The sequence below is a fragment of the Microcebus murinus genome, chromosome 16 (assembly GCF_040939455.1).
Source record: "Microcebus murinus isolate Inina chromosome 16, M.murinus_Inina_mat1.0, whole genome shotgun sequence".
Lineage (NCBI taxonomy): Eukaryota > Metazoa > Chordata > Mammalia > Primates > Cheirogaleidae > Microcebus > Microcebus murinus.
In genome coordinates, this window is record NC_134119.1 from 51,755,845 (window position 1) to 52,042,879 (window position 287,035).

The 287,035-nt window shown below is 47.6% G+C and overlaps 2 protein-coding genes, 1 long non-coding RNA gene and 1 pseudogene across 8 annotated transcripts in view; 1 reads left to right on the forward strand and 3 right to left on the reverse strand.

Moving 5' to 3' along the window:
* Positions 1-13,308: 13,308 nt before the first annotated feature.
* LOC105881676 (uncharacterized) lies at positions 13,309-18,507 on the reverse strand. Its single transcript, XR_001158860.2, has 2 exons — positions 18,349-18,507; positions 13,309-13,589 (listed from the first exon to the last, which is right to left on the reverse strand). It is a non-coding gene; the product is annotated as an uncharacterized LOC105881676 (long non-coding RNA).
* A 74-nt stretch (positions 18,508-18,581) lies between these two features.
* On the forward strand, positions 18,582-208,607 carry AFAP1 (actin filament associated protein 1). 5 transcript variants are annotated; one of them, XM_075992936.1, is made up of 19 exons: positions 18,582-18,823; positions 83,448-83,621; positions 103,848-103,976; positions 107,114-107,211; positions 120,801-120,909; positions 132,355-132,566; positions 136,466-136,645; positions 146,494-146,589; positions 149,739-149,820; positions 163,574-163,723; positions 175,759-175,970; positions 181,692-181,837; positions 187,561-187,678; positions 191,672-191,923; positions 194,719-194,833; positions 198,533-198,697; positions 200,452-200,642; positions 204,120-204,284; positions 208,344-208,607. In XM_075992936.1, exons 3-19 carry the CDS (start codon positions 103,850-103,852, stop codon positions 208,368-208,370), a joined length of 2,445 nt encoding a protein of 814 aa, XP_075849051.1. In that variant the 5' UTR covers positions 18,582-18,823; positions 83,448-83,621; positions 103,848-103,849; the 3' UTR covers positions 208,371-208,607. The 5 variants fall into 5 exon arrangements, with proteins under 5 accessions (XP_075849051.1, XP_075849050.1, XP_075849052.1 ...); XM_075992935.1 differs by lacking the exon at positions 83,448-83,621; XM_012783478.3 differs by lacking the exons at positions 18,582-18,823; positions 83,448-83,621 and adding an exon at positions 52,260-53,724.
* LOC105881679 (ceramide synthase 5 pseudogene) lies at positions 39,605-40,773 on the reverse strand (annotated as a pseudogene).
* Positions 208,608-224,869: 16,262 nt separating the features above from the next.
* The window catches only part of SORCS2 (sortilin related VPS10 domain containing receptor 2), a 516,842-nt gene continuing 454,676 nt past the window's right edge, over positions 224,870-287,035 (reverse strand). Inside the window, exons 9-27 of one of the 2 annotated variants that reach the window (XM_075992934.1) lie at positions 279,320-279,499; positions 275,319-275,465; positions 269,567-269,669; positions 262,874-262,950; positions 259,500-259,591; positions 258,623-258,730; positions 254,072-254,192; positions 252,957-253,090; positions 252,055-252,183; positions 248,600-248,771; positions 241,792-241,978; positions 239,941-240,074; positions 238,584-238,707; positions 237,247-237,359; positions 236,065-236,190; positions 233,067-233,166; positions 232,464-232,568; positions 230,686-230,793; positions 224,870-228,088 (exon numbers count right to left, since the gene is read on the reverse strand). In XM_075992934.1, coding sequence (XP_075849049.1) covers positions 228,024-228,088; positions 230,686-230,793; positions 232,464-232,568; positions 233,067-233,166; positions 236,065-236,190; positions 237,247-237,359; positions 238,584-238,707; positions 239,941-240,074; positions 241,792-241,978; positions 248,600-248,771; positions 252,055-252,183; positions 252,957-253,090; positions 254,072-254,192; positions 258,623-258,730; positions 259,500-259,591; positions 262,874-262,950; positions 269,567-269,669; positions 275,319-275,465; positions 279,320-279,499 — 2,325 coding nt within the window. In that variant the 3' untranslated portion in view covers positions 224,870-228,023. Of the gene's footprint in view, positions 228,089-230,685; positions 230,794-232,258; positions 232,569-233,066; positions 233,167-236,064; positions 236,191-237,246; positions 237,360-238,583; positions 238,708-239,940; positions 240,075-241,791; positions 241,979-248,599; positions 248,772-252,054; positions 252,184-252,956; positions 253,091-254,071; positions 254,193-258,622; positions 258,731-259,499; positions 259,592-262,873; positions 262,951-269,566; positions 269,670-275,318; positions 275,466-279,319; positions 279,500-287,035 lie in introns of those variants that run through there. The other variant, XM_020282017.2, reaches the window with a different exon arrangement.

Sequence of the window (287,035 nt, forward strand, 5' to 3'; positions counted from 1 at the left end):
GGAGACACGGATCAGACTGATGGCCACTCTGTGGGGCAGGCCCCAGGGGCCCCCAGTGCACCCCCAGGTCAGAACAGGCTTTCTAGAGACAGCGCTGCCCAAACTGAGCCTTAGCAAATGGCAGGTATTCTGCGAAGACGATAAGGGACAGGCATTCCGGGCACATGGAACAGCAAGAGCGAGGCACTGAGGCTGGAACCAGCCTCGCAGGTTCTTTGGTCGTTGGTTACATCTGAGCACAGGGCTGAGGGAAGGACCAGAAGGAAAGAGAATCTGGGCAGGGCTCCCATAGGAGTGAGAGGGAGCTGGTCCCATCCTGGGATTAAATGTTTCATTATGTCTAATCTTATTCCAATGACATTAATGATTCTTATGAACTTTGGGTTTCCCCCCCAAAACACTCGTCCACACACACGCAACCTGCCACCGCCATCTGTGCAGCTATGAGCCAGAGATCGGCATTCTCCGAGTGCCCCCAGCCCCACGGACGACCATCAGCGATTCCTAGCAGCTCTTAAGCATCAGCCTGCGTCTCTGCAGCCGCACAGGTGCCGGCATGCGGTTGTGTGGGCTGGGACATTCTGAGAGCAGAAGGTGGCACGTGACCAGTGACCCTGGGGCACAGGTATGAGTCTGGCCACCACCCTCCAGGCCCCTGCTCTCTCACGGCACAGGCCTCCCCTCAGCCCCGCCACTGTCTCCGGTGGGCAAGTCGTGTCTACCCAACAGCCAGGGGCCAGAGTGATGCCGTGAGAACATCGCCTGGAGCCCACCGCGCTCCCAGCGGCCTCCTTCCGTGGCCTTGGAGCCAGGCCTTACGCAGCCCCCGTCCCCTCGGCCATAGCCACTGAGGGCGAGGCGACTTCCTCTGGGAGCCTGAGGCAGCAAGCCTTCCAGCTTGCACACGGGGCCTGCCCCCCCAGGGGCTCCCCCTCGGACAGGCTCCTCTGTGACACAAACCCCCACCCCTGGCCTGCCAGCGTGTCAGCACATTCCTTCTTCCGTGGTTTGTTGACGGCTCCCTCCATCAAGGCTTAGCCCCGAGGGCCGACAATTCCATGGCAGTGCCGGCGGGCAGGGAGCGGCCCGGCAGTGCTCTGCAAGGAGACTGGAGCCCACCTGGACTCCACGCTCGGCCAGGGGCTCTCGGGCATTAGCACACTTCTAGGACAGTGCTGTGCAGTCACACGTCTGTGATGACGGCGTTCTCCATCCACGACACCCGGCGTGGCAGCCACTCGCGCTTGCAGTGCGGCTGTGTGAGTGGGGAACTGAGTTTTAGATTTAAATCATTTAAAGTTAAATAGTCACATGTGACTAGTGGCTGCATGTTAGTGCAGGGCTGGAGGATTAGAGACGTCTACTGCCCTAACCTGGGACAGGGACTTCCACAGGAGAAATTGTCACTCCTGGCTAGCAATGTTCATCGGTACCCAGACTGTAGGATGTAGAGCCCACGTGCTGCTGTCCATTGGTGCCTGGCACTGCCCCAGGCGTGGGGTTTCAAGCACAGCCCCTCCCTCCAAGCTTCGGCTCCAAGGACCTGCGAGTTTGGCTCCATTTCCTCCAGTCTTAGTCTCTTGCCAAAGGCACCAGTTTTCCCAAATCAGCACCAGCCTGGACCTGTGTCAGGAACCCCCGGGGCGGTGGGGGAGGGAGACATCAGGGCTGCAGGGCCCTTCTTCCCAGGCAGCTGCCTGTTGCGTGCTACTCACCCAGCGTAAAGCTCCAAACCCACTGCAGCCGGGCAAGGGCAGGGAAAATCCCACACCAGGTCTCAGTGTCTGGCTCAGAAGTGACACATGTCACCCCTAGTCATGGCCCATTGTCCAGAGCTAGTCACATGATTCCACTCACGTGCAAAAGTGTCTGAGAAAGGAGAGGGCCAGAGCTGGGTGAGCATCACTAATTCTACAGCTGAGGCCACGCACACACATGTCTCTTCTGCCCCAGCCCCAGCCCGTACTTCCTGTGGCTCTCCGTGTGACTCCGTGTGGAGTCCTCAGCTGCCACTGTGCTCTGCAGGTGAGCCCCCCACTCATTCACCCGTGTAGGTGGCCCCTGAGCCATCTGCACAGTGGATCCTGGTGGCCCAGAGTCGTGGCTCAGCCCCACAGAGAGACTTTGCTCTGCTGAGGGAGCCGGCCAGTGCGGAGCTCTCTCAGGGAGGTCCATGGTGAGACACCCAGGAGCTGGGGGAGGCGGGCAGGGTGGGGGCGTGGCCGAGAGAAGGGGCAGCGAGAGAAGCTGGTCAGGAGAGGAGGAGGAAGGGGCAGTGGGGAGGTAGATGGATCTTGTGGAGCAGAGTCACAGCAAGGTAGCCGTCCAGGGGGGATGGGCCCTGCTGACCGCTCGGGCTGTACTTAAGCCCACCCCTCCTGCCCTCTGGACTCTGAGCCAGTTGAGAACAGACATGAAGAGAAGGATGATGACCTGGGCACAGGAGTCGTTGCCCTGACGCACCAGTCCCCAAACCCCTAAATGCAGAATTTCTGGAATAACTGAGTTGGAAGATCAAAAAAATCTTCAAGGGTGGTCTACCCCTATCCTCACCCCAGAGCGGGCCCAGGTCCCTCCAGGGCCAAGCTGGTGGTGCGGGTGAGGCAGAAGCACTGCCACCCAGCCAGCTGCAATGGGTGAAGCCTGCCTGCGAGCCCGCCCTGGGGACGGCCTCCAGAACCGCAGAGCCCAGCCCACCCGGGGCCTGCCCAAGCTCGGCCACCGTGGGAGGCAGAGAAGAGAATTGTCACAGCAGTCATTTGTCATCTCTTCCTCTCCAGCACTTGGGTCCTCAGATGATCAGGAGGCAGATCCTTCCTGAATCCCCACTTTACAGATGAGGAAACTAAGGCACAGACAGAGGCGATGTAACATGCGTGAATGGGCAGAAGATCCATTTATCCTGATCCACACCCACCCTCTGGACTGTGATAAGATGTGCGTCATCTTGCCTGGTGTTTGTCTGCCCAAGGCCCGGAGCAGACCTTGACAAGCAGGTCACCCTTAGAACAGGACAGTGGTGGCTTGGCCTCCCTGTCCCACAGATCAGAGGAGCCCCTTGTGTGCCCAAGGAGGAGCAGGTGGAAGTGGTCCTGCAAGGCTGCCTCCTCCCAGACACACGATGAGGGCCCCCCCACCAGTAGGTCACCAGGGCTGAGGCTGGACTCCTGGGCTCCAGCTGTGTCGACAGGGGACACTCACCACTGTGCCCGTGAGGCTGGAAGGTGGAGAACTGTGTTCTGTATCTGGGGCACTGCTTCCTGGCACCCTGCATAGTGTTCCGGGATTCTGTAGTCTCTGTGCCCTGCCTGGGAGGAGGGGCATGTCCCCTCACATAGAAGCACTTCTGAGAAACTAAACGGGAAAGGAGCTTGATGCTTCCCAAGGGACCAGCAGAGGCTGCCCGGCCTATGACTGCACTAGGTTTCATGAAGAATAACAGAGGCTTCCTCTTCTCATGTCTGAGTTGTGAGGCCCCGTGAACATGCCCCCATCGGCTGCACATAGTATCTGACAGCCCGTTCGCCAGCCTGCTCTCAGCTCTCCCTGGATGTGTCTCTAGTATAACATTCACACCCTGTGCCCTTCCCTTGTTGGGGCCAAGGGCAACTTCCCCTTCGCCCTCTGAAGGTTTGCAGAAATAACTGACAAAAGGCAGATCAGTAGGAAAAACTGCATACGAATGTGTTAACACGCAGGGGAGAAGCAGAGTGATTACCCCCTTCCCCACGGGGAGGTGAAAGAGGAGAATGTGGAGGATGCTTTCAAGGGGCAGTGAGCGATCATGAGGGAGAATGAGTGGATGGGGACACAGAAACATTTGATTCTCTTTGGTATTTGAATGAGCCCGAGAGGCAGGCATTATCTTGCAGAACAAAATACGATATCTCAAAGAAAGGGAAGGTGCTTGCTGCTTTCATACCACCTTGAGGGTGCAGAAGCACTGGGGCCTGGATCCTGGCAGAACAGGTTATGGGGGAGACGGAAGAGAGGCCTGGCTGGCAAAGGTGGGTTCGCTGTGCAGCGAGACCTCACACAGAGCAGCCCCGCAGATAGCAGATGGGGAACGTTTCTTTCAAGCCTTCAAAGGCATCAGACTCCCAGCTGATCTTCCTAGGCCCGGGCATGGCGGCCTTGGAGAAAGCAGAGCTGCACCAGTGTCGATTCTCTCTGCCGCTGCAGACCTGCCTACGGAAGATGTTTCTCAGCTAGTCTTGCATTTGCACAGCCGTCTTGACACATGTCAAACTTTATCTGGTGTGAGACTGGTTCCTTCACTGCCAGCTCATCCTCCGCCCAGAAGCCCGGGGCAATCTGTAGCACAGACTTGACCAGGCCATTGTGGGACCTCCATGGACCTCCATTATTTTCCCTGATGAAAAATAATATTTTAGGCCACCCAACCAACTGAACGGACCCCCTCTTGGCCAAATTTTTAAGAAACCTTAAAAACTGAGTTCTTGCCATGATGGAATGCGAGGCCAGGCACACCTTGCTACGCACCCCCTCCGTCACTGGCTGCCGTGAGGCTTTCTTCCTGGAGGCCGGAACGGAACCATCCTTTGGGAAGACGTGGGCCACTGCTGACTGCAACCAAGCTCACCGCCGCCCCTTCCCTGTCATGGTCTCTGCACAGCTGACCAGCGTTCCTTCGATGGGAGGCCGCCGGCCATGGAGGGTCCTGGCCAGTCTGCACCAGATGCACAGTGAGGGTTTCATGTCCTCTGCCTTGCCTTTTGATGCCCCCAGACCTTGCTAATGGTGTATTTTTTGAATATGGGTTCCATGAAGGGGCATGAAGCTCAACTGCACATGTGCATGTTTCTCCTCTCATAAATATTCATGACTCCTCCTATAGCTTCTCTGATATATTTACTTGGTCACCCCACTCAGCATAAATTCCTGTTCCCTTTACCATTGCCTGGAAGTGCCTGTTTCTGGCTTCTGGCAGGAGGCTGTTTCCAGCCCGTCTGCATGGCCACCTGCAGGCCGCAACCCTTTATGAGAAATGAAGTTCTCTTTCCAGATGTGTGAACCTCATCATTGTCCAGCCGACACTGCTAAAGTCCAGGCTCCTTCATAGACCATCATCTGGCCACTATTCCTCCATCCTCGTTTTACCCATTCCCTCTCACACTCTTTCTTCTTGAGCAGCACCTTCTCACCTCCCTCCCCAACACTGTGTCCTTTGCAAAGGCTCTTCTCTCTGCCTGGAATGCCCCACCTGGCCAACTCCTATTCATCCCTCAATGCCCAGCTGAGATTCCCATGATACAATGCCCCTTCCCCCAACTGCTATGCCAAAATAACTTCATTGGGAAATTAAATAATTTGAAATTACAATAGTTCAAATAAAGCTGTTAGAGAAATAAAGCTGTTAGAGAAATAACGCTGTTAAATTATCCCGGGCCTTGACAAAACGTGGCTATACAACTTGAGTCACATGCATGCAGCTGTAACTTCTGCCATTTCTTCTATAAATAATCAAGACCAAAGAGCACCAGAGATAAGAATCCCGTCGGATCACTACCCCACCTCATCTTCCTTGAAATGCAGCAATTTGTAACCAACCAAATAGCTGTGGCATATGCACGAAGTCTCTGGAAAATGAAACCCTGCTGGAACTTTCCGTCTCTGCCTATGTCCTCGCTTACGAAACACAGACCCCATTCTTTTGGAGTTGCTGCTTTCCTGGGTGGCTATCCTCAAGCTTTGCGCTCACATTAACTCTCTATTTCATCATATTTTCTAAATCTCATTACTTAAGGTTGACACGTTTCTTCAACAAAAATCTGCTGAGCTGGGTGCTGACAAAACAGAGATGAATAAGACGCTATCTCTGACCTCTCGAACCGGTCCCAAGCCAGTGGCTGAGCTGTCAAATGGACAGGCGATGGCAACGCGGGGGGGGGGGGGGCAGCGCGGGAGCGAGTGTGGAAAGGCCCAGGCAGGGGGGGGCAGGGGGGGAGGCCTCCCGCACCACGCTCCACTGGAGCTGCGTCCAAAGGGGTGAGCAGGGTCGCCAGCAATGGCCGGGCGAGGAAGGGGCGGAAAGGCAGAGGAAACTGCACAGGCAAGGGCCTGAGGACCGGAAGCTTCAGGGCACATGGAGGAGTGTGGCCAGAGGATGAGTCAGTCCTCCCCTGTGCTCCACAACGGGCCGACTATGTCCCGCCAGGGAGACGCTGCCAAGCTGCCTGTGGTCCTTGGTACTCGCTGTCTGTGTGACCTGCAGGCTTCTCATGCACGCACTGCTTCTCTGGCCCTGGGGCCTCTCTTGGCCTGTGGGGGGTGGGCAGGCCTGGAGTGCCAGTGGGAAGCACCTTGCAGTAGCCCTCAGCCAATGCGGTCCTCACCCATCGGGCAACTTCAAGGTTGTTCTCACAGTGGCCACCCCTCTCTTGGTTTCTTCCTTCCCTGGTCACACCCCTGCTCCTCACTGGTACTTTCTGGGGTCACCTCCCACTGAAGCCACTTGTACTCAGTTGTGGTGTCAGAGTTTGCTTATGGGAGAACCCAGCTTCAGACACCCACATTTCCACCAGCCTCCCCTGCCAGGAGCACAAAGGCCCCTGTGCTCTGCCTTCCCAGGTGCGAACAGCTAGCAGAGTGCCGTCTGGTGGTGGCATAAACCCTAGGGCTGCGCAGGACAGCATGGGCCATTGTCACTCTGCTGCTGTGATAGGACAGGCCCCCAGCGCCACTGCTGATCCCCGAAATGTGAGCACCCAGAGCTCTTTTCTCTCTCCAGCCTACAGAAAACGCTCCCTACCTCTCACAGCCGGGGCTCGCGGGGTGCTCGCAGGGGTGCTCGCAGGGGGTGCTCGCAGGGGGTGCTCGCAGGGGGTGCTCCCAGGGGGTGCTCGCTGCTCGCAGGGGTGCTCGCAGGGGGTGCTCGCAGGGGTGCTCGCAGGGGGTGCTCGCAGGGGGTGCTCGCAGGGGTGCTCGCAGGGGGTGCTCGCAGGGGTGCTCGCAGGGGGTGCTCGCAGGGGTGCTCGCAGGGGGTGCTCGCAGGGGGTGCTCGCAGGGGTGCTCGCAGGGGTGCTCGCAGGGGGTGCTCGCAGGGGGTGCTCGCAGGGGTGCTCGCAGGGGGTGCTCCCAGGGGGTGCTCGCAGGGGTGCTCGCAGGGGGTGCTCGCAGGGGGTGCTCGCAGGGGTGCTCGCAGGGGGTGCTCGCAGGGGGTGCTCGCAGGGGTGCTCGCAGGGGGTGCTCGCAGGGGGTGCTCGCAGGGGCTGCTGGGCTGCAGAGACACACAGCCCTCTCCTTCCCCAACACTCTGCAGGGCAGGCGCAGCCTCCGCCCTGCCTGGGACCCTGCTCTGCTGACCTCTAGGCCCTGCGTTCCATCAGCCCCTTCCTCTCGAACAGCTGGCCCGCGTTGCCAGCTCTGGGCCGGCTTCAGAAAGGACCCCTGCTCCAGCACGCCTGAGCGAGGGGCAGCTCAGCTGTCAGCCAGCCTCCGGCCCTTGCCCTCGGCACTCGCAGGCCCCACAACGCAAGGCCTGCTGGGGCCTGAGCTACCGACCACCTCTGGCCAGCTGAGATGCTCCTGGCCATGCTGGGACACTTCGGAGAGCAGGCTGACCAACTCATCACCCGCCGGGCAGAGCCTCGGTGCTCACCAACCAAAGTATTTTCTTACCCTTTCTCTACACGAAAATCTTTGTGGTCCCTTAAATGTTCCCAAGATTTTTTTTTAACAGGAAAGTAGGTAAAAGGACAGCCATGGTTTCAGGTCATTCTCTGGACTTGGTTCCTAGGGATGTTTTCTCCCACAGGCCAAAGACAGTCCACTTACCAGCGCTGGGAGGACTCTCCAGCCACTTCTAGGGGTGTGGCTGGGGCAAGGTCATTACCCAGCATGCTCCTCTGTTTCAATACTGGCCAGCCCCTGGTCAGTGCCTGCTGCCAGGCACCCAGCTCGGCTGAGGGCAGCCCTAAATCGATGATTGAGAGGCACCTGAGTCTGGATGCATTGGCCCTGCCCTCCTGGGCACAAGGATTGGACTAGAAATGGCACAAGCCCCAAAGGCAGCAGGTCTGGAGGCTGGCCAGCACCACAAGGTGGTCTGACGCAGAATTTCTGCCCTACAGGAGGAATGGTGATTCACTGGGCCGCCCAGAGCCTCTCGCCCTCTGAAAGCTGAGATGGGTAGAGAGGGAGGGAGTGGACACAGAGCAGAACAGACCATGGCGGGCCTTAGGTTACAGACGCACAAAGGAACAGCCCCAGTGTCTTAGTGACTCCACGTCCACAGCACCTTGCCCAGTACCTCACATGGATAAGGTGCCTAGAAAGATTGCAGAAGTTATATGATTTTAGAATGTGGGGGTGGAGGAGGGGCTTCCTCTCCTGCCATGGAACGGTCCAGATTGAGCAGTTCAATGTCAAGTGTCCAGACCAAGAGTCTGGAGATCTGGCTCTGATGCTAAATGTGCTCTTAGTAAGTCTTCATCACAAACCTCAGATTCTGCACCTGCAAGGAGGGTGCAGTGCTGGGTGGTCCCTACTGGTCCAGGCAGAGTTGTCCATATATGACCAAAACAATGAGACTCCTCCACCTTGGGATGAGATCATAAATGTTATTTTCCCAGCCCTCAAAATGAAATGCTCCTTCAAATGGCTTACACATGTATTTAAATAATTTTTGATATGCAATAGGTTCTCATAGCTCACAGTGTAAATTTTTTTTAATACAAAAAGACATGCAGTGAAAGGTCTTCTTCAAATCCCTATCAACAACCCACCTTGGTCTACTCACCTCCAGCTGAACAGCCCACCTACAATTTTAAACAGAAGCGATGATGATGGAGCCTTCTTTCTGGCTTTAGTAGGAATAGAACTTCTTCTTTTTCTTTTCTTTTTTAACTGTCAATCTCACTTGTGTGTGAGGAATAGGACTTCTTAAGTCCCTGCCCAAAACCTAATGCTGGCTTTTGAGTGGAATATTGTATCATGCCAAGGAAACATTCATATTAATATAGTTCTATTTTATTGAATTTTTTAAAAATCAAGAATGGATGTTGAATTTTTGGATATGATTGTGTGTTTCCTTAGAAGACCTATTACTATGATGTAACATATTAATAGATTTTCTAATATTGAACTATCTTTGCATTCCTAGTATAAAGTCTGCTTGGTCAGGCCTTAATGTTCTTTTTAATTATTATAATGGAATATTATAATAGATATAAAATATAATAGATATAATAATATAATAACATAATTATTATTCTAATTTTTGATGTTATGTTGAATTCTCTTTGCTGATGTTTTAAGAGTTTTACTCTAACATCCATCAGTGAGATTGGTCTATGGTAAAATGTTTCTAACAGAGGTCTCTAGAGGAAGTGCTTGTATTATCCACACACTTTTGGGAAATCATTAAATTCTGAAAAAAAATTGGGAAGTAGAATTGCATAAATAAACTCACCATACACATATTGCTTGAATTGGAAAAACTGGCCATTTTCTTCCATTGTTTTGGACAGCATTTAAGCATGATATCATATTTTTTGCCAGTACTTACAGGAGTCCCATTGGAATCAGTGGGAATTTCATATAAAATGTAATTGGAGAAAAACAATTTGTGCATAGAATTGGAATCTGAAAAGAACCAGAAGTGGAAATATGTCTCACAGAAATTATTTTGTTGGCAGGAGGCAAAAAAAAAAAAAAGAATCATTCCAATGAGATGAGGCATCTAAGAGCTAGTTAAGCCCCACCATTCTCAGTCAAGGCCTACCATGTTTTATTTCTCAGAAAACTTTGTCTTCATCATCATCATCAACATCATCTTCACGTATTAGCAACTACCATTAATTCAGCGCTTGCTCTGTGCCAGAAACCAGGGTGGGCATTTTATAGACATTGCATGATTTAATTCTCAGAACCACTTTGTAAGGAGATGTCACTATCTCCATTTTACAGATGAGCAGACTGAGGCTAAAAGAAACTAAATAGATGTCCTGAGATCATACAGCCAGTAAGTGGCGGAGCTGGGATTCAAATCAAGGGGTCTTTGAGGCCAAAGCCCATGTCTTTAACTTCTCGAGCCACCAGTTTTGGGAATGGGCAGCAAGGCAGGCCCAGTGCTGAGAGATTTCATGCCTCATTGTCTAACCGAACTGGCACAGCCACTCCATTTTATAGATGAGCAAACTGGGGCTTAGAGACAGGAGATAACTTATCTGTAGTTGTGCAGCTGGTGCATGAAGGTGTGGAATTTGAGCCCAAGACCACTGAGCTCCACACATTCTCCATTACCTGGGGCCCTCCTCTTCTCATCTTTCACACACAAGGGTCAAACTCAACAACACTGGATGTGACCATTGTATCAAAGAGGTATAATAATAGAATATCTTATATAATCCATTTTGTGGCCATTTTTTCCAGTGAAGAGCCCAAAGGGAAACTGTTAATACTTTTCGGCACAGGCATTTGTATAAATTGGTGTTTTGTGTGTCAATATGCACAGCTTACCTACTGCTGCCAAAAGATAAACATTGAATGAATGAATGAATGAATGAAGAGTTTAATTTAAATAATCATATTCATCATAGACAAGAATGGGAGTAATGCCCATGGTGTAGGGTCTTAATGATCATGTCCAGATCCTGCAGGAGGGAACCCTAGGGCCAAAGGGAGCAGAGAGACCCAGGACAGCCCCAAAGCCAGGGCAGAGAACTAATGCCCCTCCCAGAGCTGATTCAGACAGCGTGTGAGAACACAGATGCATGAGTCCTTGTGCAGAGGACTCAAAAAAAGAAAAAAAGATATTTGGTGTGAGCTGTGAGCTGTTCTAGGAGGAAATATCTTTGGGGTTTGGGGGGCAGGGGCACCCACACCTACATTTTGTCACTGGCTAGTCAGAAATCCATGTAGGTACTAATCCTGTCATTTTGGAACAATTCAGTAGTGGGGAAGAGACAGCAGCAGAGAAAGAAGAAGAAGGGGCTCTTTGGGGGAAGTCCACTGGTGGGAACTGCCGGGTGGTGACCGTGGCCTGGACACCTTGAGAACAAGGCTGTCTAAAGGCCAGTCTTGCATTGTCCCAGCGGAGCGACCTCCTTCTCTAGCCATCACCCCAGTCCTTTAGGTCTGCTCCTTGGGCTGCCTGTGTGAGCCGTGGTTAGGGGGATTTCTGGTTCATAAGAGGGGGGTCCTGGCTCATGTCTGTGTCCGCTTAAGAGAAGGGGTGGCTGCAGAAGTGAGACACCGAACCATCCTCACTGAACACGTTACAACTTCACACACTTTTGCCCAATAAGTAGATTAAACCCAAAGCCATCAAGCCATATTTTACTTTTGAATTGTTCCAAAATGACAGGGTTGGCACCTACACAGATGGGATGCTGGTTAGTTTGTGGCATAAATATGCGCAGCATGAGATCATTTTAATCCTGACTACTTCCACTAGAATTGCAAATACTCACAGAGTATGTATGACGGAACCAGGCATCTCGTGGGTGTCAAGGAAATAAAGATGAACCCCTGCCCTGGACATGCTCACTGTTGTGTGGAGAGACAGATCTGGAAACAGACCATGATGGTGTGGTGTGTTAAGTACAATAATATAGGGTAGGTTGTTCAAGAAGCTGTGAGACTGTGCAGGACACAGGGATACCCTCCTGGGGAGCTGAGACAGCCTCAGAGAGCAGATGATATTTGAGCTGAGTCTTGAAGAATAGGTAGGAGTTTGCTGGCAACAAAGGAACTTACATCTATCAGGCAATTTCCATATGCAATCTTATTTAATTCTCAGGAAAATCCAGCATGGTTATTTTGCACATTTTACTATTACAGTTACTAAGGTTCAGAAAAGCTAAGAGACTTACCCAAGGTCATACAGATGTTAGGGCTGGGTTTCAACACATGATCACTTTTACTCTCTACTTTCTGCAAGACACCACACCACCATAAGAACCTGATAGGCCAGTGTTTGCAAAGACAGCAAGCAGTGTAAGATCATGCCATGCTTGGGGCCAGCTGGGAAATGGTTCTTTTCATATTATGTCATGTGTATAAAGGGACTGAAGACAGTGCATGTAAGTGGTGGCAATGATTGTAGGCTTTGCAGGAGATAAATTGACAGCATTTTTTCCTTTCTTTTTCAACATTACAAGACTGTTACTCCATTGTCCCCCTGGCTGCCACTGTTTCTGACAAAAAGTCACCTGTAATTCTTATTTATTATTGCCCAGAATATGGTTTGTTTTCTATGGCTGCTTTCAAGACCTTTTTATAATCTTTGGTATTCAGCAGGTGTGGTAGGTAGCCTCTGAGATGCCCCCATTCTTGGGATTCTATCTCTCCCTGAGTGTGGGCTGGACATACAGACAACAGAAGACAAAATGTCACTCTGGCATTGAGTTACAAAAAGACTGTGGCTTTCATCTCAGGTGGTTTCTCTTGCTCTCCCACTCACCTGCTCTGAGGGAGGTCAGCTGCTGTGCAAGTTATCCTGAGTAGGGCTCATGCAGTGAGCAACTCAGGGAGGCCAACAACTGGTAAGGAAATATGGTCTGTGAACAGCTATATGAGTGAGCCTGGACATAGACTCTCTGCCCCTATCAAGCCTTCAAATGAGACCATAGCCACAGCCCCACAGATTGCCTGCAGCCTTGGGAAAGGCCTTGAGCCACAAGCACCCAGTTAAGCTGAGCTAGATTCCTGCCCCACAGAAACTATGACATAATAAATGTTAGTTGCCATAAGCCTCTAGGTATCCAGGGGGTGTTAGTTTGTTAAGCAGCAGTAGACAACGAATGCAGCAGCCTTGTGAGCTTTTGTTGCAGTGGTGAACTGACATCACATCCTACACTGGGCCCAGAATCTCCCATGGGTGCCCAGTTGCCATAGATGAATCTTTGCTCCCTTTAGGCCCCACAGACTGCATCAAAGGTGTCATGGAAATGAACCTTACTTTGGCATATAAATAGCTCATGATTATGTTTTTCCGATAAGAGATACGTTACTGGAAGAGTCTGTTAGTCTCCATCAACTACTCCTTCACAGTATCCAACTAGGTCAGGAGTTTCCACAAAGAGGGTTGGTTCAACTCTTGGATCAATAAATTCTAATTTGTTTTTCCATAGGATGAAAACTCTCTTTACATCCAAAGGGCTGTGATGGTAAAGAGGGATTTGAATTATTTTCTGAGGTCCCAAGAGATCAGAAAATTTCAGTTTCATAAAGGGAAAAACATTCTGCTGATCAGAGCTGTCCTACTATGCCTGGACTCATTTACTGGGTAGTGAGCACCTTGCCTGGATCAGGAATGTTGATTGAGAAGTTTCCAAGTACACATTTATGAACCAGACTGTTTATTAATTTAACAAATATTAATTCTACATGCTTCAGTTAAGAATCCTGTAAGTAAGTGTAGATTTGACTAACAGTGGTTTAAACAAAAGAGGATTTGCTTTTCCTGCCTAATAGAGAATTTGAGGTTGGTGATTGCTGGTCTTGTTTCAGTGGCTCAGTTGTGCAAGTTTTAGAATCTCTGATTCTCTTGTCCTTTCCTTATGGTTGCAAGATGGTCACTATGGCTCCAGACATCACGTGCCAGTTAAGGGTAATAATCCCTGCTGCTGAGAAAAAGACAGTATCAGATGTGCCTATTCCTTTTCTTTTTTTTTTCCTTTTATTTTATCATATTCTGAGGGTATAAATATTGTTAGGGTTACATATATTGCCCCTGCCATTCCTCCCCCCGCCCCCTGCCTTGCCAAAACATCAAGCGTGTCCAACCCCTAGGTGGTGCATCGCACCTATTTTGTAAGTATATATCCTTCCCCTCCTCCCCCCTCCCATCTGCCCAGCATCCGATAAAAGTTTTTTTTTTCCCTTTTTTGACCTTTTGGTTGCATTGTATGTCTTTGCCTTTCCCTAGGGGAGGTTAGAGGTATTCCCTTCCCCCCACCCCCCACAATGCTCGCCACAACCCTAAGATGTGTATCTCCCCCTCCCCCAAACCCTGGTGAGCACCACCACCATTTGAGCACCATAGTTTTAATCAGTCAGTACCAATCTGATGGCGAGTAGATGTGGAGCCCATTATCTTGATCTTGTGTCGCCTCACTTTGGATAACGGGCTTTTCCAAGAAACCAAAAACTTCCCTAGAAATCAGTGGTGTGCTGGTAAATCTTCAATTATTGACATTTTGGGGGAGAAGAAGAAGGAAGAAAATCCTGATTTTTAGCAGTTGCCAATTTCTGTATAAATTCTCCTGCCATGTCTGGTTCCAACCTGCCAGCATGGCACTGCTGGCTGCGGAGCTGCAAGTCAACAGCACGCCGTTACTTAGGGCTTCTGCCAGACTGGCGCTGTAGATGTAAGTTCTCAAGAACACAGAGAATAGTAAACTCTTGTAAAATATTAGGAAATAATGAATTTTGCCTATTTATTGCCTTTTAAAATATATTTCTTAAAATTACATGTTTATATAATTTTATATTTTTAAGTAATGAAAGTGTTTAACAACCAATGTGCAGAACTCCTGAACAATGGGCAGTCAGCTCTCATGGTCTGGTCTGAACTGGCCCCAGCACACCACTGCTAGAAACGCGTCAGCCAACTTCCACTTATGTCTCTTCAGCCAGGACAAAGTCGCATGGCCACCCCTGGCTAAAAGGGAGTCTGGGAAGGCGAGGAACTATTCTGGTCTCTATAATGGAATATGGCCAGGGAGACAAGGGGGCTGGGAGGGACAGCTGGGCCAGCCAACCTGCAGAGCCTACCATCAGCCCTACGCAAAGCCGTGCTGGACACTTGGAGCACAGCTCTGAGCTGGGTAGTTCCTGTGTCTGTTCTCACAGGGCTTTTATGCTAGTGGCAAGAGAGAGCTTTTAAAGAAAGAAGTATAACTGAGATGAAAGCAGAAAGGAGAAGTGCAGGATGCTGTGGCCATGTGTAATAGGAAGAGGACCTGGGCTAATATATCTATTTTTATTGTTAAGTAGCAAACAACTACAAACTTAGAAGCGTAAAACCACACACACATTTCTTAACACGGTTTCCGTGAGCAGGAGGTTGAGCACATTTTAGCTGAGTCCTCTGCTGGGGTATCCTCTGCTTCACTCGACATGTCAGCTGAGTCCTCCTCTGAGGCTCAACTAGATTAGGATCCTTTTCTAAGTCCACCCAGGTTGTTGGCAGAATTCGTTTCTTTGGGGCTGCATGCCTGAGGGCCCAGCTGTTTGCTCGCTGCTACCTTCTACAGTTCCTTGCTAGCGCGGCCCCTCCAAAGGCCCTCTGTCGGCCTGGCAGCTCTCTTCTACAGAGCCTGCAAGAGGAGCCACTCCAGTCTGCTGCAGTAGAGAGACCACGCTAAGACATGCTGTGTAAGTGATATTCCGTCCCCTTTGCCACATTGATTAGAGGGGAGTTGGTAGGTCCAGCCTGCACTCAAGATCAGGGCACTCATATAAGGCATGGGCCATGGGGAGTCACTTTAGGGCATGGTTGCCACCGTTGTACTTGGTGAGTCTTGAAGGGTTAGTTGGAGCTGGCCAGGTACAGGGATGAGAGCATGTCAGCAGACTGGGGCACTGGGGGTGGTTGTTGTGCAGAGGCCTGAAGCTTGGAAACCTCTCACTCACTGAGGTTTTCTTTTCTCACTCCCTGAGTACATCCCCAGACCACGGTGGGGCCCCGGCTGGGGAGGGGTAGGGAAGCTTCTCACATCCATGGAGGAACTTATGTCCCCATTGGGCAAATCAGATTAGGGGCTAGGCTTTTTTCAGTGGGGTGTGTGTGAGAGTGCAGGTGTGAAAGTGTAGGTGTGAGAGTGCGGGTGTGAGAGTGCAGGTGTGAGAGTATAGGTATGAGAATGCATGTGCAAGACTGCAGGTGTGTGTGTGAGAGTGCAGGTGTGAGAGTGCGGGTGTGAGAGTGCTGGTGTGAGAGTATAGGTATGAGAATGCATGTGCAAGACTGCAGGTGTGTGTGTGAGAGTGCAGGTGTGAGGTACAGGTGTGTGTGTGAGAGTGCAGGTGTGTGTGTGAGAGTGCAGGTGTGTGTGTGAGAGTGTAGGTGTGAGAGTGCAGGTGTGAGAGTGCAGGTGAGAGAGTGCAGGTGAGAGAGTGCATGTGGGAGAGTGCAGGTGTGTGTGAGAGTGCAGGTGTGAGAGTGCAGGTGTGAGAGTACAGGTGTGTGTGTGAGAGTGCAGGTGTGAGAGTGTAGGTGTGTGTGAGTGCAGGTGAGAGAGTGCAGGTGTGAGAGTGTAGGTGTGTGTGTGAGAGTGCAGGTGAGAGAGTGCAGGTGTGAGAGTACAGGTGTGTGTGTGAGAGTGCAGGTGAGAGAGTGCAGGGGTGTGTGTGAGAGTGCAGGTGTGTGTGAGAATGCTGGTGTGAGTGCAGGTGTGAGAGTGCAGGTGTGTGTGTGAGAGTGTAGGTGTGTGTGAGTGCAGGTGAGAGAGTACAGATGTGTGTGTGAGAGTGCAGGTGTGTGTGTGTGAGAGTGCAGGTGTGTGTGTGAGAGTGCAGGTGTGAGAGTGCAGGTGTGAGAGTGCAGGTGAGAGAGTGCAGGGGTGTGTATGAGAGTGCAGGTGTATGTGTGAGAATGCTGGTGTGAGAGTGCAGATGTGAGAGTGTAGGTGTGTGTGTGTGAGAGTGCGGGTGTGAGAGTGCAGGTGTGAGAGTGCGGGTGTGAGAGTGCTGGTGTGAGAGTATAGGTATGAGAATGCATGTGCAAGACTGCAGGTGTGTGTGTGAGAGTGCAGGTGTGAGGTACAGGTGTGTGTGTGAGAGTGCAGGTGTATGTGTGAGAGTGCAGGTGTGAGAGTGCAGGTGTGTGTGTGAGAGTGCAGGTGAGAGAGTGTAGGGGTGTGTGTGAGAGTGCAGGTGTGTGTGTGAGAGTGCAGGTGTGTGTGACAGTGCTGGTGTGAGACTGCAGGTGTGTGTGTGAGAGTGCAGGTGTGAGAGTGCATGTGCAAGAGTGCAGGTGTGTGTGTGAGAGTGCAGGTGTGAGAGTGCATGTGCAAGAGTGCAGGTGTGTGTGTGAGAGTGCAGGTGTGAGAGTGCATGTGCAAGAGTGCAGGTGTGTGTGTGAGAGTGCAGGTGTGTGTATGAGAGTGTAGGTGTGAGAGTGCAGGTGTGAGAGTACAGGTGTGTGTGTGACAGTGCTGGTGTGAGAGTGCAGGTGTGAGAGTACAGGTGTGTGTGTGACAGTGCTGGTGTGAGAGTGCAGGTGTGTGTGTGAGAGTGCAGGTGTGAGAGTGCATGTGCAAGAGTGCAGGTGTGTGTGTGAGAGTGCAGGTGTGTGTGTGAGAGTGCAGGTGTGAGAGTGCATGTGTGTGTGTGAGAGTGCATGTGTGTGTGTGAGAGTACAGGTGTGTGTGTGAGAGTGTAGGTGTGAGAGTGCAGGGGTGTGTGTGTTTGTGTATCTGAGAGAGAGAGAGAGAGGAGATGGGGTTGGGGTCTGCCCCAGCCACCGTGAAGACCTTACCTTACCTGTTTACCCATCCACTCCACTACACGCCCGTGTGACTCTGGGGTGTCAGGTCTTGTTCTGGGGCACGGAAGTGAACCAGAGGGGACCCTGCCTTGTCCCCGAGAGGCCACACTTCGCCAGGGAGAGAGCCACTCAGAACACTCCAGCTGCAGCTGCAACCCGGGTGGCTCTGAGAGCCCTGGGAGGGCAGAGGGTAGTGTCAGAGGGCGGGAAGGACTGGGTGATCCGATATTCTCACCTGAGCAGCTGTGGGGCCGGGGACTGTGCACTGAGAGGGCGGAGCACGTGGGTGGGCAGGTTGGGGCCCTGGTAAAGCACTGCGTTTGGAGGCGAGAAGTCTGGCCTGGCCCTGGCCCTCCGGGACCTGGCAGGCACAGAGGGGAGGCTTCCAGCCTGGCAGAGCCCGGATTCCCGGGAGCGGATAGAAGGGCTCGCCGGGCAGAGAGGCGGGCGGCGCAGCTAGTGAAGCAGACAGACGCCCAGAGCGCGGGGCACAGGGTGCAAGAAGCTTGAGTAAGATGAAGACAGGTTTTACAGAAGACTGGTACCAATCTCCGATACGTCGGGGTGACAGGAGGGGAGAGGAGGGCATTTCAGGTGGGGAACAGCAAAAACACAGACGCTCTGGGGCAAGAAAGGGAACCGGTCCGCACTCGCTCCTGGCTCCTTGATCGTGCACTGAAGCGAGCACAGAAGCCCTGGCCCCGCGTGACCAAGTGTGCTGCCTCCCCGCCCTAAGGCGCCGCGCCTGGGTGCCGCAGAAAGTCCGCCAGCGACAGACAGGAGCCGGCGAATGGCGAATGGGACTTCCCTGGCTTCGGGCGGCAGGTGAGCTCGCTCCTGGGGCCTCAGTTTCCCTTTGCCTCTCGCTCCGCGCCCTGACAGAGACAAACCTGAGTTCTGGCTTTGGGACGAGCACGGCCTGCCGAACGACTCGCAAGCGACGTCAGGCGGGCCTCCCCGGAGGCGACAGTGGAGCGGGCCCTGGGCCCGGCCTCGCGGCGCGACCCCGGCAGGCCCAGCCCCCACGCGGCCCCGCCCAGCCTCCCTTTGTTCCCCAGGCCCCGCCCCCTCCGCGCGGCGCCCTTCCCATTGGCCGGGGGGCGGGCCCTGGCCGCCTGGCCGCGCCAGGGGCGGAGCGGCGGGCTGCGGGCGGGGCTGAGTGCGCCTGCGCAGTGCGCGCCCGCCTGCCGCAGCCCCGCCGGCTGCTGCCCCGCGCTGGGAGCCCGAGCCCGAGCGCCCGACCGGCTGAGGCGGCGGTGGCGGCTACCCCGCCCCAGAGCTCCATTGTTGAGGCGGCCGCGACCCTGCCGGCTGCTCGGCTGCGCTCCAGTCAGCGGGAGCGGGGCGGCGACGCGGCGGCCTGAGGTGAGCGGCGGGCGGCGGGCGGCGGGCGGCGGGGCTCGGGCCGGGCGCGGTCCAGTGGCCGGCGAGGCGGGTCGGAGCGGGGTCGCCGCCCGGCGGACGCCGGCCGCGCATTGTCTCCGTCCCGGGTGGCAGCGGGGGCTCCGCGCTGCTGCGGCCCTGCGTGGGGCGCGTGGGCTGTCTCGGCGTGCCCCCCGCGCGCGGCTGGTTCAGCCTGTCATTGAAGGCGACCGCGTGGCCCTGCGGGGGTCGCCCCGTACCCCCGCGGTGTGGCCGGCTCCGGTGTGTCACCGAAGGGCAGTGGACCTTCGCGCGTGGGGGTCCCGGGCACCGTGCGATGGGAGGCTCTGTCCCCGTCGCTCCCCCCCGTGTGACTGGCTCCGCGAGTGTCGCTGAGGGCGACTGCGTAGACCCGCGCCCGTGGGGTCCCATCCACCTGCCCCCTTGGTTTACTGAGCGTGACCCCCATTTGGGCGCGGCCCGCCCCCGTGCGCGCGCGCGCGCGTTTTCGGGGTCCTGTGCGTGTGCTCGGAGGCCGGTGGTGCCTGTGCGTGTTGCGGGGGGCCCGTGTGTGTGAATGTTGGGGGGCCCGTGTGTGTGAATGTTGGGGGGCCCGTGTGTATGCGTGTGTTGAAGGGCCCGTGTGTGTATTGGGCAGTCTGTGTGTGTCCGTGTGTGCGTGTGAATGTTAGGGGGCCCGTGTGTGCGTGTGTATATTTTGGGGGTCCATGTGTGTGCGTGTGTGAGTGTTGGGGGCCCGTGTGTGCGTGTGTATATTTTGGGGGTCCATGTGTGTGCGTGTGTGAGTGTTGGGGGCCCGTGTGTGCGTGTGTATTGGGCAGTCTGTGTGTGTCCGTGTGTGCATGTGTGTTGGAGGACTCGTGTGTGCATGTGTATATTTTGGGGGTCCATGTGTGTGCGTGTGTGAGTGTTGGGGGCCCGTGTGTGCGTGTGTATGTTTTGGGGGGTCCGTGTGTGTGCGAGTGTGTTGGAGGCCCGTGTGTGTCCGTGTGTGCACCCGCGTGTGTTGGGGGCTCCGTGCACTGGCCGAAGTGCCCCTGGGTGCGCCCTCTGTGCGCGGGGAGCCAGCTGGCCCGCGTGGGGCGTAGACCGCGCCGTGGCTTGCTGCCGGCTGTGCCGAGCGCGCAGGGCCAGCGGCGGCGTCCCGGCTGCGCGGCTGTCACCGCGCCCCTTCCTGCTCCGCCGCTGGGCCCGGCCACCGGGAGCCGGCTCTGATTGGACGGAGCAGAGCCCCTCTGCCCGGCGCTTCTTGATTTCTTCCGTCGGGATTGGGAGGAAAAAACATCTGGAAAGCCGGATTTTGTAGCTCTCAGTGCCTGGACAGCGGAGAAACTCTCTCAAGTATTTGGCGGGCTGGAAAATGTTTTTGAAGCAGGAGAATCTACCCACGGAATGAGGCCAGGCAGTTACAGTTAGAGGTCAGATTTATAAGGGGAGAGCCAGGGTAGGGCCCGTGGGTGGGGAAACTGGATCTCAGCTTGATGGGAAGACCTGATGCTGCCCTCAGACTCTGTATTTGCAGGCACTAAATCAAGTGGAATCATTCATTAATTTACTCCTTCATCCAACTTTTGAAAAACACCTATTGTATTCCCAGATGATAGTCCTGTCTGGGGAATGCAAAGTCCAACTGGACAGCTTTGTGTTAAACAGCAGTAGGCATGAGGAGCCCTAATGTTCAACCTGAACTTCTTTCTGGACAGGAGATGAAGTATAAATAGCAGGGGTACAAGATGAAATTGTTAATAACCACAGCTGTCCCTACTGCAACTCCAAACTTGTCATACAAACCACCACTCTACCCTAACCCCCCTCCAGCCACTCAGCTCCTGCTGATCCATTTTTGTGGTCTCCATTTAAGTGGCACCTTGTCTCCGAATCCTTCCCTGGTCTCTTTAAGTCCTGTCTTTTAGGAGTTTGTGATCTTTAAGGACAGAGTGCTTTTGGAAAATAAGTGGTTAACCATAGCACAGCTTGAAAAATGTTCTGATAGATTTAGGCACAGTTTGTATATGAGGCTAAATGAGAGGTCCTTTGTCTATACCATGAATTCATGTTATTTTAAATCTGTAATTCTTTGACTCTCTAAAGGGTTTTTAGATTAATTTTTTGCTATTATTTACTAGTGTTGGTTGCCTAGTGCAGAGTACTTAATAAGAATTTACTGGGTCTACTTCTGGTGCTGGAATTAATTTACTGTTTGTTCCTGCAAGGCCATCTCTTCTGGGCTTCAGTTTTGTCACCTTCAAGGGTCTTAAACTAGATAATTTTTAAGAATCTTCTCAGCGTCCAACCTTTAATTCTTTAAACCAAATATAACAGAGAAAATTTCTGCTAGTGGCAATGGTATAAATAATGGGGATCTCTAAAAATGTGGATTCTAAAGTGGAAGTTCTTTTTCTTCCCCGTTTTTTTGCTTTTAAAAAAGTTTAGTGGCTTGGCTGTGTACTTTGTCTCAGAGTTAAGGACAAGTAGCTATGATAGAACCTTAATAAACTTTTTGGTAATATCTTGTATTTATATTCTTTATTATTATGTTTTATTGGCAACATTGTAATTGTATCAAATTGGTTTTGCTTTTTCATTGATGAAGTTGTCGAGTACAGATCTTTTTTCAGGAACATTTTGTGAATCTTTTAAGTGTCATATAAAGTCTATCAACTGTAGGCTTCTCTATGTCCCAGTCTCTAACAGAGATTTTATTTTGGAGAATCTGAAATAAATTGAATTTTGGGAGTACCTTGAGTAGATGTACTTGGCTTTGTGTAACGGTTTGAAGCATAGTTTAAAATTACCACTTGCAAAACTGCATCATATATTAAGTAAGCTATAAGAGAGCTCCAATTTTAAGAAATATAGTAATTAATCCTTTAAAATATATTAAGTCCCTTTCCAATTTATCTATTTGGGAAGGTGGGAATTTGATGTGCTTGAGTTTCTTAAACTCTCTGTAGAAAGGATACACAATCTTCTCTGCTATTCTTAGTTATTTGGATGATTACAGGAATTAAAAATAGCTATTTGGGCCAGGCGCGGTGGCTCACGCCTGTAATCCTAGCTCTCTGGGAGGCCTAGGTGGGAGGATTGCTCAAGGTCAGGAGTTCAAAACCAGCCTAAGCAAGAGTAAGACCCTGTCTCTACTAAAAATAGAAAGAAATGAATTGGCCAACTAAAAATATATAGAAAAAATTAGCCGGGCATGGTGGCATATGCCTGTAGTCCCAGCTACTCGGGAGGCTGAGGCAGGAGGATGGCTTGAGCCCAGGAGTTTGAGGTTGCTGTGAGCTAGGCTGATGCCATGGCACTATAGCCTGGGCAAGAGAGTGAGACTCTGTCTCAAAAACAAAAAAATCCGAATAGTTATTTGGTTGAGAAATGCTGCTCAATTATAATTTTTGCTTAACTCAGTAGGATTAGGATTTTTGTCTTTATTTTGATTTGCATTCTTATCTTAATTTTTAAAAAGTTTTATTATATGCTCCATGTGGTTTGTTTGTTAGGGAATCTCATTTTAGGAGGGTCTTTAAAAATTGATCAGATTTTCTTTATGGTTTTCTTAGATTTTATTAATGTTTTAAATGAAACTTAACTAGTTAATGCTTGTTCTGCGTTGAGAGTATTTTCCATTTATAGCATGCTTGATTTTTATATGAATTAAATGAAAAGGGTCTCAGGGAAGGGGATGGAGAAGATAGATTTTGAACAGCACTTTGCAGAGTTGTCCTTCCCTGCTTTTGCTTCAGGGCCCAGAGATCTTGACCCATCCCAGCACAGAAGTCCTCCCTGGCTTGCTGCCAGTGGTGTGGTGTCTTAGAGATTTGCTGTGGCTGCTAGGAGTGTTTTAAAGGACGGATAGTACTTCTCTTTTTTCACATTATGATGATCCTATAAATGTGTCTTTTGTCTTCTTGTTTCCTGTGAGTGTTATTTGCCTGGAACAGAAGCTGAGAGATAAATTTTCCTGTACTATAAGTAATCCTCTTTACTCCCTGCCACCCCTGTATCTCCTACAAGATATTTTTTGCTTCTTTGTTTTCCATTTTAAAGTTCTTATTGTATGGGTATCTGTTATTGCAGGCTACCTCAGACTCTTTTTGGATGTTGACAGGATGTAAATAAATGATATATCAAAGATAATTTACTCTAGTTCTTTTGGGGAGGGGACTTTAATTAGAAACTTGGCCCCATTAAGGCTTTTGTGAAGTCCAAGTAACTTCTCTGAACTTCAGTTCACTCTTCTATAAAATGGAATTAGTTGTTATTAATACCTGTTCTACCTAGCTCAAGAGATTGTATTGCGGATCAAATGAAATCATTAATGTAATGGAATATTGTAAAATATTGTGTTGCCAAAGATTTTTTAAAAAAATGCTTCATTAAGAATTTAATGGCTGGGCGCGGTGGCTCACGCCTGTAATCCTAGCTCTCTGGGAGGCCTAGGTGGGAGGATTGCTCGAGGTCAGGAGTTCGAAACCAGCCTGAGCAAGAGCAAGACCCCATCTCTACTATAAATAGAAATAAATGAATTGGCCAACTAATATATATAGAAAAAATTACCCAGGCATGGTGGCACGTGCCTGTAGTCCCAGCTACTTGGGAGGCTGAGGCAGTAGGATTGCTTCAGCCCAGGAGTTTGAGGTTGCTGTGAGCTAGGCAGTCTAGCCTGGGCAACAAAGTGAGACTCTGTCTCAAAAAAAAAAAAAAAAAAAAAGAGAGAGAATTTCATGAGTCTGGGTTTTTCCTTTAAACTCCAAATGTTTAAATATACAGAGAATATTTGATATGTGTGTTAGGCAACTTTGCTTTTTAGGATTGCTTTCTATCTTTGGCCAATACTTTAGCATTTTGGTATAACATCAAATTTGTGTTCCAGTTACCATTAATCTTTTGTAAGCAAAATTATTGAATGTGCATGAGTTAGCCTTTATCAATTTTTTCAATTATTAACATTCCCAAGAACCTTCTTTTAGTGAAACAATTAATTGACATTTTACTTCCTAAGTGATCTGTCTTGAGGTTGGGAAAGGCAAAGGGCAGTCCGAGGTCAAGGTTGACAAAGCATGTTACCTGTTGGCATTTGAAATATCCATATTAAGTTATAGTGTCATATATATTAATAGTATTAACAAACATTATAGAGATTTCCTATGATGTGCTGGTGCACCACATTAGCTGCAGATACAGATGAGAACTCGGTAACTCACACATGAAGGACTGGGGCTCACGGTCTAGTGGGAGAAGCAGACCTGGACATAATTTCTGTGCAGCAGAATAAGCTCAGGGTCCTGCAGGGTGTTTGGTGGGGCAATATTAGTGCTCACAGTCTGGCCTTTAGTCTCCTGTTTACTTACTTACTTAAGAGTTTATCAGGAAGATAGGTATTAGTGGGTTTATAAGTTAGAGCAAAGGTAGTAAATTATCCATAACTTAAAATTTGTAGGTGTTCTGGGTAGTTCATAATTCCCCAAATCTGCATTTGTCAGAACAAGTCTACAGTCTGTTGTTTTGGATGAAATCTGACCAACCCTGCCCTTTGTCAGATGTCGACAATGTGCCAAACACTTTGTTAGGTATTTTCACATAAATCACTGTATTAGTTTCTACTGCTGCTCTAACAAATTATCACAAATGTAGCAGCTTAAAACAATATAAATTTATCATCTCACAGTTCTGTAGGTTAGAAGTCTGACACAGGTCTCAGTGGGCAGACATGAAGGTGTGGGCTGGGCTGTGTTCCTTACTGGGGCCTCTTGGGAAGAATTGCTTCCAAGCTCCTTCAGGTTGTTGGCCAAATGTATGTAGTTCCTTGCACTTGTGGGAATGAGGTCCCTGTCCCTTGCTGGCCATCAGTTGGAGTCTGCCCTGGGGTACTAGGGGCCTCTTTCTGTTCTTTGCCTGTGGTCCCCTTAGCTCAGAACCAGCAAAGGGAGGACCTGCTCAAGCTCTCTAATTTCACTTTGTCTGTATTTCTCTTCTACCACTCAGAGAAAGTGCTCTGCTTTTAAAGGATCATGTGATCAGATTGGGCCTACCCAGATAACCCAGGATAGTCTCTCTATCTAAGATCTATAGCAAAGTCCCTTTTGCCAAGTGATGTGGTAGTGACAGGTTTCAGGGATTGGGGAATGGTCGTTTTGGGGGGTCATTCTGCCCACCTCAATTGCTAATCCACTTATTACAGCAACCTGTGAGGTGGTTATTGTTACCAGATACATTGTTAACAGATACATAAACTAAGGCACCACAATTTTTAGCAAATTGACAGGAACATTAAGATCCCTCTTAAATGACAAGACTGTTCTTTGACTCCCATGTTGAGCCATTGATAAGGATGACAGCAGCAGGGATTAGGGCTGAATTTTGTGTTTTGGAGTATTTAAGTGGCTTGCCCTGATTACATAAGTTCTACTAAGGAGTCATTAGAGTGATTTCTGTACTAGAAGAAACACCCACGAGGGGAATTTGGGACCTTGCCTTTTCAAATTTTATATGAACCACTTTTCATGGGGTAAAAAGTGCATGATTCCATGTTCTTTTCTAGAATGGAAACAGCTGAGTCAACCGAACAGCCATTCACATTCCTGAGTTTGAGAGAATCTGATGGTTTCAAGGCTGAAGCTAAGCCCAATAAACAAAGTATATCTTCACTGATAGGAATTAGATGCATCTTGTGGTCAAGGAAATAACTGATATTTAACCAAATATTTTAAGACTAAGCAAGACCACGTAGATGTTTTTGATAGTTTTTCATTAAGACTTTTTTTCCTGTGCAATAAGTGACAGGCTATGATTTGAAATAAATTTCCTCTCAGTAACCAGAATCTTTAATCCTAATATTTTAACCTGGCTTTCAGCAACTTATGAAGTCCCTGAAATTGAGTGCAAAAATTGTGTGTGTGCGCTATATGTATGTGTATGGGGAGAGGATTCATAGCAGCTTTCCATATGTTTTCAAAGTGGTTGGATTCTACAAAGTTAAAGAACATACCACTTAATATGATATTCTTGTTGGTCAAGTATCAGATTTTGTTTAAAAATTAAATACCCATTTTTAGCAAAGTAATACAGGCACATTGTTTTAAGAGTTAGAAATTTCTCAAGGCTTAGAACAAAAAAATAGCAATCGCCTACCCTACCCTTCTCCACCCAGATTCCTGCTCCCCAGAGGTTACCACTTTTAATGTTTTAGCTCTCTCCTAGTGTGTGTGTGTGTGTGTGTGTGTGTGTGTGTGTGTGTGTGTGAGAGAGAGAGAGAGAGAGAGAGAGAGAGAGAGAGACAGACATCAATCCTACTGTGGAAGAAAAGGATTCAGGTCACCTTACCCCTCCTCCTCTTTCCCTCTTTATCCCCCATCATCCTGGTGTAATGATCATGATGTTGTGATATATAGTACAATACTGTATTTAGTATTCGTCCTAGTTCTGGCCCAGAGCTCCTAAAACCCTTGTAATTCCTGTGTGATAGGGGTGATAGGAATATCTTTTGTTGTAATATTTGACCGTAGGCTCCAATTCCTGACACAAGAGCTTCTAAGACTCTTGGAATTCTCAGAGGGATAAGAGTGATTTTGTATGATAATGAATGATGGCTGGGGGCCGCTAGAGAGCTTTAGGACAGGGGCTGGTCCCTATAAAGACCAAGGCAGGGTTGGAAATTTCAGTCCCACTGCCTGACTTCCTCCAGAGGGGCTGGAGATGGAGTTAGTCACCAGTGGCCAGTGATTTAATCATGCTTATGTAATGAAAACTCCATAAAAACCCCTAAACAACGGGTTTGGAGAGCGTCTGGGTTTGTGAACACGGAAGTGCTGGGAGGGTGGCGCACCCAGAGAGGGCAGGGCACACACCCTCTCCCATACCTTGCCCTATGTGGCTCTTCCATTTGGCTGTTCTCGAGGTTCATCCTTTATAATGAACCAGTAATCATGAGTAAAGTGTTTCCTGGAGTTTTGTGAACTGTTTTAGCAAATTATCAAACCTAAGGGAATGCGTTGTTAAGTGAAGACTGAACTCTGATCTTTTCTTTTGTCCCCAAATTACTTTCTAAGTCATGCCTACAAATGATAAAATCTCACTAAGCAGGTTTTGTTAACCCAATGTAGTGTGGTTTACTTCCCAACCTGATTCCATATAGCATCACCTGAAAGACAGAAGACTCCCCTTATCTTAACTCAGTTGTCCAGCAAATCCTTACCTTAACCCAAGAAATCCTCATATCTGGACCTCCTAGAGTGCTCAGACCCTTATCTTAACTTAAGCATTTCCTTTCTGGTCTTTTAGATGAAGCTTAACTCTTTCAGCCAATTGTCAGCTAAAGAATCCCTAAACCTACCTATGACCTGTAAGCTCCCCCACTTTGAGATGTCCTACCTTTTTGGGCCAAACAGATTCCATGTTATTGATTTATGAGTTTACCTATAATTCCTGTCTTCCTGAAATGTATAAAAACCAAACTGTAACCTAACCACAGCTAGTCCACTTGCTCAAGGATTCTTGGGCATGGCTCTGGGCTGTGGTCCTCAAATTTGGCTCAGAATAAACCTCTTTTAATTATTTCAGAGTTTGGATTTTTTCCATCCACATTAGGACCCCCGGTTGATAGCTGGTCGGTCAGAAGTATGAGAGGCTGAGACTTGCTACTGGCATCTGAACTGAATTGATTTGTAGGACATCGAGTTGGTGTCAGGGAATGGGGTGTTGGGGGGAAAAAGCCCACACATTTGGGGTCAGATGTGTTCTGTGGATTGAAACAGATCATAGTAATTATTTTTAAAGTTTTGGTCAAATAAATATTCAGCAGCACTTATTGTGATGATGTAAATGTTATTTACAGCTGAGATATTTAGTCTATTTGGATTATATTTTCTTTCTTTTGTATTGCCATTTTTTCCTTTTCCCTAGAGTAAATAATTGCTTTGTTTTGATTGGTGTCCTTTGTATCTGTCATTTGTTCACCCCCTACATGCCCAGAAGTGTAACTCTGCTGTCAGTACATCCTACACATCAGGTGGTCTACCCATTTCACCCTTTTCTAGGGTAATTCTTCCTGGATCTCTCGTTCTTCCTTCTCTGCCCTACACTGGTTGCTTTCTAGGCTGACTGCTCCTTTGTTATGTTTTTAAGATTGTCCCTGTCACCCTGAGGATTTCTTTTTACTTCTTTCTTGGGTTAGATTCCTCCTTTTTAATGTTTTCTCTCTTATTTTGGTTGAGCATATTCATCAATAGATTTCTAAAATATAATTTTTTTTGAGATCTTATATAACATCTGAATATTTTACTTTTACGTTTAGTTGATGGTTTCGTCATGAATTTGAATTCTGGGTTAGAAATAATTTTCCTGTGGAAGTTAGAGGACACCACTCAGTTGACGTCCAACTTGCAACGTGACTGTGGATGTGTACAAAGCCATTCCTTTGCAGGCGACTGTGTTTTGCTCTGTGTAATCTTTGAGTCTCTTGTTATTCCTGGTGTTTGGAGGCTTCCTGATGGCACTGCCCTGGTGTGAGTCTTGTTTTTATTCATTGTGTTAAAAACGTGGAGGACCTGCTTCATCTGTGCACTCCTGTCTTCTATTCTGAACATGAGTTTCCCTAAATATCTTCAGTTTTCTTATGTTTTTTTCAACTCTTTGTCTTTTGTTTTCCTTTTTGGGAAATTTCTCTAACTTTCTCTCTAGACACTTCCATGAATTTTTTATTGCTATATTATTTTTAGTTTTAAGAACTTTTTCATAATTTCTGAAAATATTTAAAAGAAATACCATCCTTTGTTGTTTTGAGAATGTAATGAGTTTTTTTAGCTATTTTATTTAATTTATTTTTAAATTGACAAAAATTATGTATTTGTGACATACAACATGGTGTTTTAAAGTATGTATGTACATTGTGCAATGGTTGAAATCAAGCTAATTAACATATGCATTACCTCACATACTTATGCATTTGTGGTGACAACATTTAAAGTCTACTGTCTTAGCAATGTTCAAGTGTACATGGATTGCTATTAACTATAGTCACTATGCTGTGGATAGATCTCCAGATTTGGTTTTACTGTGTTATATATCCTGGAGGAAAGGTTTAATTTCTAATATCTTTTCAGCTTGACTGTTTAATGAAACCTAAAGCATTTGAAAATAGTTTCATGATACTACTATAGTTTGAAAGAAAAGTTATCTTTCAATCCATTATCTATTCTGTAATATGGAAAAAATGACTTAACTTTCAGTCCTTGGCGGTATTAGAACATAGCCTTTATGTGTCTGTCCTCAAACACCTCAGTTTAAACATTTCTTTTCCATCATGGCCATGTCGTAGCTGATTTTTGTCCCCGACTTTGTGTATTTAAGATTGTCTAGCTGCCCGGTGGGCATTCTGGGTGGTACCACTGTCATTAAGTTCAGTGTTGCAAGGTTCATTTCCTTTCTCTGGGCCTAGTACCCTCCTCGTTGATTGTGGAGTATAGTGTTGCTGGGGACAGTCCTTGTTGAAGGTAGACAAGTGGTGTTGTGAATCTTTCCTCCTTTTAGGATCATTTTCTATCATAAAAAATATTAAGGAAAGGAATAAGAAGTAGTAATGATGATTTTTTGTTCCAATCATTAAATCATAGTGTGACAAACTAGAGTAGGCACAGATGTGTTTGGGGGACTGTCGCCTAGTGTGAACTTCTGTTGGAGTAGTTTAGGGCTTCTTGGGAATAGGTCACGATGCCTCCTAGGGGTTGTTTGATAGACAGAGATTTGTGACAGATGTCCAAAAGAGGAAAGAAGAATGTGATGAAAATTGTTCTGGAGCCATAAATTTGGAATGGCATTTGAGCCCTATAAAGAGTTTTCCTACATATCCATGGCATACTGATTCTCAATGACTAGCTCTCAGACAGGGGGACACAAGTGGCGGTGCCACTCAGGATATCTTGAGGATGTGTGGAATGGTGTTTTCTTCTAAAATCTCTCTTCCCAGTTAATTCAGATTTGTGTATTGGGAGGTCATGTGTTACTTGAAATTTTTCTGCAGATGGGTTTTTTGAATTTTCCTGTTCTTGAAGAGCAACCCTCTAAGAAGCTCAGATGTGTTATGTCTTTATGATGAGGGACTAAATGGTTCAAAAAGATGTTTCAAAAAGAAGATTGTAATATCAATGTTAAGACTGAAGTCTTTTCAAGTTCTGTATCATTCTTACCATTGCTACCATCTCTATTTGTGGAGACTTGTCTGTGTCTCAGGCTGTACAGCTGTTATCTGTTTTAATCTTTTCAGCAACATTATGGGGTAGATAATGTCCTCATTTTGCAGGTGACAGTAGGAGATCGACTCACTAAGTAACTTACTCAAAGTTACATAATAAATGGAATTCAAATTCTAGCTTCAAAACCTGTGCTTTTAACCAGCACGTCGTCTACGTGGCCTCTATTTGTTGTGACGTTTTGGTGTCTGGAGGTCCTGACACTAAGGTGACTATTGTGGCAAAGAACTGTTACAACGGGGCTTTTCTCAGCCAGTCCTGAAAGGCAGACCGGTCGCTGCTCTGCTGTCGCGCTGCAGGCTGCTCCTTGAGGTACTGGCTTGGCTGATGGTAAGTGTTTGTGCTCTGCCCATTCCCACGCTCGTCCATTCAGTAGTTACTGAGTGCCGCCTCTGTGTGGAGGAGAATGAGTCGGACTTCCAGCCACGTGGCTACAGGTCTGCGCAGTGAGAGCCAGGTGTGCAGGGATTGACAGCTGCGACCCTGTGGCCGCGATGGTCCGAAAGGGAGGAGGCGCCTCTGAGTTGGGCTGTGAGGGCGCAGTTGGATTTCCACCCTGGGGCTGAGCAGCCAGGCTTTCTCAGCTCTTGGCAGATGCCAGCTAGCCAGCCCACTTGGATGGTTTTTCCCAAATTCTTTGTTTTTCAGTGCAGTACAACAAGTTGTCAACACAGAAAAAGCAATCACTTCTGTGTCATTGATATTCTAGAAATCTTGTGTGTAGTTTTTGATGCTTAGCAGATTGGGGCAGCCTGGGCAGTAAGAGAAGTGTCTCTGTGTCCACCTGGTTAGGCAGCAGTCAGGCACGGCACAGGGGAACTGCCTGTTCCCCAGAGACACCAATGCACTTTTAGGTGGGAAAGACAAAGCTGCTGTGCAGGGTGCAGGTGACATTTCACCTGCAATGGCAAGGCTCAAAATGCTTTAGTTTGTGCCCTGAATGAGATGCCTTAACAGAACAAAAGGCCTGTGTGAGTTCCCTCCCCCGCCTCCTCCTGAGAGTGAACCATCCTTTGTGCCATGGTAGAAGGCATTTCCGAAGTCTCTGCATTTGTGGTGATCCATCAGTTGTCTACAGGTTTTGACCAGACTTGGCTGGGCATGCTGGCTCTGCCACCAATTGTTAACAGTGCAGAATCTTGGTCAAGTCGTTTGACCTGCTCTAAGCCTGTCACGTAAGACAGGAAACACTGTGCCCATTGCGGAAGGGTAGACAGGTGGAACTAGACAGTGAATATGATGTGCTTTGTGTGGGGTCAGGCACACTGTGAGCACGGAATGAGACAATACTGATTAGCATTATTGGTAGTAACAGTGGGTTTAACTCAGGAAGAAAACTGGTACGTGTGGTAGAATTGAATGAGAGAGCTTAGGAAAGGATGATGTGCGAAATAGCTCAGCACAGGAATGAAGCGGGTTTGTTATCAAGTAAGTGGAATTTGGACTGCTTATGTACAACCAGAGACTGCTTTGTCCCAGAACTCTTTGAGTTGATGAAACAGAGAGCTCAGGTGACTGGGTTGAAGTGGTATTAGTAGCAGTTTGAATTTAGCTAAAGGTACCAGTTGAGAAATGCAGTGCAGTAGCATTGCATTTCCTGGCGTGAGGAACGTTGGGCTAGGAATTAGAACTGGATCCCAGTTCTAGCTTTGTCACTCTCTGGTATAGTTGGTAAAGGAAAGTACAGTTAACTGGAAAATGTTTATCATGGCAGTAAGGAAAGAGTTGGATTATCTATATTGGTTGTGTAATATGGGTCATTTAAATAAACAGAGAATTTATTTATTTAACAAAGCTTAGGAATTTTTATACCATGCAAATGTTAAAAGAATATTGGTGTAATTTTCCTAATATCTCCTAATGAAGACTTTGGGACATGAAGCATTACTAGAAATAAAGAGAACTATTTTGTGATGCTAAAAGTCCAGTCGCCCGTCCAGTCACATACACAGCATCTGCTGAAGGCAGGACAATCCTAAACGTGTGTGTGTCCCCTAACACAGCTTCACATATAGGGAAAGTCATTGAAATAGACACATCCACAGCCACCCAGGGAGAGACTTTCAACCCCGTTCTCTCAATACCGATAGGACAGATAGACAATAAACCCCGCAGGACAAGAAGCTCTTCAGGAGATCTTGATTTAATAGATACATAGAGTAGCATACACGAAATGGGCAAATTCACTTTGGTTCTTCTGAATATGAACTGTTTACCTAAGTCAACCATATGGTGGGCCATATGAAAGCCTTAAAAAAGTCATGTTTTTTTTTATTTTATTTTTTATTTCGGCATATTATGGGGGTACAGATTTTAAGCTTTCAATAAATGCCCATTCCCCCCTCCCCCCACAAGTCTGAGTTTCCAGCATGACCGTCCCCCAGATGGTGCACATCTCACTCATTATGTATGTATATACCCACCGCCCTCCCCCCTCCCACCTGCCCAATAGCCAATTACTGTAGTACCTATGTGTCCACTTAGGTGCTGCTCAGTTAATACCAGTTTGCCAGTGAGTATATGTGGTGCTTGTTTTTCCATTCTTCAGATACTTCACTTAGTAGTATGGGTTCTAGCTCTAACCAAGAAAATATAAGATGTGTTATATCACTGTTGTTTCTTAGAGCTGAATAGTATTCCATGGTATACATATACCACATTTTATTAATCCATTCTTGGATTGATGGGCACTTGGGCTGTTTCCACAGCCTTGCGATTATGAATTGTGCTGCTGTAAACATTCGGGTATAGGTGTCTTTTTTGTAGAGTGTCATTGGATCTTTTGGGTAGATGCCCAGTAAAGGGATTGCTGGATCAAATGGCAGATTCACTTGTATCGCTTTAAGGTATCTCCATATTGCTTTCCACAGAGGTTGAACTAGTTTGCAGTCCTACCAGCAGTGTAGGAGTGTTCCTCTCTCTCCGCATCCACGCCAGCATCTATTGTTTGGAGACTTTTTGATAAAGGCCATTCTCACTGGAGTTAAGTGATATCTCATTGTGGTTTTGATTTGCATTTCCCTGATGATTAGAGATGTTGAGCATTTTTTCATATGTTTGTTGGCCATTCTTCTGTCTTCTTTAGAAAAGTTTCTGTTCAAGTCCTTTGCCCACTTTTTAATAGGGTTATTTGATTTTTTCTTGCTGATTTTTGTGAGTTCTAAGTATATTCTAGTTATCAGCCCCTTATCGGATGCATAGGATGCAAAAATTTTCTCCCATTCTGTAGGTTGTCTGTTTACTTTCATGACTGTTTCTTTGGCTGTGCAGAAGCTTTTTAGTTTGATCATGTCCCATTTATTTATTTTGTTGCTGCTGTGATTGCCTTTGGGGACTTCTTCATAAACTCTTTGCCTAGGCCAATGTCTAGGAGAGTGTTTCCAACGTTTTCCTCTAGAATTCTAATAGTTTCATACCTTAGGTTTAAGTCTGTTATCCAGTGTGAGTTGATTTTTGTGAGAGGTGAAAGGTGTGGGTCCTGCTTTAGCCTTCTACAGGTGGCTATCCAGTTTTCCCAGCACCATTTATTGAAAAGGGATTCTTTTCCCCAGCGTATGTTTTTGTCTGCTTTGTCAAAGATTAGATGGCTATATGAGGATGGTTTTATATCAGGATTCTCAGATCTGTTCCACTGGTCAATATTCCTATTTTTGTGTCAATACCAGATTGATTTAATTATGAGAGCTTTGTAGTATAGTTTGATATCTGGCATATTAATACCTCCTATTTTGTTTTTGTTGCCTAGAATTGCTTTTGATATTCGTGATCTTCTTTGGTTCCATACAAAGCATAAAATTATTTTTTCTATATCTGTGAAGAATGCTGATGGGATTTTAATAGGTATTGCATTGAATCTGTAGATCAGTTTGAGTAGTATAGACATTTTAATGATGTTGAGTCTGCTGGTATGGATTTCCATCTGTTTACATCCTCTGCTATCTCCTTCCTCAGTGTTTCCTAGTTCTCCCTGTAGAGGTCTTTTACCTCCTTGGTTAAGTATATTCCTAGGTACTTTAATTTCTTTGTTGCTATGGTGAAGGGAATTGAGTCTTTGATTTGGTTCTCAATTTGATTGTTGTTGGCGTATATGAATGCCTCTGATTTCTGTGCATTGATTTTATATCCTGAGACTTTACTAAGTTTATTTATCAGTTCCAGGAGTTTCTTGGTTGAATCTTTGGGGTTTTCTAAATATAATATCATATCATCAGCAAACAGTGAAAGTTTGATCTCTTCTGCCCCTATTTGGATACTTTTAATTCCATTTTCCTGTCTGACTGCTGTAGCCAGGACTTCCAGCACTATGTTGAATAGAAGTGGAGATAGTGGGCAGCCTTGTCTGGTTCCAGTTTTAAGTGGGAATGCTTTCAGTTTTTCCCCATTCAGTATGATGTTGGCTATGGGTCTGTCATATATGGCTTGTATCATTTTTAGGTATGTTCCTTCTATGCCTATTTTATTAAGTGTTCGTATCATAAAGCGTGTTGAATTTTGTCAAAAGCTTTCTCTGCATCTATTGAAAGAATCATGTGGTCTTTGTTTTTGCTTCTGTTTATGTGGTGAATTGCATTTGTAGATTTGCGTATGTTGAACCATCCCTGCATCCCTGGGATGAAGCCCACTTGGTCGTGATGGATTATTTTTTTGATAAGTGTCTGGATTCGGTTAACTAGGATTTTGTTGAGAATTTTTGCATCTATATTCATTAGGGATAGTGGTCTGTAGTTTTCTTTTTTTGTGGCATCCTTTCCTGGTTTTGGTATCAGAGTAATATTTGCTTCATAAAAGGTGTCAGGGAGGTTTCCGTTCTTCTTGATGTTGTGGAATAATTTCTGCAAGATAGGTACTAGTTCTTTGTAAGTGTGATAAAATTCGCCTGTGAAACCATCTGGACTGGGACTTTTCTTTTTGGGGAGATTTTTAATTGCAGTTTCTATTTCAGCTGTTGAGATTGGTCTGTTCAGGAAATCTATTTCTTCCTGGTTGAGCCTAGGAAGGCTGTCTGTTTCTAGAAATTTGTCCATTTCCTCCACATTTTCCAGTTTGTGTGCATAAAGATTTTTGTAGTATTCATAAATTATATGTTGTATCTCTTTGGGATCAGTTGTGATATCTCAAAAGTCATGTGTTTAATCAGAAAAAATATTTAACTTCTGTGGAGTTAAGGTAGAAATCAATAGCATTAAAGATAACTAGAAAAACTCCAATTACTTGTAAATAAAATAATATATTCATAATTAATATATGCTGACAGAGCATTTAGACTGGAAGAAGACTTTTAATTTTTATAACTTTACCTTCTCAGAACAATTCCATCATGATCTGAAGATTTTTGAGTAAAAATCACATTGTCCACATACCTGTTTTGGGGCAAATTTATGTATACGTGTTGGTTTAAATATTAAAGCTGATGCAGTGTAAAAAGCTGAAATTTGCATGCCGCCTTCTCTAGAGGTAACCAGTGTTAATAGTTAAGTATTCCAAATGTTTTTGTGTATTATAAATACAATGTGAATATATGAATATATTTAATAATCACAATTATTCATTTATTCAATACATATTTATTGATCTCCTCTATGTGCCAGGCACTGTTCTAAGTGCTTTCTGTGTGATAACTCATTTCATTTTTAAAGCAACCCTATGATTTTGACTGTTTTACAGTGAGGAAACTGAGACACAGAGAGTCTGGAGACCTTGTCCAACATCACACAGCAGTAAGTGTTGGAGTTGGGATATGAATCCAGGCCGTCTGGCTTCAGCGCTCTTAATGATTATTCTAGATTACATGTCAAAACCTTTTGACTGCCTCCCAAACCTTGCTTCCAGCAGGAGTTCACTTGAGCTTTGCCAAAACAGTATGCAGTGAAGTTTCTTTACCCCTTTAAGGCTAAACCTAAATCTTGGAATTGTTCCAGACCCTGGCTAGGACCTTTGAGGGCTGAACAGAGGGACTTTTCAAGCTTGCCCCAAGTCCCCAGTTTCTGATTTAGCTATTTGGAAGGTAGATGTGAAAGAAATTTTGCCAGAAAAAAGGTGAAGTTAGCTAGGCTGAGTCCTCCAAGGGAAGAGGCCCTGCAGCAGCTTGTGACCTTGGCCACTTGGGCAGAGAAGGAACAAGGAGGAGCTTTACCCTTGATAGGTGACCTGGACTGCAGAAAGGAAACACCGAATGATCAGTGTCCTGAAAGCTGGCTACCCCATTAATTTCTCTTCTCCTGGGCAAATGGGGTGGGGTACTTACTCCCCTGGAGGCCAATAAATGCAGATTCTAACCTAACCAGGGCAGGTGTTTGTCCATCCCTGTCTGAATACAAATAACATTCTCATAACCAGCCCAAATATTCTAGAACAGCTTTTTGTGGAGTAGGTTAGGGTGGGCAGGGCAAGAGTCCATTTTGACTCATAGGTACCTTTTCTGTTTTACTGCTGGTAATAGTGTTACAGATTAAAGTTTTATTTTTGATTCCGAAGAGGATTTAGAGAGTAAGATGATATAGCACATCTAAGTCTGCTAAAAACAGAAGTGTGGGTAGTGTGGAAAAATCACTTCTTGAACTCCTGGCCTCAAGCAGTCTTCCTGCCTGGCCTCCCAGAGTGCCAGGATTGTAGCCATGCCTGGCCCAAAAACCACTTCTTCCTATGGATCATGTAATGTTAGTGTTAGAAGCCACGTGTACCTAAGTTGACAAATGGAAACACACCCTGTGTTTGGATAACCACTCCTCGGTCTGGATACCACTTTGTTGTGTCCAGTACAAAACACCGAGGTGTAGGATCATCAGCCTTTGTCTGAGACATCTTGCATCTTTCAGGGGTGAAGTGGGCAGAAGGAACTTCTAGCTCCTGGCATCCGTCTGCCAACTGTTGGACATGTGGCATTCCATTCAATGCAACCTGGCAGGTGACTATTATTTTTCTTAAAGACGAAGATAGAGGCTTAGAGAAGTGAAGAGAGTGGTTCAGAGTCATATAATTGTAAATGAAAAAATGAAATAGCTGGTGAACTCAGGGATTTGACTTCAAAGCCCTTGATCTTCCATAACACACAGTTGCATCCCTGGTTGGTGGGAGTGAGGAGGAGCTCAGGTACGCATGTTTTGTGGAAAGAGGGCCTGAAGGGTGTGATGATCTCTTCAGACTTGGATCTGCCATGTTGATATTCCAAATTATATAGATTGCCCATATGGAAAGAAGCCCCTTATTTAAGATTTATTCTTTATTGAAAGTAAGGAAGACCACCCACCAGAGAAAGGCAAAGGCGGCTTCCTCGGAGCTGCTGTGGCCAAGGTCGGCCAGGGTCGGCCAGGGCATGAGCTTCTGGCAGAGTCAGGAAAGTGGGGCAGAGGAAGGCTCACGTGAGCCCTGATGGGGGATGCTGGCCTGGGGGCGCTGGAAGGGGCTCACCAGAAGTGGCATCTCTTGTGTGATTGATGGGGGCACAGGAATTAGGGCAGCTGTGAGTTATTAATCAAGTCCTGGCATTTGGGGCCAATTGTTACAGAGCTGTCCTTTAGCTCCCTGGATTGTCCAGACACAGCAGCCTGCCTTCCTGCAAGTCTGAGGTACAGCAGGCCGGCTTCCTGGCTAGTTACCATCCACAGGGGGTTGGTTTCCTAGGCAGGAAACCAACCAAGCTGCAGGTTGTGGTCTGAGTTCCATCTTTATACATGGCTGGGTCATTGTCCATTCGAATATGTTTAATCTCTCATCTTTTTCTTATTAGTAAAAATATTAAGTGACAAATTGGATATGTTGGGCATTTTTTAGATGTCTGTGTCCCCTGGAATAAGTTTTTCACATTGAAATTTAATCAGAATGAATATAAACCATTGGGCCATTGGCCTTGAAGATTTCAAATAGAAAGGCTTCAACAGTATTGCCTAGGCATCATTACATCTCTGCCCATTGTTAGAGAATCTGTTTCTTATCCACAGCCGGCTCTTTCTCATTCAGTTTGTGGTTGGTGCAAATCCTTATACAGCTCATCTTTTTGCACATTTCATTGTTTGTTAGTGTTAGCTTTTCTGCCTAGTCAGTGTAGTTTATTTTTGTAACCTTGTTGGTATGAAATTATTTGTGGAATTTATTAATCAGAAGTAATCTTAGAGATCTACTAGCTCAGCCTGCTGACTTTATAGTTAAACTAGGATACAGAGAAATGTCCCAGCTTTTTTGTGGCAAAGCTAGGAGTATAAAGCAGTAGTCTTTCTGCCACAATATGATAGAAGGAAAGCTCAATGTGGGGCCTAGAATATAGTATTTTTATGACTTTCATTTATCCCTGCTTCTGACTCTTGTTATCACAGAAATTTTTAATTGGCCTTTATGTGTTATCAGAAATGTAAAAGGTGTGGATTTGTTTACATATAGGCTACTTTTTTTCCTGCTCATTTATTGCTGTTTTCAACATGATTGAAAGGACATTGTTATGGACTGAATGTTTGTGGGTCCCTCGCCCCAAATCCACTTGCTGAAGCCCCAATCCCCAGTGTGTTGATACTAGGGGCCTTTGGGAGGAGAGTAGGGTTAGGTGAGGTCATAAGGGTGGGGCCCTGGACTGATGAGATTAGTGTCCTTATAAGAAGAGACACCAGAGAGACTCCCAACCCCATGGGAGAAAACATCAGGAAAAGTGGTTGTCTACAAGCCAGGAAAAGAGAGCCCCGACCAGGAACCAAATTGGCTGACACCTTGATCTTGGTCTTCCAGCCTCCAGAACTCTGAGAAACAAACTTTTGTTGTTTTAACCACCCAGTGTGTGGTATTTTTTTTTTTTTTTTTTTTTTTTTGAGGAGGGCTGAAGCACTTTTATTCATGGAAAAGTAAACAATATATAAAACCATTAACAGCTCACCCAGTGGCTCTTGTCCTCCTCCAGCCCTTGGCTCACCCTCTCCCACACCCCCCTCCCTGCATACCATTGAGTAAAGAGCAGGGTATCAGCAGCTGTTCCTGTCACTATCAGATGATAGGAAGAGGATCTAGCGAGGGGTCACAGCAATCCTGGCCATCCATCATGGTTCTGTTTCTTTACAACTTCAGTTTGTGAAATATTCCAGCTCCAAAAGAAGAACAGTGCAGAAACCAGGAGCTGAACTTAGCAGCTCCTTTCAGACAGTCCAGGAGTTAGAGCCTCAAGAGCCATGGACAAAAAGGAAGGGGATAGTCTGGAGCCAGCATAATTCAAGATGCAGCCAAATCTGGGCTTGAAGTGGGTTCAAAGGCAAGAACCCAGGCAATGAAACCCAGGCAATGAAACTCATGCATATGCACAAATGCACATGCATAAGCACACAAACAGACACACAGCAAATAATGGTACTGATAGGACCCGGAGGCTATTAAATACAAAATGGCAGAGTTTTTTAAAAAAGTGAAAACATTTGCTTCTTTGAGTGTCCTCAGTGCCTGCAGTCCCACAGTCACAGGAGAGTAGATGTTGGGAGACCCAAGTGGAGTATGTTGCCAATGGCCCTATATGTCCATGTATACTTAAGTCCCCATACCAACCACCTTACTCTTCAGCCCAGTAGCTGCCTCCCATGTGACCATTTATCCGATTGGCACCATTGCTGGAGCTACTGTCACAGGGGCTTTTTGTGCAGGTGGTCCCATCTTCTTCTTCTGAGCTGCTTTCCACATCACTGACATCATCCTTAGATACCTTTCCCCACATCAAGGCTTTGAAAGCAATTCGTACAATTAGATAGGACCAGATGGCATGCAGAACCTGTAGGGTCAGCAGAAGGCCATTGAAGAGTCACCAGGAAGCATAGGGCACGATCATCTCCTAACTCTCAAAGAAGGTCATGTTCAGAATCCAGAATGGATAGATTCCTAGACGAGTGACCATAAAAACAGCACTGAAAATCACAAAAAGGGTGTCACAGAGCCGCTGATACTTGGCATAATTGGCCAGCTTGGCTGCCTCCAGCAAGAAGTCTGAGGTGTCATGTAGACACATGATCAGAGTTCCCACCCGAGCCATGTTGTTGATGTAGGAGAAGGTGATAAGCCCAGTGGTGACCAAGTGATGCATAAACATGATCAGAAAGTCCTTTCTTTTAATGTCTCTAAACTGAGAAAACATAAGAGACCAATAGAAGGCCAATTCCATGATAGAACAGTAATAAAGCCCACGTGAAAGAGGCTGAAATGGATAGCCATGCCAGCATTGTCAGATGTCCCAGAACCAAGGTGACAACCAGAGAAATCTAATTCTGTAGCAGAACATACATAAATAAAATGTGAAACTCCACATGCTTTCACAGAATTCAGTGAGCGTTGGGGGCTTGTCCTGATTCCTCTGATGGCGAAACCAGCATTGGATTTTTCGGACATTCCAGTCCAGTTGCTTTGATAGACCCTCCAGCCTTTTCTTGTCAGGATACTTGGTAATAGATATGAACACCTTTTCGAGGATGGCATTGGGTTGGGCCTGATAAGGACCACTGTCCTCGATGCCAACATGGAGTGCACAGGGTTTGGCAATAAACCGCTCAAAGAGCAGTGTCACGGAGAAGGTGCCCGCCACTGGGAACGCCGAGAAGATGCGTTGGGCGCGGTAGCCGTAGCCATCGCCCGGCCCTCCAGGTCAGCCCGGCTCACGATCTGGGGCAGCCAGAAGCGCTCGCTCCACAGCCAGCCCACAGCAGGCCGGGGTCGCGCCGCCGCTGTCGCCATCTTGCGCGCGCCCGGCCGCCTCAGCAGCACCGCCGCTGTCGCCATCTTACGCGCCCGGCCGCCTCAGCAGCGGCCACAGCCGCGGACCCCACCGCGAGGAAGCCCCGCCGGCCGGGCCCTGTGGTGTTTTCTTATGGCAGCCAGAGCTGACTGATACAGTCATTGTTCTAGAATACTGTAGCCTGTACCTAAGTTGGCAGTGCCATATCAATAAATATGTTAGTGTTATGGGCCTATGAGTGGAGGTTTTTCCAAGTTCTTGGTATTTGTTGAGAAAAGAATTTCAGGATGCACCATGTAAGCCAAGCACATGACAGCTTTTTATTGGAAGCGAAAGTAACTTAGGAAAGAGAGCAGCTGTACTGGTAGGATGTAGTTTTAGATCTTTTGTAGTCTTACTAATTGAGGGGAGGAATATTCAAGGCCAAGGGGTTGGCTGTCACTAAGAATTTGGGTAGTAATTCCTAGAATTGGGTTCCCTCCCATTTTCACACTTCATGTGGTGTTTCAGAACCAATGTAGTGATTTCAAGGGCAGAGAAATTTTAAAACCACAATATAAATGATGTTATAATTAGCTAGAGTTCTTGTAGGGTGGCAGAGAGAGCTGACCATCTGGTCAAAGGGATTTTTGTCTGTGGTTATCAGCCCCTTTTGTTTAAGGTTGTTTAACACCTGTACCGGATCTTTTTTTTTTTTTTTCATTTCATTATTTATTTAGATGTTTAAGCTCTCGCACTAAGTTTTTACAAGCTGGTGAACACTGACAAATTATTTCTCCCACAGAACTATAACCACACATTCCCAGACAATATAAATATATGGTTGAACTAACATTAATACACATCACCATTTTATCAATTACATAATAAAACAAATTATCAAGTATCCAAATGTTAAGTTACATAGCTCAAAAGGCATATAAAATATTAGATGTCTGCTCAATTCATTAGCAGAAACCCACTTCTTTTTTTTGCAAGAGAGGTTGGGAACAGAAAAAAAAATCACACTTAAAACAAAAATAAGTTGATAAACAACTTCTGATAAGTATGGAAAAAAATTACAAGAATTTCAGAAATTTTATGATTAAGAATTGTTTAGCTACAATTAACAAAGCATCTCTACCTTTTAAAAAATATTTACTAAATTAAAGAGCATATTTCTACATGTTCTGCACAAGACAAAGGCAACATTTTGCTAAAAATATTTAATAGGTCCCTCCCATTCTTTTATCAGGCCCTCCCTGTTAAGTTGACCTCAGAGTGCAAACATTAAATTAACTGTAAGGCGTTTTCGTCTGAAGACATTAAAGACCTGTGCTTCTGTACAATGTTGATTTTTAAAATGGAGGTTTTTCATAACAGCACAAAATGAGATTTACAGAAAGACATTAAATAATCACTGTAAGACTTGGTAAAAATAATAAAAAAAAATATCAATGGTTAAGGAAACCTGATGTATACTGGTATAAATGTGGGAGATGTAAACAAAGTGAGCAGGCAAATAACCATGTAGGCCCTACTTTCAATGTCTGAAATGGATAAACCATATAAGACCTAGAGTGTTCATAGTTCCTGGGATTTTAGTTCTGTATGATACTAAAAATATAGAAGTATTGTGCTGGGTATTTTGGCACCTAATCTTTCTAAATTTCTTATATATTGATAAGATTCTGGCATGGGAATAGATTTAAACAAGACATAACTCAATACCGCATGATTTCAGGAAAGGTCAATTGGTACAAATGATAAGCACATTTTAAATGCTGAACAGCAAGAATCTTTTGCTAAGTGTCCAAAAAAGCTAACCGTAACCCAGACACATAAGTTGCAATTCTGTTAAACTTGTGGCCTGGTAAAACCGCTTTACAATACTCTTATGGAAGCTTCATTAGACTTATTCACCAAGCCGACATGTTGGCTAATATATATGACATATTAGGTCCTGTGTCAAATTTTCCTTCCAGGGCAGTAACATCAGGCACCCCAGTTTTATTGAATTCAACAGTTGTTTCTATGACCATTGGAGTCTTTGAAGCGCAGCCGCATCTTAGGACGATACTTCTCCAAATACGAAAGTTGCTTGCTGTTAAAAGCTCCACGCCGCTTTTGTCTTATGAATTGTACTGCATCTTCATGTTTCATTCCACCTTCGATTAATGCGAGAGCAACAAGCACTGGAGCTCTCCCAAGGCCTGCAACACAATGAACAGCAGTACAACAACCAGGTTCTTCACGAAACTTGATTTTTACAAGACTTAACCAGTCATCAACAATCTGGTTAGACGGTGGTGCACCATCATCAAAAGGCCAGTCAAGAACATGGATGCCTTCTTTCTCCACAAGAGCAGTGTCATAAGTTGCTTCACATACTCTTACTATTGTGGTAACTCCATATTTCTTAAGTTCCTCCTAACAAGAAGCAGCAATTCTTCAATCCAGTAATACTGAGGCAACAGAAAAGTGCACTGAGGTTTACCACATCCAGGTCAGAACTCTTGTAAAAATGCTCTGCGGATTTCAATTCAACACTTCTGTGTCCAGGTTAACCACTCTTATGGGGGCTTCTTGGTGGAGTAGTAATGAATTTCTACAGTTCACTTGTCTGCATAGAGGTCGTGCTATGCCTGGCAGTAATCTCCACTGCCCTTCAGAAACTCCATAAATGTGTGACCAAGAACACCACAGAACTGAGGAATATGTTTACTCATTGAAGATTGTGGCCTAATCATACAGCTGGTTCCGAGGCAGCGGCGACACAGGCGGCGGCTGCAGGGCAGGGGGCGGCGGTGGTCGGTGGTCGTCGCCCGGTGTCGGCGGTGGGGGCACTAGTCTCTACCATGCAGTGAGCGGCTCGGAGCAGAGCGCCCCTGTACCGGATCTTAAAGCCCCTGCATGGTCTCATTCCTGGCTCCTAACTTCCTATGTTCCTTTATATAAAGATAGCACTGGGAACCCAGGGCCAATACCTTTGTGTTCATGTCCTTAAATTGCATCTCATCTATATAATAGCTTCCTAATTTCTCTTTTCCCTCTTCAATTTACCTTATGTTAATATATGTAGATTAAATCATATATGATGTGATTTTATACTTTTAGCATTTCATGTCTATACAAACTCTTCTAGTGATTTTCCTTTGTTAAGATGAAGGACAGATTCCTTGGCTTGATGTTCCAGGCTCATGATCTGGGTGCAATCTGCAAGTTTAGGTTTCATTTTTTCTTTCACTGTCATTAATGTTGTATTCTAGCCAGTTATGTAGCCCTTTTCTGACCTAGTCTGAGAGCTGCACTTACCGAGTATGTTTTCCTATCTCTTCATCTTCCCATGTGTTCGTCTCTCCAGCTGGGACACCATCACCACACTTCTGCCTCTATAAATCTTCTCCCTCCTTCAAGAGGTAAAACACTTATTTCCTTTTCATGACCTCTTCTTGGACATCCAAACTAGAATTAATCTTTCTCTCTTAAAACTCTGATAGTACATACATTTTTTTCCTTCCTTTAATTACCACAACAGTGTAGTGTGTTAGGTATTATTAGTTCTTCCATTTTTTTAATAGTCATGTTAAAAATATTGACTTTAGTCTTACATTTTGAATATGTAATATAAACAGTGGAACAACATTCAAAAGGCCCTTGAGAGTGAAAAGGAAGCCCCACTCCCATCACTACCCTGTAATCTGTTACCATTTTTTAAAAATCCTTCCAGGAATATTCTATGCATATTCAAGCATTTATGGATAATTGTGTCTTCTTTTTAGAAACATAGATACTGGCATAAGACAAACACTGCTCTCTATCAATTCCCTATTAATAAGAATTTATATTGTTTCCAGTCTTTTGGAATAATCAATGCTGTGTTGTACATAATTCTTGCATTCTTGCATGAATATGTTCATAGGATGAATTCCTAGAAATGGAATTGTTGGATCTAGGATTATGTACATTTTAAATTTTGATTGATATTGCTGGATTCCCTTCCATTAAGGTCAGTCCATTTTACTCTCTCACTATCAATTTTGTAAGAGTGCCTGTTTTCTACACCCTTGCCACCACAGTTTGTTCTCAAATATTTTTTGTTTGCCAGTCTTACAGATAGGTAAGAAAAATTTTTGCTCTCATTTCATGGAGTAGGAACTGAAGCTGAGAGAGAGTAGATAGATTAGATTAGATTGCCTGGTCTTATAGTGTGTGGTTCAGCTAGGACCTGTATATCGTCTTCTAATTTCAAAATTTGTTTTCTTTGGAGGAAAGGTGGTAGGAAGTATGTATATATTGCTTTTGACAAGTTAATACTATAATTATTTACCATTTACTCTCTCTCCTGGACTATAAACATTTTATGTAGAAGATAATTTTCAGATTTAAAGAATTTTTTTTTAAATTGGGATCTAGGACAGACCTGAAAATAGAGTGCAGATAATAAAATAATGTAGATTATTCGTTTTTTCAATCTCAAATATAAATTGTCTTTTGACTTTCAAACCTTTTGAAATAGACATTTATTCTCATGGGGATGTCTAGGCTACTTGTCTTTTAGGGACTGCATTTTTCAAAGAGAAAGGTAGGTACCTTTGTTAATAACCCATTTACCTTGTGATAGTCTTCTGTGTTAATTATATTTTCCATATGATTTTGAAGAATCATTGGGAATTACTGGTTTTCTAGCGATATGAGCTCAGGACTCCCAGCTGAGAGGTTCCATGAGAAATTGTACTCATCTTCTGTAGTAGTGTGTATTTTCTCAGCAAGCAAAACATATTAACAAAGGTTTTATAGGCTGTTTACCAGCACTTCTCTGGGAATTGTCTTTGCCCTGGCTCAAGCAATAGCTGATGAGTTATCACAAACAAGTGCCATCAGTCCCCTGGTCCTTCTCTTCATAAGTAGAATGGTGGACAGTGTGTTTCATTAGGTGCCATCCAGGGTGGGCATCACCAGCCTAGTCTCTACACTGTGCTGAGTGCTGTGGAGATGACAGGCAAGTGTCAGGCTGCATTTATAACCACTAGGGCCTTACAGTCCAATCAAAGACACAGGAGGAAAGCTAACAGCACTGGGCAGGTGTATAGAACCAGAGGAGTTTGGAAGGTGTTTCCAAACTCCTCATTGTGGTTGATGTGGTCATGGTCTGCCAGCTGGTATGAGGAAGACATGGGCAAAAAAGGGCATTTGATTGCTTAGAAAAATTTCCATTTCTAAGTCTTGGATCATTAGAACAAGAGAATGGATAGAGGGCTGGTGCTCTGGGTTTGCAGAGAGATGTACCACATGTGGTTCAGTGTGCATGCCAAACCTGGGCTTGACACTGAGGTTCATTCCATTTTATCTTCTGTTTCTACTTTCTGGATGCACCTGCTTGTTTTTCCAGAAAAATCGCAATAAATATTTTTTTGAAAAACTTTACAGAAAGGATACATGCTCATTGAAAATAGCTCAAATTAGTATCAAAGACAAAAAGCAAAAGTGAATGTTTTTTCTCTCTGTCTTTGGAATAACCATTATTCACACTGGGTGTATTTTTGTCCATATCTTTTCTAGTACACATACAAATATATATGTACATTTATGGTTTTTATAAACAAAATACCTGACGCACAGTATTCTGCAAATTCCAGCCCCCACCACCCAGCAGTATTCATGCACATCCTTTCATGACGATACACTTAGATCTCGCAGACTCCTTTTGGCCACTGGTGTGCTAGGATGTGATAGCTAATGGTAACTCACCTTCCCTGGGTGGGAAGCGGGTTACATGAATTGAGTCTTAAGATTTTTCACAACCCCATAGGTGAACACTGTTACTGTTACTAGAGCAGGGGTCCTCAAACTTTTTAAACAGAGATCCAGTTCACTGTCCCTGAGACCGTTGGAGGGCCAGACTATAGGTAAAAAAAAAACTATGAACAAATTCCTATGCACACTGCACATATCTTATTTTGAAGTAAAAACAAACGGGCAAAAACACCCGCATGTGGCCCGTGGGCTGTAGTTTGAGGACGCCAGGTTTAGAGAGAAGCTAAGCTACTTGCTCTTGGCACTCTTCCTGAGAGAGATAACACATTTAAAATCATTCTTGTTAAATTCAAGCAATTTACAGTTTCCTGAAATACTCAGTGAGTGCATTCAGTGCGTCAGAGTGGTCTGCAGAGCCGTCCCTGAAAGCGTTTGGGATCGAGGTCCAGGGGAGGCACTCCAAAGGCTCTGGGCTCCTGGTTGTACAAGCAGTGGGGGCCTGGGGCAGCAGTGTGCATAGAGAGGAGGTCTTTGGACAACCTTGCGACATCCATTTCCACTGGGGTCTGGTGCTGTGTCTAGTTCTAGTTCTTGTATTAATATGTATGCTTTTCAGAGATATTTGGTTTTGATTTTTATTATGGCTCACAATTACTGCCTGGAGTTGTGGCCTGGAAAGTGAGTGCTTATGTTCCTCTGTCTGTATGCTGTTCCCCCAACTCCTGGTGTGGGGGGAGTCCCCTGGGACTAGAGTGATTTCCCTTTAAACAGCAGATTGACTATCTCATAGCAACTCAGTTTGATGCTGGTTAGGATGGATCAAGCTGCTTTCTATTTGGAATAAAATTTTTACTTGTTTTTGGGTTTTGCTGCAGGGCCATAGGGGTTAGTGCAGGGGCTAGAAGTTTGCTGGTTGAGACACATGTCAGTGCAATTGCAAAGCTTTTATGAAATATGGAAATAAATAATGATCAGGTTCCAGAGGTTCTCCATCACTTGGTTGTAAATATTTCTGTAACCGAATAGCATTGGACTTGCACGCATGGCATTTGGCATGAGATCTTGGCTATTTTGACAAGTTTTATTTGGGTATGTGTCTCCTGGACAGAAAGCATGACATCAGTTTTTGCCACCAAGTATTTATAGGCATTGGTACCTCCTATGTGGGTCACTTTTGTGCTGTGGTTTCTTTGCGGAAGTTTTCTGTAGCTCTCCTATCCAGATCACACTGCCCATTTCAAAATGTTTCTGATTTCTGAATACCTTCAGAGATGCCTTCCAAGTAGAAGCAGGCTGCAAGGAGTTGGTCCATCTCCCCATTTGGTAGGGACAGATGACTGCCCAGAGAGCAGGACCGTGATGAGTCCTGGCCTGGGGTTTGTGACTTTTTCTCCCTCTTGTTTCCCTCCTCCTGTTTCTCCTCTCACCCCCTTCCTTTTAAAAACATTTTTTATTAAAAATTAAATAATTACTTTGGTTTCCTTTATTTGCTATACTTTACTAATTGTATGTCAAGTGGGCCTGGAAAAGGGAAAAAGAAAGTTTTTACTTAGCTTCAATTATAACACTAGCTAGTCTTGATTGTGTCAGGCATTGTGAAGTGGCTTTGCTTATGTTCTCTCTTTCAATCCTCAGTGTTAACCAGCTGAAGAAGGTGGTATTTATCCCTAGTAAATGATGAGGAAGTTTAGCTCAAAGTGGTTAAGGGAACTTCCCAGAGTTACACAGTTAGGAAGTAATAGAGTAGAACCAAACTCAGATTGTCTCTGAATCATACAGGTTATCTGATTCCAAAATGAGCTCTTCACTTTTGGAGGTCAGAAGGCTGAACAGACATTTCCTAAAAGAAGACATATATATGGCCAACAAATGTATGAAAAATTAGTGATGTTCAACATGGCTAATCATCAAGGAATGCAAATCAAAACCACACTGAGTATCATCTCACCTATTTAGGATGGCTGTTATCAAAAAGACAAAACATAACAACTGCTGGTGAGGATGCAGAGAAAATGGAATTCTTATACATTGGTGGTGGGGATGTGGACGAGGACAGCAACTATGGAGAACAGAGTGGAGGTTCATCAGAAAACTACAAATAGAACTATCATATGATCCAACAATACCATTACTGGGTATATACCAAAAGGAAAGGAAACCAGTATATTGAAAAGATATTTGCACCCCCATGTTTCATGCAGCAGTGTTCACCATAGCCAAGGTATGGAATCAACCTAGGTGTCCAATAACAGATGAATGGATAAAGAAAATGTGATACACACACATACACACACACAGTGGAATACTATTCAGCCATAAAAAGAATGACATTCTGTCATTCTCAGCAACATGGATGGAACTGGAGGATATTATGTTAAGTTAAATAAGCCAGGAACAGAAAGTTAAACATTGCATGTTCTCACTCATATGCAGAAGCTAAAAGAAGTTGATATTATCGAAGTTAAAAGTAGAACAGAGGACACTAGCGACTGGGAATAGTAGGTAGAAGAGGAGGTTGGGAGAGATTTGCTAAAGGATACAAAATTATAGTTAGATGGGAATAAGTTCTAGTTGCGTGTAGGATAATTGTAGTTAGAAATCATATATAGTTCCAAATAACTAGAAGGAAGATATTGAATATTTCCAGTATAAAGAAATGATAAATGTTTGAGATGATAGATATGCTAATTACTCTGATCTGATTGCTATACAGTATCTGTATTGGAACATCACTGTGCATCCCATAAATATATAGACTTATTATGTCAATTCAAAAAAAAAAAAAAGCTGCACTTAGGTTGGAATGCTATGAAGTAGCTAGCTTTGTCATAGCTTTGATATTGACCCTAAACATTTATTTGAACTAAACTACCCTGCCTTCAGGAAATGTGAAGTATTTGAATGTTTAAATTTCAGCCTTGCATTTTATAATATAGAGGAGTAAGACGTTAGGCTTGCTTTAGATATAGCCATTCATTATCCATTATCCAGTCACAGGGGTTTACAATGACGTCTTCTTTTTATGTAAAAAGTGGGAAATAAACCCTAATCAATAGGCATACATGGTAATTGTTTTTCTTATTATACATTTTCAGTTGTTTTCCTGACTGTATTTGTGATGCCCATGTAAACAGTGTGTGATATCTTAGGTGGGAGTCAGAATTTTAAGGGTAAGACTACTTAGAGCCGTATGTTATTTCAACTTTCAAACTGAATATTTTACATTGTCTTGTATATAATTGGGATTAAAATTTCAAAAAAAATATAACTGCCTTTAATATGAAGGAGACTCTAGTATATTTTTTTGTTCCATTAAAAAATGCTGGTTGCCTGGACATCTGTAGACAAAAAAACTGAACTTGGACTTCATCAAAATTAAACACTTTGCTCTGCTAAAGACGCTGTTAAGATGATGAAAGAGAAGCTACAGAGTGGTAGAAAATGCTTGCAAATTACATATCTGATGAAGGACTAGTATTTATAATATATAAAGAACTATCAAAATTCAACAGTAGAACCAAACCATCTATTTAGAAAATGGACAAAAGACATGAAGAGACATTTCAGAGAACAAAATAAGCCATGAAAAGATAGATACTCAACATGATTAGCCACCAGGGAAATGCAAATTAAAAGTGATGCGGAAAATGTCAGGCGGTGGGACGTGGCTTGTCCCCTCCCAGTCGCTCTGCATCCCCACGGCTGGGGCTGGCGCTGTGCGGGCAGGATGGAGGGCACGCTGCTGGGGCCGCAGGGGGTGGGGTGTGTGTGGGGGGGTGGGGGGGCAGTAGTGCAGCCTGGGCTCGTGTGCTGGACTGCTGCCAGGCCCCCGCCTGCCACCGCCTGCTTCCAGCTGTTGCTTCTGTGATCCTGATTGGGTAATTTTTGAATTCCACTCTTGCTGATTGGATGTTAAAGCTTGTAGTTGATTGGACACTTTTCCAGCCCTACCAAGGGTATAAAAGCAAGAGGAGAACAAGGAAGGGGGGGGGGTTCAGAAGACCAGAAGACGGGAAGAGAGCTGTAATGCTAGCTGTGCTGAGCCTGCTGTGGAGGAATAAAGGCGGTCCTCCAACTCTTCATGCCCTGGTTGGTTCTTTCCCCAGTCAAGAGGTGTAACACTAGCTGAACACACTGCTGCAACAAAAGCACAAATAAAACATCACTATATATGTATCAGAATGGCTAAGATTAAAACTAGTGACAACACTAAATGCTGGTGAGGATGCACCAGCACCCTTACACATTGCTGGTGGGAGTGGAAAATGGTACAGCTATTCTGGAAAATAAGTTGGCAGTTTTTAAAAACCTAAACATACAATAAAAATGTTTCTTATAAAATAAAAAAAATCAAACTCTACCTGAAAAAAAAAAATACCAAACCCTAAATATGCAACTACTGCGTGACTTAGCAGTTGCACTTGTGGGCATTTATACCAGAAAAATGAAGATCGATGTTCACATAAAAACCTGTATGTGTGGCTGGGCGTGGTGGCTCATGCCTGTAATCCTAGCACTCTGGGAGGCTGAGGTGGGCAGATCGTTTGAGCTGAGGAGTTTGAGACCAGCCTGAGCAAGAGTGAGACCCCGTCTCTACTAAAAAAAAAAAAAAAAATAGAAATTATCTGGACAACTAAAAATATATATATATAAAAAAATAGCCAGGCACTGTGGCACATGCCTGTAGTCCCAGCTATTTGGGAGGCTGAGGCAGGAGGATTGCTTGAACCCAGGAGTTTGAGGTTGCTGTGAGCTAGGCTGACACCACGGCACTCTAGCCCTGGTAACAGAGTGAGACTTTGTCTCAAAAAAAACCCACAAAAAACAAACAAAAATGAAAAAACTTGTGTGTGTGTGTGTTCATAGCAACTTCATTCACAAAGGTCAGAAACTGGAAATGACCAAGGTGTACTTTAGCGGGTGAATGGCTAAAGGAACCAAGCTGTACTCACACTGTGGACACTGCTCAGTACCAGAGAATGACATGCTTGTTCAGTCTTTCAAACTAGAAACTGCCATCATTCTTTATACCCCCTTAATCCTGGCTCTCATTGGACTTCATTTTACAGTTCTTTCACATGCATTTTTTTCTCTGTCCTTACTGGACAGCTATGGTTAACACCTCATCACACTGCATTTGAACTGCCCTAATAGCCACTTAATTGTTTCTCTGCCTCATCTAGAATATGTTCTGCACTTCATTCTCCACATTGTCACTGAAATGATCTTTCCAAAACATAAACAAACTACCTTTTAAAAAATATCCTATGTAACCTACCAAATAGGCATATGCTTTCTGTTAGAAATTTTATTACTTATCTTTAGGGAACCCGAGGACTCTAGAGAGATAAACCGTCTACATTTAAGATCAGGTGCTGGGCGTGGTGGCTCACGCCTGTAATCCTAGTACTTGGGGAGGCTGAGGCGGGCAGATTGCTTGAGGTCAGGAGTTTGAAACCAGCCTGAGCAAGAGGGAGACCACATCTCTACTATAAATAGAAAGATATTAATTGGCCAACTAATATATATATAGAAAAAATTAGCCAGGCATGGTGGCACATGCCTGTAGTCCCAGCTACTCGGGAGACTGAGGCAGAAAGATTGCTTGAGCCCAGGAGTTTGAGGTTGCTGTGAGCGAGGCTGATGTCACGGCACTCTAGCCTGGGCAACAAAGTGAGACTCTGTCTCAAAAAAAAAAAAAAAAAAAAAAAGATCAGGTAAGAACCCCTGGGGAGGACCATGTGGAATACTGGCAGAAGTGTTGGTTCTAGAATCAAGGGCCTTGTGTTCTGGTTCTAATACTAGCTCAGTGTCCTTGGAAAAGTTTTGGTTTTATGTTCTTAAAAAATGGAGATAATGAAACATACTTAACATCACACAAGGCTGCTGGGAGGAGCAAGTGAGATGTATGGTGAAAATGCTTTGCAATCTGTAAAGTATTACACATGCATGAGAAATGAAGCTGTGTAAGTAGCATTTCTGGAATAATTGTATGAAAACTTAAAAAAGGACATTTATAGTTCTGCCTAATGGCACCGATGGTTGCCTGTGTTGTACATGCCTACGAGTGAGGCCCAGGTTGCTGCAGCTCACGGTTTTGTTTTAATGCCACTGGAAATGCTGGAGAGGCCTCCTCCCCCGCCCTCTGCCTTGGACAGGAGGAAGCTCTCTCCTGCCTATATTTGGTGGGGTTATCTCCCAGTGTGGTAGGGACAGGAACGCAGGGAGTTGTGGGGAAGAAAGATGTCCTCACTGCCTGCTAGTCAATCTGCACTCCGGCGGGGTTGTGAGGGGAGTCATTCATGGTAACTTGCCAAAGTCTTTCTTAACCCATCTGCTCGCAGAAGTGACCAGCATGACAAGTAAAAGATCTGTTAGAGACAGATGGACTGTGTTAGTCTAGTACATTTATGGCTTTTGTGGCCTCAGAACAGCCAGTGACAGAGCTGCCAGGACTCAATAGCTTTCTGGGGAATGCTGGGTCAGCCAAGAGGCTGAAAAAACCGAGAGGAAGAAAATCCACCCTTCAGCGCTCTGGTGTGGGAGTGATTTCTGAAAAGGGAGGCATGGAGGGCGTGGGGGGGTCCCTCCAAAGCACAGCCTTGCCATGTTTAAGTAACTGTCTTAACCTCCCTAAGCCTCAGTTGTTTTCATCCATAGCATAATTGTTGCCTATAGCACAGGTTTCTATGGTGATTAGATAAGATATAATAGAACAACACATGGCAGCTTAATAGGCTTGCAGTAAGTGAAAGCTGGAGTTAGTTAGGTGGACCACATAGCCTTTGGCACGTAGTATGTGTCCAGTCCAGCTGTCTGTGGGGTGGATGAACAAAGGTGTGAAAAAAGGATAGCAGGATGAGTTGTCTTAGTCCAGTGGATGTGCTGTTTGCTGAATTTTCTGCTTTCACTTTTGGTTTCTGAAGAATGGGAAAGGGGTACTTCAGTTCCTTTTCTGGTTGATGGCAGAAAATTCTTTTTATCACTTTTTTAAAAAAATTCCTTTATGTGTTAGATTCTGGAGCTTGGAGTGAGATCTGTGTTTTCCCACCATACCCCTCATTGAGCTGTTTCGTACACTCAGACCAGAGAGGAGAGCTGTGACGGCCGGTGGTGGCAGAGCCAGGACCAGCATCCCGGAACCTCTTGACTCCCCACGGAGCGCCCTGTCCTGTATTGTGCCGCTTTCCCCTATTTACGTCCTCCTTAAAACAGTAAGTCTAAAAAGGAGCTGTGCGCTTTTCAGGGAAGTACTTTAATATGGCACATGGCTCAGACTTGACTTTTTCTCTCATTCTGAATTCTCATGGCTCAGAGTTAGTCAGTCCCCAGGCTACTGACAGGGAAGGTACAGGAAGTTGTTTTATATGGAAACCTATACCAGAGTATTATTTTTTTACCTGGGGGTTTATTTGGTTTGGACTGAAATAAATCTCTGATATTGGTTTCTTTATCCTGAAAGCAGAGAGAACTCTAAACTCTTTTTAGGGGGTAGAGGCTGACTTCTTGTCTTACTCAACCCGGATTCATAGTGCTTAGAATCTCAATGAGTGTTTGTTGAATTGAGCTGAAGTGTAAGAGTGTCTGGGACGATGGTTTGCAGCCCTAGCTGCATCTGCGTGGCTTTGAAAAAAACAAGCATGCTCACTCCAGACCTGTTGAAACAGAATCTGCAGGAATGGAGCCTAGGCAGCTAGTTTAAAAAAAAATCCCCAGATGGTTTTGATATACCATGAAGGTTGAGAACCACTGGTCCAAGGTGTGTTGGAGTTTCAGGTAATAGAAGTGCCTTATGCTTTCATTAGCTTAGAATGCCTTTGGGTGCTTTGGGGTGATTAAAAGAATGTTATACAAACAAGTGTGAAAATTACATAAATGCCACATCCTGCTAGTAATCTACTGTGAGGTGTATTTACCAGTGATTCACTTTATTCTGATCTCAATTGATTCAACTTTTTCTTCATGGAACAATAACTTGACAGTTAATTATGCAGAACCACAGTAAGTCAAGTTTGATTGGCAGAAAATGATCTTGGGTATGAACTGCTCTTGAGGCATTTATTGAACTCTTGTTTGTGCCAGCACTGTGCTGGACAGTTTATAAACATTACTTTAGTTAGGCTGCCTGGGTTTTGCTAATTAGCTGTGTCATTTTGGGCAAGTGGTTAAGCTTGTATAAACCTGACTTTTATCTATGAAATGGGGTGATGGGGGCATTACTATCTCACAGAACTGTTCTGAGGTTTGAATGCAGATGTGTGTGTAAAGTGCTCAGTTTGGTGCCTAGCACATAGTGAGTGCTCAGCAAAGTCGCCATCATTACATTGTCATCATCATAGTTTGTTAATGTGAATATTAAGTGCTAATAATTTGTTAAAGGTGATATCTCCTTAGCCCTTGAACCACAGATCACTTTAGTTTTAACTGGTAGGGTTAATTTACCACTTAAATATTGGCCTCTTACATACCTTGAATTTCAGTTGAATGTAGCCAAGGGATTTCATAATTGGACCATTGCCCCTAAAAGCTGATTTTCATCTCTGTGAGTGAACACTCCTGGGGCTTTATTTGTTTCTTTGGTTTCATTTCCTGCACTAAGCATGTGGCTATGCATTCTTTTACAGTGACTTTGGGTACTGGGGAATCATTTTATTGCAGTTTCATTAGCTGTTTTAGGGGATGTGATTTTATGCTGCAGGAAGCTTTCAGATTGTGTTACTTACGTACTATCCAGACAAGGCTAGGAGCTTCCATGGCAACCTGTGCTTTCTTAGCTTTCTCTCATCAATCTGCTAATATTTTTTCTCCTATTCCTCTTTATAACTTCCTTTTGAACAAGGAATGTTTTTCTTGTCACTGTGTGGTCCCCAGCAATTAGCAGTGTCTAACACATATTAGGTGCTTGATAAATATTTAATGAATGACGATCTAGCAGAACACTGGATAAATCCACAAGTTGAGATTTAAGCTGTGTGGTATGAAATCTGCATTGGCAAAACTTGCCAATTTTGTTAATGTAAATTTAAAATGTTTTAGTATCTTATTTCAATAATCATTTATTAAGTGTCCTATAGGCTAGGGGCATTAGGCATAGAAGGATAATAATATATAATCCTTGCCTTCGTGAGCATGTAGTCTAGTATGGTAGACAGACATGGACAAATGGCTGTAAGAGAGTATGGTAAGTTTTAAGAGAAAGGGGACCCCTTGTGCACTTGGAGCATAGAGCAGGCCTTGTGCTTAATGAACATGGGTCACACATCAAAATACAGCTTAGGTTACTCTTATATATTTGTGCTTTTATATTTTTGTGGGCAGCACTTACCTTTAAATAGGTGCTAAGTAAACTCTTAAATGGCTTTAGTATGGACTGAGTAGCTTTTGCTTAGGCCTCACTTTTTTTCTTTCCTTTATTAGAAAAAGAAAATACAGGTTGAGTATCCCTCATCCAAGATGCTTGGGGCCAGAAGTGGATTTTAGATCTTTTTTTTTTTTTTTTTTTTGATTTTGGAATAAAAAAAAATTTGCATCATACTTACCAGTTGAACATCTCTAATCTGAAAATTGGAAATATGAAATGCTCCAATGAGCATTTCCTTTGAGCACCATGTTGGTACTCAAAACATTTTGGATTTTGGATTTTCAGATTAGGAAGACTCAACTGGTACATTGTTGCAGGAGTTTAGGGCCAGGGGTTAGATGACTAGGTCACTAAACCAGGCTATATTTCCTCTTATTATCTAGGCTTTAGATCTCTCCATTGTAAAGGGAGGGGTTGGTGTTAAGGCCTCTTTTAGTTCTGACTTTGAGACTCATTGTAATCCATCTTCCTAAGGAGTGGACAAAGAACATGGTAATTTGGGAATAATATATCTACATTTACAGGGACTTTGCAGTCTAATTTTGGGTAAAGGACATGTTTAGTGAGCCCAGGGAAAATTATTGGTGGTCTCTGTGTAGCTCTCAGCTGGGAGGGGTATAAGGTGCTATTAATTTTCCTCAGTATTGGTAAAAGCATTATTAAGGTCACAGCATTCGTGGAGTTGGCTGGAAAGTGGGGAATTATTATAGGTTATATTGAAGGCCTTGAAGCAGAAGTCACTAAATGTTTTTTATGAATACATTTTTGGGGATTTCAGCTTTGTGCGATTTCTCTGGGTTAAGCACAGGACATTTAATTTCATCACATGACAATTGCATGCTCTTTGACCTGTGCTGTGAGAATGTACCAAAGCCAACTCCTAGTCTGATCCTGAGCTGTGCTGTAAGCTGGGATGCCTTCAAGCCCATCTGAAGAGGCTGTGGTATTTTATGTTGGCTGGCACTCTCTTGGGGAACTCAGTGACCAATGCAGGGAAGTCATAGTGGAAGTTTGCGTTGCGGCCCTCTAGCATAGAGGCTCCAGATGCTGGAGCTGCTTAATGCGTTGACTGCATCTCCACTTCTCTTTGTTGGGAGTAGGGAGAGGAAAATGTTCTGCTCTTAACGCTGGTCTTAACCCTTTGCTTGGTTTTTTCTCAATTCCTTTATTCTACTCGGGATTTAATTTTTTAAATACCCCAGATTTTACAAAGCGTGGCAGTAGAATAAAAAACTTGAGTTTCTTTTCATACAAATTTATTTATTGGGATTTTTTTATATTTCAAATTATTGATACATTCAGAGAGTAATTTTAATCTCTATAATTTTTAATCGTGTTGAGTCACATTCAACCTCCGAGTGCAAAGGGTTAATTTTACAAAGTTAGTAATATTAAGAATGATTCATTACCCTTGCTTCCTAGTTCACCAAGAATTTAAAGATCCATTATCTTAACTTTATTTGCTCAGCAGTTCTGTGAAAAAGGGCAGTTTTCCTAACTTCTCTTTTTTAGATGATTTTCCCATGGCTCACTGTAGCCAGGAGCCATAACCAAGGTCATGGAGTAAATTAGCCACAGAGCTGGGAATAGCCTCTCAGGTTTCTGGTGACCCTATTTCTTCCTTGATACCTTGCTGTTGTGGCTCTGTGCCTGGTAACTACACATGTTAGCCTGAGTCCTCTGTAAATCCCTTCCTTGTTTGGGGAGGAGTTCTTGGGAGGTTTCTGTTCATTTGGGAGCCTTCCCATATCCTATGCTAGTCGCCTTCCTCCTGATGCATGGGTATTCCTGCAGGCCCCAGGCTGACCTTCGTGCGTGGGACCTCCCTGCCTTGCCGCTGCATGTGTGTGTCAGCCCCTCTGAAGGTGTGTGCCACCTGTGTGGAGGCCCTGGTGCCTGTGTCCACAGCAGGACATCTAGTTAGTGTTGCTGACTGCACATCAGTCTCATGCTAGAAACGGGACGTGCTCCATGTTGACAGGTTCTTTGCTGTGTGAAGATTGTGATTGTATCATCTTCCCCTACCCAGTGTGAGCCCCTGGAGGAGGGTGTAGCCGTGTTCACCATGGTGCCTAGCTTGAAGTCCAGGCCACAGTAGACATGTAATCCATGCTTGTGGCCTTAGTGAAAGGAAGGCCAGCAGAGGCATTAAATCTGGAAAATGACAAGTGAGTGAAAGGAATTTTTATTTAAGACATTTGCAAAAGAAATCTTTTTAGAAAAGTGGACCTGTTTCTCAATTGGAGTTAAATTTCAGCTCAGAAAAGCAGCCGTGTGCCCAGAGGGCTTTGGAATTTCAGTTTGTGACAGATGAATTTAATTTATTGTTGTATGAATGTATTATCCTTTTGTGGTTTTATTAGACCTTTCTCCCAAGTGGAATAGATTTTTCTATAAAAGTCACACTTCCTTTTTGAGAAGTCTAACACTAATTTTATGGAATGGTCTACCAAAAGATTACCTGACAGGAACCAAGCACCCTGTTTTAGGCTCATGGCCCCTGGTTTCTTTCTTTCTTTTCTTTTTTTTTTTTTTTAACCTTACAAGGGTTTTTATTAAGACCCAGTAGTCATGCATACTAAAATTATGTATTTTCACCACTTTGACTTAGAAAATGCACTAGAAAAATAAACTTTTGGTCAAAACGAACACTGAAGTACATGAATCCACCACCATGTGTCCCTACACTTAAAGCCAAACTGAATTTCAGTTTGAAGCAAGAAATATGACCAGTGGCTGAAATGGTGCCCCAAACTGGTCAGAAAATTAGCCTACCTTTCACACCATCAGAGAGTAGTGTCAGAGGCTGATGGTCCCAGGGAGGTTTCAAGTATTGCACTTTTAACAAGTTCCTACCTGATGTGCCAAGACGCCGAGGGGCATGTTCACAAGACTCCATAACAGTGCTGACGTGCTGCCTGACTAAATATGCTGCCCAGGGAGATTAAAAGAAAACTAGCTAAGTGAAAAATAGTAAATTCATCACTATCATCTCCATCTACAAATCACATTGGACCTTTCCATAAAGCAAGCTCCTGTTGACTCTGATGGTATTTGTTACTTGCATTTTAAGCAAACTATTTCTCCATGTCAGAGGAGCAGAATTAGATTTACAAAATTAGCAGATCCCAATACTGAGAGGTGTTATCAGAACTGACATCTTTCCTGAACAGTAGACACGTTTGGCATTTCCACATATCTTAGGACCACAGGACAGCTACACTTATTAGTTTAGCTAACATTTTACTCCCTAAATGAAAGGTGGTTTCAAAGCAAAACCTTAAAAGCTGAAAACTTTAAAATGAGGTATCATAATAACATGGCCCCTGGTTTCTGCCTGTGCAGCTGTGGGGGAAAGAGGCACTCTCAGAGCTGAGAACAAGACAGATTTCTGCATCTTGGCCATTCTCATTTGCTGTTTCAAGTCTCTAAGGTGGCATTTCTTTCGACTTTCAGGAGATAGGTGGTCATATGCACATTATAGTATGGGGAAGAGTGTGGTGTTACCAGCCAGGAGACTCAGCTTTTGTCTCTGTGCTCTCTTTACTGGCTCTCTGGCTTTGGGTAAGTCACATGGGGTCACTGAGTGTCCTTCCTTTCCTATGCTGCTTTCCTGGAAGAATTTATGTGAGGGTCAATAAGATAATACATGTAAGAGTGCTTTGCACTTTTAAATTTTGGAAAATTCCAAATCTATTTAAACATTTTAAATTATTTTTGAAATAGATTTGGCATAGGCACTTATTGGACATTTGGCACAATTTTAATACTGCCAGGATGTAGGATTTAAAGCTTAATTCTTTGTGATTACCACTGAAACAAAACTTATTACATTTGCTGTGGAAGAGAGAGGAATTTTTAGTTCAGGGAGAATTTTGCTGACCTTGCCACATGTCAGTTAGGTTCTCATTTACATGTTCCCATGGCTCTTTATAGTCATAGACTTTATTTATTTTATAAAAATTATCTCTGCAGGCTTTGCATGGTGGTGCCTATAGTCCTAGCTACTTGGGAGACTGAAGTGGGGAGATCGCTTGAGCCTAGGATTTGAGCTAGCCTAGGCAACCTAGTGAAACCTTATCTCTAAAGATTAAAAAAAATTTATCTTTACATTTAATGTGCTTTCTGTGGCCAGAAATGGTTCTGAAAACATTATAGATATCAACTCATTTAATTCTCATTACATCCCATGAGGATCATAATCCTACTATTATCTTCATTTTACAGATAAGGAAACTGAGGCACAGAGAAGTCACACAGCCTACCGCGAAGGTCACAGAACTCTTAAGTGGTAGTTCTGGAATTCAAATCCAAGCATCTGGCCCAGAGATATTCTCTTAGCTATTGCTGAAATGCTTCCTCCTTATCACTCACCACACCTTATTTAAGTTTTTATTCTTCTAATAAGCAGTAAGCCCTTGGGAGCACTAGAAGACATATCTGTCTTGTTCATCACAGTATCTGCAGTGGCTGACATCATACCTAGCACGTAGTAGGCATGGCTGAATGAGTATATATTTTCTAATATTAACTATCATCATCATTATTAAGCAAACTTCTTGCATATCCTTGTTTTTCATTTGACCCCTGCAACTGTGAGGTAGGTCGTATTTTCTCCCCATTTCATAGCTGAAGAAATTTACCCATACCAATAATATGGGGTAGAGTCATGGATTGAACTCTGGTCGTCCATATTCCAAGTCCATACATCTTTTGTCTTTTTTCTTTTTAACTTTCAGATTCATATAAAATTCTGTTCTTTGGTGTGGGTCATCAGAAGGGAGTACGAGTAAGAAGGTTTTAATGGTCTTCAAATTCAGGGTTATAGAAAAGGATTTAGGTGGTATCGACAGCTGGAACTGTAGAGCTCTCTGCTGGGGTCCTTAGACTAGAAGTCTTCATGCTGATGAAAGTTCCTGCTCACAACCCTATCGGGCATAAAGTCTGTCCATTCTGTGATTCTGTAAGGCTTATTTTACATTTTACTGGGGTATAGAACTGGAAATCTTAGTGATACAGATCAAGTTTTCATCTGTGTTCTTTCACCTTTCACCTTTCATTTACTTATGGCTCTTTTCCATTTCTTCACCAACTTTCTTACTCTTTCTTCTTGCTTCAGCGGTTCTCTGGTGTCTGTCTTCTTATGTTATTTCTGAATATCAAAGATGTTTATATTTTCCTTATGTAAAATATGAAAAGTGATATCATGTAGACCAGTGGTCCCCAACTTTCTGGCACCAGGGACTGGTTTCATGGAAGGCAATTTTTGCATGGACTGAGAGGTGGGAGGGGGGGCTAGTTTCGGGATGATTCAAGCACATTTATTGTGTACTTTTATTTCTATTATTAATACATTATAATATATAATGAAATAATTATACAACTCACCATAATGCAGAATCAATGGGAGCCCTGAACTTGTTTTTCTGCAATTAGATGGTCCCATCTGGGGATGATGGGAGACAGTGACACCCGAAGTGTGCAGGTTATGTCCCGTCTACTCCGTAATCTTGTTTTGGTTGCTGTCACTGTAGAAAACCCTGCATCACAAAGATAGGATGTTGGAAATGGAAGCAGGCTTTTCAGTGCTTTTGTGGCAATCTCAGGATATTTCGGCTGGACTTCAATCCAGAATGTATGGAGATGTCAAGTTGTCTTAAAGATACTTTTAAGGCCATAGCCATTTACGATCTCAAGCAGTTGCTCCTTTTCCTGCATGAACAAAGTCGATTCATCTGGCTTATTCACAAATGGATTGCGGATCCATTCCTTCCCATTTCGGGGGTCTTTTGTGGTTGGGAAGTAATGCTCAAACTCTCGAAAGTTGAGATAGGTGATCATGCACCAGCTGGGAGAAAGAAGGTCCTGGCTCAGTCTCTTTCAAAACCTCTCTTAGTGTTTGAAACATGTCAAAAATCCCAATGTTCACTCATCGCCCCCATAATTCAAGTTTGGCTTTTAATGTAGCCACTTTATCTGCCGATTTGAACACAGTTGTCATTCTCCTCCAAAGTGACAGATTGAGTTTGTTGAGCAGGTTGAATATGTCACACAAGGAAGCAAGTTTTGCTATCCATTCTGTGTCACTGAAATGTGATGCCAGTAGTGTTTTTTTTAAGAGAAATCTCTAGAGTGGCTCTCACAACTCAAAAACTCTGGCTAGTGATCTACCTTTAGAAAGACATGTCATTTCTGGGTATGTATGCTCTGTGTCCATCTCCTCACAGGCCTTTGTAAACAGACATGAGTTAAGGGCATGTACTTTAATGTGGTTGATAATTTTAATCATATCCTACAAAATGTTGTTTAGTTCAGGTGACATTTTTCTGTTGGCCAGCATTTCTCTATGGATGACACAGTATATAAACTCACATTCAGAAGCGACCTTCTTGACCTGAGTAGTGACATGAGAGTAGTGAAACCAGAAAGCATCCAGTCATGGCAGCCTCTCTGTCCGTGCATATACTGACACAAAATGAACAATTCAGTTTTCCTGATATGTAATCATTCAGAGACTTGAGTAGCCCTGCAGCTGTGGTGTTGGTTGGCAACAACAGTGCACTTAACATATCCTGATGTACATCCTCCTGAAAATATATTGTACATAAACAAGCATTGTCGCCTTATTGGCAGCATCAGTAGACTCAGCCTGGATTGCACATCACAGTGTGCAGTGACTCATTAATCCTCTCTAAGAATTGCACCTCAGTATCCTCTGTTGTTTTATCAATTCATCTAGCTGAAAGAGGAACCTTATGGTGCTAGCTGAAAGAGGAACGCGTGCCACCTTTTGAACTGCAGCCTCTCCTAAAACTTCATGGCAAATGTCCTTAGCAGCAGATCAAGTCTTCACCAATAGTAAAGGGCTTCTTAGCTTTAGCAATGTGGTTAGCCACTAAGAATGATGCTGTCTCTCTCTGCATCCACATAAGCATATATTGTTTTGGTACTTTTTAATAAAAGACACTCTCACTGGGGTTTTATACACTGTCGGTGGGACTGCAAACTAGTGCATCCTTTGTGGAAAATAGTATGGAGATTCCTCAAAAAACTAAAAGTGGACCTACCATTTGATCCAGTCATCCCACCACTGGGTATTTACCCAAAGGAAAAGAAGTCATTTTATCAAAAAGATACTCGCACTGGAATGTTTATTACAGCACAATTCACAATTGCAACAATGTGGACTCAACCCAAGTGCCCATCAATTCGTGAGTGGATTAATAAAATGTGGTATATGTATACCATGGACTACTACTCAGCCAAAAAAAGTGAATTAATTCCTTTAGCAACAATCTGGACAGAGTTAGAGACCATCCTTCTAAGTGAAGTATGGCAAGAATGGAAAAACAAACACTACATGTACTCACTATTAAATTGGAATTAACTGATCAGCACTCATGTGCATAGATGGAAGTAAAACTCAGTGGAAATCCAGCAGGTGGGAGAGGAGGGGATGGGTGAAATCATACCTAACAGGTACAGTGTACAGTGTCTGGGTGATAGGGTTATAACTTTGAAGCAGTACAAAAGCAATCCATGTAACCAAAACATTTGTACCACGTAATATTCTGAAATAGTAATAATAAAAAAGAATGATGCTCTTAATGCAGACACATTTGATGAAGTGGTGGCCTTCAATAATTGCTTCTGTTCTTTGTGTTCACGTTTTTTTCTTCTGAAAAACTCCAAAGGCTTGTCTTTTAATGCAGGGTGCTTGATCTCCATGTGGCAAAGCAGTTCTGAAGGTTTCATGGCTTCACTGGGTAGCCAGTCACCACATATTACACAAAGCAGGCTTGGAGAATGTGACTCACCTGTTGCAGTGAACTCATGATTTAGTAGGATTTTTGGTATTTTCTTTTAAATGCAGCCTTCATTTTGTTGGCAGTCTTGGGGTCTTCTGCTGTCTCATCATTGGATCTTTCCCCCTTTTCAAAGAAGCTCTCCAGCAACATTTGTTTTCTACTCATTTTTGCTAGGGTTAGCTTATGGGCTTACCAAAACTGTGACTGAGACAAGTGTGCAGTGTGGGAAAGAGGGGCAAATGGAAGTGGTAAATAAAAGAATGGATGGGCCAACCATGAACTAAAGTGTTGTATTTTGACTTAAATTCTGCCACCAGATGCAGCTGTATAATTGAAGTACAGCAACTCCCAGGCCACTATAAAGCCTGCCACCAGATGCATCTTAATTGTCACTTGCCACTCTCTGATAGGGTTTCTATATGAGTCTGCAAGCAACTGATTGATTATGATCTCTGTGCAGTCAAACCTCTCTGTTAATGATAATCTGTATTTGCAGCTGCTCCCCAGTGCTCACTCATCGTTTCCTCTGCTCCCCCTCAGATCATCACCCATTAGATTCTCATAAGGAGTGCACAGCCTAGATCCCTGGCATGCGCAGTTTACAGCAGGATTCTCGCTTCTATGAGAATCTAGTGCCACTGCTGATCTGACAGGAGGTGGAGCTCAGGCGGTGATACAAGCATTGGGCAGCGGCTGTAATTACAGATGAAGCTTTGCTCACTCGCCTGCCACTCACCTGCTGTTCACTTCCTGCTGTGTCGCCTGGTTCCCAACAGGCTACAAACCTGTCCTGGTCTGTGGCCTGGGGGTTGGGGATTGCAGATATAGACAAAACAAGTGAAACAGAACTTTTAAAAGAGCATAACATTTCTCTGTTGATTCTAGAGGAAATACACGTTCATTATAGAAAACTTGGAAATACTAGTACCTATCTTGCAGAAACTATTCCACAACATCGAGAAGAACGGAAACCTCCTCAACACCTTTTATGAAGCGAATATTACTGTGATACCAAAACCAGGAAAGGATGCCACAAAAAAAGAAAACTACAGACCAATATCCCTAATGAATATAGATGCAAAAATTTTCAACAAAATCCTAGCTAACCGAATCCAGACACTTATCAAAAAAAAAATCCATCATGACCAAGTGGGCTTCATCCCAGGAATGCAGGGATGGTTCAACATACGTAAATCTATAAATACAATTCACCACATAAACAGAAGCAAAAACAAAGATCACATGATTCTTTCAATAGATGCAGAAAAAGCTTTTGACAAAATTCAACACGCTTCATGATACGAACACTTAATAAAATAGGCATAGAAGGAACATACCTAAAAATGATACAAGCCATATATGACAGACCCATAGCCAAGATCATACTGAATGGGGAAAAATTGAAAGCATTCCCACTTAGAAGTGGAACCAGACAAGACTGCCCACTATCTCCACTTCTGTTCAACATAGTGCTGGAAGTCCTGGCTACAGCAATCAGACACAAAAATGGAATTAAAGGTATCCAAATAGGGGCAGAAGAGATCAAACTTTCACTGTTTGCTGATGATATGATATTATATTTAGAAAACCCCAAAGATTCAACCAAGAAACTCCTGGAACTGATAAATAAACTTAGTAAAGTCTCAGGATATAAAATCAATGCACAGAAATCAGAGGCATTCATATACGCCAACAACAATCAAATTGAGAACCAAATCAAAGACTCAATTCCCCTCACAATAGCAACAAAGAAATTAAAGTACCTAGGAATATACTTAACCAAGGAGGTAAAAGACCTCTACAGGGAGAACTAGGAAACACTGAGGAAGGAAATAGCAGAGGATGTAAACAGATGGAAATCCATACCATGCTCGTGGATCGGCAGACTCAATATCATCAAAATGTCTATACTACCCAAACTGATCTACAGATTCAATGCAATACCTATTAAAATCCCATCAGCATTCTTCACAGATATAGAAAAAATAATTTTACGCTTTGTATGGAACCAAAGAAGACCCCGAATATCAAAAGCAATTCTAGGCAACAAAAACAAAATGAGAGGTATTAATATGCCAGATATCAAACTATACTACAAAACTGTCGTAATTAAATCAATCTGGTATTGGCACAAAAATAGGAATATTGACCAGTGGAACAGATCTGAGAATCCTGATATAAAACCATCCTCATATAGCCATCTAATCTTTGACAAAGCAGACAAAAACATACGCTGGGGAAAAGAATCCCTTTTCAATAAATGGTGCTGGGAAAACTGGATAGCCACCTGTAGAAGGCTAAAGCAGGACCCACACCTTTCACCTCTCACAAAAATCAACTCACGCTAGATAACAGACTTAAACCTAAAGTATGAAACTATTAGAATTCTAGAGGAAAATGTTGGAAACACTCTTCTAGACATCGGCCTAGGCAAAGAGTTTATGAAGAAGTCCCCAAAGGTAATCACAGCAGCAACAAAATAAATAAATGGGACATGATCAAACTAAAAAGCTTCTGCACAGCCAAAGAAACAGTCATGAAAGTAAACAGACAACCTACAGAATGGGAGAAAATTTTTGCATCCTATGCATCCGATAAGGGGCTGATAACTAGAATATACTTAGAACTCACAAAAATCAGCAAGAAAAAATCAAATAACCCTATTAAAAAGTGGGCAAAGGACTTGAACAGAAACTTTCCTAAAGAAGACAGAAGAATGGCCAACAAACATATGAAAAAATGCTCAACATCTCTAATCATCAGGGAAATGCAAATCAAAACCACAATGAGATATCACTTAACTCCAGTGAGAATGGCCTTTATCAAAAAGTCTCCAAACAATAGATGCTGGCGTGGATGCGGAGAGAGAGGAACACTCCTACACTGCTGGTGGGACTGCAAACTAGTTCAACCTCTGTGGAAAGCAATATGGAGATACCTTAAAGCGATACAAGTGAATCTGCCATTTGATCCAGCAATCCCTTTACTGGGCATCTACCCAAAAGACCCAATGACACTCTACAAAAAAGACACTTGCACCCAAATGTTTATAGCAGCACAATTCATAATCGCAAGGCTGTGGAAACAGCCCAAGTGCCCATCAATCCAAGAGTGGATTAATAAAATGTGGTATATGTATACCATGGAGTACTATTCAGCTCTAAGAAACAACAGTGATATAGCACATCTTATATTTTCCTGGTTAGAGCTGGAACCCATACTACTAAGTGAAGTATCTGAAGAATGGAAAAACAAGCACCACATATACTCACTGGCAAACTGGTATTAACTGAGCAGCACCTAAGTGGACACATAGGTACTACAATAATTGGCTATTGGGCAGGTGGGAGGGGGGAGGGTAGTGGGTATATACATACATAATGAGTGAGATGTGCACCATCTGGGGGATGGTCATGCTGGAAACTCAGACTTGTGGGGGGAGGGGAGAAAGGGCATTTATTGAAAGCCCCCATAATATGCCAAAATAAAAAAAAAAAAGAAAACTTGGAAATAGATGCGGATGAAGAATAAAATAAGTCCCAGAGGCAAATATAGCCACTATTAACATTTTGGTTCATACAGCAGGCCCAACACTGTGTCTTGAGAGAGGGTGCGTGCCAGGCTAGCCCGGCTGTCGTCTGGGAACTTGACGAGAGCCTCCCCGTGCCTCAGCTGTGCACAGTAGGGTTATGCTGAACCCCTGTTGCCTTCTGAGGGTCTGGAGTTTCAACATGGGCCAGGCAGAGGGTGCCCCTGTGACCCGCCCCCAGTAAAAACCCTGGTGCTGAGTCTCTAACTGGCTTCCTTGGTGGCAGCACTTCACACCTACCTGCTGCTGGGGGAGTGAAGAGCATTGTGTGCATCTCCCTTGGTTGGGGATTCTGGAAGCTCGAGCCTGGTTTCTTCCAGACTTTGCCCCTTTGCTGATTGTGCTGTGTGCACTTTCACTGTGATAAATACTCGCCCTGCGTGTGTGTCTCTGTGCTCAGTCTGTGACTCCTCCCAGCCATCGCTGAACCTGGCAGTGATGAAGGCCTATTCTTTTTCTAAGTGTAAATATGTATATTTTAAAATAAAATGGTTATTATCTTTTTGAGATCTTTTATTTAACAAATGTCAATGAGCATTTTGACATGTCGTGAAGTATTCTTCTAAAACGTGATTTATAGTTATTTTAATCATATCTTAAATGTTTGTGTAGTGTTGGATGTTTGAGTTTTACAATTTATATCGTTATGATAGGTAATGAAAATCCTTATTTGTAGAACTTAGTGTGCATCTCTGATTATTTTCTTAGGATACATTTTCCTTGGAATGAGATGATGAAAGAGTACGATCCTGTGTATGATTTTGATAGATACGTTAAAATTGTTCCTTGGAAAGGTGGTTTCCATTCATTCTCTCATCAGGAGTGTGTGAAAGTAGTCATTTTACTGAATCCTCACCAATATTAAGTTTTATCATTTAAAAAATTGTCAGTTTGATAAATAATAGATTGTATCTCTTTTAATTTGCATTTTTGATATCAGTCATGTTGGACAATTTGCCCTGTGTTTGTTGACTTTTTTCTTTCGTGACTTTTCTGTTCATGTCTTTGAGATTGAGAATGATAGGAGTTTTTCACTTTTTGCCCAGATATTTTGTGATTATTATGGGCTGGGATTGTGATCTCAGAGGATAAAGGCTCGGTATTGCTCATTTCACTGTGTCTACCAGAGATCTTATGCAGCCCTTATGTATGTGGTAGGTGCTTAAGAAGCAGGGTGTGGTTTTGGTGAAAAGTGTAACATCTTTGGCCCATAGGTAAGGTGCATTCTTAAAGAAAGGGCACTGATTTGTGCACTGGAATTCGCATTTGCCATGGGAAAATCCTATGTCACCCCATGGAAGATAGTGGTAGTAGTGGTTGCCTCTGTGGAGGAGAGTGGAAGTGAGAAAGAGGCCTCTGCACATTTACTGCTTGCTGTGATAGTGTACACATCTCCATCAGGGTGTGTTCACACGTTTCTGATGAAATGTGAAAAGGCTCATTATGCGAAAGCCTATGTGAGCTAATCTCACATAATTGTAAAAGTAACTTGGGAGATGGCAGTGGGGAGACCAGAGGGAAGAAAGAAGAGTGTGCTGCGGGTGTCTTTTGGGGAGACCAGAGGGAAGAAAGAAAAGTGTGCTGCGGGTGTCTTTTGGGGAGACCAGAGGGAAGAAAGAAAAGTGTGCTGCGGGTGTCTTTTGGGGGAGCATAGCTGCTGCCGCAGTGGGGTCTGTGGAGGCAGAGGTTGAGGGGAGATGTAGGATCGCCATCACTCAGTGAAGGCACACTGGGTGGGGAAGTGGGGAGCCTCAGCCACAGCCACGCCAGTGTGGTGCCCTTTTAGGCTAACGTGGCCAGGCCGTTAGCCCCGCCTCACTCAGTTTCAGGGAGACTGCACATGCCCCCTCTATGGCTGACCCCTGTGGGAGCAGACGGCTGGCAGCAAGGCTTTCCTGGTGGAAGAACCCGGAGGCCCGCATGTGTCTATCACAGAGACAAATTATTTCTGATCGCTCGTAGGAAAATGTGTCGAAACCTGGAGCCATCATGAGGAGGCATGGGGAGAGGGGGACTGGTGGCTGGGAGCAGCACCTCAATACTATGTTTGTATAACAAGTCAAGTCTTGACTGTGTGTTTATTGGAGGGAATATGTGATGGATTCCGGGGTGTGGAGTAGCTCAAGCTCCCCAAGTCCCTCGGGTGATACAACTTTCCGTAATAATATTCAATAAAAACAGCCAATTCTAGAACAATAATATATTATCTCCCACTCATTTGTGTATGTGTGTAGTTATTTCTAAAAGCATAGAAAAAGCTCTGGCAGAATGTATAGCATACTATTACCACTGGCTCCCTCAGAGGAAGGCAGTGGAGTTAGAGATGATAGTGAAGGGAAAATTTCACTGTTTTGTGTGATTTTGAATTTTTATTATTTATTTAGTGAGTCTTAATTACTTTTAAGTTTGAATAACATTTGTAATTAAAGCAATATTTACTTTTGAAAATTTGAAAAAAACCTAAATAACTTGTGACCATGGACAACTTATAACCTTTCCATGCCTTAGTTTCCTCATCTGTGAAATGGGGTAATATGGTACTGATCTTATAGGGTTATGATGAGAATGAAGTGAGATAAAACTCAGAGCCTGGCACCTCATAAGTGCATAGTAAATGTTATTGTTTCACCATTTTATAGGAAAAAGAATGCCAATGGATCATATGGCTTAATGTAGTTTACATATCTGGGCTTGCTCATGGTAGTGGAAGGAACTTGAATTCCATATAGGCAATGTGATGGAGAAAGTATGCTGGGTCTAGGCTTTGGCCGTGGATTGGGCGCTTGTGTTAGCTGTGTAATTTGGACAGTTTATTTTTCTTATTTCTTGCATCTATTAAATGGGAGCAGTGATACTTTATGTTGCGGGTGTTGGAGAAATTACATGACACGCAACAAACAAGAAAAGTGCTTAAGTGTGATAGATCAAAACAATTCTAGTAAGCAGTATTTATTCAAAGAACAAAGGACATGTCTGTCCTGTGCAGAGAGTTGTTTACTTCTGTTTCGCTTAATGTTCTGGGAAAACCAGTCAGCTTCGTGGCCTGTGTCTGACAGCCCTGGGTCTGCTCTTATTGATTTGGCCAGTTGTCATTTGCTGTCATCACAGAAGCAGCAATTGAAGGGACAGCTTGCCTTGATTTGCATTTCTGGGTGTTTGTGCTATTTATAAACAACCAAGAAAAGACATGGGAGCCTGTTTATGGCAAGCTGGCAAATTCAGCAAAACATGGAAAAATCTGTTAGCACAGTTTGCACGTGTGCAGGCACAAAGCATTCAAATAAACGTACACATATTTAAAAATTTCTCTTAAGAAAAGACATTAAACTGTTGGCCAGATGGCTTATTGAGCATTTCCCTTGAAGTGTGTGAGTATGGCTGTCAGACATCTGAAATCTTAATCTGTCTTAAAACATTGCCATAATTTTGATGCTTCCCCTCCCCTTTTTGCCATTTATGAGGAGTGAAGGATCCAGGAAAGAAAGTATCAGCTTACAAAGGTTTTTGTTACAATTAATCTTTCATATTCTTCCTTTTGGTATCCTATTCTCTGTTTACATTTTATAGTGTTAGCATCACCAAGCTGTAGGGTGGAGACATCCTTTCTTCGCCCACAAAAATTTAAGTTCCTTGTTATATCACCAGTGCCTGACACATAGATGCTTAATAAATATTTGTTAAATGAATGCATGGGCTGAAAGAACCTTATTCTTCTTTCTTCTGTCACCTTATGAAAAATGCTTTTGGAAAAAGCTATGTGAACAGGGCTTTTAAGCAGTAGAGGCTACATAGGTTGCTATGGAATGGTTTATCATCCTCAAATAATTACCTGGAAGAAGGAATAGTCCTGGAGTAGGAATGATATAGACAGCCCCTCCAGGAAATAAGCTAAGTATCACAGCCTTTCACATAGGTATGTGATGTTTGCATGTGTGTATATGAAGAACTGTTGTAGCTTAGCATCATGGGTGTTTAGTAGCCTAAGGTCACAGGTGCTCAGTAACCTAGTGTCATAGTTGTTAAGTAGCCTAGTGTCACAGGTGTTTAGTAGCCTAGTGTCACAGGTGTTGAGTAGCCTAGCATCATAGGTGTTAAGTAGCCTAGTGTCACAGGTGTTTAGTAGCCTAGTGTCACAGGTGTTGAGTAGCCTAGGGTCACAGGTGCTCAGTAACCTAGCATCATAGATGTTTAGTAACCTAGTGTCACAGGTGTTAAGTAGCCTAGTGTCACAGGTGTTGAGTAGCCTAGGGTCACAGGTGTTTAGTAGCCTAGTGTCACAGGTGTTGAGTAGCCTAGTGTCACAGGTGTTGAGTAGCCTAGGGTCACAGGTGCTCAGTAACCTAGCATCATAGATGTTTAGTAACCTAGTGTCACAGGTGTTAAGTAGCCTAGTGTCACAGGTGTTTAGTAGCCTAGTGTCACAGGTGTTGAGTAGCCTAGGGTCACAGGTGTTTAGTAGCCTAGTGTCACAGGTGTTGAGCAGCCTAGGGTCACAGGTGTTTAGTAGTCTAGTGTCACAGGTGTTTAGTAACCTAGTGTCACAGGTGTTAAGTAGCCTAGTGTCACAGGTGTTTAGTAGCCTAGTGTCACAGGTGTTTAGTAACCTAGTGTCACAGGTGTTAAGATGCATGGTATACAGGCTGAGGCACATTGTTGCTCCAGGCCACCAAGGTAGAGTTCCATGTTCACTCTTCTCAGTGCCTGCTAACTTCTCCCTGTGCTGCCCTCTTTACTGCTAAAGCAATCTTCCCTGACTCAATATGTAAAAATGAGGGAGAAAATGTACTCCAGGTTCTAGGCTGTGGAGGAAAAATTCAGCAGCCCAAAATAATGTTCAGAAGTCTTCTGTCTACAAAAAGTGGCAGTTTTCATAACACCTTTAAATTCCCACTTTTCTCATATATTTTATAAACATATAAGACAATTATAAGGAGTTTTGGAAATGGCAATTTTAGAAAAAGGAAGAACACATCAAACCAGAATGCTACAATTTCTGTTTTGCTCTTAGTCTTAGGCTCCTGACTAAGGGACAACTCAAATCTGATTAGAAGCCATTGTGTAGCCGGTAATTATCTATAATTCTAGGAAGGCAGATGCAGCACCAATTTGGTCCTCTAATAGTGGTCTTATTAATTTTAAATATGCACGGCAGGAGAAGCAGATGGTGAGGTAGGGTAAGTGTTTAGATGTTTGGTCATTGATAGCTTTTCACTTCCATGTATTATATTGGGATTTGGGACCTGGGGAGCCCACTGAGAGCTGATTGTTATCTGTCCCCTCACCAGCTGGGGTCCTTTTCATACTGGGTTCAGAAAGATTGCTCCTATGACAGTAAAGATGGATTGTTAATTGTTTTGTAATCATGAAAGTTTATTTGTTCCATCCAAAATTCTGAAGCAGAGCTATTAAAAGGTGGTCCTTTATTGTATTTAAAATCTGGGTGTTTTTAAAAATTACATAAGCAAATTAAGGTCTCTTTTAGTGGTTAGTTGTGAATATTGTTGATGTGAATGAGAAGTATATTCCACTACCAAATCCCTGGGACTTTATGCCAGGATGTGAGCCCTGGAAGATAAATTGGATTTTCTAGATTATTAAATAGGCATGGCACTGAGTACCACACAAACATGTTTAATAAAGTGACCACTTTTTATTTTGCCTGAGTTCAAATTTTGTGTCAGTGTTTAGAAAAACAGCAAAAGAAATTGGAGGAATGTTCATCCAGTCTAGCCCTTTGCCCACAAGGTCATAAAGTCCGAGGGTGCTTACAGTAAGACACGTTCCCTGCCATCTCGGCAATGGACAGCTCTCATCATCACAGGTTCTTCCTGGCTGTACACCTGTCCTCTTCCTTTTTCCCTCCTGCTCAGGTTTCTCACAAAGGGAGCGGCCCCAGTGGCAGTTTTGCAGAAGCTGGATAAGACTGTAGAGCAGGGGTCCTTACACTATGGCTTGCGGGCCACATGTGGCCTGCTGAGGACATTTATCCCACCTGCCAGGTGTTTTTGCCTCTGCTGCCTGTCCTGCTTAGCAGCCAACCGTCCCGGGCACACAGTGTGTGGAATGTGTGCCTCACTCTCCAACAGCCCTCCAGCGGTCTAAGGGACAGTGAACTGGCCCCCTGTTTAAAAAGTTTGAGGACCCCTGCTGTAGAGTGACGAATGGTATTGCTTCAGGGCCTGCTGTCTCAGTGGAGATCGGTCTTGCTGGCTGCCACAGTTTGGTGATTGTGTAGCACCAGAATTGTGTAGCTGTGCAAAATGAGAGCTGAAAATAATGGTAATGGAGATGTCCTCATCAGGGTGCTCTGAGTATTTTACTCATGGTTGGAAAGCATGGGGAAAAGTATGAAACATGTAAGTTGATGTCAGAAGGCAGTCAGGGACTTGATATGGGTCAGAGTAGAGTAAGGAAGTTAAGGTGCAGTAGGTACCCTCACTGTATTAAATGAGACCTCCTCCATCTCCCTACCACACGCACACGCAGGCATATGGCTACATTTTACCTGCTATCCAGATTGATGAGTATGCCTTGTAGTCATGTTCAGGGTTAAGTGATCATGTTCTTCCTTATATAGGAGGCCTCAAACTGCATTCAACACAGAAATTTACCGTTGCTACATAGAAAATACTTTTATATACCAAGTGGGAGAGCACTACCAAAATCTGGATTGGAATTGTAGAATGATGGTTGGAAAGCAACAGATTATCTAGGCCAAAGCCGTTTTTTTGATGAACACAGAAATAGGACCAGAGAAGTGAATTTGCCTAAGGCCCCCCTGCCCACCCCCACCATGTTTCACTGTAGCATTGGAGCCAACCAGGTTCTTGTCCTATTTTGTCTAATCTATAAATCATGCTTCCTCTGATTCCTGTATAAATTATGTTATTCATTCTTTTGTTTCAGTGAATTATTGCAGTGTTGCCACAGAACAATACTCTATAGTTGAGATGTGGCAATGTTTATACATTTCTAAAGTTTTTAGTTGTACAGTTTGTAAAAGTTGTACTTATAATTTCTCATTGGTTGCAAGATATTCTTTCAGAAACCAGTCGTGTGGCACATTTACATTTATTTATTTTTAAAGGCTAGTTTGTTTAAAACCTACTTAGAGTTGATGGGGTGGGTTTGGGATGGGGGGAATGACAGCTGCCTGCTTCACAGGCAGAGATGAAATCATGGTTTCGTGAGAAGTGACTTATGTCCCCATTCGTATTACCACACTCTGTAGCTTGTTTAGTTGGCGGTGGTTTCCTTGCATCTGCACGTTTCTGGCTTCATTTGGGTCTCCTTATTTATTTTAACCTACAACTTCAGGCTATGGAGAAGAATGGTCATTTTAGCACAGAGATACACACAAAGGAACAGTTTACTAAATAAACTTGAACAGAGGCATTTTTACAGGGTGTCCTTTCTTTATTCTTTCACAGGCAGGACGGGAAGCATTCTGATTGTGTGGCCAGGCTGTCTCACAGTTCCTCCTTGTGGGATTGCTGGGTTTTGAGGTTTTAGTGATGACGGTTCTTTGAGAATGTCATTCTTGTGGGTTTTAAGAAGCCAGGATTTATTCAGTGTTAATTGGAGGGAGACAGCTGTATTCCTAGCCAAATATTTGTTAAAAGTTCCCCTGGCAGGGTTGGTGGAGGTATTTGTGGTACCTTAGTCTTAAGGTTAGCATATGAGTTTGAATACTGTTTAAACCATGAGTTACTGAACCATGTCCGAGTGCTTTTCACTCTATCAGCTATTGGTCACTGATATACTTCTCAGTCAGACCTGATGAATTCTTGAGCCCCCTCTTATCCCCCTCCATGCTTTTTTTTTTTTTTTTTTTAAGATTTAGCCTCTCCAGTGGCCACCTCCGATCAGTTGGTGTTTTCAGGAGGTTGAAACCTATTTACCTTCCCTGATTCAGACACATTCCAAGCCTGCCGAGACTTTGTCATACCCGGTCCTCTGTGTCACGGCCTGTCTTCTGCTGTCTGTTCTCAGCTCTGTAGGGTTCTGGACTGTTGGAACTGGGAGCCACTTCACATTTACCAGGGTGGTCAGAACCTCGTGTACCCAGCCCAGGGATGGGAGTGATATCATCAGAGGCTAGACCTACTAAGCTTACATGCCATTGACAATGAATGAGATTTCCTTCTGTACAGGGAGCTTCTTACAGTGTGCTTAGTAGGATAAAGAATTTTTTGAGGTTTGCCCTTCTTGAGGAAAGATAATTTGTGATCCTGCCCTTGCTTCCAACAAGAAAAATATAATTTGCCTATCAGTGCATTTTATATTATTGAGTATTAACAGACAAACTGTTTTTAATCATCATTGACTCAGCCACTGTTTACTGGGCAGCATGTGTGTGCCAGTTATAGTGGGAACTTGCTAGGCTCTAGGGCTACCCCTTATGCAGCTGGGGCCTGAAGGGGAAGCAAATAACCATACCTATGAAAAGGCATTGATGGGGGGCCTCTAAGGCACAAGACTCAGTTCATGCATCACCCCATCATGTCCCATACTGTCCCATACCAATGCATACCCCATCAAAGTAGTCATTATATTATTTTGAAATTCTCTGCTTATGTATATATCCTTCCCATTAAATTGAGAACTCATATAATGATAGGCTGTGGGGTACATATGTATTCCATTGCCAAGCACAGTAAGGCAAAAGATAGGCAAGGGCCCAGGCTGGAGTACAGTGGTGTGGTATGGTGTGGTACAATTATAGCTCACTGTACCCTCCAATTCTTGGGCTCAGGTGATCTTCCTGCCTCAGTCTCCTGAGTGGTTGGGACTACAGGTGTGTGCCAGTCAGTATGCCCGGCTAATTTTTGTATTTTTTGTAGAGGTGGGGTCTTGCTATGTTGCCCAGGTTGGTCTTGAACTCTTGGCCTCAAGCCATCCTCCCACCTTGGCATCCCAACATGCTGGGATTACAGGTATGAGGTACCGTGCCTGGCCAGCAAGGGCTCTTTTTAGTGTTTCATGAAAATAGGTGGGCTTAGTGAAGAGAGTCTGTGTTGGCCAGGGGAAAGACAGGATGGGTTCACAGAGGGAGATAGTGGTTTTTCTTTTCTTTTTTAGTGCTTTAATTTGAAATAATTCAGACTTATGGAAAAGTAAAAATAGTAGAAAGAATTCTTGTATGGCCTTTACTCAGATTCCGTACACATTCTACTACATGTGCACACTCTCTCTCTGTATATACATTTTTTTTAAACATTTGGGAGTGGAAGATAGACTATAGGGGTAGGGGGGAAGGTGAGGGAGAGAGGTGAGTGGGGAGACTTTCCCAGTAATCCAGGTAGGCAACGATGGTGGCAGGACCGGGTGGTAGATGATGATAGGGTGTGGAGTGATCAGGTCTGGTATATACTTTGGAAGGAGAGCCTGTGAGATTTGCTGTTGGGTTGGGCGATAGGAGTAAGAAATAAGAAATTTTAAGGATGACTTCAAGGATTTTTGCCTGAGTACCTGGAAGACTTGAGATGCTGTTACTAGGATCGGGAAGACTAGGGCAAGAGTAGGGCTTAGCAGGGGGATCAGAAGTTGGTTTTGAGCATGTTAGGTTTGAGGTCCAATGGGAGATGCCAAGAAGTACTGGGGAGAAAAAGCAGGAAATGAGACCCCAAAGAACATGAGCAGCTCATAAGATGGAATTAGCTGACATTATTAGTAAGCCAAGCAGACACTCCGGATGCACACAGGGATAGCAGGTGGCTATATTGCAGTGGCATATGTTGAGTTTTATGTATGTGGAATTAAGCCTATAGTCCCTGCACAGTTTCCCACCCACTGTTAGTAAACAGCTGATACTTAGTTGCATTGGTAGTTATATGGGCATACCCTGACATCACCAGCTTCCTGGAGGTTTTGTTTTCATTATTTTTTGTCACCAACCCCTGCATTAGCTGCAGCAGCATGTCTAGCACACGTGTTAGTCATCTCTTTTGACATTTACCAGAAAGGTTAGATGGAGTTCATTTGTCCCATGGAAGGCAGTTGGAAATAGGAGTTTGGCATTGAAGGCAGAGGTCTAAACTGAGGTGAAATGTTAGAGATTATCACTGTATAGATGGTATTTAAAATCCTGGGGTTGGATGACATCACCTAAGGCTGCAGTCTCCAAGCCCCGGGCCATGGACCAGTGCAGGTCCAGGGCCTGTTAGGAACTGGGCCACACAGCAGGAGGTGACTGGCAGGCGAGTGAGTGAAGCTTCATCTGTATTTACAGCTGCTCCCCATTGCTCACATCACCACTTGAGCTCCACCTCCTGTCAGATCAGCGGTGGCATTAGGTTCTCATAGGTGCGCAAACCCTACTACTATAAATTGCACATGTGAGGGATGTAGGTTTCATGCTCCTTGTGAGAATCTAATGCCTGATGACCTCAGGTGGAGCTGAGACCGTGATGCTAGTGCTGGGGAGCGGCTGCAAATACAGATCATCATTAGCAGAGAAGCTTGACTGCACAATAAATGTAATGTGCTTGAATCGTCCCTGAACCATCCCCACTCCCAGTCCAGGGAAAATTGTCTTCCATGAAACCAGTCCTTGATGCCCAAAAGGTTGGGGACCGCTGACCCAGGGAATGGATATAATTATGAGAGGAAAAAAGTCTATGGCCACTTCAGTTTTCAGAGGTTAGGAAGAGGAGGGGAGATCCCTGATGTAGGTGACAAAGCAAGAGAAGCTGTTTCTAGAAGAAAAGGTGATAGATACCATGTGTCAGATGCTGCCAGGTGGGGAGAAAGGAGCATTGAGACTTGACAGCTGGGCTTGGCAACAGAGATGGCATTAAGTGACTGACAAGAGCTGTTTCAGGAGGCTGGGTAGAGGAGAAGGTTGCTGGGCAGAGTATATGGAGGACGGAAGTTGAGGAGTGATGCATACTTCTCTTGGGAGGCGCTTGGTTTATTAAAAAAGATTTGCTTTAGATGGTTAGTCATGATGGTGTTAAGTATTATTTAGTTTATTTTGTAGCTTCTGGATCCTCATCCTGGGGAGCAGATTAGCATCCGTAGCTGGAAAACTGAAGATACGTAAAGAATCTTTTTTTTTTTTTTTTTTTGAGACAGAGTCTCACTGTGTTGCCCAGGCTAGAGTGAGTGCCATGGCGTCAGCCTGGCTCACAGCAACCTCAATGTCCTGGGCTCAGCGATCCTACTGCCTCAGCCTCCCGAGTAGCTGGGACTACAGGCATGCGCCACCATGCCCGGCTAATTTTTTGTATATATATTTTTAGTTGGTCAATTAATTTCTTTCTATTTTTGGTAGAGACGGGGTCTCGCTCAGGCTGGTTTCGAACTCCTGACCTTGAGCGATCCGCCCGCCTCGGCCTCCCAAAGTGCTAGGATTACAGGCGTGAGCCACCGCGCCCGGCCAAGAATCTTTTTTAATGGTAGGTTATACTGTGTTTTAGGCATTATAAAGAAAATTTTCTCTGTAGAAATGGGGCCCTTTGGATTCATTCTTAAAAAAGTACTTTTCAGGAGGACACACACTTTGATATGTAAATGATAAAGTGAGAAAGTAGCCTTTTTGCTTTATTGAAGCTAAGATTATTAAGCTGTTACTCCTAATTGCTAATATTTTTTTTTTTTTTTTTTTTTGAGACAGAGTCTCACTTTTGTTGCCCAGGCTAGAGTGAGTGCCGTGGCGTCAGCCTAGCTCACAGCAACCTCAAACTCCTGGGCTCAAGCGATCCTCCTGCCTCAGCCTCCCAAGTAGCTGGGACTACAGGCATGCGCCACCATGCCCGGCTAATTTTTTGTATATATATTTTTAGTTGGTCAATTAATTTCTTTCTATTTTTTAGTAGAGACGGGGTCTCGCTCAGGATGGTTTCGAACTCCCAACCTCGAGCAATCCGCCCGCCTCTGCCTCCCAGAGTGCTAGGATTACAGGCGTGAGCCACCGCGCCCGGCTGCTAATATTTTTGAAAGGTAACTATTGTTTAGTGAGAAGATATTGGTCTTTCATATATTAGGCTTGTATCTTGAATTAAGTTATTTAACCTTTCTGAGAGATAGTATCTACCCTGTAGAATACATTATTTTTATTTTACTATTCTGTTCTATTCTAAATTTTGAAATGGGTTCTTGCTGTATTGACCAGTCTGGCCTCATACTCCTGGGCTCTAGCCATCTTCCCTCCTCAGCATCCTCAGTACATTACTGTACTGGGCTTATTATCATTTTAAAAAAGTTAATGACTTGCTTGGAAGAGCAGGTCTCATTAGGCCTATTGGTTTCCTATGAAATATGCAAAGGAGATTTGGTTTCTCTGGGGGAGTAATCGCTACAGTTTACTATGTGTTATGCTCTATAGCAGGCAATATTATCTTTACTTAATTCTTACAACCCTCTTTAGCATGGAGATCATCATTTAAAAGCTTTTCACATAGGAAACTTAAAGAATTTGTTAGCAAGCATCTGATCATCTTTGGGTTTTTTTTTTTTTTTTCCTCCTTCCCCTCCCTGGATCATCCTTGTTTTTAGAGAAAGGTAAAATAACATACCAATGTACTCAAGGCCACATCTAGAAAGTGGTGGAGCAGAATTTCCACCTAGACCCTTCAACAATGTAGTCTGTGCTCATTTACTGTGTTTAGACAATTCTGTCATCACATTTTAGTGGAATCTGGATCTCATCCATTCTTTGAGTATGGCAGCTCCCAACCCTGCAGAGCTAGTGTGTAAGACCAACCGTCTTCTTTAATTTGCTTCCATTATCACACTGACATATGTTACCCAGAGCATGGTGCCCACCTGCCCCTCCCCCTGTACCCACAGGCACAGCAGTGGGACCATCTGCCAGGAGCCAGAGGCAGAGAGACAGATGGCTGTGCCTTCCCCTGGAGGTTTGAGCCTCAATGATGTGCCTCCTGTCTGGAGCCCCCAGGGCTTTTCCTCTTTGCTTGTCAGGAGAGACTTGGATGGAGTTGCACCCCAGGGCCTCAGCCCTTCATGATGATGGGGGCTGAGTGGACTTAGGAGGCCCAACCTCAAGCATGCTCATTCATGGGCTGTGTTATAAAAGGGGCCGGTAAAGAAAAGGCTGATGAATCAGGTTTACAGAAGGAGGTTGGTGGGTCAGACACAAATCCTTCAGGCCTCTTATGTTTCCCTGCAGCACAGACTCAATGTTCTGAAAGGAAAGGTGATCCTTTAACAGGGTGGGTTAGGCCTTGTTGCCAACCCGGTCCCTGATTTTCAGCTTTTACCAGGCCTGCCTTAAAATGTGATTCTAATCTGCCTCTGAATTTACAGTTTTCTTCTAAATGCTTCTACAATGTTATAATTGTGTCCTTTGTCTTGGGTTTCAGGTTTTCCTTTATGAAGTTTAATCCCCTGAATCCCCAGAGCAGAGGTAAACTAACTTTTTCTATTAAGGATCAGATAGTAGATATTTGAGGCTTTAGGTTACTTTTGTGACTACTCAGCTTCTGCTGTTGTAGTGTGAAAGCAGCCATAAATAAACGAATGGGCATGGCTGTGTTCCAATAAAACTATATTTACAAAAGTAGGCCTCGGGCCAGATTTGGGCTATTTGGGTGAGGGTATGGATGAGCCTGTGCACAGATTGAACCCTGACTGCTCCTGAGTCATTTTAGATCTTGTTTAACCTGACAGTGTGGATAACGTCAGCCAGATGCCAAGTGTGGCTTTGGGGCTGTTATTGCTTTTTTAGCTATTTCCTCTCTTGATTGCTTTGCTAGTCATTTGCATTTGGCTTCTATTGGAGGCCTCCATTGCTCGCTGAGGCTGTGGGTGGTAGGTGAGTAGAGACAGCAGCATTTGCATTATTTCTGTAAGGAGAATTATTACTAGTCCACTTTCTCCATCTTTAAACACCCGTTCCTTGGTGTGTCAGAGTCAGTGTGGTTTAGGGTCAGGCTTTTCAAAGTGTGACCCACGGCCCAGCAGCATTGACATCACCTGGGAGCTCGTGAGAAACGCAGACGTGCAGGCCCCAGCCCAGGTCATGTGCATCAGAATCTGCATTTTAACATGACCCCAGGTGAGTTGTCTCCCTGTGAAAGTTTGGGATGTATGGGCGTAGGGTATTCTAACCTGGAGGACAGAAAGAAAGTGTACTAAAAAATCCTCTTATCTTTAGCTTTTTTACATTGAAAGTAGAATAATGTAACTTTAGAGCTGCGAAGGCAGTTTTATGTCTTTTCAGACATTTTATAAGAGTCATGACTGAATGTTATTTTCCTGATGGAAAGGGGCTGTTGCTATCCACTAATGTGGAATTGTGTAAAAAGTTGTAGACTGGGTAGAAAAATCAGGCTAAATAGGGTGGTTTCTGCCACCCCTGCAGGGTGATTGGGCTTTAGTTTTCTCATATATGATATGAAGTATCATAACAGATAACATTTAAAGCTCCTAGGTTGAAACGTTCTAGTTTATCTTTTTCAGGCCATGTGTTTTGATCTTCTCCCTCTGCCTTCTGCCATCTTGAGAAGGGTATTTTTATTGAGTATGATCTTCTATCCCACCCCACCTTGGATTGGTGGGCTGCAATTGTGTCCCAGCTGGCTGGGGTCAGGGGCTCAATCTAAAATGCATTCTGAAATAGTTTTGGTGAGTTAGTGCTGATGGAGGCTTATTCAGTGGGAAAGTCTTAAGTTGTGGAGGTTGGTTTTCTCAGCATCCTGGAAGCTGTTGCCTCCACTTTGTCCACCAGCTCCCAAATTATAGTTTCAATGACTTAATTAGGATAGGCTTTTTATTTAAATAAAATAGCTGGAGAGATGCATATAGTTGAGTTTGAAGTGTGAAAAGATGGAGTTGACTAGGAAACGTGGGCTTTCAAAGCTGGCAGCATGGAATCCTAATGATCTTGACTTGCCCCTGTCTCTGGCCCCCCCCCCCCCACTTGTCTCCTTGGGAGTGCAGAGGCCCATGAACAGCTCTCTCAGCCTGGAATCTCCACAGAGCCTGCTGTCCTCATGGTCAGGAACCAGTCTGTCACTCTGGACATCTGCAGAGCCTTAGGTGTCCTGACTGGGCAGCTGGTGGCTGCTGCTTAGGCTGGCAGGGTAATCTTTTATTCCATGTTGAGAGGCCTAAATGGTTTCGTAAGTGATGCTTCCCTATTTAGAGGTGGTGCTCACGTCTCTTTTGTGTCCTACTTCTTGAATTAGCCCCATCCCTGCAGGGATTTAAGAGACAGGGTGGGTCATAGGAAGAGCACCTTTTGGTCAACCAGACTTGAGTTTTTGGTCCTTTCTGGGCCATTAACTAGACTTGTATCCCTTCTTCCTTGGGCTTTCAGCATCTACATTTATAAAACTATAGTATTAAGACACTTTCTGAGATTTCCCCAGACCTTAGCAGGCTTTGTCATTTAAGAGGGAATTCAGTCAGTAGGATGATGGCTGAGTTGTCAAAAAGGCTGTATTTCAGCGCCTCTCTTCATTTGTATAAAATTCAGAGGTCTCCCGAGCCAGAGGAGTAAAGTGCATGAGAGACACAGGCTGGGTAGGCTCAGGAAGGCTTTCCTTCCCTTTGACCCTGGCCCCGCCCAATCTCGGGGAGAGAGGTTTTACACTATTGGTGTGACACTGTGCATGTAGCTGGAAGTCTTCCGCTGATCTGGCCTGCTTTGTGCTAAAGCAGGATCCTGTTAGCTTTGGTTGAAGACAGAACTGGTTTGGTTTGGTTTGTGCTATCCTTTCCAGCCATGTGGGCTACTCACCTCAACTTCATTTATTCACCAATAAAATGATAATCAAATCTGCTTTATTTTTTTTTTTTTATCAAGACCATGTCTATACGTGGTGTCTTCCTTTCCCTTCCCCTTTGTTTATGGTTTTATTCCTTCCCTTTGATTAGAAGAAAAATGCATTCACAAATACCAAGATATAACAGCTTTATGGTAATGAAGGGAACATGATTCATCAGAGCCTGTGATTAGGAATCCTGGTTCCTTCCTTATGAAAAAACAGAACTGGCTCTTAATATACTCAGCCAGTCAGATGCTCTTATTCCCTAAGTCTGTTGTCACAGAATCTGTGTCACAAAATCTTTTCTAAAAATTCCATTTACCTAGATCGAGTATAATCAGACAAAATATACAGTGTTTTCTGTTGTATTTTACTTCACCTTGCTTGACTAGTTAGGTTTTTTTTCTCTGACTCTGGGTTCTCTACCTCTGGTTTGCTTCTTCAGCTCACAGGATCCCAGTCCCTGAAGACAAAGAACATCCCCCCAAACCCCTGAGTCCACTCACAGCCTTTGCTGTCAGTCCTGGTGCTGTACCCAGACCAGGGCAACTGCCATCTGCTTTCTGTTCCCGTGGACTCGTTTGCCAGTTCTAGGATTTCATCAAAACGGAATCACACGGTATGGATTTTTGGTTTGTGTTAGCTTCCTTTGTATAGCTTTTTTGAGATTCATCTGAGTTATGTCATGTTCGGGTAGTCTTTTTCCTTGGTAGTTTGTTTCTTTTTATTGCTGAGAAATATTCCACTGTGTGAATACATCATGATTTGTTTATCCATGTGCTTGTTAACAGTTGTTTAGGTTGTGGGCTGTTATGAGTAAAGCTGTTAATGTTCTTGTGTGGACACATACAATAATGTCTCTTGGGTAAATAACCAGGAGTGGGATTACTGGACCACATGGTAAGTGCACATTTAACTCTATAAGAAGCTGCCAGACTGTTCCCTAAAGTGGTTGTTCCTTGCACCTTCCCTGCAGGGAAGTGCTAGGATTCTGGTTGTTCTACAGTTTTGCTAAGGCTTGATATGTTCAATCATTGACATTTTAGTCATTCTGGTGGATGTATCAGGGTATCTCATCGTGATTTTAATTTGCATCAACCTGGTGACTAATAACATTAGCGTCTTTTTAATGTGCTTATTGGCTATTCATGTCTTTTTTTGTGAAGTGCCTGTACTACTTTGCCCACTTGTTATTAGGTTGTCTCTGTTCTTTGTATTCAGTGTATCCTGCTGTAAGTGTATTGACAGACAAATGTATTGCAAATATTTTCTTCTCATTTTCTTAAAGATTTCTTTTAAAAAGTCCAATTTATTATTATTTTTCTTATATGTTAGTACTTTTTGTGTCCTAAGAAATCTTGGCCTACTACTAAAGTCATAAATATTTTCTCTTATGTTTTCTTTTAGATGTTTTATAGTTTTATCCTTTATGTTTAGGTCTGATCTATTTAAGGTAATTTTTGTGTATTGTATGATACAGGGGGTAATGTTTAGTTTTTTTCTATTTTGATATCCACTTGTTCAGCACCATTTGTTCCAAAGACCCCCTATTTTCCCCATTGAATTGTCTTGGCATCTTTGTCAAAAATTAATTGTACATTTATGTCCAGGTGTATTTCGGGACTTTGTTCTATTTCACTAATCTATCCTAACACCAATGCCATACTATATTGATTATCATAGCTTTATTATAAGCCTTGAAACGAAGTAATATAAATTCTTCGATGTTGCGCATTTTTCTCCACATTGTTTAGCTATTCTAGTTCTTTTCATTTTCATATATTTTAGAATGGGTCTCTCCTCTCCTCTCCTCTCCTCTCCTCTCTTTCTTTGTTTTTCTTTTGCCAAAATAGCTTCTGGGATCTTGACTATGATTGTGTTGAGTCTATAGATGAATGTAGGGGAGAATTATTATCTCACCAGTGTAGACTTTTAACCCTTCCAATCTATGAATATATATCTGTCTTTTTATTTAGGTCTTTGTTTTCTTAATAACATCTCATACTTGTCAGTTTGTCAATCTTTCACATTTTCTGTTAAATTTACCCTTATGTATTTCACATATTTTAATGCTATTAGAAGTGGTACTAGGTTTTCTTATTGTTTCTTCTTTCACTTTTTAATTGTTCTTTGATAGTGAGGACCTTATTGTTTTATAAGAACAGATGAGGGGCTGGATAATAGATAAGGGGCACTCAATCTGCAGTGACTTTGCTGGAAAGACTATGTAGGAGGAGGTGACATTTGGTTGTACCTGGAGGAACCCTGGCTGGTGGAGAAGGCAAAGGGAAGCTCAGAAAGCATGAGCTGAGGTCAGAGGCAGGAGCTATAAGGAAGGTTCTGAAAATAGTGAACAGTGTTGGATTAGGCCGCACTGAACCACAAGAGGTGGAACGTGGAAGGTGGTGAGTTTGTAAGGACATTGGAGCCTGATTGACAAGGGTTTTTGCTATTGTACAAAATTAAAAACTTATCCAGATGGGTGCTTGGTAATCCTTATGTGTTTATGAGCTGGAGGAAACAGCCATTTTTTTTGGGCATTTATTTTATTTTTTAAAATTGTGGTAAATATGTAAGAAAATATTTACCATTTTAACCATCTTAAGTGTATAGTTCAGTAGCATTAAGTACATTCTCATTGTTCTGTAGCCATCACTACCATCCATCTCTAGAATTCTTTCATTTTCCCAAACTGAAGCTGTGTTCCAGTGAAACACTAATTCCCCCTGCCCCTGGCACCAGCCCTAGGCACCACCATTCTGCTTTCTGTCCATATGATTTTGACTGCTCTAGGGACCTCATGAGTGGGATCACACAGGATTTGGCCTTTTGGGACTGGATTATTTCACTTAGCATAATGTCTTCAAGGTCATCTGTGTTATGGTATGTGTCAGAATGTTCTTCCTTTTTAAGGCTGAATGCTATTTCACCATGTGTACACCACATTTTGTTTACCCATATACCTGTTGTTGGACACTTGGTATCCAACATTTGTCTCTGGGGAATGCAGAGCTATTCTTAAGGACAGAGGACCTCAGAGGTGAAGTGGGGTTTGAGCAAGACAAGGAATGGAATGCAGGCAGGGCCATTCCTTGCTCTCATACTTCTGGGAATATATGGCCACATAATTTTGTGTCTTGAAATAGGAAAATTTTAAGAGTAAAAGGGGACTCTTTTAGAAATTATGCTGGAATAACAGGTGAAACCAGGATTGTCCTGGGCAAATCCAGGACCTATGGTTACCCTAGTTATAACTACATTTGTATCTGTTTCTCCCCGTAGATTAGGAGGACTCTTTAAAAAATTTATGTCCATTATTTTCTATAGGTCTTTATGTAGAACTTGATAAAAGTTTGTTAGGTGAATAAATAATCCAGGGGTAGTGTGTGGAGTGTGATCTGGAAGGCTGTCATAGACAGAGATAGAGAAGCCAATTGGGAGACTGTTGTCAGTAGGACAACAATCAGGTAAGATGAGTTAGGGCCTGGAGCTGCGGCATTGAAGTTTCTGCATGTGATGTAATGCTGGGGATTTCAGAGTATGCAGGTTGTAGCCCCAACTCTTAGAGATCCTAATTTCAAAGGGAACATGCCTCTTCAAAATAAGCTCAGAACAGGGCTGCTCACATTGTAGCCACTGCCCCTTTGCTACATAGCAAGTGCCTGGTACTCACACTGTGTGTGTGTGTTGGGGGGGGGGCACAGATGATAATTATTTTTAACTTAGAAGGAGTTGATATAGATACATTTTTGTGAAATTGAATGTTTGTTCTGGAAGAGCCCTTAGGGGCCTTTAAAAAAAAAACAAAACAAAAACCAGCTTCATTGAGATGTAATTGATGTACAGTATACTTCACATATTTAAAGAGCAAAATTGATGTGTTTTAACATGTATGCACACCTCCAGCACCACCCAGCTAAGACAGGAACATGTCCATTCACGCCACAGTCCCCACTTCCTGCACCTGTCTCCTCCCCCTTTGTCCGCAGGCAGCCACAGATCAGCATTCTCTCACTGTAGATTAGTTTGTACTTTCTAGAACTTAGTGTAAGTGGAATATACGATATCCATAGTCTTTTTGTCTGGCTCAGCCTGTTTTTTTTTTTTTAAGTAATAAAATTTTTTTTCATTGTTACCCACAAGAAGCCTGTTTAGATATTATTTTCTTAACCCCCCCATGAAATTTTAATACAACAGATATACTGTATATTTGCTACTGTATGTTTACCTCTGCTTTATACAGAGAAACAGTAAGATGGTTTTTGATCCCCAAAACCAATTTTCTTTCTGCTTGGGAGGTATCATCCTGTTGAGAATGCAAGGATAAATACCTAGCAGTGGAATTGTGGTGTCCTATGATGAGGTAAGTTTAACTCCTTAAGAAATGGTCAAACTGTTCTCCAAAGTAGTTGTATCATTTTAAATTTCTACCAGTAGTGTATCAGAGTACTAGTTCCTTTATATCCTAGCCAACACGTGTTACGGATGGTCACTTTTTTTAATGTTAGCTATTTAATGGGTATATAGTGACATCTCATTGTAGTTTTAATTTGCTAACAAATGATGGTGAGCATCTTTTCATGTACTTATCTGTCACTCATATATCTTTTTAGGTGAAGTGTCTGTTCAGATTTTATGCCCATATAAAAAATTGAGTTATTTGTCTTAATATTGATGTGAATGAAGTTTCTGAAAACATATGTTCTGAATACAAGTGTTTGTTGGATATATGTTTTGCAGATATTTTTTCCCAATCTATGGCTGCTGTTTTGTTTTTGGAAAAACATCTTTTGAAGAGCAAATGTTTTTAATTGTGATGGTTTAATTTGTTGAAGTTTTCCTTTCATATTTCTGCTTTTAGTATCTTACTTAAGAAATCTTTACTGAATCCAAAGTCAGTTTTATAGTTATAGCTTTTCATCTAGCTCTGTGATCCAATTCCAGTTAATTTTTGTATAGAGTGAGGTAAGGGCTGAGTTTCCTTTTTAAAAACAAATGTATATTTTTATTCAGTAGTTCTAGCACCATTTTTTGAAAAGGTTACCTGTCCTTTCCCATTGAACTACTTTGGCTCCTCTGTTAATTCAACAACCATATGTGTATGAATCCATTCTATGGACTGGAAGACTTTTTCTTAAAGGTAGATTATAAATATTTTAGGTTCGTAGGCCATAGATTTCTTTTGTAATTTCTCAACTCTGCTATTATACTTTTGAAGCAGCCATGGATAATATTTAAACAAGTGAGCATGCCTGTGTTTTAATAAAACTTTATTTACAGAAATGGGTGGCTGGTCTATTCCCAGACTCTATATTCTATTCCAACATCTAGCTTTGTGTCAATACCACACTGTCATTATTAACATTGGCTTGCAATAATTTTTGAAAACAGGTAATACAAGTCTTTTAACTTTTTTCTTTTTTTAAGTTGTTTTGGCTGTCCTAGATTCTTTGCATTTCCATATAAATTTTAGAATCATCCTGTCAATGTCTATAAAAATGTCTGCCGGGATTTTGGTTGGGATTATGTTGAATTTGTATATTACTATCTTAAGAGTATTGATTCTTCTGATCCATAAACAGAGGCTTTCTCTCCATTTATTTAGGTCATTTCAGATTTCTCTCAACAGTGTTGTGTGGTTTTCAGTGTGCGAGTCTTGCTCATGTTTTGTCAAATTTATCCTGAAGTAGTTCATATTTTTTTATGCTATTGTTAGAACAAGAGACTAGGAGACAGGGATGAGACCAGATGCAGGGGCTCGGAGATCAGGTGCAAGTGTTAAAATAAACAACTCTTAAGCAAAAGCTAACTAGAGGGACTGACAACTGCAGCCAAGAACCAGCTTCGATTGTCTTGTCCAGCTTTCTCTGCCATCTTACATGAACTTTGGATAATTATTAATACAATATCATATACATTGTGGTTTTAAAATTTTTCTGCTCTTGAAATCACCATGATAGTTCCGAGACAACCATGTAGAGTGTGAAAATGAAAGGGAGCCCAATTCTAGGAATTACTACCCAAATTCTTAGCAAAAGCAAATCTCATGGCCTCTCCAAGATTACAAAAGATCTAAAACCATATCCTCCCAGTGCAGCTGGTCTCTCTTCTCTGAGAGTGCGTTTTCACTTTCAATAAAGCTTTCACTTGCTTGGCTTACATGGTGTGTCCTGAAATTCTTTTCCTTGCTGAACCAAGAACTTGGAAAAACCTCCAGTTGGATGCTGGTAACACTGTTATAAATAGTATTTTAAACTTCAGTTTCTTATTGTTCTCTGTAAGTATGTAGAAACACTCTTGATTTTTTGTATTGACTTTGTGTGGTGAGAGCAGAGCAGACATGGTATTATTCTCAATCCTAGGGTGAAAACATTCATATAAAGTATGATAGAGTATGAAAAACTGTAGGTTCTTTGCAGATGACTTTTATTAGCTTACAGACATTCCTCATTTTCTTAAAAGTTTTTTTTTCCAACCATGAATCGATGTTGGACTTTATCAAAAACTTTTCTACTTCTATTGAAATGATCATATAATTTTTCTTTTGTAGTCTGTTAATATGGTAAATTATACTTATTGATTTTCTTTTTTTTTTTTTCTTTTGAGACAGAGTCTCACTTTTGTTGCCCTGGCTAGAGTGAGTGCCGTGGTGTCAGCCTAGCTCACAGCAACCTCAAACTCCTGGGCTCAAGCGATCCTCCTGCCTCAGCCTCCCAAGTAGCTGGGACTACAGGCATGCACCACCATGCCCGGCTAATTTTTTGTATATATATTTTTTTTAGTTGGTCAATTAATTTCTTTCTATTTTTAGTAGAGACGGGGTCTCGCTCAGGATGGTTTCGAACTCCCAACTTCGAGCAATCCGCCCACCTCGGCCTCCTAGAGTGCTAGGATTACAGGCGTGAGCCACCGCGCCCGGCCTGATTTTCTAATATTAAACCAACCCTGAATTCCAGTGAATTCCCATTTGGTCTTAATGTGTTATCCTTTTTGTATATTGTTTAATTTGCTAAAAATGTTGTTAATAATTTTTGTGTCTATGTTCATGAGGTCTATTGGCTTGTTTTAATTCTGTGTAATCTCTTTTCCTAAGTTATTTGTTGGCCCTACTGTTTAATTTTCTGTAAGATTTATGGAGAATTGGCTAATCCCTGAAATGTTTGATAAAATTCACTAGTGAAGCTATCTGTGCCTGGCATTTTCTTAAATGTACATCTATACAGATTGTCTGTTTCTTCTAGTCTCTAAATTGTTTAATTTGTGGGCATATAATTATTCATAATATTCCCTCATGTCCTGTTAATGTCTGTTGCCTATTTACACATGTCCCTCTCTTATTCTGGATCTTGGTAAGAGGCAGAGTTCAGGATATATTGGTGAGTAGCTTTCTAGCCACACATTCTGGACAGATGGAAACTGGTCACTATGCTATTTATAATAGAAGGAGTGAGGAGCATCACTGGGGAGGAAACAGCAGTTACCAGATTTGGTGATTTGGCGGATTTAAAATCCTTTCTGCATAGTAAATAACTTTTCTAAAACAAATGATTATAGTTTCATTTTTGAAAATCCAGATTTTTGTGTCAAAGCAAAGCATTATTGAAATTAATAATTGTTCTTTATGGAGTGAAAATAAGTAGTCGGACAATTAAATGAACTATAGTAGTAGTAGTTGAACCAAAGAATGACAAAATGTTACTTTGTATCTAAGAAAATACTAAAATCATGTGTTGCTCCATAAGTTTATGTACATACGTGACTATTCTGAGTAAGTTTGCAGTGCCGGTAGTGCTTATCCTTAAAATAGAAATATAAAAATGATTTAAAGCCTCATAAATTCTCATTGCAAATGATGGTTACATCATTATCCTATTTTTGCTTCAATTGATTTTACTTCCGTTTTGAATAGAGTTTGCAACATTACATAGGTGATTTTGTTCTAATTTCTATTAACTTAATTGATTTGTAAGAGTAAAAAATCAGAGGTTTTGAAAATTTGACATCAAATTGCTGGCTAGTTGTCTTTTTTCTGTAGTACCCATCATAATTTCTGACTGTTTTTTTTACTTGTGTACTATTTGTTTGTCTCTCTAACTAGAACATAAGGGATCGTGTTTGTTTTGCTTATCGTTGTGTACCTCACACTTAGATGTCCAAATATTTGTGCAATGAGTTTATTGTTGTCTTTAATAAATGTTCAAAATATCTTACAATAAAGAGCATGAATTTGCATTTCCCTTTTCCATCCTCCTGTTACTGTCATTCTTTTGTCTTCTCTAGACGGTTGCTCCCTTTCCTGCTCCAGCTTCTCACTGCACGGGTTCATCTTGAATGCTGCTTTTGGAATTATGTTTTCAAGAAAAGATCCATCAATGCCACTTTTAAAAAAATGTTTTGTGACTCTTCCTTTCCTAGAATAATTGTTCTGTGAGTCCAGATGTGTGTCTGCTTCTTGAGATTAGGAACCCCTGAATGTCAGGGACTGTATGTCTTTTGTCTTTAAAATTTGAGTATGTCTTGAACATAGTGTTTAACACCTAATTGAATTAAATTGACCTGATGTAAATAGAATGGAAATACTGTTCTTTAGTATCGTATTTAAAACATTCGTTAGTGACCAGCTTCATTTAGATTAGTAATCTCCTCCCAACCTAGGAATCAGGAAATCTGATTCCTGCAGTGTTATCAGGGTACATATAAAATTAAGATTTTACAAAAGTCCAGATCTGCGTACTGCTTTTTTTTTCCTACAAAGCAATAGAAGGCTATTTTCTATTAGGGCTTGCATCATCCACCCATGAATTAATATGACTTATAAGAACCGTAATCATTTCCTGAAAGAATGTGTTCTGTGGATTTTTACACCAATTCCTTTAGGGACTCCTTGCTGGCTCTATATAATTCAGAAAGGAAGATTCTCAGGCCACAAACTTTTTTTTTTTGCGATATTGTTAAATCTTTTAAAGATTCAGCTTTCGAGTCAGTGCTGAAACTGAGCAGTGGTGGTCAGAGTCTGTCCAGACACTGGAGAGTGTTCAACACAGACCTTATTTGATTTTTCCTTTCACATTCAATTTAAGCTGGTGTCGATTGAGCGTCCCTAAGTCACAGGCTTTTATTCATAGCAGTTCTTGGATCCTCACAGCAGTCTTAACTAAGCACATAACTATTTTGATTCCCACATTATAGATTAGGGAACTGAAAATCAAAGAAGTTTAGTGACTTGTGTTCAAAGTCATCCAGTCCTTCAAGTAATGGTCATCTCAATTTTTAAAGAATTTCAGATGAAGTCCAGCTGAGGGAAACTTTCCAACCAGACAGTGCCTAAAGCTATGTTGCTTTTTCTGAGATTTCTTAGATCAACCTTTGAGCAGCCCATTTAGATTATCTGCAGAGGCCTGTGGAAATATTTGGAAGAGTCTGCAAGAAGAGTCTGAGCTGTAACCCTATAAGGGAAAATATGCAAGTGCCTTGCTCGGGTGTTGGCTACTGTGCTTCAGTGCCACCCAAGTGCTGGATCCCTTAGGAACGTGTTCTCATACAGAGGAGGGCCCTCCCCAGGTGGTGATTAACTTGCCTGAGAAAATGTCCTTGTCAGGATTAGTCTTTAGTCACTTTTTGTGTATAAGTTCTAAGAATATTACAAAAGACATAGTAACTCTGAGGGTACAACACATGGTATTTTTCTCTGCAGTTTTCTCTTTAAAGTAAATCTCAGGGATTTTGACTATTACGTAGCACTAGAAACATAAAAGTGGATTAATTCACCAAACATATATCGAGTGTTATGTTCTTGCTTCCACGTCAGGTGTTGCACTGGACATTCCAAGTAGAGAGGGATCAAACGGTACTTGTCCTCAGACAGACAGTGGAGGAAACGGACAAATCAGTCCTCCATTACAGTGTCACCAGAGGTGGTGATGACCCGGCTGACTCTCGCAGAGTGCGTCCGTGAGGGTTGCCACGTAGAAGTGGGTGTGGTGGTGTGTGCGTCAGGGCCGAGACAGAGCTGCACAGGCTGCGCATACCAGGCAGAGAGCAGCAGCAGCGTGTGGAAAGGCCAGGGCCTTGGGCATGCATGGTATGTGAGGGGAACTGAGTTGTTCTGTAGAGCTCAAGTAGGAAGCACAAGCAGGTGTGGAAAGAGATGAGTCTGGAAAAATAAGCAGGGGCTAAGTTAGTTAGGATCCTGATATAAGGTCCAGAGAAGTCATTGATAAGAAGAACAGAGGGAATGAGGGCAGTTCACTGAAAAGCAGGTAGGCCTTGAGGCCCAGCCACGGTCCAGAAACTGTTTCTTCTCTGGAGCCTCTGATCCAGCAAAGTAGACCCAAGTGAAAGGGATGAGATGGGCTCTTATGGAACCAATTCTCTAGTGTCTTGCCTTTGTTCGAGAAAGGTCTAACCATCACCCAGCCCCAGTCAGCATAAGCAGCAGTTGCCTGGCAGGCCAGAAGTCTGGGGGATGCCCTGCATGTACAAGTTCCACGTTAGACAGGGGTGGAGGGCATTTGTCTGTAGTTCTTATTCCTTATACTCCAGGAGCTTGTACTTTATTTTTATGCAGTCTCATTGATCAATCTTTCCTTTTTACATCTGATTTTGAGTCATTTTAGAAAATCTTTTTTCATGCCCAGGTTATAAAGGGATTCATCTACTTATTTCTTATAGAATGTGAGTAGCTTTACCCTTATATTTAGATTTTCAAATATCTTTGGAGTTTTTTCTGGTGTAGGTAAGGTAACTATTCAATTTCATCTTTTTTTCCCCAAGTTATCAGTTGTCCTAACCTCAGTTATTAAGAAGACCATCTTTTTATTCATTCGAGACACTGCCTTTACCATATGTTGTATTTCCATGTGTATTTGAGTTCATTCCTGGACCTTGTAGTCTGTTCTATTGATCTGACAGGGTGTTTATGTGCCAATATAAAATTACTTTAAGGCTAGAACCTTTATATTATTTGCAAATAGATGACAGGGCTAGTCTTTCTTCACTGTTCTTAGACATCCCTGAATTCTTATTTTTCCATATGAACCTTAGAATCAATTTGTTTAGTTCCAGAAATAAAATAAAATTTATTGGTATATTTATTGGAATTTCTTTAAATGTATTTGTTAACTTGGGGAAAATTGATGTCTTTTGATGTAAATCATTTTATCCAAAGGCAAAGGGGACACCTTGCCATTTGTTCAGCCTTCTTTGTCTTTCAGGAGTGTTTTAGTTTTCCTTCTGTAAGTTTTGCATATTACTTGCTTAATTATTTAAAGTAATTTACTTTTTTATTGTTTTATTAATGGGATCTTGTCTTCTGTTACATCTTCTAGTGGTTTATTGTTTGGTATAAAATAAACATGCAAAAGGCTATAGTTTTCATGTCTACTGCTGCTTTACTAAAATTCTTATTATTTCTTTTAGTTTTATTGTTGATTCTATTGGGTTTTCCAGGTATACTTTCACATCAGCTACAAATAGAAATAATTTTTTTTTATTGTTAAGTTTCTAATTGCTTTCTCTTTTCTAATTGTGTTGGTTGATACTTCCAATATGATGTTAAAGGTAGTAGAGGAAATAGGCCTTCTTATTTTGGTTCAGACCTTACCGGGAATCCTTGAAGTGTTTCCTTATTAAATAAAATGCCATTTTGTGTGTGTTTTTAATCTTAGTACATGTTAAGTACCTATCAATTCCAATTTTATTGACTTACTAAAAAGTCAGGAATGCTACTGAATTTTGTTGAAGGCCTTTTCATGATCTGTGGAGGAAATTACCTTATCTTCTCGTTAGATATATTAATGGTGAATTTATTAGTAGGTTTTCTTTTCTTTTCTTTTTTTGAGACAGAGTCTGGTTCTGTTGCCCTGGCTAAAGTGCCGTGGCATCAGCCTACCTCATAGCAAACTCAAACTCCTGGGCTCAAGCAATCCTACTGCCTCAGCCTCCCAAGTAACTGGGACTACAGGCATGTGACACCATGCCCAGCTAATCTTTTCTATTTTTAGTAGAGACGGGGTCTCACTCTTCCTCAGGCTGGTCTCTAACTCTTGAGTTCGAGGGATCCTCCTGCTTCGGCCTCCTAGAGTGCTAGAGTTATAAGCACGAGCCACCACACCCGGCATATTAGATTTTCTAATGTTGAATCACCCTTACATTCCTGGAATAAATCTTGTTTGGTAATGGTGTGATATTAGTGTATTACATTGGTTTTTATTTGCTAAAATTTTATTAAGGATTTTTGCAGTGATAAAAGTGGTCTTTGGTTTTGTTTTTTGTGCTATCTCTATCAGTTTTACACATCACTTGTGTACTTCAAAACAAGAAAGAATTTGGCTATTTCTGTATATTTTTATTCTCTGGAATAATTATATAGAGTAGCCTTAGTGTTTGAGATTTGGTAGAATTTCCCTGTAAAACTATCTGGGTCTGGTGCTTTTTTTGTGTGAGGGTAATTCTTTGACAGATTACTCTGTTTCATCTGCAGAAATTTGGTAAATTGTATATGTTTTATGAAATTATCTATTTCACCCAGTTTCAAATGTATTTACATAGAATTGCACAAACTTTTCATAACTTTTCTTATTAGGGGGCAGGGTATTCAAGGACTTCATAGTTTTAGAAGATAAACAGTATGTGGGTAGTGTTCATTTTTGCATTCAGGTGTCCCAAGCCTTAAAGCGAAGTTCTATTGCAATAAGATGAACATATGCTAGTAATAATGGTAATAGCTACCATTGATGACATGCTTGGCTCTGTATGCATTCTAGCTCATTTAATTCTCATTACAATGCTGAGATACATAGTAATCATCTGGTTTTAAGGATGAGATAATTTGGGGGAATTACTCACTTACCCAGGGCCACCCAACTAGGAAGGATAAAATGGGATTTGAATCTAGGTTCATGTGATGGCAAAGTCTGAGCATTCTAAGGAGCAGCGAAGGATGCGGGTAGAGCGAGTGAAGTGTGTGGCATTGGAGATGGAGTGATCAGGGACACTGTGGCTGAGAGGTGGGATGTGAGCGGTGCTCATTTGTAGGATCACAGGTGTGGGGAGGAGTCAGGGGTGATTCTGTGAGGGGGAGGGAGATAGGGAGGTTATAAGTGCAGACCTGTATAGGAAGGGTCTCAGATAAAAAATATAAAGTAAATGAAAAGGCCACCAGCAACTGTCTCGGTTGTGCCAAGGCACTTGACTGTCATTCAGAATGCCGATAATAATGGGTGTTGTACACATTATTGAAGTGCTAAGCCTGAGGGGAACATGGATGTGGCAGCCCCTGCAAAGTCTGTCACCCATGACAAACTCAGTGACCTGAATCTGTGAAACATTCCTTGCCGTTCTGAAAAAGAAGCAGGACCTCATGGGTGGGTCATTGAGTCTTCTAAGAACCAGCAGTAGCAGACATTTTTCTTGTGTTTGTAGGCTAGTTGGGTTATTATTTGTTCACAGAGTGGTTAAGTCTCACTCTCGTAGGTTTTGAGTGAAGAAGACAGTTCGATTAGAGCAAGGTTGCCTGGCTCTTTTTACCAAGTACTGAGTGACCTTAGTAGGTCACTTTTTTCCCTCTGGGCCTCAGTTTCCTCACTTGTGACATAAAGACACTGGATTCCAGGTCTCTTCTAGTTTTCACATCTATGAAATCATTAATGTAAATAAAGAAAATTTCTTTAAAGTGGTTTGGGTCCCACAAACCATAACCCTGAGCCAGAGATTTGCCTTAAATAGTAAAGGGGTTGATTCCATAGGAAGCATGTTTGCTGTGTTGAATTCTTTGTCTCCTGGACTGTCTAGTCTTACATGTACTTTTCCTTTCTTGCTTAGGACTATGGAAGACACTAATCGAATGAGAGAGAGCAGATTGGTTAATCTAAAGAATCCCTTTTTAGGGAGAAGAGAGTTTTGCTTTTCCAGGATATAAAATATATCCAGAAATGCCTCTAAGTAATTCTCCTGTTGCCTTGGGAATACGAAATTCTATTGTCAGCTCTTTTGTTTGGTGTGGGCATTTGGGGGGAAAATATTTTTCGGGAAGTTAGTGAGTTGCTCCTTAATCTGGGTTCAATGATTTTTCCATTCTGTCTAGAATAGGATAGTGGATGTCGGGGTTAGGGTGGTGAATGGTGGAGGTGAGTCTAGAATAGACACGTCCCTTTTCAGCTTGCCACCTGGGGCCAGTCACTTCACCTTTTTTAATCTTATTTCTGCCGCTTGTAATATTTCAAAGATAATAAGATTGTGAAGGTCAAATGAGGTAAAATACATAAAAGTATTTTGTGTATTGGAAAGTTATTCTGTATGCAAAAGTCCCTGCCCAGGATTTAGGGCTATACAAATGGGAGAGGAGAGCAGGGTGTGCCTTTGATTAAGACTCTTCCATTCTCTGAGAAGGTTCCATTTTTCCATCAATAAGTTGAGACAGTTGGATGAATCTACAGCTTTTCTTCCAATTCAAAGATTCTGTTTTTTAATGTAAGAACTAATAATAAAATAATGACTTTGAAGGATGTAACTGTGTAGGTAGCCCGTAGATGTCATGGGAGATAGATTAACTGAATATAGTTTATGAGGAATGTAACCTCAGGGAATTAGTGTCCTTTCACTGTGAAAAAAATTCAGAGTCAATGTTATATTGTTAAAATTAGTGATATTAAAATCAAGACACCTGGTTCTGATTCTCATTCTGGCTCTTATTTTTAACTCGGTGACCTTAGGCAATAATGTAACATTTCTTAGTCCTAATTTCTTCATTTGTTAAAACAGTGAAGATAATGCTTATTCAAAGGGTTACTGTAAAGATTAGCCGTGATGTGTGTAAAGCACTTAGCACGCTGCCTAGTACATGGTAGGTACTTAATGGTAGCTGCAATTATCTATGAAACATCTGTAGGGAGCTTCAGAGGCCACAATACCTTATGGGGGAAAATAGGAAAGTCTATATTATAAAGGCAGACCAGGCTGGACAAGCTGGAGGAATACAAGTGCACATGAGAGTTATACCTTGATCCAATGAGAGGAGAGCACCTGTGTCAGGCAGTGGAAGAGGTGCATGATGGAGATAAGTCCCAGGTAGCAGAAGGAGAAGGCCACTCTCAGAGTGCATCTCTGGAGACCTGTCTGAACGCCCAGACTCCTGGTGGATGGCCTGTCTTCTAGAGAGCCTGGCGCACAGCTGCTGAGGAAGCAGTGGCTCCAGGGGGCTGAGGGGAGACCTGTTGTGCTTCTCATGCTCGTGGGAAGTCCTACAGGCTGGAGTAATACGATGCCACTCTCTGTTCAAGCATACGTATTTCAGGAGAGCTTTATTTATAGGGAGATCTACAGAGCACTTTTTGGTTATTACCCTTAGATCTCAAGGGAAAATATGTTTGTATGAAAAGTTTTAAATTGAAAATTGGTTGTAAGAACATCTCCTTTCTTACTTTCACTTGCTTTGGCGTTCAAGTGAGCTTGTGTACCTCATGTTGAATAGCTGTGGGTGTTCGCGCACATTCCTTCAACATGCATTTACTGGCACTTGGTTTATGTTGAACACTGTTAGGCACCAGGAGGAAAACAGCCATGTGCCAGAAGCTGTGCCTGCACCCTGGGATCTCCCGGGCCACTGGGGAGGGGCTGCACGGGAAGCAATCCACTGTATAGGTTGTGATGAAATTTATTACTCATTTCCTAATTTTTTGCAGAACTGGTATTCTTAATTTTATTTGACCATTCTGTTGCCCTTTGTAAACACAGTGGACCTAACAGCTCACCAGGCTTGGGTTATCTCAGAAAACAATCTGTGGAATTATGAGTGATCAGAGCAAGGCTTTGGAGTCATGCCTGAGTTCAAATACTGTGTTCTGTTCCAGCTGTATGACTAGGAGCAAATTGTTAACTGGAGAGGCTTGGTGACCTTAGGCAGCCTCTCTGTGCCTCAGTTTCCTCACTTACAAAATAGGATGATAGAAGTACCTACTTGCTAGTGTTGTTGTGACCAACAAATGAATTAATATGTGTAAGGGGCTTAGAACAGTGCCTGGCACTAGTAATTGTCATGTAAGTGTTCGCTTAAAGAGGAAGAACAAAGAAAAAGTTGGTGCTGAGTTGCTTATTCCTCTACTATATATGGGGATGATAGTGTCTTTGTGGTATTATTGTGGGAGTTAAATAAAGTATCATATGTAGATACCCAGCATAATTCCTTTCATACAGTACATTAGCAGAAAATGTTAATTCTCTTGCTTTATAAGTCATTCATTCAAAAGCACTTGTATACTTTCTGTGTGGATTGTACTGCTAGGCTGCTGTAAGGTATTCAGAGGTAAAAGTAGGATAAAACCTGCTCTTAACCTTTGACTAGCTATTTTGAGGGAAAAAACAGCCCCCAACCTAAATACAGTAGCCTCAATATATGCAGAGGATTGTACCCCACCCCATCACCCCCATATACCCACCCCCATCCATGCACACTCAAGCCCACAGTCAGCCCCGTGGAACCAGTGTTCATGAAAAGTCATTTCTCTGTCTGTGTGGGTTTTGCATCTGGTGAACACTGTATTTTCAGTCAGCATTTGGTTGAAAAAACATCCATGTGTAAGTGGAAATGCACATTTCAAATTCATGTTGTTCAAGGGTCAACTATAAACCTTAAGGTCACTAAGTGTCCAGTTATAGTGCAGCTGCTAAGAGGTGAATGAACTTTGGTAATTAAGGAAGACTTTAGTGAGGGGGAGCCAACTGGGATGTTTAATTAGAGAAGATTGGGAGAAAGGATTTGGGCTTAAGTGTTTAAAAGGACTGTCAAGTGTAAAATGTGGTTTATTTAGTCTGTGAAGATCACAAAAAGGAGGTACTTTTCTAACAATTTTTCTAACTCTCTGATATTGGGATGTTTTGCATTCTGAGGTGCTAAGAGCTGTGTTTTGTGAATCTTTTGGTTGCAATTTTAGGTGAATAGAAAACCATACAGTTCAGCATAATTAAAAAATGAATTGAAAATTTATTAGGATACAAATATTTCATGGACTTCAAGTGCAACCCAGTTTCATAAGTAACTAAAAATAGGAACAGGAAAGTCTCAGGAATCTAGCTGTCTGTCAGGTGCTTCTTCTCTCATGTGGTTTCCTGCCTCTGAGTGTATCAACTTCATTCTTTTCCCTCTTTCTTCTGCTGGCTTCTATGCTTTGGCACCTGTGCACTTGAACTTGGCTGCCTCGTAGTTGCTGCGCTTCCATATCTTCCGACCATTCCAACTGACTCATATTTCTTGGTCCCTGGGCACAAGATACAGAGGATCTGATTGACAAGCTAGGGGTAGGGAGGGCCAGTTTATGATTACCTCATAGTGAGAGGGGGTGTGCAGCGGCTTGTAGCATAGCAATGGTCGAGAGGGTCCACCCTTGGGGTTGAGGGTTCTGCTCACTCACACGAGGACCGTGGGCTGAGCAGATGCCCCAGCAAGGGTTACAACAGGCTCCCAGGATCTGAGGGTTGGCAAAGTCCTCAGTGGGAGCATGGTAAAGGGAGCTCAGGTTTTAGGTGAGGAGTTAGGATAGGTGCATTCTCCCGTCCTCTTCAGATATTTTGATGTTGTTAGCTGGAACCCAAGTGAAATCCCTTTTCTATTGTGGTAAAGTATGCACACCATAAAATTTACCATTTAAACTCTTTTCAACTATCAAATTTAGTGTCATTAGGTATATTCACTTTGTTGTGCAATGCTCATTGTTCATTTCCAGAACATTTTCATCATTCCAAATGGTAACTCACACATATATTCCCAGCAAATTTGGAGACTGAGGTGGGAGGACTGCTTGAGGCCAGGAGTTGGAGGTTGCAGTGAGCTATGATGATACCACTGCAGTTTAGCCTAAGCAACAGAGTGAGACTCTGTCTCAATCCCCCCCCCAAAAAAACCCCCACAAACCCAAAAAACCCTCAGTAAACCGATTATATGTTAACATAAATAATATATATTTATGAAAAGTAACTATATTTACCAAAACAGGATAATTAGAAGAGTAGCATTGTTTTATATTTTTGTGCGTATCATTAGTATTTGGATTAGTAGAAGAGAGCTGATTCTCATATCCATTCCTTCCTTCAGATTGTGTGAGGAGGTGTTATGGTGGAAGTGCATGAAGAAAATATGACCTCACAGAGATATGTATTTGGGAAAGAGAAGAGTTTTTCAGTAGCCTTTTCAGAAAATTGTAGATATTCTTTGATACTACACCACAACTCACTCTGTGAGTGGTAGTTTCTTAAAGGTTAGTTGTGATGTAGAATCTGAAGCTGTACCATCCACTTACCTTAGAATATTTCAGTTTATTTTACACTTTAGTTGGTTCTTTTGCCCACGTATGATTTTGTTAACATCATGGTTCACTGAGTTTTGTAGATATTACATTATGCAATAAAGTTTCAAAATGTCACTTTTGTCAGTGTTACTTCTGATCTCATTGGAAACGTTTCTAAGTATTGGGAGGTTGTCAAGCTCTTACAGTGACAGATACAAGCTTTCAAAAATTCTTATTTTCACTTGGAAGATCAACTTTTATCACTGGCCACAAATTCTGTCCATTGTTTAACTTGAAGTGATAGCTCATTTGTTTTTGAGAAAGTCTGCCAAGTACTCCAGTCTAAATAATGGTAATTTGCCTGTCATTCCTTCTTTGAAGTGAAGGTGGTACTGAATACAAAAAGTGGCTTCAGGTACCTGCAACTCAAACAATAGCACAAGTGATTTTTCTCTAGATACTACTGTCCAGTAGAAGTGCTTCATGCCTGCTTCCCATGTCATCACATGGATGTTAAAAAGGCGTGTCCTCAAAGGTTGAAGTTTAATAAAAGCAATGATTTTTTACTGCTCCATCAAGGACACTCCTAAGTAAAAGTGGCTTTTTTTTTTTTTTAATGTGAGGTGGGTATGGGGAAGAATACAATGACCACTAGGATAGCTTGATCTCACTGCTTTGATTGGCTTTAAGATACTAGCAGTTTTACCCTCGCATTTGCACCATTGGTGCATAAAAAGGTGATAATGTCTTACTATTATGAAAATAGTTTGGGCCTCATGGACTCCCTGAAAGGAGGAGTTCACATCCCTAGATGTTCACATCGTCATTTCTAAATTGCTGACATAAGCCAGTGTTTCAGCCTTGTGGATATCGGAGGAAAAGTCTGCCATAGTCCTAGAAGGAAAAGATGTGGCAGAAGTCAGGACCTGCATGGATATTTTATATCCTCCTCTACATCTGGCATCCTTTGTGATAACCTTATAAACATTATTGTCAATGGAAAAGAAGCCAAACTCTGTAAAATAATTTTAAAGAGATTTATTCTGAGCCAAATTTGAGGACCATCACCTGGAGCCATGCTCAAGAAGCCTTGAGCAAGTGGACTCGCTGTAGCTGGGTTACAGTTTGGCTTTATACATTTCAGGGAGACAGGGGTTACAGGTGAAGTCATAAATCAATGTGTGGGAGGCATACATTGGTTTGGCCCAAAAGGTGGGCCATCTCAAAGTGGGGGGTGGCTTACAGGTTATAGGCGGGTTTAGAGATTCTTTGACTTGTAATTGGTTACAGACATGAAGCTTTGTCTAAAGGCTTGGAATGTTTTAAGATAAGGAGGCCTGTTAATCAGAGACAAGCAACAGGACATATATTTGTTATGTAAATTTTTTTCAAAGTCCTCTTTTTTTTAATTTTAGCATATTATGGGGGTACAAGTGCTAACGTTACATATATTGCCCACGTTCCCCTCCTCCCTCGAGTAAGAGCTTCAAGCGTGTCCATCCCCCAAACATTGCACATGTTACTCGTTGTGGTTGTATATACCCATCCCCTTCTCCCCCCTCCCACCCTCCCAACACCTGATAAATGTTATTCCTATATGTCCACTTAGGTGTTGATCTGTTAATACCAATTTGCTGGTGAGTACATGTGGTGCTTGTTTTTCCATTCTTGAGATACTTCACTTAGTAGAATGGGTTCTAGCTGTATCCAGGAATATACAAGAGGTGCTATATCACCATTGTTTCTTAAAGCTGAGTAGTATTCCATGGTATACATATACCACATTTTATTAATCCACTCATGAATTGATGGGCACTTGGGTTGTTTCCACAGCTTTGTAATGTGAATTGTGCTGCTATAAACATTCGATGTTATGTAAATTGAGGACCTGCAGGTTTGTCTTGAATACCCTTAGGCCTGTTAATGGTTACTAAGGATGTCCCCAAGAAGGGAGGGGGGCATGATGAGGCATATGACCTCATCTTGGCCTGCAATTTAGTTTTAGGATATCCCCTTGGCCAAGAGGGGTTCCATCCAGTCAGTTGTTAGGGGGTGGTGAGTGAAGGTGGGGGTGAGGGGGACAGCCTTAAGATTTTATTTTAGTCCACAGTGTGGTCACAGTCATCCTGGAGATGGAGCCAGCCCTACAAAAGCAAAGCTGGGTGTTGCGTTTCTGAAACCATGCCCTAGTAGTTATTTGAAAACTATTTGGCATTTTAAACTCCCTTCTCCTTCTAGACACTGAAATTTAATATCACGTAATTGTCACCCATTGATAATGTCAAGCCTTTGGGCTATGACACCATCTGTTGGCAGCATGGCTTTGGAGCTTCTCCCAGGTGAGTTTTGCTGCCTCAAAGGAAAAGTGGAGGAGTGTATTTGTTAAGAAGATGATATATACATCTTTTAATTGACCTGGTCTCAGCAAATTTGTTTTTTATGTTAGAATACTATATTCAGCAATCAAGCTAAAAATGAAATAACCTTGAGCAAAACTCAGTATTGGTCTTGTGACATTTGCAAATCAGTAGGCTTAATAATGCCCTTCCTCTCTCCTTTGTTTTCAGCAATGGAAGAGTTAATAGTTGAACTTCGCCTCTTTCTCGAACTCCTGGACCATGAATACCTAACCTCAACTGTCAGGGAGAAAAAGGCAGTGATAACCAACATTCTGCTGAGGATACAGTCCTCCAAAGGTGAGTCTCATTCAAAAGTCTGGTCGTTCTTCTTCCCACCTCTTTTGGCTTCCACACCATCTTTAATTCTCCTATCTTTCTAAAACATGTTCATTTGTTCTTTAACTTAGGAACTTATTTATTCATCAAGTTTTCATTGAGGGCCTAGGCTTATGCCAGCTACTATGTTAGCCTCGAGGGAAGGTAAAGCCTTCAAGAAGCTAATAGAATTGTGAGTGTGTTGGGGACCCCAAGAGCACCCCGACATCCAGAGGAGATTAACTAGGAGGACTCACAGAACTCGGCACATTGCTGCATTCACTCGTGCTCTGGATACATTATAGCGGTGGTGAGGATACAGGCCCGACTGCTGACCGGAAGGGAAGAGACCCAGGCAGAGTCTTCAAGAGCCCAGGTGTGGGCTCCCTTATACTCTCTTCCTCTTGTGAGGGTCACATGGAGCACACTCCGTTCTCAGCAACAAAAATGCAGCCCATGTGTGTGACATTTCTGTCCGGGAAGTTCATCAGAAACTCAGTGCCTGAGGCTTTTACTTGGGGCTGGTCCTATAGGCATCCTCTGCCTAGCACGTGCCAAAATTCCAGACTCCTGGAAAAGCAGGTGGTCAGCAGGGACCAACCACACTGTTTGCACAAATAGTGCAGAAAAAGTAAACCAACCTTACCAATTGGGGAATGGTGGGGGTACTTCTGAAGTCCCAGTTCCTAGGTGCCAGTCAAGGGCCAGACTTACAAGCAGGCCCCTGTGCACATGGCGGCCTCTGGCCTGCTCTGTTAACTCTTTCATGCTCAGCAGGTAAGACAGAAAAGTGCAATAGTGAGAGCATCAAGGGTTATGGGAGCACTCATGGGCAGAGTCCAAAGTAAGGTGGTGAGAGTGGAGAGTGGGGCAGGCTAAGAGGCAATTCTTGGAGGTTATGCTGTCAGAATCTTGGAGGCTCTGTAGGAGATAGCTGGATGAGGTGTAGAGATTTTTCTTATTGAGGGAGAATTCACAGACCAGACACGTCACTCATTTAAAGTGTGAAATTCACTGGTTTCTAGTAAATGAAGCCACAGTATGACGCAGTTATGTTTGCATTCTGGAGAACTTGCCTGGCCCATCTGGAAGATGGGTCAAAGGGTTTGGTGGCAGATTGAATTATGATGTGGATACCTGGGCAGATGGTGAGACCAGTCACTTAGGATATAAAGCAGGTTGAGGACTGTATTTTGGGGTCAATATGAAATGTTCATGTTTGTAATTTTGTTACTTCCTTTGGTCAAAATCTAGGCTGCTTAGCCTGCCTGAGAAGGCCCTTCATAATATTAATATGTGGGTGTGTATGTTGTGTGGATTCTTGAGTCTAACTGGCTTTGCCTCCTGGCTCTGCCCATTACCAAATGTGTGACCTTGCACTAGTTCCTTAATCTCCTCACACTTTATCTGTAAAAAAGTATTAAGTAGCATCTACCTCGTGGGATGTGAGAGTTGAATGAGATAAAATATTTCAAAACAGTGCCTGACACGTAGCATCACTCAATAGCTATCAACCATTATTTTTTATAATTGCTTTTATTAAGCAGATCGGCTGTTATTTTTTGTGATTCTTTTATTAGCAGAGGTTGTGTTACTTTGCAACCTCATCTCCTCTATGTAGGAGAAGGTACTTTCTTTTCTGAGTGCGTGGTCCCACCATCTATCCAGGCATCCTCTCCCCTTCTGTCAGCTGTTGCAGACTCCTAGTCTGGGCACACACAGTGCTTGGCCCTCTGTGCCTTGGTAGTGCTGTTTGCTTTCCCTAATTTCCTGTCCTCTGTTCCTCTGCCCGGCTAGCTTGAGTCCTTGTTTCCTTCTGGATGTACCTTCTGATATTTACCAATTCACTAATTTTTTCTTCAGCTCTTGAATTTGCTTTAAACCCATCCACTGATTTTTTTTTTGGTAGTAGTAGAGTTTTCCTTTGTTCTTCTTTTCCCTCCTTTTCTTTTTTTTTACTGTTTGCCAAAATTCTCGTCTCCATTGCAGCCCCTGGAGGTCAGGCACTAGGTTTTTTCATATTTTCATTCCTGGCCTCTAGTGTCATGTCATGCTTGATCCATTACAGGTGATCATTGTTAAGTGATTATTTTTATAAATCTTTCCAAGTGAGCTCTGGCATATAACCAGTGCTGTGCCCACACTGAGACTTGTTCCCTCCTCTGCTGTGCCTTCACTGGCATAGTGCACACCATGTTTTCTAACAGTTAGTTGTATGTGTATCTGTCTTCCCGATTCCAGCACCAGTGCTTTGAGGGGTGCGAGCTTGTATCAGTCATGTCATCCATAAAGTATGTTTATCACAGTAGCTGCCTTTAGGAGAGAACTTAATAAAAATCTCTTGATTCCTAGAAACATGTCTGCCCCCTTAGTGCACGGGTAAGTACCGTGTTTCCCCAAAAATAAGACAGGGTCTTATATTTATTTTTCCTCAAGAAGACACCCTAGGGCTTATTTTCAGGGGATATGTTATTTTCCCCTCAAAGCCTCAGCTTGCAGCACGCACAGGATGGCCGGGACCTAATAGGTGGAGCCAACCTTGTTGGTGGGGCTGCCCACACCTTTCCAGTCACCTCTGGAGCAGTAGATGTCAGATGAGCAGGGCTGCTCATCTTCTTTACTGCTCTGCGACAGAGTGCATGGGTTGTGCAGACATGCATGCTGCATAGCCACGCCCATCACTAGGTCTTATTTTCGTGGTAGGGTTTATATTGCATAAATGCTTAGAAACCCTGCTATCTTATGGATAGGTCTTATTTTCGGGGACACACGGTACAATCCTACGTAGAAGTTCAGGTGGAGTAACTTGCCTTTGAGAGGCAACAGGACGTTGGGGAGAATGTAGGCTCTGGGGCCAGCTCCATCACTTCCAGCTATTAATGTTTCAGTCTGTTCCTTACTCTGTTCTTTTCTTTCTTTTTTTAAATTTGAGCCATAGATTTTTAACCTGTAAAATGGAGAATAATAATACCTACATTGCAGATTATTATAAAGAATTAGAGAAAATAAATATTTGCAAAAATATTCAACAAGGGGCTCAGAAAATGATGGCCCCTGGTACTGTCATCCCCATCTTCCTCATCCTCATCCAGGTCTGTGGTTTTGGTTAATACTTACAGGTTTTGAAGTGAAAGATCATGCTCAGAAGCAAGAAACTACTGGCAGCCTGCCAGCCCCTCCTCAGATGCCTCTGCCGGAGATCCCTCAGCCCTGGCTGGTGAGTTGAAGCTACCTTGGTGATCTCTGGGGCACATGATGGGGCAGATGCCTTACCTTGCTCAAGGCACTCCTTTGAGTTTGTTTCCAGGGCTGAGAAGCTGCTGGTAATAGCTAACTGGTAGGCCCTAAGAGTAGCTTTCCTCTTAGGAAGCTGGTGTTTCTGTGCAAACTGCTAGAGCCACAGGCCCATAGAAATCTGTTCTTAGGACAGATTAAGAAAAAATGAAAACAAAACTCCTAGAGGATTTAGCGGCACAGTAATATTGGTAAAGCCTGAGAACTCAACCCTCTTTCTGAGCTAACACTGAATTTGAATACCTTATTCTGAAACTTTAATATTCATTGCGATGCTTCCTCTGGGGTTAACTATTTTTTTCCCAAGGGAGAAAAATATGTACCTATTCCAGAAATGTGTATTTTATTTGATTTTATGCATTCAAATTCAAGTTGTTGGTTTTTTTTCTTTTTTGTCATTTTGTTCAATCCGGAGATACATGCTTATGCGATTTTTCATGTACCCTTCAGCTTTTACTGCATTTGCTGTTTTCTACTTGTTTACTCAGGGAGATTAGACTTTTATTCAAAGTTAGGACAAAATCAGTTTCTTAGAAGTTCTCTGTGTTTGCTTTCAGTGTGAATCATCTAATTATCTGTCTGCCAGGATCTGTGGGAGGGCAGGGTCTTGTGTACCTCTTGCCTCCTTGGTCCTAGCGCAGTGCCAGCGTCTAGTAGGTGCTGAGTAATTATTGTAGCAGGGGACAGAGCAACATTAGCACTTAGTGCATTCCTACCACATATCACTGGTCATGCTTGGTATGTTTTTCACTTACAGTTTCATTTAATTCTCACCACTTGGTCTCAAAGAACCCCTAAAACACTTCTTATCATGTGAAGAGTGTGTATACCCGTTTTTCAGAAAAGGAAATTGAGGCTCAGTGAAGATTTGTGGTTTGATCAAGATCATTTAAGTAGGAAAGGCAGAGACTGTAACTTTGTCTTTGATTTCAAATCTGTCCTTTTCTCAGCAATACTAGTTCAGAGGTGTGTCATCAGAATAGATGCACGTATGACTCACAGACGGACTGAAGCCCGTTCACTGAACCAGTATGGGGGCGGCTGAGGGATGCAGTGCAGCCTCAGACTGCCTGCCTCGCTCTCCCAGCTCTGCCTCTGACTTGCGTGATGTGGGGAGGTTAGAGTAACTTCTTGGTGCCTAAGGGTTATTGTGAAGATAAAAACAGTTAATGTATCTCAAATGCTTAGGATATATGCCTCACATATATTTAAGTCCTGTGAAAGCTGTTACTACTTAGAGCAGTGCTTCTCAAACTTTGATGTCCTGGTGAATCACCCAGGCATCTTATCAAAGTGGTTTACTAGATCTGGATGGGGCCTTCCATGCTGCATTTCTAACAAGATCAAAATATGAAAAAAACAAGAAAAAAGAAACTAAAGAAGTAGATAACAGTTATCTACATTTTCTTCTTCCCAGGACAGCCTGTGTTCCCATTTGTCCTCTTTGCTTCTGGTCTGTTCTCTGCCTGTGAGTCCAGTGCAGGGGCCACAGCCTCTAGTGGCTCTTGCAGCTTGGCTAGTTCTAATTAGATGTGGTGTAAGTGCAAAATACACACTGGATTTAGAGGACAGTATGAGAAAAAGGATGTAAAATATACGTTGATAACATGTTGAGTTATATTTTGTATATATTGAGTTAAAGAAGATATATTAATAAAATCAATGTACTCACTTTCTTAAAATAAAAATGTAAAAAAGAAAGCAACATAGCAGCATGTCACAGAAGATGGGAAAATTTAATAGGGAATGCTAATGTTGGTGTATATTGAATCACAAAAGAAATTTTAAAATAGCAGCATCACCTAGAAAATGAAGGTGAATGTATTCTTCAAAGACAGCCATGTCTTAGGGGAAGAAAAGGCAATTATTTATCAAGATGCAATGCTTCAAAATATAATTAATGATTGTGAAAGTTTGCTAGCTCTGTGTAATTGCCCATAATATACTTATTCATATGTCAGATTTTCTTTTTTTCTTTTGTTTTTTTTTTCATTATTTTAAATTTACAGCATTACTTTTTACAATTTGCTGCATTAATATTGGAGGTATACATTGCATAAAGACTTTTAGATTTCTAATTTGTTTTAGGTATTTTTTGTAAATTTGGCTTCATGAAAGTGCATTATCACAACATTGACTTTGTGCATAAATGTTATGTATGTATGTAAAAACATTGAAACTTCCTCAATAAATGAAGAGATATCCTTTGAAAAAAAATAAAATAAAAATTTAATCACTTTCTGTGGCTACTACAAAAATTTAAATTACATATGTGGCTCACATCTGTACCTGCATTGTTTTTCTGTTCTCTACATTTACTCTTTTCACAGTTGAGACCATATGGAATACATAACTTTATATATTTTTTAAAAATATGTATGACATAGTTGTCCTTCTTTATAAACTTCTTTTTATTCATTTTCTTTTTTTAACTCTCATCCTGTTTGTTGTAGAAGCTTGTATGGTTTGATTAGGTTTTTAATTTTTTCATGGCCTCACTTGCTATTTTTAGATATAGTCTGAAAGTAAGAGTCCAAAAGCATATAATTCAACAATATCAATCCTATTCATTGATATATGTTTATCTGAAAGATGAATAGCTATATGTGAAATCAGTAGTTCATTAATTTCCTGTTTTTGTTCGTCTTCTGGTTTATTTTTGTTTATTTTTCTAAGCTTGTCTTAAGCCTGTGTGGCTCTCCTGTTATATGTCTTAATATGCTGTGTCTTGTATTACATCATCCCATTTCATATTGGGAAAGGTGTTTTGAGATTGAGGGTAAATTATAGACATTTAGAAGCATCCAGAAGTGTCACAGCCCACCAGGTTCATTGCCTGCTGCTTAAGAGGATGACAGACATATATAGGAAGGACTATGAAAGACTGAGAAAAGAAATTGTAGAAGATGTAAGCAGATGGAAAACCCTACCATGCTCATGGATTGGCAGAATCAATACTGTTAAAATGTCCACACTATGGAATTAATGCAATCTTATCAAAATATCATCATCATTCCTTACAGATCTAGAAAAAATGATTCCATGCTTCGTGTGGAACCAGAGAAGACCTCATATAGCCAAAGCAATCTTAAGCAAAAAGAACTAATTGGGAGGCATCAGTCTACCAGTCTTCAAGCTTTAATAGAAGGCTATAGTAACCAAAACAGCATGGGACTGGCACAAGAACAGAGATATAAACCTTTGGAACATGACTGAGAACCCAGATATAAAACCATCCTCATATTGTCACCTAATCTTGGACAAAGCAGACAAAAATAAACATTGGGGAAAAGAATCTATATTCAATAAATGGTGCTGGGAAAACTGGATAACCACATGCAGACAATTGAAACTGGATCCCCACCTCTCACCTCTTACAAAAATCAACTCACGATGGATAAGAGACTTAAACCTAAAGTGTGAAACCTTAAGCATTCTAGAAGAAAATGTTGGGAAAACTCTTACAGACTATTGGCCTAGGCAACGAATTTATGAAGAAAAACCCCCAAAGCAATCACAGCAGCAACAAAAGTAAATAAATGGGACCTGATCAAATTAAAAAGCTTCTGCACAAGCCAAGGAAACCATCATTAGAGTAAATAAACAACCTCATAATGGGAGGAAATATTTGCATTTTACACATCTGATAAAGGCCTATAACGAGAATCTCTATAGAACTGAAGAAAATTAACAAAAAAAATCAAACAACTCCATCAGTAAATGGGCAAAAGATGTGAACAGAAACTTTTCAAAAGAAGGCAGAATAATGGCCAGCAGACTTAAAAAAGTGCTCAAAATCTCTAATCATTAGGGAAATGCAAATGAAAACCACAATGAGATATCACCTAACTCCAGTGAGAATGGCTTTTATCAAAAAGTCTCTAAACAACAAATGCTGGTGTGGATGTGGAGAGATAGGAACACTCATACATTACTGGTGGGACTGCAAATTAGTACAATCCTTGTGGAAAGTAAATTGGAGATATCTCAAAGAGCTAAAAATAGAAATACCATTTGATCTAGCAATCCCACTACTAGGCATCTACCTAAAGGAAAAAAAGACATTCTATAATAAAGACATTTGCACTCGAATGTTTATGGCAGCACAATTCACAATTGCAAAGATGTAGAAACAACTCAAGTGCCCATCAATATGTGAGTGGATTAATAAAATGTATATCATGGAGTTCTACTCAACTATAAAAACAATGGTGAACTAGCACCTCTTATATTATCCTGGATAGAGCTGGAGCCCATCCTTTGAAGTGAGGTATCATAAGAATGGAAAAACAAGCACCACATGTACTCACCATCAAATCGGTACTAACTTATCAACACTAAGGTGCTCACATGGTAGTAATATTCATTGGGTGCTGGTCAGGTGGGAGGGGAGGTGGGGGTGGGTAAACGGATGGGTAAGTTGATGTGGCGTGCACTGTATGGGGAAGGGCACAGTTGTAGCCCTGGCTGGGACAAGGCAGAGGCATTATATGCAACCAAAATGTTTGTACCCCCATAATATTCTGCAATTGAAAAAAAATAATGGTTTGGGCCATGCAAAAGAAAAAGAAAAAGGACCAGACAATGTTAATAAAAGTAATTTATGTTAGTAAATTTGTCTATATGTTGATAAGGGGTAGCATTGCTGAAAGCACTTTGTAATGTATGATGGAACTAATGAGTAAATATATTCCAAATAATGACAGCCAGATTTTTTACTATTGGGGAAAATTACAAAAACACAGTATCTTCCCAAGCATAAACACTCAGGTGTACTAACAACAGTTACTTGGGTATAACAGTTGAGAGCAGATGAACCATGTTCCTAAAGAAATAGATCAAAAAGGGAAATATATAAATGCATATCACTAGGGTTGTTAGGTGTGTGCACCCAGTTTCATAACTGCAGTCATCTGAAACACTGATGAACAGCCTAAGTCTTTGGACGAGAATGCTCAAAACCCTGGGTGGGTCACCACCACATGTGTAATCACCCAGAGAGCTGAGATCTCAAGAAATTTTATCTCTCATAAATGCACATGTATAAAAAGGACATCTCTTCATTTGCTGAAGAAGTTTCAACATTTTTATATACACACACAAATCTTGAAACAGTCAACATTGCTATAATGCACTTTAATAGGTCAGATTTGCTAAAAAAAAAATGTGTAAAGCATATTAGAACTCTCTCAAAGTCTCTACATAGTTTATAGCTCCAGTTGTGGAAATGACAGGAAGATGAAATACTTAGCATGGCAAATTGTGCTATGTGTGAAGGGACAAAAGTCTTGTACCACTGAATAATCTGGCAGGGGAGACTCTTGTTGTTGGTTTTTTTTTTTTTTTTTTTGACTCTTGTATTTTTTGACACTGTTTTCACCTCTGTGATCTTTGAAATACTTGCTGTACTTGTAGTTGGAGAATGGTTGTGGTCTACAAATTTTGTAAGTATATGCTGTCCATTTGAAAGTCTGATTATTGCTTGGCTGTTGCAATTAAGCAATTTTCTGCTTTTGCAGCACCAATAATAATTAGTGTTTAAACTTTTTCACCATTAAGTAGCCTCATATTCTTATCACAGCCTATTTGTGAAGAAACAGTTTCACAGATCTCTTCCTTTCTGTTGTAAGGGATACGGTAAAAAGGAGTGATATTCGACTTCCGTGCTCCCAAATCAGTGTTAGGGTTCTTCAGAGAGATGGAACCAGTAGGACATGTGTGTTTATATGCATGAGGGGGACTTATTCGGGGGATTGGCTCATCTGATTATGGTGGCCGAGAAGTCCCATGACAGGCTGTCTGCATGCTGGAGGCCCTGGGATGCTGGTAGCGTAGCTCAGTCCAGTCCAAAGGCCTTAGAACCAGGAAAGCTGATGGTGTAACTCCTAGTTCAAGGCTGATAGCTTCAGGCCCCAGGGGCCCACTGGTATAGATCCTAGGAGTCCAAAGGCTGGTAAGCTGGAGTCTGATGTCTGCCCCAACCATCCCTTCAGTTTGTTTTGACTGAACCTATCTAAAGCATCTCCGAGAATCATCAACTCTCTTTGTGCACTCATTTTTTTCATTGGTTTATTTATGTAATGATCAAAGTAAAGTAGATAATTATAGTAATAAGAATTTAAGGAACAAAGCTAACGCTTAGTAAATAAAGAGGAAGCTGTTGGCCATGAATGTTTAGCATTTCTGGGACCTCAGTCAGGGTTTTATAGAGAGAGTGCAGAACATGTGTCGACTCGTGAGTCAGTTAGGTGGAGCTTGGTTAAGACAGTTCTACTATATTTTTCTGATAGTTTTTCAGTGAATTTGTATGTAATTCAGCAAGTAAGCCAGTCACTCAGTAAATTAAATTTGCCTTTGATGAATTGGTTTTTGGCCAGTTGGTCATTTGTTATTGGCAAATTGACTTTTAGGAGAATTTGCTTACAGTGGAGTCAAGACCAAATGGGTGGGCAGCAGAGCCAGGTGGAGGGCTGCCGAAAATTAAGGCACAAACCGAAAACAGAGCCAGGTATACTGGGAGCACTGCAAATAACTCTGCATTGTGGGCTAGTGGGGTTTGAGTGGGAAGTCTGCAGGTGAGGCCAAAATTCTCTGCACGGGCTACATTATGAAGGACCTGCAGGCCATGCAGAGAAGTTTGGAATTTGTCATCAAAGCAAACTTTGTCATCAAAGTAAACCATTGGAGGACTTTTTAAAATTTATGATTTACTTCAGCGAGGTGATATTTCTCATACATTGAACCATATTGCATTTTATTTTTACCTCTTTGTTATGTATGTATTGAAGACTGCCTTTTATCATAGTTATTTGTTATAAACTCTTTAGGGAATAGGACTTATCTTTTTTCATCCCTTTTAGTGCCTAACAGTGCTTCATGCAGTTATTAACTATCTCTTGACATTCTTTAACCTCAGTTTTAAGCTTTGGAAGATGTTCTTTGTTTCTTATACTTTTTTTTTATTTCTCACATTGTATAATATGTAGAAAATACTGATGACGGAAGCATGTCAAAAAGTCAGTTTTGTAATATTGATGATGCTTTTACAGAAGGAGGGAATATTTTCATGTCACTATTTTGCCCTCAGAGTAAGCGTGGCAGCAGCCTCTGGTGTCCCTGTGAACTGTGATTCCTTCTACATGGCTAGTGTCTCTTTGGATGTGCTCCTAGGGGTGTAGGTGTGTCTGGCGTGTGGAAATTTAGAACCTCTCCTGCATCTCTGCAACACAGTGTGGCCTGCAGCCTGTTTAACACTCTGCTTTAGCTCTTCGCTTTTCAGAGGTCCTCTGGGATAGGCCGAAGTATGGGTATGTATGAAAAGACGTGCCTTTCAAAAGATTTTTGTTTTTGTTTCATTCTGAGAGTTGTGCAGCTATCAAACAGACTGTAGTTAGTTTGCAACAAGTGCTGAGAGAGCATTTGAAGAGGTGAGCCTGGCTCTTTGGGAAATGGATCACATCTGTGTTGACGTTGGCGGCTGTGCCTGCCGCCCAGCTCGAAAGCTGCCCTTTCGCTGAAGGGGTTTAACCCAGACAAGCACCCTCCGTGCTCCATTTCCTGCCCATCTTCAGAATAGCATTGAGTTTAAACCCAGGAATATCTCAGATTTTTGTGATTGAGAAGAAAGAAGAGCAAGGTCGACTCCTCTTGGGGGTATAGTACCTGAACAAGGCATTTTCTGGACATGTTTTTATTTAGTAACTTAACCTAGGGTAAAAGAGAACGACTTAATTCTTTGATATTTTAAAGCCAGAGCTTATGTAAATTTGATGCCTTTTTATGTTATCAGGTAACAATGAAGTTTTCTTTTATTGTGGTGAACTATACATAACATACAGTTTACCATTTTAACCATTTTTAAGTGTACCGTTCAGGGGCATTAAGTACATTCACATTGTTGTGCCACCACCACCAGCACCCATTTCTGAAACTTTTTCGTTTTTCCAAACTGAGACTCTGTCCCCATTAAACACCAACTCCGCACACCCCCAGCCTGGCCATCGCCCACTCTACTTTCTGTCTCTATGAAACAGTGAGGTTGGAGGCTAGCCCTTACCCCCTTGTCTGTTGAGTGTATTTTATCCTTTCTAAAGTACTTTCATGGCAGCCCTGTGATCTAGGTTTGACAGATGAGATTATGAGGCTCTTTGAGATTATGTGACAAAAGTAGGTATTTTACCACTTGCAGAGTTGAGACTAAAGCCCATGATTCAAAACAAAACCATTTATTTCTGTATGGAATAAGATGTGGTCCTTTTAGAGGATGTGAACCATCTTGTTCCCCTTTCTACTCTTGTCTTTCGCAAATCTCAGAGTTCTGGCCCATGTATAATTCCAGTGGCATTTTTATCTTAAATTCACTCTGCTACTGGATTCCAGACGCATACCCTACTTAAACTCCAGCTACACTGTTTTTCTGTCCATGTTGATGCCTACCTATGGGTAGAAAAGAGGGGGAGATGACATGACCCCACAGGATTTTCATTCTTTGTCATGCATAAATAAAATGAGAGAAAACTTAAGAAAAATATGTGTGACTATTTTCCCAGTGTTTACTCAAGTGCTGTGTGGAATGCAAATTAAATAGTGACCAGAACAGAATGGTGTGTAATTTGGATAAAGACTTTTATTTTGCCAAGAAGAGTACGTACAAAATTCTTGGTGTTAGGATTGAAACCATTTTTACAGTTTAAACTATTAATATAAAAATATTATTATCCACTGAAAATGACTGTAATCCAATCGTCCGTTTCCCTCGGCAGCACGATACCTTCTTAAAGTATGAGCTGTGGCCCAGGAATTTTAGATTATGGCACGAATGTCATGCAGTGCTGCTTAAATACTCGGGCTGGCTAGAAAAGGGTTTTGCTGGAATGTGATGGAATTAAAACTTGAACACTCATTTTCTTGTTTCAGAGTATATAATTTTTGACTGTTACTCTTAGCAGGTTTTAATTACTGTAACCAGAAAAACAGAATTTGTATGCAGCACTGTATGTATAGGATTAAAGTCAGAAAGTGAGTCCAAATTCTAGGCTTATATTTTTCTTAGTTCAGATCAGGTCTCATAATTTATTGGCATTTTTTTGGTGGAAAGGACTGAGTAATAATCAGGCCAGGAGGAGGGAAGCTGTGGGCAGCAGCAGAGAAGCAGGGTGCCAGGTGAGAAGAGCGCCAGCAGGTGCAGAGGCGTTGGTGCTAATGTAACGGCGTGGAAGGCCAGTTTTCCTTAAGAAACGGATCCGGATCCGGTTGTGCTGTGTGCTATGGAAAGCAGTCTCAGCAGGTTGGTTAGTTCCTTCCTTCCATCCTGTCCGCCCAGCCCCTGTGTGTCAGGTGCTGAGGGAGGCAGTAGTGAGCCCCGTTAGCAGGCAGTGCCCGCCCGCTCTGGCTGCCTTCTGGCTTCTCCACTACCAGATAGCAGGGGTGGAGCCAGGTTAGGGCCTTGAATCTCTTCAGCCTTAGGTTCCTCATCTGTGAAATCACAGTTGAAACTGACATCTCAGTGTTACTTCCTGAACGAGAGAAAATACATACATAAAGTATCCCAGGACAGCACCTGGCACGTAGTAGGCGAACAGCAAATCAGGTTGAGCATCCCAAATCCCCAAATCCAAAATGAGCATTTCCTTTGAGTGTCATGTTGGCACTCAAAAAAAGTTTTGGATTTTGGAGCGTTTCTGATTTAGGATTTTTGGATTTGGGATGCCCACCTATTAAGTTTATAATGCAAATATTTCAAAATCCAAAAACATCCTAGATCTGAAACACTTATGGTCCTAAGCATTTTAGATAAGGGACACTCAACCTGTAGTAATAGTGGTAATAATTATTATTGTGTTTATACCACATAATTCTCTGAACATAGTAATTCATTGTTATTATTATTACTAATGGAAAAGAATTCTCTGTGTGGCTTATTCTTAAAGTAGCAAAAGTAAATACTAATGGATTTTTTTTTCCCCAAAAGGTGGGAATTAAAATTATGGCCAGTATTGTAAGCCAGCCAAGCCTATAAATCATATTACCGTGCTGTTGTAAGTACCGGTTTTCTCTAATAAGACCTGGAGGAGACCTTAAAGGAGAAGTTTATAATACCTTAAGGTCGTTAAGTAGCATTACTATCAAAACCAGGTGCATTTGAAGGATCTGCTCTGATCAGAGATGCTCATGTACACAGGGTCAGTTCTCACTCATAACGTAAAGTTGGCTTTATTGCCTATTGACCTGCAATTTTATTTGAGACTTGGTCTTGCTCTGTCACCCAGGCTAGAGTGCAGTGTGTGATCATAGCTCACTGTAAACTTTGACTCCTGGGCTCAAGTGGTCCTCCTGCCTCAGCCTCCTGAATAGCTGGGACTACAGGTGCATATCACCATGCCTGGCTAATTTTTTAAATATTTTGTAGGGATAGGGTCTCACTATGTTGCCTGGGCTGGTCTCACACTTCGGCCTGAAGTGATCTTTCTTCCCCCCTTGGCCTCCCAATGTGCTGGGATTACGTACCTGGCCTGGACTTGTAACTTTATAAGAATACTAGAACTGGAGATTCTGGAGACTGTTATGATGCAATACCGTCGTTACAGGCGAGGAAACTTGGGCTCAGAGTTCTGGGAACGTTGCACAGACCAGGGAGCTGCACGGGACCTAGACGGGACACATGCTGTGTGTCCGAGTCGCTCTCTTCTTCATTGTACGCTCTTGTTTCCTGCCTGTCCTCTGGTTTCCTGTGATCCCGTTTGAAAACCTGTCTTCCCTATTTGTACCTTTTAAAATTTCTGTTAATTGTGATTTCAGTGGATTCTTACCTATTGGAAAAGAGCTGAAAACATTTTTTCACCTGAAAGCTCTGGCACTGAATAATAGTTTGGATTTCTCTTTTCAAACTCTCCTGTTTGACCTTTAACGAGCCACATGTGTCTGAAACCTTTGTGGCAGATTTCAAGGATAAATGGTATTTGAGAGTAGAGCATTTCTAGCAATATTATTAATATTTTTTCAGGAGTATTTTTTCAAAGTGAAAATAGTTTGATTTTTTTTCATGATTTCAAAAGTGATAAATACCATGTAGAAAATCTAACTTATACAGGTATGTATTAAAAAAAGAGGTACCTGTTATTAACATTTTTGGTGAATGACTGTCTTTGTATATATGTAAGCAGAAACACAGATTTTATATAAACGAATCATAGTATACCTGTATTCTTTTATTCAGCAATATCTAGTAGAGCTTTTTTTAAATAAATGACTATGCACATGCATTATCCTATTAAATGCCTGTGGATGTAACAATATATCTAAGCATTCCTCTCTTGAAGAACATTTAGATTGTTTTTAGATTTTGGTAAATAAATTTTTATTGGACATTCCTACACCTTTTTTTCTCATTGTCCAACTGATCTTCTTGGCCTGTATATCTAGAAGTGGAATTATTGCATCTAAAGGTATATCTCTCAAAACATTGTGCCAGATACACACCCACCAACAGGGTGTGGAACCATGTGTTCAGAAATCCCGTCCATTTAGAGAGTAAGCTCTTTGCCTTAACACCGTTGTGTTACTCGCAGCCCTCAGGAAGGGAGGCTGACTTGTACTACTTAATAAGCATTGTTTGATTCAACTATTTGTAATGCTTCCCTGGGACTTGACTAATTTGACTGTTTCACCATACTAAAAGGAAGTTGGAACAACCTACATTTCATGAATAAAAGAAACTTAGTGAATCAAACAATTCTTTTCCAAAAGCAACAAGCAGAGATTTTAACCTGGGTGTGGACTCCGGCACAGACCTCTTCTGGTGCTGAGCGTGGTGTGTCAAGTTCCATTTTAGGGGCTGCTTCTTAGGAAGATATGAATGACCTGGGTGTGGTCCAGCATCAGACCACAGAATGATGACTGTGCAGGAAACCAGCCTTCTGCTTAGGGGTGCAGAGGAGTTGGAGCTATTCAGCCTGGGGAATAGGGCTGGGGTGGAAGTGGGAGAGCTGTCATCGGGACACAGAGGGACATGGTGCGGGTGATCTTGCGTGAGCTCTCTCCTTCATCTGGCGAGAGGAGGGAGTGGGTTGAATGTGCTGTGGATCGTTAGTATTCCACAAAGGACTTCATGGGTTGAGTTACGCGAAAAGTGATGGAGGCTCACGTTCTAGAGAGTTGACATTAAAAAACCAACAAACCAACAAACCATGATTTCATTGGAATGTTGTTCTACTTGGAACCTTAACTTGGTAGACCTTGTTCTGTTCACTGTGACACACCCCTTCCTAGTTTTACAGTATATAGATGGTGTGAAATAGCTGCATACTATTAATAGATAAAAAGAAAGAGAATATGAGTATCAGAATGTGTTTGGCAGGCACATCTGGTGTTTGAAAACCCCATCTCTGTCATATACTAGTGTCTGATTTTGAGAAGGTGGCTTTAGATTCTGAGCCTCAATTTCTATGGCTGTAAAATATACGGCAGTATATAGTAAGTACCCTGTTGGATTCCTGCATGGATTGAGTGGTGTCCCCTGTGACAGCGCAGAAGCGTCTAGTACAGCTCCAGGCAGACAGCAGGTGCTCGGTGAATGCCAGCTTTCCTTCCCTTTGTTGACCTTCCCTGTCAGCAGAAGGACCAGTGAAAGACATGGCCAGAAAATCCTGTAGCTGTTCGTGGGAAGGACAGGTTGGTGTGGATTAGAGCCATCAGGAAAGTTTAAGCTAAGAAGGGGACTTCACCTGAGTCTTGGAGGCCAGGTGGAATCTGGATAGTCCTGGAACGAGCCCTCAGCCCTTCCACAGTCCGAGGTTCCGACTGCACCTCCGGAGAGTGCCTCTGTCTCTGAGCTTGTCACGAGGCTGCAATACAAGTGGTTTCAGTAAGGAGCGGATTCCCTCTGCAGAGAATACCTTCCACTTTCTGTCGGAGAGTGGCTCCTAGGTGATCCGTACTTTTTTTTAAAGTTTTCCTGGCACATATTAGGAATATGGTGAGAATGTGGGCAGATGTCACTCACCGATTCAGGCAGTGTGGACCAGTGCTTTCTCTGTGCGGAAGGCCTGGCAGACCTGAGCAGTGCTGGGTTGCGGGAGCTCACAGCCCAAGTGGCGTAGCTGTGGGGAGAAGTCGGCGTTTAATCTGGGAGGGGCAGGGGGGTGAGTATTGTGGGGGTGAAGATGAGCTCAGCAGCCCTCTCAGACCTGGGGAAGGGCCCTGTCCCGTGTTGGGAGGGGAGGTGAATGAGGCGGGAGTAAGGCCGTGTTGCATACTTTTGGAGCCCCGCAAGTTGGCGAGGACTGTATAGCATGTACATCAGGGCTGGGTGGACGCAAGCAGGAAAGTAGCAGAGACACATTGGGAACTGGCCTTCCAAACCTCTTTACAGGACAGGGTGCTTTATTGCCGTAGACGTTTCAAGGGAAAGAGGAAAATGTTGGCTCGAACCTGTTAACTGGAAGTACAGAATTTCCCTCTAGCAGTCATGCTAATTTCTGCATTGTTTTTCCTCTCCCCCCTCCTCCCCCGCAGCCTCCTGACAGTGGGCCTCCACCATTACCAACGTCCTCCCTCCCAGAAGGTTATTACGAAGAAGCTGTGCCCCTGAGCCCTGGAAAAGCTCCGGAGTACATCACGTCAAGTGAGTGGGGGCTCTGTGTGGTGAGCTGGCCTCTATTTACAGGACTGCTGGAGGGCCCGCCCCTTTCTGGGCATGAAGGGAACAGGAGCATCGTGGAACACGATAGAGATGTAGGGCTGAGCAAACTCTGAGCCCACCGAGATCGTAACTCCAGAAAGGGCTGGGAGAGGCTAGAGTGCCTCCGGGCCGTTGTTCCGCTGAGGTCTTCCTGGTGACTTGGAGGTTGGGAGGCCTTACTGGAGGCCTTAAAGAAGCGTGTTCCCGGCCGGGCGCGGTGGCTCACGCCTGTAATCCTAGCACTCTGGGAGGCTGAGGCGGGCGGATTGCTCGAGGTTGGGAGTTCGAAACCATCCTGAGCGAGACCCCGTCTCTACTAAAAATAGAAAGAAATTAATTGACCAACTAAAAAATATATATACAAAAAAAAAATTAGCCGGGCATGGTGGTGCATGCCTGTAGTCCCAGCTACTTGGGAGGCTGAGGCAGGAGGATCGCTTGAGCCCAGGAGTTTGAGGTTGCTGTGAGCTAGGCTGACGCCACGGCACTCACTCTAGCCAGGGCAACAAAAAGTGAGACTCTGTCTCAAAAAAAAAAAAAAAAGAAGCGTGTTCCCTTTGGCGGAAGAGAAACGGCATTTTGCGGTCTGTTTTCATGAGTGCCTCAGCCCCCTCCCCTTAGCCTTTGAGTAGAGCGTGTCCCCCTTGGGCTGCGTCCACCCTGGCATGACCAGAGCATTTTCTACCAGGCTGACTGTCAGGTTAGAAATAATTAAGTGCAACACAAATAGGCACGTTTGTCATAGATTTTTGTTTGTTTGTTTTTATATAGGTTTTACCAGAATTTTTTTTTTGAGGTATGGTCTTGCTCTGTTGCCTGGACTAGAGTGCAGTGGCATAATCATAGCTCACTGCAGCCTCAAATTCCTGAGCTCACATGATCCTCCTGCCTTAGCCTCCTGAATAGCTGAGACCACAGGCATGTGCCACCACACCCAGATAATTTTTAAAATTTTTTGTAGGGAGATATCTCACTATGTTGAACTCCTGGGCTCAAGAGATCCTCTGCCTTGGCCTCCCCATTTGCTGGGGTTACAGATGTGAGCCACCATGCCTGCCTACCAGAACATTTTGCCTAAGTTGTAGTCCTCGTGGCTCCAGGTAGTTACCTGCTGGTAACCCTCAGACGTGCCTCTTCGTTAGTACCCAGCTTTCAAGTTCAGAGAAAGAATGACATGCTGACGTTGGAAACCTCTCTAGGACTATCTATGGAATGTATTTTGAATTGTTGGCTTTATATCTGGGGTCAGCATCTGTCAGGCATTGTACTATTGTCTCACAAAAATGATAAAGTAGAGTATCTGAGTGTGTCGACTTTGGGGGTCCAGCTTGCTTTGCTTTCTTTATAAAAGATAGGTAAGTGAAAGGTGAAAAAGTGCTTGCTCGTTTTAACCAAGAGGCTTCCTGTCCATTGACTTTTCATGCCATGGTCTCTAACCTCTTCTGTCTTCGTAGGGAAATTCTCTCCTTCATCCTAAAGTGGCTTTCATGTTACTTGAAATCTCGGCTACGTAGAGACTTTGTGTTTTCGGTCTTTCTCTTCCCTGACAATAAGGAAGCATAGCTTCCAGCAAAGCAGAATCTAACTTGATTGTTAGATCGTTGTGGATTTTCCCGCTGGCATATCTGTCTGTGAAGAGGGGCTATACAGGAGTCGTGCCAGCTGGACTGTGTGCGCAAGGGCAAGGGGCTGTCCCGGCTCACTCTCGCTGGCATATCTGTCTGTGAAGAGGGGCTATACAGGAGTCGTGCCAGCTGGACTGTGTGTGCAAGGGCAAGGGGCTGTCCCGGCTCACTCTTGCCGCTCTACCGGAACAGCGCAGAGAGCCCACTGCCAGTAAGCAGCGGTTGCACTCGGAGTTGGAAAGGGATAGTTCTGATAAAGGATGCTAGAAAATTTTAAGTTTAGGAACTATTTGGCAAAAATATGTTTAAATAATTTCTAAGTGTCAACTATTTAGGAAGACAGATTAATTAGAAAAGAGAAAAATTAAATGGCTTGATATAATTTAAAACTTCATTAGGTTCCTTTTTTTTTTTTAATGGCAATGAGTAAAGAAAAGAATGTGTTCTTTTGGTGAGAGTATTTCCTAGTATTTGGAACTTGCCTCTCTGGCCTTCCCCCACTTTCCTTCCCCTCTCTCCCTCAACGTACTTTCAAGCTGGAAACTTAGAGTGGTTCTGTTTGATGTTGGGGGCCGTCGTCAGTTCTCATTCTGAGAAGCTGCACATAGCTGATGTGCGTGTCCTCTTCAGTGGAGCTGTTCCGCAGCTGCCAACGGGTGGGCAGCTCGCGCTGCACTGATTCCAGAAGGAAGACGAACAGAAGAACTCGGTTTGGGGAGACATGGAGTCAACAACAACAGCCACTGTGGCTTCTCTAGTGAAATGTCTCCTAACTCTCTGCTGATGGCTTGGGGACATGGCCACCTCCCCTTGGAGGGACAGCAGCACTGAGTGGACTTGTTAGCTCAGCCCAGGATTTTACTGCCCTCAGTTAGAGATGAACTTTGAACAGTTTTGTCGACCCCTGTCAGTTATGATATCTTCAGAGAAGCAGACCCACTGCGCATGTCACGGAGTGAAGGGTTTATTGAAGGAATGAGCTGTCTGCGGTTGTGGGAACCTGTGAAGACGCCTGAGAGAGGCTGGATGAGGACTGGGGAGAGCACAGGCAAGGTGGGCCGGCAGGTGAGCCACAGCCTGGGTAAGCTGCAGTGGCACCTGGTACCCCACACTGACCTTCAGAGCGTATGGGCTGCTGCTCCCTCTCTACCTTCCGCACCACTCCCAAATTTCTCCTGTCGTCACCCTACCCCAGAATCATCCAAGAAAGAGGATTTTGGGAAATTTAATTCCAGCCTTGATAAGTTGATGCAATAGAAAACCAGCACAGTTTAGCTTGCGTCAGTTTGGTATCCATGCACAACTCTTTTAACCACACTGGATTTCCAAATAAAGACAAGAGCAAAATCATCTTGATCCTAACATGATTCAGCTATTGCCTGTATAATGGAAAACTCTCCAACTCCCCAAAGAGGATACAGAGTCTCTTTATCCAACCTTTGGGTAACACTTTTTTCTCTTCTGGTGCCAATAACTTAAATTCTGGCATGGAAGGTTGACTACTGTTAGCACCTCTTAGATTAGATGGTAGGAGCCTGGGAGGGGGAGGAGAGATTTAGCATCTACATCAGGGGTTCTCAAACTTTTTAAACAGGGGGCCAGTTCACTGTCCCTCAGACTGTTGGAGGGCCCGACTATAGTTTAAAAAAAAAAAACTATGAACAAATTCCTATGCACACTGCACATATTTTATTTTGAAGTAAAAAATACAAACAGGCAAAAACACTCGCATGTGGCCCACGGGCCGTAGTTTAAGGACACCTGATCTACATGGACAGATACATCCATATCCAAATAAGGAAGAAAAGCTCATGACAAGTTCAGTCTTCATCTTTACAGCTGGTCAGTGGTCAATCACTGGTATTTATAACTTCTTGTACTGCCAGTTCCATATTCCCCTCACCCTCAGCAAACTCCTTGTTTGATCTAGGTTTCTTACTAGTGGGGTGACCCTACTTCCGTTTCTGAAAGGTCTGGGCCCTGAGTAGGACTTTCTGTATTGGGTGGTTGTAATTGTCCCTTAATATTAATCAGGGCATGGGAGGATGAAGGAGTGCTGAGGGGTACTTCTAGGTCCCAGACATGTTCTTCCTGTTCCCATTGTTTGAGGACAGCTTCTTCTCAATCAGGATCAGTCATCCCAGCCACTGCAGTAGCCTCTTTCTTTTCTTGTTGGTGTTGTAGGATGAGAAACTGGGTGGCAGCTTCCATTTGCAGTTTAACCATTGCTGTATCCTGCCTTAGGCCAGTGGAGTCCAAAATTTTAGGGAAGGGAAACAAATATTTTTTTAGTGGATCACCAGGGATAGTAGTGAGAGGAGCTCCTACCATTCACCCCTGGATTCTTGGACTTGTGACTCCTGGCTATGGGAAAAGCTTACCACTGCGTCAGAACATACACTGCTCGGAGATGGTCCGGCAGATAATACTCATAGGATGTGGCCAGTTGGCTGGCACTAGAGCAGAATATTCAGGAAACCTAGAATTCTACTGACCTACTGGGTCAGCTCCTTCAGAGTGGCGGAGAATGTGGCAAGACCAGTGATTTTCCTGAGCACAAACGCCTTGTTGCACTTCATTTGCTGTAAAGTGAGTTCTTTGTTGGAGGCAATGCTGTGTGGCATCCCGTGACAGTGATGAGGGTGTTCTTAGGCTGTGGGTGGTGCTTTGGGCAGGAGCACTGTGGAGAGAGGAGGCGAATTTACTTTAATGATCTCCTCATGATGGACACGGACTGGTGATAATGATCTGCTGCCAGGAGGCCAGCTGATAGTCCCAGAAATGGTGGCGGGGCGGGGGCCCGAAGGGGCACATCAGCCTCTCAGAAGTGCCTGGCGGCAGGTGAGTCTTCATGAGTGGAGTCCACATTGCCGAGTTCCATGCCACCCTGCCACCTCCATCTCTGCCACCAGAGCCACTTGTGCATGAGCCCATCTGGACAAGAAGTCAGGGGATAGAGGCCGACGGATTTGTGTGCAGTGAGTGGGTCATGTGGTTCATCTGAGTGCTGAGAGCTTCTTCTGCTGTGGTTGCCCTGTGCTCAGCTTCTTCCTGGTACACAGATATTCACATTGTTTGCCCATTTGGAAGGTCTGCTCACAGGTCAAGCTGTTTGCTACGAGTTTTCTAATCAAGTTCCTATCAGGTCTTGACCATTAGGCCATGCTGTGGATCGCTGTTAAGTGAAGGGGCGGTGCAGCAGGAATAGGAGCCGGGGACACCTAAACTGCTTGTTGGTGCAGCTTCCCTATACCTTCCAGATCTGAGAAGCCTGTGTCACACAGACCACTTTGATTGGATGGTGGGGTGCTCCTGCATGGGCAGCTCAGGTTGCATCTTAACGTGGTGTCCCGTGATGAAGCATTCAGTCTCTGCTAGGGCGTCAACAGCCCAAAGCAGTTTCTCAAAAGTAAAATAGTTGTTTTCAGAGGACAGTAGGGGCTGTGCCCCCAAATCCTAGAGGCCTGCACTGAGCTTCACCTGTGCAAGCCTGCCAGAGGCATTCATTCCCAATTTCTGGAGCAGTTAGGGTTTGATCAGAGAAGCAGAACAACTGTGATATGGACTAGAAGACTTATTCTCAGGATTAGACCTCACACAATTCTGGGAGCTGCTGTTGCCTCTGTGGCTGGTGGGTCTGGCATTCTGGGAGAAAAGCCGGGCCTGAGGTTGGGGAGACAAAGGAGAAACTGCAATCCCTGAGGACAGGCTACAACCCATCTGTCTCTGGCTTCTTCCAAACTTGACGACACAGGTCACTTGCAAAAGACACAGGTGGCCTTGGCTGTGGAGTCGTGTGAGTACCTGTCCCAGGACACCAAGATGCCAGAGGAGGAGATCCCATGGCAGCTGGGGGCTCCAAGTCTGGTGTTGCCCCACACCAGCATGGTGAACCGTGAGCAGCAGCAGTAGCAGCCTTGGCAGTGCCTGGCACCCATACTGGCCCCGGGGAGAATGCCTGCTGCCCCTTCCCTCCCTCCAGACCCTCACACATTCTCTTGTGGCCAACCTCACCCAGACCACACAGGGAGGTGGAAGTGGACTTCCAGCTTAGCTAAATTGACACAGTATAAACTCAGTGTGGCTCTTGTTGGTTTTTTTTTGTTTCAGATCTAGATTGCATGTTTATTTTCAGCTTTCTAATTTCCTGTCTTCTGGCTCTCCTCCCTCTCCCTCTTCCAGGGGGCTGGTTGAAATGCCATTTCTGATTTCATGGAGTGTGCTACGTGTCTACTTGAAATGTGTCATATGGTACAGCCAATGTCTGGAGGTTATTATGAGCTTCTTCAGGCCTGGTCTTGGAGTGTAAGGTGTACCGGTGCTTCACACCTGCTTCTAGTATTCTCAGGTTCACAAAGAGCTTCTCTGTGTCCTTCATTTAATCCTCATGACAACTCTGAGAGAAACAAGGGAACAGGCCTATCTTAAAGAGACTGAGTCATAAAGAAATTGAGTGATTTATACCATATTCCTCTAGAGTGGGAACTAGAACTCAGACTGGCCATTTGAAAATGTAGGTCAGATCTGCTCTTTACTTAGAACTGCCCAGTGGCTTTCAATCCCACCCAAAAGTGAAATCTGAAGTCCTCACAGTGGCTCACAAGATTCTGCAGCACTCCCATCCTACCCACCTTTACCTACCACCATTCAGCATGGAAAAACCAACAGAACAAAGTAAGGAGTGAGAAAAGTGCAGTCCATTCAGCAAGTGTCTGTTGAGCTCTTCTTACGTGCCAGACACAAACAGACACAAACTTTCACCCTCTTTGGTCTGGCATTCTAGCGGGAGTTGGGGGTCGGGGCCCCAACTGAGCCCTCTTGCTCAGATCCTTGCTTCCATGGAGTTGTGTGGAGCAGGTGAGACGACAGAGGGGAAAGCCCTTTGTGAATCTGAAACACTCGGTGCAGGTGTGGAGCATCATTATTATGATGAATCAGTATTGAAACCCAAAGGAGCATTTCCAAATATTAGCTAATGATTTCATAATGTATTCCATTTGGACATATCCCCGTTCTCCTATAATTCCTTTGTTTATCGTCTATTCCCCCCAACACCCGACGCCCACCCCGACCCCCAACTCCTGCTAGAATGCCAGACCAAAGAGGGTGAAAGTTTGTGTCTGTTTGTGTCTGGCACATAAGAAGAGCTCAACAGACACTTGCTGAATGGACTGCACTTTTCTCACTCCTTACTTTGTTCTGTTGATTTTTCCATGCTGAATTTCCATTCAGTTTTTGTTTTTTGTGACATGTCTAACACTGAGCCAAGTTTTGTTCTCAGAACTCTTGAGCTGCGAGAGGAGGGACTGACACAGCTGCTGCCCTAGCAGAGTCGTCTTCCTGCTCAGCCTCTTGCCCTGCCTTCTCTGAAAAGTGAGGTCATATACCAGCCGGGAGTCCTGGTGGGTCTTCTGCTTCTTGGCTCATGGAATGCAATATGGCGAAGGAACACGACAGGGTCCCTGAGGTCCCCCACTTCCTGGTGAGCACCTGTAGTAGACAGGGCGCCAACACTCACTGATCACTTAACCTTGTCTGTATCTCGTGTGGCTTTGAAAGATAAGTTCTTACATAATTTGACTGGAGAAAAAGCATGGCCCTTTGGAAAGCTGTGATAGTAGAGCCACCTTATCAAGACTTCCTTTCTGGCTCTTTGATTTGCCAGATTTGCAATGTGTGCAGTATTGCCTTTGATTTCATGCTATTTTTTTCTGGAATGAACATTTTATGGTTAAAAAATAATATGTTATTGGCACTTTCTTAAGTTCTATCAGAACTGCACTATGATAGTAATTCCTGACCATGAAACTATTAATAGTTTCTGGTGAAGAAGAGTGTGATGGTTAGTTTTTGACTGGATTGAGGAATACTTAGAGAGCTGGTAAAGCATCATTTTGGGGTGTGTCTGTGAGCGTGTTGCCAGAGGAGATTAGCGCGTGAGTCTGAGCAGACTAGATGGTGGGTGGGCACCATCCAATCGGGGGGCCCAGATAGAACAAAAGCAGGAAAGGCAGCTTAGTCTCTCTCTTCCTGGAGCTGGGACACACTCTTCTGTCCTTGGACGTCAGAATGTCAGGCTCTCTGGCCCTGGGACTCCAGGACTCACCCCAGGACCCCTCCCCTCTCTTCCTCCCTCCCCCTGGGCACTCAGGCTTCTGCCTCAGACTGAGAAGTGCTAATCAGCTTTCCGGGTTCTGAGGCTTTTGGACTTCGACTGAGCCACAGTGCTGCCATCTCAAGGTCTCCAGCATGCAGACGGCCTGTCATGGGACTTCTCAGCTTCCTTAGTTGCCTGAGCCAATTCTCCTAATAAATCCCTTCTTATCCATCTGTCTGTCTGTCCGCCCGTCCATCCATCCATCCATCCATCCATCCATCCATCCATCCATCCATCCATCCATCCAATCTCTCTAGAGAATTCTGGCTAAAACAAAGAGCATTTCCTAACCAGCAACATCTTATCCATACAGTTCGGTTGTTGACTTTGGTCTCCCTGCTCACTGTGCACAAAGTGCAGATATCACAAAATAATGAACATGGGACTACACACTAGCACAAGCTCTGTGATATAGCACAATTGTTTTTTGAGGGTGAGTAGAACTCCATGGTATATATATATATATACCACATTTTATTAATCCATTCATGTATTGATGGGCACTTGGGTTGTTTCCACATCTTTGCAATTGTGCATTATACTGCTATAAACATTCAAGTGCAGATGTCTTTTTTTCTTTGGGTAGAGGCCCACTAATGGGATCGCCAGATAAAATGGTAGTTCTATTTGGAGCTCTTTGAGGTATCTCCGTGCTGCTTTCCACAGAGCTTGTGCTAGTGTGCAGTCCCATGTTCATTATTTTCTGAACTTGATGTTCCAGAGAATGAGCTGAGCCCTGATGGTTCACGGTCCTTCAAGCCATTGTGAGAATCGTCTTTATGGAATAAAAATATGATTATGTCCATCACCCCTCTTAAATCCCTCAGTGCACATGAGACCCTAGCACAGCATGGGATGGGTGTGGCCTGGCATCCGCCCATCTTCTCTGTTCCATGTTCCATCAGTTGCCCCCACTTACCCTGCGTTCTAGGCATGCTAAACTTTTTAAAAACCCTTTTTATTGTAAAACATATTTACCCACAAGTACATGAAATATGAATATACACTCAAGAACTTACCATAAAGCAAACCACCACCCAGGTCAGGGATGGAATGTTGTCGGCCCCAGAAACCCCCACCCTGCCTCAGCATAGCCCCCTCTTTCTGTGGGCTGTGCTGTTCTCCCTCATTCATTCTCCCCCTTGTGGGTAACCGTGTGCGTCACTTTCGTGGCACTCACCGACGTGCTGTTGACAAAGTGGTGGGCTTCACTGTGCCTCTGCAGTGTTTCTGACACTCTCTGGTGCCTTCGCTCGTTGTGCTTCTTCTTCCATCTGGTCGTCAACAACTCATTTCCAGGTCTGGCTCTGAGTGATCTCTTCTCTTTAGGCTTCTCTGCATCCTGCACGCGACGTCCTGTCCCGGCCTCTGTAATAATGTGCTGCCCTAGATCAGGGATCTCTCAGTCCCCTGCTGTCCGGTAGAGCTCCGGCAGTGATAGGACCGTCCTTACCTGTACTCCCGGTGAGCCACTGGGAATGTGGTGAGTGTGACTGTGGAACTAGGTGTTTAATTTTATTTGACTTTAATTAAAATTTAAATAGCTACCTGTGGCTGCCCCATGAAATGGGGGTGTTGGTACTTGGTGGCACTGGTGTTTTGGGGGGTGTGGGTGTTGGGGGGTCATGGAGGAGAACCCGCCTGTGGGGTATGGAAGGTTTGCGTAAAGCAGCACAGAGGAGAAGCTGGGCTGTACTCCCTCATTCATTCTCCTTTGTGATCTGTGACCAAGACCCGAGGGTCTATTCCCTTTGCATCTCGCCCCTCCTGGCGTCCCTCGCGCCCATCTCAGCCCCAGTCTCGACGTCTCTTCCTAATGTTGCTGTAGATGCCTTCCTCTGGCCCTGCCTCTCCACCAGTCCCTGCTCCAGCCCACTCTCAGTGCCATTGCCAAAGGTGCCTCTTCAGTCTCCTCAGTTCTTGCTTAAAATCCTGCCTGGACTTCTTTTCATCATTGAAAATTCAACTAAAGCTTTAAATCTTTCTGTTCCCTGCCTTAGTATTGAATCTCTGCAAGGAAATTGTAATGTAAACATGATTACTGAGGGCAAGTTAAACTCTAGGTTCCAGGGAATAAAAATATGAGCTGTCTTCTGTATAACGCCTGCCCTTTCTGGTGCTTTTGCTAGATTGTGCAATTGCCTGCATCAGCCATTGTTCTCCTTATCTACCCTGTGTTCATCATCTAGTGCTCATTCCTCAAGTATGTTTTGAGAAGTGAATAGGTTCCAGATGATTCCTTCGGTTAAGGGGAATTCAGAGATGAATCAGACACTCACTATCTTGATGAGCTTATTATCCTACACGGCTGAAAGCAATAATATGAATGACAGTCACTGGTATTTATGAAATACTTTTGATGTGCCAGCCATTCCTCCTAGGGCTTTGCAGGTGCAGTTTAAATTCAGGTGACATTTCTTTCTTCTACACTGTTTGTGCTTGCCACATGCCAGGTGCTGTGTTAGGTGCTGGGATATCACGGCCTTACAAGATGGCCAACTTCTCCCCAGGGGCTCACAGCCTGGTAGCGCAGTGTGATGAGTTTTATGTTGGGCAGATGGAGACAGGCAGGAGGGGCATTTGTCTTAGTCTGCTCGGGCTGCAACAACAAGATACTGTAGGCTGGGCAGCTCAAACAACAGCAATTCATTTCCTCCTGGTTCTAAAGGCTGGAAGTCTGAGGTCTGGACACTAGCACGGTCGGGTTCTGGAGAGGGAGGTGCCTCCTCCTGGTTTGTGGATGGGGAGAGAGCAAGATCTCTCTCTCTCCCTCTTCTTATAAGGCCCTATGGGATTAGGACCCCACCATTATGACTGTGTATACCCTAACTTACCTTCTAAAAGGCCTGTCTTCAAGCAGTTACATTGAGGTTAGAGTTTCAACATCTGGATTTTGGTGGGGGACGTGGTTCAGTCCATAGCATCCAGCTTTGGTGACTCAGGAAGGGTTTGCTGGAGGAAGTATAAGTCAAATCCTAAAAGATGAGAGCATTTACCAGGCAAAGGCAAGAGGGAGCGTGGGTGAACAGCAAGGGCAAAAATGTTGAGATAAGGGAGACTATGACATATTTGGGAAACTAAAAGAAACACCAGCATGGGTGTGAATGTGCTGCAGAATGAGGTGAATACCGCTGGAAAGGTAGGTGTAAATTGCTATGAAAGTTCCAAGCATGACCCAGAGGAGAGAGGTGGCCTTTAGTCACATCTTAAATGTTAGGAGAAGGATCTGCAGACTTGGAAGGACTCTGACATAGAGGTGTGGATGTGGCAGAGCAAAGGACCTCCATGGGCCACAGCAGAATGGCAGAATGCGACTCAGAATGAGGTAGTGAGGGCCCTCGGGAAGGGGGTGTCAGCAGCGCCGGGTCTGTGTAGTGTCTGGTCCGTATTGAACAGTCTAGAAAAGGTTTTTATAAACACGGAATTTTTAGTCACTTCAGTTTAGAACTTTTCATTGAGTTTTTACTGCCATGTCTTAGAATTATTTTTTTTCTTAAAGAGCAAAAGTCCCTTTCTCGTTGAATTACTCAGCTATTAAAAATATAATGATGTGACCTTGAGCAAACTTCAAGATAAGGTCCTTTTACCTTTGTTTATTTTTGACAGATTATGACTCAGATGCCATGAGTAGCTCTTATGAGTCATATGACGAAGAGGAGGAAGATGGAAAGGGGAAGAAAACTCGGCACCAGTGGCCCTCGGAGGAGGCCTCCATGGACCTGGTGAAGGACGCCAAGATCTGTGCCTTCCTGCTGCGGAAGAAGCGCTTCGGCCAGTGGACCAAGCTGCTCTGCGTCATCAAGGACAGCAAACTACTGGTAGAGCATTCCGAGTAGCCTGTGTTTTGTAAGACCGGTAGGGTTTTGTTGGAAATCTATAGTGATGGGATTTGTACCCAGTCAGTGTTAACATCAGCCACTCGGGGAAGGGGAGGCCCCAGCGAGGACCCGCGCTTGTGACAGTAGTGCGCTGGTATCCATCAAGAGCCATCCATGAGCACTGGCCGCGGCTTCGTCTTCACTGCTGTTGGTTTCCCAGCTCCAGAAGCAGCCGTCGCACAAAATCATTCCCATTCTGGGGCAGTGTCTGTGGTTTGTGTCAGTGGAAATGCACAATGTTTTAACTTGCCAGAAGTTGCAAGATGGATTTTCTCATTTGTAGTGAGTCAGTGAATTCCTCAAAGCCAGGTCATGGAAGTGGGACGGGCAGGCCTTCGGAGGTTTGGAGGGAGGGCGGCCAGGAAAGGAAATTCTTTTGGAAAGCTTGAGGCCAATTCTTTTTCTCAAATCTGAGAGTCAGAACAGGAAGATAAGTAAGTCAGAGAGAAGCAGGGACTGGGGAAAGCGACCTCTTTGCTTTAGGTATTACTCTAGGAGGAGGCTGCGTTAAGACCAAGGACCTTTGAGAATGGTGTGGCAACTCCTCCCACCTCCTCCCTCATCCCTCCCTCCTCCCTGCTGTTCCTTCCCCCTCCCTTCCTTTCTACCTTCTTTCTTCCTTCTCCTTCGTTCCTATAGAAACCATGGTTGATTATCGGAATTATGAAACTTAGAGTATGTTTTTGCCTTTTGTTTTTCCTTCAAAGTAACCTTGGGGGAGAAATTGTTCAAGATTATATCATTAAAACAGAAAACACAAGAATTTATGTTTCTGTATATCATTCTTTGGTGGAGTAAATAATACTTTTTCCACCCAAGTTTCATCTGTGAATTGTGGGAATCTTACTGTACTAGGCTCTTAGGATATTGTATATTTTTTAATTAATGTTTTTGTTCAGTCTTTTAAAAATGGTGAGAGAACATATTTTTTCCACATGTGTGGCCTGAATTTCTCCCAGATTTAGAATATGCCAAAAATGATGCCATGGGGAATTTTAAAGAATGGGGAAAAAGATTAATATGGTCCTTATTTATAATCTGACATAATGGCTACAAGATGTAGATTTATTATATAAATATTTTAAGAATACACAATCATCTCTTATCTGAAAGAGCAGTTCTAGAGAACAGTGAGGGAAGCCCTGCAGTGGAATGTGGGGTTCGCAGTTTGGGGTTCGGGTCCTGGTCTTCGTCGCCACCACTTGTCTTTCTCCCAGTCTGTGAGTTTTCTTCCCTCAAGTCTCCTAGCAGCTTTCCCTCCTTCAAAACCGGGATGATAACTCCTGCCATTTAGAGTAGTTGTAAATATTTAAGAAAAAATCAATAGAAAAGCAGAAGAAAGCACTGTTGTCTTCAATAAAACACAGAATCAGTGTTAGTTATTTTTATTATGAAGCTTTTTTCCTTTCAAAAATGACCTATGATCCAACGGTTCAGATGACCTCTAGACATAAAAAGACAACAGTAATAAAAGTGCTTTCCAAACTTAAACAGTGCAGAAAGCTATAAAGAGAAAACAAAAAGCCGTGTTTTTCCCCTAAATGTTCCCAGTCTGTCTTCCCATTAGTAGCTTGTTTGTATCTCCTGTCATAGCACTTGTTCCTTCTGTGCCCAGGTGGCTCTGGGGTGGATACTGTGATGCACCCAGACCCCTTCAGGACCATAGGACACAGTCCCGCACTTGCAGGAAGGGCTGCTGAGCCCACTCGGGGTTGTCTCCATTGAGGAGGGCCCTCGAGTCCAGGTCCGCTCCTGCCCCAGGGTTCCGCCTCTGGGTATGAAGTGCCAGGGTATGAAGGCCCAGACTCCTGGGGCAGCTCTGTCGGGGCCCTGGCGCTCAGAGCTCTCGAGGGGTCCCCGGGGCCACTTGAGCTGTGTTGTAGGTTCCTTCTTTGCATAGTCCCACTTCTCCCTCTCCCTCCTACTGGCGTTGTCGTAAGGCACACCTTAATGAATGGCCTGCATGCCATTCTCTGTCATAGAGCAGCTTCCTTGGGAATCCAGCCTGCTAGGACCTCCAGATTGCAGTTTGTCATTATTGCTGATAACAGAGCTACTTATTGTGAGGCATTTCACTTAAGGGAAAATATAAGCTATAAAATTCCCTTTCTGAAATGCCAAATGTTTGAGATGATGGATATGCTAATTACTGTCACCTCATCACTCTGTATTACGATATCAAAACATCACTATGTGCTCCATAAATATGTACAGTTATGTCATTTTTAAAAAGTTTAAACAATTAAAAATTTTAAAACTTCCTTTTCTGATTCCTTCCACTGTACCGTTTCCCTTTTACCTTTTTTTTGCATGTATTCAAAATGCAAAAAATCTGGTAAATGGTAAACATTCACAACAATCTGAGGTTATTTGGTTTTGATGTAATTTTTTTCTTCCTTTTTAGCCAGGGCAACCATCAGCTGAATTTTTTAAAAAAGGAGGTGATGTATTCCTTATCTGTGTCATTTGAGAGTCATGGATTCAGAACTATCAAACAGGAAAGGACTCTAGAAGTCATTTCTAAAAATAAGTCTCCATTCATTCCTTCATCAGTAAATGGTTCAGAGTCAGGAATGCAGGCTGTGCACTGTGCAGTGTTGGGCAAGAGTCCTGCGGCCACCACTCCATGGGTTCTTAGCTTTGGGCAAGTTATTAATATTAGTACTTAACCAGCTGTGCCTTAGGGCTGCCACAGTCTGCAAGTCTACAGAATGGACAACTTTGATGATTAAGGGAGAAGCATGAAATGCCTCCTGATGTCAACACTCAGCACTTGGTAGCAGATATGTTATTACTAATAATTTAATGTAACAATAAAATAATAACAGTAACAGCAAAACATACTTTATGAAATGAGGAAATGGGCTCAGAAAGCTTAAAAAGCTTCCTGGGACCTGCAATAAATTGGTAACAGGGCTAGAAACCCCAATGTCTGACTTCTGACTGTGTCTTTCCATTAATACTTCTGGCCCTAAGTAATACAGTTAAACAAAAAGGGGTGGGGAAACCTTTGGGCAAAGATTTGATTCTAAGTTTTACAGACAGACATTAAGCAAGGGTGATACAAACTAAATGTCAGTTTTAACCCTACCAATTGAAATCTTTAGAGCGGATGATAGTTGTGTAAGTGGAGCAACATGAGTTTTGGATCCCCTAGTCACCTAGAAAGCAGACCTTTGCAGACATTTTTATACAATTTGTATTGATATTTATGGTCTTAATAAAATAACTTATCTGTTTTTCAGAAAGGGGATAGAGATATGATAGGCAGATATCACACAATGTAGATTATAAAGTTTCTGAATTATTATGTTGTCTCTCCACATTAGAGCTATGTAGTTGTAACAGAACTACAAATACATTTTATATATTAGTCATATAAGTATATTTCATATACTTCTATTTATAAATAATATCCACAGTCCATTTTTCCACAGATCACAGCCATTAACAGCCTTTTTGTATCTCCTTCTAGAACTTGTTCCTCTTATGCTCAGGTAGCTTCGGGGTGGGTATTGTGATGTGCCCGAATGTTCCATCAGAGTAGGGACTTTCTGCTTCTTGCTGAATCATGTCATAGATGTTCAGTAACTTCTGCTGAGTTCACGAATAAGTGTTACCTTCCCATACTTGGAGGCAAAGCATCAGGATGAAGGAGTGTTTTGCGTGTGTGAAACTTGTCAGTCTGGAGATCCGTTTCCCAGTTGCTGATATCTCCACTCTCTGATCAGACCTGCAGATGTCTTGCCAATATTCACATTTTCATTTTGCTGGAGTTTTATCAGTGTTTCTGTTTGAACTTTCTCATAATATACATTGATTTGTTGTGTTGAATGCAGTGCTATAAAAGTTCCAAGGACCAGCAGCCTCAGATGGAACTGCCTCTCCAAGGCTGTAACATTACATATATTCCGAAAGACAGCAAAAAGAAGAAGCACGAGTTGAAAATTACCCAGCAAGGCACAGACCCACTTGTTCTTGCAGTCCAGAGCAAGGAGCAGGCTGAACAGTGGCTGAAGGTAGGTTGTCTGTTACATTTCTGAGCCATTTTTAATTCCAAACCTCTTTCTGGGATCTAATTTTAATTTGTAATTGTTTAAGCATAGGCAGAACGGTTAACCTGAATAGTTTTGTCTTTCATAGCTGAATATTCTGATTACTTTGAGGCAAATCAGAAACCCATTTCACTTTAACTCTTATGTCTATAGATTTGCCTATTCTCAACATTTCATGTAAATGGATTCCTATAAGGCGTGGCCTTTCATGGCTGGCTTCTTTCACTTAGCATTATGTTGTCAAGGTTCATCCATGTTGGAGCAGGTGTCTAGACTTCTTTCCTTTCTATTGCTTTTCTGTGTCATATGTAAGAACACCATTGCTAAACTGAGGTCCTGAAGATTTACACCTGTGTTTTCTGAGTGATTTACAGACTTAGGTCTTAAATGTAGGTTTATCATCCATTTTGATTTATGTTTTGCTATGTTTTGCATATAGTGTGAAATAGGGGTCCAGTTTCATTCTTTTTCATGTGGGTTTCCATTTGTCCCCATAGAAGTCGCTTGATTCTTAGCATAGTGCTTTCCTCTCTCAGGGAGCATTTTCATTTGCCTCTGCCACATGTTTGGAGGTGTCAGCTCTCCAGAGTCAGGGTTTGAGATGATCAGAGCCACCCAGGGGTTTACTTGAAGTCAGCCTGCAGTCCATTCAAGAGAAGGTTTATGTGTATTTTATTTTACTCTTAAATCGAAGTTGCATTCCTCTGGGGTCCGCATCCTGATTGTGGGTGGGACCACATCCTTGGCACGCCCTGGACTCCAGCTTTCCATCCCTCCCGCCGCAGAGTGGTCAGAGATACTGCTCGCCCTCAGCTGCCTCCTCCGGGGTGGCAGAGGCCATGTCAGCCCCCAGGCTACCTCTCTGGATTTCTGGCTTCTTTTGGGTCTTGGCCCAGCAATCCCTCTCTATCACAGTAGCTTCTTCATGCTTTAGGGAAGATGCTTTTCATATTTTATCTTGCTTTTCTAATTGTCTTCATTACGAAAATTGGTCCAAACCATCTGTTCCATCATTGCCTGCTGGCACCTGTTATGAAAAGCGTCGTAAGGAGGTGGGAAAACTTGGCAAACATTTTTGTAGCAGTGCTTCTTACAACATGCAGGTATTCATGAAGTATTCACTAAAATTCTCATTTCCTGCTTGTCCCCGGGAAATTAGAAAGGCCAGACTCCACGATGATAGCCATAATTGCCGTCATTGTGTCTGTCAGCTGCTCAGAACACATCGATGTTGTCGTTTTTATTTTGTTGGGAGTGGCTGCGGCTTTCCTCGTATTTGTATCGTATGGGAGTTGAGGAGAGAGGTTTCTTCCTCTGAGTGATCCTCCTGGAAATCCTGTGGTCAGGAATTTCTGCTGTTGAGTTTATATCCTTCCTGACACAGAACTTCACTACGTTACATGTCAGCCCTGCTGTTCCAGTATCACCGAAGCCCTTAAAGTGTACAAAGGACTTTCCCGCCATCATTGTCTTGTAGTCCCCAAAACAGGCACCTGAGAAAGGTGTTATCATTAGCAGTTTCACTTGACAGTGAAGAGACCGAGTCTCAGGTAAGTGAAGTGATGCCAGCTGTGATCAGCACGTGACAGAGCTGGGGTCCAAGTCAGGTTTCTCTGGCTTCGTGTCTCATTCTTGTTGTGTTGGGCCGTCTGACAGTTTGCCGTTTTCTTCGCTTTTCATTCCTCATGCCTGTGATTGCTGTGCCACCACTTCCATAAGGAGGGAACAACAGTTTGGAAACTTTAACAGTTTGGAAATAGTTTGGAAACAAGTGAACAGCTTTATGATTCTGTTTTCTTCACCTGGTCTTACTCTTTTGGTTACTGCACCCATCCTGCATTCTGTGCTTTACTCTGCAACCTCTACTTCCTTCTTTTTTCCTCTGTATTTTGTGTGTCCTAAAGCATAGTGCCATGCTTGCTGGCACTGGTCCGCTGTGAAGTCATCTGGAGTGCCACTGGGAAATGGCATGGAGCTGACAGTGCAGCTGACAAATGCACCATTAAAAACAAACTTTTTCAAGATGTGAGATGCTGATGGAGTGAAATAATCTTGGGTCTTGTTTCACCAGATGTGAGATACTTATAGATCAGAGGCATTTGGCTAATTATAGAACGCTGACTCCATTTATGAATGGAAGTTAATTACAATAATTTTTTTTAGCATTCGCTGATGATAAATATCTTTTAATAAATAAATAAATAAATAAATAAATAAGTAAAACAGGGTAAATAATCTTTTTCTCAAGATTTTAAAGTGATGAATTAGTTTATTTAATGCTTGTGTTGTTATTTCCGTTACATGTGACAGTACAAGAACCTAAGAAGTCTTGATTAGAAATGATAGTCAGACTACAAAACTAGTTTCAGTCAGTCGGTTATAGAATTTTAATTATTTTAGGCTAGCAGAGACCTGAGTTGGTCTAGTTTAGCTTCTCCAGATACTGTCATTAAATTTGCTGCCTTTTGGAATCACCTGGAGATTTAAAAACCATAGATTCCTCATAATTCAGGTTCATTCCAGACCTAAGAATCTTTTTTCTTTTTACTTTATATCTTTTTAAGATCTAAAATGCTACAGATGGAACTGAGATATGCCTCCCCTGTTTAATTCTGTCTGCCTTCTCAAAGGTAACTTTTATCTGAATTTGGTCTTTATCACTGTCTGGTTATGCTTTTTAAGAAATGTCTTCACTTATATATGTACGTAGCTGTGAATGATAAATAATATTTTTCCATGTTTTACAATTTCCATGTAAATGGCTTCAAACTCTGTGTATCCTGTGGGTGTTTTTTTTTTTTTTTCCACTCAGAACTGTTACATCCGTGCTCCTGCTGACAGCCCCTTAGGGTGTTCACACCCTCTCCTTCCACAGGCTGTGTTGCCATGAGCGTCGTGTCCCTTGTCTCACATGTGTCCCTTGGTCTCATGCTTGTGGCTTCTCTGGGATGGGTACCTTGGATACCTGACATCGGAATTGCCAGGTTTAGGAGGTGCACATCTTCAGCATCACTAGATTTTGTCAGATTGTTTTCTGCAATTCCACCAGCAGTGCAGGAGAGCGGTCTTCTTTTGTATGTCTCCTTTCAGAGTTTCTATGTACATGTGCACGGAAATTCCTCTCACCTGTCCATAGAAAAGGTGCAGCATTCTGTACCTGGTTTTCTTTACCCAAGCAAAGTATCTTGGAGATCTTAGCAATTTAGAGAACAGAGCGCCTTCTCTCTTTTTTTAAATAGTATATAGCATTTCATTGTATAAATAGACCATACTTGAAAAAGTCTGTCTCCCATTCATAGACATTGGGTTATTTTCAATCTTTTGATATGACAAACAATTTTGTATTATTAATAAATAACCCTATGCATATATCATTTCATACTTGTGTTGGTCTGTAGGCTAAACTCCCAGAAAGAGTAACTGTTTGTGTGAAGGCTATAAGCATTCATACAAACATGATGCATGTTTGTACATGCATGATACAAAGCATGATACATAGCCAAATCTGTCTTCATAGGCAGTCATGGTTTTCAGCAGTTCACTGTGAGGTATGTAGCTGAAGTTTTATTGGTTTCTGTCTTTCTTGGTGTTTGTTGAGCTCCTTGGTTCTGTGGGTTGGTGCCTTTCCTTACTTTTGGAATGTTTTTGGCCATTTTCTCTTCAAACACTTTTTCTGCCTCAATTTTTTTTCTCTCCTCTCCTTTCAAAATTCCATTTGTAGATATGTTAGGTTCTTTTTTTATTTTCCTGTGGATTTCTTGATACTCGTTTGTTTTCCATCACTCTTTTGTTGTGTTTCAGCTTGGTCAAAGGCTTTTAGTTTACTGTCCTCGGGTTTACTGATCCTTCTGTTTTGTGCCCTGGTGTGTTGTGTTCAACTGATGCATTCTTCTTTCCTGACATCCTGCTTTCCGTTTGTGGCCTGCCTGCCCCCTGCATGCAGGCCACATGCAGGGGCCTCCCTCCCTCCCTCCCTCCCTTCTATCTCTCTTTCTCTTTATAGTTCCCATCTCTCTGCTGAACTTCCCCGTCTCTTCATGTTGTCCACCTTTTTTATGAACTATTTTAGCATTTCTATCATACCTATTTTGGCATCTCTGATAATTCCAGTATCTGGCCCATCTCTGGGACTGCTTCTGCTGAATGTGTCTCAGGAGTTTATATTATGATCTGTACATTTTGTGTGAAGGAGCAGTGGAGACTGAAGTGAGCTGTATTCCCTCCAGAAAAGGTGTGTGGCCGCCCTACCGAGCTGCTCCTGGGTGGCTTGTGTGCGTCTCATCTGTGGTTGAGGAGAGTCTGCACTTTGCTGTAGCTTCACTTTGATTCACTTCACTTCTGCTGTCAGAAGGGTTGAAGTGCTGCATCAGGAACTTCCCATCAGCTTGGCTTGTGTTCTGAGACCTGTAGTGAAAACCTAGAGGTCTCTATTGTGTACTGCAGATGCGTGACCAGCTTTCTGAATCAGCTTCTTGTTTTGTTTCTGGTTTTGGCCTAACAGCCGGCTTTTGGCTTGCTGAGGTGGTCTCTGTGTTCTGCAGTCTTGCCTCTGGCTTTTTGTGCCTTAGGTGAAAGCTCTCTGCCCTGTGCTCTGTCTCTAGCTGTTGAAGGTTGAGTGCCTGGTACTCTGGGAAGCCTGGCCCTTCCTTGGGAAGGCTTTGTGCCGCCCTCTGCCTTCACCTGCAGAGCAGTGACCTTGCAGTTGGGAGAAGTACTGTGCCTCTCAAGGGAACCCCTCTGAACTCTGTTTCCTTGGTTCCAGCTTCTTTGCTGTGCCTACATACTCGATAAAGCCCCAGGAGAAGGATTGATGAGTGTAGACTCCTTCTGTCCAGGTTGAATTGTTTTAAATTGTTTTAGTTTTTTTTTTTTTTTTTTTTGAGACAGGGTCTCACTCTGTCACCCAGGCTAAAGGATAGCAGTGAGATATTAGCTTGCTGCAACCTGGAACTCCTTAGCTTAAGTGATCCTCCTGCCTCAGCCTCCTGAGTAGCTGGGTTTACAGGTGCACACTACCATGCCTAGCTAATTTTTTAAATTTTTGTAGAGATAGGGTGTCACTATGTTTCCTAGATTGGTCTCAATCTCCTGGCCTCAAGTAGACCTCCCACCTTGGCCTCCCAAATGTAGATCGCAGTCTTTAACTGTCATGTTTAACTCTTCTTTTTTACATCAAAATGACTTAGAACTTTGTAATGATAGTTTTGTGTGAAATAAGTCAATGTTATCATTGTAGCTTTTAATTTTACCTCAGATAGGCCACAACATTATGATTGAAGTGCTTTTTTTTTAATGAAAGAGCTACTATCATAAAAGGAGCAATCCCCACTTAGCTAGAAGGAGTATGTTAGGATGAGAGAAAAGTGAGTGAAGAGTCTGGAAATCTAGGATATGTTCCTGGAATACATTTAACTCATGATATTTTGGGTCAACAAACTCTTTCCCATTTATGTATTAAATGAAAATAATAATTACCAGAATTAACAAAGAGGTAGAATAAAAAATGATATAAATATACCCCAAAAACTATAATAAATAGGTAATATATAAATTGTATTATTCATAATGCTAATTTTAGGATTCTTATAAAAGCTTTAACAACTCTCTCATAAGAATTGTTTTGTAAAACAAATGCCAATTCTTTTATTAATATGAACTGCTATTATCCCACATTATTTAAGTCTTTTATTTGTAAAAGTTATATTAATAAAAGCCTTTTATTAATATAAACTGGTATTACCCCACATTGTTTAAAACTGATGATCCAGACTTTCGATATTTTGAAACATAGCGTTAGTGTAACAATTAAAAATCTTTTAATGAAATCACATATATACCCTTTGTCAAGTATGAAAAACATGAGGGCTGTGTTTAACCAGTGCATGACTTTGCACATACTTCTTCAAGAATTGCTGCCAAATTTGTTTCTCCTTTCTGCCTGCAACTTCCATTACCAGCAGCTCTTGCCAAAATTAACTGATTCTGTGTGTGTGTGTGTGTGTGTGCACGCACAAATGTTGAAAACATGAGCTGTTGCGTAGGGGTCAAACAGAAGACGAGAGCCACGGTTCCCAGAAATGGAGTGGTTAGGTTTCCTGAAAAAATGTGCAGAGATTGTGTTTCTCGAGTTGAGGGCTCAAGTTAAAAGCAAACAAAACTACCGCAAAACACATAACAATTTGTGTTTTAGAAGATTTGTAATTCCGAATTTGGATCTAGTTTTCTTAAATACATACTGAAACTCTCATACAACATGACTCTATAGAAAGGTATTGTTATAAACCCTCATTTGTAGCTATTGAAAGGATTTGAGTGATAAGCCTTTTATTTATGACTCCTGAAGTAACTCTGCAGGTACAATTTGGCAATAAATAGAGACAGTGTAGAAAGGCAGTTTTATGAAAATAGCGTGATCTCTGCAACTGGTTGAAAAAAGTCCATGGAAATAAAGACGGTTCATGCTAATTGATCTTTTTACCAATGCCTTTCTTCATACCCTGGACATAACTACTGTTTAGTCTAGGGGAGCGTAAACAATCTCATGATGCCATGAGGAGCCCCCGCCCTGCCCCAGGTTGGTGTGGAGTTCCGGGCTGGTCTGGTGTGTGCCCATCTTCCTAAGCACTGTTGGAAACACTGTTACTCTCCAGGAGGAATTTGAGTTCTAGCTGGGAGAAAAATTAATAATGAAGAAGAAGAGTGTATAGTTTGTCTGTGTGCAGTGTTCTGAGCATTCAGATGGCATGGCTGGTAATCAGGAAAAGCTTCTCAAACAGGCGACTGTGTGAGTTAGCGCTGACGGCTAGACAGCACGTCTGACCGCTGGACGCTCGGCCTGGAGAGAGAGGGCGCCCGCGAGCCGAGGGCAGTGTGTGAGGGCGGGAGCTGGAGGTTTGAATGTGTATGTGCCAGGTGGCTTTTATTTTTAACAAACACTTTCCCCCGCTACTGAGGATTTCAGAAGTCAGTGCTGAGGACCGGGAAACTTTGTCCTGAGGGTCTTCTTATTTTAATGATGGCCTATTTTCTTTCCTTTTGTTTCTCCTTCACTCACTTGTTTTCCCTCATAGAAAATCTCAAATCCAATTTATTTTTTTATTCTCTCATTCTTTTTCCTTCTTTAATCAGACTTTTTTCTTGTCACTGGTGTAAGCAAGGCGTAGCCCCTCTGTCCTCAGGAGCACAGCTGGGAAGACACAACCCGTGTGAGTGCTGTGACAGTTGGACCCGAGGCCCTCTGTGGGCGTGTGCGCGCTGTGTCCACCACACGGGGGCCACAGGGCTTCCTGGACACGGGCCAGGCTGGATCTGAAGGACATGCCCATTTTGCAGCCTCCTCCGGGAGGCACCACTCACACAGCCCTCCCACACCCCCGCTGCCTGCGGGGATAATTGCAGTAATACCGCCAAAGTACTTTGTTTGTTCTTCCCCCACTAACAAAAAACGAAAAGGAGAAAGAAGAAAACTATATTTTGAATAAAAAGCTTTTGTCAGCAATCATAGGATTGTCCAGGCTGTTTTTTGGAGTAAAATGAGGAACTTCTCAAGTTCAGCTTTGTTTTTATAACTGAAAGACATTTTCATTTATTTAACACTATAATCATGGGAAAAGAGTTTAAGTTTACTAATACCTGTTATGGGAGAAGTATTGGGCTGGATACTTAACATTTGTTTTATCATTTCATTTCCACTGTGACCCCCTTAGGTGTTCTTTTGTGCATGTCGTTGATGAGGAAAGTGAAGCTCAGAGACTAAACTGCTCAGCTGCACATATGGAGCAAGTGATAGAACTGGGGTTTAAACCCAGGTCTGTTTCCACAAAAGCTTAGGAGGTTTCCATTTTATTAACACTCTTTCCCTAGAGAGAAGACAAAGTCTTGTCCTCAAACCAAGTAAAAATTTGGTTTGTCAATAGAAGCCTTAATAATCACATTGGGGCAGGAGAGGGAATAAAGATAGAAAAACAATGGTGAAATTAGCACGAAGGTGAGAGAAGTGAGGAGAGATCCGATAAGATTAGAGGGACTGAGCTGAGCCGTTGCCTTTGGTTCTGCTTCCGCAGCTCGGAATTAGTAAGGAGAAAACATTGCCCCAAGCTCTCTGGCTTTCTTCTTTCATTTTCTTTTTTTCTTATTTAGTGGACATCAGCTGAGCAATAAAATGGCTGGAAACATGATCCTGGTCTTTTGTCAGTCATTGGCTCTAATCCCAGTGCCAGTGCAAGCCAAATGAATTTGGATATGTCTGTTGAGGTCAAATTGCAAAATTGCTACACGGATATCTAGAACTTTGGCATTTCCTTTTTGCCCAGAAGGAGCTTGGGCTTAACTCAAATTGCATCTTAGATCCAAAAAAGAATTGAAGACATTTTGAAAAACATGCCTGCTAACTTTTCAGTTACAATACAGGCACTGAACCTTTGTCTGTCTCATTTGCTGCCTATTCACAGTGACCAGAGCCATGCCTGGACATTATATGAACTCTGGAATGATTGGGGAAATGAGTGGGTGACTGTGTGCAGGGGATGGCCTGGAAGGCAACTTGTGCCCAGAATCATGACCTACAGGCTGACGAGCGCCCCTAAGTCTAGCCTGGAATCGTTTTCTGAGCTCTTAACATAAGCTGTAAGGTGCTCACAGTAATAATGGTATTAGCAATGATGGCAGCAACTGTGGTTTGATTGTACATATCCATCCACCTGCTTCTCCACTGTCTTACTCTGAATAGACTTCACTGCCCAGTTGCCAGGAACAGAAATCCTAGAGTCACCTTGGAGTTGTCTCTTTTCCCTCAGCCGGAGTCTAGTTCCTCAGCAAAGCTGGCACTCCTCCCTCCAGGTGCCCCGATTCCTCTCCCGTACCTGCCTTCATTGCAGCAGCTCCAGCCCATGTTGCATCTGAACAGCTATAGCAACGATGGCCTCTGACTCATTTCCCTGCGCTTTCTTATCTGCTCCAGTGTAGCTCTTCCCACAACAAGTAGTGTTTTCTGCAGCCTTCTCGTAATTGAGTGCTTGTGTTTTAGGCTCTGTCTCAGGCATTTTGCCTTCTTCAGAAGACAGGTGCTGTGGCATCTGCCCTGTTCAGAAGGGAAATTAAAGTACCGGCTGTTGGTTTGCCCAAGGTGACAGCCAAGGTTACACCCATGCAGGAGGCCCTGTGCCCTTGTTCTTGAGTCCTGCTTCTCTCCGTGAAGTGCCCTTGGGGGGTCTTTCCCCTTGAGCCTGAAGGCACCATGTGATCTGCCTCCAGCCAGCTGCCCCCGCCTCATCTCCTGCCTCTTTCTCCCCTGCCCTCCTGCTGCATGACACTCTGGTTTCCTCACACACTTCACACCCACCACAGGGCCTTTGCACCAGCTGTTCTCTTGCCTAGAACCCTTTTCCGCCAGCTCTTCACATGGCTAGACCCTTAAATGTCATTACAGTCAGGCCCCCCAGGGCTCCTGATCTAAGTAGCCACCCACCATTTCGTTATAGCACCATCTTTTATTCTTTGTAGCACTTACTGCTGTCTTACATTCCCGTATGTTTTTGGTGATACCTAAATGACATGGATTGAAACTATGTGAGAAAGAACCTCAAATGTATTGTTCATCTATGTTAGTTCCAGCATTGGGTGGACATTTGGTGAATAAGTGAGAGAGTAAGTGAACAAAGGAACACCAGGCATCCTGGAACTGAAGCCAGGTGCCTTTGATCCCACGCATTTCCCTGCCACACCATATGCCTGTATCTGTGCACCTTTTGGGAGCCCTAGTTTAAGTATCTTTGCCTTTGGGCACACTCAAAAAATGTCTGTGCTTTGCATAGGTGATCAAAGAAGCCTACAGCGGCTGTAGTGGACCCGTGGATTCAGAATGCCCTCCTCCGCCGAGCTCCCCAGTGCACAAGGCAGAACTAGAGAAGGTAAGGGCATTGTGCTTTCTGGGAATAGTAACCTTGCAGTTGATTTAGGTCTCCCTCAAAGTTTTAATAGCATTCTCTGAGAATTTCAGCACTTCCAGGTGGAAAAGAAAAAAATGCAATTCTGCTTCCCATCCATTTTAACTTCTGAGTTTGTACTAAGCTTAAGTAAGTCATTTCAAAGACTGCATAGTTAATTATTTCCAGCTATGGATGAAGAAATGGATTAAAAGTGTGAAGGGCCTGTTCAAAGTCACATAGCTATTAAATGGCAAGGTTGATATCTGAATGCAAGTCTGTCTACTTCTGGGATACAGCAGGTGCTTCATAAATGTACCTTCCCAAAGGCCTATTCCTAACAGGCCAGGAGACACCCCCTGCCCCCTCTGCAGTGTACTCATTTTGCTTATAGGAAGGCAGAGGAAGAGCACAGTGGTTGGGGGTGGCCTGTCATCTGTAAACCCCTTCTTGCCAGAAATGTGCAGAACCCATCACTGTTGGGAATGCCCCACTCTGATTGTACTTTATCTGTCTACATGTGACTGATGCCATTTCCTTGGAGACCCCTGGCTTCCTGCCATGAGATCTTCTGCCAGTAGCTTGTGTCCCAGCAGCTTTCTGAGTTGCCTGCTTTTACCGCCTGCCCACGAACAGACAGATTGTTTTTTGTCTGTCCTTGTATTAGTCAGGGTTCTCCGGAGGAAAAGAGTCGATGAGATGTGTATCTGTGTAGAAAGAGATCTATTATGGGGGTTGGCTCACGTGGTGATGGAGGGTGCAAGTCCCAAATCTGCAGCATGTGCCGGCAGGCAGAGCCCTGGAGGAGCTGACGGTGCACGTGAGGTCTGAGGGCAGTCTGCTGGAGCATCCCCTCTTATGTGGGGAGGCCTGTGCTTTTGTTCTACTCAGGCCTGCAACTGATTGGATGAGGCCCACCCACTCTAGGGAGGGCAGTGAACTCAGAGTTCACTGATTTAAATGTTAATCTCATCCGGAAACACCCTCCTAGTTGACACATAATAGTAACCATCACAGTCCCCATCTTGATATTGTGATAGAACAGCCCTTCCTTTCCTAACTATAAAACCAATACCTGCTCCACTGTGGAAAATTTAGAAAGCTCAGAGAAATGTAAATAGATAGAAAAAGTCACTTACAGGTCCACCACATGGAGGAGGCAGCTCCTTTTAACGGTCTCTGAATTTCTAACCACTTTTTTTTGTATCCTTCATAATCATGTGAGTCAATTCCTTATAATAGATTTCTTTCTCCATACACACATCCCGTAAGTTTCTGTTCCTCTGGAGAATGCTGACAACGCAAGGATAGACAGAAAGGTATCGGTTCACTGGCAGGGGGATAAAAGGAACAGCTTTTACAGTTTGGGTAAGCTTATGCATAAAATTTCTTTTTTTTTTTTTTTTTTTTTTTTGAGACAGAGTCTCGCTTTGTTGCCCAGGCTAGAGTGAGTGCCGTGGCGTCAGCCTAGCTCACAGCAACCTCAAACTCCTGGGCTCCAGTGATCCTTCTGCCTCAGCCTCCCGAGTAGCTGGGACTACAGGCATGCGCCACCATGCCCGGCTAATTTTTTTATATATATATCAGTTGGCCAATTAATTTCTTTCTATTTTTATAGTAGAGACGGGGTCTCGCTCAGGCTGGTTTTGAACTCCTGACCTTGAGCAATCCGCCCGCCTCGGCCTCCCAAGAGCTAGGATTACAGGCGTGAGCCACAGCGCCCGGCCTGCATAAAATTTCTTATACTGCTTTCTGTCACTTACCTTTATATTATTGGTAATTTCCAGGTTTTAAAAAACCCATAATAAGCAATAAGCATTTTTATCAGCTTACTATCAAATTTGTATGACTTTACTATCACTCATAAATATTCCCTCCCCTGAATTAGGCTGTTTTGTTTTGTTTTGTTTTTTTTTCGTTTTTAGGCCATATCAGTAAAATAGCACTTGACATCTTTTGCATAAATCTTTACTGCTTTTGTATCTGTTACCTGAGAGTAGACTCCTGGAAGCTGAATTACTAGACCAAAGGATAAGAAGTTTTTTATTTTTTAAGATTTTGATTCATGTCGCTAATTAAATTGCTTTCCCAAAAGGTTGGTCCAGTTTTGTTTCCCATCATGGTGCCTCCAAATTCCTCTTTCACACACTCACATCAGAATTGGCGATTGTCTTTTGCTTCTCTTTGATTTCCGAGGTGGTACTGTTAGTGCCTGGCCAGGCCTGCTGCCCTATATCCCATGGATGCTTCCTGGCATGAAAGCCAGGATAGTGCTGGCTCTAGGCCATCAGACTACTGCAACTTGGCTTCCCAGCAGTTGGTACTAACTCTTTCCTACAGGTCTTGCTGGATTGCAGACACCTGCCTGCCATCCTTGGCCAACATTGCCTGGTCCTCGTGTTCTAAGTTAAACATGCATGTTCCTTTTCGCCCTGGGGATCATTCATGTGTTTCATCTGAGTCCAGCTGGCCAGTGTCTGAGGCACTGGGGCATAATTGGAGGGTCTGAGGAGGGCATATGGAGGCCGTTTCCCCACTGTGACCCCACAGGTCCTTGGGCAGGAATGGGAGTAGTCTAGTTGTAAATGCTGTGTCTCACTCAGATCCTAACGTGGAATCCTAATTATGTTCATTAAACCCAGATATTGGGACTAAAATAATGACAAGTGTTCTCTCCCCCTTGAGGGTTTTGGTATTGTCCTTGTATGTTCTGAGTGTTTCTATTACAAGCAAATACATGACGCCCAACTATTGGTGAATGGCCAGAAGAAATTAAACAGATGATGGGATTTTTATTTCTGCAGGATAATATACGTGGTGGGGGGATATGTTTTGTAATCTTAATATTTTTCAAACTTATTTATAAGAAAAGGTGATTTGAATGAAATAGGCATGGTACAGTATGTATGTTAGTATAATATAACCTCCGTGAGTTTTTCTTTGTATTTTTGGATGTTTCTAAAGCTTTCGTAGCAACCTAACCAGCTAGTCTTTGTTACATGTACGCCCTGACTACTGGATTGTTGTAAATTTGGTCCACACTTTCTTTCCCTTTGAGATAACTTTTAACTTTTACACAGCTCTTGGCCAGTGTGGCCATTATAAGAATAACTTAACCCTTTCTGTCCCTACAGAAACTGTCTTCAGAGAGACCCAGCTCAGATGGGGAGGGTGTTATAGAAAACGGAATTACTATGTGTAATGGAAAAGAACAAGGTGAGTTCTGCATGTGCCAAAAATATATAAACTAAAAAAAAAAAAGTTACAGCCAGATCTGTAAAGTCTGATTATGTGAAAATGTCCTGGGTGACCCAAGTGTGTGGAAGTCGTCCTGATAGATGACACTGATAGGAATGCGGAATGCGGGAAAATCTTTTGGTTAACATCAGCCTGTGAATCTTCCTTTTCCATCCTGCCCAACCTCAGCCCAGGTGGTTTCCTATTGTCTTTATATGTGCCCTGCAGGTATTTCACACCTATGACTCAGACAGGTAATTTCCTCACTTGATTTATCGCTGACAGCTGGCATCTGGCTTAGAGACCTGACTTCCAGTGAAAAGAGCTCTGGGTAATGAGACAGGAACCCACATTCCCCTTTGAACTCTGCCTTTGCTCAGCCATGTGATCTTGACCAAATTTTCCATTTTCCCTCTTGATGAGCTTCTGTTTCCCCATCTTTAAAATGAGGAGGCCAGAGTTGCAAATTTCTGAAGTCTTACCTTCTTTCTTTTCTCTCGTGTCTCTGCTCTCTCCTCTCCCCTCTCTCCTCCCCTCTCCTCCCCTCTCCTCCCCTCTCCTCCCCTCTCCTCCCCTCCCCTCCCCTCCCCTCCCCTCCCCTCCCCTCCCCTCCCCTCCCCTCCCCTCCCCTCTCCTCTCCTCTCCTCTCCTCTCCTCTCCTCTCCTCTCCTCTCCTCTCCTCTCCTCTCCTCTCCTCTCCTCTCCTCTCCTCTCCTCTCCTCGAGACTGGGCCTTGCTCTGTCACCTGGGCTAGAGTACAGTGGCATCATCACGGCTCACTACAACCTCAAACTCCTGGGCTTCAGCAGTCCTCATGCCATAGCCTCCTGAGTAGCTGGGACTACAGGCATGTGCCACCATGCCCGGCTAATTTTTTATTTATTTTTATTTTTTGTAGAGATGAGGTTTTGCTATTGCCCAGGCTAGTCTCAAACTCCTAGGCTCAAGCATCCTCCTGCATTGGCCTCCCAAAGTGCTAGGATTACAGGCGTGAGCCACCACATCAGCCAGAAGTGTTTTCTAAGATTTTCTGAAAATGTCTTTCTTTTACCTACATTTAACATGTTTAAAAATTGTGATAAAATATATATAATATAAAATTTACCATATTAACCATTTTAAGTATCAGTTCAGTGTATTAGTATTATTATAATACATTTATACTGTTGTGCTATTGTCACCACCATCATCTCCAGAGCTCTTTTCATTTTGCAAAACTGAAGTTCTGTCCTCATGAGACAGTAACTCCTCAACCCCTCCCCCAGCGCCTGGTACCCACATTCTACTTCCTGTATCTATGGCTCTGACAACCCTAAATACTTCACAGGAGCAATCCTACAGGATATGTTCCTTTGTGACTGGCTAATTTCACTTAGCATAATGTCCTCAAGATTCATCCATGCTGTAGGTGCTGCTCAGTTAATACCAGTTTGCTGGTGAGTATATGTGGTGCTTGTTTTTCCATTCTTGGGATACTTCACTTAGTAGTATGGGTTCCAGCTCTAACCAGGAAAACATAAGATGTGCTATAGCACCATTGTTTATTAGAGCTGAATAGTACTCCATGGTATACATATACCACATTTTATTAATCCATTCTTGAATTGATGGGCACTTGGGCTGTTTCCACAGCCTTGCAATTATGAATTGTGCTGCTATAAACATTCTAGTGCAAGTGTCTTTTTGTAGAGTGTCATTGGATCTTTTGGGTAGATGCCCAGTAATGGGATTGCTGGATCAAATGGTAGATTCACTTGTATCACTTTAAGGTATCTCCATATTGCTTTCCACAGAGGTTGAACTAGTTTGCAGTCCCACCAGCAGTGTAGGAGTGTTCCTCTCTCTCCGCATCCACGCCAGCATTTGTTATTTGGAGACTTTTTGATAAAGGCCATTCTCACTGGAGTTAAGTGATATCTCATTGTGGTTTTGATTTGAATTTCCCTGATGATTAGAGATGTTGACCATTTTTTCATGTTTGTTGGCCATTCTTCTGTCTTCTTTAGAAAAGTTTCTGTTCAAGTCCTTTGCCCACTTTTTAATGGGGTTATTTGATTTTTTCTTGCTGATTTTCGTGAGTTCTAAGTATATTCTAGTTATCAGTCCCTTATCAGATGCGTAGGATGCAAAAATTTTCTCCCATTCTGTAGGTTGTCTGTTTACTTTCATGACTATTTCTTTGGCTGTGCAGAAGCTTTTTAGTTTGATCATGTCCCATTTATTTATTTTTGTTGCTCCTCTGATTGCCTTTGGGACTTCTTCATAAACTCTTTGCCTAGGCCAAATGTCTAGGAGAGTGTTTCCAGCATTTTCCTCTAGAATTCTAATAGTTTCATACCTTAGGTTTAAGTCTGTTATCCAGCGTGAGTTGATTTCTGTGAGAGATGAAAGGTGTGGGTCCTGCTTTAGCCTTCTACAAGTGGCTATCCAGTTTTCCCAGCACCATTTATTGAAAAGGGATTCTTTTCCCCAGCGTATGTTTTTGTCTGCTTTGTCAAAGATTAGATGGCTATATGAGGATGGTTTTATATCAGGATTCTCAGATCTGTTCCACTGGTCAATATTCCTATTTTTGTGCCAATACCATATTGATTTAATAACTACAGCTTTGTAGTATAGTTTGATATCTGGCATATTATACCTCCCATTTTGTTTTTGTTGCCTAAAATTGCTTTTGATATTCGGGGTCTTCTTTGGTTCCATACAAAGCGTAAAATTATTTTTTCTATATCTGTGAAGAATGCTGATGGGATTTTAATAGGTATTGCATTGAATCTGTAGATCAGTTTGGGTAGTATAGACATTTTAATGATGTTGAGTCTGCTGGTATGGATTTCCATCTGTTTACATCCTCTGCTATTTCCTTCCTCAGTGTTTCATAGTTCTTCCTGTAGAGGTCTTTTACCTCCTTGGTTAAGTATATTCCTAGGTACTTTAATTTCTTTGTTGCTATTGTGAAGGGAATTGAGTCTTTGATTTGGTTCTCAATTTGATTGTTGTTGGCATATATGAATGCCTCTGATTTCTGTGTATTGATTTTGTATCCTGAGACTTTACTAAATTCATTTATCAGTTCCAGGAGTTTCTTGGTTGAATCTTTGGGTTTTTCTAAATATAATATCATACCATCAGCAAACAGTGAAAGTTTGATCTCTTCTGCCCGTATTTGTATACCTTTAATTCCATTTTCCTGTCAGATTGCTGTAGCCAGGACTTCCAGCACTATGTTGAATAGAAGTGGAGATAGTGGGCAGCCTTGTCTGGTTCCAGTTCTAAGTGGGAATGCTTTCAATTTTTCCCCATTCAGTATGATGTTGGCTATGGGTCTGTCATATATGGCTTGTATCATTTTTAGGTATGCTCCTTCTATGTCTGTTTTATTAAGTATTCGTATTAAGTATCATGAAGGGTGTTGAATTTTGTCAAAAGCTTTATGTGCATCTATTGAAAGAATCATGTGGTCTTTGTTTTTGCTTCTGTTTATGTGGTGAATTGCATTTATAGATTTATGTATGTTGAACCATCCCTGCATCCCTGGGATGAAGACCACTTGGTCGTGATGGATTATTTTTTTGATAAGTGTCTGGATTCGGTTAGCTAGGATTTTGTTGAAAATGTTTGCATCCGTATTCATTAGGGATAGTGGTCTGTAGTTTTCTTTTTTTGTTGTATCCTTTCCTGGTTTGGGTATCAGAGTAATATTCGCTTCATAAAAGGTGTCGGGGAGGTTTCTGTTCTTCTTGATGTTGTGGAATAGTTTCTGCAAGATAGGTACTAGTTCTTCTTTGTAAATGTGTGAAATTCGGGTGTGAAACCATCTTGACCGGGACATTTCTTTTTAGGGAGATTTTTTTTTTTATTTTATTTTTTTTTTTTTTTGAGACAGAGTCTCGCTTTCTTGCCTAGGCTAGAGTGAGTGCCGTGGCGTCAGCCTAGCTCACAGCAACCTCAGACTCCTGGGCTCAAGCGATCCTCCTGCCTCAGCCTCCCGAGTAGCTGGGACTACAGGCACGAGCCACCATGCCCGGCTGATTTTTTTTTATATTATATATATTAGTTGGCCAATTAATTTCTTTCTATTTTTATGGTAGAGACGGGGTCTCGCTCAGGCTGGTTTTGAACTCCTGACCTTGAGCAATCCGCCTGCCTCGGCCTCCCAGAGTTCTAGGATTACAGGTGTGAGCCACCGCGCCCGGCCTTTTTAGGGAGATTTTTAATTGCAGTTTCTATTTCAGCTCTTGAGATTGGTCTGTTCAGGGAATCTATTTCTTCCTGGTTGAGCCTAGGGAGGCTGTGTGTTTCTAGAAATTTGTCCATTTCTTCCTCATTTTCCAGTTTGTGTGCATTAAGATTTTTGTAATATTCATGAATTATATCTTGTATCTCTTTGGGATCAGTTGTGATATCTCCATTTTTCTTCCTGATGGAGCTTATTAGAGATTTCTCTTTTCTGCTTTTCATTAGCTTAGCCAATGGCGTGTCAATTTTGTTTATTTTTTCAAAGAACCAACTTTTTGTTTTATTAATCTTCTGAATAGGTTCCCTGTTTTCAATTTCGTTTAGTTCTGATTTGATCTTGTTGATTTCACTTCTTCTGCTGGGATTGTGGTTGGTCTGTTCTTCTTTCTCCAGGTCTTTGAGTCATTTTGTTAGATTGTCTATTTGTGATATTTTTGACTTTTGGTTATAGGCATTTATAGAGATAAACTTTACTCTCAGAACTGCTTTAGCTGTGTCCCAGAGGATTTGATAACTTGTCTCGCCATTGTCATTTTGTTCATAGAATTTTTTAATTTCCATCTTGATTTCTTCATTTATGAAGTAATCATTTAGTAGGAGGTTGTTTAATTTCCACGTTTTTGTGTAGAAATCTGAGTTTCTGTTAGGGTTGATTTCTACTTTTATTCCACTGTGATCTGAGAAGATACATGGTATGATTTCTATTTTTTTAAAATTTCTTGAGATTTACTTTGTGTCCTAGGTTATGGTCAATCTTAGAGAATGTCCCGTGAGCTGATGAGAAGAACGTATATTCAGTGGATTTTGGGTAGAATGTCCTGTAAATGTCAGTCAGACCCAATTGTTCTAGAGTTTTGTTTAAGTCCATTATTTCTTTAAATTTTCTGTTTGGAGGATCCGTCTTGTGCTGTCAGTGGGGTGTTGAAATCTCTGGTGATTATGGAGTTGCTGTTAATCAATTTGCTTAGATCCAGTAAGATTTGCTTTATGAAATTGGGTGTACCTAAGTTGGGTGCATATATATTTAAAATTGTTATCTCTTCTTGTTGAAGTGTGCCCTTCACCATTATATAATGACCCTCTTTGTCTTTCACTACTTTTGTTGGTTTAAAAACTGAATCATCTGAAATTAGAACTGCCACGCCAGCCTTCTTTTGGCTTCCACTTGCCTGGAATACTGATCTCTACCCTTTTACTTTTAGTCTATATGCATCCTTGCAGGTTAGATGTGTTTCCTGAAGATAGCATATACTTGGCCTGTATTTTCTTATCCATTCAGCTAGCCTATGTCTCTTTAGTGGAGAGTTTAAGCCATTCACATTTATTGAGCGAACTGATAGGTAAGGTAGATTATTTTTCATTCTTTTGGGTTGGATGTTGTTGCTTTGATTTCTCTCTTGAGCCATTGTATTATCTGGCCTTTAATCTTTGGGTTTTGTTTGTTTTTATATTCGTGAGTTTTTATTATGGTGTTCCATGCTTAACACTGTTTTGAGTACTTCCTGTAGGGCTGGTCTTGTCTTGGTGAATTCTCTGAGACTTTGCTTGTCTGAGAATGTCTTTATTTCTCCTTCATATACGAAGCTTAGTTTTGTAGGGAATAAGATTCTAGGGTGGGCATTGTTTTGTTTCAGAAGAGTGAGAATCGGGCCCCAGTCTCTCCTTGCTTGTAAAGTCTCAGTAGAGAAGTCTGGTGTTATTCGAATTGGCTTTCCCTTGTATGTTACTTGCTTCTTTCGTCTTACAGCTCTTAGAAGGGCCTCTTTAGTTGATATTTTGGTCAGTCTGATGACTGCATGCCATGATGTCTTCCTGTTTGCATTGAATCTCCCAGGGGTCCTCTGAGCTTCTTGAACTTGTATATCGAGATTTTGTGTAAGGCCTGGGAAATTTTCCTCTATTATATCTTCAAATAGCTTGTCCAACCCTTGAGTGTTGTCTTCTTCCCCTTCTGGTAACCCTATCACCCTCACATTTGGTTTCTTCACATAATCCCACAGCTCTTGTACACTTTGCTCTTTTCTCTTGTTTCTCTGCTCTATCTCTGTGACTATTTTATTTAGTTGGAAGGTGTTATCTTCAATCTCTGAGATTCTTTCTTCTGTTTGATCTACCCTGTTCTTGAGACTTTCCACTGTATTTTGTAGTTCCCTGAATTGATTCTTCATTTCCAGGAGTTCGGTTAAACTTTTCTTCATTGTGTCTATTTCTTTAGTGAACTTTTGTTCTAGGTCCTAGAGGCTTTTTGTGGTTCCTTTGTGTTGGTTATTGAGTTGTTCTTGCAGGTCATTGAGTTTTCTTATGATCCACATACGAAATTCCTCTTCTGTCATTTTGGTTGCCTGATTTTGGTTGGTGTCCGTTTGTAGGGGGCTGGTGCTCCTCTTTGGAGGTGTGTTTTCCGTTTGGTTCTTCATATTTCCTGAGTTCCTTCACTGATTTCTTCCCATGTTGATCAGTTGTTGTTTCTTTCCTTTAGGTTTTTGTTTGGGTATTCACACGCCTTGTTTAGTTTCTGAGCCGGTAGGTGGTGGAGATTCGACCACTCCCTGTATAATGAGTCAGTAGGTGCTGTGAAAAGGGTTCGCAGGATGCCCTCCCTGTCAGTAGGTGGCGCTTGCTTGGAGGAACAGGCTACGCTGTTGTTTTTGTGTCCTGTGACCAGCTCTTGTTCCTGTAGGGAGGGACTCTAGTGCCTCAGGTGGTCAGTGGGGCCCTGAGACTTACAAGTGTGTCCTTTTCTCCCCCTCAGTGAGGGCTGGCCTAGGAGAGAGTCTGGGTGGAGCTGGGTTGGGTAAGCCTGCCCTCAGGCACCACCAATGCCATTAGCAGGGGTCAAAGTTCTGTTCTCTGCTTCCAGGAAAAGCTGTCAGGGAGGGGCTGGAACGGCCCTGCCCAATCAGAATATCTGTGTGTGGCGTGGGGCTGTCTGAGACCCGCAGTCTGGAGCAGGCCTCGCTTCTTTCCACCGTCCCCAACTCCGCAGCTACTCCTGTGTCTCTGCCAGCAGGCCAGACCACTCGCCACCAGGCCTCCCTGGACTGTGATGCCGGCGTGGAGGTTCCCTGCGCAGGAACGTCACCTGGGCTGGGTGTACGGCCTCCTTTTGGGAGGAGGGTTGCCCTCTAGGATGCTGATCCGCCCCTGAACGCACACACACCTCAGTAGGCTGTTCACGTATATCCCTTCTGTGCCCCTGGCAATGCGAGGCCTCAGTGTACTGGATCTGGTCTGCAGGTTTGACCTCTGGGTCCCAGAGTTCAAACTATATCCCCACCAGGGAGAGGAGTGCCAGTCCCAATTCACCCACAGGGAGCCCAAGCTGGGTCTATGTCTCTCAGCCTCAGGGTCTGCCCCGTTCTCCTGGGATCACCGTGCCAGCAGCACCTGGGAGGGCTGGCGGGTAGGGAGCTCACAGTCTGAGTTCCCCTTAGTCAGCTGTAGGGCCCCAAAAGGGAAGGTCTTGTTCCCTGGAGGTGCCTCCAGCTGGTGGCTATATTGTCTCTCTGGGGAGCTGCGGGTAGGGTCGGTGGAGGGGAGAATGAGGCAATATGGCGCCTGCCACACGGCTCGGGTCTGTACACACGGAGGTGCCCCGAGGGAGTTTGGAGCCTGGTGCCGTATCCGCTACAGGCTTACCGCTCACTGGTGGCTGCCGGCTACCATCTCTGGGCTGGTGTCCGCAGGTCTCTCCACCCGCTGGGGAGCCCACCAGCAGTCCCAGATGCAGGGGAGGGGAAAGGTGACTGATCCACCTTCCCTTCCCGCTGGTCTCCGGGTGGCTCCGGAGGTCTCAGCCTCCAGTTCTCCTCCGCAACCTCCTCCCGTGGTGTCTCCCGTGGTCTCAGGTCTATTATAGTTTCTTGACACCTTATGTCAAAGACCAAGGGGGGAGAGATGAGACGGTATGACCGGGCAGTGGGGGGCTGACTTGGGGCTGCGTCTGTGGCCTCCTTCCACCCCTGGCCACCGAGCTGCAGAGCAAGATCTTCCTAAGGCTGATTAATATTCCATTCTGTGTATATACCACATTTTGTTTATCCATGCACCTGACAACAGATACTTGGGTTGCTTCTGTCTTTTGGCTATTCTGTACCATGCTGCTGTGAACATGGATGTGCACATATAGAAGTCTCTTATGGTTTTAAACTCAGCTTTATAGGGGACAAATTACATACAGTAAAATGCACCCTTTTCGGCATACAGTTCTGTGAGTTTTGACAAATGCAGTCACACAACCATCACCACGATGAAGGTGCAGAACATTTCTGTCACCCAAGAGCCCCCTTGTGCCCCTTTGTATCCCCTCTGCATGTTCTCCAGGCCCTGGGAGCCCCTGAGCTGCTATCTGCCTTTACCAGACGCTGTTACAGGAGGGGGACTCATGAGTGTGTAGACTGCGGAGTCTGGCTTCCTTCTCATAGTGTTTGCGACTTATCCCTGTGTGGCAGGTACCAGTAATTTGTTCTTTTTTGTTGCCAGCAGTGCTCCCTTATGTAGATTACCACAGCAAGTTTATCCACTCGCTGATTGAAGGCCATTTGGGCTGTTTCCACTTTGGGGCAGCTATTTAAAATCTGTTCTAGACTTTCAGAGACAGGCTTTTGCATGGACATATGTTTTCATTTCTCTTGAGTGAATACCCAGGAGTGGTACTGCTTGGTCATGTGCAGTCTCACCAGTCTTGGTATTGTCATTTTTGTCTTGTTTTGTTCTTTTTACTTTAGCCACTTTAATAGGTGTGTAATGGTATGTAATTGTGGTTTTAATTTGCATTTCTCTTATGACTGACAATGTTGAACTTTTTTTATTATTATTTTATTTCAGCATATTATGGGGGTACAGATGTTAAGGTTACATATATTGCCCATGTACCCCCTCCCCCCCTCACCTGCCCGACCACTGATAAACGTTACTCCTATATGTCCACTTAAGTGTTGATCCGTTAATACCAATTTGCTGGTGAGTACATGTGGTGCTTGTTTTTCCATTCTTGAGATACATCACTTAGTAGAATGGGTTCCAGCTCTACCCAGGAAAATACAAGAGGTGCTATATCACCGTTGTTTCTTAAAGCTGAGTAGTACTCCATGGTATACATATACCACATTTTATTAATCCACTCATGTATTGATGGGCATCTGGGTTGTTTCCACACCTTTGCAATTGTGAACTGTGCTGCTATAAACATTCGAGTGCAGGTGTCCCATTTGTAGAGTGTCATTTGGGTAGATGCCCGGTAGTGGAATTGCTGGATCAATGTTGAACATTTTCAATGTGATTATTTGCCATTGGTGTATCTTCTTTGGTGAAAAGTCTGTTCAGATCTTTTGCCCATATTTTTATTGGATTGTTATTATTGAGTTTTGAGAGTTCTTTGTATATTCTGAATACAAATACTTTATCAGTTGTGTTTTGCACACATCTTCTGCCAGTCCGTGCCTGGACTTTCGATTTCCCTAACAGCATGTGGACTGCAGTGAGGGGTGTGATTTGTGGATAGTGGAGGCAGTTTTCCCTGAGCAAAGCCAAACTGCCCATGTGTTCATCAAGCCCGTGAGCTCAGCTGTTCTGGTGACCAATCTGCCCACCTGAGCCCACCTGCCCTTCATTGCTAGAGTGAAGCAAGTGTTTCCTATCTCTGTGACGAAGTCACCTTCTACCAAGTAGCAATCGGAACCATTAAGAACCTTGGAACTAAAACAGTCTGGACTGTTATATGACATTCTAAGGTTCACTCTCAAAGGTCACAATCTCTGCTTTTTTCATATGTGGTTTCTAAGTCAGTCCTATCTGAGTGTAATTTTAGTTCTGTCTGTCGGAAGTTATTCTGTGGAAGGTATTATCTGTGTCTTCCACAAGGCACACATTATGTGTAATCAAAACCAGGAAAGCTATCTTTAAGTTTTGCCCTGAAATAACATACAATCTCAATGTTACTGCATAGAAGGTGAGGCATGGTAAACATTGGTTTGGTTGAACTATCTCCTTGTTTGCTATTTCTTCTCCCAATGTACCTATGTCAAATTAGGTTCTTCAGAATAAGATGGATGTCTGCATGTACATGTGAGTGGGTATGTCTATGCTTAAAATGCTCTTGTTTCTTTTTAACAAGAACAACTTTCTATACTTTGAATTAAAAAGTGACCTTGGTTTAGACATCTTCTTTTTGCCTGGCATAGGCTTTGCATATAGTAGACACTATATAAATAGTTAACAAAGGAAGTTAAAGGTTTAAATACATTCTAACCTATCTCAGCTTTTATTCTTGCTGCTCACTCTTGCTGTTGAGAGATTTCAGTTAAGCCCTTTTTATCCCAGCCATGTTGTGACTCAGTCAAATTTCTCTGCTCACTGCATAGAGAAAATCCTGAACTCATACAGCTTTCTCAGTTGAAGGTAGAACAGTCCAGACTCCATGTGGTCAAAGCCACAGGGAATGACTCACAAACTCCTATTTCTTCTTTCAAGGTGGAATCCCTAGTGTTTAATAAGCTGATGCAGTGTGATTTGGGTGAATAGTAAACATCCTGGTGATACTGCAGCTGATACGAGGAACGAGAGTTGAGGTCCTGGAACCAGCCCACCTGGAGGCTGTGATGGCCACTAACCAGCGTTTCTTGTCTTTAAGGTGTAATCATTTGTTCATGGGAGAATCACTGAGTGAAAGGTCTGATGATGTTAACCCCATCGCTCCCACCCACCTAATAAAAGCCTCTAGATTCCCTTCTCTGAAGGATGGCAGGAAACTGGGCCTGTGGTAGCCATGGCCTTAGCTCAGTGCCGGCCACGCTCCAGTGGTCTGGGTCTCCAACCTGCCCATGTCCACCACGTGGGCAGCACATGCCGCCTGGGCCCTCCAGCTCTCCTGCTCTAACTGCAGCGGTTGAGCATTCCAAGATTTTAGTTTCTTTTCAGAATTCTGTTGTAAGTGCTGATTTCTGCCTTTTGTTTGATAAATAGCATCAAGATGTTCTTGATGGTTTTTTCCTCAGGTTCCCACATACTTTCACTTTTTCTTCCAAGGATTACCTAACTTCTGCTTTTGTAAAAAATTCTTTAGGGTGTATTTAAAGAATTACAGGTATTAATTAGTATCTCATTTCTTTGTAGTCAGAGTCCAGCAAGCCCTTTGCCAGCAGGAGCCAGTCTCAGTCTAACTGGGAGTAAATCAAAATCCCAGTGCGATGTGCTGAATGTCTTGTCTGCGGGGGTTGCCTCCTGCTCGTGCCCCAGGCCTTCCACGGGTGCCCGGGCATTCCCACTGTCCCGGCCAGCGGTGCCTTCTGTGGACAGCTCGGCTGCGAGGGGCTGGGTAGAGGCCACCCGCTGGCCTCACAAGCCACTGGGCGGCATCCACTGTTGCTTTTTGTCTTGGTTTAGTTGGACTGAAGACAAAATGCCACAGTGTGCCAACTGCAGCCCCCTCTGTCTGGTGTTAGCTGGGGAGCCGTGCCTAGAGACCAGGGGATTGAAACAGATTCTCAGTGCTTTGTTTTAATAGAGGGTGTGTGCGTGTTGGGGGAGGAGGGGTGGGTGGCATTCCTCTGTCCTTTGTTTCTAATGTCGCATGAGGCCTTAATCTGATTTGTTTAAACCAACACAAAAATGCTGAGACTGTGTCGTATTAGTCAACTGGGGCTGCCATAACAAAATACCGCAGGCTGGGTGGCTGAAACAACAAAAAATTATTTTCTCACAGTTCTGGAGCCTGGAAGTCCAAGGTCAAGGCACAGTCAGGGTTGGTGTCTGGTGAGGGCTTTCTTCTTGGCAAGGCAGCCGCCACCTTCTCACCGGGCCTTTGCGTGGGCTGTCTGTTGTGTATGCGCAGTCTCTTCTCAGAAGGGCACTGATCCTGTGGGATCGGAGCCCTGAGGGGAGGGTGTGGAGTGGAGGGCCGGGCAGGAGATGGGAGACACGGCTGTTGGTGTCTGCGCCATTGTCTGTCTGGGCGTGGCAGGGGCTCAGAGTGGAGAGGGCAGAGGACTACTTACCCACCGCCACAGAGGCAGACAGAAAGGGGAAGATGAGGGAAGTGTGTGCGAGTGTGTACGTGCTTAGGGAAGATGTAGGAATTAGGCCAGCAGCTTATCATGCCGTGTCCCTAGGTGCTCTTTCTCTGCAGTTACTCTGTGTGGCTTTGTGTGCACGCTCATTTGTTCACAAGAGCAGGGGCAGGGAAGGAATCCTTGGCTTTCCTTACCTTCTGGGTTCATGATTTCCAGAAAGTTGCAGACAGAACGTTGAGACGAGGGGAAAGGGGTCCAGGTGACAATCTTTTTGTCTTGGATCCCAGTCGCCTTCTCCCTGAACGTACTGCATCATAGCATAGCTGGTCTTGAGCCACCAGGACTCAGGGCCCCATGGAAGCTTCAGGAAGCCACCTTTCCCCATTAGCTCCAGTGCCAGGCCCATTATGACCCTCAGGAGATTGAGTCAGGTGAATAACTCACCTTTCCTGACGGTCGCTCTCTGCCCGGAGGGATCTTGGCGCATTCCGTTTTGGGTGCCTGCTCACGTGTACATCCCTGCAATTCTGCTCAGGGGGTTGGAGAGAGAGTGCAGTGGCCAATGCGGCAGATGCAGGGTGCCGTGGCAGCGGACTCTGGGCCTCTGTGGTGGGGGCGGTGGGGAGTGGCCAGAGCTGGCCTGAGCTGTGGCTCGGTGGCCCATCTGTGCAGACACTGCTGCTCTGCTCCTGCCGCTGTTCCCAAATGTAGTTCAGAGCTGCTAGATCTTCCAGTTTTTCAAGGGAAGCCAGAATCATTTTTATGCAAAATGCTTATGAGTTTTGTATATTGACAGTTAATTCCTGATTGAGCATTGTCCAGGCTACACGGCAGAGTGGGCTGGCACGCAGGCCGCTGACCTGATAGCCTTGGGGAGGGCAGATCGAGTGGATGTCTGGCGGTGGGCAAGAGGGCCCCTGAGGGAGACCAGTCCCCCTTCTCCCCTCCCCTCCCTGTGACCCTCCTGTTGCCGGCCAGGCTGTCGCTGCACTGGCTTCTTTCTGTTCCTCAGACACTTCCAGCTTTTTCCAGCATGACAGCTTTTGTGTCAGCTGATGTTCTGCCTCCCCGAACACTTCTTCCCCTTCAGAGGTACACGGCTAGTTCCTTGTTAATTTAGTTCTCGGCTTAATGTCAGCCCCGGGAAGGCTTTCTCTGACCTGCCAGCAGCTCTCCCACGTCGCCGGGTTTGGATCTCCACGCGATCTTTGCGCCGTTCGACGTGCTTCGTGTGGGTGAGCGCAGGTGCGTGCCAGGGTTGTGTTCTCAGCCCACTCTAGAACATCAGCTTCCTGACAGCCCTGTTCTCTGCTGGGACCCCCGTTGTCTGGGCGACAGCCCACACCAGCAGGTGTGTAAGGCACTCAATCGGTAGAAGTGAAGGGAAACAAGAAATGGGTTGTGACTTAAGCTTTATTTTCATTTTTTCCCCAGTTAACATCTACAATTAAAACATGCCTTTTTGTTGTTGTCATTCTTGACAGTGAAGAGGAAGAAAAGTTCCAAATCAGAGACCAAGGGAACCGTATCTAAAGTCACTGGGAAAAAAATCACCAAGATTATTGGTCTGGGAAAGAAAAAGCCATCCACAGACGAGCAGACCTCCTCGGCCGAGGAGGACGTTCCCACTTGTGGTAAGACGGACATTCACCGGAGATGACTGTGTCCACCAAGTGTGTTTCTTCTCTCCTGTGTCTGTGTCTGTCTCAAGTTCATCTAAGGTTCATTACCTCGAGCATTGGATTCGTGTGATCATTCCAACTGCAAGAAATGCGTTAAATGCCTACATGTTTACCTCTTATTAGTGAAAGACTTTGTAGGGGTTTGAGATGATCTCTAAGGTTCTTTCAAGATAAAAAAAAAATTTTTTCTCTTTGATCCTGTGAAGTTCTCCCAAATTCCTTTGAAGTGTTTTTAAACTGGAACATGTGCACCTGCCCTTGGTAAACAGAGGAAGGAGTACAAAGTACGGAAAACCTTCTTGGAATTAAGCTCAACTCTTTCCCTTGGGCTAAAGTAATAAAACTAAATTCTCTTATAATGTTACCATCCTCAAACTTATGTTTCAAATCCAATCTGATGACTGGCCCTCTCCCTAGACAGCTTGTATCCAGCCAGTATTGTCTGAGCAGCTAGCATTTGGTCAGGGACTGTGTTAATAAGTACCTGGTGTTCCCTGGGGACCAAACCAGCCCTGCCCTCCCATAGCATGCAGTCTGGTAGCAGAAGGAAAGTTCAAAACATGTGAGCACAGAAACAAACTTGCACTAACCAGCTCTGACCAGTAACACGAAGGGGAAGCACAAGAGGCAATGGGGGTGTTAGGAACATCTAGTTCCCTTTGGCAGGGGGTACAGCAGTCAGGGCAGGGGGTACAGCAGTTGGCAGGGGGTACAGCAGTCAGGGCAGCCTCCATGAAGAAGTGGGTGATCATTTTCTAGGCAACCAGGTTTACAAGAACCATGCAGACCTTTTAAGGAGGAAAATTTACAACTGAGAGATGGATATTTCCTTTTTTATAAAAAAAAATTAAGAATGGGCTATAATTTTCCTTATATACTGTTTATTTTAATTAATTTTTTTGAGGCAGGGTCTTGATCTGTCACCCAGGCTGGAGTACATTGATGCAGTCATAGCTCACTGCAGCCTCAAACTCCTGGGCTCACACAATCCTCCCACCTTGGCCTCCTGAAGCGCTGAGATCACAGGTGTGAGCCACTGCACCCAGCTTCCTTGTGTGCTGTTGTTGCAGCAGTGTGTACAGCTAGCGTCACAGCTCTCATCACAGCTCTTATTCATTTGACCGGGGAAAGAACCAAGCGGCACACGAAGAGTCGGAGATCAGCCTTCATTCTTCTACAGCAGGCTCAGCACACCTAGTGTTGCAGCTCTCTTTATGTCTTCCGATGTTCTCCCCTTCCTGCCCTTCTGCCCCTGCTTTTATACCCTTGGTAGGGCTCAAGAAGTGTCCAATCGACTATAAGCTTTAACATCCAATCAGCAACAGGCTTTAACATCTAATCAACAACAAGCTTTAACATCCAATCAAAAACAGTGGATTCAAAAATTACCCAATCAGGATCACGCAAACTGCGTGGCCGGAAACAGGCAGCGGCACGCGGGCCTTCTGGCTCGAGGGGTCCCGGCAGCACGCGGGCGTCTAGAGTGGCTGTGTGCGGTGGGGCCAGGCCCCAGCAGCATGCCTCTAACTGGCCACGCGCAGCACTGGCCCCCAGAGATGCGGAACTACGGGGAGGCGGCAAGTGGCCGAGTCCCGGCGCCCAACATTTTCCGCATCACTATTGCTGTGCTTGCAGCTTGCGCTCACCATGGACCCGTGACCCCTTTTCTTTGCGTAATCATCCTGTCCCCACAGCCCACCCTATTGCACATCCATTATATCCCAGGTTTTGGGTCTTATTTTGGGCATGCCTAAAGAAACATCATTTAATTCCTGCCCAAGAATGCCTAAACACAAAGACAAATTTATTCAGCAGATATGGTGCTTCAGCATTGAGAGATCACACCAAAAAGAAAATACAAAAGGTGAGCCCATGAGGTGGGGAGAGGAGTGGAGCTGGGACACGCTGTACTTGAGGGCAGGCAGGGGAAATACCTTGTTCACTTCTAGCCTTCATGGTGTGGTTCTAGGACAGGCGTCCTCAAACTACAGCCCGAAGTCCACATGCGGGTGTTTTTGCCTGTTTGTTTTTTTACTTCAAAATAAGATATGTGCAGTGTGCATAGGAATTTGTTCATAGTTTTTTTTTAACTATAGCCGGCCCTCCAACGGTCTGAGGGACAGTGAACTGGCCCCCTGTTTAAAACTTTGAGGACCCCTGTTCTAGGATGTTGTGTTGCATAATATCGATTCCTAGTGGACACGGTCAAGTTGTCCGGGCAGACACCCTCGTAGAGGGGTCCCGCTGTGGGGGTGAGTTAGGAGGGAAGGCTGATGATACCCATTACTTTGGAGCCTGGTGTATCCCAAGGTCCCTGAGCCTGGCCAGGGGACAGTTGGGTCACAGAAGCAGGCCAGTTGATACTGATGTTCTTTCTACTACCCTGTGCTTCCTCCCTAAACACAAGGCGGGAACTGAGAGGGTGGCTGACTTGCTGAAGTTCAGTCAGAGGAAGCAGCAGTAGCACAGAAGGGGAAAGTGGGTGTGTGGGTGCCTCTGGGTCCCTGTTGACCTCGGCCTTCCTGGAGCACATGGTGGGGTGGGACTGTCCCCCCTTACGTCAGCCCTTGAGACGAGATAGGAGCTGGGGTTACAGATGGAAAGAGGGACCTGTCCAACAAAAAGTGAACTATTCTTTGAGTTTTGTTTTATGAGTTGCTGTAGGTCAGTGGAAGAAATAGAAATTCTGCCATGAAAAACAATTAAACATTAATATGACAGGCAACTCAGCCTGTGGTCCAATCCCTGCCTTTCACAGAGAACACTGAGCTCATTAAGGTTGCATGACTTGCCTGGAGCCACACAGCTAACTGAGAGCAAGCTAGCCCCTGCCCAATACATGTGGTCTCCGGATCCTTCTTCTCTGAAGGAACTTACCTCTGCCGTGACTCCTAATAAACAGGTTTATTGTGTTGGTGATTAGACACTGCAGTGTTTCCCGGTGTCAGGCACTTTCTTGGAAGTAGGAAAGCTCAGCCAGAAAGCAGGCATAGTGTATCTGCAGCATCTTATACACATGAGGATTTCTGTCAGATTGCCTGGCAGACAACTCTTACCTCTGTTAAGAGAATGTCTTCTGTCCACAAGATTTTAAAACTATCATCTAGTTCTTTACTGGGGTAAGGGGGAAGTGAAGGAGTCTTTAGAAAAGTAAAGGGGGAACAGTGACCATATTCAATTATTTTAGCACAGCTGCAAAGTTCCCAGAAGAACAGAGTAGCTGGATGAAGGCCCACGAGACTGAGCCTGCCAAATTGAGCCTGCAGCTGCTGCTCGGAGAGATGAAGCGCTGAGCTGGAGAGGCTGCAAGTGCAGTGCCCCTGAGCAGAGCTCCCTGGGAGCGATTGAGAGCAGGGTTCAAATTCTAGCTCCTCTGTGCAGTGCAGCCTGGTCAGCTGTGCCCCTGAATGCTGGACTTAGGTGCGATAAGGGCCTTCTTCATGGAGACAGGTGAGGACGAGGCTCCCTGCAGGTGCTCTCGCAGGTTCGGGAGGGTGTGTGAGAACCACAGCCTGGCTGAGCGGCCCAACCCCCCCCCCCAACCTACAGCACCAGTTGTGGCTGCCTAACATCTTGTGCCTCTTGCTAGGCCTATTAGAGATACATTTAGCCTGACACGCTAGCATCTAGACAATATGATCTGAGATGTGTGCAAAGTCCCCTACCCAGAAAGGATCTTTTATTTGCCCTTCTCCTGAGCTTACATGTCCTGGCATTCCTGTTACTTTGTGAATTAAGCTACTGTCATCAGGAAATGCATTTCCATCTTTGCCTCCCTTCCCTGTACCTGTCTCCCTCTGGGGTTTGGGCTGTTACACCTGTCTCTTAACCAGCCCACTGTGTTCTGCTCTGTGTCCCCTCCAGGCTACCAGATGGAATCTTTGAAACCGTAGACCAATCACATCAATCCATGCTGAAAAACCAAAAATGTTTCTACTGTTGCCCAGTTCAGGGCCTCAGACAATCTTGTCCCCACTTCACTTTTCCAATTTCCAAGATGCTGCTGCCAGCATCTTGACATTGCTGGATTAAGAGCCAGGTCTGATTTGCTCACCTGTTGTGTCCATAGCACCCAGCACAGAGTCTGGCAGATATAGCAACTCTGTAAATATTTGCTGAATGCACAGATTTCCTTACGCAGATTGCTTAACCTCTGGGAGCCTCAGCTTTCTCGTCTATGAAATGGGATCAATACTTAAATGTCTTGGCTTTCATAAAAGTTGAAGATAACATATATGAAACACTGTGCTTAATGCCTAGCCCATAATTTATATTCAGTAAATGGTCACTGTTATCCATTTGTTAATCTGACATACTTTTTATTTAAAAAAATAAAACCAAACCCTATGCATAGTAGACCTACCCAAGGCAACAGAAACACACCGTCAGATGAGTTGATGATAAATAAGGAAGTGGGGGAAAAGGAATGATCCCGAAGTGCGAGGACAGGGCTTTGTGGAGTTTGAGTAGCCTGAGCTGAGTCCGAAGGACCTACTGGATATTTCTAGGTCCCTTCCAGCCGTAATGTTCGGTGACTTTCTGAAGCTTTCAATGACAGGATTTTTTAGTAGACATATGGGAAATTATATACTTCCCACGTTGTGTCACAATTCACCTTCACAAAACTTCGGATGATGTTTGACCGAGGCGAGGACAGCACTCTTAGTACCAGGGCCTCCACGCTGGGGTATTGGTGTGCAAGCGCTTTGGCCCCTGTGTCAAGTAGAGGACACATTGCAGGATGGCAAGGCGGGTGTTTGACGTTGGCAGGGCCATGACCCAGCTGCTGCCAGCATCTTGACATGTGGCATCTCCAGATACTGCTGCTTGGATGCCCTTGTGAAGGCCCTCTCTTATTAGGTGATCATAAACAAATCCTTACTTACTAAGACATAACTACCATTACATTGGGATAAAATGCCCCTCACAAGTGAGAGCGTCTTGGCCACATGTATCCAATGCACAGCAGCCTCTCAGGCAGACACTGTCATTTCCCTTTCTAAAGAGAACAACTATATGGAAACTTGGCCCCTCTTCTAAGAGGCTGCCCTGCCTGCTCTTCCACAGCTGCCAAGAGCCACCTGGCACCAAGACTGGAGACGCCAGATATCCACAACAGCTGACAGAGGGTTTATATCTCTTCCCCCTCTGTCTGTATTTTTTGTTTGTTTATTTAATGCTAGGCCTATAAAGTTAATTTTATAGTTCTAATGAAACCTCCTTGTGCACTCTTGCCACAGTGTTGTAAGAAACAGGATTCCCTCTTGATAATTTGGGGCAGAAATAAGTTCCAAACATTAAACTGAAATTCCCAAATTTTTGAGATATAGTAACACCCTCCCCTGAAACAGTAAGTGGGATTAAAAATAAAAATTCAAATATATATGGCGCTGCTTGCTGGGCAGGTCATTGAGATGCTCTGGGTGGTCTGTGACATGACCTTTGCGTCCTCCAGTTCTGGGCCAGGGTCCATTCCCACCTGGTCCTGCTGTGCTCTGGCACCACCTGCTGGCAGATGTGGGGATGACTTGAGGTCCAGGTCAGTGCTGATTTCATTAGCTGGACTAGGGTGTGTTGGACGGGGAGAATATCGGGGGACATGGAGGAGCCCCCTCTGACCCTAGATTCCTCAGACGAGGTTGTCTGTCTTGTCCTGCTTGGCTTGTCTGGGTCCTCCACCCAGAGAGTGGGAACACTGGGCCCTCTTTTTGTGAAAGTCAGGGGCAGTGGACTGCAGGGAGGCCAGTTGTCACGCGTGGACATGTGACTGTGGGGATGACTGTTGATGAAAACAGGTCTGTTATCCTGGGTAAAGATCCTGGATGAATTGAGATACCCTTTTTAAAAAATGAAGATAATAATTCTTCCCTGTAAGTCCCTCACATGTAGCTACCCGTTTATCTGTGATATAGTAAAGATATTTTGAAAGGTGTTAAATTATATTTTCATATAAAGTCACACTCTAAATAAAATGTGAATATATCTAATGTAATAATTCCTTTTATGGCTGAAATGTCAAGAAATTCATAGCACCTCGTGACTTTGGGCCAGATTCTGCCAGGGAAGAAAATACCGTGAGAGTCTATGCCCCACTTTAGGACTGTGTCCTGCATTTGGTTGGGGCACACTCAGGAACTGCAGCCCCCTGTGTGTGGGACCACGCATGGGAGACAGCTGTGCCCACGGGGTGAGCACTGAGAGCAGCAGGTCATGTGGAATTCAGAAATCGTGTTGTCAGTGTTTATTGAGAAGGCAGAGATGCCATCGGGCCTCCTACTTACTGCTTAAATCCCTGAATCCACACCTTAGCCTCTCGCGTCCCCTGTCACCACTCCATGTCGTCTTCTGCATCGAGGCCAGGCTCCTACGACTGGTGTCCAGCCTTCTCTGTCTTTGAGGTCACTGCGGTTTCAGGTCTCAGTTTCTTCCGCTTCCTGGTCTTCTCCAGGCTCAGCGGAGGGACACCTTGGCCCTGACCCTGCCAGATCACCTGCCATTTCCCGCTGGCTGCTCTGACTGTGATGTCTGACACACCTACCGCTTACTGCTTCTTTTTAGAAATCGTTTCTGGGCATGCTAACCCTATGATTAAGTTACTGGAGAGGATTTCTTGCCTTTCATTTCCTTTTCATTGTACCATGACGTTTGTCGACTCATGCTCATAAAATACTTAGGGTTGATGTAGTTGGCAGTAATTGTAAAGAAGTCCACAAAAATAGGCTTTCAGCATGATTGATTACTTATAGATGGCATCAGAGTTATAGATACCATGTTTCCCTGAAAATAAGACCTACCTATAAAATAAGCCCTAGCAGAATTTCTAAGCATTTGCCTAATAGAAGCCCTACCCCGAAAATAAGACCTACTGATAGGTGTGGCTACCTAGCACATCTGCACAACCCATGCATTTCGTCACGGAGCGGTAAAGAAGACGAGCAGCCCTTCTCATCTGCCCCATGAGAGCTCTATTGCTCGACATGAGAGAATTGGGGCCAATGGTTCTAGAGGAAATAGAGTCGCAAGAAATTCAGGATGGAATTCGGGTTTGGAGAGTTATGATGATGACTTAACTATATTTGAATAAATGTAGATTGTTGTACCGTACTTAAAAAAAATAACACATCCCCTGAAAATAAGCCCTAGGGTGTCTTCTTGAGGAAAAATAAATATAAGACCCTGTCTTATTTTCAGGGAAACACTGTAGCACATAGTTCTAATAGCCATTGCTCAGATGGTCAGATATTATAGTTAACTCTATGTTTTTAAGTATAGCTTTCTTTTTTCTTTTTAACAAATAAATATATCAGAACTATCGTTTACAAATAGCATTTTACAAGATGAAAATCATAGTACGAGGACCACAGTGGTGCCCACAGTTGTACTCACAGCAACACTCTTTGCCTGCCATCTTTAACTCCCAAAGGGCTTTAGGTCTAGCTTTGTTTGTGGCCTTTGACAAGACACTTCGTGTATCTGGGGGTGAACTTCCTCCTTCATAAAGTGAACCCCCTGAGACACTTTCCAGCTTTGATTCTGGAGCCTCTCCCCATCCCCCCCCCCAAACGTACAGAATAATTAGGGGCTTCCATCCAGTTTAACTTGTTCTCTAATTAGGGGCTTCCATCCAGTTTAACTTGTTCTCTGAACACAAGAGGGCAGCCAAGCCACAGGCCCGTGAGCCAACAGGCTGGCTTCTCTGTTATTTCACAGATACAGTGACTGGAGCCCCATGCAAGTGTTAGTTCCAGGAGAAGCAGTGTGTGCTTTTGTTTAGTGTGTGTTGGTGGAAATGATGTCACATTCAGCCAGATGAGAATTTAAACTTCATAAGTGTGTACCTAGTAAATTCATTGAGCAAATATAAATAATATATAATATAAAGCATCATTCTGGGTCCTGAACATACTTCTTTTTTGTGTGTGTTTATAGTGTTTAGCCATTGCTAATAAGGTTTAAAATACTTAGAACAATAAAAGAAGTAGAAATCTTCTTATAAAACCCTTTTTGAAAGACATTTTTAAAAATCAAAATTGGAAGGGTGCATTTTGTTTTGTTAACATTTTTAAGCCAGGTGTGTGTGTGTGTGTGTGTGTGTGTGTGCACGCAGACATGTGTACATGCATGAATTGAACTAGTAGCTGAATGACTTAAGTCAGGAATCCTTGTTTTATTTCTTTTTAGCTGGCTAGTCAATACTTTATATGCCATTTAACTCACTTTCTAAATCTTAAAGGAGAGTCAGTAATTTACTAGCATGATAGAGTGGTTGGAAGTTACAGCCACCCTGTGATATCTACTTTTCATGCCTTGTTATTTCTAGAAACATGCATTTTGTATTTATAACAACTGAAAATTGTACATTTCCTGTGTTTGAGGAGATATCCTTTTTAAAAAATGAAGATAATAATTCTTCCTTGTAAGTCCCTCACATGTAGCTATCTATCTGTGATATACGGAAGATATCATACCATACCAGAGGTACGAATAACAAAATTTCACATACTTTCAGTCTCTTTAAATTTCATGTGAGCCAGCTTCGCCAGTCAGACATTTCAGGGACAGAAAAGCCACTGGGTGCATCTTCAGCCTCTGGCTAGGAATCCCATCCCAAGGACCTTCCAATGCTTCCAGCATCGGAGAACTTATCACGTCTCAAGGCCACCTATTTCTCGCAAAGTTTTCATTTTTAGATAGGTTTTTTTCACATTAAGCCAAAATCTGCCTTGCTGTGGCTTTTGCCCTACTTGTATCATTTGTAGCTACTCAAAATAACCCTAAATCCTTGTCCAGTTGTTCGGAGGCAGCTGTCATGTGCCCCTTTCCCTCTGGCCATCCAAGACTGGATGGCTTAGTGACTTCACATTCTGTGTGTGAATTCCAGATCCCCACGTCAATGTTAGGTATTTGTTCTTAGCACATACTAAATTAGGAGGTTCTGAGTATGGTCTATGTTCTGTTATGAAAGCCCCCAAAACTTGTTTGGACATTATATTGCAGTAGTGGCTCTTCTTGTTTATGTGAATTTGCATTTAAAACTTTGCTGTACACAGGACAGATCCTCCAAACAGAAAATCAACCAAGAAGTAATGGACTTAAACAGAACTCTAGAACAAATGGGCCTGACTGACATTTACAGGACATTCTACCCCAAAACCACTGAATATACATTCTTCTCATCAGCTCATGGGTCATTCTCTAAGATTGACCATATCCTAGGACACAAAGCATGTCTCAAACAATTAAAAAAAAATAGAAATTATACCATGTATCTTTTCAGACCACAATGGAATAAATGTAGAAATCAATCCTAACAGGAGTCCTCATTTCTACACAAAGTCATGGAAACTAAACAACCTTCTGCTGAATGATCACTTCATAAATGAGGAAATCAAGATGGAAATCAAAAGATTCTTTGAACTAAACAACAAAGGTGACACAAGTTGCCAAAAACTGTGGGACACAGCTAAAGCAGTCCTGAGAAGAAAGTTTATTTCCATAAATGCCTATATCCAAAAGTTGAAAAGATCACAAATAGACAACCTAATGAATCGTCTCAAAGAGCTGGAAAAAGAAGAACAGACCAACCCCAAACCCAGCAGAAGAAGCAAAATCATTAAGATAAAATCAGAACTAAACGAAATAGACAATAGGGAAACTATATGGATGATTAATAAAACAGCAAGTTGGTTCTTTGAAAAAATAAACAAAATTGAAACACCATTGGCTAGACTGACAAAAAGTAGAAAAGAAAAATCTCTAATAAGCTCCATCAGGACCAATAAAGGAGAAATTACAACTGATGCCACAGAGATACAAGATATAATTTATGAATACTACAAAAACCTCTATGCACACAAACTGGAAAATGTGGAGGAAATGGACAATTTCTTAGAAACACACAGCCTCCCTAGGCTCAACCAGGAAGAAATAGAAGTCCTGAACAGACCAACATCAAGTACTGAAATTGAAACAGCAATAAAAAACCTTCCTAAAAAGAAAAGTCCTGGACCAGATGGTTTCACACCCGAATTTTATCACACCTACAAAAAAGAACTGGTGCCTATCCTCTAGAAATTATTCCACAACATTGAGAAGGATGGAAACTTCCCCAACACATTTTATGAAGTGAATATAACCCTGATACCAAAACCAGGAAAGGATGCAACAAAAAAAGAAAACTACAGACCAATATCCCTTATGAATATAGATGCAAAAATTCTCAACAAAATCCTAGCCAATTGAATCCAGGTGCTTGTCAAGAAAATAATTCATCACAACCAAAGTGACCTACAGAGTCAATGCAATCCCTATCAAATACCATCATCATTTTTCACAGATACAGAAAAAATAATTTTACGCTTCGTATGGAACCAGAGAAGACCCCATATAGCAAAATCAATCCTAGGCAATAAAAACAAAATAGGAGATATCAATTTACCAGACTTCAAACTATACTATAAGGCTACAGTCATTAAAACAGCTTTTTCCTGGCACAAGAACAGGGACATTGACCAGTGGAACAGAACAGAGAACCCAGATATAAAACCATCCTCATATAGCCAACTAATCTTTGACAAAGCAGACAAAAACATACACTGGGGAAAAGAATCCTTATTCAATAAATGGTACTGGGAAAACTGGATAGCCACATGTAGAAGACTGAAACAAGACCCACACCTTTCACCTCTCACAAAAATCAACTCACGCTGGGTAATAGACTTGAACCTTAAGTGTGAAACTATTAGAATTCTAGAGAAAAATGTTGGAAATACCCTTCTAGACATTGGCCTAGGCAAGGAATTTATGAAGAAGACCCCACAGGCAATCAAAACAGTAACAAAAATAAACAAATGGGACCTGATCAAATTAAAAAGCTTGTGCACAGCCAAAGAAACTGTCAAGAGAGCAAACAGACAACCCACAGAATGGGAGAAAATTTTTGCAAGCTATACATCTGATAAAGGGCTGATAACCAGAATCTATTTAGAACTCAGGAAAGTCAGCAGGAAAAAAATCAAACAACCCTATCAAAAAATGGGCAAAGGACATGAACAGAAACTTCTCAAAAGAAGACAGAACAATGGCCAACAAACATATGGAAAAATGTTCAACATCTCTAATTATCAGGGAAATGCAAATCAAAGCCACAATGAGATATCACTTAACTCCAGTGAGAATGGCCTTTATCAAAAAGTCCCCAACAATAAATGCTGGCATGGATGTGGAGAGAGAGGAACATTGGGACTGCAAACTAGTTCAACCTCTGTGGAAAGCAATATGGAGATACCTCAAAGCGATACAAGTTTTTTGATCCAGCAATTCCACTACTGGGCATCTAACCAAAAGATCAAAAGTCACTTTATGAAAAAGACACCTGCAGTTGAATGTTTATAGCAGCACAATTGACAATTGCAAAGCTGTGGAAACAACCCAAGTGCACATCAATTTATGAGTGGATTAATAAAATGTGGTATATGTATACCATGGAGTACTACTCAGCTTTAAGAAACAATGGTGATATAGCACCTCTTGTATATTCCTGGATAGAGCTGGAACCCATTCTACTAAGTGAAGTATCTCAAGAATGGAAAAACCAGCACCACATGTACTCACCAGCAAATTGGTATTAACGGATCAACACCTAAGTGGACATATAGGAGTAACATTTATCGGGTGTCGGGAGGGTGGGAGGGGGGAGCAGGGGATGGGTATATACAACCACAACGAGTAAGATGTGCAGCGTTTGGGGGATGGCCACGCTTGAAGCTCTTGAGGGGGGAGGGAGGCATGGGCAATATATGTAACCTTAACACTTGTCCCCCATAATACACTAAAATAAAAACATAAAATAAAATAACACTTTGCTGTGTGTGGGATTTGTTTTATACATGCTCCCTTGCCTGGGCTTCTTCAGTGAGCGCCTCAGCGTCATCACTGCGCCTTTTCTGTCTTCGGAGGGTGAAGGTGTGACATTTGTCTCCCTGCAGGCCATCTGAACGTGCTCTCCAACAACCGCTGGCGGGAGCGCTGGTGCAGAGTGAAGGACAACAAGCTTGTTCTCCACAAGGACCGGACGGACCTGAAGACCCACATTGTTTCCATCCCTCTCCGAGGCTGTGAGGTGATCCCAGGCTTGGACTCCAAACACCCCCTGACGTTCCGGCTGCTTCGCAATGGCCAGGAGGTTGCAGTGTTGGAGGTACGGTGTTGTCCGCTGGCCATACTCCACAGAGGTGCACACGGTGATTTTCCTTCCAAAAGCCAAATTCTGACTCCTTTGTCTAAATTCCTTACAAATTCCTGATAGCACCTTTTTTTTTTTTTTGATTCATTCCCTTTTCTCTCACTGCCCAATTCTGTTGGTTTATGCTTTTCGTCTTCCGTCAGTTCCTCTTTCTGAGACACACTGACGCTGCAGGCAGCATAGTGCCAGCTTTTACCGAATGTGCGTGTCGGATTTGTCTGTCTCCTTGTGTCACTTCTCTTCATATGTGTTTGCACGGAAATGAAATACACAATCTCATGTAGTAGATTGCTCTTTTAAAGCACCCATAAAATAACTTGTTTTAAGATTTCCAATAAAACTCTTTCCCCCTAACTGTTGGATGCATTTGAAATGGTGGTGAATGGTTTTCTTTGGAACATTCTTGACTTCTTTACCATCGGAACAGGCATTTTTCAACAAGCGGATTTCCTCATTGACAGTGGCCAGTGAGCCAGGTTACACAGAGACCAAAAATGCACCTTTGGTTTTTAAGAACCTGTGGCTTTATATGCATTTTGTTATTTTTTTGGCTGCTTCTGTAGAACTTATTATTCACTAAAGCAGAAAATGACAATGAAAACTAATAGCTACATACTCAAAACTTTCATTTTTGAAAGTTTTTTAATTCTATTTTTCATCTCATATGAACTTATTTTCTACCCAATATTAATTCAGGCCTTTTTACTTTTGCCTTTATCCTCTAGTTGGCATTATTATGATTAAGATGCAAATGTATACACACATACCCATATATCCATGTATGTACGAATGTCGGGTTATGGGATTTCAGATACACGTGAGTGTGTCTATGTTATATCGTCAATAGAAATGAGGTGAGGTTGGATGTGGTGGAACGGGCTGATGTGTGACCTAAATTAATTGGATATAGAGCCAAATTCTACACGGCTGCACCACAGGCCGTGCCTGGTCAGCGGAGGGGAATGGGCCTGGGGCTGCCGCCAGGGTCGAGGCTATGCAGGGAGGCAGGCAGCCCCGAAGATCTTGAATTCACACATAGGAGTTTGTTTCAGGGCCTGTGTTCACAGAAACCACTTTTCTTTTTGCTTTGACAAATGTAGATGAACAATAACTTCTTCCTGCAGGGCCCAAGAACCTAGTAGTGTGGGGTAAGAGGAGGGCAGCGGACTGAGTGTGATCTTGCAGAGAGGGTCCCGTCTTAGCCCTGCTGGGACTTTGATCACAAGCAGATCTTTTGTTCCCTCTTGGCTGCTTTGCACTTCTGTAAAGCACAAGCATCAGGGTAGACTCAGTGTACCTGGTAACCATGTGTGTGGGCTGGAAACCATAGGGTGGATGTCAGTGGGAGAAAGCTGAAACTTAAATGAAGAAACTACACTTGTGGCGTAACAGCAGGATCTCCTGTGAGAGCTTCGGCAGCAGATCTGAGGGTTGCAAGGAAGGGAGGCCCGAGCTGGCACACACTAGACCTGGGGACGAAGAGGAAGAGGTTGGGAGGGATGCTCAGGCCGAGAAGCCCAGGGCAGGGGAGGTGGGCAGAGGTGAGGGAGTCACCTGTCCTGCCTTTGCCAGGGGCACAGCAGGTGTTTGCCTCACGCCCTCTCAGGGACATAGTAGTTTTCTGCACCTTCCAAAACACTGAGACTGCTGAGGAGGATGCTTATTTCTCGAGAATGCTGAGAAGTGAGTAGGCTCAAGTCTCCTGAATGGCAGCAGGAACTGGAAGTTTATCCTGTGTCACTCCATGTAGGACAGCTGCTCTTACAGTTGCAAAAGCATGATCTTAAAATGACACACACAAAATATCTACAACATTCCAATATAAGCAAGAAGTTCTGTCCTCATCAGTAGTGAAATGCAGTGAGCCAGCCAATGAAGTTGTAATGTGATCTGCACTTTTTCCAAGATCATTTTAACTTTGGTTTTGAGATAATATCAGAATCACAGAAAAGGTGTAAGAATAGTACAAAGAATGCTTGTATACTTTTCACCTATATTCACCAAATATTAATATTTTTCCATTTTTGGTATCTCTTGTGTACACACGCACTCTTTCTGTCTCTCTGTATACATGTATGTATATATAAAGTTTTTCAGAACCTTTTGCAAATACGTTGTCCTTTTATCCCCAAATAATTTGGTGTGTATTTGCTAAAAACAAGGGCATCCCCTCATTAGAACCACGGAATAATTGCCAAATGAGGAAATTAACATTCGTATAGCACTAGATCTTCATCATATGTTCACGGTTATTCCAGCAGTGCCCTTTATAAGCTGAAGGGAAGTCCAGATTATATATTACATTCCTCTGCCAAGTTCCTTCGCCGCCTCTGTCTGGTTTCGTGACATTGACGCTTAGGACGGTGCAGACCAGTTACTTTGCAGAGGGTTCCGGGTCTGGCATGTCTGCTTCTCCCCTGGGATCGGGTGAGCTTCCTTAGCAGGAGCCCTTGGAAGTGGTGGCATGATTTTCGGTGGGTCGTATTAGGAGGCGCACAGTGTCAGTTTGTGTCATTAGTGACGTTAATTTGGATCCCTTGAGTGAGAATTCCCCACTGTAAATTTACTACATTTTCCCTTTATCTTTAATAAGTATCATGTGGGGAGATACTTTGAGACTATGTAACTATCCTGTTGTTACTCACAATTTTGCCCAATAATTTTGGCATCCATTAATAACTCTTGCCTGAAACAACCATTGTAATAACAGTTGCTAAATGGCGACTTTCTAATTCTGTTATTCCTTCTGCATTTATTACTGGCAGCTATTGTGAGGACAGTTTTCTTCTCCTCCCATTTAATTAATTAATTAATTCATTTTCATATATGTATGTGTATCAGTGGAGATTCATAGATTATTGTATTAATCAATGATTATAATCCTTTATTATCATGATTTATTTTGATCAACTTATCACAGATTTGGCCAGTAGGAGGCCCTTTGAGCTGGCTCTTGTGTCCTTTGCTGTGTCCCTGTAATTAAGAGATTGTGGTCCCCATCATACTTGGATTACTTTCCTCACGTTGTGGCCCAGCGAGCTCCAGGCTCAACTTGCGCCTTTCCCTGCCCTAGACCTGGAGCGAGCACTGGCGTTTCTCCAGAGCACCCTGGCTCCTCCTAGTGGGGAGTATGGCATTTAGACACTGTGCTCTGGGTGCTTGGCGTATTCACTTCCATGGGGGCCACCGCTTCTGGATCTTTTCAGCACACAAACCCAAGAAACAGATATGTGTGTGTACATATGATACACATGCATGTATCATGCATGTTTATATGTTATACATATGACATATACTTCAAGTGTAAATACACATGTGCATACACATATATACATACAGATACGCACAAACATCTATCTCTATTCTTTATCTATATATTAAAAACCATGTGATCATAACTAACACCTCCATTTCCAGTCCGATACCACAGGATTGTTTTTAAAAACCCTATGAGGAAATTTCTCATACAATGAACTATGAAGAAAACAATTAGTAAACTCTAGTGTAGTAATATCATGACATCTTAGATATTAATTGTATTAAAATACTTTTTAAAATGCTTTGATGAAATTGTTATAGTTACATAGGTACAGAATTAATCATGGATTCACTCTTGATATAGATTTTGTTTGGGGAAGGACAAAAGACCTGTGAAGAGCACATATTTGTGATTTATTTTAATCCAAGTATTCAAATCAGTTTGCCTTAATTGGGCAAACATTGGTTACATCCTTACTCTGGGCAAGGCACAGAACTGGAATCCCTTCATTTCACCCTAATGGCCTCATTTGGTACTGGTTAGGAATGATTTGCATGTGGAAATTATCACTAGCCAATTTTATCAACATACAAAAAAATAGCTTCTTATTGGTAATGGCTCTTCCTCTAGAGAGGCTTTTATGTGTGACGTGGAATATTTTTTTTTTTTTTTTGAGACAGAGTCTCGCTTGTTGCCCAGGCTATAGTGAGTGCCGTGGCGTCAGCCTAGCTCACAGCAACCTCAAACTCCTGGGCTCAGCCTCCCGAGTAGCTGGGACTACAGGCACGTGCCACCATGCCCAGCTAATTTTATATATATATATTAGTTGGCCGATTAATTTCTTTCTATTTTTATAGTAGAGACAGGGTCTCGCTCAGGCTGGTTTTGAACTCCTGACCTTGAGCAATCCACCCGCCTCGGCCTCCCAGAGTGCTAGGATTACAAGCGTGAGCCACCTCGCCCGGCCAATTTATTTATATGCTTATTAGTGTTCAACCTGTCAAGGTTATAGTTCTAAAACCTAATTTTTTTTGTGCCTGTAAACTCAATTTACAGATCTATCTTAAAAAAATTAGAAACTTTTATAAAAAGTAAAATTTATTTTTTCTTCTACATTCAATTAACTCATAAATTTGATAGCTTAAGTTTCCCATAAACTTTAACCATTATTTGCACATTTGATTAATTAAATTTATTTAAATATTTCCAATACCATTAAAAATATGACTGATTTTCTAAATCACTTAGTAAGGATGGCTTAAAAATTCAATGAACATAATCTTTTAAAAAATTTTTTATTGTTTTAAATTCAATTCCAATAAATTAGGAGATTATTTAATATTCCCTAAATATTTATTTATTTATTTATTTATTTATTTATTTATTTATTTATTTATTTTTGAGACAGAGTCTTACTCTGTCACCTGGGCTAGAGTGCGGTGGCATCAGCCTAGCTCACAGCAACCTCAAACTCCAGGGCTCAAGCGTCCAGGGCTCCCGAGTGGCTGGGACTACAGGTGCACACCACAACACCCTGCTAAATTTTTTCTGGTTTTAGTTGCGTGGCTAATTTTTTTTTTTTTTCTATTTTCAGTAGTGACAGAGTCTCACTCTTGCTGTTGCTCAGGCTGGTCTTGAATTCCTGATGGTAAATGATCCTCCTGCCTTGGCTTCTCAGAGTGCTAGGATTACAGATGTGAGCCACCAAGGCTAGCCTCAGTGAACATAATTTTAAAGATATATTGCAGACTTGCAAATTAAGCAGATCAAATTGGAGGGAATTTCAAACATTTTAAGGAGTGGTGTGCACAAAAACATTGTTACACCTATAGAAATGCAATTGATATACAAGCAAGTTAATTTTTTATACCCCCTAATCAAGAGAAAGAAAATTACCATTTCAGGCCTATTTAGGGGCTACTGGTTAAAAAAGTTTAGGTTAACAAAGTTTAGACCAATGAGGGCCTACACTTTGACTGTGTTTCCAAGGCAGGCCAGCAACAGTTGGAATGTACTCCTTTTTATGGCCAGATTTTGTTGCCAAATTAATGAGTCTTTCTAAACAACTTTCTTTTGCTGGGATGTAATTAATCCCATTGATTTTCATGTCTTGCTCCCTACTGCCTTCCACCAAAATAATTGGAAGGCGTTTTAGGACCTCAGATTTTCATTACCTTCGGTATAATCATATGCAACTTCCTGCATTAAGGCCTAGTACGAATGCTATGTTAACCCCATTACTCAGGCAATGACTGCATCTTCTTTCTCATTTTTTCTTATGTGCTTCATGTTTTATTGATTTCCTATTATATGGTCTCTTTATTGACACATTTATAAAAATTTTTATCTCTAGTTAAAAGATAAAGCTCTTTATCTTTAGTTAAATAAAATCTACTTTTTTCCCCCCACTTCAACAGGCATCTTCCTCTGAAGACATGGGCAGGTGGATTGGGATCTTACTGGCTGAGACAGGGTCATCCACAGACCCAGGAGCTCTGCACTATGACTACATAGATGTGGAGATGTCTGCAAATGTCATCCAGACAGCCAAGCAGACCTTCTGGTAAGATCCATAGCTGTGTGAATGGCACCAAAGTTGAATATCTTTCCCTTAATTTTTTAACTTAGTTTTTGTGTGAGTGTATAGTCTCAGAAAAAAAACTAACAACTCTTTTGCATTATATTAGTCCAAATTTTGCTGAAATGTTTTTGTCATGTCTGTCCCCTGGGTTTTCTGTTAGAGGCACACTTATATAAAGGACCAGGGCCAGACGTTCCGTTATAACCACTTGGTTCTGCCACTGGAGCCAGAGACAGTACGTACACTAAGGAATGTGGCTGCGCTCCCGTGCAACTCTACTTGCAAAGACCGGCAGTGGACCAGATTTGGCCTGTATTTTGCCTACCCTGTATTAGAGGAGCAGTTCTGTGATGAAGAAATGATTCTATGTGTTACTATAATGAGGACTGAGTTTCCAAAGTCCCCAATCAAGTACTTTGTAAATTTAAATTGTCATTTTTAAAAAATGCTCTTATGTTTAAAACATCCTTTTGAACCATGAATAATTTCTTTAACATAATGGTGGCAAAGATATTTATAGCAGTGGTTCTCAGTGTGGTCCACAGACCCTTGTGGGTATTCAAGACTCTTTCAGGCAGTCTGCAAGGTCAAAATAATTTTCATAATAATACTAAGACATTTTCCTTTTTCACTGTTATGACATTTGTGTTAGTGATAATCACTGGCACCTTAACACAAACAGTAGTCCCACCACATGGTATTATTAATAGTAATTATGTTTACCATGGCTACACATTTGCAACATTAAAAGAAAATGCTGGTCTCACTTAAGAGGTCCTTGATGAAGCAGTAAAAATTACTACTTTTTCTGTAAAAGGCACACTAGTAAATATTTTTCTTAAATCTCTGAAATATGGGTCTTTTTAACATTCTGTGTGGCCACAGAAAGTATGCATGTTTGCAGAATGATAATGGGTGTCTTAGGGGAAAGCTCGCATATAATTGAGTTGCTAATAGAACTGGCTGCCTTTTTAAATATTTTTTTTTAATTTTTACTTGAAGAAACAACTGACAGACAAACTATAATTATTCACATTTATATATTTATAGACATTTTCTTGAAAATGAACTAACTATACCCCTCATCTCTAGGCAAACAGCTGGCAATATATGTTGCCTGTGATATATTTGAGCTTTCACTCAGCAATTAGAATTTTGGAAAATTTATGTCCACCACTGTGAGCTTGCCAGCTTCCCAACACCTACAGACTCTTTGAGATCTGTGGTAATATTAAGAGTGATTTTTTAAAATATTGTGCAATGAAATGTGTCAACCTTTGAAAGATCTACATAAGGGTACATCTGCATGAGTAAAAGGTCCATTCCAAGTGCAGGATAAACTGATGGATTTTAATGTAAGTTCATTGATGTGATTTCACATTCCACATTGCAACTAATCATTAAAAAACTACCATTTGCTGACTTTTGGTGTAGTATCAAAGAATATCTACAGCTTTCTGAAAAAGCTATTAAAATATGCCTCACTTTTCCAGCTACTCACCTGTGTGAGGCTGGATTTTCTTCATGTGCTGTAGTCAGAGGAGCAGAAGCCGGTGTGAGGGTCCATTCACCTTCTATCCAGCTGCACACTAATTAGGTTTACAAACATGTAAAACAGTGCCACTTTTCTTACTGCTAATAATGGTTTTTTTATTGTGGAAAATATAGTTTTCACAAAAATATTTATGTTGAAATATGGGTTCATTACTCTTATTTTTAAGTGAATAAAAATGAATAAATGTCTCATGTTTAATTTCAAATACAAAAGATAGTAGATAGCAAATCTTGGTTCAGGTCCTGCTATGGTATTTACTAATTGAAAAAGTTAGACAAGTCATTCGTAACTTGTTAGTGCCTCTGCTTCTTTGTGTAGAAAATACATTAGGAGAAATGATGTCTGAAATTTCTTCTGGCTCTAATATCTTTGATTCCTTGAGTCCTGCTCATATTCCTGTCATCCTTAGTTTAGATTTGAGGCTGGGGAGGAGGGGTATTGAAACAAAACATACAGCAGGAATGGTTGGTGTATTTGTCCATACCAGCAGACCCACGAGCACTGGCTAAGACTACAGAACCTTTCAAATATGAGAGGCTAAATTGAAATGTTTATGCTGTAATTTGCCTGTCTAATATGAACACCACCATCTAATTTTCCTCACAAGTGGTGTTTATGTGGAATTGGAGTAGTCTTTGTTTGTGTCTTGAATGGTGAATGAACATCTATTTAATACTTGGCTAGGACATTTTGGGGCTAAAAAATAGTTTTTCTCAAGGTAAAGATAACTCTGGCCCATAGTAGGAATCAAGCCACCATATTACACCCAACTAAGGTCAATAGCCTTTACAAAATGAATTAGTCTTTTACACATTTTACAGAAAATGCCCAGTAATGCTAGAGGTTTTCTATAGTACAAGTTAACTATTCTCACCACTCTTCTTTTGTATGGAAATCAGGATAGATGTCGCCAAGTACTTATTGTTCTTTTTAGCCCCATTATTGTTTAATAACATTATTTCTAATCAGCAAAATCTGGGTAAATTACAATAATTCTCCTATTTATTAAGTGCAATGCAGAAAAAAAACACATTTAAAGTAGCTTTTTAAGAAATATAATATCTGTTAATCTATTTTTACAAAATCTGTACAACTAGATTGACATAAAAGTGCTTATGGTTGTTTGGAAGTTATTAGATTTACAAAAAAGCTTATCCTAATTCCACATGTAATTTCAGCTGTAATCAGCAAATTGGTAACCACATTTAAGACAAACCCCAAATTAAAATATTTCCCCTAGAACACAATTTTGCCTTTACTTTTATAAATGAGCATAATATTAATCTAAACCAAATATGGGGGTGTCATATTTTTGAGAAAGGAATATAGATAATAGTATTGAAAAATCATTCATTAAAAATATGCATGTGATGAATTTATGGCTGCAAGAATTTTTTCTGCCTCATTAAAATCTTTATAGGATATGTCAGTAATAAAACTTATTTTCATTTTTAAGTTTTCTAGCCAAACATTGCTTTAAAACTTGAGAGATGAGATTTAACAAGGAAACAATGTTCAAAATATGGTACCTTGCCAGTGTGATAAATATTCTAAGATTAAATTAAGTTTTTTTTGCTTTTATATAAATTTGTAGCCAGTTAATGACTCTTTTCAAGGTTAATAGGAGAATTACCTGTGCATTGTATATGTCTGAGGTAGAAAGGGCAAGAATATATTTTGGAAAGAGGAAAATAAAATAAAAAATAGTAATATAGACTCTCCAGGAAAAGTGGTTTATTTAGGAACTTTAGTAACGGTAAACAATTGGAACATATTTTCCTGAAAGCCTGTTTTTAAATTAGATATATAGATTATAGCATACAGGAAAAATATCACACAGTTTTCTCATGAAACTATTTTTGAGTCGCACTCAGTTGGTGACCGACCGTCAGCTGCGGAGAGGATGGTGGTGGTAAGCTGGTGGCTCCTGTGGCCACGTGCAGGGACAGACACCTGACAGGGAGCACGCTTCCCAGCCATCTTCTCATCCAAATTCCTGGGAGATTATTTTAAAACATATTTTCTATGATTTTCTTATGTTTCTGGTTTAACGAGTAGGGCATGCCTCTTACCTCATTTCCACTCTCATATTCTGCTGAAAGTCAGACTGCGGCAAGAGCGCCAAGCCAAGGGCAGGAGGCCCAACTTTTGGTCTCAGCCTCACCCCACTCTGGGCCTGGGAGAATTGTTTTACTCATGGGGCCCAGGTCCCTCTCTGCAAGGTGAGGGCTGACTAGCTGCTGGGTAAGACCTCTTCCACCTGGGACATTCTGAGCACCTGTGACCTCCAATTCTACACTCCCTGAGTCCTCTCAAGTGAAACCATGAGAAGCTTCCTGAGGTGTCTCTTCCCCGAGAAGAAACAGGACTGCACCCTTAGGGCCTCTGTCCCGACCCCATCCTTTCCGCTGTGTCCTGGCATCTGCGTGTCAGGGCAAATGCTAGGCACAGGGCTAGAAACCGACACTACAGACCAAGTGTGAGACTGTCCTTGCTGCTAGGAGAAAGATATGTGGACAAGCTTGGGGTGCTGAGTAGCAGGTGTGTGCTTGCGCCAGCGGGCACGTGGGAAGGAGTGTCCACGAGGCTGGGCTCTATTTGTTCATCTGTTTACTGCCTCTTACTGTCAGAAAGTGTACATGGTTACTCAAACCCCTCAAACAAGACGTTTAAGTTAGAAAACCTTAAATATTTGATTTTTAAAAACATCGAAATTTGTCATTGCAGAATCCTCAAGTGTTTTACGTTTTGCTGTACCTTGCCTTCGTGTGTATTTCCTCTTCCTATGCTGTTTCTTTTCCTACATATATTATACTTTTATGTATTTTTTTTTTTTTTGAGACAGAGTCTCGCTTTGTTATCCAGGCTAGAGTGAGTGCCGTGGCGTCAGCCTGGCTCACAGCAACCTCAAACTCCTGGGCTCAAGCAATCCTCCTGCCTCAGCCTCCCACGTAGCTGGGACTACAGGCATGTGCCACCATGCCCGGCTAATTTTTTATATATATATCAGTTGGCCAATTAATTTCTTTCTATTTATAGTAGAGACGGGGTCTCGCTCTTGCTCAGGCTGGTTTTGAACTCCTGACCTTGAGCAATCCGCCCGCCTCGGCCTCCCAAGAGCTAGGATTACAGGCGTGAGCCACAGCGCCCGGCCTTATGTATTTTAAGTATAAAATAATTACATTAATTTTTTGTAAGCAAAGGAAGAAGAGTTACTTTATAAATTAAGAAGAGTCAGCGTGTTTAAGGGAGAGAGGTCATCCCCTGCCTGCCAGAGGTTTTTATGGAAAGTTCCAACCTTGTAGTCACATGGTTGGTTCTTCTGGCAACTCTGGATTTTCCAGAAGTCATCTCATTTGTATAACCTTTGGTGTGGTTGAAAGGGGCTCATTATGAATCAACAAAAGATGATCTTTAATGTTTAAGCCTTTGTCATTTAGGAGATTCCAAGTGTGTTAGGAGCTCTGGCCAGGAACTCAGGACAAAGACCAAAATAGGCATTTCTTATTACATCACGATATCACACTCTCTAAAGGATTTCTCTGGCCAATGTCAGCAGCTCTGTCCAAAGTCAAGGAGCGTTCAGAGAAGAGGCCAAGATGAGTGGTACCAAGGTGGCCACAATGCTACGTGAACCTCAGAACTCCATAGATACTTGTTGAATGAATGTTCTGAAGAGCTTGTAGGACAGAGATCCATGAAGTTTCCCCCAAAAAGCCAAGCAGTACATGTTTCAGCTTTGCAAGCCATATGGTCCTCTTGAGAGTTAGCAAATTCATGAAAGAGGCACGTGTTCCAATAAAACAGGCTGTAAGCAGAGCTGGCCACTGTTAGAGACTGGTGATAACCCAAATCATTGGTTTATATTGAGTACTTGTTATTTGCAGGCATTGCTTTATGCACCTAGCAAACAGTATCACCAGTGCTTGTCACGGTGCTGCAGGGTGCCTGCACTCTCATTTCATAGTGAGGCTCTGTTCAGTCTCTCCAGTGGACTTCCCATTTCTGCCCAGGTGCTAACACTTCTTCTCTGCTCCCATGGCCTCTGACACAGCCTTGGGTGAAAAGTCAGAACTAATTTAAGACTTGTTGATTGACTGGAGGAGAAAATAGCCAGGGTATGGATTTTAATGTATGTCGTTTCTTTCAGCTTCATGAACAGGCGTGTCATATCTACCAACCCATACCTAGGGGGCACCGCCAATGGCTACGCCCACCCCAGCGGGACAGCACTGCATTACGACGACGTCCCCTGTATCAATGGCTCGGTGAGTGTGCCGTTTCTCTTGAGTAAATGTGGTTTTGTTAGAAGGTAAGACTATCTGAAAAATTCTATACTTTATATCCTGGTTTCAGTCTGAATGAGATAAAACTCTTTTTAAATGCTTTGAAGCAAGAAGAGAACTCCGTCTCCTTTCTTGCCTCCTAGTTTCTGACATGCTATTCATCTTCATTGATGGCTTGAAGGTGCTCTTCATCTTAATTTGCATTTGAACAAATGTGTAATTTGACCAGTACACAGTTTGTCATTTAATGTCAATGCTATTAATTAAACATTTCAGCACACTTTAAAATATTGACTAAAGGATGGCATATTAAAGTGACGAATACTTGGATCACTTGGATAAATCAAAGTATAACACAGTATAAGTTATCGATGAATAGTTAATTTTCTGGCATGATAAACGTGCTGAGAAGTCACCATCAGGAAGGAGTAGTTGCTGTGGAGTAATGACCATGTTTCAAGCTCTAGACGACTTTCTTCATGGTCTATTTGGAATAACTGGGGCTCTTGACTGCCAACTTGGCACTTTATATATCTGTATGTAAATATTGGAGATGATTAGTGGCAGCTGTTTGTATTAAGCTAATCTCCAGGGTCTGTCTGGCCCTAGGAGTTTTTTAATTTGTTCTCAGTATTTTGTGTCTCACGTATAATTAGTAGGCTTCATCAATAAATGTTTTTTCTGTGATGTGTCCACATTATTCATCTAACAACCACCTACTGAGCAGCCTTTGTGCACTAGGGCTGTGCCCAGCTCTGGGCCTTCAGAGATGAGGCCTGCACAGGTTAGCAGACAGGTGAGAGAGGCATGGCCTTTGTCTCCCAGTATTGGGTGGGTGTAAAATTGGCACCTATGTTAAGATATTTTTCAAAGGTAGGCACAGAGTGTGTTTATTGTTATTTTTTTTTCAGCTTTTGAAGATATTTTAGACTTTTTCTTTGCTCCAGTATTTAGATGGATGTCATCAGTTAGCTCCCAGCATCACAAAACCACACCTGCCCACGGCAGGAGCCAGGAGGCAGCTGCTTGCTGAGGGAAGTGAGGGCTCAAGGACCCCAGAGCTCAGGGGTATAAACAAACTGGAAGGGAGGTTTTGGCAGTCCAGGCCAGAGGTGGCTGGCCGCGCATCCAGAGCTAGAAGGGATGCAGTGCATCTGGGGCTGGGGTACTGTTCCCTGGGCCTCCTCCTCACATATGCTCCCTCCTGCCCCTCTAGACCCGCCCTGGGTTCCTATGGGGGTGCCCGCCTGTCTATGCCTCTCACTTGGTTCTGAAAAAGGGCTTCCTCCTCCTCACTGGCTTCCTTCCTCCTTACCCTCCTCTCCCTTGCCTTACTTGTTGGTGTCTCCTAGGGGCCAGGCTCCGTGCTAGGAATTGGAAATGACACGGGTAAGATGTAGTCTGTGTTCCTCCAGGGTCCCCCAGTCTAGTGGGAGTGAGACCAGCGATAAGAGGAGAGCTGCCCGGGGTTCTGTGCAGGGCAGGGTCGACCGTGGGTCCCATGTGGGGACATGCGTCAGGGTGTAGCCGGGCGAGGCAGATTTTAAGCCCCACCCTAGATGCAGAGTCTATCCAGTCAATCCCCCCATTGGGTTTTAGATCCAGTCAGTCCCCTCCTTGTCCCCCACCCAGGTCCCCAGCATTTGAGGAGCTGCTGTGCTCACTATAGCCACAGCCTTCACCCCTGCGGAGAGGCTCGTGCGGACTCTGCCCGCTTAAGGGCGACACCTCAGTGGCTGCTATGGAGCAGGGCTCTCCATGGAGTCTCTGCCTGTGATTCTGGTCACCACCCCTTTCAAGAGGGGGCCAAGGTCTTCTGGCCTCCGTGTGCTCTGTGTCAGGACCAGTGTCTCAACGGAACAATCTTGTCCGTGGTCTTAGGCTCCAGTTCCCAAACTCATCTTCTTGAAAATTATCTGGTCCTCTGAGCCGTTGATCTTAGCCTTCAACTTTTTTGGAAAGATAGCACATAAACCTATCCTATCCCTTCCTACCCAAAGACTCTTTCTCATACCTTCGCCTTAGCAGTGTTTCCCTGCATGCGTCCCTGGTTGTGAACACACGGGTGAGCCTCGCGGTGTGGAGAACCCACGTAACTGCACAAGTCACCTGGGTTGCTCGAGGCTCATTGAGTTCAGACTTTATTACACTGGTTCCAGCCACCCCCAGGAATGAGTTTGCTTTAGGACATTCACAGCTTAATCTGCTTCCGAAATAAAACTGCCATTCTCAAAGGGCACTGCGTCTGGGAATTGTTTCTGTGTGTGCAGTGCTGGCCTCGCAACAGAGGCTTTAGGCATAATGCCCTGTGTGCGTGTTTGTGGCTTTTTTGCTTATTAAGGACTTTCTCTGTACAGGCCCTTCCTTAAAGTGTTTTTCTACATGCTGGGCTCTGTTACCAGGTAATTTCTTTTTTGGAGGGACTCATTTCTAGGTTTTATAAAGTTCATACTTTATGACCCAACATCTGTCATTTTAGCAGCATTTATTTCAACGTAAGTAGTTTTTACCCATTCATTGTTCCCCTGATGCTTAATCCAAGATGAAAGTGTGCATACCCACACTTTTAATCTAGAAACTTCTATGAGGTCTCTGTTGGTGTTTTCTAATTCTTCCATGTGACTTAATCCTTGATATTTTAGGAAAATGATAGTCTAGTCTAGACCATTTTAATCACTCTGGACAAATGCTAGGCTGTCATTATGAACCTCCCATATCCAAGTTTATCTCCATGTACCATTATTTTTAGAGTGTAGCTTGGTCCCCAGAATCACTAAAATAGACACAGTGAAGTGATTGCAAAGGAATAAAAACACTCCTACTGTGGAATTTAAAATCTTTTCTATTTTTAAAACAAAAGGCTGTAATTATAGTCTAGCAGAAAGGAACTCTGCCAGAAGACTATAAAAACAGGGTAAAATGAGTATAATATAAGATTTAATATTGCCTTTTTTGTGCTGCAAGGCAATTTATAAAGACCTTTAAAACTTGAAGGGATCTGGCCATGGCTATTGGTTTGGTTTGAATTTATACTTTAATGTCCGTGTTCTAAAATTCCTCTGTCCCATGAAATGGCATGTAGCTATTTTAGTTTTTTATTAAAGGTTTTCCACTAAAATAATGCCATTATATCAATTAGATTGGGAAGCATCCTGTTTTCTATGATGACTTAATGTCGTACTTCAGCAAACTGTGTTTGGTGGTGGCACTTTCTCCAGGCGTACAAAGCATGGAGCAGAGGGGCGCATGAGGACAATTACCCCGGGACGTAGGTCACTGGCTCCTGTGTAGCGGACTGGGAGAGGTCTGGAAGGGCCATTGTCTTCAGGACAGCCCAGGCTTGGAGACAACGAGTCGCGGGGTGATGAGCACAGCCCCTCAGTCCAGCTTTGCTGTGTGCCAGCTGCGTGACCTGTCTCTGCCTCGGTTTCCTCCCACCTCATAAGATTCCTGTGAGATTAATGAGTCGATGCTGGTAAAGCGCTTCAAACAACGCCTAGAGCACAGGAAGTGCCGTGACACGAGGTGGAGTGTGTTGCCAGGATCTCTCTAGTCTTCCTGCAGAGCCAGAGCGTTCCCTGCCTCACCTCACTTCCACGTCCTGGATCAGGGGACTTCCCAACTCTGGTTCTCTAAAGAAGGAAATGTCAAATCAGTATTTTTTTTTCTGCTTTAAAAAACAGGATGAAACAAAAACTTTATAATCCAATGGCCCTAGGAATGATTTAAGGAAAAAAAAGAAACCTTTCCTTAAGACCCCAAAAGTAATATTCTTTTGAGTCAGTCCACGTGTTTGTGTGCATATGTGTGTGGGGTGTGTGTGTGTTTTATTGACAACAACTGGGGGTCTGTGTACAGAGGACTTTTGGGGGTGCTGTTGCTACACTAAATGCTATGCTAAATGATGTCTCATTATGATAAAATCTGCCGCTTTCTGTGTCCGAGTCACTAACGACAAAGCTGTGTGTGTTGCAGTGGGAACCAGAAGATGGCTTTCCTGCTTCCTGTAGCAGAGGCTTGGGAGAAGAGGTGCTTTATGATAATGCAGGCCTGTACGATAACTTGCCGTCTCCGAAAATCTTTGCCCGCTACTCTCCTGCTGACAGGAAGGCTTCTAGGCTGTCTGCTGACAAGCTGTGCTCTAACCATTACAAACACCCTGCCTCTGCTCCGCCTGTTACTAACACCTCTTCTGTGGGGAGGGCGTCTCTCGGGCCCAGCTCCCAGGTACAGCATCTTTACCATGCCTAGAATCATCTTGGAGTCACGCTCCTCTGGCAGAGTTTTGCAACATGTGCTAAATAGGACTCAACAAGAGAAAGCATAATTTTTTTCCTCAACTAGAATATAATTTGCAATTTGACCAGCAAGGAATTGATGAAATATTCCTAATTAGTTCATAGTTTATCTAAGCACTGTTTCTTTGCCTACATCTGGCTCTCTTTCTATTCTTAGAATATTCCCCAATAAATTTTTATGAATTATGTCAACTAAAGACAAATATTTTTTTAAAGAACCAGGGTAGTAAAACTTCTTAGAAGATTCTTAAACTGCATGTTTCTTTTATGTGCTTCCACATAATGAGGAAGGGTTGACTCCATGAAGTAGTTGCCTTTTGATCTTTAAACATGAAATAGGATTGATTATTCAGAGTGCTAAAGTGTTTTTCCATGATGAGTATAAAGGTATACTCCCTAAAACTTAGTAGATGATAAAAAAGGATTTTTGATGAGCATTGAATGATAAAAACCTTAATGTTGAGCTATTTATCCCATACCCCGTGTTTATGGCAAATAGTAACATTTCAGAGTAAATACTAATTTTGTGTTATCATGGTTTTTGTTTTGTTTTATTTTGGGGTTTTGTTTATTTGTTTGTTTGTTTTAGAGATGGGGCATTGCTATGTTACCCAGGCTGGATTCCACTTCCTGGGCTCAAGCAGTCCTCCTGCCTCAGCTTCTTAAGTAGCCAGGACTACAGATGTGTACCACTGTGCCCAGCTTATCACGGAGATATTTAACCTAAGAATTTTTAATGTTTTACCTAAAAATCTAAGCACCATATATAGGAATACTAACATAAAGCAAAAGGGCATGTTTTAAATTTTTTCTTTTCTTTTTCTCTATTCTTTGGGTACTTTTTTTATTTTTATTTTTTTGAGACAGAGTCTGGCTCTGTTGCCCAGGCTAGAGTGCCGTTGCATCAGCCTAGCTCACAGAAACCTCAAACTCCTGGGCTCAAGCAATCCTTCTGCCTCAGCCTCCCGAGTAGCTGGGACTACAGACATGGGCTACCATGCCCAGCTAATTTTATATATATATATATTTAGTTGTCCAGATAATCTCTTTCTATTTTTAGTAGAGATGGGGGTCTCGCTCTTGCTCAGGCTGGTCTCAAACTCCTGACCTTGAGCGATCCTCCTGCCTTGGCCTTCTAGAGTGCTAAGATTACAGGCATGAGCCACCATCCCAGCCTCTTTGGGCAATCTTAATAAAATAATTAACCAGGTAAGATCCTAGAATTCCAGGTAGTAGGGACTTAAAGCATTACCTCCCAGTAGATTGGCTTCATCAAAAATCAAATGTGAATTTTTTGTTTGTTTTTGATTTTTAACAACAGTTGCTCAGATCACATCCCTAGAAATTATGATTTCGTGTGTCTGAGGGGCCCAGACATATGTACAGTCAGGTGTGGGGGCACTGGCCTGTAGGGTTTTTATGAGTACTTATGCAAACAATCTGGTAGGATATATATTTATTTACTAAGTGAACATGTATCTGTCGATCTGTCTTCTTATTGGTATAAGAGTTCCCTTAGATAACAAGCTGCAGTGAAATATGCCATTTTGTACAGCTGGGCTATACCCAGATTAGTAGGGGAATCATTTGATACACAGTGATGTGTGGAGTTTTCTTGTTATGTTCTTTGTTTTTCTTTTGTTTAAATAGGAAGCAAGCAAGTTTTGTAAATTGGATTATATTACCGTTAGGTTTTCTATCCTCATTTGGTCATTTTCATGGGAACCTATTATCTAATGGAGAGACCTTACACTCACTGAACACTCCCAAGGTGCCATATGCTGTATATGTGTATGGTATGTCATTTAATCTTTCTAAGGGCCCTGTGGGGAGGTATCCGTATCTCATTTTTAAGTGAACACACGGAGAAGGCTCAGAAAGTTTAAATGACTTGCTCAGCATCTCCAAATGGCAGAGCCAGAATTTGAAGCTGGATCCATCTGCCTCCCCAAAACCAAGGCCCACCACAGAAGGAAATTTAGTGTCATGGTAAAAGCATGGGCTTGGAGATCTAGAGTTAACCTTTGGCATCAAGCTGAATTTATGACTCAACTAAGGCACACATAATATCAATTAAGCAAAATACAACATTTGTTGGCTTACAGCAATCAAAGAAGTAGGGGTACTCTTTGTTTTTTTTAAACCCGTGATTAGTGGAAATTTAGTTTCCAAATTATTCACACCAAGTCTGTATTATGCTTCTCTTCCTTCCTTAGAGCCCCTCACTGAGGCATAGGCAGTTATCTACCCCATCGGACGGCACTCAGGATAAAAGCCCTTGAAGCAGCAGAAACCTAACTGCAGGGTTGTGCTACTCCCCTAAAAAGCATCCCACTAAAATAAAAGCTATTTATCCATAGCAAACTTTTAGTAAGCTCTGCTGAAGGCTCTTGGATAGTCAACTGCCTGTGCCAGTTTCATGGTGAGCATTTATGATCTCCCAAGAGAAATGTATGACTTCTACAGCACTGCATCTAAAGACATCCTAGAGAGCCTCATTTATTTTTGAACCTCAATGCTAGAACCTTCTTAGCCATTCCAGGAAGATCACAACAGCCCAAAGTTTGGAGACCACCTTGGTTTTATTTTACCTTCATTTGTTTACCATCTGTGCTAGGTTCTGGTTAAAGAGTCAGATACTGAAAGAAATTACTAGAGAAAAAAGAAAAACAAGGTTTTTTGTTTCGTTTTGTTTTTAATTTTCTTATATGTTTATTTCAACAGTTGAAGGGTAAAAAGCCCCCAGTGGCAACTAACGGGGTCACAGGGAAAGGGAAGACTCCAAGTGGACAGCTAAAAAAAGCAGACTCAGCAGCCGGCATGAAACGGACAGCCTCGAGTGAGTTTCTCATTTGGTTTCTTGCTTTCTGGTTTGAAGCACAGTTTGCAAAACTGGCATTGTCTGGGCTTGCTCACTAGGGAGTACCAGTTCGGGGGTCAGTTGGAGAGATGGGATTGTGTGCACTGTCATTCTTTGGATGAGTTGAAGAAAGCAATGGTTTTAACCCAATTTTGTGACTGTTTCATGTAGAAGGAAACACAAAGCAGGTTTGTTAGCTGTGCAATTGATTTAGCATGTATAAATACTGTGAATGCAGCTCCAGGTGGCCCCAGTCTCTGGGTCAGAAGACTGGTCTGTGTCCCTGATCTGCTATTGACAAAGTCATGTAAATGCTCTAAATTCAGCCTCTTTCTCTGTCAGACATGGACCAATGGCTCCTATGGAAGCTATGATTGAAATGATTGAGGTAATGCATGTACCTCAAAGCACTCGAGTAATGCAGGATTTATAAGGAATTATTAATCTTGCGGTACACCATAGTCTACAGCAAGCCACTATTTCTCTTTCCTTGTTTATTTCTCATAGCCACTTTATAAAGGTAGATATTGTCATCTGTTCCACTGTACAAATGAGAAAAGAATCTTAAGTGGCTCTTTGTGGGCTTGCAGCTGGCAAATCTAGCCAGAAGTAGATTGGGCAGAGATGCAGTGGGACAGGAGAGACACAGCCTGCTTGAACGCCAGGGACCTTCCTCTCCTAGCTCCAGAGAGATGCATCTGGGGTGGTGGTACAGTTATCTCTGTGTATTTGCATTTTCTTTGGCCCTCATCCTATCAGGTGTCTGATCATTTGTCCAGCCAGGGAGCCAGCCAGGCAGCATTTATGCACTCAAGGCACTGTGCTTGTTACCAAGGACATAAAGATAAGATAGAGCAGTTGCCAGCAAATAGCTTCAGTGGAGCAGAGTCACACATGCATGTGGGCCAGGGCAAGGGCTACAATGTGGGGTGTTACAAGGCTCAGGAGTGCCTGTTTCCCTCAGTCATGGGGGAAGGTTTCCCCGAGGAGGAAGGTGGGAGTTGGATGTGAGTGTTGAGCTTGGTGTGATTGCATGCCATTGTCACTTGGGCTTTGTACCTGAACCTTTGGAATCCAGATTAATGATAGATTAATCCAATTGGTAGACCAGTCTCTGTGTTAGTGAAGATGAGGCTAGCCAGCTCCAGTTGGCACCTCTGTGGCAGGTGTAAGGAGAGAGAGGCTGACGTCCGTGTGCTATGGTTGGAGGCTCACAGGGGACTCGGAGGCTGGCTTTCTCTGTGGCTGTTTGCCTGGACAAGCGCTGAAACTGCCGCGCAGTACTTTGCTGCTTCTGCCCTGAGGAAGCTTGTGCGTGCTTTACTAAGCTAATCTATTAATACATCGCTGTTCTACCCAAACGTGCATGTCATGTAGATAGGTCGGGAGCCAGTTGGGCCAAATTTATTTATTTAATATGCTGACTTATTTTGACCTTATCTCACTGTAATCTTATTTCCCTAGTGCATTTCGGTGTATTCATATTTCCTTCTTCTAGTGTTGTTCATTTGGGAAGGAAATGTTCATTTGGGCTGGGGGAGAGCAATAACTCAGGCCTGCAAAGCTGTGTTAAGCAGGACCTGAATTGCATGAAGTGTTGGCTGTCAGCGTTTCTCTTTCAGCACTTACGCTTATCTCCTACATGGTTTATTCCTTTATTTTATGATACCTTCTGTGGGAAATTTTTATTAACTTTAGTGACATCTAATGGTGACAAAAGAGAAAAATAATTGCATTCTGTGTTTTTGCTGAATCCAGCCAGTTGCATTATAGATTGTATGGGATTTATTGCATAGGGACTAAAATATGTGGAAATTTATAGGTTATTGTATGTGTGTTTGTTGGAGAAACACCTTAGTTTAGAAATAAATGGGTAGAGTTTGGTTTGGACTTGGACCTGTTTGCAAAATATGTCATTATCTTAGCCACAAATAGCAATGCCTTAGCCACAAGTAGCGATGCTTTGGTTCCAGAGTATCGATTGGCCATCCTCAGGCTGCCAGTCCTTTCAGTAGCATTCTGTGGGTTTCTCTCTGGTGAGGGGAAAATTGGTTGGAGAGTGATAACTTTATATATGCCTTCATAAATGCACTATTTCATTGGAATCATGACAGTTGGCATTGCAAAAAATTGGCACATCCAACCTTTAGGACAGGCACTAGCAGTGGCTCTCTGTCTGTGCGGACAGGCTCTGGGGTGTCCGTCATTGCTGATCGTGATGAGAGCTGTCAGTGAGTGACTACTACGTCCAGGCATCAGGTCATTTTGTTAGGTTTCTTTTAAGATACATAGATCTAAATTTTTAAAAAATCACAAGGTAGTCCTTACTATTTTATTTCTGCTTTATAGAGGGTGAAACTGAAGTTTTGGAGATTGCTTGCCCAGAACCATTTAGCAGGGAAGGGGCGGTGTGCGGACTTATGTCCACCTCTGTGCGTGACGTCATGTTTTTATCATCAGCCACTGTGTTGCCCTCCATGGCTTCTACCTCAAAGTAGTTTCGAGTCTGGTGAGGGAGTCAGACAGGTGGGGTGAGAAGTGAGGAAGATGTGCATGAAGTATACAAGGCTTTGAGCTGTTGTCAGCTGTGTGTGATTGTCGCAAGCAATTGGAGACGGTTGAAGTTTTGAGACTAGTGATCCGTGTCAGAGTTTTGTTAGAATCTTCATTTCTTGAATGTATTTTTCCAAAGCGTTTTTTTCTAAATTACTATTATTGAGAGGCCAGCATAGTAAGAAGAGAGCACAGGGTCAGGATTGTAATGCCGCATTAACTGGTGGTGTGATGTTGACCAAGTCTCTAAATTTTCCTGAAAACTAGTTTCCTCTTCATTCATTCATTCATTCATTCATTCATTCATTCATTCATTCATTCATTCATTCATTCATTTTGTTAAGCAAGCATTTATGTATTGTGTATATTGTATATATATTTTGTGTTTATTCTAAGTGCTTTATAAATATCAATTAATTTACTCCTCATAATAACCGTAGGAATTACCTGCTCTTATCTCCACTTCCCAGATCAGGAAACTGAGGCATAAAGAGATTAAGTACCTTGTTCAAACTCACACAGCTGCAAGTGGCAAGAAGTCATGCATAGACAGTCAGGCTCCAGATCCTATTCTGTGTTGCCTCTTCACTTATTCATTTTTTGTTTATTCACTCAACAAGTGTCACTGTGTGCTCACTGCCTGCCAGTGCCAATCTCTATAGCATCAAGTCAGAGCAAAACAGTCAGATGACATATGAATAGTCATAAGGAACAGATACTGCAGTGCTATGGAAGTATTTTCCAAAATACAGAGAACTACACAAATCCAAGAAATTATTTTTGATGGTAATAGAGTCCTATCTTTTCAGATTATAGACTGTTCACTTGCATCCTTGTTGAAGATTAATTATAAGTGGTATGTCTCAAAGGGAAGGGAATTAAAGGAATTTCCGAATGTTCTATTTTCTTTTTTTAAAAAAAAATTGGTTCAAAGACTACCAGAACATTTGAATTTGTCACTTTTCTGCTTAGTTCAAACCAGTCTTATTTTCTCTTGTTAAATTAGCAAAATAACGGGCTTTGAGTTTATTTTACCAAGTTGGCTGATTAAACCATCTTTATGAATTACCCCATTATCTGCTTGATTAAACCTAAGTTTCTATTGCTGCTTTTTTTCTTTCGAAGATGCTGACCAGTACAAGTATGGCAAGAACCGGGTAGAAGCAGATGCGAAGAGGCTACAGACCAAAGAAGAAGAGCTGCTGAAGAGGAAAGAAGCCCTGCGGAATAGACTGGCCCAGCTCCGGAAAGAGAGGAAAGACCTGAGAGCCGCCATCGAAGTGAACGCTGGTATGAAAGAGTCGGCTCCTCCTGGCCCAGGGCGACATGGTGTCGGAGGTTATACGTTTCATCCTGCTTTGCCCAAGGGATCTGTGACTCACCCAGGCTATCATTTTATTCAGTAAGAGTATATTATTCCACGTAGTGTGTCTTGGGTTTAGAAGCATTGCAGGTAAGCCCAGGGCAGGTGCCACCGTGTTTGAATTATGTGGCAGGTGGGTGGAGGCCAGGGCTGGCGCACAAGCTCCCGCTGAGGCAGGAGGGATGCGGGGGGCCTTCATCCAGCGCCAGGTGCTGACAGCAGAGAGCGCCTGGAGGGCGACCTCCGTGTCTTAGGTCTCCGTTGATTCTGGCCACTGTATAGTGAGTCAGCTGGATTTCTCTGCAGGAGGGCAGCCCGCAGGGATGAGTAATGTTCAGAAGTCCAGGCAAGGTGGGAGGTCTCTGCGTGGGGAGCACGCAGCCTTCTCTCCCCCTGAGAAGGGAAAGGTGAGAGTCCTGGAATTCGTCAGAGAAGAGGCCAGGGTAGAGGAGTCTAAACCCCAAGAGAAGGACTAAGAGTAAAGGCACAGTCATTGGAAACTGAGTCAGGAGCTGGCACAGTAGAACTGGGTTAAGCTTGTTGATTCTTGCTAGCAGAAATGAGGTATTTGGTTCCTAACACTGGAGGTGGAACTGCTTAAACATATATCCCTTCAGTTCCCAACTGGTTCTTATACTGGGGCAGACCTGAGTTTTTACGTTTAGGTTTTGCTAGCCTGGGAAGGGAAAGACGGTGGAATGCAGATACTACAGGGGACCAGGATGTTGAAAAGTGTCTTAACCACACAGGGAGGACTGAGGTGTGTGCACAGTGAGCAGTTAATTGCAGCTCGAGCCTTTCTTGACTGCAAACCTGAGTGATTACAATGGAAGGAAGTGCTTCTGGGGCTTTGTGGTTGGGAAGACAGGTATGTGCTGAGTGGATCAGGCTGACTCCGTAGGAGGAGGCAGGATGTGGCAGCAGTGTGGGGCTGCCCTGCAGGGGTTGAAGTCCAAGAATGGCACAGGGCCTTGAGCTTGATGAGACAGAAGTAGGATTTCCTGCTTCTTTTATTCCAAGCTTACAGGATGGTGAAGATGCAGAAAGGTTGGGGGAGCTTTGCCCTTGAAAAAGACAAACTCAAGAGCTGGCCGGCTCCAGCCCAGGCCCCAGCACAAGTCTGTTCCCCTCTTGGACTGGTTTTCTCATTTGTTCAGTGGGTACATTACCTGCCATCTTAAGTCACCATAACAGATCTCAAATACAATAAATAAAGCAAATGTGCCTTAAAGAAGTGTATGCCGTGTCCGGTAGAGAAGCAAGCGGTACTGGTGTTTATTGCCACGGGGGCAAATAAGATGACTCAGTAACCGCACTGGAAGTATAAGAAAAGAACAGTGGCAATTCTCGCTAGGCCAGTGGCACCTTTGGGAGCCGTACAGGTTGAGGTCCACATTTGTAAGTGAGTGTATTGAGGCCCAGACCCAAGAGTTCCTGGGATTTGTAAGAATCAGGGTCTCTTGTTTCCTGCTTGTGTCCTCCCAGCAGCAGCAAGGGAAGGTGAGTGGATAAGGACTCTGGTCCTTTAAAGATCAGCTGGGTCCAAGTTTTGTAGAAAGGACCTATGTCAGGGGAGCTCACCCTGAAACACTCCACAGAAACCCTTGGGGGCCAGGCATCCTCTCCTCTACCGTTGGGAAAGTCTGTGCCCCACCCTGGAGCATGTTCTTTGGGGCTTTAGGCAGGAAGACCCAGGTGGTGCTGGAGGACAAGTTGAAGAGGCTGGAGGAGGAGTGTCGGCAGAAGGAGTCGGAGCGCGTCAACCTGGAGCTGGAGCTGACGGAGGTCAAGGAGAGCCTGAAGAAGGCGCTGGCGGGTGGGGTCACCCTGGGGCTGGCCATCGAGCCCAAGTCGGGGACGTCAAGTCCACAGGTAAGCGTCCTGCCGCTCACCCCAGAGGCCGCAGGGCCTGGACGACAGAGCAGGAGCTGGGTGGTGCTCTGGTGTAGCAGCCCACTGTCCCTCAGCACTGACAGTGGAGGCGTGTTCACCCGTGCACGTCACACACTGACAGTGGAGGCGTGTTCACGTGTGCGCGTCACACACTGTCATCGTCCAGGTTCCGTGTTCTCAACATTACGTCGTCTGGTCTCCTTCAAAGGCGAGGGCACCGCTGTCTGTTTCTTTCCCTTCACACAGTCTGATTGTAGCAGGTCCAGTTCTTGTGGCTCTTTGGAACCAGGCCTAATTGGATGCAAATTTATTAGATAGGAAATTTAATTCAGTGTAGCACATTCAATACAGTCTCCAGCATGTACTAAGAATCAAGCCAGGTGCTGGGGAAACTGAAGTGAATGAACACAGTCGTGTCCTCTCAGAGTCCAGGAGGACACAGGGAGATCATTTTCCCAGTGTGAATCATCACCGTAAGTGGTTTCCTCTTCCCTCACATTCACCTGACCGTCACTGAGAACTTCCTGTTGTCTTTCCACTTGATTATCCCGTTGGATCTCTTGTCTGTGAGTCAGATGTTATTCCTCCCAATGGAAAACTTGAGGTCCAGAGACTTCGTCCGCGTCCTGCAATGCTCTTGTTCCGGGTCCTTCTTTCCAGGCCACTGGGCCAAACGCTGAACTTGAACGAATCCACACAAGCTCTGGGGGGATTTCGGGATTTATGGAACCCCTGAAATCCAGCCCTCATCAGTTTATTCTTCCCTCCTCCCCAGAAGACAGGCTGCCTCCCGCTTGGCAGAGCTAGTTCGGGTGGCCGGGTCGCTGTGCTGTCACCGGCTGTGCTGTGCATCTCTCAGCCGCAGCAGGGTGCAGCGTCTCGGAGAGCGGGCTGCGGGCTCACACCGGCTGGGGTTCACAGATACGTGCCTGCGCGGGGCTCCCGTTTATGCGTCTGTACAATGGAGATAAAGATACTGCCTGCTGCAGAGGATCACGTGGGCAAAAGCTCTCTGCACAGGCCCAGCCGGAGCGCGAGCGTGTTCATTCATGTATTCCGTAACACATACATACTCATTTATGCACTACATTCATTCAACAATTATATTTTATATATAATTATGTATTACTATCATATGTATGTTAATAATTACATAGAATTTAGTCAATAATTACAGATATTTACTAAACATAACACATATATATACAAGCGTGTGTGTATGTGTATGCACATGCTGTGTTCCTTCTGTGCCACCATGTGCAAGTGCCGGGTGTGGAGCTCGGGTTCTGGTGAGGGAGACGCCTGCCGAATACGCTTATGTCAGGTGTCAGCAGGGCCCTACAGAGCCATGAGGCAGGGCTTGGAGAGCTGGACGCAGTGGGAATTAGAATCTGAGGGCTGGGGGTGGCTCAGAGTCCTGGGCTTGCTGGCATCTGACACAAAGGGGACAAGGGCATGATGAGGCCAGCTGCAGTTGGAGAGTGGCAGTAGCTAGGAACGTCACGGGCGTGGGGTGGGGTGGGCTTTCCTTGTGACTCGTGCCTATGATGATTAGAGGCAGGAGGGTGTGAGGCCTCCACGAGCTGCTTGTCCTACCCATGAGTTGCTTGTCCTACGTGGGGGTGATAGCTGGGAAGAGCCAAATATGGGGGCCTTGGCAGCCGAGGGTATGTTTTGTTCTGTTTTATGCCTTCCAGAAAGCCTCTTCCTTTGGCACATGTATTATTCTTAGATGTGTGATTCTTTAAACCACAGCGTGGTCCAAAGCACTGCCCATCTCCATCCTTGGGCTTCCCTGGCTGTGGCCAGGGTCCTGTCGAGGCCTGGGTGGCCCTGTGCTGGTTCCAGACACCTGTGGGGATCCTCCTCCTATATCTTCAACTTTTGCTCTCTATTAGCTTCCTTCAGAGCATTTAAAGATTCTCTAATTTGTTCCATCCTTAAAGCACAGTTTCTGCCCCCAGCCCCTGCTCCCGCGGTCAGTGGCTGCTGGTTGCCCTGTGTTTCTTGTCTTCCTTCCACACTGTGCCTCCAAGAGCTCTTGTCCCATTCGCGTCTCCACTGGCTATAGTCTGACCTCTCGCCACGCCTGCTTTCATCAAGGTGACTTCCAGACTTCAAGCCCCGTCGGCACTGTGGTCCTCCCTGCTCTCCCATCCCCATCCCTTTTGGCCCAGCTGCCGCCTTCCTCATCTGCAGTGACCCCATATTCTCCATGGTACCTGTGGCCCCTCTCCTAGCCCCGAGCCCCCCAGGCCTCCCTTTACCTATGTGGTTTGCGCCCATCCTGGGAGGATGCCCCAGCTCCCCCGTCCCAGCCCAGAGTGCTTTGGGGCTTCCTCTCTCACGAGGGTCTCTGGATGGACTCTGGTTACCATCATCTGCCCTAGCACCTGTGGAGCATTCTGCTTCAGTGCCACCCAGGCCACGTCCTTGGAAGAGTGGCCTGTTAGGGAGACCCTCCAGGTGTGGGTCACATGCCACTTACCTGGTCTCCCCCAGAGACTATGTCCAGAGTTGTCATTCTTCTGCCTGTTCACCAGCCACTGCTTCCCCCACCCCTCCAAGCATGCTTGCCTCTTACAAGCATTTACAAGGACAGCTGGAATGCAGGTAGAAGTTCTCTGCTTGGGGATCTGTGGCCAGTAAACCTCCACAGGGACCCCAAGTTACCTATTTTAATGGTAATCGAACCGTGGTTCTCCTAAAACAATGTTCTGCATACCCCGAGTGGTATTTTTTATGTTATACATTTTGGCAGTAACAATAGGAAGAGTTTATTCCCTGGAGACTCATTTGAGGTACAGCAGACTGCGGACGTTTTCCCCAAAACGCAGTTTGTAATCCCATATGGAAGAGCCAAATATGGGGGCTTTGGCAACCAAGGGTACGTTTTGTTCTATTTTAAGCCTTCCAGAAAGCCTCTTCCTTTGGCACATATATGATTCTTAGATGTGTGATTCTTTAAACTATGCAAACTGTGCTGTGAATAGTCAGGCACGCTCAGCGCAGTCAGCGCCTGTGCTGCTCCAGCGAGCCGCGTGCAGGGTGCCGGCCCAATCTCCAGTGCCTTCGCTGCCAGGGGGTCTCAGGTCAGCCGACCCACAGAACAGCCCTGAGCACTGCAGAGCACTGCCCAGGGGCACAAGGCAGAGGCCACACGATCTGAGTGGAAGAGCCCAGCTTTGCATGCAGAAGGCACGGACATGAATCCCACCCTCACTTCCTGGCCACAGCCAGCAAGCCAAAGCCCTCTCCCAGCCTCAGCCTTCCTGTCCCTAAAGTGGACTCTTAAGGTGCTCTAAGAATTAGGCACTGACTACTACAGTTGTCCTTGTTGTTATTTTTTCTCATTTCCAAAACACATTTCTTCTTTAAAATAAACCATTTTCCTGCTGGAAAATTCTGGTGGCCTGGAAACCGTTCTTCACGCAGGGTTTCTCTCTCTGTCAACAGTCCCCAGTGTTTCGGCATCGGACTCTGGAGAACTCGCCCATCTCCAGCTGTGACACGAGTGACGCAGAGGGCCCCGTGCCCGTGAACAGCGCAGCGGTCCTGAAGCGGAGCCAGCCAGCCCCAGGCAGCTCCCCCTGCCGTGGGCACGTGCTGCGCAAGGCCAAGGTGAGTCCGGCTTCCACGCGGCACTCTCCCCGCCGAGCAGCACCCACTTCGCTGCAGGCTTTCAGGCTTTTTGGGGAGATGGAGGAAGCCAAGTTTGTCCCCATGCTCCCTCACACTCGGCTTCGGTTGCACGTCCGGGATGAGCACTGCATAAGTTCCCACTACACGTGAGACCCTCCTTCAGGGAAAAAAGGCAACAAAAGACCTGAACCTGCAGTGGAGGAGTTTGCTGTTCAGCGTTGGGAAAACGGCAGCTCTGGGTCTCATCTCGGAAACGGGCAGGACTCTGGACTCGTGCAGACTTGTTCTCATTCGTGGTCCAGAGATTGGGCTGGGCAACCACTCAGGTCCTTTGCAGCACTTAGTTAGACATAGGATTCTTTAAAACAAAAGAAAGAAAAAAAGCCCAGGAACAAACTCTGCTCCGTTACCCTCCCCAGTTCCCCCGCAGATCCCGAATCTGGGACCCGAGGGTGTCGCAGGGCACCTCCGCCTCTGCACTGTGGTATCTCCCGTCTTCTCACGGGATTAGCCAGTATCAGTTTTTGTTGCTAAGCTTAAAAAATCTCAGAAATTTTGTTAGACACAATTTCTAGTTTATCAAATCAAACAGGTCTTGACCGCAGCAGCTGAGAATGTCCTCTGCGTAAAAACCACGCCAGGTGCAGTGACCAGAGCAGATGAATTTCACACGCTCTGATTGACGTGAGGCTGGACGCCCGCCCTGCACCGTCTCCATTGGCTGCTCCAGCTGCTGGGGTTACTTTCTCTGGCAGCTTTTGGAAGCCTTTCCATGTTGGCTGGGAATGTACAATTCCTGGAGGGTGGCTAGTGTGAGACCAGGGCGTGGGTGTGGGCTGCTTGCTGCATGCTCGGGAGTGTTCATGGAGGGGCCTGAGAACCGTGTTTCTGCAGCACCCTAGAGTAGCCGCAGGGCGGATGCACTTTACCGGAGACTGCCTGGCGGTCGGTCTGGGGAAAGGAGGAAGCATCGTGTCTCGTTCCCGCTGCTTTCTTAGCGGCCTCCACTGCTCTTGGTCTGTGACCATTAGGCTCCTTTGCAGAGGAATACGTGTTGCCCCGGGGTATTTAGACATGAGCTGCCCAATAAAGTCCCGCTTATGACTTGCGGATGAGAAGTGCAGTAAAAGCATTTCATTTACTTGGTTTCTTTTTTTTTTGTTTTGTTTTTTTTGTTTTTTTTGAGACAGAGTCTCGCTTTGTTGCCCAGGCTAGAGTGAGTGCCGTGGCGTCAGCCTAGCTCACAGCAACCTCAAACTCCTGGGCTCGAGCGATCCTTCTGTCTCAGCCTCCCGAGTAGCTGGGACTACAGGCATGCGCCACCATGCCCGGCTAATTTTTAATATATATATCAGTTGGCCAATTAGTTTCTTTCTATTTATAGTAGAGACGGGGTCTCGCTCTTGCTCAGGCTGGTTTTGAACTCCTGACCTTGAGCAATCCGCCCACCTCGGCCTCCCAGAGAGCTAGGATTACAGGCGTGAGCCACCGCGCCCGGCCCTACTTGGTTTCTTTACCATCAAAGAAATTGGATTTAAACTATGTGACTCCAGCCTTTGAAAGGGTTAAATTCACGGTGTGTGCTGTCACCATGCTCAGGCTCTGGCAACCTTCTTCCTGCTGCTCATTCCTGATAAATGAAAAGCGTGAGATCCAGCCAGCCATCAGGCCCATCCACGTCCAGGGAGGGAAATATTAATAGCTGTCTGTGCTCATAGGCCCGGAAACCACCGTGAAAGTAGCACTTGTCATACGGCCAGGAATGCTATGTACATCCTTGCTAAAAAAATGGTATTGAGCAGGGTTTCCCAGGACTTGGGAGAACAGTGGCAAGGGACACACGGCTGGAGGTGGGGGTGGTGCTGTGGCCTTTGACCCTGAGCACATTAGTACACTTGGGGTATACCACAGACACAATCTCATCTGCCACCCAGCCTTCTCCTGAGGACCAGGGAGTCTGACTTATTCCAGTGATACTGTGGGCAATATTATCCCAGGTGCAATATTTCTAAAATCACTTCCAACTCTTGATGAAGATACTCTGAGCTTGAGAGGGAGCTCATTGGGAAGTCAGATGGCTTCTCATCACCTGTCACAGGGTATCCCAGCTCAGAAGGGGATTCCCAACAGGCCACAGGGCTGGGCAAGCTGTTTCCCCTCCCTCTGGGAAAGACACCAGGTGTGGGGATGGTGGTCCTGCTTCAGAAGTGCCCAGGGGGGCAGGGGCTGGGCTGCCCTCTAGTGTCATGCACACCTGAGGGCTCCGCTTCCCGCCCTGCTCAGGTTCAGTAGTTTCCACGGGTTCTCATTCTGTCACTCCCAGGTCTGTGGCCATTGTGACCTGCGCTCTGAAATGTCATCTAGTTTGCTGAGCTTGTTTGCCAAACATACTTGGCAGCATCTGTAGACAGCGTGTAAGTCTGTCTTTTCTCTGAAACCTCCACTGCCTGGTCGTAAATCAGTGCCTGTCAGGGCTGACCTCGTTGCTTTGTCCTCTGAACACCTTCTCTGTTTATAGTGGCCCCTACAGTTGTCTCGTGGAGGCCGTGGCAGTCTGGGAAGGTGGAGGTGGGTCCTCCCTTTGCAGAACGCTTCACCCAAGTGCCTGAGAGCGCCTCACACACGTTTTTATTATCCCTAAGCGTAGCTCAGTTTTGGTCTTGGTCTCTGCTGAATTTACTAATGCCATACATTCAACCTTTAATTAAACATGAGCTATTGATTCTAGAAAAGATGAGAAACTTGTAATTGTATACAGCATGCAGAGATGTGCTGTGTGCCCATGGCCCAGTGAATAAGGCCCCGGAAACACGGGGAGTCAGACGTAGACCAGACCAGGGCATGCACTGTGCACAGAGGAGGATGCCCCGTTTGGAGGCCAGGCCTGAGGCACGCCAGCCCTGTGTGGGCACCTCACACACGGTTTCTCCCTTTGTCTTCCCGCCGTGCTTTGGAAGCGTTGAAGTCCTTGGTGGGACTCACATTGTTCTGAGGCTCAGAGAGGTTAAGCGGCCTCTCCAAGGCTCCACAGCAGCTGAGTCACAGAGGGCTGGCTCTAACACCTGTGCCCTCTGCTCCTCCTGAGCCACCACCTAGAGGGAAAGACAGGCTTTATCCTCCGCAGTGTCTGCTGGCACTCTGAGCTGGGTCTGCTCTCCTGCACCCCCTTCTGGAACCAAATCTCGTGGCACAACTGCACTTCAGACCCGCATGTCCAGCAGGGAGGTGGCAAGTAAATCAACCGTGATAACAGAGTGTGTGGAAGAAGGCACAGAGGTAGTGCACAGATGGCGACGTGTACTCCCAGAGCAGGGGTGGGGCCACACAGGGCAGAGGGCCCTGGAGCCTGGTCCTCAGGGTGCATAGGAGTCTGGCAGGGGACGCAGGGCGGAGGGCCGGCGTGGGCGCCCGTCGGGAGGACCAAGCACAGAGGCGCAGTGCAGCCTGTTCTGGAGGCGGCAGGGCAGAGTGGAGGTGGGCTGGCCCTGCTGCGGAGCAGGTGGGTTTGTCCCAGCTTTGGCCCCAGCCCCTTGGACCCACCATCTACTTTCTGTGAGTTTGACTCCTCTAGGGTCCTCGTATAAGTGGAATCCTACAGGATTTATTCTTTTGTGACTGGCTTGTTTCAAGAGCACAAATGCTCTTAAGGTTCATACATGTTGTAGCAGGCCAGAACTCGCTTCCTGTTTAAGGCTGAGTGATAGTCTACCCTGTGTGTACACTACATTTGTAGTTTTCCATTCACCCACTGATGGGCTTTGTTTGCATCTTTTAGCTAGTGTGAATAGTGCTGCCGTGAACATCGGTGTGCAGATATCTGCTTGGGACCCTGCTTTCGGTTCTCTTGCGTCAACACCTAGAATCGGAATTGCTGGGCCATGTGGTACGAAGTCTGTGCTTGCTGTTTGAGGACCGCCGCTCGGCTTTCGGCGGCAGCCGAGCCCCACACCGCCCGACTCCAGTGCTGGCGGGAGGCGGCACCACTCATGTCAGCTGACGTCTTGCTGTTTGGATTCACACAACTCTCCTTTTCTCTAGGAATGGGAGTTGAAGAATGGGACCTAAGGACAGGCACGGCTGCCCGAGCCTCAGTCAGGGACTGCTCGGCCCTCACCCGGCATCCCCACCCGTGCGGCCACAGGAAGCTCTGGCAGCGTGACGAGTTCTGAGACCAGCACCCCGACCCGGCTCACGTGTCTTCTTGCTACTGTATATTGGTGCCCTTTAAAAAATGTACTCGTGAGACTTGGTTCCAACGTTGTTAAAAACAAGAACAGAAAGAGATGAAAAGGTATTGTAAAAGACCTGTGTCAGGCGGAGAAGTTGCATCTTTCTAATCTGTTACATGATTGCTTTAACCAGTTTCGACCCGGTCCCAGCTGAAGACAGACGGATCGTGAGCCCAGATGAAACCCGGGAGCCATGGCAGATCGTGGACCCCGGATGCTCTGGGTGTGAGTGTGCCGGCGCGTGGCGCTGAGCACGCCTGCACGCCTGCCAGGAGGCCGGGTCACTAGCCCTCCCCCTCCTCACTGGAGGTGAAGACTGTGCTGTCAAGCATTTTTTACCCTTTAATTTTTTTTTTTGATTTTTTTTTGTGGACAGATGCTTTTGTCACCAGGAGGTGAAAAGCTGCCATTCTTTTAAACCTGTTTTTAAAGAATGTCTCTTTGTACTGTGTATCGCACTTAGATCTAAGGATTTTCCAGAGATTTTGTATCGCATTAATTATTTGTGCTGCTTTTGAAAGGCAGCGGGGTGTCTGTAATACTTCACTGATGCGCCCTGCGCCCCGCCTCGGCCACCGCAGGGCGGCAGGTGCTCCCGAGCCCCGGGCAGCCGGCGGCGGCGAGGAGAGGCTTGGCTCGTGGTCTGTTTCCAGGGCATTTCCTGGGATGGGAGCAGTCCTTTGAAAAGCAAGCAAGTTCTGGAACTTGTTCAGTTGTAGAACGATGCCATCGTGGAGCAGGAAATGGGCCTTTGTGGGCTTTTCACCCCTCCCTGCCCCCTCTCTCCAGTTTATAAATTAAGCCATGAGCGGGTCGGTGGGCTCAGCTACTGTTCCTTCCTGAGCACAGCAGCCTGGGCGGGCCTTGTTGGTGGCTATCTTGCTCACCTTCTGTGCAATATTTCTGGAGAGTTCAGATGCCTGAGGCATAGAGAGAGAGTTCACAGCTGGTTTCTATCCCGTAGGTCTAAGAATCAGACTAACATCTTGGTCTCCAGAGGGCACTCCTGTAGGGAAGGTGCAGCCACTGATGGGAGAGTAAGTCTGTGTGCCCAGAACCCCTCTGCAGACTGAGCCACGGGGACCTGTCACAGTGTGTGTGACTGTAGGACTATAGTGATGCTGCTCCTGCTGCAAACCTTTCATCCACCATCTAGAATGTTCTTCTTATCAAATATAGGAAGAGGTGGCAGAAAAACACAGCCTCCCCAAGTCCTCCCCGGAGCACAGCCTGGGGCCAGCCCTGTCGCCGCAGCCTGTACAGGTTGGATTACTGTGTAATGTCATGGTGCTCGAGCCCTGCAAGAGCCGTATTTGATTTCACTCGCTAGAGCAGGAAAGTCGTCACCAGCGTGTATGAAAGTTTTATAGCAAGATCTGGAAGCTACATAGCTTGAGTCCACCTGAAACTTGAATTTATTGCAAAGCCATCTGCCGAGAGCATTTCTGGTTCATGAGCTATCAACTGGTGTCCTCACTCTGCTGCCCCTTCCTTCCCAATCACCCGCGACGCTCATCACACGGCAGTGAGTGCGTCCGCTTCCCCTGGGGAACTCCAGCGGGCGGGCGGGGAGGGCAGAGGCTTCCCAGACGCATCGGCCTGTCCCCAGGACGGCCAGGAGGAGCCCCTTCCTCAGTGGGGATTTTCTTTTCATCATAGGAAGCTGTAACCACTTCGTATCATATGAAACTAATTTTCTATAAAGGGGAAAAAGTTTGGTCTACCATAGATTTTTACTGCCCTCAGGTCAAATAAAGTTTTCCAAATTAAGGTTCCTGGCCATTCAGATTGGCAGCCTTCTTTGCCCAAGAGAGCTGTGCCAGGTGCTGATTGTTATTGAAAGAAGGGAAACAATGACCAGCCTGAATTCTTGGTCTTGGCCCAGCAGAGGTGGGCATCAGAGACTGGTAGGGGAAACATCGGCGTAGCGTTAAGCGTAGCACGTGACGCTCAGCCATCACCTGCCTGGCATCACCACTTTGCAGATGGAGGCCCTGCAGCTCGGGGAGTGTCTTGCCCAAGGACACAGGTGGTTGATGCCAGACTCCCAGCATATGTAGTTTTAAAAACCCAGGTTTGTAAATCACTTTCACAGCCATGAGCCTTTGAAGAGGACAGCAAAATTAAGTGACACTTCATGTTCCATGAACTGTTGTTATTGGGTCCTATGGGAGGTGAGGCCCTGACATCGGGCTCCTTGGTGTCCTATGTTCCTCTCGACATTTCCAGATTTGATCAGAAAGTTAAAGCATTTGCTTCAAAATAAGTTATTTATTTGTATATGATCAATAAATATAGTTTTTAATTTATATCTGTACATATTAGACACACACGAGACATCTTGTCAGAATTCTGACAGTGATGTCATTTCATCACCCTCCCAAAGTGTGCCCCAGGAATGAGCTCTCCATGCTCCGGAGCAGCTGTGAGTGCGGCTGTCTTACTCTGCAAGGGAGCCAGGCTGGGGGAGGCGCACTCGCTCCTGGTGTGAGGGTGCAGGCTGCCCCGGAGAAGTCAGATTTCTTTGCAACGTCACCTGTTACTTTAGCAGACAGTCATGCCCACAGAGTGCTGGCACGCTGTGCTAGGATGCTGACCAGATCGTCAGGAACCTGGCGGCTGCACAGCTGGGGCTGGGTGGAGGACAGGTCAGTGAGCGGGCAGACCTCTGTGGGTCCCAGAGCCCTTCTGTTGTAACCTTGAGCCACAGTGTCCTTCCTTAGGGTCCTGCTTCCGGCCGTATTTTCGTAAGGTGTCATCAACCTTCAAAATCCCTTCCTTTTTATATTTGTGTAATGTTTTTAATTCACTAACCAACCTTTTTCATAGAAACAACTCTGATGGTTAAAGGGCTCACTTTGGTCCCCCCTTGGGCACAGGTGTGGACCGTCACGTTCCCTCTGGCCAGATTCTGTGGGGGCTCAGGCAGGATGGCCCAGTCTGCTCCAGAGGAGCCGGCAGCATCACTGCTGGGTAAACCTCGAGGGACTGCCGGGTCACCCCAGACACCTGGTCCCAGATAGGGCCAGACTGCCCCACGAGGGGTGTGGGCCCCTGGCTACAGAGCCCTTCTCTTGGGACTGACCAGTGGGTGCTCACCAGCCACACAGTAAAACCTGTCTCATCCCCTCTGTGCCTACGCCTTGGTGTTGCCAGGCCTGATCTCCCCTTTATTCATCTTGTCCCCGAGTTATTTTTGGCTGTTTCCAAATAGCCAAACTACTCTGATATGATGGAGATTTGTCACTTTTTTGAAAAGTCTATTTCAAAAATCATATGTCTTCAGCTCCGGAGGCCACCTCTGGGAAAGAGTCGCACATTCGCTGTCGTTGTGGCCGAAATTTGGAGGTTGTCCTTTGTTTCCAAAGGACAGCTTTGAAGCTAGGGTTTGGGGTAGGAGCTGTGGGCAAAATTCATCTGTTTATGGTCACATCTTACCTTTCCAGGAAAGACAATTGACTCTGCTAACCCACTCTTAGGGGGAATGTAAGCTCTGCCCACAGACCTTGCTCCCCAGGCAATATTCCCCATCTATGCATCTAACTCATGTCCTTAGAGACCTCCCAGGGACGGGCAGGCCTCCCACCCCCACCCAGAGAAAAGGGATGCGGCTTCATCTGCAGCTGGCACCTGTGCCTCATGCAGTCACAGGGGCCGACACCCTGAGCTCACAGGTGCGCCCTGCAGCCAAGCGGGTGTTGATCCTTATAAATAGCCTTTCCCAGGGGCACGGCACAGAAGTTTCTATGGCATCAGCATCGGCAGACAAGATGCTCATCAATTTATATAAAGGTCATAGCAACATTTAAATGTTAAATTCCTGCCTTCCTCTTTTCTCTTTCTAAAATAATAATGGGAACAACAATTTCAAATTCATGACATAGTTTTAAAGAGGGTAGTCTTTTCATTCCTGTTGTTATTAATACTTTCTTCTTATCCCCGTAGTGGCCCGGGTTCATACTGTGAAAAAACTAAAAATAAATAAAGTAAAACTTCCATGCCATCAATGCACCTGGCACAGACAGCATTGTGGGAAAAGCAAAACCACCTCTGTTGGTGGCACCCAAGCCGCAGCAGGACAACTTGCCATTTGTAAAGGAAGGAAAACTTTACCCCTAGGACATTTTTGGCTTCAGAGGCATCCTGTTGCTCATATTCAGAAGTAGTTCCAGCTATGGTCTTCCAGAGAGCTCAGCACTGCTGTGTGCAGGTGTATCAGGTATTTTGAGTTGTAGCCATGGGAGTGATTCTTGAAATGGGATTTTCAGATCATAATTCTTAGGGACCAAAGGTGTTTTTAATAAGGTAATCTTTCTATTTGACTTTCTAATGAGAAAGGAAAATATTGACTTTAAATTTTAACATCAACTTTTAAATTATAGATATTCAGAATTGACCATGGCTATAAGTTGTAAAATGTTTTCATATTAAGAATGTAATTATTTCCTTATTGTATTTTTTAAAAACTAAAGTCATATTTAAAATTCTCTTTGAAAGAAACAGTCCAAGAAACAGGAAGATTTTTTAAATTAAATATGTTGTTAGTGCCCATTTTAAATGACTGTAAATATATTTTCACTGTGTTTCTCAATGTATTTAATTCATAAAGTTAAAATTTTATGAAAAGAAACATACAATGAAAATACTAGTTTTCAGTCTACTTATCCCATTTTGTAGTTGCTTCTCTTGAATTTTCTGCCTCCCTGATCTTTTCTACTGTTTTCCATGGTGTAACCTATAGACTGGCGCCCTTCGGCGTGACCCATCTGTGTATTAATAAACTGAACTCTTCCAGTGACGCTCGGCGTGCGGCTGGTGTGGTGCAGACTGAGAGGTTGTCCTTGCGGTGACGGGGGCCTGTGCCCGGCCATGTGGCGGGGAGAGAGGTCAGAAGTCATGGGTGAACGTGGGAGACAGGAGGATGAAGGGGCCACAGTTGTTATCAAAAGGTGGCTCAGGGTCCACAGACTTGACATTCCGGAAGTGCAAGGCTCTCTGCCCCGTCAGGAAGTAGAAATGGATCAGACCTGATCCCTGCGCTTAGGGGCTCACTGTTGGCAAGAACATGCATAAACGGAGAGCGCTGCGTCCTGCCTGGAGGCCCGTGTGAGGGCCTGGAGTCCTAGAAGAAAGAGCAGCTGACTGTGAGGCCGCCAGGTAGGGTTTTGCAGAGGGTGGGTTATGTGAGTGGGGCCACAGTGTAGACAGGAGTCGGGGTAGGAGAGAAGCGAGAAGCTAGGTGGGCGACAGTCCAGGGACTCATGGCAGCAGCAGAGCTGTGGAGGCTGGAGGATGGGCACCGCCTGGGCGAAGGCTGGCAGTGGGTGTGGCTGGGGCGCGGTGCGGGAAGAAGGTGGAGGGGAGGGGGGGCCTCGTGTCCTGCAGAGGGGTGATCCCTGAGACTTGCATCGGAGACAGGCATCTGGGGCTGCCACAGGTGTACGTGTCCACCTGGACGACGGATTGAGAAGGCAGCTGGACAGGTGAGGAAACCCCAAGATGCCTTGCTTTCTCCCCTGGAGCTAACCTTAAAGCCCGTCAGGCTGCAACCTGAGCAGCATGGCTGGTGCTGCTCCGAGAGACGGGACACAAGGGGCAGCAGCTTGGTGGGGTGGCACACATACAGAGGTCAGCGGTCACTATGGGGCCTGCTGAATCTGAAGTGCTCACGGGAAATGCGAGTGAGCATGTAAGAGAGGCCAAGTCTGAGCACGGGAGAGCTGTGGCCTGGAGGACCCAGGACTTGATGGGTGACAGATGGCCTACCTAGACCACCTTTTATAGGCCGAGGGCCCGGTGACCCAGATGGTACCTGCACCCTAACCCTCCTCTCCATGTATACTGGCAGTGTTGGTGTGGCGTGGGCTGGTCACTCAGATAATGGAGGGTCACCTGCTGTGAAGATAAGCAACTATGTCAAAGTTGGGAGGTGTGATAAGTGCTGCAGGTCGTCTGTGTTGACAGAGGCGTCATTCTCCCAGCGCCCCGCTGGCCTCCTGACACTCAGAGCAGCTGCTCCGAGGAGAAGACAGAGGCGCCTCTGCTTCGGGGCATGTTAATTGTTCCTTGGTGGCAATTTGTCTGGCCTAGCGAGCCCAGCTAAAGCTTCTAGAGAGGCTGTTTTGAAGTGATGCACCTTCTTGGTCTGAATAGAGGTCGTGTCCTGGCGAGCTGCCACATGGGAAGAAGTGCCTCTTTAATTTCTTTAGAACTTAGCAAGAGGACACCAGAACTCTTGGCTTTGCATTTGAAAACTGCGGCGAGTACCCGGGGATATTTGTCATGTGAGTTTCAGTTCTGGGCGACGCCAGCCCAGGGAACACAGATCAAGAGCCAGCCCCTTAAAGAGAGCAGAGAAAACGGCAGCCGGTGTCTGCGGTCCTGACATTTTATGAGGGAAACTTCATCAATTTCACAATGCTGTAAAAGTGGCCCATTAGTCAAAAGGTAGGGGAGGAGCCCTAGCCTGCTAGGGCAGACCTAGTGAAGGGGTCAGGCATGCCAACCTGCACGGGGGCTCGGTCTAAGTTGGTCCTGAACCCGGAGGGGTTGGTGCCTGCAGAACTCTCCCAGAGCCGGTGGGCTGGTGCAGCCGAGCTGGCTGTGTCCTCCCTGTGGAAGCCCACCGGCCGCTCGGACGGGCACGGCTGCCCATGTGCTCAGCAGGGCCTTCCCCGATGTGATGTGTGGGTCCTTGATGACCCTGGGGGTGGCACTCTGCGCAAACCTTTCACAGCGAGGGCATCCGGAGCCCACGCCACCACCTCTTTTGTGGGGCTCCCAGGGCTCTCCCATGCCAGGCCACTGCACACCTGCCCTGGTCACCCCAGGCGGGGCACCAGGCAACTAGACGCAGCCCCAGTGCCCAGAGCCTCGAGGGGTTCGAGCTGCCCGACCCTGAGCCTGCGCACCGGCCTCACCTGTTCCTTCTCCCAGGAACCACAGCGGAGGCTCGTGCTCCCGCCCCGCTGTCCTCCCTCCCCTCGCCTCCTGACCGACCTGCGCTTCCCTGCCCGGCCCTCCCTGAGGACTGTGACAAACTGTCTTTCCAATGACAGTCCTTCCTGGTCTGTTGGCCTCACCTGACCTGAATGATAATGAGGTCAGTCTTTCCACACACCCCAGTCCTCTAGAAGGGGCAGCAGCCTTGGCGTCGCCATGCTCGGGTTCGAATCCTGGCTCGATTTTCGTACTTCCCTCATCCATAGGGTGGCAGAGCAATAACTGGCAGGCTTGTGAGAGTCGGCAGCGTGAAATGCCGGCATGCTGCTGCCGCCTGGCGCGTGCTCTGGGAAGTCAGCCTGCACCGGGTGTGGCCTGGCTCCTGGCACAGTCTCCCAAAGGCCTTCGCCCAGCGCCTCCCTGATGCCTCTGGCACCACCTGCAGTGCAGCCTCACCCGCTCCCAGGGCCTCAGCCAGGACCCCTCCTGCTGGGCTCCCACAGCCACGAGCCCACCACCCCCAGGCCTGGCCCCAAACTGGGCCTCATCTGAGCTGCGCGTGAGCTGGGAGTCTGCTCTCAGGAGGGCAGGAGTGTGGGCGCTGGGGCAGCATCCAGGCCAGGCCAGGGGAAGGCCATAGGCAGGAGGCAGAGAGGGCAGAGGGGCTGAGGGAAGCAGGAGTGCGGCCGGGCCAGGCCCAGGGAGGCCCGTGCCTGCTGCGGGAGCAGGGCCCAGGGGCCTTGCTAGGTGGCCCTGGGCTGTGGGCTGTGGCATGTTTCCTTTACTCCTGGCTGGAACTTTGCAATGCAACCTCATCACTAGATGCAACCGGAGCGCGTCTGTGGCTGGAGACCTGGAAGTCTGGAGAGCGCAGGGCCACCCTCTCTCTTTCACCTTCAGGCTGCACGTCTTCAGGTCTGCAGGTGCCATGCAATCTTCCCAGGACACCCCTGCACACCTCCCTTGACATGGCATGGAGCAGAACTCACCATCCCCACCCTGGCCCCCAGCCCATGCAGGCCTGCCGGCCACCCGATAGGCCGCAGACTGGGGGTGAGCTGGCCCGGTCCCAGCCCCGCCCATCCTCCTTCCTAGTCACCTCTGGACTCTGCACCCCCTATCCCTGCCCTCCAGGGCTCAGGCTGCCTGGTCCCTCACTTGACCCACTGCCCAGGCTCTCTGGGGTAACCCACCCTCCGTGGGGAAGCCATTGGCAGTTTCTAAAGCACAAATCTGACCATGGCCATGTGCCCCCCTTCCCTCAGCACGAGGTCCACTGGCCTGGCTTCACCTCTCTCCTTCCACCTCCCACACCTGTCACTCTGCCCACCGAATGTTGGTGAAGCAGATTTAGACTCCTGGGGACCATTGTACTGACCGTTGCAGCCACGTGCATCCTGGGACAGGTGTCCTTTGCCTTCATGGTGGGTGGGAACGGACTCGTCGCCCCATCAGGACCGCCTCTTTGGTGACAGCCCTTGGCCTTTGCATCACCCATAAAGAAGAGGCACCTTGGGCAGGGCCAGCCAGGTGGCTGTAAACGTTAAAGAAATGGTTGCTGGAGCCTGACAGAGCCTGCCTGCCACTCCCTCTCACCCGCCCTCCCGACTTCCTCTTCCTCTGGGCCTGGAGCCCCGAGCCAGCGCTGCTCCCTGGCCTCCTCGGAGCTCTCTGATGCGGTCACTAAAGCGGAGCTCGTCATTCCTGGTGGATGTGGCCGTGGAGGAGGCGCGAGGAGCTGCTTGCACACTGTTGGCATTCGCTGTTTGTCCTCTTCCTTCGCCTTTGGCTCCAAGTGAGCACTCCCAGGACGACCGTGTGCCCCCAGGTGTGCTGCACAGGTGTGTGTCCCAACGCCGCCCTCTGCACAGGTGTGCTGCCTCTACAGCCGGCACCCACGTGGCTGTCAGGCCCCTCCTGCTGCACGGATGCCTCAGGAGACCCCCTCGTGCCCATTCCGCGTGCGCGGTTGGCTCAGACCCGTCTCCCACTCCCGCCGGGCTGGGAGCTCTCTGGGAGAGGAGCGGCCACCTGCCTCTGTGTCTTGGCGGCCTAGCACCAGCCTCGTCTGAGAGCAGCTTTTCAGAAACGCTGATGTGACAGCGACAATAGCACTTAATCCTCGCACAGCGATCGCTCTGCACCGGGCGTTGTTGTCAGTGCTTCTCGCACATCAACTCAGTCTGCTGTAAATGTCCGTTTTGGGGCCATCCGTGACAGAGAAATCCACAAAATATTCGGCGACGCAGATCAGACTTTGATTGAGCCGGGATCCTTTTCCTTTGCGCGGTGTCTCTTCAGCGGTGGAAACACTACCGTTTTCTTCAACTGCTGGTTCCTTCATTTACTTATGCGGGAAATTTACTGATCACCGACTGTGTCAGAGGTGTGCGGCCCCACAGCAAAGCAGACGGCCAGACGCTGCCCACAGGAGCAGCGGGGCTGGCGATGCAGCCACGGAGGCGGGCGCCCAGCAGGCGCCCTGCCGGTGAACGAGCCTCTGTAAACTGCGGACAGGCAGTGGAGGACTCCGGGCTCTGGCTGTGGCAGGGTAGAAAGCAGAACAACCCTCCGTGGAGCACATGGGGAGGACGTCCCCAGGCACAGGAGATGAGCACGCTGTGCTGCCTTGTCACCCTCTTTGCCATCGAGAACTTGGAAGGTCCAGCGGACACTCCCTTGGACGAGGTGTTGGAGGAAGTTCATTGGTGCAGGCTTCATTCTTGGAAAGCTCTGTGGTGGCTGCCTTTTGCAAGTCAGAGCTGAGAAGGGGATCTGTCACCACTGAGACTAGGTCCCTGGGGAAAATGGGACTCTGGAGCAGGAGAATCCAGATAGCAGCTCCCCATTTCCAGAGACAAAGCGCCGTTATTGCGGTTTGAGGCCAGGTTCTAGCAATGACTCACGGAGCCGTTCCATGGTGACCAATTCACTGTGGTGTCCCTGGGAATCAGACAGTCCACTGAAGTCTTACTCTGCACAAAATAAACAGAGAGGCATATTCTAGATCTGGTGACTAGAGAGCCCGGAGCCAGCACGATTGTTGGGACCCTACCAGTCCCAGGCCGGAGCCCCGGGAATGCAGGGCAGGTTGCAGCCTCCTGTACGTGGTCTTGGTGGAATCTCTAATGAAGACCCCTCTCCCCTCCCCAGGATGCTCACTGGGGTAATTGTGCACCAAAGAAGGCAAACTCCTCACATTTTGGGGGCATTCGGGGACACTGACTCTGACCTGAGGCAAATTCCTTGGGATCAAAAATATCCTTGTGCCCAGCAGTCAGAGCGTGGCTGGCAGCAGGCAGGTTACTGCTGACATTTGGTCCCTGTCTATGTTATCGTGGGCCTGGCACATTGCCAAACCCACTGGGATTGTTCCCACCACGCCTGAGTGTGCAGATGGGACACACTTGGTGATGGGCAGATTCCCCATGCTGGTTTTCCTGTTGGACTAGCGTGGCAGGAAGGGGCAACTCGAAAGCCCTTGAAAAGTCCTCTTCCTATTAAAACAGTAAAAGAAGCAGTATTTCATCACTGGGAGAATCGCAGAGATTAGTGCCACCATGGGAGCCCCGCAGGCGGCAGGGGTGGGGATTCCTGTTATGTCTCCATCAGCGGCAGGGCTGTCCCGGTGGCAGGTTGGACTTGTGGATTCAGGACGTGCTGATCACAGCGGTAGCTGCCATTTCAGATGTGGGGAATTTATCTGAAATGATCACGACTCCCAGTGCCCAGGGTGCAAATAATCTGGTGAACGGTGAATGCCTTTTCATTGCCTACCTGCTAGTGACGATGCCACCGCAAATCACTCACCCCTGGCAGAAGCAGCCGTGTGCCTTCACGGCTCCTCCTTGGGTGCAGGTCGATGCTGACAGCTAACCCGCCACACGATGCTGGTGGGTCTGGTGAGGAGAGAACAGTAGGTTCTCTAGAAAGCTTGCTAAGACACAAATGTGCCACATCCCAAGTACGCTGGCAGTCAGATTTGGTCAGGAACACAGAGGCTGCTCTAGATACTCCGAGTTAGGGAGGATTAACGAAGGGGTCAGAGGCGTAGGAGTCCCTGGTGGAGGGAAGTCAGGAAGGTGGCCAGGAGGAGCCTGTGCATCAATTTCACCAGAAGTTGCTGTCTCAGGAACCTCCTAGAAGCTCCCAGGAGCTGGTTCGGGGTGTGACCTAAACCAGGTGGCTGTCAAGGGCTATCCTGGGAGCTGCTCCAACTCCACCCCTGTCCCCACGTCTGCCTGTAACTGCCCCCGTGAACATGGCCCTCCCTCCAGTCCGCTTGGGAAGCTGCATCGGTGCCTCTCACTTGGCAGACTCTACTGCTGAGACGCAGGGGCACTTGGGCTGGGAAATACAGTTCTCCTCCTTTGCATTAAGAGAACTTGGGGTGGCCTCGGCAATGCTGGGTTGACAGCAGTGAGGCAGCGTGGGGCGTGGTGTGTGACGCATGTGCCCAGCAAAGGGTGGTCGCCTTCTGGGGACTCCTGGTCATGAAACGGAAACAGAAGCCACCTGTGGCCAATTTAATGACCAAAATCTCATCTTACAGTTGTCTCAAAACAGACTCTAAACCTTTGGCTTCAGGGCTCTGCCCAGGGATTTTTAACTTTCTACTCTATTTTATTTTCACATTTAGTTGGATGAATATTGCTGAGTGGTGTTGATGCTCCTACAATCCTGATACCCCCAAACCACCCGTTCCTGGAGTTCTTGCTTTCAAATCACGCCCATTGATAAGAGGATATCTTTGAAATCTTTTCTTTCTTCAAAGGTGCATGCAACATACATTTTTGAATTCTTAGAAATCTAAGAGCCTCTTTCTGTTTCCTTTACAAGTGAATAACAAATGGCTAGACTGAGACTGAGCCACCCACTTTTCCCGTCAACAGTCTGTAGCGATCCCTGACGGCTGTCTCCCGGCACTCAGACCGCAGAGACTCCAGCCACCCCTGCGGCTGTTTATTCTGCTCAGACACTTGCAGGATTTTTTTCGTCTTCATTTTCCAAATTCACAAGTTTTTACAGGATGGACTTTGGCCTGCGACTGTGTGAGCCCCTTTGACCTGCAGACTCAATACTTTCAGCGCAGCCTGTGTCTGCATAGCCCAGGGACCCCAGCTCCTGAGTTGAGCTCACTCAGTATCTTCCATGTCTTCTATTTTCTCTACTCTTCATTCCTGTGCTATTTTTAGGGACACTTAATCTGTCCTATTCGGTGGTGACAGTTTTGTGTCATCCTGTGTCCACTCGGTATCTGTCATGCAGATTGTAATTCTGCACATCCATTCTGACTTTCCTTGCTCGTGCCACTTCACAAACGTTCTTTTCTATTCAACCCGCAGACTTTTACTACCTTGTTTCAAAGAGAGCATGTTTTCTTGCATTGTATGTTAAGACAAAACACACAGTTCCTGAAAATTCTCTCCAGCTCCCTTTAACCACTTCGGTACGAGCTTCCACTATAGTCGACAGCCACAGATGAACGTGCACAGCTGAGCGTCGACGCTAGCCGACAGCCGTGATACGACTTTTCTAATTTTTCATTTATTAAACTAAAATTGTGAACATTTAAAAATAACGTAATGAAACATATATGTATGTGTTACCTATTCCGATTTACAAGTAAAGCTGCCTGTAAAGTAAAACAAGCTTTCAGTGCTTTCAAGCTTTCCTCATCACACAAGAGCAAAACAGATTTGTAGTCAGTGCACAGCACACACTATCGTTTGGACTGTGAGTGCCGGCTGTGGGCAAGGTTTTGTGGCTGGTGAGCGCCGTGGTAAAGTGGTTAATAAACTCTTGTCCACACAATGAGCCCTTTCTCTGCATCCACAGGGCAGCCACCCAGCATCTTAGACCCGGGATTGTTTTCCCAGCCCCCTCCCAGGCCCTGGAGCTGTGGTTGTTGTATGCTGCAGATACTTACTGTTGAATGGGAGAGCTCCCTCCAGACCCCGCGCCGCCCGCTCTTGGGCCAGCGCGTATTCTCAGGTGCTGATGAAGTCCTCTCTTCCCTATTTCCCCCGAGGGCAGCCGAGGGGCACAGCCCCAAACAGATCATGGGTCCCAGAAGCGGCCGCGTGTCTGCCTCCAGCATCGAGTGGGCTTGTCCCGGACAGCATGGTCCAATGTTCAACCTGCGCAGCCCAAGCATTTATTCCTGCAGCCCCGGCCGCACTCTGTGGTTGTTCCTCGTCCCGAATGCGGATGCGTGGGGCTGTCTGCCGGTGCATTGGCTGTCTTGCCTTTTTATGTCCTTTGGAAGCAGAATTCCTGCTTCTCAGCCGTCACGGGTGAGACCTGACCTCTGGCTGAAGGGGTGGGGGCGTGTGATTTAAGCTACGGGTTCTCTGGGATGGCCGTGCAGCCTGATCAGGGCCTCGGGACGTTGCGAGAGGAGACAGTGAGTGCGGAGCTGCTACAGCATTTGTGGCCCGAGGACACCTGCCTGCCCTGTGCCTGCGTCTGCACTGAGGCTGGCAGAGACAGCCAGACGGAGGGCTGCTGCCAAACGCTGTGGTCCAGGTCTCCTGTGGGGCCTTCGCCTGCTGGCGGTTTTGTTCACGTCCTCAGTGCACCCATTTTCTCACTCTCCCTGGTGAGAATCTCACCCCTTCTTTCTCTCTCCTCAGCCCCTGCCCGCACCCTGTCAGCAGTGACCTCACTCCATCCTTTCCTGAGAACACGGACCAGCTGGAAAAGACGCTGCCACCTAAGTGCTCCCGTGGGCACCTGCTTGAGGGCGAGGTCCCTGCTTCCCGCTGGCCCAGGCCCCTCTGCGTGTGCGGGGCTCTGTCTCGCTCGCCCCTCAAGGACGCGCTCTGGGACACACCTCCTTTCCCTCGGCACCTTCTGTCTCTCCGTGTCCGTCTGCCCCGCCCCGTCTGCCCGTCTCACATTCCCGGCCGCTGCCCCACTTCTCTGCGCCTGAGTCACAAGAACACCATGACAGCACGACCCTGCAGGGTGGCCGTCCTCTCCCTCCCCTCCTGCGATGCCCCCAAGGCCTCCGTCTGGCCAGGTGGACTCCCGCGCCGCACAGCGCTCCCCAGCTCCCGGGGGGGGGAGGCACACCTTCTCTGCCGCTCCTGCCCCGCTCAGGCCTGTCGCCGCCGAGGGCCAAGCTTGCGCCCGACTGTGGGGACGCCTCCCCTCCCAGACGGCCCACAGCACGTCAATCTTAGGGACTTTCAACTTCCTGCCTGACTGCCCCCCAACCCTGCCTCTCCCAGCTCCGTCTTGGTGCCTCAGCGCCTGGTGTTCAGGTGCGCCAGCTGTCGTCCCGGACGTCTTTCAAGCCAACAGTGAGTCCCACCGTGGCTCCATCTTAAAAATATGTCCCCAGTCTGCCCAGGACAGCGTGGCAGACGGGCTCCTCCCTGGTCACCAGCTCCCCCTCTCGACACCCGAGGGAGCGTTATAAAGATCAGTCAGAGCCGGTGCCTTTGCCCTGGCCCTGCCCGTGCCGGCTGCCCATCTGGGTGGGCCAGGGCTCCCGAGCCTGCTTCCCTGGACCTGGAGGGTGGCGGTGTCGCCTCCACGGAGCTGCCACCAGGAGGGTTTATGGAGGTGCGCGGAGAGTGCTCCTGCCTGGCTGGCCGCGGCAGAGACTGAGGCTGTTGTCACCGCGGCCGTCTCCCTCAGGCCCAGCACGGGCTGGCTGCACAGTCTCTCCTCGCCTCAAGGCTCAGCGCCAGCTAGACCCTTCCCAGAGCACTTGGGCCGTAGACGTTGCTGGCGCTGCTCGGCGCACCCAGCAGGGCACAGGAGAGCTGTCCGCGGAGCTGGTGCCACTTGTGATCAACAGTCGAATCACAGCGCCAAGCAAATGCCAGTGTGTTGTGGGCACACGCTTTTGACGCACCTGGGCTGGCGCTACTTAGCGCCTGGGATTGGCAAGTCTGAGCTCACCTGACTGCAGGCTCCTGGCCGCGCAGGCTGCGGGCTGCCGAAAGCAGGCTCCTGCCGGGCCCAGGAGAGGCTGGGGACGGCTATGGCGAGCCACTGCCACCGGTCCTGGTGGAAACACGGCACTCGGCATTCGTTCCAGCAGCCCGAGGCTGCTGCGGCATTTTCCTGTCTAAGGAAATCTGGGTGTGCTGGGCTGGGAGATGCCAGAGGCTCCCTCCAGCCCGGGTGGGTGCGTCTTGCGGCCTGTGCCGATCTCCACCGGCGGCTCCTGCCTCGCAGGTCTGCCGCTGCCCACGTGCGAGGCTGGTCCCTGCCACGCGCCCTGCTTAACGACAGGGACCGTTGTCTGGGCCCCCAGCCTAAGCGCCAGAGCACACCTGTGCCGAGCACGCGGGGCCCCTGCAGTGAGGGGTTCGTGCCCCTGGGGAACCCGGCGTCTCGGTTTGCGGGCCTGACAGTCAGGTGTGGGCATGGGAGGGGACCCGGGGGACTGGAGGAAGCCGCTGGGCTCTGAGCGGTGCTGTCGGGAGGCAGGTCCTGCCGCCAGTCACTGGATGGTCAGCGCGGGCTCCAGACGCGTTAACCTGGGGCCACGAAGCGCTTTATCACACCCACTGGCCTTTCCCAAGGAGAAGACGCTCCCCAGGGCTGGCGCGCTGCAGTGGGAGTCACAGCCGTCAGGCGGTGGCCAAGGACCTCGCCCTGCCCCACGTCCTGCAGTTGGCACGCGGGACATGGCCGGCAGGCGCTGACGCCCCCCCCATGGGACACACCCTCCCCAAACGTCTGGCTCCCGCCCTCTCCTCGCGTGGGTCCCCAGCGCCTGCCCCAGGCTGGGGGCCTGGGCCCCCGGCGGAGCTGTGGCTGTCGTCCGCCTCCCACCGCCGGGGCTCCCTTCCGGTGCAGGGCCTGGTCGCGCTCGCTCACTGCCCGGCCAGCGCCCAGCCCACGGCCCGGCACGAGTTCAAAGGAGCACGAGACCTGGCAGAAGTTTTGAGGGCCTTGATGTTGGAAACAAGCAGGTGTCATGGCCCAGAGAAGGAGGCGTGTGCATGCCCGGGTGTGGCTCTGCCCCACCTCCCAGATCTACCTGGCCCCCGCCCTGAGCCCCGCCTGGGCTGACTCCTGCCAGACTCGGTTACGTTGCAGCGCTATCATCGCTCTGGGCCATGCGAAGAATGCCTGTTTGCTAGCCCCTCGGAACACTTTCACGTGCAAGGTCACCACACGAAGGCCGGGCGGCAGGGGAGAGGCTGCGTAGAGCCGACACTCGCTGGGACGTTGGGGCTCCCTGCTCAGCAGCCCCCGCTCGGACCCCTGGACAGCCCACTGGCCACCGCGGCCTCATTTTGCTCTGGAAATGGTTGGGAGCCACTTAGAAACCACACAGGCGTCTGGGAGTGGGTCCGCCCATCTCCGCCTCCAAGCACGTAGGACAAGAGTAAGGAGAAAACAAGATTGTTCTTCTCCGGATGTCACAGTTGCAATTTCAGAAGACCAGCGGACACATGGCCACCAGGGAGAGTACACACAGGGTTGAGGGGCTGCCCACTGCACAGAGGGAAGTCGGTCCGCGCGGGGCAGGGCTGTGCCACACCCGGCCTCAGCGTCCAGCGCCTGGTGACTGCTGGGACCTGGTGCTGCCCCGGGGAGGAGGCGCCCCGCGTGTGGGGGCCCCAGAGCAGGCGGGCTGGGCTTACTGTGCAGGTTAAGGTCGTCTGCAGCCTGCCCCAAAGTGTCGGGAGCTGCCCCCTTCTCCCTCCCCCAGGCCCCTGGACAGGGTGCCTCTGGGGACCAAAAGTCTAGAGTCCTGTGTGTACGCGCATTTACGAAAATGTTGAAAATATCTTCATAATAAGGCAAAAGCTGATCATAGTCATTTAATCTTTGTTAAAAGCATCACAAATGATTTATTTTTAAAAAGGAAAAATAAGAAAACGCACAGCCGCTGTTATGTGCGTGTGCCAGTATGTGCGTGGCCCGATCCCGTGATGCAGGTGCCAATGCTGACAGCCTCTGACTCTGGGGTACACCTGGAGACCACATACACGGGACTCCAGGCCTATCGCCAGGTAAACCCGCAGGCCAACGAATCGATCTATGCGGTTATGCAGACGGGAACGAATTAGGTTATATCGGATGCCACCACATTCCCAGGTTCTTGGGTCCACACACCCAAATGTTCTTAATAGAAATAATAACATAAAATACAAGAAAACCACAAGTAACTAAGGAAAAACCTACCCAAACAGCTGAGAGAATTAACTCGAGTGGTCAAGGAAGGCCAGAGACCCACGGCTGGTTCCCTCAGGCACTGGTGAGGCTGAAGAGGGTGGAGGAAGGCCGCTGCAGGGACCTGCGCTGCCCTTGGACCTGAGGCCTGAACTGTGCTACAGTCTGTCCCTGTGTGTCTGACACCTGCTAGCGGTGGTGACCAGCTGGGGTGGGGTGGCCGGTAGGAGGCCCATCTCTGCATATGTGCCTTTGGAGATGCCAGCAGTGAGCGGGGACCTGGCAAAGGTCCCGGAGAGTCACGGCTTCCCACTGGCACGGGCCTTGCCAGCCCCAGGTCCCCAAATGTCCTGTCCCCAAGACCTTGAGAAGAGCTTACAGGGAACCTCTGGAGGAGGCGGTCCAGGAGCCCCAGCTGGAGGGCAGGCCGGGGAGGAGAGAGATTTGGGTCCAGCTGAGAAACCTCCACCCCCTGCTGACCCTAACCCTGGTTGTGTGGCCCAAGTGGCCCTAACCCTAACCTTGGCTGTGTGGCCCAAGTGGCTCTAACCCTAACCCTAACCTTGGCTGTGTGGACCAAGTGGCTCTAACCCTAACCCTAACCTTGGCTGTGTGGCTCAAGTGTCCCTAACCCTAACCTTGGCTGTGTGGCCCAAGTGGCCCTAACCCTAACCTTGGCTGTGTGGCTCAAGTGGCCCTAACCCTAACCCTAACCTTGGCTGTGTGGCCCAAGTGGCCCTAACCCTAACCCTAACCTTGGCTGTGTGGCCCAAGTGGCTCTAACCCTAACCCTACCCCTGACTGTGTGGCTCAAGAGACTCTAACCCTAACCTTGGCTGTGTGGCTTCAGTGACTCCCTTTGTCCCTGTGGTCTTGGAGTCCCCACCTGGACCCCATGGGTCACTCAACAGAGGTGGAGTGCCGCGTTCATGCGGCACTGTTGTGGGCGGGAGGGCTCACCCTGGGCCCTCCACTAATGGGTCCTGCCTCTCTCCTAGGGAGGATGGGTTAAGGCCCCCAAGCTCTGCCACGGGGCACAGGAGAACACGCGCACCTTCACTCAGACTCCCCGCCAGCGAGTCACTAGCCTGGACCCCGGTGTTCCCCACCTCAGAGAGGCTGTGGCCACCAAGAGCCCTGCTGGGAGGAGGGAAGCGGAGGGCGACGAGGAGGGGGAGGGGAGGGAAGTGCTGACTTCTGGCTTCAAGGCAAAAGGTGAGCTCCCCACGTCCTGTGTCTGAACGTGCACTAGCGTCCCTGATTCTAGGCAAGCTGGGCGAGTGGACCTCACGCTGCACTGGGGAGCGGAGGTCTGGTTCTGGGGACACTTCTGCTACCGTCTTGCTGTGACCTTGGGAAAGTCACTCCTCTCCCTGGGCCTCAGTTTCCCCTTCTTCTAAATGAGGGGCATGCTCCTGACAGCACTTCCAGCTGTGCCACCCTAACCCCTCCTGGCCTGGTCTCCACACGAGTCCTCAGGCGACATGGAGGCGCACCTGGGGCTGCCCCCACCTGCCACCCTTCTAGGGGCTGCTGGCTCCTTCCGTGGTGGAATGGGGCCGTTGGGTGGGAAAAGCCCCAGGGGCGCCCCCTGCTGGCGGAGCGAGGACCTGCAGTGCTGGGTCCCTGCGCCCACGCCTCCCCCAGCGCCCGGGAAACCAGGGCCAGCTTCTGGGCCTGGAGGGCGCCCTGGACATTCGGGGAAAGGGGCTCCCGAGAAGGGGCTCTGACGAAGCAACCCAGAGGCCACGCAGAGGCCATGAAATAGAAAGCTGAACCCCACCCCACGCAGCCAGCTACCTAGAGAGGTATTTACACGCCTGCACTTTAACGGGAGGTGGGACGGCAGCCCTGGAGGGTGGTGACAGGAGGGCCCGGCTCAAGTCGTCCTGGGCTTTGGAGGGGCATGGGCCACCTGAAGAGGGATGGCGGAGGGACGAGGGAAGCAGAGTCGGAAGGGGCCAGGCGCCCTGCAGGGACAGGTGCCGCAGTGCGAGTGTCTGAGTGGGTGGTGGTTCTTGCAGCGGGGCAGCGGGCGGGCTCCAGGGTGGACCGGCCTCAGCCAGTCAGGCCAGGCCTGGGCCGGACGGCCACACGTGGGGCAGCCGGGCGGCCTATGCGGGGTCCAGGGCAGAGCCTGCCCCAGGCGGGCCTGGTGTCCCCAAGGTGAGCCTGGCACTCCAGAGGGGCAGAGTTGGCTGCGCTCCAGGGCGTCCCGTGGGCCCGGCCGGGCTGGGATTGATAGGAGGGAGGAGTGCCTGTCACCTGGTGTGGGGACAGCTGGAGGAGGGGCTTTTCCGCAGGTTTCTGAGGGGATGTTGGTCCAGCTGCCGGCTTCGCTGTGGCTATGTGCCCCCACTGGGGATGGGACGACGGAGAGGAGCATGGGCGGGTTTGGCCATCAGCTCACCAGGTAGCTGTGCATCTCGCGGGAGTTGATGCTCAGGACCACACCGGAGTGGTTGCCTAGGAAACAGGAAAGATGGGCCGTAAGCACACACCCTGGGCTGGGGTACAGGGAGACGGGGCTGTGCGGGGACCGGTAGTGGCCTCAGCCAGTGCGTCAAGCCCAGGTGCGGGGGCAGCCTTGGAGCCCCTCAGCCTGTGCGGGGTGCAGGGGTGACTGAGGAGGGGCTCTCCCGGTGCCGCTGTGAGCAGTGGAGCCCGAGGGAGGGCCTGTGAGGTGAGGCCCCGGTCAGCCCCCACTGTGCCCACTGACCTGCACGGGGACCCCTGGCACCGGCAGCAAGGGGGCACGGGAGGGGCTGAGGCGTCGCCCCATCCTGGCAGTGGGAGCTGCAGGGCGCGGCGTGGTGAGGCCCAGGAGGCGAGAGCAGGAGAGAGGGCACAGCAACGTCAGCGGCAAGGGTGGGCGGGCGTCCTGGGGCCTTTCAGGGGCTGGGCCTGGGCCTCACTGTCTCACGCTCAAGGGTGACAGCGGCGCCCTGCAAGGACTGTCTGTGGGGCTGTGCGCGAGACGCACCTGCAGCACGAGGGCAGCACCTGCGCATGCTAGGCTCGATTAGACCGCCTCGTCCTGCCCGCTGCTCTTGTTCTGCAGGGGCTCGAAAGCAGAGAGCCGGCCTGTTGTCCTGGGTGCCCCTACCCCGTCCACTGGGGAAGGCCTGGGTCCTCACAGGGTGGGGGCCGGTGGTGGGGGGTCCTGGGGTGCAGGGCGCTCACCCCAGCCTGGGGGCACACAGGCTGTGAGCCCAAGACCTGGTCCACCCTGGCTGTACCCCTGGTCAGCTGAGGTGAGGGCCTCAACTTTCTCGTCTGTAGAATGGACACAAAGTCAGTGCCTGCCTCACGGGGGTCAGACAGTGCTAAGCGGGGCCTGGCTCCCAGCGAGTGCTCGGCAAATGACAGCTATGATTCTTGCTGTTCCCCCACGCTACAAACACGTCCCGTGGCGGGGAACGCAGCTGGCCGGCGGATGTGGGAGCGATGAGCTGCTGTGTGGACGCCAGGGCCCCAGCGTGGCTGGGGTGACCAGCCAGTTCCATTCAGCTCCCGATCACTCTCAGGGGAGAGGTAAGGTCACAGGTTTTGGGGTCAGGCCCACCTGGGGCTGAGTCCAAGGTCAGCCACTGTCAGCTATGTGGCCCTGGGTAAGCGGCTCACCTGTGTCCCTTTCAATACTTTAAAATTCGAGGACAGTGATTCCCGCTCCTCACAGGCCTGGGGGTGTGTGGGTGCAGGACAGGAGTGGCCTTTAAAGCCGATGACGATGACTGCGCTGGCGGTGGCAGCGCTGTGTGCAGCTTCCTGCCCACTGGACTCTGCTCGCTGGGAGCCAGTGTCTCCCCAAGGGCAGGGCCAGAGGAATCGCAGGGCAAAGCGTGGGGCTCTGGGGCCTGCTCAGATGGCGCTTCCAGCTCCCCACTAGCTGGGCCTTAGCAAGGATGGTTCATCCCTCTGTGCCCGAGTTCCTCATCTCTGGAAAAGAGCCTGCCTCCCCGCTGTGGAGCTGAGACCACCGTGGAAGGCACCCCGCAGCGCAGCCGCTGGCCGTGCTGCCTGATGCAGGGGCAGGGCGGGCGCTGTGGCTCTGCCAGCAAGTCTCAGACCCTCCAGGCCTCGGTTTCCCTACTTTTTCAGAGGAAGAGGCCTAGTGCCCATAGTGCTGGACTGTCTCACGCTCCACATACAGTTTGGCCCGGCCTTCCCCCCCAAGGGCCGAGTCTGTCCCCTCCCCTGAAGGTGGGCAGACCTACAGAGCAAGAAGCAAGCGACAGGGCCTGACGCCGAGGCCAGGCCGTGAAGGGGAGGCGGCCCCTGCCTGGCTGCCACGCTCTGCATTTGCGCTCAGAACTCTGCTGCCATGTTGTGAGGAAGCCCGCGCCACACGGAGAAGCCACGCGCGGGTGTTCCGGGGATAGCCCCAGGTGAGGGGGCTGACTACCTGCATTAATTGCCAGACATCTGAGTGGGGAAGCCTCTGCGACCACTGCAAACCCAGCCATCGACCGCAAGGCCACGAGCCACCCTGAGAGAGAACTGCCGGCGGAGCCCAGCGATCCCCAGAAACCGTGAGAGAGAATGGCCATAAACGTCACCGCACCACTGCGATGGTGGTTTGCCGTGTGGCCACGGACAACTCGGCTGCACTCTCCCACTGTGCGTGGCTGGGGTGATCGTGCCAATGAAAATGCTGTGCAAACTGTAAAGTGCTGTGCTGTATGTCCACGTGTGAGAAGCTCAGTGAGTCGTCACTGCCATGAACAGCAGGGCTGGCTGTGGGAAAAGGCTGCAGCAGCCCGGGGAAGCCAGCCCCGTTCCCATGCTTTCCCTGCCTTGGTGGGGCCGCACAGGGCTGCTTAGTCCCTGCCAGGCACAGTGCCCTCAGCTACCACAAGGCCCCTGAAGTGGTCCCTTCAGGAGGCCCTGGGGGCCCAGCACCCCGTCCTGCGGAGGGAATGCAACGGGTCGGCCTGGCCTGGTGTCCAGCCCCTGCTGGCGCCAGGCAGCGGGTGGGTGGCCTGCGGGAGGGCGGGGGCGGGCTTCCGGGCGGGCATTACCTAGACTCTGCAAGTCGAGACGGTCATCTACAAACCCCTCACCCTGGATGGTGCTCTGGACGTCCTCGCAGTGGCCCACGGGGCTTGTCATTTCCTGTTCCTTCTCGTTGTGCATCTGGGCGTACACGGTCCTGCCCGGGCGTTTCCTGCGGGGCGAGGGCAGGGGCAGGGCACTCAGCTCGGGGCGGCCACCAGGGCCCTCCTGTTCCGGAACCTGATTGGAGCCCCAGCCCTTTCGAGTATGGCGCCTGGGGACACCTGCAGGCCCTGCGGTTCTGTTCCTCTCCCCTCTCCACGCTCCCTCGTCTTCCCCTCCTCCTCTTCCTCCTCTTTGTCCTCTGCTCATCCCGGCCCTGCTACTTCTGAGGCCCCTTTTACAGATGAGGAAACTGGCTCAGAGCCCGTTGGCATAGGGCAGGGCCGAGTCCAGGTCTCTGGGACCGGCTCTGTCCTCTACCGCTGCCCTGTGGTTGAACGAGGGCCTGTGAGCCAGTGTGGAGGGTGCCCGGTGCAGGCCCTGCAGGGGCAGAGACGGCTCGGTCTTGCCTCGTTAGCCTGTAGGAAAGTGCCCAGTGGGCACCTGTCGGGCAGCCAGTGCCTCTGCGAGCTTGGAAACCAGGAAAGGCCACCGCCTGGACCCCGCTTCATCTCTGCCCTGCAAACTCCTACTCATCTTTCAGGATCCCCACCAGAAATCGCCTCCTCAGGGAAGCCCTCCGGGTGCTCCAGAGCAGCTCAGGCCGCCCCTTCAGGTGGAGAAGAGCAACCAGGCAGGTAACAAGCTGCTGGACATGCTTCCAGTCCCCCTGTCCCCCGCACCTGGGCCAGTCCCTGGCACCGTGGGCGGGTGTTGCGCACACATAGCCACTGCTTATAAGACAAGAGGTGCACAAAGGACAGAGGGCGAGAGGGGTGAGGGGTCCAGGGCCGGGGGAAAGGGCGGGGCATGGGGGCAGGGCCCTGGCTCCACACAAGCACTAGGAAGTGCGAGCCATCTCCTTCCTCGGACCTCAAGGGCGACCCCAACCGGGAGACGGAGGCCCCCGGAGCTGACCCAGCAGTGGGGTCACGCCTGGAGGCTGTGTTTGCAGGGAAGGAGCCTGGTGACACTGCCTGGTCACTGCGACTCATTCCCGGCTCCAGAGCCCAAGCGAGCTCAGACTGGCCCTGCCATGTGGCCACGACTCCTCCCAGCGGGGCCAGCTGCTCTGCCCGTTTAGAGATAAGGGCCAGGCCCGGGGGGGGGGGTGCCAAAGCAAAGCCCCTCAGTAAATGCACCCCGTCCTGCTGCCCATCAGCCTGCACACGAGCCCCCGGCCGCTCCCACCCAGGGTGTCCCCAAGCAGCTCTGTCTGGACACCCCGGAGCCTCTCCCGGTGCAGGGCCGGTACAAAATGCTGCACACAGGGAATGGCTGGATGGGAAACGAAGCACAGATGGGGCCAGGCCTGCATCAGCTGTGTGACCTTGGGCAAGTTACTTAACCTCTCTGAGCCTTGGTTTCCTCATCTATGAAACGGACCATGTCCCTCCATGAGGGTGAGGATGGCAGAGCTGCACGAGATGGTGGCCGAGATGCCGGGCGGAGCGGAGGACATGGGCACTGGTTAGGTGGCAAGTGGCTGCTGTCACTCCCGGGGACCCTCAGGAGGCTCAGAAACAGGGAGGGCTGGGTGGGCTCGCGCCTTCCGGCCGCAGGTCAGTCTCAGGCCACCCCCTTCCCCGCTCTGGGGGGCCCACTGCCTTGGGGTCCCTTCCGATGCGCCGAGCGCCCGGCCGCGAGCAGCCCCGAGAGCGCGGCGAGCGCAGCGGGCCTTGCCTTTTGAACTTGTAGAGGATGAACGCGGCCGCCGCGAAGAGCCCGACCACGAACAGCACCGCCGCGGCCCAGTAGCCGCCGCCGCCTCCCGCCAGCCGCCGCGACTCTGCAAGCGAAGCGCCCGTTAGCGCCCAGGGCTGCGGGGAGGGACAGCGGGGCCCAAAGGACCAAGGGGCCTGTGCTCCGGCTTCGGGCCTCCTCCCCGACTCCCGCGTGCCGCCCTTCCCCGCGGTGCGGCCCGCCCTTTCCACGCCCGCGCAGGCCTGCACCCGCCAGGCCTCCTGACGCGCCCGGCGTCTCCACAGAGGAGAAAAGCTCTTCAGCTTTGGGGCAGCAAAGAGTCCTGCCCCAAAGGGAAGGACACACGAGTGACTGAGAGGACGGTTCCATGGAGGGGGCAGGGACAGAGGTCACCTGAGACCTGGGCATCGGTGCCGACGGCCAAGCGCGCCTGGGCGGCCGGGCTGGGACGGAGCGACTTCCTGGAGGCGCGTGCCCAGCAGGAGCGGCAGGCAGTGCCCAAGGCCCTGCGGTGAGGCACCTTGCCCCGGGCCGCCACGCCCTCCCATCCTGCAGGGGACGCAGGCCGGCCCAGGACTCTCACCTGTGTCTGTGTCCCTCAGGGCCACCAGGACCCGGACCCCGCCCTGCAGGAGGAAGCTGATTTTCTGTGACTTCAGCACCTGCTGGATGGCCGCCAGTCTCTGAAAGCAGAGTGGGGAGTGGGGGCGGGCCCTCCGGGAGAGCTGGGCAGACAGGCTGGAGCCATGGTCTGGGGGACACCTAGCCTCCCTCAGCCTCAGTGCCCTTATCTGTAAAGTGGGAATAATGACCCACCAGCCAACTTTCACCAAGAACCAATGATGGCATGCAAAGCTGACCCAGACATGGTCCTGTCCTCAAAGGGCTCACGTCTTAGCAGGGAACAGGTGTGAGAGAGGCAGGCCCCAGAGTGCGTAAATCTGGGGACATGCAGGGCTGCTGCAGGCGGCCCCCGGCAGTGGGCAGGGAAGGCTTTCCTGGGGTGGAAGACCAAGAAGAGGACATGAGGGGGCAGACGAATCAGACTCCACCTCAGGGAGGGAGATCCGGGAGGTGGTGCTGGATTGTGGGGTGGTGGATGCAGGTGGGGGTTCCGTGGCTGGAAGGGTGGTGGCTGGACAGCAGCCAGCCTTGTGGACCATGGTCACCCTCCTCCAGGGTCCTCTCCTGCTCCTCTCATCCCTTCGTGTGTCTCCACGCACCTGTCACCATCGGGGGCTAGAATGGCTTGGACTCTCGCCACACTAGTCATCTCTGTCCGTTTGCTGACAGCCATCTAACAGGTGGGAGGGCACATCTCATTGTGGCTCTGACTTGTATCTCTGAAGATAAGCCACGTTTGGCATTTATTCACATACCTGTTGGCCATTTGTGTGTCTTCTTTTGAGAAACGTCTATCCAGGTCCTTTGCCTACTCTTTGATTGGGTTACTTGCTTTCTTGCTATTGAGTCATTTTAGTTCCTTATGTATTTTGGAGATTAGCCCGTCAGGTGTGTGGTTTGAGGACATTTTCTCCCGCCCCAGGCTGTCACTTCACACTGTTCCTTGCTGCCGCAGCTGCGCAGGCGCTGTAGTTGGACGTAATCCCACTTGTTTATTTTCATTTGTGTTACCTGTGCTCTTGGGGTTGTATCCAAAACATCATTGAGACCAGTGTCGTGAAGTTTTCCCGTTTTTTTCTAGTAGTTTTACAGTTTCAGCCTTTATTTCACTGGAGTCAATTTCCGTATTTGAAGTGAGATAAGGGTGCAAAGCTGCTCTGCTGCCGTGAGTACTCGATCTCCCCAGCACCGTTCGCTGAGGACAGTCTCCTTTCCCCACTGTGTGTTCTTGACACCTCTGTCTAAACTCTGACTGTAAATGTGTGGGGTTGTTCTGGGCTCTCTGTTCTGTTCCTTTGGTCTATATGTCTCTTTTTACACCAATGCCATGCTGTTTTGGTTACTATAGCTTTGTAGTATATTTTGAAATCAGGTGTGTGAGGCCTCCAGTTTTTTTCTTTTTGCTCAAGATTGCTTTGTCTATTCCAGGTCTTTTGTGGTTCCACACACATTTTAGGATGTTTTCATGAAAAATGTCATTGGAATTTTGATAGGGATTGCATCGAATCTGTAGATCACTTTGGGCAGTACAGACATCTCAATAATATGAATTCTTCCAATGCATGAACACAGGCTATCTTTCCACTTATTTGTGTCTTCTTCAAATGTTTTCATTTATGGTTTATAATGTTCAGTGTACAGGTCTCTTACCTCCTTGGTTAAATTTATGCCTAGTTATTTTATTTTATTTTTTGGATAATACTGTGCATGTGCTTGCTTTCTTGATTTCTTTGGAGGGTGTGTGCTGCCCCTGCCTCAGTGCGGCCGCTCTTTCCTGGTCACCTGAGACAGCATCGGTCTCCATGACTAGTCCAGAGGCTACGTGAACTTCTGATTTATGTTTTAGAAATTTATGTCAAATTTATTCTTTAAAAGTGCATAACTCAGTGCTTTTTAATACGTCCCCAAATGTGCAGCCTTTGCCCTATCTAATTCCCAGCCACTCTCACCACCTCCCACAGAAGCCCCTGCCCATTAGCAGGCACCCGCGCCCTCCCCAGCCCGGCCCTCGCCCGTCTCTCTGTGGAGGGGCCCGTTCTGGACGTCCTGGGCCGTGTTAGTGACTACAGTCTTCTGTGACTGGCTCTCCCACTTAGCACGGGGTTTCCAAGGGCGCCACACGCCACGCCGTGGCAGGCGACGGCACTCGCGCCTCTGCGGGCAGAGACTGCCGCGTCTGAGCACAGACCACGCTTCGTTCTCCGTAGTCAGCGGAACGGCGGGCTGTTTCCACTTTTTGGCTCCGATGAGTGACTGGCGTGAGTCACGAGTCATGGCACGGACGGGCGTTTTCGTGTCTCCCGGGTGTGCGCCTAGCAGTGGGGCTGCAGGTCACCTGTAACTCCAGGGGCCACTCACCGAGGAACTGCCACACTGTCCTCGTGGCGGCCACACCACTCCTCCAGTGTGAGGCGCTGATTTCTCTGCTTCCCCGCTGGCACTTGGGACTGTCTGCTTTTTTATTTTAGCCACCCTAGTGGGCACGAGGGGGTTGTGATCCATCTTTGAGTCCTCTTCCTATACCTGCACCCAGCAGGTGTCCTGCCCCTCGAGAGGCTCCCTGGAAGTCGTCCTATGCAATAAAGATGTCTGCCCACTTCGCGGGGGCCGAGCTCTGCTCTGCCCTGACACCTGTGCCCCAGGTGTCCTCCACATGGTGCTCCCACATTGCCCAGCACCTCTTTGCAGGCGGGCTGGGGGCGTGTGACCAGCTCTGCCAATGACACGGGAGAGGGCATGAGCGCATCTGCTGGGCCCCTCCCCCCGCCCCCTCTGTGGCAGTGGCTTTGGAGGCTGGTGGCTTCCAGCCCATGACCACAGGTGGAGGAGGGCCAGTGCCCTGAGTCGGGCCACGGCATGGTGGGAATACGCCTTTACGAGATGGGCCCTGCAGAGGTCCCTGTTGCCATGACACCAAGCCCTCACCTGTGCAGGGAGGACATGGCCGCAGGACATACCTTGTCACTTGTGAGGCTCCTCTTCCTGGTGGGCCTGGGCGGGGGAAGGAGCACATACAGGTCAGCTAAGGTGGGCAGCCCCGGCTTCACCACGGTCACCAGCAGCTCCTCGGGGACGCTGGTCTCCTGTGGGGACAGACAAGCCACTTTGATCCACCTGTCTTCCTTGTCTCCTGCCACATGCCGGCCCTACAAGCACCATTCCTTCCCTCTCGGCCGTCTGAGTCCTGGTCGTCTGTCCTGCAAGCCCTTCCCGACCCCTGCACGCCACGGACAGCTCCTGTGCCGTGCCTGCACCCAGGCTCCCCGGCCTCGGCCCCTGCATGGGTTGGGGCCTTTGCTGCCCACACCGGCTTCCCCGGAGCCAGGGCTGCCCTGTGCCTAGTCCTCCCACCGCGGCCAGCAAGAGCAGGGCCCTCCCTCGCTGGTGTCCTCCCAGACACTGGGCTGAGTCAAGGCTCCTTGCCACAGCGTTCCAGGCCCACCGCCTGGTCCCCCCTGCCCCCCCGGCTGCCTCCCGCTGCCTCCCCCACCAACCCGGCGCAGCCACACGCAAATCCCTCAACCCACGAGGCACTGCTCGTGTGGGTCCCTCTGCGACCTGGAGGTCCCACTCTACACACTTTCATCCTGCAAACTCCTATTCACCCTGCAGTGCCCAGGACAGCTTTACCAGCGTGTTCACAGGATGAGGGAAAGCACAGCCAGAGCAGCTGCCAGCCTGTGATGGCCGTGGACGGCCCTAGGGACTGGCTTTGTCTCACTAGGGAGCCAGGGCCTTGGTGTCCTACTGCCCACCCCGATGCCTGCCTGTCGGCTCCTGGGGGGTGTGGTCGCATCCGATCTCCCCGTCTCCAGTGTCCGGCCCAGAAAAGAAATTCAGTGAATGAACGAAAATCACTTTAGAGACTCTGGGGCCACTGGAGGATGGCAGCCGGGTCCTCTGCAAACAGCTGGTGCTCGCTAGGGGTGCGCCTTGTCCCTCCCGTGGGGCGGTGCTCCAGCTGCCAGTCCCCACAGGGCAGAGCCCCACCTGGCCGCCAGGCTCCCCCGCCAGCCTGCCTAAGGCCAGAGCTCCGTCGCCCGGGCAGCACCACCGGCCCGCCCTGCCCTGGGCACCCCAGGGCCCTCGAGCTTCTCTGGGGCCAGAGGCACCCTCGGGGCTGGGGAGGCTCCAGGCACCTTGGAGAGCAGCCGGGTGACCACCAGACCCACGTCTTCCCTCCACTCGGGCGTGTTGGGGTTGTTGGCATCCAGGTCCTTGGAAAACTGCAGGGGCACAACCTGAAATTGATCTGGAGAGAGGAGAGACGGGAGAGCTGACGCGTCCTGGCCAGCCTGCCTCTGGTCCCTCCGGGGAGGGCGGCCACATGTCCTGGTGGTCCCCAGGTTCGGCTCCAGCCCCAGAATCTCCTCAAGCAGGTCAGGCACCTCCTGATTTTGTGTTTGGGGAGCAATCTCCCTCCTGTGGGCTGTGCTGGGCAGGGCCCCTTCCCTGCTGCCATCTCCCGACAGCGCAGACGCCACACTGACGGGAGGGAGGCCTGGCGTGCGCTGCGCCCGCTGCGGGACGCCCCTCGACTATAGGGATGGCCCCGCCCCAGCGCCACCTCTCGGCCCTCAGGGACGTCACTTGGGCGGCCCTGCCAGCCTGAGTCCCTGCAGGGCAGCAGCCCCGTCTGCGCCTTGTCCCGTGTGTCCTGGGCTCGCACCCAATTCCAGAGTCCCCCAGAGCCTCAGAACTAGGCCGCAACCTCTCCTTTACTCCCTGAGTTTCGGTTTTCTCCCGTGTGGAGCGGGAAGAGGCTTTGTGGGGCTGAGAGCTCGAGGGGCAAGATCCCTGTGAACTGCCAGCCCTGCATCGCACAGCACGGGCCAGGTGGCTGCCGAGAAGCTCGTGGCCCAGTGGCGACGAAGGAACTGTCACGGTGGCCTTGACCGGGGCGCAAAGGGTCGGCGTGGCAGCCTGGCCCTCTACACGCTGCTCTGCTCACTATTTAACTGATGGCTGCTGCCCATAGCAGGGGCTGCTCGTACAGCAAGGCGAGGTTTCTATCGGTGTGGCGGGGCATGGGGACAAGAGCTTGCTGGTGGGTGTCCTCCAGGCTTGGGACCGATTCCTGCTGTAAACACCTCCTGTGAGGAGCCCCAGAAGCACAGGCCGGGCCCAGACGCAGCAGGGGCTCGGTGGGCTGCGGGAGGCCGTTCCCTTCCAGCTGCGCCACTCGCCACTCCGGGGGGCGCCGGGGCCGGGCCCCACCCTGGCTCCTGCTGCTGGGCAACCTTGTCAAGTCACTCAGCAACGCCCTCACTTGTGTCGTCCCATGAGTGCCACAGGACACAGGAGTTGTCAGTTCCGATTTACTGAGAGAGTCTGGGAGCCTTTGCCCAGGCCACAGAGCCAGGGTAGAGGGGTGCACACTCACCCAGCCCCTCCTCCCCAGCCCTGGGCCACCTGGGGAGGCCAGGACATCCACGGCTGATGGACCCACGTGGCCTGACCCTGGGAAAGGACTCACCCAGCACGCGGATGACCCTGGAGTCCTGCAGCACCGAGTTCCCACAGGCGGCCTGCACCGTCACACGCACGTCCCCTGTGTCTGGAAACTGCGTCGTCACAGAGTTGTCCAGGGACAGGAGTGGCTGCAGGGCACAGGCGGGGTCAGGGTCTGGCCAGGAGACGCAGTGGGTGACAGGGACGCAGGCCCGAGGTCTGCTGCCCAGCCACACTGCGGACACTGCCCTGCCCTTGCTCTCTCCGGCCAATGGCCCGTCACGGGCGCTCTGCAGGGGCAGCAGCCGGCGGGCGTGCCGCCAAGGACACCTCGGTTCTAGCCAGCACAGCACGGACACAAGTCCCCTGGCGCCCCTCCTTCTACACGCGTCCCCAGGCCTCTCTTGTGTGGGCATTTCTGGAGCCTTAACTTGGCCCCTAGGCTGGGCCTCACCCCCCGGCCATGGGGCATCTTCCCGCCGCACTGCAGATGAGCTGGGCACCTTCATCCCTGTCACCCCGTTGCGGGCGGTGCACACTCAGCACAGGTGGTGGCAACGTTATCCCGAGACAGCAAAGGCTGCCCCAGCCCCAGAGCCGTGAGACGGAGGCTCTGAGAGGTGGAACGATGCGCACAGAGCGGAAGCTGGAAGTGGCTGGGCCGAGACCTGAACCCAGAGCCCGCCTCCTTCCTGGACCCTCCCCAGCCCCAAGGAAACACAATCTAGAGCCGACAGCCCCCCTTGGGCCTCCGTGTCTGGGCCCTCAGCTGCTATGGGGGCTTTCTGCTAGGGTGCAGGCTGCTGTTTGCTGAAAGAGTAAATGGTGCTCCTCTTTGGTCCTGAGGCCCCAGCCTGAGGACAGACAGCCTCCCCCTCCCCCAGGCATTCTGCTGACTTGGGCTCTCTCCTGTTTCAGAACTGTCCTTGGCTCCCCACTGCTTTCAGGGCACAACTCAGGCCTCTGAGTGAGGCTTCTGAGATCTGGACCAGCTTCAGTGAGCTCCTCGGGTACCCACCCCCCGCCAGAAATGGCCTCCCCTTCCTGCAGCTCTTACACCCCACCTTCCCACTCCCATGACACTTGTCACACCTAACTCCAGTCAACCACTTTGTTCCCATCTCTCTCCCAGGAAAAGGCAGTGACTGGTCTGATTCATCTTGTGTACCCTGAGCAGATGGACCTCAAGATGCCTAGGGGTGGGTGTTGAGTGAAAGACAGACGGTGAGTGCCCCTCTCAACTGCCTCATGAGAGCCCCAGGGTGGGAAGTGCACCCTACACCATGTCTTTCTGCTGGACACCTAGGGCTGTGCCCCACCCCCACTCTGTACCCAAGCAGAGCCTGTGGGAAGGAAGCCTTGAGGGGGCCGGGCCAGCACACCTGCAGGCTGTGGCCGATCCACCAGTAGAAGACGGTGAGGTTGGGGTTGAGGGGAAGCAGAACAGCTGTGAGGTTCACCTCCTGGTTGATGCCGATGACAGGAACCACCTCCAGGTAGAGGGCCTGCAGTGGGGCTGTGGGGTTCCCCAAAAGGCCAAGGTTAGGAGGTATCAGAGCACAGGGCATTTCAGAGACTGCTTATTGGTCACTGTCACCATCAACATCATTGTTATTACCACCACCGCCACCACCACCACCATCATCACCTCCACCATCACCATCACCATCAACACCATCAAATCACTACCACGACCACCCCATTACCACCATCACCGTCATTATCATCATCACTATTAACATGACCATCACCACGACTACCATCACCACCCCCATCAGCACAATCAATATCATCATCACCACCACCATCACCATCATCACCATCACCATCATCACCATCACCGCCATCACCATTGTCACCATCACCATCATCACCATCACCATCACCACCATCACCACCTTCACCATCATCACCATTACCACCACCACCACCACCACCATCACCACCACCACCCTCACCACCACCACCACCATCACCATCACCACCATCACCATCACCACCATCACCATCACCACCACCACCACCACCATCACCACTATCATCACCATCACCATCACCATCACCATCACCACCATCACCATCATCACCACCACCACCACCATCACCATCACCACCATCACCATCACCACCATCACCATCACCACCACCACCACCACCATCACCACTATCATCACCATCACCATCACCATCACCACCACTACCACCATCACCACTATCATCACCATCACCATCACCACCACCACCATCACCATCACCACCACCACCACCACCATCACCACTATCATCACCATCACCATCACCACCATCACCACCACCATCACCATCACCACCATCACCATCACCACCACCACCACCATCACCATCACCACCACCATCACCATCACCACCACCACCACCATTACCACCACCATCACCATCACTACCACCATCACCACCACCATCATTACCACCACCATCACCATTACCACCATCACCATCACCACCACCATCATCACCATCACCACCACCATCACCATCATTACCACCATCACCATCACCACCATCACCACCACCACCATCACCACCACCATCACCATCACTACCACCGCCATCACCACCATCACGACCACCACCATCATCACCATCGCCACCATCACCACCACCGCCACCATCACCACCACCATCATCACCATCACCACCACCATCACCATCATTACCACCATCACCATCACCACCATCACCACCACCATCACCATCACTACCACCGCCATCACCACCATCATCACCATCGCCACCATCACCACCACCATCATTGCTATCATAATGATCACCACCTCTACCATCACCATGATCACCACAATCACCATCACCATCGCCACCATTACCACCACCACTACCACCACTACCACCATCACCACCACCACCACCATCACCACCATGTCCATCACCACCATAATTGCTATCAGTATCACCATCAACACCACCAGCACAATCATCACCATCACCACCATCACTATCATCACCATCACCACCACCACCATCACCATTGTTGTCACCACTACCATCGTCATTGCCACCACCCTACATATCAATGGTGCGAGCTGAGCCCAGCCTGCCTGCCTCCCAGCCCTTGGGCTCACCATCCTAAGTACTGGGACCTACAGCAGCCCCAAAGACCCCCATGTGCTTCCCCAGGAGCCAGGTTCTCTCTGTCACAGGGAGCAACTCCCAGAGGGACCTGGGGGTGGACTTACAGTTGACCTGCACAAAGAGCACCGCCTCGTCGTGCCCCGCCATGTTCTCTGCCCTGACAGACACGCGGTAGACACCAGGGCTCTCGTAGCGGTGCCGGATGGGCTCCCCAGTCAGCGTGAGGTTCACGTACATGGCCTTGAAGCCATCCCCAAGGTCTACCTGATACTTGGTGGTCAGGACATCACCCTGCAAGGAAACACCATGTGGCCACTCAGGAGTGGCCGTCAAAGCTCAGGGGCCGGCAGTGCTCATTCCCTCATGCACTAATCTACTCCCTCCTTCCCTTGAAATGGGTGGGGTGGCTTTGGGAACCCACAGGGGACCAAACCTGGCTCTGCCTCTGAGATTCCAGCCCAGAGCACGGGGCTGACACAGGCAGCCCGGGAGCATTTGATGGGGGTCCTGGGCCAGGTTACATCTCAGAACAATTGCCCAGAGGTAGAGAGGGACAGCCGAGGGCCCAAGGGTGACGTCAGGGAGCAGTTTCGCGGGGGGGTACTGGCTCTGGGAAACCCGCTGAGGCTTGCGCCAGGCATGGGGCCAGGGTGTGAGAAGGGGCCTCCCACAGCGAAGAGGGTCTCGCGTTGCCACGGGGAAGACGGCCGTGACCGGAGACCCTTAACCACTTCGGCACGGCGCTCACCAGCCACGACACCTCGCCCACAGCCGGCACTCACAGTGCGCACGTAGCTTGTGCTGTGCACTGACAAGTCCGTCTTGCTCTTGTGTGATGAGGAAAGCTTGAAAGCACTGAAAGCTTGTTTTACTTTACAGGCAGCTTTACTTGTAAATTTACGTTATTTTTAAATGTTCACAATTTTATTTTAATAAATGAAAAATTAGGAAAGTCATATCACGGCTGTCAGCTACAGTCGCTGTGCGCATCCATCTGTGGCTACCGACCATAGTCGACGCTCGTACCGAAGTGGTTAAACAGTCTCCCAGGAAACACAGAAGATGCGGTTTCCCTTCTATGATGCTGCGGTTCCTGCTTTCCCTTTTATCTCGTGCTCTGCAGCGAGAGTGAGGGCCACACGCAGCGGGTCTGTGCAGAGAGCATGTCCCACCAACGGCCCCTGCAGCATGTGGTCACCCGCACACGCTGCTTGTCACCTTGCGCACCCCCAGCCACGGGCGTTATCCGCCAATAGGCACGTTTCCCTCGGGGTTGGGGGTTGAGTGAAGGGGGCGGTAAGGTCTGCAACTTCAGAGCAAGACAGAGTTCTTACATCAGTCTCCCCTCCTCCGCCCTTCCGCCCACTGCTGCTTTCTGTAAGTACCCCCATCAGCACACCCAGGAAACCATCTCCTTGTGAGCAGGGACGAACAAGATGATGACTGACCATCTAGCAATCTTATTTTACACCTGCCAAACTGCAGAGGTTGGTAACTGCTTTTACATCAACTATGTTCATTTAACTTCGCCACAGACTGTGGCTGACTAGTGTCTCCCCAAGAACCTCAGAATGTGACTCGTTTGGAAACCGGCCTTGGTGGATGTACTTAGTTGGCATGAGGTCGCCTGAGTAGGGCACACCTGGCCCCCATGACCGGCGTCCTGGTGGCGGAGAGGAGGGGAGGTTTGAGGCGCAGGGAGGAGGCCGTGTGGACCTGGATGCAGAGCCGGGAGTGAAGCTGCCCCGAACCCAGGGCCGCCTGGGGCCGCCAGGAGGGCAGGAGGTAAGCACGGGTCTCCGCCTTAGCCTTGTGCATCCCGGAACCCGACCGGCGGGTGCCGCCGTATCCCCGCTCTGCAGGTTGGAAGACTGAGGCCGAGGCTCTCGGAAGCCCAGGACCGGGGGCTGCTCCCCGCCCGTCGCCCTCTGTGTCTGGGGGCAGCCTGGGGGGGCGCGGAGAAGGGCTCAAGGCCCACTGCTCCCATTCCCATGGCGGCAGGGTTTCCTGGCGGCGCCCGGGCAGCGGGGCACGTCTGGCCTGGAGCTGGGCGCTGTGGTCTGCCCACCTGGGTGAGGACTCTACACGCATTTACTCCGATGTTGCACTGGGTTAAAGCAACTTGCCGTTTTTTTCCTAATTACAAAAGTAGCACGTTCTCAACACAGAAAAGACAGAACATACAAAGATCGAAGCAAAAGCAAAATCTCACTGTAGTGCCCACCGCGAATGCCTCGGTACATTTCATTCAGATCTACTTATATCACCGAGGGCTTGCGAAGGAACGCAGAGGTGTCATTCTGAGATAACGGCGGATTCACGCGCTGCGAGGGAGACACAGGCTGGGCCTTGCCCCCCCCCGCGCCGGGCCCTGGACCCTCCGCCCGGCCCCGCCCCCTCCGTCCGGCCCCGCCCCCCGCGCCCGGCCCTGCCCCGCCCCCCGCGCCGGGCCCTGGACCCTCCGCCCGGCCCCGCCCCCCGCGCCCGGCCCTGCCCCGCGCCCTCCGCCCGGCCCCGCCCCCTGCGCCCGGCCCCGCGCCCTCCGCCCGGCCCCGCGCCCTCCGCCCGGCCCCGCCCCCTGCGCCCGGCCCCGCCCCCTCCGCCCGGCCCCGCCCCCTCCGTCCGGCCCCGCCCCCTCCGTCCGGCCCCGCCCCCTCCGCCCGGCCCCGCCCCCTCCGTCCGGCCCCGCCCCCCGCGCCCGGCCCTGCCCCGCCCCCCGCGCCGGGCCCTGGACCCTCCGCCCGGCCCCGCCCCCCGCGCCGGGCCCTGGACCCTCCGCCCGGCCCCGCCCCCCGCGCCCGGCCCTGCCCCGCGCCCTCCGCCCGGCCCCGCCCCCTGCGCCCGGCCCCGCGCCCTCCGCCCGGCCCCGCGCCCTCCGCCCGGCCCCGCCCCCTGCGCCCGGCCCCGCCCCCTCCGCCCGGCCCCGCCCCCTCTGCCCGGCCCCGCCCCCTCCGCCCGGCCCCGCCCCCCGCGCCCGGCCCTGCCATGGCTAAAGCCTCGCGAAGCGGTGACGTGACGACGAGGATGTCCACACTGACACAGACGACGTGACCGCCGCCAGGATCGCTCCGGCTGTCCCGCGGACACGCCCACCTCCCCTCACCGTCCCGGGCCCGGGGCAACCCCGGCGCCTCCCCGCTGCCGGGGAGGCGCTGCACCTGCTGAGCGCAGCCGCGGGAGTGCGGCGTCCTGGCGGGACCACTCGGCATGGGGCACTGGCCTCTGCCCTGCCTTTCGCGAGTCTCTGGCCCTTACGAATGAAGCTGCTGCGAACATACGCAAACGGTTTCCACGTGAGCATCGGCCTCATTTCTCGGGGACAGGTGCCCACGAGCGCGAGTGCTGGTCCAAGTCAGTTTTCAGAAGAAACTGCCGAAGTGCGCTCCAGAAAGGCTGTAGCATCTCCCACTCCCGCCTGCAATGTGTGGGGGACCCAGTTTCCCCGCATCCTCGCCAGCATTTAGTGTTGTCGCTGTTTTTCATTTTAGCCTTTCTGGTATGTGTGCAGTGGTGTTCACCTGCGGTTTTAATGTGCTTTTCCCTGACGGCCGGTGATGCCGAACATCTATCCAGGTGCGACGGCCATCCGTGCATCCTAGCGGGAATGAAGGATGTGCCATCCCCGCACGCGCTGCATTGGCGTATGCATTAGTTTGGGTCAGAAACCCTGGAGAAACTGTAATCTCAGAAAGGCGAGCCGCCTGCCTTCCTGCACACAACATGCGGCAGGCTCCGCCGCGAGGGTGCCCTCCCTCGGGGGGAGGACAAGCGGGGCCCCCAGGGGCTGCGAGGGGCCTGAATGGACACACTTAGTGGAGAGCCCCTACCGTCCACCCGCGCCGCACCCCGGCACATCTCGCGCTCCCCTAGGAACTCACTGCCCCAGCCAGAGTTCTTTCTGCCCATCATTCATTTTCAGATGTATCATTCGTTGTGTAAAAGTATAGAAGCTTCTTGCTTTGGTGACGCGGGCTTCACTGTCTTTTGAAGGTCCCCTGCACGTGTGACACTAGCATGACGTGCCTGCCTCTCCCTGTTCCTCTGTGGGCGTCAGGGTGGACTCCAGACCCACCCAGTGCGGGGCTCGGGCGGACTGTCTCTGGGTCTTCTGTCGTTTTCCAGTTGCATGGTTCGCTTCCTCGCTGTTGAGTTCCGAGCGTCCTTCAGGCGTGCTAGGTACTAGTTGCAGGACGCGCTGCAGGTACCCCACCCTCAGCCTCTTTCTCTTAACGAGGGCGTTCCACAGAGCCAAGGTGTCTAATTTTGATGGAGCCCCGTTTGTCAGACTTTCCTTTTATGGATTGTGCTTTTAGTGTCAAATCTAAGGACCCTTTTCTAGTCCTGGATCCTGAATATTTTCTCCTATGGTTTTTCTAAGAGTGTTATGACTTTCACACTTTACATTTAAGTCTGTGATTCATTTTGAGTTGATTTTTATCAGGCGTGAGGTTCAGGTCGCAGTTCATTTTTATTGTATAAAAAAGGCCATTCTTCCTTCAGTGAGCTGTTTTTATACCTATGTAAAAAACCATGTGGGCGTGTTTGCATAGGTCTATTTCTGGATTTCCTGTCACATCTTATTTTTAATTCTTAGATATTTACAAAACTTGGACTCTCCTAAATCCAGTGCTATTTCCAAGCCTAGCATGGCCTGTGTCTGAGTGTGTGTAGAAGTGCACAAATGTGTCTGCGAGTGTGGACAAGTGTGCATGAGCATGAATGTGAATGTGTGTGAACACGTGAGTGTACAAGCGTGCATGTCCCCGGTGCACGTGTGTGCATGTGTGTGTCCACCCCAACCCCATGTTCCACACCCCTTCCCCAGGGCAACAGCAGCTCCTTCGAGAGGTGCCCCAGGAACCCTGACTGCTGAGAACTTCTCTGCCACTAGCATCTCTGGTCGCCCTCCTGACCTCCGCAAACTCAGTCCCAGCAATGGTCCCAGCCACTGGGCGGGTGGGGACACTGGCCCCTGGGCTGGCAGCTTGCTGGCGGGCTCCATTAGGAGACTCTGGGACAAGACTGACTGGCTCAGATGCTGGGCTCTAGGGGGCAGCAGAGGGCCATTTTTCCTGGAGGTCTGGGTCAACTCTGAGGGTCCATGTGACCTCAGGCCAGGCAGGGAGCTCTGTCCTCCTGGCACCCCAAGACGCGACTGTGAACAGAGGGCCCCACCTCCACCCCAGGTGGCCCCTCGGCTGAAAGTGTGACTTTCAGGACAGTCTCAATCAGCGTGGGCACCTGGGACAGGTGGGGACCGGGGATGGGTGGGGAATTGGAGCCTGCACCACGGAATGGCTCAGGCCTTGGGGCCCCAGACCCGGTCTCTGTCCACTCGGAGTCCCGAGGCCTGGGACTCATTCCTGTGTGGCCTTAGGAGAGTGACTGCATCTGAGCCTCAGTTTCCCCACTCAGCTCTAAGCCAGGCTGACAAGAGCGCACCATGTGAGGTTGTGCAAGGAGTGTAGGGAGTAGTGCCGGATGCAGAGGTACTTGGCAGGCACAGCTCTGTGTCCTCTTCTGCCTCAGTTTCCCCGTTTGCACTAGACCAGGCTCCCTGCTGTCCTATTCCAAAGACCTTTGTCATCCTCATCCCACCCCACCTTGGCACAGTATTTTTAAAAGCTTTTATTTTTACTATTCATCTTGTTTTGAACTAGATAGTTACTGGAAATATTGTAATGCCTTTTTTTTTGAGATAGCGTTGCCTTGCTCTGTTGCCCTGGCTGGAGAGCAGGAGCGTCATCATCGCTCACTGCAGCCTCTAACTCCTGGGCTCAAGCCATCCTCCTGCCTCGGCCTCCTGAGTAGCTGGGACTACAGGTGCGCACCACCAGGCCTCGGTTAAAGTCTTTACTTTTTGCAGAGATGGGATCTCACCATGTTGCCCAGGCTGGTCTAAGAACTCCTGGGCTCAAGTGATCCTCCTGCCTCAGCCTCCTAGAGGGTTGGGATTATAGGCATGAGCCACCGTGCTTGGCCAGCATATATTTTGAAGGACATTTAAAGGAAACACACACAGTCATGAAGCCACACTCGCTGCCTTCCCCACATTTGTTAGCCAAAGATCTGGACGCCTGCAGAGCGGTGCGCAGGGCAGCGTGGAGTCCGGCCTACGCGCTCTGGGGCTGGCAACAGGGGCGTCGGCCGCTCCTTTGTGCTTTTCTGTAGTTTTGAATTTTCTGCATATCTGTAAGTTTTTCTAGTTTTTGGTTTTGAATTTCCTACAGTAAGAACTAGCTAATTCCATAATCAGGGAAATAAACATGCCACAGATTAACTTAAAAAGACTAGAAGGAAATATGCAATATAAATAGTTGTTACCATGGAGGACCAGGATTTTTTGGTGATATTTATATTCTTGATATTTTTTATGTGTTTCAAAATGTTCTACAATGAACATATATTATTTTTGAAATCAGAAGAAATGTAACACTTGTTCTAAGAAAAAAGAGAGCTGGGAGACTGGAGGACGCGTGTATCTATATCCGTGTGTATTTATGTCTGTATCTTCACACACACGGAGTTTATCTTTGGTTGTGTAATTATAAGTAATAGGTGCTTTTAACTTTCTGCTTTTCTTACCATTCCAAATTAACTAAATCAATATAATTAGAGGTTTTAAAAAATCCTATAGCCACCCACCAGAAGGAGTAAATCTTACACCACAGCCCAGCAAACACGCACACAGCACCCCTGAAGCCACGCGGACCTCTGACGGCACACGCTGACACTCCCGTCCAGTCTGCCACCTCCCAGTCCCCTGTCACGCTAATGTCGGCTTCCCCTCCACCCGTGCCTCCTGCTGCCTGGAGCAGGCTGTTTCCACGGCAATGCCCTGAGCTGCTGGGGGGAGGGAACAGCTCCCCGTGCCTGTCCCCTCTGCTCTCCCTGCACACGGTGCCCACTCACCTGCTCCTGCCGCACCACGAACAGCACGTCCTCTCTGGGCCTCACGGCCACCGCCTCGCCACGGATACTGACCTGCAGGCCCCGGGGTGGCGTGAGGGGGCACTGGAGCTGCACTGAGCTCTGCTGCAGGTCCACACCACCCTCGCACACGTTGGACACTGCCTTGCGGTACCTGGGTGGTTTGAAGGAAAATACACTTCTCTAAGGGCTGCACCACCCCCAGCACCTGCACTGTGCAGATGATGTGAAATGACGTCCTTTGTCCTTGATACAGGTCCTGGCTCTGACACTTCAGACTAGTCCCTGCTTGCCAAGCCCTGGGATGCAGGAGAGGCCACTGCACCTGCTTGAGAGATGGATGGGTGGATAAATACATGGATGGATGGACATGGATGGATGGACTGAGAGATGGATGGATGATGGATGGATACATGGATAGATGGGTAGATGGATCATGAATCACTGGAAGGAAGGATGGATGGAAGGACAGATGATGGATGGATGAGAAGCTGGATGAATGGATGGACAGATGGATGGATGATGGATAAATGGATGGATGGGTAGATGGATGAATAGATGATGAATCATTGGAAGGATGGATGGAAGGACAGATGATGGATGGATAAATGAAGGTAGATGGATGGATGGATGAGAAGTTGGATGAATGGATGGATAGATGGATAAATGGATGGATGGGTAGATAAATGAATGGATAATGAATCACTGGAAGGATGGAAAGACAGATGATGGATGGATGAAAAGTTGGATGAATGGATGGACAGGATGGATGGATAAATGGATGGATGGGTAGATGGATGAATGGATGATGAATCATTAGAAGGATGGATGGAAGGACAGATGATGGATGAAGGTAGATGGACGGATGGAAGGGTGATGGATGGATGGATGAGAAGATGGATGGATGGATAACTGGATGGATGACTGGATGAGTGGGTAGAAGGCAGGGTATGTGTTGTTGAGGCCAAAGCCTGTACTTCCTGGGCCTACTCCTGTTTCCTGGTCCCCAGGGGGAGTAATGGGGATTTTCAAATGAGCCCACAGGCTTTCCCTTCCTCTCTGAACACTTCGTCACAGAAAAATGGGGAAGTGGGACCTTCAGATGGAGCATGTTTGGGATCTTCCAAAGCTGAGGTTCCCAGCCCTTACGCACCTACCATATTTATATGAAGTTAATCCTTTATAAGCAACATTCCCAGCCTGTGGTGGAGAAGTGTCATGATGGCTCACACCTGTGGGCACTGTCCCCTGGAACACAGCTTGTATTTATCACTCTCCAGACAGAAGGAACAGCCACCATGTGCCATGGGCTTGCAGCCCAGCAGGGAGGACCATTAGGTGAGTGATGGCAACAACTGGGATTTGTGCTATGACAGAATAAGCTTGGGACATCAGGTGGGTGGTCAGGGAAGGCTTCCTGGAGGAAGTGCTGTGTAAACTGAGACCTACAGGCAGCATGAGCACCTCCAGCCCCCAAGTGAGGGCCTGGCTCACTGAGCGTTGATAAGTAGGGGACAGTCTGGGCACTGCAGAGGCTCAAAAGGAACAGGGGAGGGGTGCGCCTCTCTGGGTGGGCTTAGCTCTGTAGCAGGTGTGAGCCACAGGGCACCTTGGACCTCTTCTGTCCAGTGTTCTCTGTACAGAGCCAACTCAAGGAAGTGTCCCCTGATGCTGGCTCACACGGGTGCAGATGGCAGAACCCTGTGGACTTCTTGGCCTGGGAGCCAAGTTCATTCATCGGCGCCTATGGTGGTACACATGAGCCCTGCCACCAGCTTCTGTGTCCTGAGTACAGGATGTGAGCCCTGCCACCAGCTTTTGTGTCCTGAGTACAGGATGTGAGCCCTGCCACCTGCTTTTGTGTCCCAAGTACAGGATGTGAGCCCTGCCACCAGCTTTTGTGTCCCAAGTACAGGATGTGGGCACTGCCACCAGCTTTTGTGTCCTGAGTACAGGATGTGAGCTCTGCCACCAGCTTCTGTGTCCTGAGCATAGATGTGAGCCCTGCCACCAGCTTCTGTGTCCTGAGTACAGGATGTGAGCCCTGCCACCTGCTTTTGTGTCCTGAGTACAGGATGTGAGCCCTGCCACCTGCCTTTGTGTCCCAAGTACAGGATGTGAGCCCTGCCACCAGCTTCTGTGTCCTGAGTACAGGATGTGAGCCCTGCCACCAGCTTTTGTGTCCTGAGTACAGGATGTGAGCCCTGCCACCTGCCTTTGTGTCCCAAGTACAGGATGTGAGCCCTGCCACCAGCTTCTGTGTCCTGAGCATAGATGTGAGCCCTGCCACCAGCTTCTGTGTCCTGAGTACAGGATGTGAGCCCTGCCACCTGCTTTTGTGTCCTGAGTACAGGATGTCAGCCCTGCCACCAGCTTCTGTGTCCTGAGCGTAGATGTGAGCCCTGCCACCAGCTTTTGTGTCCTGAGTACAGGATGTGAGCCCTGCCACCTGCTTTTGTGTCCTGAGTACAGGATGTGAGCCCTGCCACCAGCTTTTGTGTCCCAAGTACAGGATGTGGGCACTGCCACCAGCTTTTGTGTCCTGAGTACAGGATGTGAGCCCTGCCACTTGCCTTTGTGTCCCAAGTACAGGATGTGATCCCTGCCACCAGCTTCTGTGTCCTGAGCATAGATGTGAGCCCTGCCACCAGCTTCTGTGTCCCAAGAACAGGATGTGAGCCCTGCCACCAGCTTTTGTGTCCCGAGTACAGGATGTGAGCCCTGCCACCTGCTTTTGTGTCCTGAGTACAGGATGTGAGCCCTGCCACCTGCTTTTGTGTCCCAAGTACAGGATGTGAGCCCTGCCACCTGCCTTTGTGTCCTGAGCATAGATGTGGGCACTGCCACCAGCTTTTGTGTCCTGAGTACAGGATGTGAGCCCTGCCACCTGCTTTTGTGTCCCAAGTACAGGATGTGAGCCCTGCCACCTGCCTTTGTGTCCTGAGCATAGATGTGGGCACTGCCACCAGCTTTTGTGTCCTGAGTACAGGATGTGAGCCCTGCCACCTGCTTTTGTGTCCCAAGTACAGGATGTGAGCCCTGCCACCTGCCTTTGTGTCCTGAGCATAGATGTGGGCCCTGCCACCAGCTTTTGTGTCCCAAGAACAGGATGTGAGCCCTGCCACCTGCTTTTGTGTCCCAAGTACAGGATGTGAGCCCTGCCACCTGCTTTTGTGTCCCAAGTACAGGATGTGAGCCCTGCCACCTGCTTTTGTGTCCCAAGTACAGGATGTGAGCCCTGCCACCTGCTTTTGTGTCCCAAGTACAGGATGTCAGCCCTGCCACCTGCCTTTGTGTCCTGAGCACAGGGCGTCGTCAGCCTGACTTCTCTTTTCCTGACTCTGCTCGGGAGCTGCGGGCAGCAGTGGGGACGCGGCTGGGGTGCACGCAGCTCCGCCCTGCGTTCGGGCGAGGAGAGGCCCCGCACACACACTCACCCAAGGCTGCTGGTGTAGGTCTGGCCCAGGGCACAGTCGTCAGGCGGGGACAGTGGGTTAAACCAGAAGTTAGCAGAGCACTTGTTGGCTTCGGACTCTGAGGAGGGGGAGCGCTCAAACCCGTAGTCGCTGGGAGGAGAAGGGACAGTGATCAGGAACCACGCACAAGTGGGGCCAGAGCCAGCCAGCATGGGAGTGGCATTGTGGGGGCTGGGAAGGGAACCGCATGCCAAGGGCCTACTACCTGCCATCTGCGGGGACACGGAGGAGAACCCATGATCCTGTCCCAGAGGGGCAGACAGGCCTGAGAACTGACAGCTACAGTCCAGAATGACAAGGGATGCTGGGAACTCAGAGGAACCTGGAGGGCTTCCTGGAGGAGGTGAGCAAATCTCAAAGGATGAGCAGACACAGGCAGAGGAAGTAGGGAAGAGGTGCTTCGGGCAGGGACCGGCCTTGTCAGTGCAGGTGCAGGGAGGGACGGGCAGAGGTGGTGGAATGTCAGGAAGCAGGGGTGAGGTGGGGAGGCGAGTGGGTGGGCCAGAGGCCTCGTGAGTGACGTCCTCCTGTGGGCAGCGGGCAGCCACAGGTGGCTTCTGAGTGGAGCAGGGCCGGTCGGGGCTGTCAGGAGAGCGCTGGGAGCAGGAGGGCTGGGGTGGCACGGCTTGCCCAGCATGCTGGCCGCCCCGCCTGCTCCCCACTGGGGGAGGCCACCCCCGCGGCTTTAAAAATGCATCAAATTCCTGATGCTCCTTCCAGCGGGAGCTGGCCTCAGTGACCAAGGGGTGGAAGAGAGCGAGTGGCGGCGGCCGGACGGCAGGTCACGGCGGGCACACGGCCCACGCGGGAGCACGCCGCGCTGCGGGGCACGGCAGCCCTGTCGGCCTGAGCGCGCTGCTCACCAGAGGAAGTCGGAGTCGCGGCACTCACACACGCGGGACGTGAGCGCCGACGTGAAGCTCCTCCCCTTGATGCACCAGGATGTGGATTTCCTTTTCCGGAAACTTCTCTGCTGGCCCATGATGCAGCGGTCGCCCTGCAGCAGGAACGTGGGGGTGAGGGCCCGGCGCTAGCTCTGCGCCGGCTCGTGCTGCTGACCGGCCTGTCCCGGGAAATGCCGGTTCCTCAGGCGGCAGTGGGCAGGCAGTGCCCCCTCACAGATGGGGAAACTGAGGCCCAGAAGGGGAAGCGGCATGTCCAAAGTCAAGCTGAGACAGTGTCCTTCCATCCCAACCCACAAGCATTCATTAGGCACCTTCTGTGTACAGCCCGGGCTGGGCCCTGAGGGGTCGCATAGCTGGGAACGCAGTCAGTCCCCCTTTAAGGGCCGCTCTGCACCCCCCAGGCCCGAGGGCGCCAGGCCCCGTGCCGGAGACAAGCCACGGCCTCGAGGGCTCGTGCGCACACAGTAGGTCCTCAGGGGAGGAGAGGGGAGGCCCCACCCCGGTGGGGCCGCGGTGGCAGCAAGGGCCGAGCCACGCCTCGCTTGGCCAAGCCGGAGCCAGGCCCTCCCGGCCATCGTGCCAGCACGATCCAGCTCAGCGCAGAGCCCGCCCCTCCGCCTGGCGAGCTCCGCCCCCCGCGCCTCATTGCGGTCCTCACCCGCCTCCCCCCAGGAGGTGTCTGGTCACCCTGGCCTGCCTGCGGCCCGGGTCCGCCTCCCCCGCAGTGCCGTAGGCCACGGCCCACCCTGCGCCTTGGCTGGCAGCCCCACGTGCCGCGCTGCGCTCTCGTTGAGCCCAGCCTCCCCCCGCGGTGGCCCCTGCACGGGCGCAGTGGCCCTGGACGCAGCAGGTGCCACTGAGGCATCCTTTCTTTTACAGTGTCCCACCCCCGACCCCGGCATCCCAGGCTTCCCGGTCACAGCCCCACTGGGGCGAACTGGAGCTTGGTGGCCTTATTTCGTTCTCCTGGGAAGGCGGGGGATTCTGAGGACTTCTTGGAGGAGGTGCCCCAGCCTGGCGGGGAGGACACAGCAGGCAGAGGGGGCCCCGCCCGCCCAGCCCGCCCGCCCCACCTGGAGGTCGGTGAGGTCCCAGGAGCTGTAGTCGTCCTCACTGCACTGCCTGGAGAACGAGGGCCGGAAGTCCACCTTGACGAGCTCCCAGTCCGAGCGGAAGCTGATGTGGCCGAAGACGCTGGGGAGGGACGAGGAGGCAAGGGGAGAGGCCAGCTCAGCCCGGCCGCGCTGTGCAGGCTCTCCCCACCCACGCAGCCCCCGCCGCACACCGGGAGACTCGTCCCGCCCTGCTGGGGACCGGACCTTGCCGGCCTCGCGGGCGCTCGGCAGGCCTTGGCATTAGCGTCCCCACAGTGACCACCGTGATCTCTGGCCCGTCAACTGCACTGGCATGGGCCATCCGTCCGATCCCCACGCCTGCCCCTCGAGGGACAGGGAGACAGCTCGAGGCTGGGCCCGGCCTCCTCGCCTCCGCCAGGGCCCTTTCTCGCCCCACGTGCGACTCTCAGCCAGGCTGAGCCTGGCCCTGCCGTCTCCTGCTCCTGTCGCCTGGCCGTGCGGCCTTCTGTGCTGCAGAAACTGGCTGCTGCCGCGGGGCTGCAGGGCGCTTGCTCCCACATGCAACTGGCCTCCCAGGAGACATGGCGAGCCGTCGGGCCGGACTCAGAGCGGGCGGGCGAGGAGGGTCACGTCTCAAGCAACCCACATGGCCCAGTGAGGCGAGTCCACCGCCGTGCTACAGACAGCAAAGCCAGGGCACAGAGAGGGCGCGCGACTTGCCCAAGGTCACACAGCCTGTGCTGGTCCTTATCCTCTGCTTGGCGGTCAGGAGTCATTTGCTGAGCATGCCCAGATCTTTGCCTTTCAAGAGGGCCACTGCCTGAGGGGCTTCCACTCAATCCCCCAATACCTTACGCTTGGGGTCCAAAGACCACCCCAGAAGAGGGGCCCAATATGCCTTTCCCCGGTCCTTCTCCAGTCCAGCTTACAATGCTCTGGCCATATTACCAGAGGCCAAGCATGTGGATGGAGGAGGTGATACACCCTGCTCTGGTCTTGACCCCTGTCTGAACACCACCAGCTGGATTCTCGGGGAGCGGCGATCACGCTCTGAAGGGACTCAACCCCCATTGTGGAGTGGTGCTGAGAAAGGAGATGGAGTGTGTTCTTAGGGATACGAAGGCTGCATCTGGATGTCTGGGGCTAATGGTTGAAGAAGGGGCTTGGCTCCACGGGGCTCCCGAGTCAGGCCTCGGCACCCCGTTTCCCGCATGTGTGACCCTGGGCAGGCCCAGCTCCCTGCTGTACCTCAGTTTCCTTGGCTTTAAAGTGGACACAAGACGACCGGCGTTTCAGGATTGATGTCGGATTAGTGACGGTGTGGGCAGGGTGCCCGGTGCACAGTGGAGCTTCACATGCGCACACACGCGCACACACGTGCACACACGTGCACGTCAGCCCCGCTCCCCAAGGCCGCGTCACAAGGGGGGTGGGGCCACCTTCACTTCACAGATCTCACCCGAGCCTATGGCGCCGCGCGGGGCCGGGCCCCCTGCCGCCCGGCAGCCGCCGCCTGTCCTGCCGAGGGCGGGCTCCGTGTGTGCGGCTGTGTCCACCCCGTGTCCTCGCGTCCCCGCCCGTCACTGCTGGCCCTTGGGGCTGGGAGGTCCCACTGGCTCTCGGTGTAGCCCTCATTCTGGAGCCACCAATGCCGGTGGCTCCTCTTCCCCGCGCGAGTCAGGAGCCCTGCCCCGCCCTGCCCCGCTCGGAGCCGCGGAGGGAGGCTTGAGCATTGGCCTGGGACTTCTCCTCGCTGCCGGTGACACAGCCTGCCCAGGACAGGGTGACGTCCCTGGGCCTGGCCTCTACTCTGCCTGTCCAACGGCTCTTCCAGGCACTGTTTCCAGCAAGGAGTCTGGCTTTGGCCCCGAAGCGCTTGCGATTTAGACACCGTCCTCCTGCTGTCTGTCCCCTGCCATGTGGACAGCCCTCGCTCCGGAGGATGTCAGCACCCTGAGGACCAGCTGTTCAGCATGGTCACCCACACAAGCCTGGCGGCTGGTCATCAGGACAGTGTGGGGCCTGACCTCAGGAAAGGAGGCTTGTTAGGGGACACATTGTACCCAAGAGCATCCGCACCGGCACGCATGGGGCCCTCGCTCCTGCAGATGGCGGCCTGATGTGTGGGCGCCTCCTGCGCCAGGCAATGCCGGCTGTGGGGAGCGTACGAGTGTTACTCCCATCTGACAGGTGAGGAAACCGAGGCCGAGGCAAGGGAGCGCACAGCTTCAGCCTGCTCCTGCAGGAGCCAGCGCTAGACGCGGGGCTGGCAACTCCGGGCTGTGCCGCTCTGCGCGCAGTGGCAGCACCGCTGCTGGCTGCAGGGTCCCCGGGGGCCTCAGTCTCACCTGCAGTCCCGGGGGGCAGAGCAGGGTCCGGCTTGGCTCATTAGTTATTCCTTCTGAGTCTCTGAGTCCTGCCTTTTAGGAAACCTAAGACCTCAGCCAACACTGCGGGAAATACTCATCTAGTTGACTCTGAGTCTTCAGCAGGTGCCAAAGGAAGCCTGTTTATCGCTTTGCAGCTAAAAAGGAAAAATGGGCCAAGCCGTGGGGGCTGGGCGGCGAGTGTGCCGCCTGAGCAGCCCCACCCGTGTGGGGAGCAGCCTGCAGCCCGTGAGGCCCTGGGCCCACCCATGCCCGAGCGGGGCCTGGGCCCTCTCTGCTCTGAGGCTGCTGAGCCCAGGGCCGGCTGCGGCAGGTGCCCAGGGGGAGGCGCGGGGAGGGCGCAGCAGGGGCGGCTCCCACCCAGATGGACTTTCTACTCTGACATGCCGCCTGTTTCGTCTTTGTGGTCCGAATTCTGTGTCAACCGGCATTGTCAAGCTGTTTAAAGATGCGGCTCTGTGAAGCAGGAGGTCTGCAGGGACCATTCTGATGCTTTTTAGAAAAACTTAAAAGGTTGTCACACCGGCTGTGAATTCACCATTTCCCTTCTGGGGATGGAACGTCCGGTCTGTGGGCGGGGAGGAGAGCCGGGCTGCCTCTGGCAAAGCCGGCTCTGCGCGGTGGCAGTCCGGAGCAGGGTCGACGCCCTGCACAGCCAGTCTGCTCAGGCCTCCGGGCACAAAATGCGCAGGTCTCGGCCGGCTGACTTGCTGGCTCTGCGGAAGGGCCGGGCCGCCCTCGCCGGCAGCGGTCACTGTCCCCTCTGCTCTGAGGCCTCAGGAAACAGCTGGGCCATGTGGCGGGGCCAGGGGGGCTGTGGCTTGTCGCACTCCCAACAAGCCACAGCCAGAGCACTGAATTGGACCCCTTCCTCCCTCGCCTCGCGCTCCGGATAAAAGCGCCCCCCCCCCCCCAGGCAAAGGCCGCAGGCTCCAGCAGCACGTGGGAGCGCAGCCACCTAAAGTCGGAGACGACGGGACGGGATGGGGCGGGATGGGGCGGGGCAGAGCAGGGACCGGGTGTCCCGGACTCCGCACACGCCGGGGCACGCAGGGAACAGAGGGCGACTGTTCCGTAGCCAGCGTCGATAGCATGGGATCCGCGTCCTCTCCCAGGCCTGGCGGGCCCCTCCCCACCCTCCCTCGGGCAGGATTCCCGAGAGATCCCAGCACCCGCAGAAACGGCGCATCACCCCGGAGACTTTCCCCGGAACGAGGCCAGACGCCGCGAGCCGGAGGCGGTCGGCAGAGCCCGGCGCAGCCCGGCGCGGCCGTGCTGGCGAGGACACAGGGAGGACGGGCGGGTGGGAGGTCCAGCAAGGGGAAGGCACTCCGGCAGCGGCCCGCGCAGTCGCCCCGCCGTGGCGCACCGTCGAGAACACGCTGACACGCGTTCCGCCGTCTGGCGGAACCGGAGCCCTGCAAGGCTGCGCACCATGGCGCCACAGTGGCAGGGTCGCCTGGCTGTCAGAAACGCAGGGCTGGGGGCCCACCCAGCTCTGCCTTTGCGGGGAGGAGGCAGCCAGCCAGGCCCTCGTTTCAGCCACGACTGGCGGCACCTCCGCTCCCTCAGTGCGGCCACGGGGCTGTGGTCAAACCCGTGTGATCGTGCCATCCTCTGTGTCTTCGCCCTGGGCCAGGGTGGCTCTGAACAGCAGGCATGTCAAGGCCCCTCTCCCTCCCTGGCGCCTCTGGCGGCATTTGGCCCCGGCGGGGCTGGGCATGTGCGGGTGGGTGGGAGACAGAAGCTGGGCCGGGGGCTGTAGCCTCAGACCCAGGGCAGGTGCCGGGCGGTCACCGCTGGCTTCCCCCTGTGCTGGCCTGTCTGAGTCTCAGGACCTCATCTGCCCGTGTGGCTCAGAGGTGCCCGCACAGGACAACACTAACCAGCCTACTCCACTGGAGAGGCTCGCGGGTCGTGACTGCGGTGGGGGGTGGCCGCGAGCCTCGGATCGGTCCACCGGCCAGGTGACCCTGGGCAGGTGGCGGATGGTCCCGAACGGGAACAGAGTGGCCGCCTCCCAGGTGGCTGGGGTGAGGCCAGCAGTGGGCACTAAGAGCTGCCACTCCCCTGCAGGGGGCATGTGTGGAGACAGAGCTGGGGGCCCCGGCAGGGCCTGGCGGCTGGCTGCGACCTCCCACCCCCAGCCCCCGGCACTCACGTCATGACCAGCGTCTCGTCTCCCGGCTCGCTCAGCAGCCCGTCCACGAACACCGAGGTGCTGGTGAAGTTGTGCGTGCTCCAGGTGAGGCCCTCGTCCAGGCTGAACCTGCACGAGAAGGGCCTTCAGCACCCCAGCGTGGCCGGAGTGCTCCTGTGTCTGGGCCTCTGCCCTCTGCACACAGCCACCGTCCACTGAAGCTGTCTCGGGGGCCAGCCTCGATCTGGGCCACAGCTGGAGCCCTTTCTGCGGGCGGGGCTGCAGCAGCCACCTGCCAGCAACTGCTTAGCCATGTCATGACCTCGTGCCTTGAGTGTGTTATCTAGTACCATGAAGGCAATCTGTACCCCTTGGGTTACACGAGGCCTGAGTCCAGCCCAGAGGGTGCCAGGCCAGTGATGGGGCTTGTATTGCAGTGCTGCCATCTTGCAGTAGATAAAGCTCTTTTTCAGACTAAAGTGATAGTGGTTTCCTGTCAGCTGCTCTAGCTCTGCTTTTCGGGTCCCAAGTTCACAGCTGTCCTCAGTTCTCCATAAGGGTTTGCAGCTGTGTGGCAATACTGCCAACCCCACTCTTACCCGGCACAGGCTATGGGCTTCTGGGTCACTTGGCCCCAGTTCCTCCTGCTGATGCTTAAAGGTCACCTCTGGGAAGCCCTCCCAGCGCCCCCGCCTCCCCTGGGCCCCCAGCCCCAGCCTCCCTCTGTCCTGTCCGCCCATCCCGTTTGCCTCACGAGGGCTTGCGGCGCTCTGCTGCCCCGTTGCCGGTGCAGTCGGCTGCGCTGCGGCCCCGCGCGGAGCCTGCTGGGGCATGTTCTGAGAGGCCGGGCAGGGAGGAAGAGCCCTGCACCCACACCCTGCTGCTCCCGGGACTTTACTTGAGCGTCTTCAAGGGGATGGAGGTGTCCTTAACGGCCACGATCACGCCGCCGTGGTCCAGGTACAGGATGTGGTGCTCCTCCTCGAACACCTGCGGGCGCGGGCGGCACGCTGAGGCAGCAGCCCAGGAGGCTGCAGGCCATTCCGGGCCGGGGTCGCTCCGGGGCAGAGTTGTCAGCGCACGGACGGGGGTGTTGGCAGAGGCCTGGCCCTGAGGCCAGGGCTGTCTAGGGTCCCCGTGGCCCCCAGGCCACCCCTGGGCTTCCCTGGCCCGCACGGACTCAGTACACAAACGACGGGGACAATTTCTACAGCGCTGACGTGAGGGGCAGCGTCGCCACAGACGGGCACCGCAGGGTCCTCTCTACGTGAAACTCGCGCACAAGCGCCAACATGGGAGGGGAGAAAGGCAGTGGGATCTAGAACATTTCAGATAAGCATCACAGTAAGAGCAAATCTCAATTGGACATGAAGACGCAACTCCAGTGTCTCCTCCTCCAGGAAGCCCTCCTTGATGCCACCTGGAGAGGGAGCTGCGTGACACCCAGAGTTTAACTGGGGAGAGAAAGCAACACACTCTCTTTGGAAGGAGCCCCGCGGCGCTAGGGAGACGGATTTAGGGGCAGAGGCCTGTTGGAGGTTCCCGCAATGACCCAGGAGGAAAACGAGTTCTGACCCAAAGGGCTTCTCCTCTGGGAAATGGTGAGCTCCGTGTCTCAGGGAATATTCCAGAGAAGCTAGGCTCCCTTGCCAAGAGGACCAGGACCCCAGGGTGGCTGACGTCACACTGGGTCCCGTGAGGCTGCCGTGAGAAGCTCCAATGGCCACCCTGTGAGCCGGGGCTGGGGCTGGCCTGCTGCGTGGTGTCTACGGAGACTGGCGGGAACCCAGGCACCGCAGGGGCAGGGGAGTGGCTTTCCCAGAGCCCGACTCCGAAACTGCCCCGGAGGTGGCTGCGGTACCTGGGGCCACCCAGGGTCCCCGGGAGAAGCGGCACCTGCTCTCCTGGCTGGGGACTCTGGGCAAGGGCTCCACGTCTCCGCTCCCTCCAGCTCCCATGCCGTGGTTTTCTGCCCTGACCGACCCTGAGCGCACGGTCCTGTCCCCATCTGCCATCTCTCTGTCCCCACAGGCTGAGCCAGGGGTCCTGGAATGTTTTCTGGCTTTATGAAAAAACACCCCAGGGACCTTATGTTTTTAAAAGGTTATGTCGATTAAGACACACTCTGCCACTGGTGACTCATCCTCTCCGCTCTGCTGCCCGGCACGGCACAGCCCACGCATCCCTGGCGGTCCAGCCGCGCAGGAGAGCCAGGGAGACCGCCCGGAGCCACATCGGGTCTGTCCCCTGCCTGGGCGCCCGCCCTCTCTCCCTCCCCTGCCAACCCCCATTAAACTCCAAAACCCAGCGGGACCATCTCTCCTACCTGGACACACACTTCCATCCCCGCACCCCCTCACCCTGCACCCTGCACCCACCACCCAGCACCCTGCACCCAGCACCCTGCACCAGCACCCTGCACCCTGCACCCCTCACCCTGCACCCACCACCCTGCACCCACCACCCAGCACCCTGCACCTAGCACCCTGCACCCAGCACCCTTCACCCAGCACCCTGCACCCTACACCCAGAACCCTTCACCCAGCACCCTGCACCCAGCACCCTGTACCCTGCAACTAGCACCCTGCATTCAGCACCCTGCACCCAGCACCCTTCACCCAGCACCCTGCACCCTACACCCAGAACCCTTCACCCAGCACCCTGCACCCAGCACCCTGTACCCTGCAACTAGCACCCTGCATTCAGCACCCTTCACCCAGCACCCTGCACCCAGCACCCTGCACCCTGCACCCAGCATCCTGCACCAGTACCCTGCACCCTGCACCTAGCACCCTGCACCCAGCACCCTGCACCCAGCACCCTTCACCCAGCACCCTGCACCCTACACCCAGAACCCTTCACCAAGCACCCTGCACCCAGCACCCTGTACCCTGCAACTAGCACCCTGCATCCAGCACCCTTCACCCAGCACCCTGCACCCAGCACCCTGCACCCAGCATCCTGTACCAGCACCCTGCACCCTGCACCTAGCACCCTGCACTCAGCACCCTGCACCCAGCACCCTTCACCCAGTACCCTGCACCCAGCACCCTACACCCAGAACCCTTCACCCAGCACCCTGCACCCAGCACCCTGCACCCTGCAACTAGCACCCTGCATCCAGCACCCTTCACCCTGCTGCCATCTGGGGGAGAGGCCCTTCGAAGCCGTGCACACTCGCAGATGCCCTCCTGTTTCATCCTCACACTCCCAAGTTTGATCCAAGCGAATTGCTCGGCAGAAGTGACCTGGATGAGTGTCTCACAATCAGTTCCTGCAACATTAGAAAACCTCTTCTGTTCCCTTGTCTATTTCATCTAGCAGGTGGGACTTCTCCAGTAAATAGATAGACGGTGACCTTTGAGAAACTTTAGACATGTTCCACTAGTTTTAGTGAAATAGAAATATTAAAATACAATAAATCTCTTTTGCCCTTTTCAAAATTCCTTGTTTCTTGTATAGTTTTTAAAAAAACGTCAAGGCCTTAAAACAGCCTGCAGGCGGGTGTCATGCCGGCGGGGTGACATAGCCGTGTGAGTGTCACCAGGAGGGGGCTGCGGGAGACACGCAGGCACAATGAAAACCGGCCGAAAACAGAACTTCCTGTCTGGAAGGGGACGCACAGGCGAGTGTAGGCCACGTGCTTAAGCGTTTAAAGGAGAAGAGGAGAAACTGTCAGCCTATGTCCTTCTCTGCCCGGCCTGAGCCCCACGCACGCCGCACGGAGCACGGGACCCTGCACGAGGCCGTGGCCTGCACGGCGCCTTCCTCCTGCCCTCCTCCCTCTTCTCAGGCCACGCTGCCACATCTGGTCGTCACTCCTGGATGTCCCCCAACCCAGGCTTGCCATGGCCCAACCTGCTGTCCCCATGCTCTCTCCTGCTATCTCCTGGCAGGTCCCTGCCACGAATCTGGGCGGCACCTGGCCCCACCTCCTGGCCTCTGTGTGACACCTCCTTCCCCTTCCATTCCGTGGCATTTATGTCCTTTCTCAGGTGTTCATGGTGACACATCTGACTAGGAAGACGTTTCTCGGGTCTGAAATTCCCCATCGGCGGCCATCAAGAGAACAGCAGGGTGGCGGGAGCCGCCCGCCCGGACTTGCCTTTCAAACACAGCAGATGCACTATCTGCCACATGGCGACCTGGGCTCGGCCACGCGGCTCAGAGCTTATCCCATGCAGCTTCCGGAAGGGAGGGGTGAAAGACGCATCTCCTGGGAGTCCTGGCATGACGGAGTGGGAGGCACCAGGCACCTCCCGGCCACCTTACCTGCCGCCAGGTGTGCCCGCAGTCCGACGTGATATACATTTCTTCTTTATACTCCACCAGCTGCGAGCCCAGGTTACCTGGTCCAAAAGAAAAGGGGCAGCGTTGTTCTCAGGATCAGCCAGCTCTCTCCAAGCTAAGGTCTGAGCCTGGAAAAAATCCCCAAACAAGGGTGGCCTGTGCCCAGGTCCATATCTGCCACCACAGAGCTGTGCCTGCCATGCATGGGCCCGGGTCCTGGCCTGTACAGTAAAGAACCAACCTGCCCAAAGACAGCCAAGCTCTGGCAGGGGCCCAGGTGCAGCCAGAGCTCATGTGCTTCAGCAAACCCACAGGTATGGTCCAAGGATCAGAGTGTGGAGCGGTGGTCAGAGACAGGCGGGCAGTGTGGGCTGCTGGGAAGCCTGTTGGGCTTTAAGCCAGGGCAGGACATGGCTAAGTTTGGGTTTGGGGACAGCTTGCGGGAGGCTGGTGCAGGGGAAACCAGAGGCAGGTCCAGGGAAGACCAAGTGACACCCAGCAGGTGCTCACTGAATATCTGCTGAGTGGACATCTGGGAGGATAGAGAGGTGGGCACCAAACCAGCTGGGCAGCCTGGAGGCTCTGCCTAGTTTGGTTCACTTAAGCCCCTGCACCAGGCTGGCTGGGCTGGTCATCAGCCTTGACCCTGTGGGTGGTGTAAAATGGAAAGAACTCCCAGCTTGGATCTCAGCCAGCCCCATCCATCTCACAGGTGGGGAAACTGAGCCCGATGGGCTTCTATAAAGAGAACGATGGCCACGTGTCAGAGCACAAGCCCCAGGAAAGTCAGGTGGCCTCCTACAATGGGCTTGAACAGGGACTTTCTGATAAGCTAGACTCAGCAGGCCTCCCCACGCCCCACGGCAGGGCAAGGACAGGGGTCCAGGTCCGCAGGATTACAAGGACCTCTGATGACAACACTGAAGCTGTTCTGGAGCCCCCAGAGGCCCCAGCCCTGGGTGACTTGTATATCACTTGCCATTTGAAGCCTTATTTAGGTGGTGCTCTCAGAAGAGTTTTATTCAGAGTAAAGTTTAGAAGTTATTGGAAAATTCCAATGAAATGGATTATCCTTAAATAGATGAGATCTATCCTTAAAGTGAGTTCTAAGCACAGTAGTAGACTGTTTGTGTGTTTGTCTTCTTTTTTGAAGTCCATATGTCTACCCACCCACACATCCTCCCATCTATCCATCCACCCACCCATCCACTCATCTATCCATCTACCCACCCATCTACCCATCCATCTGTCCATCCATCTACCCACCCATCTACCCATCCATCTGTCCATCCATCTACCCATCCATCTGTCCATCCATCTACCCATCCACCTATCCATCTATCCATCCAACCATCCATCCATCCATCTATCCACCATCCACCATCTTTTATTAGCCTATTATCCATCCAACCAATTATCTCTCCATCTACCCACTTATCTCTTAATTAGCTGCACCCACTCACTCATTCCTGCCTTTATTCATTAGCATGTCCCAAGGGCCTGTTCTCTGCCCAGCCCTGTGCTAAGCTCTCGGAGTCTGAGCTGATTGAACCAAGTCCCGGCTCCTAAGGGCCTCAACCTGGCAGGGGAAGGAGGGTGGGAGGGCCGTGCTGTTGTACATAGAACCAGGACATTGGGCCCGTGAAGGAAAATACTCAAGGAGAGACCCAGGCTGGGCCTTGGGAGACAAATGCGAGCTGGCCAAGGGTAAGGGCACAGGGCGTGCCTGGGCAGAGGCATGGGGGCGGGTGGGAGCGGACAGATGGGAAGGCGGCAGAGGGGTAGGTGTGGAACCTGGGTGTCTCTATACTGTCCCTTTGTGGGGCAAGGTAGAGAAATGACTGCTGAATGAATGAAACGAATGAGGTGAATGAATGAATGGAACAAGTGGGTAGGGAGGGGAGGAGGAGGGGGCACCCTTTATGCCCCGTTAACCCAGACGCCAGCAGACACTCCAGGACACTCGCAGACCCTGCTGCTGCGTCCGCACAAGGAGCTGGCACGCTGCAGTCTGCAGCTGGCAATGCTGGTGGTGCACATGCGTGTCTTTGACGGGCGCTGTTTCCCTCTGTCTGCCAGAGCCGTCAGGCTGCCAGTCACCCAGCCGGGGCATGACAGGACTCCACAGACACACCGGCTGCGATGGGACGGGCCTGTGGAGAGCGGAGGCTGACAGCTCAGTGTGCGGAGGGACACAGGCCTGGACACGTCCCCTCCCTGCTGTGCTGCTCCGGCCCCTCTACCTGGCCCTGGGGCTGGCAGGTCTGGTATACAGCAAGTGCTTCCTTACCGAATGAAAGTACACTTCCCCTCCATCCTTCCCTGCCCCCGCGGCCAGAAGAGCCGAGCAGAGCAGCAAAACACCCACCGCCCATGGCACGTCCGGAGGGGGAGGGCTGTGGGCCTGTGGACCCCATGGCCAAGGCTGCCCCTCCTGTCCTGGGCCTGCCTGCGTGCTCGTGCCCCACCTCCAGGGCGGCAGGTGAGTGTCCTCAGGGCTGGCCCAGGCCCCTCTCCAGGCCAAGGGCTTTTCAAAACCTCCCACATCTGGACACTGCCCGCCGTGCATGAGCCTGGGCGAGCGTGGCTGAACTTGGAGGAAGGGACTGTCATGGGCAGGGCTCTGGCCAGCACTCGGCTCCTTCCCGTGGGCCCCGGCCCAGCCCACAGCGTTTCCCAGCAAAGCCGTCCGGTGCTCCCAGCTCCCAATGTCCCCCCCTAAGGTGACCTGCGTCGGGGCCAGGGACGAGGAAGCATGTGCCAGCCTCCACTCTGCTGGGTCCTGAGGACTCGTGTTTGGATGATGAGCCGGGACGCAGACGAGTGGCAGGCGGATGGGCGTGCCGCGGGGGAGGGGCTCTGTAACCACCAGGGGTACCCACCTGGCGTTGTCCACACACCGCACCTGTGAGTGCTCACAAGGCGGATGATCATCCTCATTTTACAGATGAAGAGACCGAGGGTCAGAGAGGCCTGCCCCAGACCACAGAGCCGGGAAAAGTCAGAGCAAAGATTGGCTCCAGCGCCCTCCGTGTTCCCGCCCATCAGGGCTTCCCGCCTCTTGGTGACAGATTCCCGGGCCCTGCTCCCAGGGGCTGGGATTTTTTGGCCTAGGGTGAGCCCCGGAGACCCCAGGGGGTGCTGCCCAGAGTGCCTGTCTGGAGGAGGCGCGGGCAGGGTGGAGGCAGAGGCCTGGCTGGGCGGGGGGACAGCCCAGGAGCGCGGGGTGGGAACCAGCTGGCGCAGGCCGCCAGGGCTGGACAGACAGGCAGGTGGGAGCCCCCGAAGGTTGTGGAGCAGGAAGTGTTTACTCGTAGGAGGTTTGCATGCACACGAGCCCGGGTCCCAGCCTACCGAAAGGAAGAAAGGACAAAGTTGCGGAATGCAGGGTCCTTCAGACGCGGTCACTCCAGCAAGGCTGTGCTGGGGGTGGACCTGCCTTTCTGTGCCCGACACGTCCGGGAGATCATGCCACGGGCATCTCGGCCCCAGCTGGGTTCCTGCAGGTGGGTGTGGCCGCCCCCCACCTGCGGCCAGACACCAGAGTCCTGCCTTTGCTTCTTGAATCTGTCCTTCCTCGTCCTGATTGGGTTCGAGGCCCCGCTTTCTGCAGGCCCCTCTGCAGGCCTGGCCCCTGTGGACTGGACCCGAGGACAGGGGCGCGTCCACGCTACCTCCCATCGCCGCCCTGCCCCACCCCACGCCTTGCCCGCGCTCGGCGGCCCGGCCGGGAGCACCAGCCTGTGTGGCTGCAGCAGCTGCCAGCTTGTCTGCCGGTCCCAGCGCAAACCCCAGGGCGGAATCAAGGCCCATATCCTGTGTCCCTTTGTCCCCCGAACATCCTTAAGGGGCAAAGCCTCATCTCTCCACATCTCCAGGGCCCTGGCAGGGGCCTGGCACGGGTTGGGGCATGCTGCAGCTATCCAAGCGCAGGGACGATTCAGACACGCCCGAATCGCATGCTTCTGCTCACCCCGCCTCACCCTTACAGTGGGAGTTTGTCCTCTCCTGTTGTAGACGAGGAAACTGAGGCTCAGAGAAGCCCGGTGAAATGCCCAAAGTCCTATAGCTGGGAGGTGGCAGTGCCTGGGCTTGCAGCTCTCGCCCACCTGCCTCCGAGGAGGGCAGGGGAGTGACCCCGGGAAACATGCACCCACCCCCCAGCTGCCCCTGGCAGTGCAGTCAGGCGGCCGAAGCCTGTGCCAGGGCTAGCACCACATGGGACAGGGGAGTGTGGAGCCAGCTCCCACTCGCCTCTGCTCCCTAGAGCCCCAGCCCCCAGGGAGAGTCCCTTCTGCTCCCGCAGAGCTCAGGAGGGGAGGATGGAAACACTTGCACGTCAACTGGCCCACACTGCACGGACGGCTCCCCCTTAGGGGAAAGCCCTGGCCACGACTACACAGAAGCAGAGTGAAATGCCAGTGTAGCATCCTGCCCTTGCAGGGAGGCTGCGGCTGCAGGGGTGGGATGGCCACAGTTCAGGGACGCGCACGGGGCTCTTGGGTCCAGGACACTCACTCTGGGCTTTCAAGGACTTTGGAAACTGACAGGCGATGAACTCTGTGAACTAAAATAAAAACTTCAGCCCTTGGCTGACTGAGTGGACCCCTTCTTAGCCAAGAGGACCCAAGAGATTCCCTAAAGCTGAGTTGCTGGCCATGAGAAGGGAGGTCAGACACGCCTCCTCAGGCCCCCTCCCTTCGTGGAGACGTCCTTTGTGACTCACTAACAGGCCTCAGGCCGTGCAAGCCAAGGCTTGGACCACATCTGCCGGTCATCGATCTACTTAACGGGTCACGTGGGTCTGGGTGTATGTCCGGTATATGTTAGGCAGCTCGCCTCTGATTAACAAACTTCCTTCTCTTAACTTAAGACATTCCAAGACTTTAGACAAAGCTTCATTTCTTTAACTAATTACAAATCAAAGAATCCTTAAGCCCACCTATAACTGTAACCCCCTGCTTAGAGACATCCTTCCTTTTCGGGCTAAACTGATGTACGCCTTCCATGGATTGACTTATGACTTTTTGTGTCAGTCCTGCCTCCCTGAAATGTACACAACCACACTGCAACCCGACCGTGGTGACACCACTTGCTCTAGGCTTCCTGGGTGTGGTTCTCCGGGCCATGGTCACACATATTCAGCTCAGAATAAATCTTTAAATTATTTTACAGAGTTTGAGCTTTTTTCCGTTAACAACTTCATTGAAATCGATGCAGATGTGCAGAATGTTCACTTATCAATGCAACCACCAGGCAGATGCCGTCCACCCCAGCTGACACCGGCTGGAAGGGACCCCGGGCACTGGGCGCACGCGGGGAGCCTCAGCGGTGGAAGGCGTTATACTTTCCGTCTGCTCTTGGTGTCCCTTCCCTCCGTAAAGCCCCACATTCTCGGGGTAACGTCAACACGCCTCGTCCTGACGGTCAAGGTCTCTACTGTTAGAAACCCACATCGTTTATGGGGTCTTCATCCCCCAGCCAACCTGTGTCGGTTCAGTCACTCTGAATGCCCATGCTCCCTCTTCTGCCCAGAAGGCCCTCCTGCCATGTCGGCGTGGCCATTCATTCACTCATTTGTTCATTCACTCACTCATTCATAAGGAGCCGTGGAGGGCCCACCTTGGGCCAGGTCCCAGCCTTGTGCTGGGACATGGTGAGGGGTGGGATGTGGCGTTCAGCTCAGAGTCTTGGGTCCAAATCTAGCCAGTGCTTGGCCTTCAGAGACACAGCCACCCCCACCAGGTTGCAGATGGTGCTGGGGACAACTAGGAACAGGGTCCTGGGTTCAGAAGGCCATGAGCTCTGGGCCATGTCTCTCTGTCATCTCTCCTCTGTGATGAGGCAGTAGACATTGCCTCTCTGTCATTTACCCCAGCTGCAAAGTGGTCATGCAAAGTCTTGCCTGGCTATCCACATCCCAACCAAGTGACCTCAGACAGGGTGGCCCTGCTTGGTCTTTGAGTGACCCTTATAACTAAAATAAATATGGTATTACTCAATCATCACACACTTAATGATCCCTGAAGAAGGTTCTAGTTTAGTGGGGGAGAAATACACACATGCAAATTATAATTCTGGTTTTGTAAACAATGATAGTTGTATATGTGCATCTCTTTCTCACTAAACTAGAACTTTCCTCAGGGGCCAATAAATGTCAGTCATGATACAAATCATCCATCCATCATCCATTCATCCATCCATGGATCTATCTATCTATCCATGCATCTATTCATCTATCATCCATCATCCATCCATCCATTCATCCATCAATATATGCATCCATCTATCCATCCATTCATCCATCATTCATCATCCATCCATCCATCCATCCATCCATCCATCCATCCATCTATCCATCCATCGTCTATTTGTCCATCCATTGTTCATTCATCCACTCATCCATCATTCATTCATCCATTCATATATCCATCATTCATTAATCAATCCATCCATCCACCCTTCCATCTAGCCATACTTCTATTCAGCCAATGCGTATTATATGCCCACACTGGGTTATGCATTCACTCTTCAGAATTTGTCATGAGATCTGAGCTTCCTGGAGATGTTGTGGCACTGCCTCCCATGAACACATCATGGCCCCAGTCCCATGGCCATCAAGCTACCCTCGGGCTGTATATCGCCTGCCAGCTGACTGTGATGGCAGCCACCCACCTGCACCCATGATGAGGCCTGGAGCAGTGTCCTTGGTGTGCACAGTGCCTGATACATAGGGGTTGTCAGCCCAGCGCAGGTGCAGGTGCAGGTGGCAGTCTGGCTGCAAAGAGGAGAGAAGAAACAATGGTCAGCACTTGGGTAGGAGGGTCCTTAGAAAGATTAGGCCTGAGGCCAAACCTGACCCTTCCCCTTGGCTTTGGGTGAGAAGGCAGGGCTGGGCGTGTCTTAGAGGAGTGATGCAGGGTGGGCAGCTGGCCTGGAGGCTGACCATGATGGAAAGGCAGCTTTGCCCAATGGGCTGGGAGGGATGGGAGGTGGAGGAGGTGTGTGAGGCAACCAGGAGGATCGGGGGGTTCTCTGGTCTAGATCGGGGCCCTGCGGCATCTGGTGTGGTGCCCCCACTCATGGACGCAGCAAGTGGGGCTCCTCCCAGGGAGGGCTCTTGGGTCCTGGCAGGTGGGCTTTCCAACATGGCTGCTACATGCAGTGCTGGGCCGAGGGACCATTCTGGAGCCTGCACAGCCCGAGCTCATGCTCACTCGTCCAGACACCCAGAACCATTACTGGGAGTGTCTACGTGACCACAGTAGCCTGGGCAGCAAAGGACAGCTGTGGGCACCCCATAGACCCTCCGCACCTTGAGAGGCAGAGGGGTGGTTTAGTGTCCTGGAGCTGCGGGGGGCTGGCTCTGGTGACCCCGATTCTCCTCTCCCCTCTCTGGCAGCCTGAGACGCTGGGTCTCAGACACCGAGCCCGCCTGGGTGACCCAGGAGCTCCACCCGAGACTCCACCTAACCAACGATGCCAAAAGGTTTGCGGGGGAACGATTCTGGGGTCAGCCTTTCTGGTCCCCCCAGGTCAGGGAACTCCACAGGACAAAGCAAGATGGGCAGCCCCCAGGCCTGGTCACAGAAAGGGCAGGGCCTGCAGTCCTTGCACCTCCTCTCGTGGCTCTTGGCGTCTTTCTCTGTGGTGGGGCAATACCTCTGCTTCACGGGGCTACCGAGTTAACATGGCGCTGCCACTGGCGCGTCTGTGTCCAGCCCTGCCCTGGCCAGGGTGCTGCCCAATCGCTCAGTTATGACAAGGGTGAACATTTCCCTTGCCCTCTTTTACTTATTTATTTTTTTCTGGTAAAAATCTCCAGTTTAGAAATACCCTAGAATTGGGAATCCAGAGATCCAAATTTTAACTTAGGAGGTGCCACTAATTCACTGGCAACTTTGGGCCTCGATTTTCTCATCTGCAAAATGGAGACAGTGGCGGCTGCGGCCCACACCCTGCGGCAGGTCATTCCAGAACCCACTACAATGTTACGGCATCTGCTCCATCTGAGAGACAGTCTCTCTCTTCATTTGATGCTTTTATAACACTTTCTTCTGGCCCATGAGCTATGTTTTACACAGATTATCCTAAATTAAAAATTAAATTGTTCAGTAAATTGGACGCTGGTTGGGCTGCAACCTCCCGGCGGCCGGCATCCCCAGCTGACAGTCGGGCTGCACCTGTCTGCACGAGGCTGCAAGAAAGTGCTGGCTGCACTACATGTCGCGCAGTGCCATCTGCACGTGACGCCCCGAGCAGGGAACTCCGCAGAGACGGGGCAGACGGCGGGTGCCTGGCCGGCGCGATGGGTGGCGGGATAGCTAAGGTGCTTCCGGGTGATGGCTGCACAAATCTGTGAATATACTAAAAACCATCGGACTGCACACTTTAATGGGTGAGCTGTGTGGTATGTAAATGATATCTCAACAAAGCTATTAAAATCAAGAAAAAGAAATAAATAGTGACAAATTTAGCCAAACGAAGGCCCCATGCCCGTTGCAGAGTCACACTCCTGCGGGTGACTAGGGGACTGGAGGCCATCCCCAGGGCAACCAGGCCCCCGTGCTGAAGATGGCAGGGCCCTGGGGGCAAGGGCCTGGCCTCCGCGTCACCCCCAGAGAGCCCCCTCCAGGAACACTCGGGGTGGACCAGCCCCACTGAAGCCCTGTGAACTGTGACAGCCTCTGCTCCCACGGAGGTTTCTGATTTCTAGGACTGGAAGGCAGGTCAGTGAGTTAGCAACTTTGGTGGGACCATTCAGTCTTGTCCCCTGCCCACCCTGACAGAGCAGGCGGAAAGGGGAGGGGTGTGCAGGAGAGGGGAGCCCTGTGGTCTCGGTGGAGGGGCCCTTGCAGCAGATGGAGGCTCCAGGCAGGAGAAGCAGCCTCAGCAGGGCTCGGCCTGCTTTGGTGCCCTAGGCTTCCTGGAGGGCCAGGTGGGGCGGAGGGACGGGGCTCATGGGCTGGTCTCTGCCAACCTTGTCCCCTCCCTGATGAGCTGGCACATCAGACCACTTTCTGAGCGTGCAGTGGGCAGAGCCAAGTTAAGGGCACTGCCTTGCGGACCCTGGCTGCCCCCTCCTGCCCTCACCGCAGTGGTCTGTCCAGGTCGCCTGTCGGGCCAGAGATACAACACCCCTCAGGGCTCCCTGCGGTCAGCCGTGGCCCACAGGCCTCTGGCAAACGCAGGCAGTGCTGCAGTGCCCTCTGCATTCCCCTTGGGGCCTGACAGCTGGAGCGAGGCTACACACCGCCCCAAGCAAGGCTGGGCTGAGCGACGTAGGGAAAGGCAAGCAGGCGGGCCTGGGGGTGCTGACCCCGGGGGTACACGGACGCCCTGCGAAGGGAAGGGGCGGCATGGAACTCCAGAGCGCCCCTTGGGTGTGCACCGGCAGAGACAGAAGTCCTTTGAGGCCACGCAGCGTGAGGACAGCCACGGGACACGGCCCAGTCCTGACAGAGGTGGGTCCCGGGACTCCAGGGCCGGGTGGGCTGGGAGGGGAGGCCCGAGCTGCCCCCAACGCCCCCTTCTCTGCCCCTCTGGTACACACGGGCCAGCAGGGCCTACAGAAGTGCACAAAGTGTCCAGCAAGTCATGAACCTGTCGGAAGGACAGAGGGCAAGGAGCCCAGCGTCAGCCCTCCGGGATGCCCAGCTCCTGCCTCAGCCCTGAGTCTAAGAAGAGTTCCGTAGGCTACAAAATGAATGGGCTTCTAGTCTGCATTCGAGCTGAAAACAAATTCAAAACCATCTTCCAATTAAGGTAGATCACCCTAAAACAGTTCTTATCCTACCACTCACCTATTAAAAATGCCCCTTCATTTCCCCATTGCTGGAAGAAGATATCCCCAGACAGGGGGCTGGCTGAACGGGCTAGGAAAAAATTCGTGACCCAGAGTTAAGAGAAGAACAGAAGGCTGAAGAACTGCATGTGCATTAGGATCCCAGTGATGACCTCTTAACATGCGTATGGGCTAAAAGATTGCAAAGAAAAATACCCGATTATTGTCACTTCTGGGTGGTGTGATTACAGTTGGACCCTATTCCCCTTTATGCGTATTTCTTATTTCCAAGTTTTCTGCCATAAGCAGACATCACTTTTATGATGAGAAACAAACCTCGGATGCTCTTTGCCCTGTTCCTCCAGAGGACGTGTGGCCGAGTGGGGGTCACACTCAGGGAGGTCTCTGTGCTCGGCCAAGCGTGGCCGAGCCCTGCATTTCCCGTTCACGGTGCCGCGGCCACACGCACAGGGCGCGGCCTCCCGCCCCGAGGCTCTCCCTCTGCCTCTGCTGAGCCCTGGTGGCCTGTGCGCTCTGCTCCCCTCCGTCTGCGTCTCCGCAGCCGCCCGGGGCTGCGCACTCACCAGCTCTCCTGTCGTGGTTATTTTAAGGTCAGGACATAAATCTCAGAGGTTATCTCCTCACTGAGCTGCGTGGTTGCAGGCCAGAGTCTATTCTTAGCAAAAACTTGCTTTGACAGATTAATACGGCTGAACTTCGCTGGCGACGATACAAAAATTAGCCCTTTCACAGCAACTCTGTTCTCGGGAGGGTTTTTACAAACGGCGGGTAATCAACTCCCTGCGCAGGTGGGCAGGTGTTGCCATCCTCCATCACTGGCAGGAGGGGACCTGAGCAGGTGCCTGGGTGGCAGCTCAGGCCTGGGGCGGAGCAGGCTGTCTGTGCCTGGGGGCAGGCAGGGCCGCTGCCCGGGAGGCACAGAGCCCGCCCGGCCAGGTGTCAGGGCTCAGGGTGGGTGGAGAAGCCGGCTCTGCCCGTCTGTGCCTGCAGTGGCCCCGGGGGCCCGCCGTTCTCGGATTCTGCCAGACAGTATCCCAGCAAGGCAGGGATTGCTTTCTGCTTTGTTGACAGTGCCTGGCAGGCAGCAGGTGCTCATGTGTATTTGTTGAATGAAAACGCTGTAAAATAGGCACTGCTGATCTTTCTATTATACATACACATGAGTAAACTAAGGCAGAATGATGGATGGATTCAGGGGTCCCAGTGTGCAGTCCTGCCTTTGAGGGGCTTGCAGTTGACAGTGGGAAACAGAGAAGCAAGCCCAGTGAAGTCTTCTCAGTGGAGGGGACATGTGGGTAGGGTATTCAGGTATCAGTAGGAGTTTGCTGAATGAGGAAAAGGGAAAGGGCCTGCTATCTCTGTGCCAGGGATAGGCAGGTCCCTGTAGTATCTCATTTCATGCTTGCCACAATGTCACAGGGATTTTTATCTTCTCCCCCCCCTTTTCATCAGAGGCTCAGAGGCGTTGGTTGACTTGGCCAAGATCATACAGTCAGTGGGGATACTGAGACTGTAGCTCTGTGTAGTTCCACTTCTGGACTCTCCCCCCACCCTGAGTGCCCGAACACCTGGGAACGATCCAGGATGCTTGTGGTAGTGAGCTCCCTGTGGTATGCAAGGAGAGAGGCCCTGGAAAGGCCATGTCCAAAGTCAAGAGGGTCGGGGAGAGGGAGAGAGAAGCATGGCCAGATGCCCATGGCCCACTCAGCCCCTTCCTGCCTTGCAGCTGCCGGTCGCTGAGTGCTCACTGAGCCAGGGCCCCTTGGAGAGCCACCCTTCTACTCTCACCAGCATGAGCCTGTGTGCCACCTGGGTCCCTGGTAGCCACGCAAGAGCTAGGGCGGTCCCTGCCACCTTGGGAAATCCCTTGCCCCTTCCCTCTCTAGATGGCCAAGGGGCTCAGGCAGTCTACACCTGTATTCATCCAGAAAGGCAGCCCTGGCATAGTGGGACCAGCTTTGGCACTCATGAGACTTGGGCTGTGGCCAGTTCTGCATTTATTATGATGGTACATTGCCTTTGGTGGCAGATTATAAACACATATCCACTCCCTACTTCTTACCTCCATGGGCAGAGTGTACTTCTCTGGTCCTTGATGTTGGCTAATAAGATCCACCAGATACAACACAAGGAGGCTTGGAATGTGCTTGCTGTTTCTATTTATCCCCTTGTACCTCTGCTATCACATGAGAACTGGGCTGGCCCCAGGAGGAGGAGGCAAAATGTACAGCTGAGACTAGTCTGGAGCAGTTAACTCCAGTTAACTCCCAGACATGTAAGCAAACCCAGCCAGGATCAGTAGAACCACCCGGCTGAGCCCAGCCAAGAACAGCAGAGCCACCCAACTGAACATCCTCAGATCTGGAGTAATTGTGTTTGGGGTGGTTTATTACCCAGAACTTTTATAAAAGTGAACGGATACACATCTCTGTCTGACTTCTAGTTATCTCTCTGTAAACAAGGAGTTGCACTCACCCCTTTCCACCACACCCAGCAGCAGCAGGCGGTTTGTGTGTCTCAGATGGCCCCTCTCAGACATAGCACCTCTGACCTTCTGGATTCCTGCAATGATGTCTTGCATCCACCCCATGGGAGGTGCCTGATGTGAGCAGAGGTACTTACAGGCTTACAGTTGGTGGGCTTTCCATTCATGTCCATGCTGGGTGGTCGCAGGTAATCCCAGTCTCGGCCCTTGTTGTAGGTTATAAGTGTCATCACCTTCCCATCAATTTTTTGGTTTGCCAGAAAGACTCCTTTCACCCCTCTGACCTAGGGAAAAAATGGGAGAAGGATTGTAACCCTACCCTGGAGCTCTCGTGCCTGAGTACCCACCGTGCTCCAGCCCCATGCTGCGCGCTCTGCACACACGGCCCCATTTCACCCTCACGGCGGCCCTGCGGCTGAGGCACATTCTAGAGGTGAGTGAGGCTCGGAGGGGCCGGGGACCCAAGACCCTGCCACAGCTGCCGCAGCAAGCTCGTTCTGCCTGGCTTCCTGGCCTGAGTGATGCTCACAACCCTGAGCTGTCCTGCCAGGTCCAGACACCAAACTGCAATGGCCAGCGTGCATCAGGGCCACCGTCCTCCCCCGGGGCTCCTGGCTCAGAGCTCAGAATCCCCCTCGCCGCCTGTTTCTACCTGTTTCTGCTGCACCACAGGCCCTGGGCTTTCCTCCGGGGACCCCTCAGCTCAGCCCCCATTCAAAATAGCAAGTACTAAGGACGGGAGGGCCACGCTGGCCCAGCTTGTCCTGGGCAGGCTCCGCTCTGCCTTCCCTGCTTAGGGCTGACCTCACTCCCCAGACACTGCTCCCAGTGCGGGCCACAGCTGCCGTGGCGGGGATAGGGCAGAGTGCGTGCATGTGTGTGAGTGTGTGAGCATGTGTGCTTGTGTGTGAGAGCATGTGTGTGTGAGTGTGAACATGTGTGTGTAGAGGACAAGTGTGTGTGAATGTGAGCATGTGTGATCATGTGTGAGCATGTGAGTGTGCGTAGAGAATAAGTGTGTGTGAGTGTGAGCATGTGTGTATGTAGAAGACAAGTGTATGTGTGTGAGCATGTGTGTATGAGTGTGCATGTGTGTGACTGTATGTGTGTGCATGTATGTGAGTGTGTGTATTAGTGTGTGTGGGCGTGTGTGTGCATGTGCGTGCACTTCTGAGTGTGAGCATGTGTGTATGAGTGTGTGTGAGAGTGTGTGAGTGTGTGTGCGTGTGTGTGCATGTGTGTGCGTGTGTCTGAGTGTGTGCGTGTGTGTGCATGTGCGTGCGTGTGTCTGAGTGTGAGCATGTGTGTATGAGTGTGTGCGCGCGTGTGTGTGTGCTTGTTGACTATAGACTGCTGGGCGGGTCCCTCCGTGTGGGACTTCGGAGCAGCCAGGAACCCACCGAGTGGCCGGGCCTCTGCCGTGTCGGCAGCCAGTGGCCGCGCCGGCGGGGCGCCCAGCGGGGCTGTGTGCCTCGCGCACACCCAGAGCCCCAGCAAGGCAGGCGGGAGAAGGGCGCCGGTGCTGGGTCGGGCCGCCAGCCTGGGGCAGGGACGCCGCCGTGCGCGAGGCCTGGTTTTATTTGGTGATTGCTATTTTGTGTCTCAGCTGGGTCCCCACGAAACACTTGGCCATAACGAACGTGGTCCCTCCCATCCTGGGCAGACCAGCAGTTACCAGCCAAGGCCCCGGGGGGTCTGGCTGGCTGAGCGTCAGCTCCGAGTAGCGACGTGGCTTTGTGTGACTGCCGCTCCGTGGCTGCATTCTTTTTCTGTGGCTGCTACAAAAGATTACCACAAATTGGGTGGCTTCGAACAGCAGAAATTTATTCTCTTGGAGGCTGGAGTCTAAAATCAAGGCGTCGCAGGGCCATGCTCCCTCTGCAGGCTCTGGGGCGGGTCCCTCCTGCCTCTCCCGGTGCCGGGTGGCTCCTGCCTCCCTTGGCTCGTGGCGGCACCTCTGCCTCCTTTCCTGCGCCTTGGCGCCTCCTCTGTGTCTTGTGCAGACGTGAGGGCGGGTGCAGAGCCCGCCAGGACAGCTCAGATTGATTGCACCTCGAGTTTCACTAATTATGCTGCGAAGGTCCCTTTCTAATAAGGTCCCACGGCAGGGCCCGGGCACGAGGACGCGGACGGGCCTTTTGGGGGCCACCGTTCAGCCCATGGCAATGCCTGTCTCCCAGCTGTGACCAGGGATCCTCAGAGGCAGGGACGGAGCTGTGTCCCGAGTTCCCACTTCTAATCCAAGCTCCAGCATGGGAGGAGCCGAGAGAGGTGGCTGCCTTGCCTTGAAGCTGGGTGTGCCCTGCAGAGGGACAGACCTCCACGGCGCCTTAAAGTGCTGGCCTTCAGGGACGGCACTTGCCAGCCACACCCGGAACAAACGTGCTGGACGTGCTGCTGGGTGCACGGTGACCATGACAGCGGCAGACCTCAGGTGCCAGGGCCGCACCAGGCCCCGCAGTTATACCCAGTCCCCAGAAGAGCAAGTGCTGGGGACACAGGGTGTGCTGTCCTCCCCGTCTAATAGGGCTGATGTCTGAGTCCTCACAGCAACCCCGGAGGAAGGTACCACTGCCATCCCTGTTTCACATGGGGAAGCACAGGGAGGTTAAGTAACCTGCCTAAGGCCACACAGCAAACAAATACCAGAATATGGGCGTGAACCCAGGCAGTCAGGCTCCAGAGTTGGGCCTGTATCCACCAGCCTGATCCCTGTTTGATGATCTCAGGAAAGCGACGCCACTTGCGAGGACCCCGAGCTAGTGCTGCCTCTGGACCTGGCCATCGTCAGTCTCCTGTTCCTCGTTCCTCTTCCCTCTCAGGCTTGGTGCACAGATCTGTGCCGCTCCCTGCTTCCTCCCCTGGCTAGCTTTTGCGCAGCCTCAGCTCAGTCTTTGCACTGCCCCCTCCAGGAAGCACTCCCTGACCCCTGCCCCGGCTGGCCAGTCACCCCTATTTGGTGTCCCCAGGCGCTTGGGAGCCAGGCTTCCTGCTCCATGAGGGCTGGACGTGGCAGCCCTGCCTGTGTCCCGAGGGCGTGGCCAGGGCGTGGCACGTGGTACTTGCATCACAGGCACCGTGGCCTGAGCAGCCCAGGGAGCCTGGCCCTGTCTGAGCTCCCCTGGCCTTGGCACCTCTCCTCCGCCCCCAGCAGGGCTGCGTCATGCAGCGGCCAGGACGGCACCTCCAGAGCCAGGCCTGTCCCTGTGCGTCCTGCTCAGAGGCCCAGCAGGACAGCACCTCTGGGGGACAGGGGTCCCCGCCTCAGGCAGGAGAGGGCCCCTGCAGGGGAGCTTTCAGCAAGCTGCAGCTGCTGGGGAGCGCCCCCGGCACACGGGCTCTCGCTGTGAACAAATGGCTCCATTCATTACTTTCCTGGGGACAGTTTTCCCGCTGCTGCTGGCAGGGGAGAGATGGATGCTGAAGCCACCGTGCTGATCTGTCTGGGAGGTGCCTCCCACTACAAGCCCATAAACGCCAATGTCTGCCCAAGGCTCCGCTGGCCACCCATGGGACACGCTCCCCTGCCCTGGCAGGGACAAGAGGCCACCACGTGGCTGCAAGGGACTCGGCTCACCCTTACCCAGCGCGTGTCACCCACCTGCAGCCTGATGGCCCAGGAGCGTGTTCCCCTCACCGGGGCTTCCCACGGGCAGGGCATGCAGGAGGAACGTGGGGTGGCGGGGAGCGGTCCCCAGAGGACGCGCCCAGCTTGGAGCAGCCAGACCTGGGCTAGTCCTGGGTTTCCTGCTTGTGCCTGGGTCTGTCTGGGCAGCCTCAGTTTCCTGACTTGTAAGTGGGCGGAGGGGTCCCCTCCCTGGCTGTGGTGTCGATAAGATAAGAAGAAAGGACATGGCCCGGGAGTGCCTGGTCTGGGCGCGGCTGCTGGGGTCTGAGGGTGGGACGTGAGGAGGAGGGAGCGGCGCTGTGCAGGGCCCCGGGCGGGCGGGCGGAGCAAGTCCTAGTACCCACAGAGCACCTCTGCCTGCAGGGCCTGAAAGGTCTGGCCTTTTACAGACGGTGTTTGCAGACCCAGAGACGGAGCGTGGGGGGAGAGGGGGGAGGGGGGAGGGGGGAGGGGAGGAGAGGGGCGGGGTGGGCGGGCAGGCCTGGCCCACAGCCACACCCGCGGTCCCACCTCTAGGATGTCGATGACCACGCTCTCCTCGGCCTGCCGCGAGCTGCGCACGTCCCGCAGCGCCAGCGCGTAGTGCACGCCGCGCGGGTCCGACTGGTACAGGTTGTAGGTATCTGCCTGGTGCCACTCCTGCACCGCCACGAACACCTGGTTCTCGTCCGTGCTGATGATCTGCAGGTCCTGGGGGACACAGGGTGGGGCGCAGGGTCAGGGACGGGCTGAGGGTGGCAGAGGGAGGAAGGGGGAGCTGGCAGCAGCGTCGGGCTGAGCTGGAGCTGCATCTGGGCTCTGCGCCCCGGGCCCTGTGGGTGTGGGCAAGCCCCACTACCTCCCTGGGCTCCCCGTGCACACCTCTAAACTGGGGGGACGCTGGGAGCCTCCGTACCTGGGTGGGAGCGTGGCCAGGGACACCTCCGCCTCCTTGCCCCACACCGGGCAGCCTGTCCGCTGTGCAGCAGTGGGAGGAGGCACCCTAACTCCACGCACCCCCAGATGGTCAGCGTGACTCGGGGCGAGGGCTGGCTCCTCGCCGCCAACCAGAGGATCAGCGCGTCCTCTACTCCTTCATTCATTCACCACATATTTGTTAAGCACCTACTATGTGCCAGGTACTTTCTGGGCACTGGGACACAGTGGAAAACCAGATGCTGTCCCCACCCTTTCAACATGGCAGGCGGGGTGTCTGGAGTAACCCACCCAGCTCAGGCCCTGGGCCGCAGCTGACACAACCGGACACTCGTCCACAGCCCCTGCGCCAGCCCCAGGCTGGCACGAGGCCGGTGGGCACACGGTCTGGTGGGGAAGGCAGACTAGGACCCCGCGCGATGGTCAGGAGGCTTCCCCAGGTGAGCTGGGGAGGGGAGAGGGCTGGGGAAGGGGAAGCCAGGGCAAAGCCCAGCCTCTGTTCCTGCTTCTGGGCGCAGGAGGCTCAGGCGGCTCCTGAGTGGGCTCAGCACAGTGGTCTCAGGTTCAGGTCCACGTTGTGGGGATTTTTGAGACAGGGTCTCACTCTGTTGCCCAGGCTAGAATGCAGTGGTGTCATCATAGCTCACTGCGGCCTCCAACTTCTGGGCTCACGTGATCCTCCTGCCTCAGCCTCCTGAGTAGCTGGGACTACAAGTGTACAACACCATGCCCGGCTAATTTTTTAGTTTTTGTAGAGACAGGGGTCTCACTATGTTGCCCAGGCTGGTCTTGAACCCTTAGCCTCAAGTGATCCTCCCTCTTGGTCTCCCAAAGCGCTGGGACTACAGGTGTGAGCCACCAAACCCAATCCTAGTTCCAGATTTTTTAATTCAGAAAACACCCAAAACTCAATCAAATACAAAAGAAAACCAGGGATGACTTTGGTTTCTTGCTTTTCTTTTCTCTCGGGTGGGAGACGTGAGAAGGGGCATCGGCACGGCGCACTCTGAAGCCCTGGCAAGCTGTACCCCACGGCCACTATCGCTCGGCCTCTGCCCGCTGGGGACTGCCGCCCGCGGCAGCGGCTGCCAAGACAGGCGCTGGGCTTGGTAGGCGGGGAGAGGCCAGGCCGGCACGCGGCTGGGTGGCACGGATGGCGGGGAGAGGCCAGGCCGGCACGCGGCTGGGTGGCTGAGGACGCGCCTCGCTCCGCCCTTTCCCATCTGGGGGAGGGCGCAGGGACGTCATTGCTTCCCTGCGTGGTGACAGACCGGGTCCCCACTGTGCTGGTGGAGCACGGTCTCCAGCAGGGGTGAGGCAGCCTCTGCCCGGCAGGTCGCTCGGGGCCAGGTGACCCCTGAGTGTGAGGCTGGACCCCGCCCTCACCGCCTGCCTGTCTCCTGCACCGCGCAGCCGCAAGGCTCTGCAGAAGAGGGGTGCCGTGTTGGGGAGTAACCACCGTGCACCCCACAGACAGGGAGGAACCCATAGCCACACAGTCTGGGGTCTGTGTTTCCCCACAATTAAAGGACATGAGTCTAACACGCAGAAACAACCGGAACCAAGACACGCATAACAAGGGCAGGAGTACCGGGCAGGCCCAGGGCCCGGCGGGTCCCGTCTACGCAATGTGTGGGGTGCCTACAGGTGGCAGGCCACCTGCTGCTCTCTCTCCCCATCGGCACCCTGCCCCGTTTACTGGTCCTTCTCTGCCCGCCGGGGAGGCCTGTCCACGGGCCCACGCCGAGGCAGAGAACAGGCCCCTGCAGTCAGATCGCCCTGCAGGGGTGACTGAGGGTTCGGTGAGATCCCGGGCGCTTCGAGCTCAGGGGTGCCTTGGCCTCAGCTGCACAGCCGGGGCTCAGTGTTCGCAGCGGCTGCATTAATTCATTAATTCAGACTTTGCCTCCCTTGGACCTGGGTACATGCATTGGTAAGTGTTTTTTGTAACCTGGGAGACAAAGGAAAATGTGAAAGTGTCTCAAAGTTACTTGCCCTGCCACCCTAGAGAGACTTATTTTTTACATCTTTATTTCGAATTATTATGGGTACATAGTAGTTGTATATATTTATAGAGTGCATGTGATGTTCTGATACAGGCACACAATGTGAATTAATCAAATTAGGGTAATTGGGGCATCCACCACTGCAGGTATTTATCATCTCTTTGTGTTAGGGACATTCCAGTTCCATTCCTTCAGTTATTTTAAAGTATACCCTAACTAATTGTTGATAATAGTCACTGCGTTGTGCTATCAAATATTGCTCATTCTATCTACTATATTTTTGTGCCCATTAACCAGCCTCACTTTATGCCTCCCTCCCCGGTACCCTTCCCAGCCCCTGGTAACCCTCCTTCTCTGCCTCCATGAGATAAACTGTTTTAATATTTGGCTCCCACATGTGACTGAGAACATGCAAGATTTATCTTTCTGTGCTTGGCTTATTTCACTTAACATAATGTTCTCCAGTTCCATCTATGTTGTTGCAAATGGCAGGATTTCAGTCTTTTTTGGTGGCTAAATAATATTCCATTGCGTACCACAACTTTTTTATCCATTCATCCATTGGTGGACACTTGGGTTGATTCCACACCTTGGCGATTGTGAACAGAGCTGCAGTCAACATGGGAGTGCAGAAGCCGTTTCGACACACTGGATTCCCTTCTTTTCGAGGTCTACCCAGTGTGGGATTGCTGGGTCTTAGGGCAGTTCTATTTTTAGTTTTTTTGAGGAAACCCCATACCGTTCTCCATAGTGGTTGCACTACTTTATATTCCCTCCAACAGTGCGTGAGGGTCCCTTCCTCCACATCCTCACCAGCGTTTGTTAATTGCCTTTTTGATAAAAGCCATTTTAACTGGAGTGAGATGAAATCTCATCATCGTTCTGATTTGCATTTCTCTGATGATTAATGCTGTTGAGCATTTTTTTCATATACTTGTTGGCCATTTATATGTCTTCTTTTGAGAAATGTCTATTCAGATCCTTTGCCCGTTTTATTTTAGTTTAATTAATTAATTTCTTTTTGAGACAGAGTCTCACTCTGTTACCCCAAGTAGAGCACAGTGGTGTCATTACAGCTCCCAGCAACCTCAAAGTCCTGGGTTTAAGCGATCTTCCTGCCTCAGTCTCCTGAGTAGCTGGGACTACAGGTGCATGCTTTGTACATTTTAAAAATCAGATTATTATATTTTTTCCTATTGAGTTGTTGGAGCTCCTTATATATTCTAATTATTAATCCCTTGTCAGATGGGTAGTTTGCAAATATTTTCTCCCATTCTGTGGACTGGAGAGACCTAATATTAATATTTAAAAATGTTTATGTTTGGGCTTTCTCCCAAGTGTGATTCATATATTTTAATGTATAGTTTATAACTTTTTGGTCTTTAACATTATATGGGGAGCAGTTTCCTCTGCTGTTAAAATTATCTATAAACACCACTTTTAATGACTACATGATATTCCATTTTGTGGCTAGACTAGATTTTATTGAACCATTTCCCAACTGGTAAATCTTTAGTGTTTTCAACATTATTGCAAGACAGTCATGAACATTCTTAGACGTAGATCTCTGCCTCTCTGGTTATTCCCAAGAAGGGAAATCACTGCAATGGAGACTGGGGACATTTTTAAAGCTCATGCTACTTGTTAAATTGCTGTCCTGAAGTTTTCATTAGCTCCTTGCCCGCCAGCAGGGTTAGAGCCCACTCATTGCACTTTGTGTATGCTGATATTGACAATGGCCTTCTAGAAATATCTGCTGATCGCAGAGTTATAAATAATAGGCAATTTTTGCTAAATTTTGCATTTATTTTATTTTATTTTTTGAGAAAAGATAGAAGCAGAGACATTCGTTGATAGCATTTTTAAACAAAGGACATGAGAAACATTCACATATATGGATATGTGATTGTACATCTTTGTGTGCCCTGGTTCTCGCCTGGAGAAATATGTGGAAGGAAACACCAAGGTTCCCAGTATTTGTTATGAGGTGGAATTAAGTTTGCTTACAAGTAACAGAAACAGGCAAAAAAAAAAAAAAAAAAAAAAAAAAGGCCACTGAGATAAGGTAGAAGCTCATTTCTCTCCTATGTAAAAGAAATCTGGAAGTAGATAGTCCAGCTTGGAAGTGCCACAAAGTCACAGGGACAGAGGCTCCTTTCTTCCAGGTCACCACTCCCTGCCCCTGTCTCACGATGTGGCTCTTGTCCTCACGGTCTGAGATGAGTGCTGGGGCTCCGGCCATCACACTGACATGCAAGGCAGCAGGGAGGAGGGGAAGAAAGGCTGGCCTTCAATAGAGGGATCTGGGAAGTCACACAGGACAATTCTGCTAGCATCGCATCCGCCAGATTCTAGAAGCGTGACCACATGTAGCTGCAAGGGAAGCTGGGAAACAAGGTACTAGCTAAAGTTCGGTGTTGGTTAAACTAGCACGAAGGGGCAGAATAGATACCCAGAGTTCCCAGGAGTTTCCTCCAGGAAGTGAGGTAGTCAGGGAAGTAGGAATGAAGAGGCAGCCGGAAATTGTATTATATCTTATAATATTATATTGCATTATAATGGCACTTGTATATATTATTCTATTAGTTATAGTGAATGCATTTGAAAGGAATAATTTCAGAAAAGTTTAAAAGCATTTGTACTAGACATGACAGCGAAATTTCGCCGTAGACATTTATATACAATTCACAGAACACCCTCAGCAAATTCTTTGAGCACTCGGAGCTTGTCAGCTCACGGCCTGCTGCCTCGGGGCTCCCGTGAGCAGCCTGCTGACCGTCCTACCGAGGATTGCTCGTCGCGACAGGTCATTTCTCTCCCGCTGCGCTCCAGGGCCTCTCTCTGTCTCTGTCTTTTGACAGGTTGATTATGTGTCTTGTGTGGGTCTCCTGTGTTTGCCCTTCTTGGGGTTTGGCAAGCTTTTTAGATATTTATATTGACGTCTTTCATCAATTTGGGGACGTTTTTGGCCATTACGTCTTCAAATGATCTCTCCGCCATCTCTCCACTTTCCTTCTGCAATTCCCGCCGCGCGTGTGGTCTGCCTCGTGCTGCCCAAAGGCCTCTTGGGCGGCATTCGCTCTCATCAGTCTTCTTTCTCTCCGTGCCTTCGGCTTGATCATTTCAGTCGCCTTGACTTTAAGTTCCCCGATCCTTTCTTCTGCCTTTCAAATCTGTTTTTGAACCCCTCAAGTGAATTCAAATAATTCTCAATTATTCTTTTTAGCTCTAGAATTTCTTTTCCGTTCATTTTTATGTTCCCTATCTCTTTATTGCTATTTCCATTTTGTCCATACATCATTTTCTTGTTTTATCTGTGTTTCTCATTAGTTCTATGACCACGTGTGTGAAAGTCTTTGTCTAGATGGTCTGCCATCTGGTCTTTCTCAGAGAAGGTTTCTATTGGTTTTTTCCTTGGATTGCATGTTTGTGTGCCTCATAACTTATTTTAGGGCAAAATCTGGACATCTGAATATAACGTCTCATGTAATAATATGGTAACTCTGGTAATTAGCTTGTCCTCTTTCTGCAGAGCTTGCCATCTTTTGTTTTTATTTTCGATTGCTGTAGGCTGTCTCTGTACCAAGGATCGCCTTTCTCAGTTGCGCTTTTCCTTGGGCACGCATGGTGACTGTGCTAATCCCCCATATATGTGGCTGCTTTTCACTGTACTAGTCCTTTAATGTCTGGCTCCCAAAAGGGGAAACTAAAAGGGATAAAAATAGGCTCTGGCCCTTTAAATGCCCTGGAAGCCACTTCAGCTAGTGGTGGCTGTGACATGGTGCCCGCCTGTGTGTCTGCACCTGTGCAGGCAGGTCAGAAGCGACCAACACTCACAGCACAGCCCTGGCATCGGGAGGACAGGTCTCACGCCCGCTCTGGCTCCTGCACGCGGGTGCAGGCCGCCCGGGAGCGCGGGCCGCAGGGCTGGGGTGGGGCGTGGGTGGCCTTCACCGGGCTAAGAGCTGAAATTCTCATGGCCACAGAAGCTGCGATGTCAAAATTAACCTTGATATGCCATCCAGGCCATCACTTGGAAACTGAAAGCCTTTGAATAGACTTCAGAGTTCCAAAATAATCACACGGACAGATTCTGCCAGTGCAGTTGCTGTCGGGGGCAGATAGATCCTGGTGCTTTCTCCTCCGCCATCGTCCCTGATGTCACTTCCTCCTTTATTCTTGTGGTCTGTGGATATCAATTGACTTTAAATGCATTATTCCAAATACAGGAATATTTTACTTTAAGGTAAATTTGCATTTATCCCTTTTTATAAATTTTTTTTTATATAATTGATAGTTATTTGAATTTTTCTTCTCTTTTGTGTTTATAGCCTTGGCCTATTTTATTTTTTTCCTCTTTCAGGGAACCTGAGTATTTTTTTTTAAATAAAATCATTACAAGTAAACAATTCAAACAAAAGATATTGGCAAATATAAGAAAAACTGTTTAACCTTTATAGTTTTCACAGATAGGTAAATTAAAACACCAAAAGGGTATCATTTGTATCCTTTAACATAGAAGGAGATCAAAAAAATGATAAAATGCAAAATTTGGCAATGTTGTGTTGGAACTGATCCACTCTAACCTTGCTGGTGTCGGGTGGAAGTGTTTTAGAAAGCAAAGCTGCACAAATATTTATGTCCTTTGTCCCAGAGTTCTTCTTAGCCTTTTAACTTAAGAGAATTAAAAAGAAATACCTGCAGGCACAAATATATTCATTGCAGCACTGTTGGTAACTATGGAAAATGGAAACGGCCCAAACGTCCACACGAGAAGAGTGTGGTTTGGCTGAGCAGGGCACGGTCTCCTCAGCTGACAGTCGCCTGTCATGAGAGTGGGTGTCGGGGAAGGAGGAAGCTCGTGTGAAATGCATTCTGGGGGCTCGAGGTGGGGGCACGCCATGGCGCTTCCTGCAAATCTCACCGACGGCTTCGAGAAACACCCTGTGACATCACACCTGCAGACGGGGACGCGGAGGCCCAGGGAGCCATCGCTCCAAGTCACAGAGGTCCTGGCTTGTGGCCCTGGGCGCCTCAGAACGCCCTTGGAAACGACCTGGCAGCTGGTCCAGCCGCTCCACGCCCGCTGCGGGAGGGGCAGAGCCGGCCCCGGGCGTGGGCCTGGCCCCAGCGGTGCGCCTGCCTCTGCAACGCTGGGACAGACGGCCCGAGACTCGGGGGGCCTCTGATGGCACAGCCCCAGGCCACTGCCCAGGGGCCAAGAGAAAGCCTCTCCCATCTGAGACAATCCCTCACCCCCAGGGATGCCAGCTGCCATTGCCTGAGCTGGAGCCATTAGCTTGCA

Coding starts and splice junctions, on each gene's coding strand:
- AFAP1 (XM_075992936.1), top strand. CDS start 103,850: ATGGAAGAGTTAATAGTTGAACTTCGCCTCTTTCTCGAACTCCTGGAC. Junction 187,679..191,671: donor TCCCCTGTATCAATGGCTCG/GTGAGTGTGCCG, acceptor TGTGTGTTGCAG/TGGGAACCAGAAGATGGCTT. Junction 204,285..208,343: donor ACGTGCTGCGCAAGGCCAAG/GTGAGTCCGGCT, acceptor CCTTTTCTCTAG/GAATGGGAGTTGAAGAATGG.